The following is a 246,869-nucleotide window of genomic DNA, read 5'->3' on the forward strand; positions in this document are numbered from 1 at the left end:
CAGCAACTGCCGGGTCTCAACCCCCCGACTGGCAGTCAGCCTGTACCAGAGGCCCATTTCCTTGACAATTCGGGGGTAGCGGCCAGCCCTCCGCCCGTCCCGGATGCACCCCTCACTTACCGCCACGGCGTCCCGGAGGGACTCGAGGGTAACATCAGTCGCCTGGGCCTCCCGGAAGGCGGGATCGGCACCCCAGGAGGGTGGCGAGGGATCATCAGGCGATGCCGAGGTCCCGGCACGGGGCTCGGGGTCAGTGGTGGCGGGGAGGGCCTCCGCTGGCGAGGTCTGCAACCGCACCTCCAGGCCTGGCGCATCTCGGCCCAGCAGTACCGGGTAGGGGAGCGCGGGCACTCGGGCGAGCTCCAACTCCCACTCCTGTCCTTGGTAGCGCACCGGAACTCTCACCACCGGGTACTCTTCTGCGTGTCCGTGGAGGCACGCGACGGACGTGCGCCGCACGACAGGCAGGCCCTCGGGCAAGAGCCTGGTCCGTATCATTGAGACGGAACTGCCGCTATCTAGGAGTGCTGACAGCCGCCGGCCCGCAATTTCAACGATGACCAGTAGGGGCGGGGGCCGGACCGCGCGGGTGGCCAGTGGTAGGGCTTCCTCCCACCCGGCATCGCACTCCATTAGGGGGCAGTCCCTCATCAGGTGGCCCCGCTGTCCGCAGCGAAAGCAGGGCCCTCGGTCGGCAGTGCTGGCAGGGGCCGGGCCGCCGGGGGCCTTCACGTTGGGTGGCGGTGGTCGTGGCCAGCGGGGCGGGATTCCGCTGCTGCTAGGTTTGGCCCCGGTGGGGGGGAGGGCAGCGGAATCAGCCCCCAGGGGTCCACGGGGCCCTACCCGGGCCCTCCCGGTGGGTCGGCCGTCGCGCCCTGGTGTAGCTCCGTCCTTGTTGGGCTCCCTTGGCTCTGCCGCCATGAAGTTTTCCAGCAGGGCCGTGGCCTCCTTGAGATCGGCCGGCTTGCTACAGGCCACCCAGTATCGTGCCTTGGCTGGCAGAACGTTCAGGAGCTGCTCCAGGACGACCTGATCCGTGATGGCCTTTTCGCCCGGCGTCTCTGGCTTGAGCCATCGGTAGGCCAGGTCCCGGAGGGTGGTTACGAACCCCCGCGGCCGATCACCCTTGTTATAGCTCAGGGCCCGGAACCTCTGGCGGTACGTGTCGGGGGTGATGGCGTAGCGGTCCAGAATGGCCTCTTTCAGCCTCGCGTAGTCGGCCACCTCCTCCTTTGGGAGAGCCTTGAGCGCGGCCTGCGCTTCCCCGGTCAGGTAGGGTCCGAGAATGAAGGCCCACTGGGCGGGGGGCCACTGGGCAGCCTCCGCGGTGCGCTCAAAGGTTTCCAGGAACGCGTCCACATCATCCTCTGGCCCCAGCTTGGTGAGTTGGAACGGGGCGGCCCTGTGGGGGCCCCCCGGGCCAGCTGGGGCTCCGGCGCCGCCTTGGGCGTCCCTTAAGGTGCGGCAGACATCCCGGAGGAGGGCTGCCTGGGCGTCGCGCTGTTGGGCCACGATGTCTTGCAGAATCCGCCCCTGCTGCTCCGTCTGCTGCGAGGTTATGTCGCGCAACAGGCGCCCCTGTTGCTCGGCCATCCACTGCCCGAACTGGGCAAAGTCAAACGAGCCGCTGGGGTTGGCAGGCGCTGCCCCTCCGCCTCCTCCTCCCTGGTCCATAGCTGTCGGGGGTGTAGGCGGTGTGGTGGTGGGTCCCGGAAACGTTGGCGGACGGAGGAAAGACCGGCTGCTGGCCCACCCCGCAGGCGTGGGTAGGTAGGGGAGGCGCTTCACTAGCGGTCGAATGCCTGTATTCTCCACCACGTTGTGAGTTTCTCCGTCAGCAGGGGGCGCCGCGTCCGTCGGGTCCGTTGTGGCGGGGGTGCGGTCAGCGCAGCCGGTGGGTCCGGGGGGTTGTCCCGCTGCTACCTAGGCCGGGCAGGCGGCCTGTCTGCTGGCTCCAGGGGTCTCAGCTTCCCTTTTGATTGGCCTCAGATGGCTCCAGGGCTGTTAAACCGTGTCTGGCAACAGGTAAGCACAGCCTCTGGGCCCAGGGATGGTCCTTCCCTCAGGACAGCCTCCCTGTTTCTCCTCCCTGGCCAGGGAGCCTCTGACCCCTTTTATCCCCTCCCTCGCTAGGGGCAGCCCCGCCCCGCTCCCCAATCGCCAGCGCCCCAGGTGAGGCTCATTATCTGTCCCAACGCCGGCAGCAACACCTGCCTCCAGCCTTTCCGGGGTGGGAAGCCTGGTGCTCCTTCCTCCCGCCTCCCAGCTGCCATTGGGCGCCCTTCCCCCGTCTCCCTGGTGGGCGGGCGGGCCGGCCTATCGCCTGCCGACGCCGGGGCCGGTTCCCACCCCCTCGCTGCCTCGCGGCCCCGGGCGAGGCTCGGCCTCGCAAGCGCGGGCCTCGCGGCTGCGCCGCCTCGCCTCTGCCGTCGTCGCCGCCACCGCATTGGGGCCGTCTGCCCTGGAGGCGTCCGCTCCGGCGGCCGCCCAGCCTGCCGGTTTGCTTCCCCCGGGTCGCTTCCTCCCGCCCGGGTTGCTGCCGCCGCCGCCTCCTCCGCGGCGCCGCGACAGCGCTTCGCCCGGCCGCCGGGCCGGCTGCCGCGGCCGCGCCCGTCCGCCGCCGCGCCTGCCCCGGCTAGGTGAGTTGTGGGGCCCCTGGAGGCGGGGGGGGCGGCGGCGAGGAGGGAGGGGAGGCTCGTCCCCGGACAGATGTCATCATACCCATGGAGCAACTATTTCCTTTCTCTCTCCCTGGGTCCACCCATGTGTTTTGTCGCATAGTGGATGGTATGATGTCATGGCCAATTAGCTTTGGTTAGGTGATGGCATCTGAAAACAAATCAGAGCAACCAAGAAAAATGTCGCCCCACTTGGTTGCACCGGTGATTCCACCCTATCATGGATCACGTGGGGAATGACATCATAGGGCTCTGTAGCCCACCAGATTTGGAAGGTAATTGAAAGTGAAAACAATGTAAAAGAATACGCAAATGTTTGATGGATGCTTTTCTGACACTGATGAAAATGTTTGCAAGAAAGAAAGAAAGAAAGAAAGAAAGACTTTCACCAGCGGGTTTCATGGAAACAATTAACTATGTAACTTACTAGGGAGAAGTCCTTAACATCTTTTGGGATAGAGAATAGCTTAATACCTGGGGACCTGCTTTTCATATAGAAAGTCTCATGGCCAGGCTACAAGTGACGAATGACACAGGTTGGACACTTGTCTGCTTCCCTCAAGTTTTGATGGGAAATGTAGGCAGCTTGGCGGAATGTTGGACAAGTGACAGTTGAAAAGTCCGTTGGACAGCAGTCAGAGAGCCAAGCTGTAAAACTAGGACGCCTACATTTCCCATCAAAACTTGAGGGAAGCTGACAAGTGTCCAACCTGTGTCATTCGTCACTTGTAGCCTGACCCTCAGCTTCAGTTCCTGGCATCTCCAGGTAACCCAATCTGAGCTAGCAGATGCTGAAAAAGATCTTTGTTTGCCTGGGAGCCCCTGCCAATCAGATCAGACAATGCTGAGTCAGATGAACCAGTCAGAACATTTAACTTACCATGGAAGTCCCCTGTGGCCCACTGCCCTATAGGGCGGCTGGTGGCCAGGAACATGCAAGGCTAAGCTCCAGCAGCTCCACTAGTGCTAGAAGAGTCTCTTGGCTCAGGCCATCCCACATCAGCAGTGATCATAGCCAGCTCTCCAGCTCTCTCCTCTTGAAGCACCACTGGAAGCTGTGGGTGAGCCAATGCCCATCAACAGCACCCGTAGTTGGGCCTGAGCGGAGTAGCCCCTACAGGGCTGGCTCACTCAGCTTTGCTCGTTCAAGGTCGTTTCAACTTCCAAGTTCACCCCAGCTTCGTTTATCTGGACCAAAGCTGCTTTCTCCAGTTCTTCCTTGTGCACCTACTCATAAAGCATGGCGGGGAAATGAATTCTAACCTGCAAAGATGTGCCAGGGCTAGACTGGGGATTTCAGTATTTAACTTAATTTAATTTGTTAGATTTATATTCTGCCCTCCCCGTGCCAGCAGGCTCAGGGCGGATTACAATTTGCATACAAATTTAAAATACATCTAACAGTTCATACAGTTTAAAATTATAAATTATAAACATCCAAAGATTAAAATACACACACACACATATACACCCAAACCTAATTTGGAGCGTGTGCATTTTTCAGTGTGCAGAATTAAGTAGCTGCCAGCTGGAAGCAGGCCATAAAGTCTGCTCTATTGACCAGGTAAGGGCAGAAAGTGAGGTTCTTTGTGTTTACAGTTTTGTTCTGACCACTCTCAAAGCTCCCAGGTGCCTGCCAACCTCCCTCTCCATCACAATTATTCCACAGTATCTCTCTCCCTTGCACTGGACAAGTGATTCAAGAAAAGAAGGCAGTGAATAGTCAGGCTATAAGGTGCATGACATTATCCAAGAGGCTGTGAGTCTCAGATTGGTAGTAAACAAGTAGCCAGGCATTCAAGATTTCATCACGTCACCTTGAAAAATAGACTGATTTTCAGCTCAGCTATGTTTTTGCTGCCCAAATATGACAGAAAGTGTCAGCTTGGTTTCTTTGATAGGTGATCACCAGCAATTTCTGTCAACTAGGTTTTAAAAAAATAAAACAGCTCCAAAGGGATGCCTCATTGAAGAGGCACACAGAGGCACAAAGCACTAGAGTCAATGTTGCAGTGGCAGAAGATGGTCTCAAATTTCTCATTCCTGCTGTTTGAATCCACAGATCTCCATTTTGATTTCCATTCTCCTACTCTTGTGTGAATCGAACCCCTGATTTTCCTTTTCTGTTTTTTCCTAGGGCAGCAATGCTCTAATAGATGAAACTTCCCGTCTCCAAAAATATCACCTTGCCTCATGAAATATGAACAATATGGAAATCTGGCATAGCCCCTTCAAAATCCATTCCTTTTTTTGTCTCTCATATACAAAGAGAAATTGTCATAGGGGATATAGCAGCGGACAGCACCTTTGCTCAGATCAGCAGGCCAACCTGGAGTCATTATAGGGGCTAAAACATCATCCAATCCACTCTTGCCTATTGCTATTATGAGGCTTCCTTGATGGTCTAGCTGGCCTCTCTTGAATTGCTTTGGCCAGAGCTGGGTACTGGTGCACACTGCACAGTCCCCATCCAACTTGCTTGAAATCCTCATTCTATTCCTGTTTCCTTAAGTAACAGTGGCTGATTCCGCAGATGTTGGATAATGCACTTCCAATCCTCTTTATAGATCATTTGGAATGGATTTTTTTGTGCGCAGAACAAAAAATCCACCTCAAATGATTGATAAAGTGCATTGAAAGTACGTTATCCCACGTGTGTATGTGTAGACTCCTTGGCTGATTCTGCATACGTTGGATAATGCACTTTCAATGCATTTTATCAATTGTTTGAGGTGGATTTTTTGTTCCGCACATAAAAAAATCCATTCCAAATGATCTATAAAGAGGATTGGAAGTGCATTATCCAACGTGTGCAGAATCACTCATTGTCTACACATACAGTGATGCCAGGTACAAAGAGCATGCATCTTTCCTGTCTGTCCTGCTGGGTGGGGCAGGGGGGATAACTGGACCAGCCCCACTCAGGCCTAGTCTAAAGGAGGATCTGCATAGCCTACACTAAAGAAACTGGGAAAGTCAGGACTCTTCCAAGAGAGATGTCCCAAGCCTACCATACAAAAAGAAGTTAGTTCCAAAGAATCTGCACATTGGCCAGGGAATCTGCACATTGGCCAGGGATCACAGAGTTTTTTTGTCTTCCTCTGGGCATAGAGCGGGGGTCATTGAGGAAGGTGATGGAGAGAGATAGCTGTGAATTATGACCCTGGGTGGGCCTTCCCGCTCCATTTCTATGTTCTGTATTCTATTTGGGGACTCCAGATCCCCTAGACTGGGCCTGTTGTTATCCAGAAGACACATCCCATGGAAATAAGCCACCTAGGAGGCCCCCGCCATTGGTATCTTGTACCTCTGATATATTAGACAAGGGAAAATAGCCATTAGGGCCCCTCCCCGACTTTGGAAAGCATGTTCTCTACCACTAAAGAGAACTTTAAAACTAGTCATACATACAGGGGAAATAAAATGCCAGCCACACCCAAGAAAGCTGCAAGGCACCTACTGTCAAGGGCCTGTATTGGATGTCTGGTCATTATTTTAAGGATACCTGTGAATGCTGCACTCCCCTCCTAGAGGAGTAAACTAATCAATTGCACCCAGAACAAAAAAAAAAGTATCCTGCCTTGTGCAGAGAAACAGGATTTTAACTAGGGCAATTTGTAGCACTGCCCAAGACAGACCTTTCATTTTAATGAACTCCTTAGTTTAAAATGAAATCTATAGTCTTTTCATTTTAATTCTGTCAAATTCCCACATGCTTCTCAGCCTCTCAGCAGCCCTTCATAGCAATACCAAAAATTAGATGGGGGGGGGGTCGTCCTAAATTCAAACCCCAGCAGTCCAGAAGACAAAAAGTATAAAAAGGGCTCTTTTACTCTTGGCCACCCTTGGGACTCAGGTATCAACTTGGAACTAGGCAAGGACTCTGTTTCACCCAAGAACCATCCCCCCTCCATGATCTTCAAGGAATCCTACAACATAGACCCCCTCCCTCTCTTCTTGTTGAACAGGCAAAGTATATTTTACATTCTCCTTTTTATTCCCTTTTCAGGCACTAACAAACCCGCCCGCCCCCACCAAGTATCTTTACATAGATTGTGTGCTAGCTTCCTCTGAGTTTATATGATATTCTGCTGGACCAACTGCTTAGTTTAGAATTGGCTCTATCTCGCTGCTTTTCTGTATGCTGTCCCTTGTATTCTAAATAAAAGTGTATTATTTAAATGTTTTTTGCTTCCTTCCATTTCTGGAAATACGGTACCAAGTTTGACCCATATATACACAGGTTTAAAGGTCCCCAAAGAAGCACAGACTGCTGCAGGTGCACTTAAGAAAGGTTGTACCCATATACAGGGAGCAGTTTGTAGAACCCTGTCTAGCATCAGACCATGAGTACTAACTGTTCACATCCCAAGAATGGGCAAAGACGGAGAGTTCGTGAAGAAACATGGACCAGAGGAATAAGTGTCGCCTTGCAGCTCAAAGAATCTCATCACCTAACATTACTTGGGAGGAAGGAGCTGAGCTCTGAGCCTTGTTAGGGTAGGACCCACTGAGAAGAGCAGGAAGGGTGCAGCAAACAAGCACGCTATGGGGCTATATAATCAAAAGGTAGGGTATAAATTAAACAAACCCATGAGCACAACAAAATAAATAATTCTTACATTGAAACCCAGGCTCGACCAATACAACATCTGCTTTGGCCAGTTCTTGCTCTAATGAATGGATTGGACAGTTCCTCTGCTTTCCTGCTCGCCAACCTCTTCCCACTTTTAGCCACCTTGGACAGCTCCTGTGTTGCTTAGCTGGTCGGTTAGTAACCCTCGCTACTCTGCCTTGAAAGACCTGGCTAGGCTGAAGTTGCTGGGACGAAAGCAGGACATGCTGGATATGGTGCCACCTTGGGAAAAATTCCTTCCACTGGAGGTCCCAGTTCCACTGTCTATTCCACATGACAGTTCATCCTGTTCTTGCCTCCTGTGCAGTATTGTGTTTAAATCTCTACCTTGCCATGATGTTCACTGGGTAACTTTGTGCCAGTCGCTGTCTCACAGCCTAACCTCCCTTACAGGATTGTTGTGAAAGTAAAAATAGCTTTAGGAGATTATGTAGGCTGCTCTAGGTTCTTTGATGGAAGAAAGGATAAAAATCCAATTGATAAATCTTACTCTGCTCTTTACAAAGCTACTTGCTGCTGAATGAATTTTCTGTGGGGCTGAGATGTTCCAGGAATGACCTTTTAACAAAGGGACATTTTTTAAACTAAGGAACATTTGACAGAGCCAAGAGCTTTGCTTTCAGACTAGATGGAATGTGTGGCTGGTGTTCTACACCAACCATATGCCAACCTTCAGTCATAGGGCCAAGCTACACATGACAAATGACACTTGAACGGCAAGTGGATTGAGTGGAGGGCAAGTGAACAGGGAGAAATACACTTGCCGTTCAAGTGTCATTCGTCATGTGTAGCTTGGCCCACAGAGGGTTAGAATGGCTGGGGGAGATGTCTTGTGGACATATTGAAAGACACCATCAGCTGCCTCTACAATGGGTGGAGTTCCAAGGGTTTTCTAGTTTCCTGATTATTGACAAATCATACAGGTTTATTCCCCTGTCTTTCTCTACAACTTGTCCTACTTTCTTGGTTACTCTCCCCATTGAAAGACAATCCTAAAGTCTAGAAAATCTGTGACAAACAGCTCAGCTATTCAGGCTTCCTTTTGTCCAAATGTATTTACTTGCTTTGCTCCAGCAGCCTCTCATGCAGATTCTCCTATTATTAGGTTTTTGTGGGGTTTTTTTTTTTGCTTTTAAACCCTTCTATAGCCCTGGCGTATTCATGGAGCATTTCCTGGTCTCCAAGTACAATAGCCTTTTGTGCAATTCTCTCACTGTGATTGAATCATCCCAAGGACACGTAGTGCTCTCCTCTTCTTCCCTCCCTCTTTGACAGCATGGGCAGGTTGTAGGAGAGGCATCGCTGCACCATATCTTTGTCCTTGAACGCCTTCTGACCCCTTTGAGCAACACCCTTTTGGACTCTCCTTGATGTAAGAAGGCCTAGAATGTAATAATTAAACTGTAGAGCAATGTGGGTACCAATGGCTTTCTTCTTAGAATATGATGAGAAAGGGAGCAGCCCAACCAGTAGGCAGCCCAGGCCACTGCTTAGGATGCTAGAATTCAGGGGCTCCTAGGCCTCTGAACTCTTAACCACTACACCAAACTGAGAGCCAGTTTGGTGTAGTGGTTAAGAGCATGGGACTCTAATCTGGAGAGCTGGGTTGGATTCCCCTCTCCTCCACTTGAAGCCAGCAGGGTGACCTTGGGCTAGTCACGGCTCTCTGGAGCTCTCTCAGCCCGACCCACCTCACAGGGTGTTTTGTTGTGGGGATAATAATGACATACTTTGTAAACCACTCCGAGTGGGCATTAAGTTGTCCTGAAGGGCGGTATATAAATCAAATGTTGTTGTTGTTGCACTCAATTGGTGCTGCTCGTTGTCTACAGCCAATCCACACGCTAGCACAAACACGCAGAGTCCAGTGAGAGAAGGAAATCTGTATCATTTAATTAAATGGGCGGAACACCGGCTACACGGAAGATCAAGGCTCCCACATACACCGTGCTCATCAAAGTTACAAAGGCTTGTGCAAGACATTTTATACCCTTTCGCTCATCACAATATTGGGGTTCTAATATGTATCCCTCTTTTCCTACTGCCTTTCACTTTTCCTAGCTTTATTGACTTTTCCAGAGAATCTTGTCTTCTCATGATGTGACCAAAGTACGATAGCCCCAGTTTTGTCATTTTAGTTTCTAGGGAGAATTCGGGCTTGATTCGATCTAGTACCCGCTTATTTGTCTTTTTGGCTGCCCATGGTGTCTGCAAAACTCTCCTCCAGCCCCACATTTCAAATGAATCAATTTTCTTCCTGTCAGCTTTCTTCACCATCCAACTTTCACATCCATACATAGTAATGGGGAATACCACAGTTTGGATTATCTTGATCTTGGTTCCCAGAGAGACATCTTTATCTTTAAGGATCTTTTCTAGCTCCCTCACAGCTGCTCTTTCAAGTCCTAATCTGATTTCTTCATTGCAGTCTCCCTTTTGGTTGATGATTGAGCCAAGGAATAGAAAATCTTGAACAATTTCAGTAGCAAGGAAGAAATACTAACAGCAGCTGCCCTGTTCTGGTGAAGTAGCCGTTTTCCTGACTGAAGCAGCAGCCACAGCAACTGCCCTGCAGAGACTCTTGCCCACCACTAGGAGTGCTGTGGGTCCATGCCCAGCTGCCTCTGAGCAGCCACAGCTAGGCTTGGCAAATTGCTTTGTGCAGCTCCAGGCAACACAGATCCACCCTGGGGTCTTGCCCCAGGTCAGACTACTGACAGCTAATGGGCTCCAGGAAGGACACAGCTGCCTAGCAAGAGAGGAAAGATTGCTGCTCCACTTACGTGTGGTATTAAATGTACTGTGTAGATATTTAGAAACATTAATATAATGCTAATATTTGTATTGAAATCTTGAGGCAGGGGGTAGGTCATGGAGCCTCTACCTAGAGCTTGGGGCCACTCTCCACTCGACAGAGGGTAGCTCCAGAGAGTTTCCCCAAGTTTATTCTCAGAGAGGGCTCTGGAAATATTCTTACAAGCAAAGTCAGCCCCTAGTCAACAAGAGGAAAATAGTTGAGGCCAGAGTCCCCTCATTCCCTCCCTGCCTTGCTGGCCTAAATACTTCATAGCTACGCACTCTAAAGGCAAACAGAAGAAAAGTAGGGGAGCACAAATGGCCGGGTTGCCTTTCTTCCCTGGTACCTTTCATGGGGATTTTTATTCCTCAGTCAGCCTGGTCAAAACTATATTGAATAAGCCTCTTCCCCTTGGGCCTCCTTGTCTGAGCAGGGGTAGGCCTGGCCCACTCTGGGTCCAGAACCTATCTCTGTTCCAGCTTCTGCAGCTGTTTTTTTCCATGGGTGATGCAGTTGCAGTCACAGAGGGGCCCTGAGGAGAGGACTTCCTCCTCAGCTGCCTGGTCTTGCAGCCTCCTTCCCTGTGGAGGGGAAGGGACACTTTTGTTTCCTGCTTTACTCTGTTCCCTCTCCTCTGTATTCTCCCACTCCCAGTGTTGCCTCAGTGTTTCCGGTGCTTGCTGGCTAGGGCTACGCTTCTCTCTCTCTCTCTCTCTCTCTCTCTCTCTCTCTCTCTCTCTCTCTCTCTCTCTCTCTCTCTCTGGCAAGCCACCTCATTTGAGGCTCACTGCAATGAGAAGATGTACCTCTGCAGGGGCAGGGGGCATTAGCCCCATGACTGTATGGACACCATTTTGAAACAATGTATGTACCGTGTATGCAAGCAAAAGGTGGGTATGTATACAAAAGGTATAATAATATGACTTCTCCAAAAACCCAAATTATGTTCCTGTGGTGGAATAAGCATATATTTTCACTGAGACCAGCAAAAAAAGCCCAAGCTGGCCTGGATGGAAAAGATTGGCTGGCAGCAATTCAAATTGATCAAGCAGCACATCTGGGAGCTTCAAAGAGCAGCTATTCTCTGTCCAATGAACAAAGACAGCAGACAGAAAGAAGAATCTAGCACACAAAGAGCCAGAAGTTAAGAACAAGTGAATTTTTTACTTTTGTTTCTTTTTGCATTTGTTTGTGTTTTCATTGACAGTGTGATTCTTTGCTTCTCACAGTCAGCTTGTGGTACAGCTTTTATATGCAGTGTATACAATATTTATGCTACAGTGTATGTCATTTATACTTATGACATGTTAAAATGCTGATTTACTGACACATAAATAACACTGAAAATGTATACAGGCTACAGGAAAAACTCAGTGCGAGGAAATGGAAAATGGTATGAAAATAAACCACCAGTTTGATTTGCACAAGGAAGAAGCAGAATCAAAATGGAAATCTGGTGGGTTGAAATAGCAGTGGTGAGCAATCAAAAATCTTCCCTGCCAGAAATGGACAAATAAGTTTTGGTTGAAGGATTATGACCGGGTTAAGGATATAAAAATGGTTGTACTGTATCAGACCAAGGATCCGTCTAGTCCAGTGTGTAATGGATGCTTTTCATGAATATTCTCTTTCGCAATCTTTCAGGGATTATTTGCCCAATCAGAGACAGTGTTGACTCAGAAAGCATTGCTCCCCATAATATCATTGCATGGGCAAATGTGAAGGGCTATATAGCATAACAAGTAGCAGGAATTTCACTGATTTGCCTCTAAGGATTAAAAGACTGTTGCTGGAGCCTATAGGAGGCAGTGAAGATTGATTCTCAGACTCCATTCTGAGTGATTGTGATGAACAGTCTCCCATGAATTTACCAAGTTCTTTGTCCATCCAATTTTGACACACAAAATATATTGTTACATGCAAACTTTGTTAGGATGAAATGTGAGGTTCTTTTCTATTATTTGTCACCCTGCTTTTGTGTGTGTAAAGTGCTATCTAGTTGCAGCCAACTTATATTGACTCCACTGAGATTTCAAGGTAAGAGACAAACAGAAGTGTTTTGCCATTGCTTGCCTCTGCATAGCAACCCTGGACTTCCTTGGTGGTCTCCCATCCAAGTACCAACCAGGGTTGGCCCTACTGAGCTTCTGAGAGCTGATAAGATCAGGCTAGCCCAGGCTGTTCAGATCAGGGGATTCTGCTTTTACTCGAGCTATAAAACATGAAGCAATTTTGACTCCCTCCAACATTTTGGAACCTCCAAAGCTGTTTGCTGATGAAGTTTTGTGTTTGACTCTCCACATGGCTTCAACAAGCCAAGCAGTAGTCCTTCCAGGGACAGATTCCTTGGACATTTGATACATCTTAATTATTACAATATGTTAAGCCAGCTACTAAATGTTGGCATGGAAACACCATATAGTTCATTAGGGAGCCAAAGACCAATCTGCTACTTCAAAAGACTTACTTTGTTCCCAGACTATTTGTGCAATTCATTTGTAGGATCGATCTTTGCTATTGTAATTTCTCTAAAATGCAGATTATCTTAACTTTGGCAGCCCATTAATTCACCAAACCCATCCCATTGTCTTTGCAATGTAGGTATTGATTGCAAACTTCTCAATTATATCTTGTGTTCTCAATAGCTGTAGCCCTCTCCATCCACAGCCAAGTATTTCCAGTGTATGGCCTTGTTCAAGATTGGAAGGTTCATTCGTAGTAGATAAAATCAATGCAAGCTAAGGCACCTTGAATAGGGTTCCCTGTGGCCCTGGAAAATTCACAAACGATAGAGTTGGCACCTCATGTGTAATCTAGACCTAGCTCTTTTTCCCATTGCTGCAGGAGGAAGGACTCTGTCTTGCGATTCATTCCCAGCTGGAAAGGGGAACTTTGAAAGAAATCAGAGATCCAAGATAGAATTAGATCCATCAAGTTTTTCCACTCAGACTCACAAGAGCCAGCATATTGCAGCGTTTGGAGTAAGACTAGGATCTAGGAGAACCAGGTTTGAATACTCAGTCTGCCATGGAAGCTTGCTGGGTGACTTTGAGTGATTCCACACACGTTGGATAATGCACTTCCAATCCTCTTTATAGATCATTTGGAATGGATTTTTTTGTGTGCGGAACAAAAAATCCACCTCAAATGATTGATAAAGTGCATTGAAAGTGCATTATTCAACGTGTGCGGAATCAGCTTTTGTGCCAGTTGTTACATTCTTGGTCTAACCTACCCAACAGGGCTGTGAAGATAATACGGAGAAGGGAAGAATGTTATAAATAAGCCAATTTGAGTTTCCACTGAGGAGAAAAGTATAAATGAAGTAAAATAAACAAACAATCCCTTCCTTATATTGTTGAAAGCTTTCACGGCCAGAGAACATTAGTTGTATGGCCATGGTCTTGGCATTGTAGTTCATGACATCAGGAACGTCAGGAACTACAATGCCAAGACCACGGCCATACCGCCTGGAAAATCTACAACTAATCCTCCTTACAGCAATTCCCCAGCACACATCACACATGACTTTTGTCCATGAAGATCCCATGAGCCTTTGGTGAACAAAAGGAATCTCTTCCTTTTATTACCAGCAAAAAAGTTGGTTGGATGCAACCCACTGTCCGGTCACAGGGCCATTTCTGCCCTTTGTTGTAGCTCATTCACTCAGCAAGCAAGAAGGATGGCTGATAGGACCAGCAACGTTCACCCCTGTGCAGAGAAAAGAATTAGGGCAGTGCTGCCGTTCATGTCATCATATCGGATGATGCTCTAGCATTTGCCCAAAATTCTATGGTAAAGTTAAATTGTCACCCCTATTGGAGAGCTGCTGCCAGTCAAACTATACTGACTGTGATAGATCAATGATCTGATTTAAGGCAGCCTCATGTGATCTCCATAAAGAGGTTGGACTATGTGGCAGGACTAGGCATTTCCTGGGCCACCTGGAGAACAGGCACCCTTAGTACACTGGGTAGGGGGCGATTTCCCATCTTTCCTGTCCCCAGAAACCACACCAAGTTGCTCAGACAGTTCAACAGCAGTTCTTATTTGGACACCAACATACAAGGTTCGTGAGAACTGGTTAGCATCATCCTTCCCACCAGTTCTTATGCCCTGCCTTCAGCTCTCTAGCTTGTGCCTGACTGTTGCTTTTATAGCCTACTCTATAGAGCATGCCTGTCCTGCGGGCTAGTAGACACACACCGCCCATCTCCCTGCCTTCCTGCAACCTGGGAGTTGCTCTTCCAGGTGTGGGTGCTGCTGTTAGCTGGCGTCACCTGTCTTGATTGGAGGCAGCCCGCACCTTGGCCTCTTGGGTCATTACTGGCTGCTCTCTGCTGCCCTCAGGCTGTTATATGCCCATTTGCTACAGGATCAGTAGGATTCTGCCTACTCCCATCACAGACTAGACAATCGCCAAAATTCTTTCCAACCAACCCTATGACACTGTCTGAGTCTCTCCTCCATCCCCTTCCCCGTTAGGGAAAAGACTCTTCTCTGCCCACTAAATGCTGCCTAGAATGGGGCCCTTTGAGGAGTAGGAAGATGAGCTGATAATATTTTAATAATGTTTCCAATGACTATTTAGCCAACAATTTCCTGTCTTACAACACTAATTAATGACCAAACCACACATTATATTAAGGGTCTGTGGTATACTTATGGAATGGTCTGCTTCCCCCCTGATATTTCTGTGAGTTGGTTTAGTCTAATGGGGGCGGGGGGAATTCCTGCTTAGTTAGTTCTGTTTGTTAGCATAGATATCTTATTAGGGTTGCCAGGTCCCCATACCCTCCAGACAGTGGGCGAGGACCTAGCACTCACCTTACTTGTCTTCCTCACGCATGCTCCCGGGGCCTGCATGTTGACATCACTTCTGAGAAGTGATTTCATCGCACACACCTGGGAGTGCATGCATGCGCTTCACAGCTGGTCGCTTCACATGCATGTGCTTCACAGCTGGTACAAAGTACAGGAGTGCTTTCTGGGTGGTGTGATGATGTCAGTCCTGGGAGTGACATCACTGTGCCACCCCTGGAGTGTGCCCAGGAGGCCTGTTTCCCCGCCTTCCCCCCTACACACTGGCTAGATGAGTGGTGGTGGTGGGTGAATGTGGTGTTTTTAACCCTAAAAGCAACAGCGTATGTGTGTGTGTGGTTTCATTGGAGCCTTGATGCTGAACAAGGGTGGTTAACTCTTTCTCCACTGTACCATTTCCCTCATCTAAACCAGCCTGGGCTGCTACCATGCCCAATAGAAAACAAAGACAAGTATCCTGTCTTTGCCAGTCTTCTTTTCCTACTAGGATTAATGACAACCCAGTTGACTGGGGAAATGGAATGAAGGAAAGAGACAGCCCCTTTCGTTGGCCAGCACAAAGCAAATTGGGCCTATCACAGCTGCTTTTTAGGATAAAAAACATTGAGATTGGGATCCTATTACGGATCCCCATCATCAGGGCTTTTTTTCTGGGAAAAGAGGTGGTAGAACTCAGTGGGTTGTCCTCAGAGAAAAAGGTCACATGGCTGGTGGCCCCGTCCCCTGATCTCCAGACAGAGGGGAGTTGAGATTGCCCTCTGTGCCACTCAGCAGCGCAGAGGGCAATCTCAACTCCCCTCTGTCTGGAGATCAGGGGGCGTGCCACCAGCCATGTGACCATTTTCAAGAGGTTCCAGAACTCCGTTCCCCCGCGTTCCCCCTGAAAAAAAAGCCCTACCCATCATAATGTGTAGATTAATCCTTCAAAGGATGCCAATGCAGTGAGTTTATTAAAATGGGAATGGAATTCAGATCTCCACTTTAAAACTTAGTGACAAACTTGGTCCACACAGTTCCTTGCAGTCAAGTCTTGATGAGAAGCTAAAACAGCAGGAGGGGGACATATCTGACCCTATAGCTCAAAGGTAGAGTACCTGACTTGCATGTAGAAAGTTCTAGGTTCAGTCCTCAGCACTTCAACTTAGAAATGCCTTAAGTGAGATCTCAAAGAGCCATTGCCGTTCAGAGTAGAAAATAGTAAGCTACATGCAGTGGCATAGTGTGCGGCGGGGGGGGGCAGAGGGGCGGTTGCCCCGGCTGCAAAATTTGCAGGGGTGCAAGAGACTGTGCCGTGCCCATGGGGAGGCCGCCTGCACCACATCTGTGCCAATGGGGTGGCCAGTTCGCTGGGCGCCAAGCTGGCCTTCCTGCAGCAGTCAAGTTGGTAGCTCAAGCCAAGCTGGCTGCGGCAGCGCAGGCGGCTGTGGCGGAGGAGGACAACTGTGGCCTGTGCGATGATGTCACTTCCTGGAAGTGATGTAATCACACAGGCCTGGCAGTGCACACATGTAAAATGCACACGCAAGGGAGAACAAAAAACGTATCGGTGAGACTTGCCTTGCTCGGGGCGCTCTCAACCCATACTACGCTGCTGGCTACATGGACCAATTGCCTTCTTTAATAGAAGGCAGTTTTCTACGTGGTAAAGGACATGAGCTGTACAGTAGAGTACAGGTTTTGCATGCAGTAGGTCATAGGTTCAGTCCTTGGCATCTCTGTTGAAAAGAATTTCATGCAATGAGCATTTCTCTCTGTCTGAGAGCTTGGAGAGTCACTGTGGGCTAGAACAGACACTTCAGGGCTAGACAGACAAATGATCTATGTTATGCAGTTTGAGATACTTACATGATTGGTATTTTTCACAGTTCATCTCTTCCCAAAACTCTGTGGGAATGAGCTGCATTCTAAGTCTGCTGCTTCTGTACATCTAACAGCTTAAAGAAGGAGCTCCAGAGGAAAAATAGTGAATGGGAGAAGGATGAAGCACCCTTATTGCACTGTTTCTCCTTCAAGCCCCACTGTTACCTTGCACATCAGCGGCAAACATGGAGTCTGGGAATCCAGCATTCGCTGCTGAATGTAGTTGCACCCTGAGAGAATGTTTAAGAGAATGTAAATGCTTTTCTAATTAGCAATTGCAAGTGCATGATAAAAAGAGAGAATATCAAAAATATTAAAGTATAAGTAATGCATAAAATTGGATTATAGGATGACATTCGAAATAAAATTAGAGAATAAAGACAAATTATAGCGCAAACTCCAAGCAATGAGAAAAATTAAGAAGTGAATTTCTAAAAAAAAAGGGGGGGGGGGGTTGCCAGCTGATGAACAGAATATGGAATGTCCAATACTTGGGGAGATGTGATATCAGAAAATTACAATGTAAGCAAAGCAGAACAAAGTTAACTTTGTGAACATCCAACTTAAATGGATTAAGCAAAGTAAAAATGTTAAGCAATTTCCTGAGGCAACATCCCATGTTTTCCAACATCTCCAAAGCCAAGAAAACTAGAAATGGGGAGGGAGGAGTAAGAGCTACACTGTGTCTTTTAGGCCCCTTAAAATACATCACTCTGTGTGGAAGAAATAATATTATTATTTAGAGACATGGTACCACATAATTTATGTTCCAACTAGGAGTGTTTCCAAAATTCTTCTCATCTGAATTTCTCGCCAGAGTTCTCAATTACCCTGCTTCCCCCCCCCCCCCCAAAGTTGAACCAACACATTAGGACATCACCATTATTTAGGAGGTTTTTTAATTTTAAATTTCCATATTTTGTACAGAGTGATGGCACCACTTCACATGGCTGGGGAGGATATCATTTAAGAAATTCCTATACAAAAAGATTTTTAAAAGATAGTGCTTCAGGGACAAAAGTTGAACCTAGTCTTCACCCTGATGTGCTGTTTTTCTACTTGCAGGGAGTTTTTAAAACATTCAGACATGTGCACCCCCCCACTGCAATCTGAAGTGGTATAGCTCATAATCCACATGACTATAGATAGATAGATAGATAGATAGATAGATAGATAGATAGATAGATAGATAGATAGATAGATAGATAGATAGATAGATAGATAGATAGATAGATGTCATGGGAAGTGCTGTCAAGTCATAGCTGACTTATGGTGACTCCTGCAGGAGTTTTCAAGGCAAGGGTTGGTTTGCCATTGCCTGCCTTTGCCGCCCTGGTGTTCTTTGGAGGTTTCCCATCCAATTACTAACCAAGGGTGACTCTGCTTAGCTTCTGTGATCTGACAAGATCAGGTTATCTAGGTCCGGGAAATTAAATACATAAATAAAATATTACTACTGCAGGATTCTACCACCACATTCCTCTTTTGTTCTGCAGCCTGCTATCAATCAGACCAGTGGAAAGAGGGCTGGAGCACTGTGTATTAGGGATTGGGAGGGATACTAGATGAATTCCACCAGGGACTTTTGCTTTGTTTCTCTTATTTGCTGTATTTTTTTTAAAAAAACAGCTATATTACAGACACTGCAAATGCCGTGTTTGCTTGCTCTCAGAATTCTTGCTTTCAAATTATAAGCCACTCTGAACCTCTACGATAGGGTGGGCTTAAAAATACAAAGCAAACTTTATTATGCCCAGAAGAATGTAACTGCTGGATTGTGTGTGTTAGTAAATGAATACTGCTTGGTGTACTGGAAATGAATTGAGATGGAATAAAGGAGAAGCAAGGCCTGTAGGTATCAAACTAGAACTTCTGGCATGAACACTGAAATTCTGGAAAGTACTTTGGATGGGGAGTTGTCAGTCTCAAAGCTCCAGATTGTGAACTGACCCTCAAATAGCAAGGTTTCTGCACAGCGTTTAATTTTGTTGAGACAAAACGCCCACCCTTGAGTGCAACATTTTGTTCCTTGCAGAATCACTGCTGCACCCACTATCTTGTTCATGGCAAGGCGACCAAACTAGTTTAATAGCTTTTGAAATGACAATATGTTTTCCTCAGGACTCGAGCTGTGCCCCACAATGGCGCTGAAGGGAAACAGCGATGCGAGAAGCTGTTGTAGGCATGCACAAAGCACGCAGCCATCTGCTGGAATCTCCCAAATGCTTAATATTCAATCAAGAAACTGATAACGCCACTCCATCTTAGCCAGAGGGCCTGATGTTGCAGAGCAGCCAGCACACTTGGAGAAGGCAAGTGAGATTATTGTTGCTTTAAACATTTATAAAAAGGAAACCTGCTGTTGTTTGGGTTGGATGTAGGAAATGGGAAGAGAGTGCGTGTTTGAAACCACTTATTCCTTCCAAATGGAAAATGAACACAACTGCATAGCATTTAGTCCCAGCTGGAGGTCTTCTGCAGATCCCTGTGTGGTGCGATTGCCGGGTATTTGGCTTTGGGCTTGAGACTTTTGGTGTTCATTCTTAGGGCAGCAGGTTGAAATCTCAGGACTATCAGGGTTGCCAGCTCCAGCTTGGGAAATTCCTGGAGATTTGGAGGATGGAACCTGGGGAGGGCAGTGTTTGGGGAGGGGGAATGACCTTAGCAGGGTATGATGTCATAGAGTTCACTCTCCAAAGCAGCCATTTTCTCCAGGGGAGCTGATCTCTGTGGCATGGAGATCGGTTGCAATTCTGGGAGATCTCCAGCCACCAACTGTAAGTTGGCAACCTTATCAGATACCCACACACACTTGATGGCATCTTCTTAGCCTTCTGCTCATGCCAGCTTGTGGAAGCTTCTGGGCACGTGAATTGGAGACGGAAGGCAATCATCTGTCATTAATTGCATCCAGCTTTTTACATTCAGCCCATAGTTCATTTCATGCCATGTCATGCATTCTCAGAGACCAGGTGGTATAATTCCTGGTGCTGTGTGGAAGGACTACCATTTGTATTGCTATTCAATGAGATATCGCTAGGCCCCACCCTCTGACATCACCAGGAGCTGCTGCTTCAGTCTTCGAAGTGCAGGCGCCGGATACTTAGCAACCCTGTTTCGTGGACTGAGGGAAGGTCACCCAGTCAGCTTTGTGTTCTTGAGATGAAACAGCACCAGCAGGAAAAAACAGTTTCTCTCTTGCAAAGCCACAAGATTGCTCACATGCTGTCAAGCTACCATAAAGCATACTGATAGAAAAACACAGGATGACTTAAGGTTGGAATAGGCTATTGTAAAATTTGGAGCTTAAGAGGTGACAGCAGCTGCAGGGCCTTGTCCTGAGGACCAGCCAAGTAAGAAGATAAGAAGAGCCCTGTTGGATCAGACCGGTGGTTCATCTAGTCCAGCGTCCTGTCTCACACAGCAGCCAACCAGTTCCTATGGAGGGCCAAAAACAGGGCACAGAGGCCGAGAACTTCCCCCCAAGTTGCATCCTCCCATCACTGGTATTCAGAGGTTTACTGCCTTCGAATGTGGAGATTCCTTTTAGTCTTCATGGCTAGTAGCCATAGACTTATCCTCCATGAATTTGTCATATCCCCTTTTAAAGCTGTCTATGCCTGTGGCAATCACTACATCTTCTGGCAGTGAATTTCACATCTTAATCACGTGTGCAGAGAAGTATTTTCTTTTGTGTGTCTGAATCTACTGCCCATTATCTTCATTGGATGCCCTCAAGTTCTAGTATTTTGGGAGAAGAGGAAAAGGTTCTCTCTGTCTACCATGCCTGATTTCATAAACCACTATCATGTGCCCCCTTTGTCTTCTCTTTTATAAACTGAAAAGTCCCAGACTCTTCAGCCTTTCCTTATAGGAAATGTGCTCCAAACTCCTCATCGTCTTGCTCGCACCATTCAAACAGACTCAAATGTGTTTTTTTTTTTGGTTAGAGTTTGCCATTTCAGGCTGCAGATAGGAGAATCTACGTGTCTGAATGCTCCCCTCAATATAGAGAACAATCCAGCTTAATTCTTGATATACTAGTCTTCTAAATGCAGGGACTGTTCTTTAGAAGGGAAGCATTAAAACATTCAACAGCAGCATTGGTACAGTGCAGGAAAGAGAATGCTGAATGTATGCATAAACTAGCTCTAAAAAAAGTAGTTCAAAGTGCTTTCGTAGCTGAAGATTTGAAACGTCCCTTCCCTCTCCATCTACCTGCACGGGAGGAGGTTATACCTGAATGTTCAGGTTTGGAGCACTCTGAACAGCAGATGGTTTCCTCCCCAGAACCTGCCAGATGTATTTCTCTGCCAAAGCAATGTCTCCTGCCATTTACTTAGGAGACTACAATTTATGGTAAAAACAGAACCAGTAATTGACAAAATACAGGGTGTTTAAACAGCCAATGTTGCACGTTATTTCATGTCATGCTCGCAGGAGATAGACAAGCCTCTGTTTTTCCCAGGCAATCTCATTTTCGTGATTTCTGTTGTTCGAAGTCATTGCCTCTCCTCACCCCTCCAGAAATGGGATCCAATTGTCCTTTTTAAAAATGGGCTGCTCCCGCCTGTTCCTCCCAGGACAGTATACCTGGTCTCTCTCCTATTCTATCCTCGCAAGACTCCTGTGAGATAGGTTAGCTGAGATAGAAAGACTGACCCAAGGTCACCATGGTGATTAAAGTCCCTCAGTCCATGAAACAGGATTGTCAAGTATCCTGGGCTATGTGATGATGTCACTTCCAGGACATGAGGCCAATGTGCAAGCCATGTGATGCCCTGGGCCAAATTGGGCCACTGCAGAGAGTGAGAGCATTGCCAGGGCAGCATGACAGGCCCTGGAGTGCTCCTGTGCTCCACTGCAGCCCAATTCAGGTTGAACTGGGCAGCTACAGAGCCCAGGAGCACTTCTGGGAGGGGGCAGAAAATGGCCCTGTAATGCTCCTGTGCCCTGCAGCTGCCTAATTCTGTCCCAATTCGGGCTGAATTGAGCAGTTGTGAGGCCCAAGAGCGCTGCTGGGGGGAGGCAGAAAGGGCCCTGGAGCACTATCGGGGGTGGTGGAAAGGGCCCTGGAGTGCTCCTGCACCCCGCAGCCACCAGATTTGGCCCCGGGGCCTCCTTGGCAAGCTTTTATCCTTGCAGAGGAACGCAAAAGTGCACCTGCGTGGGGATAAAGGGTAAGTCATCACCAATACAGTTTGCCTTTTATATGGTAGGATTTCCCCCCCTTTTGGCTCAAGTTTGAAGCCTTCCTCCAATCTTAGGAGCTTTCTTCCAACTAAAGCGGCTCTTCTGTCAGAAGAAGACTCCATAGGCTGAAGGAGGCCGACTTGGAGGATGGCTGGATCTGCCCCAGTGTCTTGAGTTGCAACAAACAGTTTTTTGCTAGTGAGAAGGATATCTCACCTTACTTGTGTCCTTAGGACAGAACCACTGTCTCTGGAGCACAGCATGATCCAAACTGTGGCCCCAGAATCCTGACCCAGCAAACTTTAGCCATACCTGGGAAATGAAAATGTCTCCTTACCTTCCATGGATTCCAACCTTGGACAAGTCTCAGTCTGGACATTATCCACGCTTTGTGGCCCAGCAAGTTTCCCCTTCTGTGGCCTTTCGCTGCAAGATGTATTACACTGAAACCCTCCATCCTGATTTGAGGGCAATATAGATGCCATAACATGTGGCGTCGGCTGTAAACTTTTAATGTCGAAATCTTTGTTTCTCCTGCTCTTTGACTGTGAAAGTCAGGAGCATTGAAAAGGCCCACGAGTAATTGTCTCTTGGATTAAAACACAGAGCCCTTTTCACTTTTTTACAAGGAGAAATAAATCACCCAGGAGCATGACCTCCCCCCTCCAATTCTTTAAAGGCTCGGTGCTGTTCTCTGGGCTTGACTCCGCCGATGAAGGTTCAGTGCTCTGGCTTTCATTTCCAGACAGTGCTCTGTTCAGAGGATCCAGTGGTTGTGGAGGTGGGGGTGTTGTCAGAATGCAAATGTAACGCTTATCTCTCACTTTGCAGCCAGCTACATTCCTTGGCGTCTTTAACAGAAAGAAATAAAAGATGATGAGTTGAAAGGTTTTGCTTGACATATACTGAGGAGATTCATCTAACTGAAGTACCTATAGGTGGCAAATGAACTGCGAAGAGGGGCCTTGCAAGATCCAGATGGGGGACACCCCCCCAAAGGAAAGAAAGCAATGAAAAACCAGCCAATAATCAACTCATCAACCCTTCTCATTCACATCTAGCAGTGTAAATGGGTCAGGTCTGGGTCAAATCCACATTACTCATTCTAAGTCGCATGTTCCCCGCATTCCCCACGCAATCCCGAGTGCCAGTCACGTTACCTCATTAAACAGACGCATTTCATTCGCATTTCTCCCGAATATGTGGTCACAGGTTTTCAACGGGAGTTTCACAGTGGCCGTGAATGGGCCAATGCGCAATTTATGTGGTTTTTTTAAAAACCACCCCCCTTCCTGTCTCTCCGGCCGTTCCGAGAGTTCCTATTGGCTGATTCAACTTGCAAGTGCTCCGTAGTCTGCAAAAGACTGTTTTTGACTTCATAGCACTGGATTTATTGATTATGCTGTTTCTGAATCAAATCTGATAGTTTGAGAAATCATTTTGGGGTGAATCCATCCTCAGAACGGACTCGCGAAACTTCCTTTTTAACTGTTTTTTATTTTTTTTATTTTATATTACTGTAATATCGAAATTACGAAATATTGAAATAATGACACTCCAAGGAAGTGAAACTTCAGTAAAATTCAGGCACTGAACTTTCCTGCATAGGAAATGCCCACGGAAGCTTCCCACATGCTTCCAAATTTCCAAAAAAAAAAAGGGAGAGAGCCATCAGTGCTGTCAGTGGGGGAAAGAGAGGCATCATTATCTTCAATGATGTTTCTTTATAAGGCAAGATCGAAATAACGGAAAAGTGTGCTCAAAAATTTTTTTTAAAAAATGGGCGGGGAAAAAAGGTCCCTCCCCAAAAAGTGGTTTTTGAGAGGCCGTGTGACCGGAGGGACACGCAAGAAAGACAGATTGGAAGAAGGAATGTGAACGAAGAGGAAAAAATCGCGGATTGGAGGCAAACAGAAGATATCCGATAAACATGTGGGTAATGGGTGAATGTGGATTCGACCCTGGTGTCCCCATCCTGTATCAAAGTCAGGCGTGAGCTGACTAAATTCTTATGTGTGGGATGTCTGATTCAGATCGAGGCTGCAGTGCACATGGAGGAAGGACTTATCCCCTATACTGTTTTTCAAACCAGTCCCAGAGAGAGGGGTTTGTGTTTGGCCCATCAGGGAAACTTTAGGCCAGTGTTTCCCAACCAGAGTTCTAGGGAACCCCGGGATTCCTCAGGACAACATCAGGGGTTCCATGAGAAATCATGGAATAAATAAATACAATTTTAGAAATACCGTGACAAATTCCAAATATCTCTCAAAATATCATGGTTATTATGGTTATGTAAGTTGACATGCACATGAGTACATACACAGCAGTTCTTTACAAATAACATTTCCTGACAATAATTTAGCTGTAACTGAATTGCACTCCCTGCCACGATCTTTTCTGGCCTGCAAATACTTTCATGTGTTGGGGTTCTTTTGGATTTGAAAAATTAATTTAGGGATTCCTCTATGGGAAAAATATCAGGAAATACTGCTCTGGGTGCAAGACAAGATATGCTGCAAGATCCATGATGGGATCTACTCAGAATCATTTTAAAGTCCTAATCTTGACCATGTGCAACACAGATCCAGATCAGAGCACCCCTGCCTGGTTTTGCAAATGGAAACTGGACACCCTTATCTGAAAAAAAGGATGCCCAAAAGACTCCACCCCAAACCTAACAAGAGCATAGGGGATCATTTTAATTAGGGAAACTGGAACAAGGGAGGGTAAACCCAGGGCTTTTTTTCTGGGAAAAGAGGTGGTGGAACTCAGAAAAAATGGTCACATGGCTGGTGGCCCCGCCCCCTGATCTCCAGACAGAGGGGAGTTTAGATTGCCCTCCGCGCTGAGGGCAATCTAAGCTCCCCTCTGTCTGGAGATCAGGGGGCGGGGCCATCAGCCATGTGACCATTTTCAAGAGGTTCAGGAACTCCATTCCCCCGCATTCCTACTGAAAAAAAGCCCTGGGTAAACCCTTTGTCTTTCAGCACATGGCTGCTGTCTGGCTTGGGGCTGCAAGCAGCTGTCCTTTGCCTTTGAAACACCAATGAAAATGTCTCATTTAACCCTTAGTGTCTATGAACTGTTAGCCTCAAAATATCCTCAGAAAGAGCAGGTATTTTCTTATGCTTAAAAAGGCTTGCGCCTACTTAAAAAACAGCACCTTCCTTAAATAAATGAGAACTTCATAAAGCTACCCCTGATCACTTTTAAGTACTGGGCCATGAAAAGGGTGTTTTCCCAACATGCATAATAAATGCAGCAGTGATCTCGAGCCGGGGATGGTAGAGCAGGGGAGAGAGTCAGCCAGCATGAAGCTGCCTAATACTGAGCCAGACTATTGAACTATCAAGGTCCCTCTTGTCTACTTTGACTGGTAGCAGCTGTCCAGCTCATACCCAGAAACCTAGTTGGTCTTTATCATGCTACTCGACCTCAGTCTTGCTCTTCTATTAAAGACTAGCATGTCTACCCATCTGAAACTACCACCAACTACCTAATTCTTGTATCTGGAGATGCTGGGGATTGAACCTGGGACCTTCTGCATGCAGGGCAGAGGCTCTTCCACTGAGAGCCAAGCTACAAGTGACGCCTGACACAGGTTGGACACTTGACAGCTTCCCTCAAGTTTTGATGGGAAATGTAGGCATCCCGGTCTTGCAGCTGTAATGGAGAGCCAAGCTATAAAGCCAGGACGCCTACATTTCCCATTAAAACTTGAGGGAAGCTGACAAGTGTCCAACCTGTGTAAGGCATCACTTGTAGCTTGGCTCTCAGTCACAATTTCTCCCCAGGCTGGTGGTGTTTAGAACATCTCCATTTTTAAGAGGCCATTTGGTGTCCCTGGTCTTTTTTAAACCAGAAAAATTCCTCTTGTATTGTTAAACGGATGCTGTCATTTCATTAATGTAAGGCTTCTTCTCTCCTAACCTGGATAGCCTAGGCTAGTCTGACCTTGTCAGATCTTAGAAGCTAAGTAGAGCCAGCCCTGGTCAGCACATGGATAGGAGACCATCAAGGATTGCTATGCAGAGCCAGGTAATGGCAAAACCACCTCTGGATGTCTCTTGCCTTAAAAACCTCTGGATGTATGTCTCTTGCCTTGAAAACTTACGGGGGTGCCATAAGTCAGCTGAAAAGTGACAGCAAAATACAAAAAAGCTTCTTTTCATAACTGTTTTTAGTTGGAGCAAAACACTGTTCCAAGGGAGTTGTAGCATTCCCTGACCCCATCCAAGCTTCATCCTTGCACTGAAGGCCCTTCTGATTTTTACCTACCCTCCAACATTTCAGAAGTGAAAATAGGAAAACCCTTGTTTCATCTCAATTCTTATACCAGGGATCATTGCCCGCACCTCCTTCTCCCATTACAAGTTGCCAAAGGCTTTAATAAACTTTCCATAATCTGTATTCAGTTACTCTGCAATCGCCCTGACTTCCACCGATTAAAAAGCCAAGAGGGTGTTATTCTTTTCCTTAAAAATAGACTCAAAAAACATAATTGTCCTAAAATAGACAATCAATTGTTCAGAACAGCAGCTGCAATGTGTGTACCATGGCTGGCTGTACTCTGCAGGGTGCCTTTGTGTTCCTACACACATATCGATAATAGAGAGGATATATTTGCTCCCCACTCCAAGTTTTGACTGCTAAAGACTTTGGGGAACCCTAATTGAACCCTAGTCGAAAGCTAAAGGAGGATAACGCTGGCAAATCACATCCATAACATTTTAACAAGGTAAAAGTAGGGGAAAGTGTTTTAGTGGGAGCCGAGATTAGAAAACGGGGACTGTTCCAGGCAAATAGGGACAATTGGAGTACATGCCTTGGGATGGGGCCAACCTTTTCAACTGCTGAAAAAGAGAGGAGGGGTCCCTTGGACCACCCAAAAACTTATGTTGGGGATCAAAACTGGACAAAACTATGGGGGGTGGGGGCTGCAGTTAGTAGAACTGGATGAAATTGAATGGGAAAAGTTGGCTGGATCCTACCCATTGTCATCTAGTTCCTTCTCCTCTGAGAGAATTTTTGTGAACAGAAGATGCAGTAGTTTTTTCTTCAAAAATCAGTGGTGGGGGGCCAGGTTGGATCAGGACCAAGTGTGAAGAGATAGGAAGTTTAATCCTCCCTCACTTTGAGCTGTTTCCCCAACTTTAAATGGCCCCAGAAATGGTCCCAGGGTTATTCGCCCCGTTGAGAAAACATACAGCTACTGATATGTAGCGGCAAAACTGGGCAGGGCTTGAAGCTGTCAATCCCCTCCTCTTTTCCTGCATCACTCCAGTCTGAATTGCAGCTGAGCACGAGCACCCGTTGATGGATGAAATCTTCCTCACATCTGTTTTGTTACTGATTTAAATAAACCCATTAAGTGACTGGACTCATGCCTGTCTTTCGACATGGGATTCTGGCCACTGTCTTCGTTCCCTTGCTTGATCTTGCAAGAGCTTCCATATGGAATTTTGTTATGGGCAAAGCGGTCTGGAAACTTTAGTGTGTAAACAAGTCCTTTCATAAGGCGCCGTTGATTCAACACACATCTGAACACAGCTTTTTCCCTCCTTGCCAATATTTAACAATCAGGGACACGCTGCGTTTGTTTAACTGTTCTGTTAAGCACGCTCTGTTGGGCTGAAATATGGCTCTTCTCCTGCCGAGCAGAGTTACTAGTTCCTGGGGTTTCATTCGACAAGTACATCAAGGGCTGTTTTTGCGTTATTGCCTCAGCTCTGCTGGACTCCACGTATCCCTTGGCAAAACCCCTAATATCTGGACACTTGAGGGGAAACTGCTGGGCCCTGAGAGATATTATTATTATTTAGGCCCGGTAGGCATCTGTAGATTCTGTTGAGCCTTGTTACACTGCTTAATAAACAGAACCATGGGGATGCTGCAATGTCATTAAAAAGCTGTAGAATATGGGCTTGGGTTCGGAATCATCTTCCTAAAAGTCTCATTAGACAAGTTTCTAGTCCTCAAAATATGCTGGGATATGTGTGTGCAGTATCTGCTGAATTCTCAGAGAAGAGAACTTTTCAGTGCCCTTCATAGCACTGCCTTCCTCTCCAGAACTAATAGGAGGAGACTGAAATGTTCACAGTAAGAAACATCGCAGTATGGATTTATGCAGAGTCAAAGAATATTATCCAGTTTATATAATTCAGATATTCTTGGTGCAAAGTTTTTAAGAAATTAGTGCAAAGCACAGAGAAGAAATCAGTATCTCAACACTGAATAGTATACATAATATACTGTTAATCATGAAGATTTGTAAAGCAGAGAGAATTGCTTTTAAAAAAATGCATTACAAAATGCATAGTTTGTTATAATTACTTATTAACAGCAAGTCTTGTGCCCACATCTTTTTTTGACTTGTAAACAAAAAAATCTCCTGTGATATATTTTTATTGTGCAATTTTATCCACTTAGTTGCCTTTTCCCCCGTTAAGGCAATCCCAACAATGATAGAGGAAAAAAAGAGAGAGAATGTAACAGAAGATATAGTTCCTATCCCACAAGCTACCATCAAGAGTTTTTGGTTAAGGATTGCTGTTCTGTTTGTACTGATGTTGCTGCTACATTGAGACAAGCAGTGAACATTGGGTTTCTCTAATGGGCCAAATAACACCCCAACTAGGACAGTTTCAGGCCAGGAAAACAGCATGAGTGGGAATTATGGTTACCAATCTCCAAATAAGACCATTCTTCTGTGATTCCAACTGATCTCTACACTACAGAGATTACTTCCCCTGAAGAAAATGGAAGCTTTGGAGGATGGATTCTATAGTATCATATAACTGCTGAGCTCTCTCCCCTACATAAGCTCAAAAGGACTATGTTGAGGATCCTGGGACGGGGCCTATAGTAAAGATGGAAGTCAGGTGAACTTGAGTGAAAAGGCTGACTAGATCCAACTTGTCATAACCTCTAAAGTATTGAAGGCAGGCATAACTTTAAATTCAACTTTCTTCCTTTTGAACTATGTGGTAACAAGAGGCAAGCATTAATATTGCATTCGATAACAGCCGCTAGATTAGTATTTGCATGACACTGGGAAACTCAGACTTTCCCTATAAAACAAGATTTGTTAATTAAGTCCTGGCACCTTATGAAGCAAACCAAATTAACAGTGTATCAAAAAAATCTAAGAATATGAAAAAAAAATTAAAGGATAGTCACTCCTCTTTGATGACCTACATATTGAAGGAATTTTCCATGGGTAGATAACATCTTTATCTGAGAATAGTCTATGCCTAGGATTAATTTGCTCTACTCGGTGGTGTTTTATGAGCCATTACAATATTGCTATTTTATAACTATAAAAAATATTTTAAAAAATAAAGTGTTAGGTGTCCAAAATGTAGGACCCAAAGATTTGAACCTCCCCAAAGCTTCTAGTCCTTCCGCCCCACCCCTCAACTCTTTATCATGCATGCGTACAGTGTTAGTGGATTTCGCATGTGCCACATCAACCTCACCAGGGATTAGGGTTGCCAGGCCCCTCAAGTCTCCTGGTGAGAGACTGGGATGCTGGCTCTTACCCTGTGGCTGTTCCAGAGGGTCTGTGCACGCTCCCAGCGTGCATGACGATGTCACTTCCGGGAGTGATGTCATCACGCAGGGTCAAAGGGACAACATAACGCATGCTGGGAAAGGACAGAGAGAGCAGGCAGCTCGCTCTCTCGCTGCCGCTGCACCCCTTGTCCCTGCTGGGGTGGGCTGTACAGGGGCAGCAGCGGCTGCAGCAAGAGAGTGGGCCACAGCTACCACAGCTCGCTTCCGCCGCACCCCTTGTCTTGCTGGTGTGGGCTGCACAGGGGCAGAGGTGGCGGTGGTTGCAGTGAGGGAGTGGGTTGCAGCAGCCGTGGCAGTGAGAGCGACCTGCTCTTGCCACTGCCGCCTGCTCTCTCTCTGCTGCCGCCACCGCCACCCACTCTCATGGTTCGGGAGTGCACCCCCCGGCGGGGGCACACTGCACCACCCGGGGAGGGGGCACCCCAGGGAGCATGCCCCCCCACCCACGTGAGTGGGCGTGGGGGGAAGGGTGGGATCAGGGGATCCCCCGCTGCGGGCGGGGGGATGATAACCCTACCAGGGATCATTCCTCCCACTGATGCAAGCTGGGTCCAAAGGGTGGTAAGGATGAAGCCCAAGACTGGCAAAGTCCCATTGAAAACAACAACATTATCACTTTACCTACATGAGTTTGTCTCAATATTTGCACGTCTAACACACATAAGCCCATGACTGTGAACATTGAAAAAGCAATGTTCTTGATCATAGTGATATCTATCTCACTAGCATCCTGCCCGTCTTCCAGGGAACTCAGGGCAGACTACACAGTCCTCATCAACAGCAGTTTTATCTTCAGTTTCATCCTGCCACCCTCTATCATATGTTGCCCTGTACACAGATATGTCATGTATGCAGCATTCTTGTCCATTCAGTTGGAATGCCTTTTGGTTCGATCATCTGCTGAGGCAGGGATCTGGTTCTGTGGCTGAGCTGGCTTTACTCCAGATCACTTGGGTAAGGGGGTCACAAGGTGCCTGCAGGCCCACCAAGAGATCTAACATATTCTTGTGCGATATTTTCTCAGAGAGTTGCAGAACTGAAGTTTTTGTGATCTGTTGCCACGGCCTAATAATTCTTCCCTGCTGAGCCCCAGCAATGGCAGTAGTTTTAATGAGGGATAATAGCATTCAGCATTTAAATATATGATGCCATTGTCTCATTATTAAAACAGCCTCTGGGAGAGAAAATTAAACAGGAAAAGGAAGCAGCATTTAGCAGTCTTGGATACTGATGTTTTACATCATGTGGAGAGTCTAGTGGCAACACTCTGAACCCTCTCTTCCTTCCTGAGTAGGGCTGCTAAGCCCTTTCTGGGGGTGGGGGATCCCTGCCCCAAGCCTCCTTGGGCAGGGAGTGGTCATTGGGCTGTTGGGATGACAAATTCTGGAAGTGACACCAGTACTGTCTAGGAATAGCCAGAAACTCTACGGTTTTACCATACATTTTCTTGTGATTCCTAGAGTGGTGTGACATCACCAGGATCTTCTCTGGAACTGACATCACACCATCATCACATCCCTCCCCATGTCACCCCCAGTCTCTCTGTCCCAGGGCCAAAACCAGAGTGGGCTAAGCAGATGCAATACCCAACCCAGATCACTGATTTGTCCAGCTAGGAATTTTTCACAAAATGAGATTTCAAACATTTGTGACATGAAAGCTTTCATTTAAAAGAGAAAGACAGCATCTTTTTAGAATATTAACATTTCTGGTTCAAAACAGGGCATATAGGCCAAGGCCTTATTGTGCTATTGCCTCCTAGGACTAATATTCAGGGGCTTACTTCCTCTCTGCCTACCGAGCTTAGGTTCCCTTTAGCCCCTATGGCCCGTAATAATGAATCTGTCTACAGTCCAGGAATCTGTCTCCTCTCCTTTTAAAGCTATGCTTGTGGCCATTGCTACACCCACTGGTAGAGAATTCCACAATTTAACAGCGTAGCAATGCCATCCTGTTCATTGTATGCTCCTCAGTGTGTAGGGTTTCCAGCTCTGGATTTGGAAATATCTGGAGATTTGGGGGTTAAAGCCTGAGGAGGATGAAGTTTGGAGAGGGGCTGAATCTCAGCAGAGTATAATGCCATAGAGTTTACCCTTGAAAACAGCCATTTTCTCCAGGGGAACTGATCTCTGTCATCTGGAAATCATTTGCAAGTCCGGGAGGCCTCCAGGTCCCACCTAGAGGTTGGCAACCCTGTCAATGTGCCAGAATCTCCTGTATGCAACTAACTGAGATATTAATGATGTTTTCTTTGTTTTAACCGAGGTTGTCCCATAACCAAATCCAGTTGGCTCACCCATGTGACTAAGCCAGGAAAAAGAAAGAACAGCCCTCCAGAAATTTTAAAATGGATACAGCAAGTCAAGGAAAACCGAACAGGGCTGGGCCATTTGAATATTCTCACAAATCAAAGGATTTCCACCCTGAAAAGTGAAATGAGAGACAATTTGCCATGGCTCTGACTTTTGCATTTTCCACGAATGCAGGGATTTTCATCCTGTTTTTCAAACATCCCTGTCCTGCGTTCTGAACTGCACTCACAGGTGACGCATTCCAGACAAAAAGGTATTCTTAGCCTCGCTTGTGAAAACACCCATCTCTTGATCCGAGAAGTGGCTCCCGAGACCCATTTCTTCCAAATTTATGCCTTCTTCCCCGCCGGTTGCAGAGGATTGCAAACAAGGCTGTGAGGCCATGAATTAAGAAAAAGATGCGGGCATTTAAATCACTGTCTCACCTCGTTATGATGCTGCTGGGAACAATGTTCCTTTTTTTGCATTTGTAATTAAAGGGGAGAGGCAGATGGTGGCTGCCATAACCAAAAGTGATGAGTCTATTAAAATAATACTTAGACCCTCTCCCGTTGTTTTGTGATTGTAAGAGCTCTGTCACTCATGAGAAGCGATAAACTGTGTGGCACCTGATTCTGATCTCAGATGTTTTATTTGTAAGTGGAAGGCGATGCAGACTTGGCAGTGTAAGGCAGAGGGGGAATAAAAGAGCAGGCTGCTTCAGGTCTTGATTACAAAATGGTGCGTGATGCAGAGAAAGTGGAGAGGACTCCCACCCACCCCCCTTGGAATTCAGATACATCCTATGAATTTGATGTGCAACAGATTCAAGACAGGGAGAAAAGTGCTTTGTACAATGCATAAGTCAATGTGGAACTCACTGCCACCAGATGTAGTTATGGCCACTAGTTTAGATGGTTTTAAAAGGGGATGACAAGCTACCTTGTACTGAGTTAGAGTACTACCTTGTGCTGAGTTAGAGTACTGGTCCATCTTGCCCAGTATTGTCTACTCTGACTGGTAGCATTCTTCAGGTAAACAAAGGTCTTTCCAAATCTCTGCTACCTGAGCTCCTTTTAATGGGGATACCAGAAACTTCTGCCAACAACCTCTTAATAGTGCTTTATTTGCGTATTATATGAACCTGCCTTATACTGAGTCAGACCATCAGCAGTATTGTCTATGGTAGCAGCTTTCTGAGATTCCAGAATCTTTAACTGGAAAGGGCAGAGATTGAACCTGAGGCCTTCAGCCTGCAAAGCACATGCTCTCTTACTGAGCCACAACATCCCCTGGTGGGTCTTCTATATTCCTTTTTGAGCAAATGGATAAAAGGGCAAACTTGTCTGTCAAAAATTGGCTGCTTCCACACACGTTGGATAATCCACTTTCAATACTCTTTAGTTAATATTTGGAACTGCTTTTCCATGTGTGGAACAAAAAATCCACTTCCAAAGGATTGCTAAAGTGCATTGAAAGTGCATTATTCAACGTGTGTGGAAATGGCCATTGTTAAGTTATTGGAATGTTTTGAAATTATCACATTTAGAATGAAGCAAAGTTCATATTCCAGTTTGAAGGCAAACACTTGCTACGTTTGGTATCTTACCTCTGAAAGCGCAATATTAATACTCATGGATTGGCTTTTAAAAAAAAATAGAAATCAAATTCAGATGTTTGTTAATATACTCAAAGTACATCATTTCCCCCAGTCCAGCTTGGCATTGAACAGAGTTGAACTAGGCTCTTCCAACATCATCCAGTTATTCTTCTATTGGATCACATTAGACATCACATTAAACCAAGGTTATCACCACTGTCAACAACTCTGGCTTGTTGTTGTGTTCATGCACACACTTCAATCCCTCCCTCCTTTCTTGTGCAGAGAATCCCAGTTAGAAACTCTGGTTACCCATGATGTACTATTGCAGGCATCTGGACTAACCAGAGTTAATTCCCTCCTCCCCAAAAGAGGATCAAAATCAGGCTTAGAAATGAACGGGGGCAGCCAGTTAACCCCCACACTTGCATTCATAAGGTAACCAGAATTAACATCCAACTGGGGATTCTCTGGGTGAGAAAGGAAAGGGAGGAAGGAACAGCAAGTAGGAAGCCCCGTAACAAGTCAGGGTCATGCACATGCCACCTTAACATGACCTTAAAGTGACATCTGAAGGCTGCCCTTTTGTTTAAGCAGGCAGCATTGAGTATAGTTCTAAATGTCTGAAGGGGTAGAAACCTACAAGAAAGATTCCCCTGCTCCTTTGGATCTCTGTGCATCACAAGGCTCAGAGACACATCCCACGGTAGCCCTGAGGCTGTCTGACTTCTAGCTGCACCTTCCTGTTAACCCAGAAAAGAAGAATAAACTCTTCAGCTTCAAAAATACCTTTTCAGCCAGGGTTGTTAATCTTTGCAGAAATAGTTCAAGTTAGAAAACCTTTTTGTTTGTTTTTTCTTTCTTTGTCATTGAAGCGGCAAACTTGTGCACAACTTCTGAAGTCACAGTAGGTGGTGTCTGTTCCATCTTCACAGAAATTTGAAGGGCATATTGACTAAAACATTAAGTGAAACAGCCACACTTGTGGATTTTTCTTTTAAGGGACAGGAAGACTTTGGACATTTGGACATTGCTCCACAGAACTGAAATGGCTAAGTGGATCAAGTCTGGGATTTGTCAAGGCAGTCCTTATTTTCTAGCAGTTGTTCCTGATAAAAAGCACCAGCTCTGTTTTTGCCTTTTGAAATACTGTGTTAAAATGGTTGTTAGTCTGAGTTTCTACATATTCCATTCTTCAGGAGCATTAGAAGTTAAATCTGAGCAAAGTGGATGATGCAACTTGACTCTAATGTGCATGTGTGAATAGTAAGGTGCATGAACACTAAGACGTCTGCCATTTCATGCAATAGAAATCCTGAACTCCTGATAGCGTTGTACTCCTTGGAACATTCTCAACGATAACCCATTGTGCACATGGAACTCTAGATGCCGTTTCAGAACAATTTAATTTTTTAAATCTATCTTTAACAAAAATAAGAAGGAACACCTCTAATCTTTTAACTCAGACCAGGATAAGTTAATGTACAGTAAATTAGGGGTATTTGGTTCAACGAAATTTGGTGGTTCGGGTGTATTCGTGTGAATGGAGGGAGAAAACGGCGACTTCTGAACACATTTAATATACAGATGAGCTCCAGCTGAAAAAATAGACATCAATATTGATGACTCCTTTGAGGAATAAGGGTTTTCCGCCCCCTCAACCACAGCTGCTGGCTGATCAGTCTTTTGTTATGTTGATGACTCAATGACCTGCCAATGTCTCCTCAAAAGTTGTCAATTAGGAGATAAGAATTCTAGGCTACTGGGATTCAACAGTTTGGAAATGTTTGGTAACAAGGACTGCACTTTGCCGTCAGCTTGGGATTTTCTAAATAGGTTGCTGACTGCTATATAAACTTTTGCTGATGTTTACACATTTAGGGATGTTGCAATCAGCTGGAAAAGCATGCAGCGCTAAAAATGGCAGATGTAAAACAGAAATTTGAAAGGCATATTGACTAAAATATTAAGTGAAACAGCCAAACTTGTGGATTTTTTTTAATGGACAGGAAGACTGGACATTTTTGGTTGGCTCCCATAGACCCACTCTGCTAACAGTGGCATTTTTCCTAGTCCAAGGAACCTTCTCCTGAGGCAAGAGGCTCTTTCCTAGCACCACTGTTAGCGGAACAGAGTCCCAGGATGCAGCCCATTATAGAAGAACCCTAAAAGTACCAAAAACTCTCTGAAGTGGTAGATGGACTGTATCACTTCAGACTACAGGGGAGGGATTTTCCCCTTTAAGTGGAAAACCTGCACAACATGCAAAGGTTTGTGCTTCATTCCCAGTTTCAAAAGTTGTCTGATCCAGTTCAAATGTCCCCCATTTTTTCCCTCCCTTATGTGGAATGAACTGGCAAGTCTATATTTTCACACCATTTTACCCTGTACAAACAAAACACATTTTCCAATGTTATATTTTGTCAATGGTACATAAATGATCTATAAATGGCATTTAAATAGCACAAAGAGCAAAAAGAAACTAAAGAATTCTCAATGACAGCTAAGAAAAGGAGGTGAACTAAAACTGATAACAAGGACTACATCTCAAATGAAACACTTCAAATAGCCATATTGACTCACCCTGGAATACAGTAATGCTAAGTACAGTAGGCAAACGAGAACCATTCTGCTAGAATGTATTTGCACATTCCATGACATCAAACAACTTAGCCAATGGTTGGTAGTATCTGTGGGAAGCTCATTCCAACATTTTGAGATTATATACTGCACTACAGGGCTCAAAATATGGTCTTTTGATATCACAGAGGGAAAGGTGTTTGAGAAGCATATCCCTATTTTCATCTATGAAATGTTGTAGGGTAGGGGTCCCCAACATGGTGCTGTGAGCACAATTGTGCCTATCAACACCTTTTTTGGCCCCTGCCAAGTGTTTTTAGAAAAGGGTGAGGCCAGATGGGGCCATGATTGGCCATTGGAGTGTTGATTGGCTGAGCTGATTTTTAAAAATATTGCTTTGGTAGAAGCTACTTCCACAGCACAAGGATCTTCACTGTGTGACTGAAGGTAAGGTGTAGCAGTAGCAGCCATTTTGTGGCATCCATATTGTTGCTGCACCAAAGTGCGTCAGAAATTCAAAATGTGTCCGCATGCTCAAAAAGTTTGGAGACCCCTGTTGTAGGGTGTGTGACACACCTCTAGGTATTCATTTGGAATCCACTCCAGATGCTGAATGGAGCAAAAGTTGTACCACTCTTACCAAAAATATGGTTCTTTCTCTGATTCCAGAGGGGTCAGACTGCTGCTTCATCTATCACTCACGCAAATAAACTAACAATCTTTGCTTGTGATTTCTGAGCTGAATGCCCCTATGCAAAATCTCATAGCTGTCCAAGTTGCTAGAAATATATGTGCATCCTTGAAACTGGATTCTAATAATTTGGATACATGCAGAATAATCCTAAACAGAATTACACTCTTCTAAGATTCTTTCTATACAAGACATCTTACACGGGAATGCTCAAGTGACTTACTTTCGGTGTGGTCTTATATTCAAGTGTACTCTGTCTCCCTAGACGTGCACCTGTATCCGCAATGGGAGAACAAGTGTAAGATCTTTCACTTGATCCTACTCGTGTAAGATGTCTTGTATAGAGAGATTCTAAACCCATGGAACTTCTTTAAAATGGCAACTGGCATGCAGAATATACCCTCGTCACAATCCATTTGCAAATACATTTTAAGCCTTGCCTAATGAATTTAGTCTATTATATCCATTTCAAAGTTTGTGATTCCCCAAAGAGTCACCTTGATAATCCAAAGCCAGCCCACCCCAAGAGGCGAGAGGAGGGGGATGGAAACACACTGATTGCCGCCTCTGATTAGCAATTAAGCCAAGAGCTCTTCAAATGAGAACACTGTCACTGCCAAGTAGAGAGGCGGCTGGTAGGAGACTGCAGGTTCCTTTGGGAGTGTCCTATGGGGCTGCAACACTAATGACATTGCAGGCATGGAGCAGACACCAGATATCAAGATACCACTACAGTGACCAAGTCTAGATTTCCAAAAGACCACATTCTGAGTTTTATCATGCGGAGGCACACCTGGGAACAGTATAAATAGTAATAAAAAAGCATTGTCTTTCTCTCCCCATGCACACTGCCAACCATTGGCTGAGTTGTGGGGATGCCATGGAATGTTCAGAAATAGGGATGTCAACTCCAGTTTGAGAAATTCCTGGAGACTTGGGGGTGAGGCCTGTGAAGAGTTTGGGAAGAGGACCCTCAGCAGGATATAGTGCCATAGAGTCCACCCCTCCACAGCAGCCATTTTCTTCTCTGCTGTCTGGAGATTAAGTGTAATTCCTGGAGACCTCCAGGCCCCACCTTGAAGTTGGCAACCTTATTTCTAGCAGTTGAAAATGAGAACATTGAGAATCCTGCAAAACTGCTTGTAGAGAAAACAGAACATCCATTAGGTTGGAATGCTGGGCGCAGTAGTGAGGGAATCCACAAGGCAAGGGGCCTGTAGTTCAAGTGAGAAACTAGCCCTGGAAGGTGAAGAGGCTGAATTTCACATGGTATGTTGAATAACCATATTGTTTGACTGCAGGTTTCAAGTATCTTTTACCGAGCCTTTTGAGATTTCTTTTTAAGTCCAGGTTTGATTAATGCTACACTCAGGCCTGGATTAGACATGCACCAGTATGAAGTCAGTTAGGGTTGCCAGGTCCCCCTACCCCTTGCGCAGGAGGTGGAAGGCCTGGCATTTACCTTGTCTTCTCCCGGCATGTGTGATGACGTCACTTTTGGGAAGTGATATCACCATGTGGGCCCATGTTCCACAGGGACCCGAATTGGGCTGATTTGGGTCCAATCTGGGCCTAATCAGGTTCGATATGGGCCAAATCGGACCTAGATTAGGCCAATTCAGCCTGGATTAGGCTGCTGCAGAGCGCGGGAGCACTACTGTGCTCCTCAGCAGCCTGATCCAGGCTGAATCATGCTCAGTTGGACCTAGATTGAGCCACTGGGGAGCGCGGGAGCGCAGTCAGGTAAGTGGGAGCAGGGAGTGGAGGGTGGGAGCAGGGGATCCCCTGCCCCCAGTAGGGTTTGGGTAGGAAAGGGACCTCAGACTCCATTCTCTAAAGTACGGGAACTGATCTTTATTGCCTGGAGATCAGTTGAAATTCTGGGAGCTATCCAGGCACTACCTGGAGGTTGGCAGCCCTACTTTATCTCCATCCATTGGTGTCTAAAGAGAAGGTACTTCAGGCTCCTCCCCTCCTCTGCCATTTTCTTGACCTGAAATGGCTCCTGGGAGCCAGTATTTAACCCATGAGGGAAACTTCCATGAAATCATCAGTACATGTAAATTTTCCCAATAGGGGAAGCAATTCTGTGGGCCAATCACCATCTTGGGGTCAGGAAGCAATTTCCCTCAGGTCAGTTCAGCCAGTGATCCTGATAGTGTTTTGCCATCTTCTGGGCATGGAGCAAGGGTCACTGGGTGTGTGCGGAGGGGGGGGGGTAGTTGTGAATTGCCTGCATTGTGCATGAGGTTGGACTAGATGACTCTAGAGGTACCTTCCAACCCTATGATTCTATGATTTCAGGCTGGAAAAATGGCATTGGAAGGGAAGGGTTTGAGGTAGCTTCTCCCTACATGCTACCCAGGCTTCCCAGTTCTCCTGCTATCTACAAGTAAACCTTCACTGTGACCAGCCTACCACTTTTTGCTTCCAGGGTTGCTGGCTGTGGCCTGGCAACCCTTGCCCTCTAGTCCTGATCTTAATTGGGTGCCACATGTGTGAGAATTAAATTTCAGCATAGAAATCCCAGCACGTTTGGTTTGACAGTCCACACGACTGCCATGTGGAGTTTGTCACGTGCATCAGCCCTCTGAGTGAGCAACTGGCTCAGGGTCAACTCAGACTGCTCTTTTTCTCAGGCCTGCATGGTTTGCATGGGTTATCTGTGCATTTCCTCATTCCTGCTGACCTTTGTTTGGCATCTAAAGAAATAAAAATATGGGACAGCAGCATACAAAAAAGTTAATGCTTCCTTTCTGCCCGAGGCCTTCTTATATAATAACACAGTTACTGTATAGCCTCTCAGCAGCAGAGGAAATCAATCGGACCTGGGTTGGAGAGTTGGTGTGCTTCCCCCCCCCCCCCCCCACCACCACCCAGCCTTCAAAGATAATTATCTACTCATACGGTCTAACTCAATGGACCGTGCTCAGAGGCTCATCAGTACATGAGTTGTGTTTTTAATACACAGTCAGAATATTTGCACAATAATTTCTTAGGAACAGAATGATAAATAAGCCATTACAGGTTATTAATAAATCTGTTACGACTATATTAAAAACCACCTGTTTCTTGAATATTTCATCTAATCAATATGCGGTCATCCACAGGAGACAGATGCATGCATTATGGAGTTCTGGCTGAGGATCTCAGGTTGGGAAGGACAGATAACAGTTGGCCCTTTCAATGCATGCTTCTTACATTCCCACATAGCATTAGAATTTCATCCCACCCATTCTCCAAGGAGTTCAGGGTGGTGTACATGGTCCCTAGGGCTGGCTGCAGAGAATAGCAGGCCCAAGATCACTCATGGTTCTTCATGACAGTGTGGGGATTTGAACCCAGGTTTTTCTTGGTTTCATCTGACATGCTAACCACTGCACCACACCAACATCCCCTGTTGGGTCTAGTCAGAGCTTTTTTTCTGGGAAAAGAGGTGGTGGAACTCAGTAGGTTGCCCTAGGAGAAAATGGTCACATGGCTGGTGGCCCGCCCCCTGATCTCCAGACAGAGGGGAGTTGAGATTGCCCTCCGTACCGCTGAGCTGAGCAGTGCGGAGGGCAATCTCAACTCCCCTCTGTCTGGAGATCAGGGGGTGGGGTCACCAGCCATGTGACCATTTTCAAGAGGTTCCGGAACTCCGTTCCCCCGCGTTCCTGGTGAAAGAAAGCCCTGGGTCTAGTACAGAACAAAGAGAATGAACTTTGGATCCAAAAAGACTCAAGATACAAATCTCACGTAGGCCACAAATTCACTTGAGGGCCTTGGCTGAGCCACCTTCTCTTGACCTCATCTTCTTCATCTACAGATGGTAGATTCCAGATCTCCATACATACAGGTATAGGAGTCTATCCTTGACCAATAAATAACTTTAAAACCATTGTCAAATTTTGAATGTAGCAATATTTGCATAGGTGTCTTCTATACTAGCCATTACATTTTTCAGTGGCAGAATGGAACTTTCCTGCCTCCCTCTCCCTAGCACAGTGCACTCACTTGTACAAAATGCTACTCCTGTGGGATAAGGGTCCCTGAGGAATGTCATGAGGGGCGTCTCTACAGCCGGAAAGGGGGGGGGGATCAGAGGAATTTGACAATTTAAGCCTGATCCAACCCTCAGTCTCAATAGACACCATTCTTTCACAGAGGATCCCAATGACATGCTCATCTACTGGTAGCATTCTATCATGTTTGTTTTCTTATTTCCAACTTGATTTTGGTTGATTTGCTGTGATTTTTTTAAAACTTAAAAATGAAATTGCTGTACAAAACACTACTGGCAAAACACTACTGAGGTTGCTCTAAGCTACGATCCCTTTATTTTTTGTTGCTTTCTTTGCTTAACTAGTAGCCTCCTGTTTACTTGCAGTGTTCGTGGCATTCCCGAATTCATGTTTAATAATAAGCTCTCTTTCTCAGAATAAGGAAGGTCTGGCTTTAGCTCCTACATCTGCCCGACCATCCACATATGATGAACTAGAGTTGAGTTATAAACTCACACCTCCACCCTCTTTTTGTGTGTTTGATGTACAGGGAAAGGGAAAGGGGGCCCATCTAGGTTACTGGTAATTATGCTGTGGAAAATGAGTTTGTGATTTTATCTACTGCTGTAACCCGCCCTGAGCCTGCTTGCGAGGAGGGTAGGCTATAAATGGAATAAATAATAATAATAATACTTTTCTCTTTGCAGACAAAGCAATTGTTCATTTTAAAAACCTTATGATCACAATCATTTAGTTACAACGATGAAAAATATAAAATAAAAATAAGCCATCATTTTGGCTCCAAGGAAAAAGTAGTAATTAAAGCCCCCATCCCTGGACAAAGAATTGGTTATTAAGGATTACTTCAGGAATTCTGTGGCTAGTGCAAGTAAACAGGAAGCAGAGAAAAGTGTGAAGGAGAAAAATTTAAATGGACATGCAGGAAGAAGCAGAATTTTTGCTGGATGCAACTGACTTCCAAGTAAATATGTGGAAGGACCAGGGCTGTTTTTCTGGGAAAAGAGGTGGTAGAACTCAGTGGTGGAACTCGGGACCACACAATGGTGTCACTTTGGGTCAGCTGGAACAAGGGGGGAGTTTTTTAAAGTTTAAATCGCCCTCAGTGAAAATGGTCACATGGCCGGTGGCCCCGCCCCCTGATCTCCAGACAGAGGGGAGTTTAGATTGCCCTCTGCTCGTGGCACAGAGGGCAATCTAAACTCCCCTCTGTCTGGAGATCAGGGGGCGGGGCCACCGGCCATGTGACCATTTTCAAAAGCTGAAAAAAAAGCCCTGGGAAGGACTTTGCCTACATGGATGGGCACTGCCAGAATTTTATGGGGAATATAATGCTATAAATACTGTGTGCATCCTCAGTTTTAATTCCACTGGCAGCTGATTGTGGAAAAGGTACAGCTGAGCAACCCAAGGCGTCCTAGTGTGGAAACAACCAGAGTCATAGCCTTGCATCTCAACTGTTCTTATGATTTTTTAAAAAATGAACCAGAAAAACATTTTTTCAAGAGAGTCTGAAAGAAAAAGGAAACAAGAGGAGTAAATGGGCACAATGAAAAACTCACTATTTTCTTGGACCTTCAAGATTCCAATCAGTACCTGCCGGGTGCGATCGATAAAATGTATTGAGTATTAAATAAGGGAAAGAATATAATGTAGATATGAAACCAAAGAGTACCAAACAATAAATCAGAGTCTTGGCATGGCAGCTAGAAACAGGGGGAGTGGGGTTTAACAGATTTTTTAATGATGTGCATAGAGTTTATTATTCATAATCTTTTTTGCAATTCAGTATAATGGCAGGATGCATTCTATTCCCACTGCTTCCTAAGCATTTGCAGAAACAAGCAGTTTTGTGTTGTTGTATTTTAAGATTACAGCAGAGAGTTTGTATGAAATACACCTATAGGCACTTGGAGAGGGACAGAGAAAAAAAAGACGCAGCTTGAAAATAACACTTCTTAGTGCCTGGATGGGGGCTGATTTAAAGGCCCTGCAGTAGGTACTTCTTCCTGTTCAGGAGTCCCTTGGCAAATCTCTACAAAACTGCTGAAGTTATGCATGAAATTCAGCCTATCAAAGGGAATGTAACTTTTAATGTACATATAGATAGATTTTTTTAATATGCTCTACTTTCTGGTCCCTGCCCTTGATAAATAATCTCCTGCAACGTGTCCCTGCTTTTGCCGTTGCCTTGTTGAAATGTTGGTAGCGGTGTTAGTGTTGCCATTTTTCTGGGTCCAGCCTGTTCTTCATGGATTCAGCTTAAATGCATGTACATGAACACCAATGCTCCATGTGCCTGGCAGAGCCTACCATTTCACATACTGCTGAGATACAAGCTGCTGCTGTTATAAGAGAACTATTTGATCCCTCTCTCACAATACCAGAACTGCAGAGAGCCCCATGAAGTTGGTTGGTAGTGAATTCAACACAAGCAAACAAAAAATATTCATCGCACAATGCATAACTTGCTTGTGGATCTCACTAACGCAGGAGGAAATACTAGATTATGGCTTCAAAAGGAGACTAGATAAATTCATAAAGGATAGGTCAATCAGTAGCTATGTGCCAGGATAGCTAAATGGAACCTCCTTGTCCAGAGGAACTGGCATTGAGAGGAGCTCTCAATGCTAGTTGCAGGTGGGTGGTCAACAACAGAAGGTTTGACCTCCATACCCTTCCTCATGGGACTTCCAGAGCAACTGATTGGCTACTGCAGGAAACAGAATGTTGGACCAGATTGCTCATTGGTCTGATCACTGCTTTTCTTATGTTCTTGTTTTGACCTGTAAACATAAGAGCTCTGCTAGATCAGACCAATAGTGCAGCTAATCCAGAATGCTCTTCCCCACACTGGCTGAATGAAGCATAGTCAATCCTCCTCTTCCGGTTGGCTTTTTGTAGCACCACGCAATCCAGTATGCTTAGGGTTGCCAGCTCCAAGTTGGGAAATTCCTGGAGATCTGGGGGAGGTGAAACCTGGAGAAAGCGGGGTTTAGGGAGGGAAAGGACCTCGGCATGGCATAATTCCATAGAGTCCACCCCCCCCCCCCAAAGTAGCCATTTTCTCCAGGTGAACTGATCTCTGTGGCCTGGAGATGTAATTCCAGGAGATCTCCAGCCACTACCTGGAGGCTGGCAACCGTATGCTCCAGCAAACAGGCTTTCTCTCTTAGAAATATGTTTGGGATTCAGTCCACAATGAACAGAAGAAGCATGGATTGCACTCCACTCCCTTCCCAATGCCATAAACTACAGACGTTCCCTTTCCTTAAGGGGCCTGAGAAATGTTACACTTTGAGCTAGCGACGGAAGTTTGATGTGTCAGTTGCTCCAGTAAGCAGAACTAATCTGGACAGATTAAGTGCCATTTTCATAAGTCACGCTGAGCTGCACTCTTCAGGCCAATTAGGTCAAAGAAAATCTCAAGGGACTGGGTCTTTCAGGGGTGGATTGAGGCTGCCGGGATAGGCTGAAATGTGGTGGAACTAGGGGTGTCTGGAGAGTAGCATTGTAGCCTTTGGTAAAGATGTGTGGGCCTCATTAACTGACTCAATCATGCGATGGAACTTGTGCATGATCTGGAACACAAAAATTTATTACACACCCAGTGCAGAACTCCTTAGTTATTGGAAAAGTCTGAAAAAGGGGACATTTTTGCAGCTAACAATCAAAACGGAATGGCCAGCATTTTAGCACCGAAAGAGATGAGATGGAACTTTGAATTGCCAACATCTGCCACTCATTCACATGCTGGAATCAGATGTAGATTTGGCAGGGGGAAGTGGAGAAGGGGGCACGTCTAGTCCCAACTAGGAATATGCAGCCATGCTTGCAGAAAGCATGCCCTCCAGCGTACCAAAAAGAAAGGCAATGTGGCCATGTCCTAATTTGAGAGAGGCCTTCTTCAACAGAAAACACATAGGGGTAGAACATTCTTGCAATCCCTGCAGAAGGCATCTGAGTGGGAGCATTCCGGAATGTTTCCAGAAGACTTTTGCTCCACAGCCACTGAGAAAGCCTGAAAACAAATTGAGGCAGAATGTGGCACCTGAGTGGAGGAGAGGATTGAGTGCAGGAAATGCTGCTGTGAGAGTAATTGATGCATAGGGTGTTCTTCCGCATATGTGGGTCCCAGGTTGTGAAGGGCTTTCAAGGTCAAAACCAGGGTTCTGAACTGAACTTGGAAGTCAATAGGTAAGCAATGCAAGGTGCTTTAGAATGTGTATAATAATGCAGAAAGCAGCCAAATCTTGCAAGAATCTTCTGAGTTGTCTTCAAAGGAAGCCCTACGTACAGTGCATTGCAGTAATCTAGTTTACTGATCAGCAGAGTCTAGAAGAAGAGGCAATTTAAGAAACAAGAATATGAAAAAAGGCACTCCGGCCACAGCTCCAACCTCCTCACAGTCATACTCCAACTCAAGGGGTCCCCATTAGAAATTCAGCTTTCTCATCCAACATCACCTATGCCTTACCTGGTTTCGATTATAGCTTCTTTCCCCGCATCCACATGACTATCACTTCAAGGCACTAATTCAGAACCAAGGTGCCTGCTTTTAGAGGCTTAAAAATGACATCTATAGCTGGGTGTCATCAGCATATTGAGAACACCCAAGTCCAAAACAGATTGACATAAAAATCTTGAAAATCGTTAGTGAGTGTGCTGGACCTTGAGGGGGCCCACATTTCAAGTCACAGATAGATGACTCAGCATACCCAACAGTAACTCTTTCTGTCTTAGTGGACAGGAAAAAACCCTTCCCTGAGATCCCAAACCTTTTCCCCAACACTTCAATAAGACTGAAAGATCTACAACAAGTTCAAAAGCTGCTGAAAAATCAAGAAGAATCCATAAACAGGAGTTGCCTGTCTCCATTTAGGAGCAGAGATCATCCACTGCAGCAGCCAATGGTTGCTCGGTCCCCAAACCAGGCTGGAATCTCACCTGAAAAAGATCAAGGGTAGAGGTGTCATCTGAATTTACTGTCAGTGGTGTGGGGGCTGCTTCTCTGAGACGCCTTCTCATGGCACTGCCCATTATATCTGCATCTAAGAATCCCATGAGCAGAACTGATCTCACCCACCTGACTGGGAGGGTAGGAAGCCTCCGTATCCAGATGCAGTATGAATAGTTCGCCAAACCTCCCCTTCCAAAAGAATAGTTAAGTAATTTTGAAATGCTGTAATGGGCATGTACTGCAATCCAGGATGAGACGCTGATGCATGAATGCACATGCACAGAGAAGTCTGCATGAATCAAACAAAAGTGCTGCCATACTATTTACTTAAAACCAATTTAATAGTCATCTCCTCTCCCCAGGGAATTCTGGGATTTGTATTTGTAAAGGATTTTTAATGGCACCCTCACTACACAACTCCCAGAATTCTGGGAGTTAAGTTGGCATCAAACCAACAGATGCCCGCCGATACGCAGGGCATTAACAATGCCTCTACCAAATATTAATGACTGCAGCAGAGTTGTTCTGGTGCAAGCACTGTTGCCTTTGCTGCAGCAGTGGCTCAGAACGCTTGCTGTTTCTCTCTCTTCCCACTTTGTCCACACTGCCAATGAGCCACCAGAAGCATTGACTACTAGAGAACTTTTTGTTTTGTTCAAATGCAGCACCTGGGGTGCCCGGGTGTACGTGCCTACCTGCTAGTGACACAAGAGCACCGTCAGTCATTCAGCTGCAGTGTGGTGTCTTTTGTGATATCCACTTACCAGTGGGAGGGGGCAGACAGACCCTGGACAGTGCAAGGCTTTAATACAAGAGCAGTTCCCTAAGAGCAGCAGCCTAGCCCTGCAGTCCCTTAGGGCTCCTGCATGCCCACCAGATGCAGAACTCCAACGTGCTTACTAGCTGCTTTCTGAATTTCCATAGATAGGGTGCATCTATACCCATTGGTGCAAGCAGCTTTCAGCCATCAATGTCCTTCAAAGAAATACCTTTAACTATTAAAGCCCAGAGAATCAAGGAGCATCACATATCTATGTAGATATTGATACCCTGCTTTCCTCTCCATTGGTGGACACAGAGCAGCTTACACATTGTTCTCTGTTCCTTCATTTTATTCTCACGACAATAACAACAACCCTGTGAGGTGGGTTAGGCTAGAGAAAATGATTGGCCCAGGGTCACCCAGTGAGCTTCCATGACAGAGTGGGGATTTGAACCTGGGTCTCCTAGATCCTAGTCTGGTGTAGTGGTTAAGAGCACGGGACTCTAATCTGGAGAGCCGGGTTTGATTCCCCACTCCTCCACTTGAAGCCAGCTGGGTGACCTGGGGTCAGTCACAGCTTCTAGGAGCTCTCTCAGCCCCACCCACTTCACAGGGTGATTGTTGTGGGGTAATAATAACATACTTTGTAAACCACTCTGAGTGGGCATTAAGTTGTTCTGAAGGGCAGTATATAAATCAAATGTTATTATTATAATGTTATTAGTCCGACACTTTAATTACTGCATCACACAGGATGGGTGCTAGGCTTGTTCCATTTTATCCAAACTGCCTCTGTTTACAGTTCAAGGCGAAGATGCTTCTCACTGTCTTTGCTTCAGGGGATGAAAGAGCCCAGAACTTCTCTCCCCCCCTTGCCAAGCAAGACAGCCGAATCTTCACAGCTCCTTTCTGTTTGTCATTCAATTATTCCATTCCTCATTCCTTGTGGGCAGCCACATTCCATCTCTGTGAAATGTTAACCACCAAAACAAATAAATAGATAGCACACAGCAAGCAGGCTGCGCCAGGGACATTGATTTCATATAATGCACCATTTATTTTCAATTATCATGGCATTTTCCTTTCTTCCTGCACATACTCCCCTCCCTACATGGTCGCCTCCAACACATTTGGCAGCTCAGCTCTGGAAAGTTTGCAGAATTGCACAACTGCCGCAGCAGGAGCAGTCTCCAGTCAACACAAGCCATAGAAAGCAAAAGGCAGGGGAGACATAGGTTTGAGCATGGAGATTATTAAAATGTCATCCAGAGAGACAACGGCACTGCTGGCATCAGGACACAATGAAAGACTGAGATCTCGGATCCCCCTTGTACACTCCTGTCTTAGATAAGCCGACAGAACCTCTGCTAAAAACGAAGACAACGCTATCCTCATACACAACCGGCTTGAAGCCGTCAGTTGCCCAAGGGGATCACAGGAAAAGACAACAGCTGTTACACACTCCCCACCCTTCACTCATAATTTTACCCTACCCTGCTTCCAAGGAGCATATGTGCCTATAGAAAGCCAGTGAGTTCACAATGGACACGGTGGTTTTTGAGGCTAGATGGCCACCTGACAGCAATGATGATTCTATCACTCAATATGAATTTAGGCAGAGAGAGAGAGAGAGAACAGGAAGGAATGAGCCAGTGCTAGGCTTTCATGGCCCTTTCTTTTATGCCCAGTGTAATGCTGATTGCTACTTTGGGGTCTGGAAGGAATTACCCCCAGGCCAGATTGGCCAGGGATCCTGGAGGGTTTTTTTGCCTTCCTCTGAGCACAGAGCAGGGGTCACTGGGGGAGGGGGAGAGATAGTGGTGCATTTCCTGCATTGTGCCAGGGGTTTAAGTAGATGACCCTTTGGATCCCTTCCAGCTCTAAAATAGTAAAGAATCCAGTAGCACCTTTAAGACTAACCAACCTTATGATAGCATAAGCTTTCGAGAACCACAGCTCTCTTTGTCAGATGCATCTGACGAAGAGAGCTGTGGTTCTTGAAAGCTTACGCCTCGATAAAGTTGGTTAGTCTTAAAGGTGCTACTGGACTCTTTACTATTTTGCAACTACAGACTAACACGGCTAACTTCTCTGGATCCTTCCAGCTTTAAATTTCTATGTTTCTGTGACATCAGAACTCCATTCTCCCCAGCAAGGTGAAATTTTTACACCTGCTCTCAGCTTTCACTACTGACATATGAAGAAGTGACTTGACTCCTTTCCATGTCCTGTTATTCTCTTCTGGCCAAATGGCTAAAACCATTCAGAAAAAGCACCTGGACCTGCCACACAGATGCTGTCTGGGGAGCATCTGCATCCTCCATTCCTCCTTTTTTTCTGTTTTCCCCTGCTTGGCTGAGATCTTTGCCAAAGCCGGCACGATATCATCTTTTTGGAAATACCACAATCAAACTGCATTTGGATACTGTGTGAGGATGGGAAGGTATGCATTTTTGTAAGTCCTGCCTTCATCAGCACCACTTTCTTTGCCCCAGCCTCTCCAGCTGCCATTCACTTTGTGCCACCAGAGGGCTGTTTTTTAAAAAGGTAACTGGTATACACCAATATACCTATATCTATAGCATTATAAAACTACAGCAATACAGCAATTACCGTTTTTTTAAAAAGTGTCCCCAAAGCTCAAAAACATAAGAACAAATGAAGAACAAATGAAGAGCGGTACCCAGGGCTTTTTTTTCTTGGAAAAGAGGTGATGGAACTCAGTGGGTTGCCCTCGGAGAAAATGGTCACATGGCTGGTGGCTCCGCCTCCTGATCTCCAGACAGAGGGGGGTTTAGATTGCCCTCCGCCCTCCTGTTGCCAATGCCAATGCAAAGGCTGTTGCAAATGCCTTTGCATTGGCATTGGCAACAGGAGCTCAGGTGCCATGTGGAAGCAACCTCTGTTATAGAAAAACTGATAAGGGTGATGCCTCCTATGGACTTCCCTCTAGAAGATGGTTCCTGCAGCATAAAGGCTGCTACTGTGAACAAAGAATGAGCTATAGAGTGCCAAACGTGCCACAGTGATTGTGCCAAATCCCAAAGGATCACCTCTCTTTGGAACAAACCGTGCAGCTCAGGTACTGTCACAAGTTGAGCAGAGCTGTGGGGTTTGTTCCAGAGACAGGCAGAATGCTTTGGGACTTGCAGAATGCTCGAAAAGCGCTTGAGTGCTAAATGTTACCTGCAGTGTGATTGCTAGTGGCAAGCAAAGTTCTCGTCTGAGCTTGCATGGGAATTCTTAATCTAAAGTACGGCTGTCTAAAGACATCTACAGGTGTGCTGGCCAGCTGGCCTTATTCCTGTGCCTTGATCAGCTGCAATGACATGTACAAGTTAAGCAGCGAGGTTTTTCTTTATCACTACAGAAAAGAATGGTTAGCACTAAATGAGGCACCAGGGAGTTGTCACACAGTAGTGGTCGGAGTGTTCACACAGGATTGGGCAGACAGGATTTCCAGTCCCTATCTTGCCATGAAGCAATGCTGCATGCTCTTGCGCAAGTCATCCTCCCTCATCCTATCCTACCTCTCAGGACTGTTGTGAGGATAAAATAGAGAAATGGGGAAAGGGTTATGTATCAACATGAGCTCCTTAGAGGAAAGGTGGGTTAGAAATGAGAGAGATGCAGCATATTTCAAGAGCTCAAAGAATTTCAAAGACATTTGAACTCCATTCTCCTGGCTCTAAACCCAGTGCACTAACCATTACATAAAGCTGGCCCTTTGGCTTCGAGAGGCTTGCCTAATGCTAATGCCGTAAAGGAAGTGAAAGAGAAAAGATCACAACAGCTTCTTTTGAACATAGACCAATATTTAGCACGCACAATATTTAGCATGCTCGTGACATGGCAGTGGTGGGGCAATTTAAGGATGCTGACAAACCTCAGCAAGTCCTAATTATTTCTGGCATTATCTGCCCAGACAGACAAGGCTTTCATTTAATAAACTCAAGGGTGGGAACTGTTGGTGCCAAGTGAGATTTGCAAATTAACAAAGATAACCAGCAAGCGCCAATCAGGTGGAGGGCACAATTAGATGGCAGAGGAGGGGTGGTTGCAGAATCCATGGTGAGCATGTTGTAGGAGCTAATTGGATCCACCTCTGGTCCCTGACTGGCCTCATTCCTCTGGCTGCTTCATCGTTCTTGACATATTTGAAATGCAATAATTTCATACATGAGGCCTTACTGAAGAAAAAAAAGTTACTTCAACACGCTTAATTGGCAAGAGACAAACCAGTGAAGACTTGAGCAGAGAGAAAGTGGGTAAAGAGGCATAGATAGCTTTACTTGCTAGTCTAATGTCAGAAACATTTGCATACAGCAAGGATTCTCTTTATTTCAGAATGTGTGTGCTCAAGGAAATAAGGCAGGACTGCCCAAGGATTTTTGCTGCCCGAGGCACTGCCCACTCCCCTAAACTTAGGGAGGCAGGAGATCAGCCTGCTGCCCACTTTCCTGCCCCCTCATGCCTCAAGGCTGAAGAAGGCAAGCCTGATGCCTGCTATCCTCCCCTTCCCCCATGAGTGAGGGGCAAGCCTACCCCGTTCTCTTTACCCCTTCCCCCTGCTCTTTGGGAGGCAGGAAACCGTAGCCCACCCCCTCCCCTCCACCGCAGGGGAGGAAAGGAGGAAGAGGGCCTCCTTTATGCCCACCCTGACGGAGGAGGGAAAGAGCAGACTCCCAGTTTGCCACGCACTGGGGCTAGGTGTGCCTCTAGGGTCTGCCACTTGCCACGGCAGACCTCCGCACCATGAGTTGGCATGCAGGGCTGATTGGCACTCCTCCACTTCTAGTGCCCTAGGCAATTACATAAGTGCACCTAGTGGATGCCCCAGCCCTGGGAGTGCCACCTGTCTTGACGTTGCAAGAATGCCTATGTTGTGATCAGGATGGTCAAAATTTCAGAGTGACAATTCTGACCACGAGCTTGCAGGAGGAAAAAGAGACGGCTTGAGAGGGAGGATGTGGACTATTTATTTATTTTAAACATTTATATTTTGCTTTTCTCCTAAAACAATGGACTATATATTATATTATTTAAATTTATGTCCCAATCTTCCAATCAATGGACCATATGTTACATTATTGACTCAATACATTTGTATCCTGCTCTCCATCTCGGGAATTCATGGCACCACACAAGATTGTTCCCTCCTTCATCTCCTCCTCCACAATAACCATGTGAAGTAGAATAGGCTCTGAGACAGTGAGCAGTCCAAGGTCACTCAGTGACTTCCTTGGTGAGCAGCAATTTGAACCTCAGTTTCCCCTACTCTGGCAGTTCAGCTACGAAACTGTATTGGTTCTCATCATGCTGGGTGGGTTATGGCAGTGTCTCTCTCCTCTGCTTACCAACCACGCCCTTTTGCCGTGACATCATTCCCTCAGGGCAGCATTCCTAAACAGGTCTACTCAGAAGTAAGCCCCCATGTTATTCAATGGGGCGTACTCCCAGCAAAGTGTCCTTAGTAGCGCAGCCTAGGTCTGTGAGTGATCAAAGAGAAAGAGAGAAATAGAGCCAAGCTACAAGTGATGCCTGACACAGGTTGGACACTTGTCAGCTTCCCTCAAGTTTTGATGGGAAATGTAGGCATCCTGGTCTTGCAGCTGTAATGGAGAGCCAAGCTGTAAAACCAGGACGCTTACATTTCCCATCAAAACTTGAGGGAAGCTGACAAGTGTCCAACCTGTGTAAGGCGTCACTCGTAGCTTGGCTCATAGAGATTAATCCCACCGTCGCTCACCCAAGAACTCACACAGCTCCTATTTGCTATTGATCTACAAGTCTGGCCTCAGACAAAAGGAAGGAATGTCCTGCCTTAGCCCAATATGATGCCTGTTAAGAAAACCATCAAGGGTTTCCAGCCATCTGCTGTCAATGCTCAGGAGCTTTTGTGGGTGGTACGACATTGCATGACGCTTCCAGGTACCTAACTGGAAGTAGCTTCTTAGCACTGCTGCAGTACCCCTTTTTTCTCTATTTTGCTCTTGCTGGTCTACTGAGCATCAGAGGGAGCCTGGAGCAGGAGATTTCCTTTAGAACAGCAGGAGACCTGGCTGCTCTAAAGGCATCCTAAGCCCCTGAGTCAGTGCAGTGATTTGGGGAAATACTTGCTATACATGGGCAACGATAGCCCCCAGACTTACCTGGGCGGCCTGAGTTGCAGTGCATGGGCAGCAGAGGGGCACGGGGCATGGTGGTTGCTGTCTGCAGACTTGCCCAGCTTCCTCTGGGCGGACTTGTAGCCAATCTGTTTGAACTTCCCAGCTGCCCAATCAGGGCGGCTGGGAGGTTTGCCCTCAGGTGCAGCCTGGCTCCAGTCCAGAGGAACACAGTTTTCCCTCTAGTCCAGTGGCTTGGGATTTAAGGTGCTGCACTCCACTTCCCCTCACTCCGCTCTCAGCTGGCAATTCCCACCCAGCCCTCCCTGTATTTTCAGGGGGTTGTATTGGCTTTTGAGGGATTGTATTGCCATTTCGTTGAAAATTCCTTTTCGTCACAACTATGTCTGGCGGTCTGGAATTGGGATTGGATCCCTTTTTGGGGAGGTGGGGCCTGCATGCCCAGTCTCCCCATTAAGGGGATTCCCGTAAAGAATCTTGGGAATGAGTTATGGTGGTGCATGCCCAGCTCGGGGGCTGCTGGGGCATACTCACTCCCTGGTGGCAGGGGAGCACACAGGGGTGTACACCCATGTGATCTCTCTCACTCCTTTGGCTCCCCCCTCAACGGTGGTCTGAGGGGCAGGGGAAATCGGCTGGCAGACAGGTCAGCCAATGCTTAGGATCCAAACCCTATGCATCGCCAATGCTCCTTTAGCTGTAATTTAATAAAGTTGTGGCCGTTTTCACTCCGAGGCAAATGTTTGGTGTATGTTTGTCACCATGCTCCCCTCCCCTCCACTGCCATCATCGCTGAGCTGCTCTAAAGCCATCCTAAGCCCCCAAGTCAGTGCAGTGATTTGGGGAAATACTTGCTGTACACAGGAGCATCCATTGTTCAGTCTTGTTTGGCATAAACATAAGCTAAGTGTTCTGGTTGGACAAAATCTATGTCAGAAACCTGTCTGTGACCTCACTGTCTCCTCTTATTGCCCCAGAGGAAATAAGAAATAATAAGCAGTGCAGGGGAACGTAAACTGAAATCGGAGTGGAATCTCAGCCATTGCAATGCTGCCAAAAATAATGCTTAGATGTTGCCTATTCAGCTTCTTTCTGATATTCAGAGTAATTTAATACAGATGAGTTACCCTTCTGAGGTTAACCAGACAGGGCATGTTTGAATCAGTTTTTGAACAGTTACGTCTCAAGTGCACATCTTTGTTCAGCACAGACCCACAAACTGCCAACCTTAAGAGGGAATTTGATTGTCTCAGCACTGCAACATCCCAGCAGCTGAACTTGAGGCAAGCAAAAGAAACAGCATCTGCCTTGTCCAACAAAGAACCTAGAAGGTGGATAGGCAAGAGATTCTAGAAAGCTACAGAGAGCTGCTGTAGCATAGTGGTTAAGTGGCTGGGCTCCAAGCCAGCACTCTGCTGGTTTGATTCCCACTACTGCCGTGAACTCTGCAGGTGGCCTTGGGTAAGCTGCTCTTCTCAGCCTCAGCTCCCCCGCTGTATTGTGGGGATAATAATCTGACTTTGTTAACTGCTCTGAGTGTGGCACTAATCTATCCAGAAGAGTGGTATTATAAGCACACGGTTGTGGTTGTTATTATTCCATCGTTGGGCGTTTTTTTCCAGGAGTGGTTTTATGTTTCCAGGAGTGGCTCCATCAGAAACAAGGGAAATGTACAATAAACATGTTTGCTAGAAGAAAGGCAAAAGGTCAGATACTCCGCAACTGATTGCAATCTCCAGGGACAGGCTTTATGCATATTCAGAAGTTACACAAACCCTGATCTCCCCCTGGGATCAGACCTCCAAGAATTAAAGAAATACAGGAGCAGGCAGGATGCTGAACTGTACAGAGGGCAAGTATATGAGAATTAAAAAGGCCCAGGAATACTGAACATGGTAAGAATGGCGACTCCAGCAGCGAGCCAAACTTGAAGGCACTCTGGAATGACAAAGAAGTAGGAAAATTGGAAAAGGTGAAAATATGCTATCAAAACATTTAAAGTCCTACACATACAAACAGTAATTGACCGTAAAAATCTTTCAGTAAACGGATGGTAACTTTGGTAGATACATCCATGCACACAGAGCACTGCAAATAGGCTATAGCCATGTGGGGAAGCTGGTTACAAATAAGAGACTGAGGCAGATTAAGGCAGCACAAGCTTGACATTTGCATTTTATGAACTAAGTGAGAGTTGTGGTCTTCATCTTGTTTGTTCAAGCCCTCAGACTTAACCAGATCAGGAGGAATCTGGAGGTAGAGCCTAGAAGGAACTGGAAGGCTGATATGACTCTCCCTTTCTCCATTATACTCCTGTGGCTTGCCGGCTTGCCGGAAGGAGCACAGACAAGGAAACTCCTTGTTTCATTTCTGGCTGATCCCTGTAGTTTCAAAAGGCATCAACCAAATCCTATTCAGAAGGAAAATGCAGACAAGGGTTGGAGAAGATGTGCAGATCAGAACATTTGAAAGACATGAAAAGGCTAGAAGTTTATCCTGGAGAGGAGATGACTGAGAGGTGAAGGGCTGAAGGACTTGAAGAGCTGTCATATAGAGGATGACACAGAGTTGTTTCCCATTGCCCCAGAAGGTCAAACCAGAACCAACAGGTTGAAATTAAATCAGAAGAGTTTTTGGCTACACATTAGGAAGAACTTCCTGACAGTTAGAGCAGTCCCTCAGTGGAACAGGCTTCCCCGGGAGGTGGTGGGCTCTCCTTTTGTGTAGGTTTTCAAGCAGAGGCTAGATGGCCATCTGACAGCAATGCTGATTCAGTGAACCAGATCATGAAAGGGGAGGGCAGGAAGGGTTAAATCCGTGCTTAGTTCTAATGGCCCTTTCTTACATGCCCAAGGTAATGCTGATTGCTACTTTGGGGTCAGGAAGCAATTCTTTTCAGGCCAGTTTGGCCAGGGATCCTGGAGGTGTTTTGCCATCTTCTGAGCATGGAGCAGGGGTCACTAGGGGTGTATGGGGATGGGTAGGCAGTGTCCGGGGTCTGAGCCCCAGCCCCCAGACTTGACAAGAGGGAACAGCAGGGGACAAAAGGGTGGCAGCAACTCCACCCCCCAAGCCGGCAACCAGGGCCAGAACCTACCTACTCCATGGGGAAGGGGCAAAAGGCCAGTACCTCAGAGGGGTGGAGGGGGCAAGGAGAAACCACCCAGCCCCACCCTCCAGGGGGAAGAGAGGGGGCTAAGCAGGCCGGAGGGAAAGGGACACAGCAGGGAGAAGGTGGGTCCAGCAGCAGCAGCAGCAACCCAAGCAGAGCCCTTACCTGGCAGGGAGAGGACGCCGCCGCTGCAGCCCAGAGCCACACCATGGCTAGAAGACAGCAGCCTGGCTCAGGAGTTGCTAGAAGCCAAGCCTCTCCAGGGGGGGCTGCCACAGGCATTCTGGGGGAGGAGATGGGTAACCCCGCCCAGCATTGCTGAGCAGGCAGCGCAGAAGCTGGCTAAGGCAGCTCCTCGTGAGCAGGGCCAGGCAAGCCCAATAGCACAGAGGCTGGCTGGGGCAGCTCCTCGTGAGCAAGGCCAGGCAAGCTCAATAGCACAAGGGCTGGCTGGGGCAGCTCCTCGTGAGCAGGGCCAGGCAAGCTCAGTAGCTCAGAGGCTGGCTGGGGCAGCTCCTCGGGAGCAAGGCCAGGCAAGCCCAATAGCACAGAGGCTGGCCGGGGCAGCTCCTCGTGAGCAAGGCCAGGCAAGCTCAATAGCACAAGGGCTGGCTGGGGCAGCTCCTCGTGAGCAAGGCCAAGGAGCCCTCAGCTGGGGATGGCTCGCACTCAACCCCACCCTGCCAGCATGGCAAAAGGGCCCAGGAGGGATTAGTGGTTGGAGGGAAACACCTGGAGGAATGCACAGCTGGGCCCAGTCAGGAGAGGGAACAAGCCTGGAAGGAGGGCGGGGTGGAGAAAGGAAACCCTGTAAAGGGTGGCTGGGAAGAGCTCTGGGGTGGTGGGTGTGAGTGAGGAGTGATGATGTGGAGTGAGAGCAGTAGGATGCAAGGGTGGAGGCTTGGAGGAGAGTCCTGGAAGGAGGAGATGGAGGACACAGAGGGTAAGCAGGCCAGGTTGAGCAGGCCAGCGAGTGGACTGAGAGGGAGTCTGGGTGAGGTATACCGCCCCTCCTTCCACAGAGCAGGGTCCTGCAGAGTCCCTGGCCCCCCTGTGACGTCAGGAGCAGACCGCCCAGTGCCACGCCCAGCGGCAGCTACGGCAAGCCCTGACAGGCAGTTGTGAATTTCCTGCACTGTGCAGGGGGTTGGACTAGATGACCCTGGAAGTCCCTTCCAACTCTATTATTCTATGATTCTAAGTTTAACAGCAGCAAACATAAACCCTGAAGTCGAATATTCCTCTTTTCAATGCAGTGTACCAGCAGCAAAATCACCTGCTTAGCTGTCATGAGTTAGAAAGTCATGAAAAATTTGCACAGATGGTGAACATTTCTTGGGAGCGTGAGAGAAGAAAAAAAACCAGTGTACGAGCCACTAGAAAGCAAGCAGGATCCATCATAACTAATTATTTGTTCTTAATTGTCATGGAAAAAGGTGGATAGATGAAAGGCATCTGCGTGAGCTCATGAAGATTTTCAGAGCTGAGAACTGGAGTCGATGGAAAGTTTTGCCTCTTCATAATCCATGGGCCGTTAATTATCTAAACACAGGTCCCTTGGAGCTGCCTGAGTGAAGATTAATTAGTTTTTGAAATAATAGCTAAATTGATGCCAGAAAGGGGTTTTGGGCTTCAAAATAATGGCTGAAAATTAGCCAGCCTGTTTCTTCATTTCTCTTTGTGGGGCTCCCGAGGAGATTTGTCTCTACTGTTTTGGCACACAGAGGCCATTAATCATGCAGGCAGATGGCCCTTCCTCAAGTCTGTAACGCTGCAGAGATGATGACAAAATCTTCCACATGAAAGGGAAGCAATGGAGAAAATGCAGCGAATGCCACTTGGGAACAGAGTTGCTCCGATTCTGATTTTATTTGTGTGGTGCTGAAGGGTACTCTGCATGTTACATAGAAGGATGTAGGAAGCTGAGGCAGAAGGATTCTAAACTGTCATATTTTGAATGGCTCCTCATTTTTTTAAAAAAACACTGCTCATATTAATAAACGTAGGACATCAGCTTTTGCATATCCTTTCCCCTGATGTTCTAGCTTTCTACATACAGAGAACATGACAGGTAGAAGAGCACCTATAATAATAACAACTGTACTTATAGACTGCTCTTCTAGACAGTGCCCCACTCAGAGCAGTGAACAAAGTCAGTGTTATTATCCCCACAATACAGCTGGGGCTGAGAGGAGTGGCTTATGCCAGGCTGAGCTCATGGCAGCAGTGGCAGTCAAACTAGGAGAGTGCTGATTTGCAACTCAACCACTTAACCATTACGCTACAACTAGCAACAAAGCCCGTTGTAGGAAAAATACCACAAGCTCTAGAAAACTGATTTGGCAGGCTGCAGGGCCTTTTATGTAGAAAGATTATCCCCACAACAACAATCACCCTTTGAGGTGAGCGGGGCTGAGAGAGCTCTGGCAGAGCTGTTGTTACCAGAACTGCTTTTTAGTATAAGGGGGAAATTAGCTTTAGCAGTCTGTAACTTAAAATTAGCGCGGATCTTAACCTATGTCTACGGAGGTCCCGATTCCAGACACTCTAGTGAAAAAGAGGCAGACTACAAATAGTTCCAAACACGTGTATTTAGTGTGGCGTAAGCCTAAACTTGCACAAGCATACAAGAGAACATACAAGATCTAAGAAATACAGAGTAGGAAATACAGAGACTTTCGCATTAGCTGGTTCCCAATGATGGTGGGGAATACTCACAATCCTGAAGCGAAGCAGAGACACAACAGCGAGGTGGCCCAATGCCAGCACTGGGACCACAGACGGACAGCAAGGGGTTCTGGATAGGATGGCACGAGCACCATGTGGTCTGAGAGACCAGCTTAAATACCCCAAAACGTACCCTGGGGCAGGTGCTGTATTTGGTGGTTCTCACAGATTAAAACAAAGGTTCTAATGGGTTACTGAATGGCTTGGATGGGCCACTTTGGTAATCAGATTGTGATAAGTGACACCTCAGGAAGGGGGGACAAAAGAGGGAGGGGGAAATCCGAGTGGGCTGAATGGATGTTCCAGCGGACAGGGCTTGTCCTGATGTCATCAGCTCTGGAATGCGGAGGTTTCTTTGAGATGCATTCTCTAAGTGCTTGGGATGATCGGCACTTAGTTCCTTCTCCGGGGCGGCTCCTAAGATATGCAGAGCGGGGCGAGGTACTCTCGCTGCGGACGTGGTGTGCCCGCTTTGCCGAAATGGCTTCTCAAAGCAGTCTTCTTCCCTGGGTCTTCTGGGTGCCTGAGAACATGGATGCCGGCTGGGCATAGCTGGGGCTGGATAGCAGGCTGCCCGGTAGCGAGGGCAAGCTCGGCGACCAGCTCGCGGGAGGCTCCAGGCGGGAACTGACCAGGGAGCGCCTAGCCAGGCTTGCTGGAGGTTTCCCCGGCAGGCGCCGGCTGCTAGCAGCGGCTTGGGCCCATATGAGGCAGGCTTCCATGGAGGCAGGGGGAACAGCACGTAAAACACAGTCCAAAGCAGGGAACAGGCACGGTCCGTGGCAGATGGCAATGCAGGCACGGGGCACACTTGTAATAAAGTCCAAACACACACTGGGAAGTCCAGATATAGGTCAGGGCAGGGCTGCCCAGAAAAAGAGTCCTTTGTGCAGTTATCCAAACATGGAGTCAGTAAACTACACAGTCTATTGTAGCAGCAAGGCAATTAACACGTAGGTAGGAAACTGACACGTGTATCAGAACACACACCTGCAGGGCAGTCTTTGTGTAGCAGTAAAACAGCAATGCAGGAAACTTTAACAAAGTTCATGGCAGGCCTTAAAGCAAGAGAGGGGGCCTACTTGGCAACACTGTGACTGACCCAAGATCACCCAGCTGGCTTCAAGTGGCGGAGTGAGGAATCAAACCCAGGTCTCTGCTCTTCTTGACCCTTACACCAAACTGGGTTCTCTTATTTTGGGGAGGATTTTAAAATTTTATATTTTGTGCTTTTCAAGTCCCCCACCTTGAGAGGGCATTTTGCCTTTTTGTGCCTTTGGGAGACACTGATTGCACACTTTTAAATGCTTTCAGTTCAGGAGGTTGTTAATCTGAACGTGAGTCAGTTGCTATAGGGTGCACAAATCAAATTCTACTTCTGTGGTGGGAACCTGCCCTCATATTTCTGAGCTCATGTATTACATTTTATCAGTCATATTTTTGACCCACCTTGCAGAATTCAGGTCCAAAGCAATATGCATTGGGTTCTGTCCCCTCACAACAAAACTCTTAAGGTTGGCTAAGCTGAATGGTTTGGAATCCCACAGCAAATCTGCAATGATGAAAGAGTTTCCCATCAGTACAGCAGGGATCCTTTCTTAACTGCTACTCTGTCTTGAAATGCTGGTCCTCCTGGAAGATAGGAGACCCCCACCCCACCCCACACACAAACAGCATTGGTGGGGGGGGAGAGGCTGAGCTCCACAGTGGGAGTAGGTTTGCCAGCTCCAAGCAGGGAAATATGTGGAGATTTCGGGGGTGGAACATGGGGAGGGTGGGGTTTCAGGAGGGGCTGGAGCTCAGCAGGTTATAATGCTATAGAGTCCACTGTCTGGAGCAGCCATTTTCTCCAGGGAAACTGGTCTCTGTCACCTGGAGATCAGGCATAATTATGGGAGATCTCCAGACACCACCTGGAGGTTGGCAAGCCCAAGTGGGAGGTAGGATATGAGCAAAAGGTGCCCACCTACTGTTAGTAGATCTTTTCTGTTGGATCCAACCAGTAGCTAGGATTGCTAATCTCCAGATGGTGACTGGAGATCTCCTGAATTACAACAGATGAGTTTTCCTGGAGAAAATGGCTGATTTATAGGGTGGACTCTATGGTATGATACCTCGATGAGGTTTCTTCCCTCCCACTGCAGAGGCAGGGAGTGCCGGGGGAGGCAAGCACCCTGGCGTGCTCCTCCGCCCTGCTGCCGCCCGATTCAACGGGCTCTAGCAGCAGGCACCGGGCTGAGCTGCCTAGCGACACAGTAACTAAGCCGCCGGGCAGGGCCACTGCAGGCCACTGGGCCAGGCTCGGCTGCACCATCGCTCCGGGGCAGGAAGGCCCAGGGCTGTGGCATCATGTGTTCCAGCTACTGCAGGCCTGTCCCAGGCCTCCACAAGCCCCAATACAATGAGAAGGCCCAGCACCACAGCCACGCTGGGCCTTTTGGTGGGCAGGCAAACCGTTTTGCCGCCGCTCGCTTTTTATCCCCGCATACTGCGCATGCACGGGGATAAAAAGTGAGCCCTCGGCAACACGCTTACCCTCTTTTGTAGTAAGATAGCTCTCTCATTTGAAAAAATACAACCCTTCACCTGCAGTCTGATGTCATACAGTCCCAGATTTTGCCATCAAAGTCTACCCATTTCTACTGCGTAGTGGGGAGAATGGCTGTGAAGTAAATTTGACAGGGTTCAAAAGAGGTCCACTGGCAGCTTCTTGTTCAAATTTTGATGTGTGAAAAAGAAATGACAGATTTAATTGGGTTAACTGGTAGATGGATAAGGGATTATTGTTATTTGTAAGGGCAAATTTTATATCAAGTAGTTTTTAAAAATTTCATTAAAAATTAAGAACATTTGCATACTTGCATCAACATAAGGAATAAAAACATTAAATACAGTCTTTCCTTCTAATAATGAGAAGTAAGAAGTTTTTTTATGAAGCTGGGAGTTCTGTTAGGTGCTTTGACAACTCACAAAGGCAACTTGAATTGGAATCATGGTATTATGCAAATGTATTTAAAATATGTCTATTAAATATAATCACATAGATTATGAACCAACTGAAGTCAGAAGTGTTTGCAGGTGGGAAAAAATACTATAAGTCACTCTTAGCCCACAGGAAAGAGTGGGATTTTTGTCAAATAAATAATTGCTTGCCTTTTCAAAATTTATTTTATATCCCCTCCAAATCCCTAGCAAGCAGGACTCTTCAACTGTCTCTTGAAATTCTTCTTTAGGTGAGTCTTGGCAACTCTAGAATTGGGCCTCGTCTGCTGAGCACAATTGCATGCAGTGATCTATCACTGGGTTATTATTGATTGTAGATTCCCAATATGGCACCCAATCTTCATTCAGATATTAATGAGTTAAATAACCATCCCAAAAGCCATTTTCATTAATGTTGGTATTATAATGACAATGGGGAAAAATGATGTCCAGTTAAATCACAGGTCTCTCTATTATTTTCTCTATTATGCCTAGCTGCGTGGTTTAAGATTTCACAGCTGGCAGAGGAAAAGTGAGAAGAAATACTGTAACTGATATGAAGGCTGTCCGCTTCCTTTCCCCTATTATCATTCTTCCTGCCTGGGTTGAAGCTGTTGCAGACTACAACTTGCAGTTACTAGTTCAGTCAGATTTGCTAGAGCTATGTTTCTCCGGGTACTCTTAAAGAAAAAAGTCTAAGGTACCACAGGAGAATGTGAGTGAGATGGGTAAGCTGTCCAATAGCGACCACCCCTCGGCCAGGCCAGGCCAGAGTGGGAGCTAGGGTGGCCAACTGGCCAGTTTCCCCACAGTAATTACTAGAGTTTTTTTCCTTCTGGCCTATTGCCGGATGAGGTTTTTCTTTCCCTGCAATATAATGGGAATTAGAGAGAGGCTGATTTTAACTCTTTGATACTGTTTAAAGCAAGGGAATTTGCTGTGTTGCATCTTGACAACCCTTGACATTGAAGACTTGAAGCCAATTTAACTTTCATTTTCAGCCCAGGCTTTTTTGTACCTTCCACCCTGTTTTCCTGACCTGAATGAGTGTTGGGGGATGTTATTTACCCCACTGTGTATGTGTGTGTGTGGGGGGGTGCTTTATCAGGGTATAATGCCATACAGTCCACATTCCAAAGCAGCCATTTTCTTCAGGGGAACTGAAGAAAATGTTGCCTGGAGATCAGCTGTAATTCCAAGACATCTCCAGCCACCGCCTGGAGGATGGCAACCCTTGGTTGCACTTGCATTGACTGCTTCCATGTGCTGCCTTGATGGGGCAAATAATACCCCCGGCACATTTTCTAGGGGAGGGGAGGACACCTGCACAGCAGTCCCACCTAGAATCAGGCCTCTGTGGTGTTTCTAAATGGAGTTCCCATAAAGAACTTGTAGCAGTTCTATTGCTTCAAGTCCCTGTGGCAGTCCCATAGTTCCTGGGCCCCTAAGCTCTATTCCTCGACCCCCCACTGACTCCTCTGGTCCTGGTCCTGGTAAATATTTTTATAGCTCCCCACCCTGAAACTATTACAAAAATGGATGCATGTGGTAAAATGTACCCCACCCTCCAAATTTCAGCGTCACCCTAATCATCATCGGACCTACCCTTAGCAAATATTGCCCCTGAAGAGGGCATGAAAAACACAACTTCCTCACTCCACCTGAACCCTCACACTATTCCCTCCCCACTCTTTGGCATTAAAAAACCCAATACTGGGCCATATGCCTTTAATTTTTAGAGTATGTTGCCTGGGGGTTGTGCTGCCCTGGGGTACATGGGGAAACTTGCTGGGCTACTGTACCCTCTATAGCTCAATCGCTGTCTCCCTCAGGCGAAAAAGCAAGCCGCTTCTCCTCCCCTCGCCTTCCCAGTCCTTTGGAATTTTCATCATTTGCTGGCTCTGGATAAAAAATGACTGAAGTTGGAACCATGACTGCAGGACGCCTCACTGCACGCAGGAACACAGCCTGCTCCGTTAGCTGTCCCAGTCCAGGACCTTGCTTGAAACACATCAGCTGAGAGCCATCACTCACCTTGTCCTTCCTTGTCCAGCAAATGAGGCCAGTTGATGGATATTATTTTTTTCCAAAAGCCTGAATGGGCTCAAATTCTGAATAGCCACACTCACACAGACACGTGTGTGTGTGTGTGTGTGTTTCTCCAGGGTGAAAGGAATTGTCTTCTGTTGGATGAGGAAACAGAGAGGAGAGGGAACATCTTCTTCAGCAGTGTCAGGCCTGAGCATTGATCCCTGGCAGGAATGTGATACGTTGCAGCAGGCCAGACCCAGCTCCGTTTGGCATCCTAGGCGAAACCAGGGCACTGCTTATTTGTGGTTGCTAGGCAACACAAAGTCCCCCCTCCATCAACTTTGGCTGTGACATCCCATGAGAGCAGCAAGCAATGACTGCAGGGTTGGGGGGGCCACACGCGTGTCATTTCTGAGCCATACATATGTTATAAGTTTGACCATCACAACTACTATGCACCCAGGGACTTGAACTAAAGAACTGGAGCATTTCTTAACATCTGGGGGATGTTTACATTTGAAGGGAATTGGTGTGTGGGGGGGGGTATCATGAGAGCTAGTATAGTGTCAGGAAAAGATTCCTGTTAAATTTTGCCTCATAGAAGAATTTTGTTTTAATCAGGGCAGCAAGAAAAGCCTAACTGTCAAAAATTGCCTAATACAAGGAAGCTGTTTTTGTTTCACAAACTAACAAAAAGCTGCTTGTCAGAACTTGCCATATGGAGACATTTTCTGTTAAGCATTGTCTGTTAACTTAAATGCCTACCTGTCACAGATGTTTTGGGTCATGGTAGAGCAAGTAGTAATTGCCTATTGCAGGCGATTCCAGAGCTGCCACAACGAGAGGAAACAATGCCTCAGAGCACATGTAGAGTGTCTTTGGAAAATGACAGCAGTCACTTCAGATGGATGGATATTAATGACAAAAATAGGGTAAGCAATCGAAATTTTCAGACCATCATCCTTGGGCACAATTGCTCATAAAGGAATGGATCTGATGCAGGATTCACAGTTCTTCTGTCTCCTTATAGGAGTGCATTAATATGTTCAGCTTATATAGTTGCAAATAGGAGCCAATATGATACATATACCCCTCCATCAGGCCTGCATGCTGTAAAGACAAAAGTGGGAGTGTTCAGTTAGCCACTGTGTGAAACAGGCTGCTAGAGTGGATTAGAGACAGTCTTGGCCACAGGGTATCCAGGGCTGCTGGTTGGGACCCAGCCTGCCCAAAGAAGAAGAGTCTCCGGAATTTGAGAAGGCATGAGGCAGTTGGCCGACTTGACAGTGATGCACCTGTCCTGTGCTCTGCAGGTAGGCTTGGTCTGGTCTCCTCTGGAGTAAGGCCTCAGGTTTGGCTGGCTAGATTGGGAAATCGCCACTGCAGCTGCCAGCAAGGAGCTGGAGCATAAGGTTTGCACCTAGTACACCTTGTTGATCCAGCAATGCAGCCTTCCCAAGCCTCAGCCTAAATAGGCTGCCTCAGCTCCATTTACTGGCAGGCGTGATTTCAGCTGAGCTGTGATTTGGCAGGATCCTGCAAAGCAGTATTACTCTCAGAGCCCTGTCCTAGATCCAGGTTGGGATTACTTGCTGCTAGTCTGGCACTTCACCTCCTTTGTGCTACCACGGCATGGGCCTTCTGCCAATACCACTAGGGTTGCCAGCTCCAAGTTGGGAAATTCCTGGGAATCTGGGGGGTGAAACCTGGAGAAAGTGGGGTTTGGGAAGGGAAAGGACCTTGGCATAGTATAATTCCATAGAGTTCACCCCCTAAAGTAGCCATTTTCTCCAAGTGAACTCTCTGTGGCCTGGAGACCAGTTGTAATTCCAGGAGATCTCCAGCCACTAGCTGGAGGCTGGCAACCCTAGATGCCACTCTTGTGGAGTAGGAGAGGGTCCTTGGGGGCTACAGGCCTGGATTCATGTCTTGCTCAGCAAGAAACTAGTGGTTATCTCAGAGGCTGATAGGGTTGCCAGATCTAATGCTGAAGTGGCCGTGACTGTGCGGATGCTTATATCCAAAGATCAGGATCACTTAGGAACACAACAGAGTCTCCTGCAACCTGGGGAAATGCCCCAGGGTTGCAGAAAAATCATAACAGTTAGAAAGATGCATTGGGGGAGCTAAAAAAAAACCCAAACAAAAGTGGTCTCTTTGTGCAGGAGCCATTTACCTACCTGCCTTAAAAGTGTGCATAGGAGCAAGCCTATGAGGCCCAGCCAGAAAAGAACAAGGTGGGGCTGGAGGAAAGTGCCCAGATGCTGTCAGAATGTTGGGGGCAGCTCCCCCTGCCACTATTCTGGGACACCCAAAGAAGAGGGGAGAAAGGCGACAGTGCTTGTGGCGCCCCCCTGTCCCAGGCCACCATGCTGCTGGGGTGTGGAGTTCTGCTAGCTCCTGCCAGTGCTGCGCTGGGACACACTCTGCCATACCTGCCCAGGACCCTAACAGAGCTGGGGTACGGTGAGACTCCACCAGTCCAGCCTGAAAGGTAAGGAGTAGGCAAGGGGGCGGGGAAGGGAGTAAATTTGAGGAAAAACAGGGAAGGTGAAAGGTATAGGGGAAGGGGGGAGGATAGGAAACAGGAAGGTATATGAAAGGAAGGGAGCAAAGGTGGAAGTAAGGGTATTTGACAGGGTGGGGACAAAGGGTAGGAAATGATCAGGGTCTTGGCAGGGGAGGGGGTTAAAGGCAAGGTGTTTGCCAGGGAAGGGGTTAAGGCTAAGGATTTTCGGCAGGGAGGCAAAAAAGTACCTCTCATGGCTGTGTGGGATGGGGGCAAACGACAGGGAAAGTTCAGTGGATGGGGAGCACCGTGACAGGGAAGGGTGGTTGCAGCAACAGTTGAGACAAGTGACTCCACAATCTGCAACATTTTGTTGCGGGTCCCGTCTTATAATCTCCTAGTATCCAATTGAGTCAAATACTAAAGGCTGATTGTTAGGTCTTCATCAAGAACTCTTTGGCCAGTAACACTGTTATTCCTGAACTGGAGAACTCTCCACTAATATATTTCCTCTGATATAAACTGCCAAGGCACCTAATGTTGACTAAACTCTTCTGTCATAGTATCCAACATGCTTTACACACAGGCAAAAGTAACAGGGACAGTTGGATTGGGGGGACAGTAACAGGGCAGCGGTGCTTGGTCAACTGTGGAGGCAGCTGACTCCACAATCCACAACACTGTGGTGCAGGTATCCCTGATTTTTACATATTCCCGAAGGATGCTTGCAGCAAGGGACAGTGTGACAGGAGAGTGGACAGACATACAGACAAAGCAGGGAGGTGAAAGAGCCCTCATCCTTCCCATCACCATCTTGCTGTTGAGGTCATAGGTGCTGCCGGGTGCTGAAAAGCTCCCGTTTATCCCCCACCCATTCTCAACACTTCTCCACTCTGGGGCTGAGCCTCCTGGTTTTAAAGGGAATTCTGGAATCAAGCTACCTTTCGCTTCTGACCTGGCAAATGGATATGAGATGGATGTGGGGAGGAGATAAGGGGCTCAACCAACTCAGGCAGCCTCTGATTACAGCAAGGCGGTGGGGAGGAGGGGGAAAGAGATCCTATCTCTGTCTTGAGATATCAGCTACTTTATCCTTGCCTGTGCATTGAATTGAAGCCAATTAAATCTGGACAGGAGATAATCAGACTCTCCTCACAGCAGAAAGAGCAGCTGGGGAAACAGAGGGGGATCCGCACACTACAAAGAAAGGTTGTTGGACTGACAAACTTAGCTTGGGGAGGGAGCTTTGGTGGGGTGAAACTGATGTATAGATCAAGAAGGCATTCTTCAAAAGACCACAGGAAACACACGGCACAGTGTTGCATTATTTTCTGGGCGATTTGGGGTCTCTATAGCTGCTTCCACACTGAGACAATTCTCTGTGTAGTTCCCTTTGCTTCTGTGAATGCAGCGGCATTTACTTGGGCAACAGAGCAGCTGCACAGCAGTTTTTCTTATCCTTCCCTTCCCACTCACCTCCAAAGCCTTCCATCAAAGGGCTTTTTTAAAAAATCAGGAATTTCTGGATCACTGTAGCATTATAGAAATCAATTTCTGCTATCAACTAGTTCCCTACTTTCATTTTTCAAAAAAGGAACTCTGGCCCTTTTTATTGTAGAGCTATAAGGGAAAATGTGCAGCGTGTACCTTATAACTCTGCAACAAAAGAGCTATTTTTTAAAAAATAAAACTCAGGACCCAGTAGATCATGATAATAGTGTTATAATGTTGTAAGACCTAGGAGTTATGAATTTTTTATAAAGCCCCCGAAAAGTCCTTATGTGAGATGGAAGAATGGCAACCACTGGGGATGTGGAAAGAAAATGGCATCAATGTGTGCTGGCTCTGCAAAAAATGTACATCTAAGCATAGAGGAAGGATGAACAGAGAGGTCTGTGTCCTATGGATGCTCCAGAAGACAGAGCTGCTTTAAAAAGCCAAGGTGAAGCAGAACATGTATGGATATAGTCCAGGATGAGATCAGTGAGATGGATTCATCTGGATCACCAGAACTACTCTTTAATCAAATGCATTTATTGCAAAAAGCAAATACAGTTGAATGTGCAGGGTGAAGGGGTTGAAGGTGCAGATCTGCTTATTGAACCTAAAATAATACAAAGTCTTGTGATACCTTAAAGACATATGGTAGAATAAAATTTTGTTAGTGTTTATGAACTGGAGCCCACTTCTTTAAATTATATGAGGGGCTCCTCACTATGCAGTCTTACGTAGGAGTAGGAAAAAGGGCTCCAATCCATGACAGGTTAAAAAGCAATAAAATTTAGCTAGTCTTTAAGGTGCTACAAGATTCCTGTTTTCTGTTGGAGCAACAGACTAGCATGTCTACCCCTATGGAATTATTACCATCAGGACTTTTTTTCTGGGAAAAGAGGTGGTGGAACTCAGTGGTGGAACTCAAGACTGCACAGTGATGTCACTTTGGGTCAGCTGGAACAAGGGGGGAGTTTTTTAAAGTTTAAATTGCCCTTGGCGAAAATGGCCACCTGCCATGTGACCATTTTCAAGAGGTGCCGGAACTCCGTTCCACCATGTGGCAGATAGATGATGGATAAATACAGCAAACCCCCCACAAACTTTTTGGGAATACCGGTAATGAAAATGGGCAAAATGAAAAACTCCCAGTGGCAACACAGGAAAAGAAAAAGAAACAAAGAAGGGGAATCTTCAAACATCACGAATGCATGATTATTTAGTAGGGATCCCTTTAGAATCTGTGGCAGTGCAAGCAGAGGTGCACTGCATCTCTGACAACTGTACTGCCTCCCTTCTCCTCTGGCAATGAGGTCTACCCCCAAAGCCACTGCCCCAGGAGTCCTCCAGGAACATGATGGGAATCAAAAGAGGGGGCTGCAGTGAGGTGGACTAATCAGCAAAAATTGTCCTCCTCCGCCACTTCTGCAAGTAGAAGTGCCTATTGTGAGTGGAAAGGAAAAGGAGCATTGGATCCAGGCTTACACACAGCTTCATCAACATGCAGAGGACCAGGCTGCGTAAATGAGATGGGTGGGGGAAAGCAAGCAAGAGATGTTATTTTATTTGCTCGCATTGCACTGTGAGTGAGCAGCCTTCTTCCAGACCTCAGCAAGTAGAAGGGTCCAAACAGGCCCCATGTAAAAACAGCCGTCTCCCCTGCCTGCCTTTCACAGCCAGACGGTGTCTTAGAGCCTTAATGAACATGACAAAGCTATGCGCACAAGGCTGCCGGTTGCAGAGCTTAATTTGATTTCTCACTTTAGATGCCGAGACAATCTGGAAATACCTTTGGAGAAATTTGCTGTTTGCAATTAGCCTTGCTAGATTCTTCAGATGCTCCCTTGTGCAATCTGCTTTCCCAGATTCCCGGAAGGCCTCTTTCAGCACTGCATAATTCGGAAAAGAGAGATGCAGGAGTCGTTGCCTGGCTACTGGACACATCTTTGGAAGAGGAACCCCTGAACCAGATGTGTGAAGAGTCTGGTTGTGCTCACTAAGAGATACCATGGAGATAATATTGGGATTCTGATTGCCCCCTGAACTCTGTTGAATTTGAGGGCCCTTTTGGAAGTTTGAGAACCAGCAGCAGGCACCACAACAAAATGGCCACCACAAGGTTGGATCCACTCACAAAACACTGCAAGGTTCTACAAAACGTTAGGAAGTTCCAAGACAAGCATCCTCTTGCAAACTGTTTTTATGCTTTTAATGCTGATTTTATTGGAAGCTTATTTAGCTATGTTGTGATCTGCTCTGAGCCCGTTCACAGAGAGAGTGGCTAATAAACCCAATCAATAAATATAAAATAAATTGTGATGGAGGGAACCATTTCCAAACGAGTGCATAGGCACAAAGGTCTGCAGGAAGCGCTCATTTGGAAACAGGTCCCTCCATCACAAGAGGATGCTTGGAGCTTCCTAACATTCCTTCCTGCAGAAACAAAGGAGTCCGCCTCCCATGCTCTTCTGAAATACTTCTGGGTGCAATGAGATTGAGGAAAGCCAAGACTGGAACTTTGCTCTGGGGAAGAGGACATGGGAATGAGGAAAAATGCTGATGAGTAGAGTGGGCACCATGATAGGAATGACCGGAATAGATAAAGCAGAAGTCCAGTTAAGATAAAGCAGGAGTCCAGTTAAAGACCAACAACACTGGTTCCAGCATGACCTTTCGAGAGTCAGAGCTCACTTCTTCAGGTGCTATCAAAAGGAAATAATTTTCCACATTTTTATAAGGAAAATTACAGAAGCAGAGAGGGAAGGCATTCAAGGTGGAGAGGGGCTTGGTGTGAATCCCTTCATAAATCTTTCAGGTGTGTATCTGCATAAGGGACTGCCACAATTAGGTTGTTCTACATATTGAATGGTAGAGGAGGTCAGAGGTTCCAACCTCTCTCTCAGGGTGTGCAGATAAACAAAAGCATAATTAAATAGAATAAATAACTAATCAAGAAAGAAGCATAAGTCGTGAGCGTGCATGCCAGACGCGTGAAGTTCAGGCTCCTGACTCAAACTCCCTCCCGACTGATTTAATCAGCTTTTAACCCGAGCTCTTCATAACAAATCATGGGCAAAACAGGAGGTAATAAAAATAAGACTTCAGAATTGACCGTACAAACGGTTAAAACCTTTTTCTCACCATCTGAATCAAAGAACGGGGCTGAGATGGAGCTGCATGCTGCAACCAAGATGGCTGCTGCCCCTGCCAGTCAGAAGGCAGATTACAAAGAAATCCAGGTACTGGAAGCTCATATTAATCTTAAACTAGATCAACTTGAGGAGAAATTTGCTAATCGGATGGAAAAGTTGCTTAAGCCTATGAATGAGCAGCTAACCCTCATTAATGAAACTCTTCAGCAAGTTACTAAAACAGCTGACTCAGCGTTAGACCTCAGCCTGTCTTTGCAAAAAGACGCACGCATAATGCAAGCAAATGAATACTGGCTGAAAAATAAAATCATGGATCTAGAGAATAAAATAAAATACAATAATTTGAAATTCCGCGGATTTACAGAGTCAGACGAAGGCACAGCAGATTTAACTGCGTTCTTATCAGGCTGGCTTGCTCATGAGCTGCAGTTGGAGAAGGGGGTGGCACCAACCATATTGTCTGCTTACAGGCTGGGTTCCCCTCGAAATCTGAGAGCAAATGCTAACAGAGACATTGTTGTCCGCTTTTTGGATTCCCGTACCAAAGAAAAAATCATTCAAGAAGCAAGGAAAAGAGGCACGTTTTCTTTTCAAGGGAAAAAAATACAAGTCTTCCAGGACCTGTCGAATGAAACGCTGCTGCATAGGAAAGAGCTTAAGCCTGTCACCTCAACGCTAACTAAAGCAAATATCAGATACAAGTGGGTGTCATCGACTAAGCTACAGGTTGCACATCAAGGCAGAGTTCTTCATGCAGTGGATATAGTCTCTGGCCTGAAACTTCTCACCGATTTGAACTTGCCAACCCAAGACTTGATCGTCAACCCAGCAGAAAACATCTCGGCTCAAAACCTTCCCACTCAAGAGAGATGGATCACAATCCCCACGAAATCATCTTCTTGAGCTAGAGATTGTTCACCAATGTCTCCTGTTTGACTCGGCTTTTGATGCGAAGAGCTTGCAAGGAATAAGGGGGGTGGGGGAGGGGGGGAAGGAAAAGAGGGGGGAAATTTTGGCTTGTTTCTTTTTTGTCTGAGAACTGACTGTTCTCTTCTGTCGCTACCCTTATCTTTTTTCTTTCTTTCTCTCGCTGCCCTTCACCCTTTCATCTCCAGCTATTTCATCTTTTTCTTGCCAATCTGTGGTCGGGGGGGGGGGGGGGAGTGGGAGTTACCTGTTTTTCATTCTAGTTCCCAAATTTCTTAGGGACCTCCAGATATAGGGAGGTAAAGATTTCTTTCCTCCCTATTAGTAGTACAGGAAATTTCTTTCTGTGCTTCTGGAGGGGTTAGCTCTTTGGTTTCAAGGAGCTATAGTTTAGGTTAGTTATGTCTAAGTTGTTACTGGTTGGGGGGTGTTTTGGGTTAGTTGGTACTGTTAATGTTTTCCCCTGGAAGGTCTGGTCATTCTTAGCTTCCTATGGTAAGCCGTGCAAGGTAAAGGAAGAAGCAATTCTTCATTCTAGAGCTGTATTTCTTTTGTCTGAGTTTATTACTTGTACTCTGCATCAGCTTAGCCTCTTCACAATGTTAGGTCATGACAGGGAAAATTAAAATTGTTACTTTCAACTGCAGAGGCTTAAATAACCCCATTAAGCTCAAACGTGTTTCCACAGCTTTAGCACAGCAGAATGCAGATATATTATTTTTACAGGAGACCCATTATAAAAAGGAAATGCCTCAGATACTGAAATCTAATAGATTTAATTTGCAGTTCCAAGCTCCTGGCTCCGCAAACGCAAGGGGGGTTGCAATTGTATTTTCGAAAAATATCAAATTTCAATGGGTAGACTCTGAAGTGGACCCTAGAGGAAGGTTCATATTTATCAAAGGGAACCTGGAGGGGACAAGGGTAACCCTAGCTTCAATTTATGCGCCTAATGATAAGCAACTTGATTTTTTGCATGAAACCTTTTCCAACCTATGTATGTTTGCTGAAGGTGAGATTCTGATTGGGGGGGACTTTAATTGTATAGCTGATTTAAATCTGGATCGGTCCCAGAGGGATGGGAGACGTTGCAAGAAAATACCACGTCAACTGAAACTACAAATGTTGTTCGATAAATTTGCTTTTAAGGATGTCTGGCGAGCTCACCATGGAGTAGAGAAAGATTTCACTTATTTTTCAGCCCGGCATCAAGTTCATACCAGAATCGATTTTATTCTGGCCTCCAGTAAACTTTATCAAAATTTAATTTCTTCTAATATTGGGAGTAAAATCTGGTCAGATCATGCCTGGGTGGAAAGTCACTTGAATTTAGATGATAAAATAAAACAAGAAACTCATTGGCTATTAAATAAATCTCTTTTATTAAACCCATCTATACATAAAGAAATAGAGAAAGTACTTGAAAATTATTTTAAAGAGAACGTTGCAGGGGAGGTCTCCCAGGCAACAATTTGGGATGCTATGAAGGCAGTGGTCAGAGGGAAAATCATCTCAGTAGCCTCCTTCTACAAGAAAGAAAGAGAGAAATTCAGATTGGACATTTTAAGCAAAATCCAAGCACTAGAAATTAAGCATAAAAAATTTAATAATAAAAAAGTTTACAAACAACTTCTGCTTGAAAGAAAGAAGTTGGAATCTCTAGAGTCCTCTAAAATCAAGAAGAACTTACTTTTCTTAAAACAGAAATTTTGGCACAGAGGTCCTGGAACACTTCGCTTGCTTGCTTGGAAAGTGAAAAAAAAGATCTCAGCCCGCCAAATTAATCTGATTAAAAAAGGCAATAAGGATTATACTTCCAATAACAGGGAAATGTTGGAAGTATTTTACAACTTCTACTCTAAGCTCTATAGAACCACAAACCCATTTATATCTGATATTGACAACTTCTTAGCATCCTGCACCTCCCTAAAAAGTCTTACGCCAGCGCATAGGGAATTCTTGGAGTTGCCCATTTCTCTCCAAGAAATCACAGAGATTATCAAGAAGCTTAAACTTAACAAAACTCCCGGCAGGGACGGTTTTCCTGCCGAATTTTATAAAAGCTTCACACATAGTTTAGCAGAACCACTCAGGCTGACTTGCAATGCAATTCTTACCCAGGGCATCTTCCCTCAGTCATGGAATGAAGCCTCGGTCATTGTGATCCCCAAAAAAGGTAAAGATGTCACCCTCCCATCATCCTATCGTCCGATTTCTTTGCTGAATCAGGATGCTAAAATCTTTACAGCTATATTGGCCAACAGATTAAACAAAATCATTAATCATTACGTTCACCCTGACCAAACCGGCTTCATTCCACACAGAAACATGGCAGACAATGTGCGTAAATCTCTTAATATAATCAATCATTGCATTACCTATCAAATGGAGGCCCTCTTGTTGTCACTTGATGCAGAAAAAGCGTTTGACAGCTTGGAAACTAATTACCTTCTGAGACTCCTGTCAAAAATGGGTTTTGGCCAAACTTTTATACGATCAATCAGCTTACTTTATGCCAACCCTACGGCCCGGTTAAAAATAAATGGTATAAATTCAAAGGATATTAAACTTACAAGAGGGACCAGGCAGGGCTGCCCCTTGTCACCACTACTGTTCGCCCTTGCTATAGAACCTCTGGCGGAATCCATAAGACAATCAGCTGAGATCAAAGGCATTAGAATAAAAAGTCATGAATATAAAGTTTCTCTCTTTGCTGATGATATGGTTCTGTATATCTCTCACCCTTCTGCTTCATTACCTCCCTTGGAAGACAAGTTACATACCTTTGGTCAACTATCAGGTCTTAAAATTAATAAATCTAAATCTGAAATTTATCCTATTAATTTATCCCCAGACACACAAGCTCAGATAGCCTCCAATTATGAATACCAATGGATCAGCAAGAACTGGGTCTATTTAGGAATCACGATCCCTGTCAACCTAGCAAATTTAAAGGAATCTAATTTTAAAACCCTAGAACTCAAAGTTATAGGTGAATTTAAAGAATGGAGCAAGTTGACTTTATCCTGGGCTGAAAGAATACAACTGGTCAAAACCATGATTTTACCACTTTTCTTATTTAATTTTCGTATGCTGCCTATTAATCTCACTGATCAAGATATCCGAAAGTGGCAAACTCTTATAAATAAATTTATTTGGGCTAATAAACGTCCTAGACTTAATTTTTCAACCATGAAACGTTCAACCAAAAAGGGTGGCTTGGCTATTCCAGACCTAAAATGTTATTATATGGCAGCACAGCTAGCAAACATAGTGCTTCTTTTGCATTCCTCAGATAGTTCAGACTGGACATATGCTGAAACTGCACATCTTCTTCCCCATGATATAAAGGATATAATTTGGACAGACCCTAAACACAGACCTACCCAAACTCTTGCCAATCCATTTTTGAAATCTACTATATCTGTATGGGACAGGGTAAGAAACTATCTAGCTCCTACACCGTCACCACTATCATCCTTCCTGGACCAATCGTGGTTTCCACCAGGTCAGGATTTAATTTCATTTCAGCAATGGAAGGTAATTAAGAAATCTAGGATCATTGACATCACCAAACATGGGGCCATCCTAACTAAGGAGCAAATAGAAGGGGATACAGAGGTTGTGGTCCCTTGGTATCAATACTTACAATTATCTCACCTTATAGGCAGCCAATTATTTGTCGACTCCTGGAAACGGGAGTTAACAGATTTTGAACGTTTATTAAAAAAAATAGAACCTCATCGTAAAGGCCTCATAGCTAGCATCTATTCTAATTTAAACTCACAGAATGATCAATCCTCATTAAGGTACCAATTGAAATGGAATACGGACTGCAGTACCCCCTTAACAGAGGAGCAATGGTCCACAATATGGTCTGGCAAGCCCCTAAATTCGAACGCAATCAATATCAAAATGTCTTCTTTTAAATTGTTGTCGAGATGGTACATGACTCCTCAATTACTACACCAAATTAATCCCAATTTAACACCGCTCTGTTGGAAAAAGTGTGGTCAAATTGGTGACTATATCCATTTGTGGTGGTCTTGCCCCAAGATCCAATCATTCTGGGACTTAATTTCAAGGAAAATTAAGGAGATTACAGATTATGAACTGCTCATGACTCCAGAATCAATTTTGCTGGGTCTTTGGGAAGACCCTGTCATACCAAAGGTGCGGAAAAATTTAATATTTATGTTACTTGCTGCTGCAAAAATGCTTCTAGCAGCACACTGGAAATCAGACAAGCTTCCGAAGCTACAACAGTGGGTTCAGAAAGTATGGGATATTTTTATTATGGAAAAAATAGCAGACCACCTTCATTCTATTGATAAACCACAGTATCAGTCATCATTCTTTACGCAATGGTTGCCCTTTTTGAATTACTTATACAATACTAATCAACTGCCTAATGCTGACATCAATACTTTTAGCTTCTTAGCTATATTATGAGAATATCTCCTCACTGTTCCCCCTTGCACTGTTTTTGTAGTCTATTACATTGGCTTTGTTATTGTTATTGACCATTCCAAGGTTTGTTTCTTGTATTATTGTTATATGTATTTATGAATATTGTAAATTGTAAAATGAAAAATAAATAGTTTAAAAAAAAAAAGAAAAAGAAAGAAGCATAAGACAACTGACAATACAGTATGATGCAACATGCCATTTACAATTTCTAAAAAGTAAAGTCTGTTGAATTGTAAGTAAGTATAGTGAGCAAGGAAACCTGAGTCTCTATGTAAGCTAGGATGACCAGGTTATATTTAATTTTTGATGTGTTCTGATTCAGCACTTTCACATTGTATATTGTCTTTGAAAGTTTTTTAAACAAAATGGAACAGTTACTTTCAGATTGGTATAAAAACCATTGGAGAACCCCTGGGTTAGAAGTGCCTTCTGTGTACATGCCAAGTGCACTGTGATACACAGAGATGCTCAAGTGACTTGAGGTCCATGAAGCAGTGGAGGGTGGGGAAAAACATTATAGATTGGCCCCAACGGTGCTCTTCCATATTTGGAGTGTTTTCTGTTCATGTAAGGGCCACTTTAGAACATTGTGCAAAAAAGTGGAACTAAATCCAAAGTAACTGTTCTGCTTGCTCATGAGTTTGCACAAGCAACAGCATGAAAGATATATTATACAACCTCCTTTTATTTGTGCATGAATTCTTGCACAAATGTTAGCTTATTTATTTATTTAGATGTGGGGACTCAAAGCAGCTTACATCATTATCCTCCCCTCCTCTACTTTATGGATGGCTACGTTTTGCTGCATTACTGAAAGGCACTTGACTATTAAATTGCTAGTAGAAATGATTTCATTATAACTTACGGAAGTAAAAGAATTTCTTCAGAATGAGATATACCAAAGATCGGAGAACTCTACACCAAATGGGTGTGGTTAAAGAAAGTCGGATGGGGCTAAAACAAGACAACCGACGGTGCCTGTAAGGGATATTTTTCAACCAATTTATATTTGATCGTTCCATTCCAATGACTGCAACACCTCGGGAGGGAAAGGGCACGGAAGGTTTCAGCCAATACTGTGTCTTGGAAGGACTTGTGCGGGCAGCTGTGAGAGAGAACAAATTAAAAGCAACCATTAGCTCCTACCGAGAGCTTCATTTTTAAAATGTTCCTTCAAGCGGCCTTTCTCTGCCGCTTTGTATTCTAGCTTCAAAAGGCCTCTGAACTCCTCCAGGGGGAAAACACCCCAACGCAAGCCAACCTTGTACCTTTTGGCTAGATGAATCCTGTAACCTGAACGCAAGTGCTTTCATCTTCTGAAACCCATTTCTATCCAGAGAATTAGAGAACCAAAAGGAAATTTCACTCTGCTAATGCAAAACTTGTTCTCTCTGTGCCCACCCCAAGCACTGCAGTATCAGAAAAGGCTTGGAAGTTTGAGTAAACGCCAGCTAAAATCTCAGCAGGGGCAGAGGAACAAGATTTCTGTCTGTTCTAATGGCCTTATTGATAAAGGAGAGACCTTTTCTGGCATCTGTCAAGCATTTTCCTCTTTTGTTCCAATTTCTGCTTTTGGCTTTTTCTTTCTGTGGACTGTTATACTGTCATTCCTTAAGGGTTGGTGCCTTTATCACGATCTGTAGAAGATAAATCCCTGAATTGGTGGGTGGATGCAGCTTAGGTGTGCAGGTAAACATATGTACGCTAAGAATTAAATTAGATGCAGGGAAAGGAAAGTCAGTTTAGTTCTTTCCCTCCCTCCTACTACTGTGGTGATGCAGGAGGCGGCAATGGGTGAACTGAACCCATTGTTGGCAACCTTGTGCCCTCCCTCGCCAGCTTTGCCCCACTCTGCTTACTTTTGCAGCGAGAGAAAACAGAGACAGAATTACATCACAGACATGGTAACGTCACTTCTAGTCACCATGCCTGCAACACTAGGAATAGTCAAATCGTTATAGAGATTGGGGGAATTCCTAGAACATCACGCAATGCAGTCACCACATCATGCAACACTCTCCTCCCCATGCCCTGCACCCAAAAGCTCCTGGGATTTCCAGGTGCAAGCCTATGTCCAGGTGACAACCCTATTCTGGGGCTTGGCTTGGCTTGGCTTGTTCGTGGCTGCTTCCAGAACAATGGACTACTGGGAACTTTCCCTGTAAATTTCTGTCCTAGTGGTTTGGTTCGCCCTTGCACAGTCATGCTGTTTTTTCTCGGTTGTGCCTGTTCTCTGGGATTGCTTCCCAGATAAGGTTCATAAAGCCCTGTTGCTGTTTAGGGATCATCCATAAACAGGGCAAAGCAGTGCCGTACCTTTCGGCATTACCTGCAATGTGCTTTTTTGAATGACCCTTTAAAAAGCTGCCGGCATGGTTGCTGAGGGCCTTTGCATCTGGGACAGTGCTGTAGTCATTGATCATCAACAATTGTGTCAGTGAGATAGAATGCTTTTATTGCACTGTGTTTTGAACTTGGCCACCAGCTGCTTGGAGCCTGGTGAAGAATGCAGGACATGCATTTTTAAATCACTAAATAAATGATACAAATTTTGCGAGTCTGTTTGATTTGCATAATATATACAAGATGAGCCTCCGTGGACAGAAGCTGTGTTCGGGAGGAGACAGACAATGCACAGAGAGTCCCTTGCCTTGCAACAGAAGCCTTGGAAGACCAGCCCCAGGCCTGCCCTTTCCCTTCCCATCATCATGACAAAGAGATTTGCTTCTTTTACATAAAAAGAGACTTCTGATCTCCACTGGCTTGCCCAGAGCATGGACATACCTGTAAAATAAGGATGTGTACGACCTCCCAATAGCCACCTTAGCCTCTTGACCAACTATTTTATCATTCAATTAATACAGATTGCTCCGGTGATCTTCTGTTCCCGCAAGCGGATACCCCTCTAGCTTCAATGCTGCTTCGGAATCTCATGCGTCCAAGGTCAAAGGGTCAGGTCAAGTTCATGGCTGCTGCGGGCCAATTAAAATCCTCCTTCCTGCATATTTTATCATGTGCTGAGCAACGAAACAGCACGCTGTAGCAAGCTGATTGAGATTTTTCTCATTTAATACCTGTGGCTTTTTAAAAACGCCCTCTCCTTTGTAAACGCGCTTATGCCCTGAGTAGCTGGTGGAGATCAGAAGGCTCTTCTTGACCACGTCTCCAGCTGTCATACTGCTATGCTCCCTCCATTCAGGCAGTACTTATCTGGGTAAGATACTTACCTTGCTGAGGCAGGTACACCCTTGGAACTTTGGTGCTCTTTGGTGGTTGCCTAGTTTGGCTGCAATGTTGGACTGAGTTTACCAATGGCAGGTTTCAAACTGTCATGAAGTGCCTGCAGCTCAAGAGATTCCTTTTGCGCACGCGCACACACACACACACACACAAAGAACACTGTCTCTGCAAGTCACATTTCTCTTCTGAATGCTGCAGCTTCCTTCACAAGTAATAGCTGCTATCAGTAGAGAGGAAGTATCCCGTTTGTAATGTAATTGTCTTGACCGGGGCTTTTTTTCAGCAGGAACGCAGTGGAACAGAGTTCTGGCACCTCTTGAAAATGGTCACATGGCTGGTGGCCCCGCCCCCTGATCTCCAGACAGAGGGGAGTTTAGATTGCCCTCCGTGCCAGCACGGAGGGCGATCTAAACTCCCCTCTGTCTGGAGATCAGGGGGCGGGGCCACCAGCCATGTGACCATTTTCTCTGAGGGCAACCTACTGAATTCCACCACCTCTTTTCCCAGAAAAAAAGCCCTGGACTTGACCCTGGTCAAACATTTGCTCTACAATTGGGTCTCTAACGGAGACATCACCTCCTAAAGACAAAAGGCTGGACAAATTGGGTATCCGTGCCCAAATATTTTTAGGCAAAATAAACAGGAGTTTTGTGGCACCATGAAGACTAACAAGTTTTTATGCCAGCTTAAGCTTATGTCACAAAGCAGGCTGCAGTCCAAGAAGATTTAAGGTGCTGCGAGACTCCTGTTTATTTTTGCTGCACCAGACTAAAGCTGCTACTCCTCTGGGATTGTTCTGAAGGAAAACTCTTAATTGCCTTGTGTAATCTACAACAGTGAGACATGATGCCCATGGGTGCCATGGTGCCCAGCAAGGCGTTGCCTTGCACCCACCTGCTGTAACATAGCGATTCAATGGTTGGACTGTGAATCAGCACTCTGCTTGTTTGAATCCCACTACTACCACAAACTTAGTAGGTAGCTTTGAGTAAGTACTCCTGACTTTGTTCACTGCTCTGTGTGAGGCACTAATCTTTTGAGAAGGGCAGTATATAAGCACACTGTTGTTGTTCTTGAGGCTAAAAATACAAAGAGTCTTGAATTGACCAAAACAATCCCTAGGGAACTCCGAGTTATTTTGAACTAACTGATCAGCAAAATGCTGAGTTCATGCTGGGCAGGCATACCACAGCTGGCTACCACTGGGCTTGGTCTTGGACACACACTGGCTTGTATCTCTGGCCATGGAAAGATCTCCTGTGCTGGGTGCCCATAGGCTCAAAAAGTCTGGGACCCCAGCTCTAGAGAGTATGTAAAATAATGATTGAGCTAGCTTTGCTTCTTGTCTGCTGGGTCCCGAAGCTTGATCCTAGGACAGGCAGGCTCAGCAAGGTGGCTCCTGGGACCAGTATTTATCCAAAAGAAAGATGAGCCCGAATGTAAGGTAATCTCTTTAAAAATCCCTTTAAAAACATATGTAAAAGTTTTTGTGTAACTTGCGTGTGAATTTAAGACAGCTCTTTTCTTTTCTTTACGGCACAACTGAAGGGGAGGGGAAATCCTAGCCTTTCCTTCAGGTAAATAGGCATAAATCCAACCAAGCTTGGTGCAGATTGGGCAGCAGGTGGTAAAGTAAGGTCATCATTCATGACCAAGAAGAAGCTTCCTAACAGAGACAAATGCCAACTGGATTATTTTCAAGGATGGTTTAGTATTTGCAAATGTCACTCAGAAGTTGAAAAGTTTCCCTTGGCTTCTGCTCTCACCATAGTTTTCTGGAACTTTGGTTTCCTTAGTTACCATGCCACAGAGAGATCTTGGAAGAGTCATTGCAGAGAGGCTTCCTGGAAATGTCGATGGAGTGCTCTTAGCACTGCAGCTAGCCCGTTGAACTCACGATGACACTGCCTTATAAAAGGTTGCCAGGGTTTGACTGAGGTTTCAGGCTTTAAGCCTCCTTCTCAGGACTTCCAGGAGAAAAACAATAAAACCTCAGGGGGAAGGGGCCAGAATCAAGCAGATAGGTTCCGCTGGAGAGGTTTTGCCATTCAAATAAACAATAAGCCGGTGCATTTGCACCACCACATTTATCAGGCTCTGCCCCAATCTGCCAGATACCTGCCCCAACCAGGCTCGGCATTGCTGCACCCCTGTCCCATTAGGCATTGCTCCTTATGCAATGTCTAATGCAGGGCTGGAGATGCAGGGATGACGATCCAGGCTCCATCCCTGCATCTCAAGGTTGAAGCCTTAGGGATCTAGGCAGGGCTTTTTTTCTGGGGAAAGAGGTGGTGGAACTCGGTGGGTTGCCCTTGGAGAAAATGGTCACATGGCTGGTGGCCCCACCCTCTGATCTCCAGACAGAGGGGAGTTTAGATTGCCCACCGCGCCACATGGCGTGGAGGGCAATCTAAACACCCCTCTGTCTGGAGATCAGGGGGCGGGGCCACCAACCATGTGACCATTTTCAAAAGGTTCCGGAACTCCGTTCCACCGTGTTCCAGCTGAAAAAAAGCCCTGGATCTAGGTGTAAATTTAATCTATCCCACAACTTGGTAGGTGATGTCTCTCTTTCCATTGCCAATCAGAGGGAGCAGCTAGTAAAAGTGTGGGGCCTGCCCTGCCCCTGCTGCTTATAAATGATGGGCAGGAAGGAATCACTTTATGATGTTTGGCACGGAAGGGCCTTTTTCTGTCTTTAACTGGAGATCTCAGGGACAGGACTTAACATTACAGTTTAAGCACCAATTCACTTCAGTGGGCTTAGAAGGGTGTAACTCTGCTATGGACTGCGCTGCAAAGAAGTTTTTTCATTCAAAGGATGTGCTCTGCTAGTAGGGTTGCCAACTTCCAGGTCAGACATGGCGATCTCCTGGAATGACCATAATCAGAGATCAGTTCTTCTGGAGAAAAATTACTGCTTTGGAGGGTGGGCTCTATGGCACACAGCTGAATTCCCCCCTCCCACAAGGCTCTACCCCCCCAAAAATCTCCAGGAATTTCCCAACCTGGAGCTGGCAACCCTATCTGCTACTTATCTAGGGCAGAGGCCTTCTCTTTTTGCACCATCATCCCATGGAAAAGACAAATGGATGACCTTACTAAAAACATAATTTCCTTCCAGTCTGAAACCATCCTCCTTCACCCTCCAAAGAAAAATAACGAGTCGGTTTTGCACATTAGAGTTAATCAGAGGTTAATCTGTTCAAGTTAATCTCTAATTAAAAGGTTAGTTCGAGTTAACCTCATTAAAATGGGCGAAAGTGGTTAACACCACTGGGAATAGAATTCTGCAAATTGAAAAGCCCTCTGTCGAAGGAGAACTCATCAGCATATATGTGGCATCCATTCCTTCATAAAAACAACCCTCAAGGTTGGTGAAGAATTTAATAGGGGGGGGGGTATGTGGCTCAGTAGCAGAGCTTCTGCTTTGCAGGCAGAAAGTCCTGGGTTCAAACCCCAACATCTCTAGTCAAAAGGATCTAGTAGTAAGTCACATGAAAGATGTTTGCTTGAGACCCTGGAAAGCCATTGCCAGTCAGAGTAACATAATGCTGATCTTGATAAACCTAAGGTAGTGTTGTGTGTGGTCAATACCAAGGAAATTCTTAGGAAGGCAACCAGCTTCTTTAAACAGGATTCTGACAGTAAGAAGCTGAAACCTTTCTGAACCCTGACAATCAAGGTTAGGCCGACACATAATCCTTTTTCACACAACAGTTTGGGCTTAAAGAGTGAACATAGAGGAAGGAGCTGGATTGGGGGGAAGCTAAACCTTGTCTTATGCCAGTTCACTCTAAGAGGGGTATGGATTGTGTGCACAAGGCACTCCCCCTTGTTGTTTCAGGGTGCCCAGTCATGCAAAGAGGTGTATGTACATCCTACTATATAAAAGGCTAGCCGTATTGGCGACAACTCACTTTCTATCCCTGTGTAGATACATTGCCAATGACTCTAGCCTCAAGGCCCCCGCAAAAGCGCCCGCTTGCCACCAGGAGGGGGCCCACTAAATCAACAGCCTAAGCATTCCTCCCAGCGCATCCCCTCAGCGCCCTCCGCCTCTGGCCTTCAGGCCACTGTGAAGCACTGCTTGCTGCCAGGAGGGGCCCCGCTGAATCAGTTTTCTAGAACCTGTTGTATTTTTTCACACAACAGACATTGTTTCTAGTAATTATTTTATAATGAGCGTGCATAAGCCTGGTTGGGGCTTGCTGCTACATTCCCTACCCAATGAAGAGCAATTATTGGGACTCCTGTGTGAAAAGGGCAGTCTTGTCTTGCTAGAAACAGTTCCAGTAAATCTGGATTTCCTACATTGAGCTTTTACGTTGCCATGAACAATTGTCATATTTCTTCAACCGAAGACCCAGACAGACAAATCTGTTTTAGTTTGTTATCTGAAGAATAAAAGAATGTGTGACAAGTTAATCTCTCTAGGGAGGAGACTCAGTATCACAGAACAGCCTCACTGACCCTCAAGTGCTGTTTGCTTTGAGTCTTCCGTGAGGTCATTCCAGCTCTCAGACACCATCCTCTGCTCTCTGCCCAACAGCATGCTGCTCTCCCTAGCTCACCCGAACCCCGGAGGGGTTCTTCACTTCACTCAGGGCATCTACGCTGCCACCAGGTTGTCATTTATAGTCTCTCCCATAAGAGGGCTAGCACTCCTAGCATTCTGTCCATTTTGCACTTTAGAGGCGCCAACTACTGCTTGCTCTGAACAGCTTATTACACAGGGATCTATTGAACTACTGACCAACCCCCTCAATCGGGCTTAACATGATTACAGAGACCAAACTTCCAAAATTCACAGTAATAAGAAATTTATTAAAAAGAAGATGTCCATACAAATATGCCGTACAGTAATGAATCGAGCAAGGAGACAAAGAGCATATACGTGATCTTCTATCCCTTCGATATACATACCCTGACTGTTGTTATTCTAGGATAGGCTATTTAAGTGTATACAGCATTCTACCAGGCAGCCATTACCTTAAGTCTTTATCCAGGCTGCCTGCCCTGGGTTACATTAACATGAATCCAAGGTATGACAGCTCCTTTCTTCTACAGTTCCCCAGATGAAATCAGCCCAAACAGACCCTGTTTCCCTTGTGCCCGGGGAATTTCTCCTCTGTTCTGCCCTACCCTTGGGTCATCCCTTCTCTTTGTTAGTCTGTATTCTGTTATACTGGGGCCATTTCCACACGGCTTACCTTTTGCAGGGATGCAGCATGTTCTCGTGCGAAATCGCACCAGGAAGATGCTGTTATTGCGCAAAAACACACTGCATCCCGGCAAAAGGTAAGCCGTGTGGAAACGGCCAGTCTAGCTTTTGGCCTCCCCATGTCTGTCCCCTCCTAGGAGTCACATTCCTGCCAATATGAAAGATGTCCCTTTGATAGAAGCATTTGCATAACCAAACCCAAATCTTAAGTACTGGGTGCTTCTGAGAGCCATCAATGGGATGGGCTTGAGAGCAACCTTTCCTGCTCTTCCCATCCTTTTACTGATAGAAAAACTTCTTTGAATGAAAATAGGTTCTTGCAATCCTCTAACTCCCAAAAGTGTGATGTAGCCCAATGTAGAGGGCATCTCTCCACACTCTGCAAAGTGGGTACTATCCCAGAAAGGGCTTGATACACAGTAGCTAACTAACTGAACTTCAAAGAAAGAACGACCCAGGGAAGGAACTTTACAGAAGTTCTTAATGGACAGGCAAGTTTGCTTGGATTAAAGATGTCCATTGAGGGTGTTTGTGGAGAGACACTGCAGCTTAAAGGAGGGGAGAGGAGACAGAACTCTCACTACAATTAGGAAGGCTAGAATCAGTAGAAGAGCACACTTGGCATGTTGGTGGGAGAAATTGGAGAGAAATTGTGCTCAAACCTGAAAGTGACCAGAGATGCTCAAGGAACCCCCTCCACAATCTCTATGGTCTTTCTCATAGAGGTTTGAAGGATTCCTTGAGCATCACCAAGAAGTGATGTCAATTCCAGGTTTGCATACACACACATACCAACTCTTTCTCCCACTGTGGCAATTTGCATTAGTGGACAAGTGAGTCCCAAGCTGGCCGGGCTGGGCAGGACAGCCTAGATAAAGTGACCTAGGGTGTGAAAAACCCTTAGGCAAGCTCTGATAGCAAATTCATTGCAAGACTATCATTGGGCTCGCAGTGTTATATGCTGCTGTAAAGCAACTGCTGAAATGCACTAAGACAACACAGCCAGATTTTCTAGCAGCCACTGCAGCTCTGATGTTAACAGAGGAGGGAATTATGGACATTAATAGATGACGATCTGCCCTGCTCTAAATCAAGCCCCCACACACTTGGGAAGTGAGTTCCCAGTATAAACGCCCAGGTATGCAAATGTCAAACGTTCATGTTCTGCCTTGTGGGCTTTGTAACATGTGAATTGGCCTTGGTATTATACTCAGTGAGTTTCAGTCAAGGAGACGGGACTAAGGAAGAGTGCCAAAGGCTTGACTGAAAATGGGGAGGTTGTGGGAGGAAATGAAAGAGGTGGCATCACACAGGCATTTTGGAATGCAGTACCAGGAATAAGGGGCAGCAAAGAAGAAGAAGCAGTCACCAGAATGAGCAAGAGACCTTCAGAAGGTACGGAGTTGGTGGAGCGAAGATCACAGGCGCTGATGCATCAGGGTGTGACCGACACCCAGGTTGCATTTGTGTAGCTGAAATATTGGTGCAGAAGGAGGTTTTTCGCAACTGTGGTGCTTCGAAGATACAGGTGGCTGAGCAAACAAGCTCCAGTGCCAGTCCTGCAACAAACTGCAGCCTTTGCCGCTGGAGAATAAATTAACATTTCCCAATGGCTCAACAGAGGTAGGATTTGTCTGAAGATTACGCCGATTAAATCATCAAGCACTATAATCCCCCCTAACAAGGCTGCTAGAGGGATATGAAAATACAGATATCAGCTGCTAAGCCCCAGTGGAGGGACGGCAAAGTCATCTCCCAAAGGCACCAGCTATTGCGCAAGTTATTATATGCTATGCACACGTACTCTGTTACCTTTCACAGATGAAAATGGGGACACTCGTCTGCTTGTAATACCCCTACTCACACCAAGGATCATTGTCCAAATTTCCTACCCCATTACACATTCAAACACACGAGCTAACTAGGTCTGAGAAAGAATTTCAAGAGCTGTCTGATTCATTTCATATATCACCATTTTGATGTTGTTTCTGCTTTGTGAGAAAACAAACTCCAAACCCTTATTTTCACATATTTCTTTTTCCCTGTACTGACTTTCTCCATGAAATCACTGCATTTTTCCACCCTCTGTTTGTATCATCCGCTGCTTTCATATGCCCTTGGGATTTTTGCTTTTAATTTTCTTTTTATGCTACCAGCTCTCAAAAATCACTTTACTATTTTTTTCCAAACTGGATGCTGTAAGCTGCATCAGAAATACTTTTATGGACAGCAAATAATAGAAATATTTGAAATCACGCACATCTCTCATGTTTTCATCCCACCGTTCTTCCAATGAGCTCAAGGCAGCGTGCAAGATTCTTCCCTCCTCTGAGCTGACCTAAGATCATCCAGTTTGCTTCATGGCAGAAAGAGCACTCAAACTGAAGCCACTGACACTTTAACTGCGCAACAGTGATAAAAAATTGCCTGCCAGTGATAATGCATGCACATTTACACACACATGCAATAAAGACAAGATATATTTTTGGGCAAAATAGCACTGTAACCTGCCAGAGTTCTTTAAGGGATAGCACAACTAGCATAACTATGGTGTTACTACATATATAATATAGGAAGTAGGAGGAGCCTCACTTCCTCTAAGGAAGTGGTCATGGAGGGGTGGGGCCTAAGTGGGGGAGCCTCGCTTGACTTCCTTTAAGGAAGTGGCCATGGAGGGGTAGGGCCTAGGGTTCCCAGGGAAATCTCAAACTTCCGGGGATTTGCCCCTTCACCCACCGATCGCTGGTGATCTGTGGGAGGTAGCAAGCCCCCCCGGAGGTTGCCTGCCACCAGCAGGCACCGAGGGAACATGTGCCGTGTGTGCGATCCCTGGGGGTGCTGGCTGCGGGAACATTCCTGCACATAATTTGGAGCGGATTTGGGCCCCAAACAGGCTGAATGAGCCCATGTGGAGTGCAGGAGCACTCACGTGGCTGGTGCAGTGACGTCACTTCTAGAAGTGATGTCACTGCGTCAGCCACAAGGCGCACACATGCGAAGAGTAACCTCATCCCAACATGAAGGAAGTGCCAGGTACCCTACCCTCCCAGCTGGAGGGGAAAGGGACCGGGCAATCCTAGTGAGGGCTAAGCCATATAAAATAAGCAATGGATGTAGTGTGTGGAGATGAAGGAAAAAATTCTTTTGGTGCATGAAATGTTATGAAATGGAATGGGGAAGCTGTTGTAGTAAGGATTATAAAATGGAACAAGCAAGTGTTAGCTTAGTTTTGCCAATTCCAAGCTAGTTGTTTCCTTTTGTTACATCTTTAGAGTAAATCCAAAACATCCTGAGAGCTAAGCCTGATCTCCAATAACAACCTGAACTTTTGTTATGTTTTCATTTTTGTTCTTTCTCCAAGGAGCTCAGAGTGGCGCCTGCTCTTGCAACCATCTGTATTCGATGTAGTTTTTTTCCCAATGAGTTATATCTGTCTTTAGCCTTCTAGTAGAAAAGTGTGCTTAGCTGCTGACCTGTGGTGAAGGATTACAGGGGTCACATTTTGTGCCTCTCTTATTTTTTGAGCGCATAAAATTTGTTCTAGTGACCTTAGACCTAAATCTGAGAAGTTTTGTTCTCTCCATACCTATAGAGAGAACTTTGATAAGCGGAAGCTGCTGTCTGTGTGTTTGGGGATAGCTGAAGCTAGGAGGACGTTGTGGTTAGCATTTTAAAATACTTGCTTTATATATATATGCATGTGCAAACTCCACCCAGGTAAGTGCAGCAAACATAGCTAACATGAGGTCTGTGCATTTTGGCTATCAGTCTTCTTTTAAATCCCACAAGATTGCTGGCTATCTTCCACCCACAATCACACCTGGCAATTAGAGATGAAAACTGCCATCAGATCTTAAGGGCAATTACAGTGGGTTCTTCAACACTTAGAAAGAGCCCTGTGGCGCAGAGTGGTAAGCTGCAATACAGCAGTCCAAGCTCTGCTCACGAGTCACGACCTGAGTTCAATCCCGGCGGAAGCTGGGTTCAGGTAGCCGGCTCAAGGTTAACTCAGCCTTCCATCCTTCCGAGGTCGGTAAAATGAGTACCCAGTTTCCTGGGAGTAAAGTGTAGATGACTGGGGAAGGCAACGGCAAACCACCCCGTAAAAAGTCTGCCAAGAAAACGTTGTGATGTGACTCCCCCCATGGATCAGTAATGACTCGGTGCTTGCACAGGGGACTACCTTTATCTTTACCTTCAGCACTTGTATTACAGATGTACATTAACCTGAGCTCAGGTTAATGTACAAGTCAGGTTAATGCCAAGTCTTGCCTTCCCCTCCTAGATCAGGTGGGTTACTCACTTTGAGAGCTTTAAGCCATACATGTCCATTTTTATAGCCCTCTTGGTGGTGGTGAATTCCCCCAAGACATAGATGACTTATGGCTACCCCTGCTGGGGTTTTCATGGCAAGAAACTAACAGAGATGGTTTGCCATTGCCTGCCTCTGCAACACTGGTCTTTGCTGGATGTCTCCCATCCAGCTACTAACCAAGGCTGACCCTGCTTAGCTTCTGAGAGGGGACAAGATCAGGCTCACCTGGACTATCCAGGTCAGGGCACAGCCCTCTTCCATGTTACTAAACAAACAAACAAAAAACCCTTTTAAAACATTGGTGAAAAATTGCTCTGAGGGTTGTTGTTGTGTTGGTTATGTTACAGGCACGAACCTCTATGTGGTTATGATGAGTGACTTTGCCCCAGCTAATATTGACTGTGCGGGGATCTTGTAGATCTGTTTGACAAAATCCTGCAAAATAAAGGTTGAGCACAGAGAAAGCTTTTAAGCTGCCCCTGCTGCTCTCGAAACATTGTTATCTGCCTCAGCCCTTAAAGAGCAGATCAATGGCTCCTCTCTCGATCCGGCTTCTCCAGCAGCCTTTACAACCGAAGTACCACACACTGACATCTCCCCACAATCCCGCACCTGCCTAGTGCTACTCACAAGGACTCAGGAAATCATTACAATGAGCAATTTAATTTCATGCCAATCCTTCCTGCCCTCTGGATGACATTGCAGAGGAAGGAATGATCCATTTGCATTCCTGGAGCAGAAGGAGAAAGAAGCCCGGAATGGGATGGCCTACTGGATTTCGGCAGTCACATCTCACCCCCACCCCTTGCATTTTGATGAGTCGTGCTCAACACAGGCGGCAGGCCTACAGGACATGAAATGTCTTCAAATGTGTCAAACGTCTGCCTGCAGTGGTCCCCTGATGAGCTTGAAGTTCTAAAGACAGCCAGCTCTCTCTAAAGCCAACCTGCTCACCGGTATCTAAGGAAATTTCAAAACAGATCCAACATCTCTCCCCCACCCTCCTTTCTGTTAACTAACCCCGCCACTTCAAATTACGTCACACCATCCTGATTTTTTTTTTAAAAAAATCCTACCACCGTCTTCTGTGTCCCAGCTTGCCAAGAACAAGTCTGACAATTTTACATCGCAAATAATTTTATAATGCATACCTTATAGAGATTCCATTGTGGTAGTGATGGGGTGGGGGAAGAGAGAAGGCCTCTGCTATGGATGAAGGAATGTGAGATGATGGGGGGGGGAAGGATTTTTATGCCAGTTTAAGTTCTACTTCTGCAAAGACATCCTCCTAGGCAGGGCTTTTTTCCAGCTGGAACGCAGTGGAACCGAGTTCCGGAACCTCGTCTTGACAATGGTCACATGGCTGGTGGCCCCGCCCCGATCTCCAGACAGAGAGTTTAGATTGCCCTCCGCACCACCAGCACGGTGATTTAAACTTTTAAAAACTCCCCCCTTGTCCCAGCTGACCCAAAGTGACATCATTGGCCCTGGGAGCGTGCGTGCACTTTCACGCGCACATGTGGTACCAGGGGCACTACCTCCCGCCAAGAGTTGCCCCCTGTGCTGGCAACCCATTGAGTTCCACCACCTCTTTTCCCAGAAAAAAAGCCCTGCTCCTAGGCAAGTTTCAGACATGAACTTGCAACCAGGACTGGGAAGACCCAGGCAATCAGCTGGGGTATACACAGGGGACCTTGGCTGAATCAGCATTGCACTGCCTAGCCTACCTTGCAGGATTGTTTTAAGGATAAGATAGTTGATCTGCCCAAACTCCTTTGAGGAAAGGCAGGATAGAAGTGTGCGAGAGACGCGGGTGACCTGACTTTGCCTATGTTCGTCATTCTGTCACATGCCTCTTTGGCACGCTTGAGACCCCGTGATCCCTGATGTAACACAAGGAAGTTCCCTCTAGGCCAGGGTTGGATGGCCAGCCTTCTCCCACCATTTTCCCTCAACCATTATTCTTCAAATATAGGTCAAGATCAAAGGAGGGGAAAATAATTTCCTTTCGTTTGAGAATGAATTTCAGCTTGTTTAGCTTTCCTCTTCTTCTCAAGCTGACCCTGCCCAAACTCCTCACTCTAGAGAACTGTTACCCATATAAAAGCCCCGTCTTCTATAGCCACTCAGGCAGAAAGGAGGAGTAAGGTTTGGGTTCAGATCCCATCCTCGCTGTGATTTGAACTCACTGGGTGGACCTTGGAGTAATCACACATGCTCGCCATACTCCATCCTGTGCAAGATTATTGGAAGGATAACAGGAAAGGAAGAACTAGGCACATCACCCCAAGTTTCATGGAGAAAGGGTGGGAGAAGACTAAACTATATAGCAGTTCCAGCCGCACAAAAGCCATACTTTGCATGCTTGCTACAAAAAAAAAGTGCAGGTGTTTCTGCAACTGTCGTAGTAGATAAAGTGGTCACAAGTGGGCCTGTCTAATCTAGCAGGCGGGGTTAGAAGTTGAAGTCCGTTTTTGAAAAAGGTTGAAGGTAGGAAGGAAAGCAAGTTCAACAACTCTTTTGTTTATATCTTTCTTGGATTGCAAGCATGATAATAATAACAACATTCAATTTGTATTAAATTTTAAATGTGTAATGTATTTATTGTGATTTTTGAGAAACTGCAAATTTTAATGTCTATGAATGTAATCTGCCCTGAGCCTGCCGGTGCTGAGAGGGCGGAACAGAAATTGAAATAAACAAACCAACAAACAGCCCTTCAGGACAACTTAACGCCCCCGCAGAGCAGTTTACAAAGTGTGTCATTATTATCCTCAGGACAATCACCCCGTGAGGTGGGTGGGGCTGAGAGAGCTGTGATTGACCCAAGGTCACCCAGCTGGTTTTAAGAGGAGAAGTAGGTGATCAAACCTGGTTCTCCAGATTAGAGTCATGCTGTTCTTAACCACTACACTAAAGTGGCTCTCCAGCAGGCACCTGAGGTTTCTGATAAGGTTGTGTTTACAAATGAGAATCCCCCGAAAGGGTGAACTGGGACCTGTGACTGATGGCTCCTTACCTCAAATGTAGCTTGGATCAGAGTTGTGTTATCAGAGTTTGTTTCACAGGCAGGATGTGTGTTTCTGCATGGGTTGAGTGTACAACAGAATGTAATGTTCAGCACAACTCCAGCTCAATTTTCACAAGCTCCACTTCTACCCACAGCAAAAAAGAAACACAAAACTGGGGAAGAAGCAGCAGCCCTTCATAGTAACAGGAAACGGACAGGCTCCTATTAAAGCAGCAGATTGAGTGAAAAGTTACAATTTGGCTAGAATGCATTTGCTTGCTTTTAACTTGAATCGACATGAAATTTTGTTTACAATATAACTGGAACCATGTCAGTGTGAAATTGGAAACACAATGTCATGCAGGCACCATCGCACCGCAGCCAGCATAAAAAACACACATATGCTCAAGAGAGATTTATACATTCATGAGATTCATCTGAATGAAGGGGGGAGAATGGTGCTATTTCAACTAAAAAAATCTCCCATAGGTTAGAGGACCTTTGACTCGTAACAACACAGCTACGGTCATAAACTTATGCTCTTGCCTGGACCAGGAAGGTAACCAGCACGTTGGCTGAACGCTTGAGAGATCTAGTGCTGTAGCTTGCTCCAGGAGTTCAAAGGCCCAATTGGCAGAACTGCTAAATCAGCAGCTGGCTTAGAATCTCCCCAAAGAGCTGAGGGAAGAAAGGACCTCCCCCCCCCCTGCAAAAAACCCAGTGGTTTCTGTTCAGGAGGCCCATCTGGCAGATAACTCCTGAAGCAGAAGTTCTCAGGAGGTGGAGCTCGCCTACGATGACAACCCAGAGCAAAGCCATATATTGGGACCAGATGGAAGAAGTAATAATTTGTTCTGCTAGTTGACATGCGCTACCTTGGGGATCTTTCTGGATCGATAAGCAGAGTAGAAAGCAAATCAGTGCAGGCGCTCATTCCAGTTTGCCTGGAGATGGCCTTCTCTTAAAAGATAGTGGTCACAGTCACAGCAAGTTCACAATGCATGGGACACAAAGCATTCATAGCAACACAAAGAGGCCAGCTGGATCAGGCCAATGGGGCTCTTCCAATCCAACATCCTGTTTCCAAAGGTAAGCAACCAGCTACTTCTAAAAACTCCACAAGCAGAGCATATAGACACTCATATTCAGGGGTATGTTATCTTCAATGGGCCCATTTTCCATGGATCTCTTTAAATCCCACCTCCATCTAATCCCTCCTTAAAGCTATTTTAAATAGCAGCAACTACCATCACACCTTGTGGCAGTAGGTTCCACAAGTCAGTACTAGTCTTGCATTATTTTAGGTGCACTGCTGCATTTGCAAGCTTCTAGGCACACACACTGAACAGGTCCGTCATGGGGGGTGGGGGTGGGGGGAGAAACACCTGATAATGGGAAGAGATATCCACCTGCTCATCCAAAGAACGAGGACAATATTAACACTGGCTTCATAGGGTTGGAGCCCATCCGTTTTTTCACTGGTGCAAAAGGGAAGGGTCCCTTTGGTCTCTCTAAAAGCTATGCTGGGGATAATTGGACTTGGTTAAATGATGGGAAATCAGGAAATTCATTGAAAAAGCTGTCTGGACCCAACCCACCGATAGACTGTCTTGTGCAAGTAGTTTCTGTGAGCAGGTAAGGTCGGCCCACAGGTGATGTCCCCCCCCCCCCACCAATTGCATTTAATTCCAGACATGCAAAATTCCCTTTGCTCCATTATAAGTTCTTTTAACGGCTGGATGATTAAATTAGCTTTTCCATCCTCGTGGTGAGGAAAGGATTGAATAGATTGTGCCAGGGCTGGGATAGTTCCATGTCAATTTTGCAAGCTTGTTTGGCGCTCTGCAGTGATAAGCTACAGAGGATTATCCTTTTCGAAGGGAGAAAACACGTACAATGCACACAAACCAGCTGATTTGTACTCTCCAAGGATGTATGGCTCCTGACCAAGGACTATAGAGCATCATGGATTCCACAAAAGAAACTCTGCATTTTGCACAATGCAGCTCTAAAGAGCAGGTCTGACAATTTGAGGGTACTGATAAGGTCTCTGCTATGCCTGTTTTAACAATTCACAACTGCACTGACTAAAATAAGTTTGAGCTGCTCCTCATATGCTGATTTTGCAGCAACAACTCTAACTTACAGTGGTGGCCACTGAGATTTCTCAGCATCTTAATGGTTGTGCAAAGGCCACGTAAAATGTTATCCATCAAGTCTGTCCTCTTGGTTTTTTACACTGGCTCCCCAGCCCCATGTCGAGCATAAACCCCTGTACTTAGCTTTAAAGGTCTCCACAACCTCTCCCCATCTTTTCTTAGACCTTACTTCCCTTCATGCCCAAGATCTTCAGTTATCAAGAACTCTGCCATTCTTAACTTTCTGGCTATTCTAAATAGCACACGAGTTCACAAGCTCCACTATGCAGAAGCAGGTTCCAAGCTACAAAGGCTTCCAATGAGCAAAACAAGCAACAGAATTAGAAAACAGACCACCAAGATTACTCTGAAGGAAACAGCCACCTTGAAAAGCATCTTTGAAACAGAAGTTTTCAAAAGTGTTATACTTGCATAGCAAAGTCTTACCAATTCTGGGGTCTATGAACTCTTTGTTTGGGTTATTTAGCTGGCAAGACTCAAAAAGATACTGCCTCTTTAACCGTGCTTTCAGCTTGGCACTCCAACAGCAGTCTTTGACATGCTTCCGGTGCTATTGCCAGCTTGGATAACTTTTGCAGATTTAAAACATAAGGAAAGTGGGCAAAGCAGGCCTAAAAGTCAGATCAATGTGTATCCCATGGTTCTGTGGGAGTATGTAAAAACTGCAGCTTGTGGATTGATTGCAGAACTGAGGAACAAACAGGCCTGCTACCTATTGTAAGACTGTGGAAAGGGACTCTTGGACATCTGGCGAATACCTCTGGCAGCCATTTATAACCATTTGTTTTGCTTGGACCAACCCACTACGTTATCTCTCTACTGTAATCTTTTAGGAAAGTCAACAGGAAAGGATAAAGATAAGAACACTGTCATTTGGATTCCCTTGTGGAAGAGGAGGATGTGCCTTCCTTTGCAAGGACTTTTGGCAAGCAGGGAGGCATGGCCCCATGGTAGAGCATGCACTCTGCATGTTAAACTTCCAAGCTCACTCTCTATACAAAGATCTTGTTTAGCTGATGTTGGGAAAGACCCATTTCTTTCATTGAGACACCGGAGTCAGAAGACAGTGCTGAGCGAGATGGACCAAGGGTAAGGGGCTTGGTATAGGACAGCATTGTATATTCATGATGGAATTCATGGGCAGATCTGTCACCTAGGACTTGATCTCAAGAGACTGGTAGTGGTTAGCTGAGTATCTGTATTTCCTTAAAAGGAAGGAAATGGTGTTAGGGAAGTACCTGCTACCTCATTAAGAGAAAAAAGCTTTTGAAATACTTAATTTTAATCTCCAATCAAGGCATAGCATGCTTATACAAAAGCAGATATAGCCAAGCATCAAACTCCTTGCTAAATGTTGCACCAACAGCTGAATAATACAACCCACATGAATTATGCAAATTTCCCTTATTTTGCATAAACTAGTTTTTAGATAGAAAAGGGGGAAATAGCTATAGCATGGGACTGAAGTCTCCCCATGTTTTGTATCACAACCGTAAGGGCTTAAGAAACTTGTCTTAAGGACAAGAAACATAACAAATCACAGAAGCCACGGTGTTCCAATTTGTTGAATTTGATAGCAGCCAGCCCCTTCAATGCTTGAGCACACGAAGAACCTTATACTGAATCAGACCCATGGTCCACTGAACTCAGCAGTAATCCCTCTGCCTGGCAGCGACACTCCAGGGTCTCGGGCAGATAACGGAAGTTGGTACCTCTATGCAAAACATGGACTACCACTAAGCTACAGCCTGCAGCCCCCCAAGCCACTCATACAATGTCATCTTGAACATGCTGAATGTACAGAGAGGGAGGCTGATTGACACTCTCCCCCTCCTGTCACAGTGCTCAAAAAATTGCGATGCTGCAACAATTCCCTGATTAAAAGCAGAATAAAGCAAGAAATGTAAAGATGTTGCTTCTGCAAATCTCTAAACTTTATTGATTTCCATCGATTTTTGCACACAGAATTTGACCCATCTAGGTGCAAAACTTGAGACATTCTTGGCACCAGTTATGTTTTGATGGAGTTTGTGGCAGCAAGCGCTCCAAGGTTGAATTCTGCATATTTCACGACAGAAACCGAGGCCAGGTTTTCCAGGCTCCACTAACACTGTCCATGCCTTCCCAGGCATTTATATAAAAGCAGCATCTCACTGAAAAAAGCACTCTTTTCCCAAGAGGACAGGACAAATACCATCTCTTCACAGACTATACAGTCGCTTTCAAATATGTTGGCCCACTAAGGCAGCTCCCTTTCTTAACCTGACCTTTGAAGAAAGAGATAAGAAATCATTTTTAGAAGGGAAAAAAAAATCCCGTTTTCAAAATCTGCAGCAGACGGTTGGTTTTGGTTTCAGTCCAGTGGTGCTTTTAATTCTTTGGAGATAGACATGGTGATATGCAGCCCACAGAAAGGCTAGTTCCTAAATAAGCAAGGGTTTCTGCATCTCTATGGTCTGCTTAATACAGCAGTCTGCGAACTAGAAGTCACAGGTTTAGAGGGCTCCAAGTGAGTGTAACCGTGAAGCTGTCAGAAGAGATCACTACAGGCATCTGCAGAGAACTCGGCTTCCTTTCAGCTCTCCCAATGCTACCACTCACTCGGGCTCCAGCAGAGCATGGCTTCTTCAATGACTTTTCATCCCCTCTGCTGTAGTCAAACAAATTACCTAAAGGGCAGCAAGTGTATATTTGTAAGCCTGCCACACAATCTTTCAGCACACCCACTGCATCAGCTGTGGCCAAGATACACCATGTTTTGCTTTGCATACAGCTCCTGAGCAGACAATGTTAGCCTCCCTGGAACAAGGTAGGAAAACTACTTCCCATCAGCAATTTGCAGAAGAACCAACTTAAATTGAATGCATAAAAATAAAAAAATAATATGAGGAGAGATTGCTGTATAGTTTCCGTGTTTGAAACATACCGATTTGGTTTGAAAGACCTCATGGGAATGCAGAAGCAGAATCTCCAAAAAAGCTACTGGTAGTTGCTTGAGCAACCAACACCAGTCTTAGAGCTCCACCTCAAGATCCTTCAAGGCTCTGACTGCTGTCTGTCCATAAACAAAAAACTGCCAGGAAATGGAGAAGAAACTTGACACATTGCACACTCCAATTAGTAGGAAAGTCAGAAAGCTTCAGAAGTAGGATGTCTGGGCTCCATCTGATAACCAACTCAGTTGAAGGGTATACTTGGAAAAGATGTAATAGGCTCTGTCCTAATGCAGTCTGCACTGGCCAGATTGTCATAGGAGACTGCCAGCCAACAGTGAAGCTTGGGAATAAAGCAAACACTACACCACAGATTCTGGAGATTAAAAAAAGTGTCTTAGAAGCAACTCCACTGCCACCATCCGGTCATAAAAAAGTACAGCACTCTTGGAAGAGAGGCACTGTGCACCCCCCATCTAATGCCATTATCCCTTTTGTTACACTTCCAGGTATGCTCAGTCTGCCCAAATATAAAACCAAGGCCTGGCAATAGCACATGACGTTTTGCAGCAAGCCCCTCCTCCAACAAGACTACCCCATTGGTCAAGGAAGGTGATTTGTCACGACCACAACACGGTGAGGTGTGCAACAGGTATGGCCACTTGCGATGCGTGCTTACACACAGCCTTCCTCCGTTGTCCAGTCCTTCTTTCCTTGGATTTGCCCCCCACAGGAAACATCAAAACAACCCTACTTTGGGAATGCATCCATGTCTATGGAAACCAAGTTCTTTAAGTAGTTTTGGAGTAACCAAGCAGGACTCTTTAACTATACACACACATACACAAAATTGACTGTACTTTTAGGATCTTGGAAAACTAACACCTTCTCTGTACTGCTACAGGGGTAAAGTTTCACATGCTGGATAGCAACAGGCACTGTAGGAGGATTCATTTCATCTTCTTTCAATGATTTTCCAACTGCTGTTAAGTCTTCTCAAGGCCTTTCCCCACCAAGCTGGTATTGCTCAATTTGAAGACTAAAAGATACCAGGCTTACTCTTTACAACATGTCAGAATGCAAAGATTAACAACACTGGTATCACATTCTCCTTAAGCAGTCTTTGGAAGCAAGTGGGGTGGGTGGGTGGAAACCTAAACTAAAGCCTCAGGCCAAACTCCAGAACACAGATATAAGGACAGCTGGAATAACGTGGGCAGCAAAAAACACTGCTTCCAAGGGAGAGTGTATGTGTGTGAGTTGGGGGGAGTGGGCAAATATCTTCTGACAAAATCCAGGAAGAGCAACTGCAAATCTCTGAAAGAGCTGATTGTCTTTAACACGTCACAGAACCATCAGTGCAGAGTGTCACGCAGCTGACCGCCGGCGAATCACAAAAGCCCCTCGCTGTAGCTGGCCAAGATAGATCCTCATTTTTGTGCTGTCGCTGGTCTTCCTCACCCATATCTGCAAAAAAAAAGTGAGCCACAAGTTCAAGAGACTTGGCAGGGGAAAAAAAAGCTTTGGAGGATCCTTGAAATCAATAAAGCTCCCTACCCTTTCCATTTTTTCTTTCAAGAGCAGAACTCTTGTACCTTTCATTACAAACAATGGTTTATATTCATGGGGAGAGTCTCTGGACGCAGCATGAAGAATGTGAAACACATGCACAGGACAATGCCTTCAAGTTATATACAATACACCAAGATAATTCAGTTTGTAAAACAAAGCTATTACTATTCAGTTTTTCCATTTGAACCACAAACATATAATTTACTAAAACTCTGATTCTCAAGTGACCAATTCCTGACCTTAAAAGTGTAGGTGTACATAAGCAACAACATGGACTGTCTCAGTTATTTCCACCTGAAAGCCTCTTTCTTGCTTTAATCTGACTTTTGAAATGTTATATTTTAACTGGATGACTCCAGAAGGATCCTACGTTAAAGCATCTTTATTTCAATGGGATGAGATGGAACTTAATTTCAATTATGCGGTCACCTAACCACACTAAGATTCTTATTGTTAGCGTTAATAACCTTAAATCGAATTAGCAATTTCACTGTAACATTATACAATTACCTGGCACAATATAGCATGCCCATTTAAATCATCACCACTGAACATATCTCTGTGACTGGTCTCATTAACAGAAAAGAGACACTTTGGAAAACAGCCATAATTCAGTATCTAACCTAGTAATACAAAAATATTTGCTTTTTATTCTCACTTGTTTCAATATTTTTATGCAATGTATCCCTTTTCTTGATTTATCCCAAGCATAAAATATACATTTTCCCTCCATTATTTCTGGTTGGGTTTTCTATCTGTTTTAGAGTCACTAATTTTTGTTGATTTCCCCCCGAAACCTTCTCAGCCTCTAACATGTTAAGGTACACTTTTTAAAAAATCTTTAAAGAGGCATGATGGACTGTGCCACTTCAGACTGCAGGCAGATATCTGATTACAATTTGGAACCAGCATAAAAAAGCAAAGAGATAGAGTGGAACCTTTAAAGCTAGTTTTCTATTTGCGTGGATTTTCTTGATGCAAAGGAACATTCAGAGCTGGAATCTACCACATGCAGCCTGAAGAGGCAAAGCCCATTCTGCCTTCTTAAGTCTCTGCTTTCTGGCTGCTTCTTCATTCTTCTTCATGTGTGAGCTGGGCCAAATACAAATGGAGCCACTAATGCCATAATCTGATGTGGAAGGCCACTGTGTGTGGGGGTGGGGGGGCTCATGGCATTTCTCTGCTGAAAATCTCCCCCACCCCTTGTTTTTTTAAAAATCTCCTTTAAAAGCAATGCACTAGCTTTACTCTCTGATCCTTTGCTGGTATTCCACTTCAAGATACAGCCTGAGCAGATACACCATCTATGAATAAAGAACCATAGAACTGTACATAAGGAAAGGGTTGTGGATAGAGATGGGCACAAACAGCAATATGAACTAAAAAAAGCCACAAACAGCCCAATCAGCTGTTCACAAACAAGCGGTTTGTGAGGCCCCATTCTAAACAAACAGGTGGTCATTGCAAGCCTCCTTCGTTGCTGTTCGTCAAGCCAGACAGTCTGGCACCAGCAATCAATTCCCTTGGCAACTTAGGCAGGGATTGTCTGAACTCTGTCTGAACTCCTGCTGTTGCCCTGGAACCCCCAATCTAAGCCCAATTTAGCTTGATAGGCAGGTCTTCCTTTCAAGCGTGGAGCTCCAAATTTGTTACAAGAAAGCAAAGAGCAGGGGGGAGTGGGGCTCCCAGCTCTGGTTTTGCAGACAGTGAGGGAGAGAGAGAGTTGCTGTTGGCATTTTGAGAGAGAGACAGGGAGAGTGCATTGGAGCTTGAATTTTCTTTGTGTGTGGTGGGATAGGAATCTACCTCTTCAAGTTCCAGGGCTGCCGCCAGGCTCTGGGCCAAGCTATTACTGGTACCTTTCCTGCTGCCTGCTCAGGTAAGGTTTCTGGGAGTGGTGTGGTAGGGATCGACCCTGTCAGGTTCCAGGGCTGCTGCCATTCTCTGGGGCCAAGCTATTATTTATTATTGGTACACTTCCTGCTGATTGCTCAGGTAGGGTTTCTGAGAGTGGTGTGGTAGAAATCTTGATGGCTGGAGGAGACCCTGCTGGCCCCCAAGAACAACGAACAACAAACAAGTTCGTGAACAGGTCATGTTTGTTAATGTTTGTTGTTCATTGTTCGCAGATGGCAACGAACAATGAATACCATGTTCGGGTTTTTTTTTTCTGTTTGTGCCCATGTCTAGCTGTGGAATATGGAAGGGGTGGTTTCAGAAACAGCCAAAGAGGATGGGAAAAGGGATAGCCCAGGCTCCTTAAGCCTACAGAACGTCTGATTTAATCATACAATAACCATATTGGAGCAGGGTGGATCCTAAGCTCCTCTCACAAGCAACACAATGGAACATTTTCTAACAAAAAAGAACAAAGGAAGAACAAGTAGGAATGAAAAATGTCAGAAACATACACATTATATTCTATTTCTTCTGCCACCTTTAAAAAAAATTATTTTTAAGGTACAGTCTTGATCTTTGTTAAATCCAGTACGCCCACCCGACTGCACAATATTTCTCCACCTACTATGCAAAGCATACACAGCTGCGTGACGGAACGACCTCTGTATTAAAATCCCACTGATGATCAGAACGATTCAATAAAAAACTGAGCTCTGGCTCTTTAAGTCTGACTCTGAAGCGCTGCCCTCATGAGCCCCCTGCTGATTGTTGCCATGCAACTGAGGAGACGAAGCCAGCCAAGGACCCAATTCTGAGCCTGCAAGGATCCCCAAATAACAGGCAGATCTTAACAGGAAAACAGTTAACAAAAAATTATGCCCAGGGTTCAGGTCCAGGCTACTGCAGCCCGAAATCCTGACAACTGTCTGTAGGACCATTACGAATTTGAAGAACATCATGTACCTCATTGGCTCCCACAGAACTGATCACACAGCTGATTTTGGTGTTCTCCTTCGATTCCAGATAAATAGCCTGGCTTTTGTGATACCTGCAAATAAAGAGATTACACTTAGAAAAACATGGAAAGTCTCAGCACCCCACATGTGAAAACTAGCTGATCTATTTTTCAGGGAGAGCCCCTTCTCTCTCATCCTCTTGCCCGAAAAAACTAATTTTCAATATATTGTACCTATACTATATGACCTTGACAACCTTACCTGCGGCAGCTTTGTTCACAGGCTGCAACCTTGGTAACAAAGGAGGCTGCTCTTTGCCATATACTCTCATGTTCCAGGTTCTGCAACAGCTTTTTACTGCCTTTGAGGCACAATGCAAAACACAACAGCTCATGTCCTATATTAGATGACCCTGTGCAGATGCAAGAGCAGCTCCTGGCCTACCCGGGCTTGCATAACAGGAGCCAGTCTGGGAAATGCAGCTCTTTCACGTTCCCTTCCTTTATCAGTTTGTGAGAAGGTTCTTCTTGAGAGTTTTCATTTTTTTTAACAATTTAAGAGGACAGAAGGGGGCTCCCTTGTTGTAACAGAGACTGGTGGATGCTAAAAGGAACAATTTAAGCATACAAGAATGTAAGAAACGCCTTTGCTGGATCATACTAACCTGGCCAGCCAGATCCCTCCAAGCAGCTCACTAGCAGGACATGGAAGCCACTATGGTTCCCTGTTTTGACCACAGCATCTGGTATTCACAGGCATAGTGCCTCTAGACTTGAAGGATCCATTTGGGAGGCATTTAACCAACTAGAAGCCTGTCCTCCATCAATATAGCATCTTTTCTAAAAAGCCTTCTAAGCAACATCCCTTCTTGGGGCAGTGAGTTCCTCAAGTTAATTGTGAAAAGAAACACTCTTTATCCATCCTGAACCCTACCCAGACCTATTTCACTTCAGGACCCTGATTTTTTAGTGCTACGAGAAGAGAAAGTGATCCTTCTCCAAACATAGCTGATTTTTGTAAACATAACCATCATCCTTTCTGTAACCATAATAGCTACACATTACACAGCTAAATAGCTGCGCATCGCACAGCTAAAATGACATTTGTGTAAACTCAGACAAATCAGCTGAAAAGTAAACCTTGTCACCCAAATTTTGCATACAACTTGGACTTCAGCCCAACCACCATTTTGCAAGAAGGAAATCATCCAAATACTACTAAAGAGCTAAAGAGTGTCCATTTAATTGAGAATCCTTAATTACTTAATTGTTCTTTGCATTTCCCACTAGGAGGAAGGTTAGAGGGGGCACAAGTAAGCAATCTTCAGCTCTTGCGTTCATTCTTTTTGACACCCGCTATTAAAATCTCCAAACTATATACTTAAAAAATAATCCTCCCACACTCCCAAGTTATTTTAAAATATTAACTACTTCGCAGAGGTATTACTGCTATCAATCAAAACTAGAAATTCTTACAGCAATGAAGAGGAGAGAAACACAATGTTTACGGTGAAGAATAATACAATAGCTTGGAGCAGGGAAGTAGAATGCCCAATGATACCCTTTGAAAGCAAGCAAAGGTTAGTATTAATTGAGGGGGAAAGACAGGTGTCGTATCAGCTGCCTGGAGACCCAGCGTGAGGGAAAACTGGGTTTAAATGCAATTCCCTACTAAGGTACGGTGTTCACTGATGTGACCTTAGGTTGGCCCATTCTCTCTCACTTTGCCAGTTTGTTTCCAAGTGCAATTCAAGATACTGAGTTTTGACTTTAACAGTGCAATCCTATGGAGAGTTACTCCAGTCTAAGCCCATTGAAGTCAATGGGCTTAGACTGGAGTAACTCTCCATAGGATTGCACTGTTAATGTCATAAACATGTCCTTATATATGAGCTTCCCCAATTTATGGCTGGTTTGTCAGACCACATCCCCAATTCCAGCTTCTTTGGAAACAGGCCTTTACAGTGGTAGCCTCAGAACTATGGAATAGTTTCTCACAGTCTGTTTGGGAGTGTTTTTCTGCCATGCCTTTGGGAGAAAACTTTTGTGGATCTTGGTGGTCTTGTTGGGCACTGTGCTGTTCAGCTTTGCATTAAGTGGTTTCAGCTGTTCTGTATACACAGTACATTTTCATCAACAGTGCTTGAGAACTATAAGAACCCTGTAAATAAATAAATAGATCTATTGTCTTAGTGGGAGACAGACAACCATGTACTTTGAGCAAAAAGGATAAGATAAAAAAATGAGGTCCGTAAACCAACGTTTTGCTCAAGGAAGGAGCACTTCTTTGAGTGTCCTCATCAGGAGCAATGCCACAGTAACTTTTCTGAAATGGAAACAACGGATTCACATAGCACATTTAAAACAGGCAGGAAGGACACTGCTGTTTTGAATACCTTCAGTTGTCATCTTGGGTTTTGAAGACATCCGCTAAAAAAGTATCTTCCATTCAGTCTCCAAATGGGACGAGTGAAGAAATCCACCACTCAGGATTGAAAGAACTACGTAAGACGTGCTCCACAGTCTGGGCCCTCCCATGTTCACATTGCAAGCCACTTCTGAGCATCAGTGCAGGGCAGGAAATGGATTGTAACACGGCATGGAGGGCTGCTGACCAACAAACCAGGTCCAAAGCCCATTCGGGTGCTGATAAATTATAAGGTTCTTTCAAGCCTGGCAAAAATATGAGCCTGCCAGCCACAACCTTGCACTGCAGCTAACCATCAAACAGCATTGCCTTTTAGGTGAAAAAAATTTGGGCAGTTGCCCTGTTCTGGGGATTCCAGTGTTAATCTGCCTATTTAGTTTGTTTTTGTGTGTTTGGAGCTATTTTGCTGATTCCTATTATTATTGCTGTCAACCACCTTGAAACTGAAACAGGTTGTATTCTACCACTCTGCTCAGCTAAAAGCAGAAACTGCCTTAGGAGAAATGGCTCTGCACTTAGCTGAGCAGAATGGTAAGATACAATCCAGTACACATACAACTCTGCATTAATATTCCAGATCCCAGCAGTTACATTTACAACAAAGAGCAAACCATCTCAATGTATTCATCTTTCTATGAGGCACAGATTCAAAGATCGCACTTTTTAGACAGCACTCAAAGAGAAAAGGTCACTTGGACAGAAGTTCTCAAAAAAAGAATCTCAGAAGATTTATAAGGTGGCTTTTATGACACGCCAGCAGAGACAAGAATGGCTGAATTCTCAAGGGAGAAAGCAACAGCAACAGCATGTCCCAACACAACAATTCCACGGACAGGTCTGCTTAATAAGGGATTTGGGACCATTTCCTTGTAATGCTTCAGGCATGCTATTCCTTGGGAAACCATCTTAATTCTGGCATGTAGATTTGATCTCTAGAATGGAATTAGGGTTTGGCAATATAGGAAACAAAGTCCTTCGCACTTCTCTAGTGGACAGCAACTTTTTATCATATTCTGCCACCTTGTGGCACAAAGAAAGTACCAGCCATTTAGATGTTCTAATTCAGCAGCAATTTGGATGTAACTCCTAGGAATCTGTCACCTTTCTGGAGGTCGAATGCTAAACTTGGCTGCACTGAAGGTGGTGTAAGAATAAACATCAGCCCAGAATAAACCCAGGCTCCTGGCCACTGCTTTTCCAGCTTGTGGCAAAGTGGCAGCACTGTTATTGAGGGGAGGCTCTTCCACAGTGCTGGAGCGCTGTACAGGTGTAGCGGTGACCATCTGCCCCATCCATCCTAAGGTCCACAGAACCTACAGCAGCTGTCAGAAGCAAGCAGGGTGAAGTTATCCATGGGTATTCTTGCTTGCTTTTATGGAAGATGCTGGGGTAGCTACTGTAGCACAAGCAAAAGTCTGTGCAGAAGCTGCATGAGAGAGGGGGAACTGGAGCAGCTGCATAAACAGATAGGAAGAGAGCCGACTTTCCAATTGAGAGAAAACAGATTGGGGCTTCAGCTTACAATATTTCCACAGGAGACAGACTCTCGTTTCAAGTTGCTCCCAATGTGAATGTACATAAAACACAAAGAGAGCCTTGCTGGATTAAACCAAGGGTCTGTCTCATTCAGTATTTTCTTAGCCAGATTGGTATTGTGCATCTGAAGAAGGGAGGTCTGACTCTCAAAAACTTATGCTGAAATAAACTTGGGTAATCTTAACTCATTTCAGATTTATTTTGCTGCAACACACCAACACAGCTACTCTTCTGCAAGTATTATCATAGATGCCTAGACAGTGCATGGAGGCAACAGCCCTTCCTTATTTGTCTGCAAGCTACCAAAATTGAGGTATGCTGCCCTTAACCATGGAGGTTCATTAAGTTATCATGAATAATAAGCTGTCATCCCTGCACTGGTCTAATCCTTTTTAAAGACATCTAAGCACATCTGGTGACAGAATTAAATACGCACTGTGTGAAGTGGTGATTTCTTTTGCTGCCCTAAAACTACTGCTCATAATCTAACTGGACAACCACCAAGTTCTAGCATAGTGAAAAGTCTCTATCCATTTTCTCCATAATATTATTTTATAAAAGATCCTGGTGGCGCAGAGTGGTAAGCTGCAGTACTGCAGCCCAAGCTCTGCTCACAACCTGAGTTTGATCCTGGCGGAAGCCGGGTTCAGGTAGCCAGCCCAAGGTTGACTTAGCCTTCCAAGGTTGGTAAAACGAGTACCCAGTTTCCTGGGGTAAAGTGTAGATGACTGGGGAAGGCAATGGCAAACCACCCCATAAAAAGTCTGCCAAGAAAACGTCGTGATGCGACGTCCCCCCATGGGTCAGTAATGACTCGGTGCTTGCACGAGGGACTACCTTTACCTTTCATTTTATAAACCCATTACATCTTCCTATAGTTGCCATTTTTAAACTGAAAAACAAGCTGCCCCATGAGCTTTATCCTTTCCTCATAAGGACTGTTCTCCAATCCCTTGGACATTTTGGTTATTAGAACTGTCTCCAGCTTTCTGATAGCCTTTCTCAGGACAGTCAGAACAGCCCATTACAATAAGATGGAAAGCTTGCATTGACTGGCAGAGAAACATGTCTTTTGATGCACAGATGAGTTCCGAACAAGTGACATCTTCTAACCCAAGACTCACCATCTTTTATCATAGTATAGTTTGCCATCTTCTATCCTTGCTTCAAATCGCTGCGCTGGAGATTCAACTGGTGTAGCAGGCAGGTGCTCTGGTGATGAAGGAGAAGCTGGAACAGAAAAGTGAACTTTATATGCTGCTTAAAATCCAAACAGCAGTGTTAACGAGTGCCGCACTAAATGCCATGACTTCAAGCCAAGGGTGGAAGCATTAAGACATAAAACTTTTGGAAGTAAAGCACATCAGCTTGGAAGTTAATCAGACTTATGCAGGCCTGATTCATACTGAGTCAGGGGAGGGGAAGAAAGAACAGTCCTCAACCTTCAGACCTCAGTGAAGGAGGTATCAAGTCTACCTAGCCCAGAACCCTCTATATGTCTGAGGCCCTGGGGAGTCAGTCACGCTCAGAAGTCTTATCCAAGATACTGGGGACTGAATCCTGAACCTTCGGCAGCATTCTACCACTGAGCTATTGTCCCACAGCCCCTCCCTCTTCTTGGCTTTCTAACTTTCCCCCCTGCATGCCTGAGAGTTTCATTTAGCCTTATTTCCTGATTGGCAGGTATTCAGTACAAGCTTCATTAGAACTCTCCTTTGTGTGCCCCCTCCAACACAGTGGAGATGGTTGGAAAACTGGGGGAAAGGGTCTTTGCCATGGGTGTGGGAAAGCCTCCCCTAGAGATTCACCAGACATTATCTCTGCTAGGATCCAGATGCAGGCAAAGGTACTTTTGTTTCAACTGATCTCTATATTCAGGAGATAGTTTTGCTTTCTACTACTGAGTTTGACTTATTTTTCTTCTGCTACATTTATTATTTTGAATGGATTTTTATTAACTGTTTATCTTATTGTGCAGTGCAGTACTGTGCAGCGCTTCACTGAATTGGAGTGGTGGGCTATAAATACTTTTAAATAAAAGAAACTCATAGACTTTTAGAATGACATTGAACAGTGGTTGCTTCTCAGCATCATCACCTGACTTGGAACTTCAGTTGCCTGTTTTGCTTTGCGTTCCATTCAATTTCAGGAACTTCCAGCAAAGAGCAAGCTACAGTATTCCAAGTCAAACACTCTGTAAAATATTATGCAAATCTATGGCATTACAGGAAATGATACATAAGAGTAAGTCATATATAAAGAGAAATTAGGGCAGCAAAGATGCCTACAGCCACTTACCTGGTCTTTTAGGTGATTTAAGCTATAAGAAAAAAACAAGGAATTTAGTGATTTAAAAGTCTAACTACTGTAATGAATAATCATTTACGGAAGAAATCATTGACCAAACGGAACAATTCAATTTGGGGTGCAAGCATTAGATATTCAGACAAGAAATCACTCAAATAAAGGTTTAATTAGATTGAAACTTTTCAGAATTAATCAGCACTGACAGCAAGCAAAGAACTGAATTTGAGATTCTAGGAAAGTGTTGTCTTGCAATCTGTACATGCACTTATACACAGGCATACACACTTCGTCCTCTGTGCCAAATACGTTTTGAAATTTTGAAGATTCTTTTTCATACAGTTTGTATCCAAAGCTAGAGAACTATAATTCTTTTGAGATTGAAGCAATATTGATTTCCTTGTAAACACAAAGGTGGTAACTGAAGCTGAGTTCATTGGAAAGCAGACCCGAATAATACAGATGAGCAGGGCTTTTTTTCCGGGAAAAGAGGTGGTGGAACTCAGTGGGTTACCCTCAGAGAAAATGGTCACATGGCTGGGGCCCCGCCCCCTGATCTCCAGACAGAGGGGAGGTTAGATTGCCCTCTGCGCCGAGGGCAAACTAAACTCCCCTCTGTCTGGAGATCAGGGGGCGGGGCCACCAGCCATGTGACCATTTTCAAGAGGTTCCGGAACTCTGTTCCACCGCGTTCCTGCTGAAAAAAAGCCCTGCTGATGAGGCCATTTAAAGCTCTGGAGTGCTACTACAAGAGGGAATATTTCACATGTGAGTAAATTTGATAAAAACGATTCCTCTCTAACGAGTGGCAGATTATATTGTAAACTGAAGTTATGAAGTGGAGCTGTTCCCCCGCTGCAGAATTCCCAGAAGAGGCACTGGGATGTTTTTCAATATGTAAATGTTATATTCTGAACTACAGCAAGAACTGAAACATGTAACTCGTTTCACAGCCAAAAGCTCTTTGGATCTTTGGCTCTCATCAGTAACCCCCATTCCATACCTCTGCTTTAAAAGCAATTTATAACATGGCATAGAAGTCAGCAAGTCAAGAAGAGCAAAAATCTACACTTAGCCCAAATCCATTGTGAGCCTAAACAGATATCTGCATTCTGGCCAAAATTTTTAATTACCTACAAGAAAAACTGCAAACTGATCAAGCGTTTCTCCAAAGGTACTTATGCCTGGTAGGAACCTCTACCAGCAACTTCATTGGGCCTCAAAGGTGGGGAGTGCTTGGGGAAAAGGTCTGTTACTTCCTGGAGTTGGGTACAGCACCAACAGCTTCCATGCCTTACGGAGTAACTTTGGGCACAGTATGAGAAAAATCTATAGCCTGAACAATGCCCTGGGGCAGGGGGGAGAAAAAGGCAGGAGCAGTGACGTGTCCCTAGTGAGGGAACCCCTCATCTCATTTGGAAAGGGATTCCCAAACCCAATGTGGACCCTTTTGGTCCCGTGAATCAGCTTGCCTCATTGGACACTTTCTTCAAGTGTTTCTTTTTCTCAGCTCTTTTCCTCCAAGCATGAAGAAGTGAGCTGGGACTCATGAAACCTCATATCCTACCACGAATTTTGTTAATCTTAGAGGTGCTTCTCGACTCTTGCTCTTTTCTACTCCAAACCTGTCTTGGAATCTGGGAACAGGAATTTGGGAACCTCACCCTTACTTGGGCTAGGACTAATCCCCAGCACATGAGAAACTGCCACGCCCCCCTTGGTGCTTCTATCACACCTCCGTGAGCATACTATATGCAGGCAGGGGCTGCTTCTACAGACAGGCTCTCTTGGGGGGGGTGCTATTTTTCAACTGCAACAACAACAATGCAGTCATTTACCACAAAAGCAGAGTGCAAGAACAGTATCATTTGGGTGAGCTGGAGTAACAGGCCACGGGTGTTTAACGGAGGCCCAACTTAACTCTTCATGGTGTTCTGGATGGCTGTCAGGGTGAGTAGCCTCCAGAGGTTTGGAAGAACAAGCTGACTCAACCCTACCATGACAGTTCATTGGAGCCACTGCCCAAATGTGACTCCTGTGTGCTGCAGTATCTTTCTCCTCCTCCCTATTGATAGTACTGAACGGCTGTGTGTGTGTGTGTGTGGGGAGGGGGGGAGAGATCCTCTCTTGGCTGCCACACTCTGCCTGAGGTGGCTGTGGACAAGGAGCACCCATCCTTTCTCCACTGGGTGGGAGTAGGGAGCTGTAGCACAGCTGCTCATTGTACAGATGCCCCAGAGGGCCAACACAGCCAGACTCCAGTCACCTTGCCTATGTCCCTGGTGGCTAAGACATTAACACAGAAGGCAATTTTTTAAAAAAATCAACACAGAGCAAATCAAATGGAAAATACATGGTAGGTTGGCAGGGGCTTCCTGCTTAAAGCAGAAGTCCACTGAACTTGTTCCACCTGCTGAGAAAGCGGAGCCAAGAAATGGGATGGGTTTCTTTGCCAGATGGAGATATCAAGGCAGGTTGGCCCTGCATTCTCTTCAGAATGAGCCAACTCTCATTGGCCAACCTACTGGACAAAAACCAGCATGTCTAACGCTTAACTCCTACCTTATTGAGTGTTCGCAGATCCTCCATTATCTGTTCATCTGTTAGGAGGTAATTAAGCTGAGGTAATTTAAATTAAGGTGCAAGTAACGATGGCATTGCACTCAATGAATGTACGAACTTGGCCTTAAATAAGGATATAAGCTCCAGAGCAGAGATTTTCAAGCTCATTCTGGGAACCTTGGAGTTCCCTGGAAGCTTGTCTGGACATCATGGGGGACAATCCGCAATGACAGATGAACTTCCCTGAAAAGATAGCTTTCCTGCCACTACTGAACTTACTCTGCTATGACCATTAGCAAAAGACTGCCAGGTTAGACAATGGTAAGGCTTAACAAGTCTTGTCTGCAACTGTGGGCCTGACCTACCACCCACTGCAATACAAAGATTACCTGACAGACAATTCAATACACAACATGCTTCTTCAGAAAGTAGAAAAGGTACAGCTGTAGAGAGTTCCACTGGCTGCCTCTTTGTTTCTAGGCACAACTCAGAACACTTTGGAATTTCAAAGCCCTAACCAGTCTGGGACCAAAGCACCTGAAGAACTGCTTGCTGCAGCATGAACGTACCCAAGAATAAAGATCACTTACAGAGGGCCTACTTTAAGTTCCCCATTGTCAGAGGCCACCCATGAGCGGCCTGTTCTGTGGTGGCACCCCATTTGCAAAATGTCCACCCTCTTCAGCTTTGGGTGCCAGGCCACAGCTTTTCTGTCTAGCCAGGTCTCTGGTTCATTTTTGCTGCTGTGAGGTTGTTTTTATTGCTGATACACACACGTGTTTCAGAAACTGTTATTTTATGCATTTCTATCTGGAAGCCTAGAGACAGGGTATAAATGAATGCTGAACTGCAATGTGCCATAGAGGAGAGCCAGTAAATTCTGCTCCAAGCACGTGTAATTTGTGAAGGGCCCTAACCAGGCCTTACTGTTAGCCTCACAGAGTCCACAAAGGGGACGGTCTTCAAAAATGAACAAACGTAAAAAGACAAAGCCACACAGACCGTAGTACTGCAAAACGTAATCCTTTTATAAACTTGAAATCATTAAGTGTTCCAATTTACAGGCACAGAATCATCCAAACCGCAGCTGTGAGCTTGCTGAAATTAATCAAAATGCCGTGGGAGCGTCTCATCAGCTGTAGACAACCTCCTGGCGGGAAATTGGCAACGGGTTTGCTGGCTACGTTGGTACCCCCGTTTCGCTGTACCACGCTTCTTCAAAAGCCTTTACAAATTGCCAATGTATAGTTGCCAACCACAAGGTGGGTACATGATAGGTCAATTCATTCAAGATCTTCATAGACTTCCGTTTCATAGGACATTTTCCTCTGTTTGTCAATTGGAACACTTACTGTTAGCCTGCCAAAACTGATAATGTTCTCTAACCAAGTTTCTCTAGCAGCAGAGGAAGATGTGGTGATGGCCAAGCTACTTTCCCAAGAAGCTTGTTTGACATGAATTTCTCATATAGTAGCTACAGATAGTCCAAAGTAGAGTTTGAAAACTATTGGTCCAGGCCACAGACCTCAAGAAAACAGCTTGCTGGTACACGGGCATTTTCTATCCCATGTCCCCACATTTTATCCTACAGCCCTGTGATACAGTAAGTCTGAGAGAGATCAACTAGCTCATGGCCAAGTGAGCTTCATGGCTGAGAGTCTCTCTAACAAGAGAGACTTACACGGAGACTTAGAGCAAAGCTACAAGTGACTTTCTTCACATGGAGAACACTAGATTTTTCTCGCAAGGTTACCTGGGAAGTGAAGTCCTAGTGGTCCTTCCCCTCTCTGTTAGAATCGCTGCCTGAAGAGCCACAAGAGGGCTTCGTTTGGGGGTGGGCTGCTGCTACTTTCTCCCAGGGCATCCTGCAGGCTGCCTGCTCCCGGGGAGCTGCTCTGGAGAAAGCGGCAGATCCTTCCACTGTTGCTGAGGCTGAAGCTTCACTGATGTGGCAGCTTTCTCCAGAGCAGCTCCCCGGGAGCAGGCAGCTTGTAGTCACACTCTTGTAGTCACACTCTTACTTTCTGTGTGATCTTATATCCAAGTGTACTTTGTCTCCCTAGCAGTGCACTTGTATCCACAATGGGAGAAGTGTAAGATCTTTCACTTGATCCTACTCATGTAAGATGTCTTGGATAGAGAAACTCTGAGTGGGGACTTGATCTGGGCTTCCCCATCCTAGTCCAACACTCTTCTTTCTTTGGAAGCTCGTTGCTTATGGAACCCCACAGCAGTTTTGCCTATTGCCTACTCTTTTTAAGTTTCAGGTGTCAAGTGAAGACATCTTTCTAGGCATTTGGGAATTTGCAGAAAATGATCACTAGTTAGTACTGACCAGCATTTGATAGATTTTAAATCTTGTCTTCACTGCTTCTGTTACTATTAAACTATTACTGTTTTTATTACTAATGCTTTACTACTGAACTGTTATTATTTGTCATGAATGAAAACCTTGATTAACAGGCAGTCTTGCAGTATTTTCAACCGAACAAATAAAACAATTCAAAGGATATCAGGGGCTGGCTTTCTCCTTTTGTCAGGAATGGGAACGGGGTCGTTTGGCCGCCGCCTCAATTTTCTTGTCATGATAGGCTTCACCTCCATGGAATCTGTGAAACACAAGACACCCAGCCAATAAGGCCATGAAGCTTTTAAGAAAATGGAATACAAGGGAGAGCTGCATTTCAGGAGCAGCAAAAGAAAAGTAACCTTTTGTTCAGGCCACATTTACCATGTTTTTGTCTCAAATCTGACAAAGAATTAGACAGACACCTAATTTTAAGCATAACAAAACTCAAGAGACTGCCTTCGGTACATAGCTCTATGCATATAACTGATGTAGAATCAAGGCTTTTTCCACAGTTAAGAGTTGCAATCCTATGCAAACTTACTATTAAGTTCCACTGAGATCAGTTCTGTTTCTCTGGAAGCCCTCCTCCAAGTCTTTGATCATTTTTGGAAACTTTACCTCCCGTTAGCTCCATGGTTAGCTTTTCACTCTCTATCATTTTCTTCTTCTCTTCCAACTCAGCAATCAAGTTTTCCTTCAGTTCAATTTTTTTATCTTCAAATTCCTTCACGGCTGCTTTCTTCTCCTTTATGTAGTTCCTTTCTACCTGTTCTGTCTGACAAAGACCCCAGAAGAAAAAAACCAGGGAATTATCTAAGGGTAGCCCCACAGCAGGGTGGATGTTTCTACTGATGGCACAACTGTGTCCAAAGCTGCTTTTATCACATGCCCATATAGCACAGAGGTTACATGTGATGAATGCTCCATCAAGCTAACTGAACAGCTTGCATGATTAGTCACCAAAGGCACACTGAAACTGGGTTGACAGGGAGGGAAGGGTAAAAGATGGACTGCAAAACAACGAAGGGCCGTGCAAATCAATTCTACACCCTACTTAATTTTTTGGGAGTCGTTTGTATCACCTTTTTAATGCCGTTCATCTACCCTTACAGGAGGAGTCCTACAGGACCAGACCAAAGATCTGTCCAGCATCCCATTTCCAATTTGGGCCAGCCAATGCCTTCAGTAAGCTCACAAGCAAGCAGGCCATGGAGGTAACAACCTGTCCCTGTTTGTCCCCAAACAACTTATATGTAGAAGTGCAGAGCCACTGAAGCAAGTAATTCCATTTAACTATGGTTACTAATAGTCAAAGCAAGACCTATGGCCCAGGATAATATCCATACAGCAGCATCTTGTGTTCCATCATGTACTTAGGTAAAAGACCCAGTTCTAATTGGCATAGTACAATAAGTATAAAAATGGCTTTATATTTTTGTACATGCCCTTTAAATACATGGAAGATGTGATCAGGAAAAGATCAGACCGCTGCTTATTGAAGGGAACAGTGGGGTTTAATACAGACATCTTTCATAATTCATTTTTTTCTTCCCTTCCTCCAGGCAGATATATAAGGTCTGCTCACTGCCATTTTATTCTCGCAACAGCTCTGAGTTAGGTTAGGTCAACGGAGTGCAACTGATCCAAGGTCAATCAGTATGAGCCGTAGGTACGCAGGGATTTGAATCCAGGTCTCCCCAACTCCACCTGAATCCCAGCCCAACACCATTAGATAATTCCTATACTCATTGTGCACATATATAGAACACAAAATTAAGCATGGGAAGGTATATTCAGTGGCACAAGGATTTGATTACATATACTCAGATGACTTGGGATCCACTCAGTTAGCTGGTCCTCAAAAAAAAATTGATTAAAAGTTTGAACAATATTCTGCAGCAACAAACATTGATCAATGTCTTAAACAAAAATGTTAAACAAGGAGTACAGAATTGCCTCTTCTTTTTCCCTAAAAATTTAATGAAACCAAAAAGTCATACTTACTTCTAACTGAAGAAAGAGTTCTGAAAGAAAAGGAGAGATATCAAGTTGAATTTTTTTACAGTCATATGCAAATGTGTCTAACTCCAGTAAAATCTCATCTCAGAGAAACCGTCCACCAGCATCATCTGTGGCCCAATATTACTCACGTAGGAGATGAAGAATACCAGGCAACAAGAAAGTTGCTACCAAGCCCAGAATGAGCCACAGGCCCTACACTTTTCTCCTTTTCAACATGCACTCAGTTACAGGGCTGCTGCTGACCTTTTCCCCTTCCATCTTCACTGCATGCCCAGTTTCTTCCACAGCATCTGAGAGATTCCTAGATTATATGTTTCAACCTATCAGTAGCAAACTAAGAATGCAGCAGTAGAGAGATCCTTGTTGGCTTTTCAGCCATGGGAACTGTCCAACTTGAGTAGCCACATGTAGGAACTCAGAGGGCATACTGGTTCCATTCGTGCCCACAGGCAAGTTGACGTTGCAATAATTAGTAAATAGTGTAGGTCATACATTCAAACTTGTCTTTCTGAAAGGAGGGGGCAGTTTGCCATTCCATTCAGTTCAGAAGAATGCTAACAGCAAAACAACAGAAATCACTGATATCTCAATGTCCCTCATCCTTGCTCTTCAGCAAACTATGAAACCCCTCCAGGATGGCTCAGTCTCTGGAAAAAAGTTCCACTGAAATCAATAGAAATGACTTTCAACTATACATTCATGCTCAAATGCAATAATCCCACCCTAGTGTTGAACATACACTTATCTTTTCATGATATACATACATCACCTTAGAGTAAACAACCACAGCAAAAGACTCAGCCAAGCTATCAGAAATCTAAAGTACTCACCTGCATTACGTATCCTCTCCTTGTACTGCTGATCCAGTTTTTTCATTCTTTTCTGATACTCTTGTAACGTACCTGTTTCGAAATGAGACATTACTACTATGCCACAGCAGTTAGGAGAATAGAGACAAAAGCCCCCCTCCTGACCAGATGCCACCCCTTCTCCTTATTTCATTGTTTTATAGTTATCCAGTTACTGATGACTCATCAGGACCAGTGCCTTGATACTGCATGGGAGACATACCTGTTCAGTGCAAAAACTATCAATCTTATCCCTGTCAAAGTACAGCGTATCTACATACAATCAATACGCATGTTTCAGAAACACAGAACATCAATTTTTTAAAAAGGACACCTTCTCCACTGACTGATATGGGACTGTCACTTGGCTTCTCTCCTACCATAATTATCTCCTGCAGTTCTGTAAGGTACCCCCACCACCAGCATTTAGGAAGAGGCAGAGTGTTGTAGTCATTAAGAATGGTGGACTTGGACTGGACTGGGGAGACCCAAGCTGAAGCCCCAGCTCTACCATGACCTTGGATCAGTCTTACTCTTTCAATCTGACTTCACCAAGTTAATGTGAAGACAAGGAGGAGGAGAGGAGAACCTGAATGCTGCACAGAGCTACCTAGGAGGAAAGGTGAGCTATAAAAGCATGACAAGTAGAAGCAGTGTATATCCTGAATTTTATTCCCCCCCCCCTTTTGTACCGAGTATCTTGTTATTATTTTAAGCTCTAAACTACCTCGAGTCATTTAGCAAACCTGTGCTGCATGGTATAATGCCAGAATATTCAGTCAACCTGAACCTAAAAAAATGTCAGACCAGGCTACTTTCCAGTTCTGCAAAGTGGAGAATGGGTATAAAGTCACATTCATTAAAGCCTACGCTTGCTTAACTCCAACCATCTCCATTCCAACAAAAACTATGCAGGGAAGTTATAAGAGCAAGCAACACAGAGATATACCCAGCGGGCAGTGGCCTCTTCTCTCATCAATTAGGTGTTTAGCAGGAATGACAATGGCTTCCCAGAATGATGTTTTTAAAAACGTAGGTATGTGAAGGAACACTCTTTATTGTGGCAAACCCAGCATGTTCCACTGTTTGAAGATGAAACTGCAGTACTATTGTAAAGCATTGCTTTTCTTCTGTCTTTTTCTGGCATCCTGTTTTATTTTTAACTTGATGCTTAAGTCATAAAAAAAAGGGAAGGAGGGATTCCTATATGCAAGTTCTGAAGTATCAGTACGAATACTGCTGCTAGCAAGATGACAGTTACCCAAGAATGTACCAGAAGGTCTGATTTAGCCACCTTAAGACTGGAGAAAAACAATTATAAATATTTTAAAACAGTTGATGTTAGTGAAATTAAATTTCAGAAGTGGGGAAACTTGCTGCATTTAAAGCCTGCCCTGAATAATCTCTTCTTCCTCAAAATCACAATGTTTAAATATTACCTTCTTGCAGTTGCTGTAGTTGCCTCTTAAGAGATGCCAGCTTATCCTGATACATTCTGCAAAGAGATGGGCACAAGAAAAACACAGTACTTATTTTACCGTCTGTTTTCCCATTCCTCAACCTCTTATATCCTACTGTCATATGAAGCTTCCAGGGATCTCCCATTCAAGGGAAGGATACCAACAAAGCTGCATCTGACGAAGAGAACTGTGGTTCTCGAAAGCTTATGCTACTGTAAAGTTGGTTAGTCTTAGAGGTGCTACTGGACTCTTTTCTATTTTTGCTACTACAGACTAACACGGCTAACTCCTCTGGATCTATATGAACATAGCTTCAGTAATGCTAGAGCATTAGCAGTCCCCAGTCTGTTCATGTGGCTGCATTTTACCTTCTCTTTCAGTCATACTGGATTTCACTGTGCAGAAAAGCTCTTCTGGAAAATCATATCTAAGTGAATATAAACTTGCATTTTTTTTACAGGAACCAATATACACACACATAAATGAGATCAAACAAAGCCACGGCTCCCTGGTTGGTTGGTTCTGTCAAGTGGCATGGACAGTAACTGAGGGCAGATGAACAGTTCAGTGTTGGGATATGCTGAGTTTAAGACAGTAATGAGACATCCAAGGAAAGTATCAGTGATGCAACTGGAAACAATAAAGGGAAAAGTCTAGTGCAGAGGAAGATAACTGGGTGTCATCAGCATGAATACACAAAGCTGCTTTATACCGAGTCAGTATTATTTACTCTGCCTAGCAGCAACTCTCCAGAAGCTTAGGCAGAGGTATTTCACGTCAAATAGTATCTGATCTTTTTAGATAGAGATATTAGGGACTGAACATGGACCCCTCGGCATCCAAAGCAGATGGTCTACCAAAGTGCCACATCCCCTCTCCAATAGCATGGATATTGAAAGCAGCAGGATTTGGACATATCCCAAGACAGTATAACATGGGGAAAGATGGCAAAAGATCCAGAAAACAATGTAAAAGAACCCTTGCGGAGATAGAGAAAACAGAAGAGATGCCTCCTTTAAAAGAAAAATGAAGTACTGATTTGAAAAAGACAAGAACTATCCGAGAATATGCTTACAGAAACTAACAGTAGTTGAAGCCTCTGTCAAAAGGACAGCAAAAGATACGGAAGACAGTCTTTTAGGATCTGGCATGGAGATCACTGGTACCTTTAGTGAGGACAATCTCTATGGGAGGATGAAAGGGTGGAAGCCAGACTAAACATCTCTATGCTTAAAGAGACAAATAACAGCAACGGAAGTCAACATCAACATACAGGAGCATCAGAAAAGGAGATTAGCTGGCAGCAGGAGCAATGAAGTAGTACAAAGTGGGGCAGTTGTCTAGGGCCCTAACCCATCTGGGTGGCTGCCACAAGTTTGTGCTGAGTTTTGTGAAACCACCTCTCTTAAAGGAGGAACAGCACCCAAGCAATGTGGTTTGAAACCTCACCCTCATGGAAGGGAAGATGGAATATGCAGTTAAACATGGACACAATTCTGAAATAATGTATTTACTTTGTGGATGTTCACAGGGGAAGGGGACATGTCCCTAATGACGTGCCTTGCCCCAGAGCCCAAAATTTACACTTGGGTCACCAAGCAGAGGGCTAGATGAGGCAAGTTAAAAGTTTTTCTGATTTACAAAGAACTTAAAAGAATTCTAGCAGCTCCAATACTAGCTAGTGCTGGTGCTCTTTTTTATTTTAACCAATGAGTTATCGAGTTGCAGCATACATTGGTGGGCCCTTGGCTGAGATCTACATTACATGCAGCCACCTCGGCAGTACTCTTTGTTTTCCATCACACAAAGCAAATATATTTATAGCATCAAAAGGAAGAGAAGAATACTTACTGTTCCTTCATTTCTACATAATCCTCTTCATCGTGTTTGGCCAGATCCGTTTCACTAGCATCCTCAGTATCTGAACAATAAGAAAACCAACAGGGTTAGACTGTTGCACAACAGCATATTGTCCTTCAAGCTCCGTCCCTCTAATAACCTAGTTTACTCCAAAGTAATTAAATGAAAGCAAAAAACATTCTTTCTAGCACAAAAAAATCTTTAAAAATACATGGAAAAAGAAGCTCATGGGATCAGCTCCATCCTTTGACGTTTTGCTGTTCCACACCTGAAATTACAGAAGGTAAAGACTTCACATATCACAGTTCTTAACAGATGGCAAAAAGGGTTCAACAGCTGCAAGTTCCTTAATTTCTTACAGCCTCTGATGCAGGCATTACATTGAATTCAGTGCAGCTCACAAATATGGCAGCATCATGATAAACCGTGGTCCAACCCCAGTTAGATGCAACATTCAAATGCAGACAGCTTAACAAATCCAAGTGTATTATTAACAGGTGTCAAAATGGGATTTTCTGCTAGAGTTTGCTGCCGGTCTTTACCCATAGTTCGCGCCAACTGTGGTTTGTCTGAACTTGTGCATTCACAAGCCAGCATGCTGAGCAGCACTGCCACACTACAAAGCAGGAGAAGGGGCAGCCAAACAAGGATTTTACTTAGGTCCAGAAAGTTTACCAGAGTTTGCTGCACAAACCAGAGTTTAATAAAACCACGGCTTAGTCTGACATCTGAACAAAACTGCTCTGTAAGATGTGCAAAATCCACAGGGTTCTACTGGATGACTGTAGTACATTCAGTGATTGTTAGATGTAGCCTTAGCTTTTCTAGCCAGTTTTCATACACTGTTAGCATTCCAATCTGGAATGTCTTCCATGCCCAGCACCTGGCAGGTATGAAGCCTATTCCACACTGTGACACTGAGAGATCTCTGTCTTTTGGTGCTGCGCCTCTGAGGATGCCGGCCACAGCTGCTGGCGAAACGTCAGGAACTACAATGCCAAGACCACGGCAATACAGCCCGGAAAACCCACAACAACCAAGCCTATTCCTCTTGATGTAAGATGTGTGGAACATTATAAAAAGGCAGGACATATACACAAACAGTCATCACCATCACAGCTTGAAGCAGCGTGTACCATTAAATTACTTTATAATTTGTACGGCTGAGCATTTTCTTTCAGTACTCAGATTCAAACTAGAAGTCAATTATGATATACTATATTGTGATACATAAATGCAGTAAACGCAGCTAAAACCACTACATTTAGATGAGCTCTGAATTTCTGCTGTATCTCAGTAATCACAGACATGTTTATGAAGATGAGCAACTTTCATCCTCCTGTTCTGTTCTGACTTCCACGAAAACACTTAACAAAGTATTACTTGGTTCTCTCTTTCCCCCAAACTTGTTAAACACACGTTGTTTTCTACCTGACACTTTTTTAAAATGGGGGAAAGTTCATAAGTTTCAAAAGCAAACATTCATTTGGAAGGAAGTCTTAGCATAACTAAGTGCAATTCTAAACAGAGTTACGCCAGCCTACGCTCACTGATTTCAATGAGCTTAGACTGAAGTAACTCCGTTTAGGATTGCACTGTAAATGACCTTATTTACGAACTTGGCTGAGTAAGCCTCTCTTCCCAAAATTCATCCATAATTGTTCTCTTTCCTTTTTTCTTGTCCGCCGCACGCCCACCGACGCCCAGTCAGGCCACAACTCTCTGCGCACTTACTGGCGAGTAAAACCCCTTTTGCGATCAGCCAGAAGGACTAAAACAGGGTTTCCTTCAACGGCACCTGCCGGTTTACTTAAGGGGCGACTGTTCGCCCTGACTCCCAAGCCCGCCCCGGCCAGCCACTCACCCTCGTCCGAGTCCCGCGCGCGGCCGCTGCGCTCGCCATCCTCCTCGTCGGCCGGGCTGTCCAGCTCCTCCTCTTCGTAGCTCTCGGCGGCCGCAACGGCGGCAGCGGCGATTGCCGCGGCGGCGGCGGGGCCCGATCCCGGAGGCAGCGTGGTGGGGGGCGGCGGCGGCGGCGGCGGCGGAGGAGGAGGAGGAGGAGGAAGGGGCGGCGGCGGCCCGGGCGGGAGCGCGGGCGAGACCAGGGCGGCGACGCTCATGACGGCGGCGCGGGAGAAGGGACGGGGAGGCGGCAGGCGCACTTCCCGCGGCCGTTCTTTTTCCCTTCAGGCAGCGCCGAGCCACCGGTCCCTCCCCTCCGCGCAGGCGCACTAGCCGCTTCCGGGTCCTGGCGGAGAGTGGGAAACACCTCTTACGTTTTGCCTTCCTTGCTTGTTTGTCCCATCGCTCCACCCATAGACGTAGAAAGTGGCGCCGCCGGCGCAAGATGTTCCCCAGTAGACCCGATTCCGCCACGCGAAGGAGACACGAGAAAAGTGCCTAAACCGGGCGAAGGTTGCCAATCTCCAGGTGGAGACTGGCGACCTCCCGGAATTATAACTTATCTCCAGGCCACGGAAATCAGTTCACAGCTGCTTTGGAGGATGACTTCTATGGCACTATACCTCCCTATGTCCCTCCACGGCAGCTTCGCTCATCCGAACAGGGTCTCTTGCAGGTGCCAGCCTGCACATGGGCAAAATCAACTGCAGCCCGTACACGGGCCTTCTTTGTGGTGGCCCCTATCCTGTGGAACAGCCTGCCTGAGGAGGTCAGCTCCCACGTTCTTGGCTTTTCGCAAACAATGCAAAACGGAATTATTCAAAAAGGCTTTTTTACTCAGATAGGAGGGCGGTATTATAGGGAGGGGGTCTCGGATGTTTCGCCAATGAGTTGGGGACCATGGGCTCCATCATTATGTTGTTTTACATATCTGTTGCTTTGACTATGTACTCGTATATACTGCTTGTGCTTCATGTTGTCTAATGTCAATCCTAGAATGGATTATGTTCTGTTTCAGCAATCCTTCAACCCTGTACTGAATCCTTGCTAATGCTACACTAGTGGCCAAAATTGTGGAAACCTTTTTGGAAAAGTGTATTTTTGAGCTTTGATGGCTCATAACACCACTTTTTTTTGGAGTAATACCATAAAATTATATATCAATGGAAAGATAATTTAATCAAGAATGTAATGCAACAAAGTTTGTTCAGTTATCCAATCAACAATACAACAGGGCTAGGATTACAGAGTCAGGAAAAATGCAAACAGAAAATTGCTTAAAGCATAACATAAACAAGGTAGAAGCTACAGTGCAAAAGACAGAAGCTCTGGTTGAAGCCAAGTGGGCCACTTTAAATGGGAGAACAGCCAGTAGGTGGCAGCCTGAAGACTATAGTTGGGCAAACGGAGGAGGTGGTCTTTTACATATGTGTGTTGTAGGCCATGAAGGACTTTAAACAGCACCTTGAACTAGATTTGGAAACAAACTAGCAGCCAATGTAGCTGTGTTAAGATGTGTGAAATATATTCCTATCATATCCTATATTCCTATCCTATACTCTGGTTTCTCTTCAGATCGCATAAATCTTTCGCTTTCCTATCAACTAGTCCCTGACAATAATTGGGCTGCTGCATTCTGAACCAACTGCAGCATCCAAGTTGTTTTCAAGGACAGCCCAGCATATAATGCATTGCATTGATCCAAGTGTGCAGTTATAAAAGTATGGGTCAGCATGGCCAGATTGTTGCCAGGAGAGTGTTGGTGAACCAGGTGGAGATGGTAGAGATTCACACTTGGTCCGCTTTACAGCAGTGTTCCTGAGTGCAGATCTGTATTTTTCCTTATCTAAATTAATACTGCCATGGTAAAAAGGAAAGGTACAAAGGGATACCACTGTATGCATTGGAGCTTAATCTGCTCCCAATAGCATTAAGACACCGAGATTTATTCCTCTCTGCATATCCCTAACCTGGATTCCATTTGTTGGTCATTGTGAAACATCATAAAACGGTAGGAAATGGTTTAATTGTTTATTTAAAACATTTATACATCTGCTTTCTCTCAAAAAATAGGGACCCAAAGGAGGCCTTATGGATAAGCAGGAAACTCCACTATGCCTGCTCAAGCTTTTCCTTTTAATAGGATAATCCAAAGCTTGGGGCAAAAAAGGGTGTGACTCACTTTAGAACTGCACTGCATGTGCCCTTGAGCCAGTCACTCACAGACTCACGCCTCACAGGGCTGTTAGGAGTGGGAGGGAATGGGATAATCCTGTCTATGTATGCCCCCCTAATTTCCTTGCAATGAGTGCATGAAGTCCTCCAGTCCCTTTTCTACATAAGTTGCCTAGGGCTAAGGGAAATACGCTCTACCTCAAAGTTGAAAGCAAATAGGTTTGATCTGATACCGGCAGGGTATTAGGCAGGGCATTAGGAGTTGAATCCAGTGGCACCTTAGAGAGCAACAAGATTGTCAGGGTATATGTTTTTGAGAGTCAGCGCTCCCCACTTCAGATACCTTCTTCAGATCCTGGCAAGGCATTGCTGCTAAAAGGAGTATCTAACGCTACTCTTGCCTCAGGGCTTCAAACTCACAAGCCCATTCCCACCCCTTTAACCTTTCTTATGAGAACAATTTCAGAGGGGAGTAGCTGTTTTAGTTTGCCACTGCAAACAAAATAGGGGCTTTGTGGCATGTTAAAGACTAAGTTTTTAAAAAAATACATATAGTATGAGCTTTCATGGACTCGAACAAGTGGGCATAACATGCTTATGATAGAATAATTTCAGGTGGGTAGCCATGTTGTTTTGCAGTAGAAGAGCAAGATTGGAGTCAAGTAGTACCTTAAAGACCAGCAAGATTTCCCAGAGTTTTTGAGAGTCGAGATTCCCTTGGCTGGATAATTTTTTTAAAAATTGTTAATTTGTTTCGCTTGATAATTTTAGTTTTTAAATTTTGTTAATTTTTTTTTAATTTGTTAATTTTAACTTACTGATTTTTCGAGCGCCACAAGACTCCTGTTTATTTCTGGTAGGTAGAAGTGTTGATCTGCAATCGAACTGTAGGATTGGAGTCCCGTGGTGCCTTAGAGACCAACAAGATTTTCAGGGTACGTGCTTTTGAGAGTCAAAGAGATCTGAAGTGGGCGCTCTGACTCTAGACAGCCTACACCCTGAAAATCCTGTAGATCTCTAAGGTGCCACTGGACTCAAATCCTGCTGCTTATTTCTGCTTAGGGGAGATGGTCTAGTTTTGCATTGGAATGCGGAAGCGCCGCTCGAACCCCATTGGGCGATTATTCATCTGCCCGCCCACTTTCCTTCCCACTCCTGCCCCGCCCCTTTCCTTTCCCTTGTCTCTTGGATGACCAGGCTGAGTAGTCGGCTGCTGATTCTCAGCTGACGCTGCCAAGGTTGGGGAGCCGAGCGACGAGGCGGTCGAACGTGATTGGCCGCGCCTGGCAAGCAGGAACCGCACCTCAGGCGAGCGGTGGCAGGCGCGGTCGGAGCGTGGCCCCCTTGACGGAGACTGACCGGCGGGCTCCGGGGCCCGGGTGGCGCCGGAGAACTTTCCCCCTCAGCCCGGACTCAGGTGAGGAGATACTTGGCTGCGGTTGCGACGGGGAGGGGGGCTGTTCTCCCTCCCCCCCTCCAACAGGCGTCGGTGGTGGAGGGGGAAGGAGTGCGACCCGGGAGGAAATTGGCGGCCAGGTAAGAGGAGGAAGAGAGAGAGCCTGGAGGGGAGCGGGGGAGCCGGATTAGGAGAAGGGCAGCTGCGAGGGAATAACTGGGAAGGGGAAGTATGAGGTGAAGATGTGAAGGGCTCCCTCTCTAAAGTGAAATGGGGTAAGGGGGAGGAGGAGGAAGAAGAGGAAGAGAGGCGCAGGCATGAGGGGAGGGGTTGGTCGGGTTGTGCGGGGGAAGAAAGGGACTGGGAAGTGACTTGGGTTACCAGTGTCTGGGGGCTGGCTGGAGACCGCCCGGAATTGCACCTGACTTTCAGGTGGCACCGATCAGTTCTATTCGCAAATCTCCAGGAATTTCTTAACCCGGAGCTGGCAGCCTAAGGAAAGTCGAGGGAAGTGATGGAAAGTTGGGCACAGATGCGAAAGCGTGTGAGGAGGAGAGGGGGCTGGACGAAAGGGAGAAGGAATCTCTCTCCCCCAGCTGTTTTGTGAGAGGGAGGAGATGGAGAGGTGAGAGAAAGGGGAGGGTGAAGAGAATGTGGGCTAGCACCAAGAGTGAAGAAGCGAGTAGCACCTTAAATATTAACTAGATTTCCAAGTTATGAGCTTTTGAGAGGCAGAGCTCGCTTTATCAGATAGCTCATACCTTGAAAATCTAGTTGTTCTTTAAGGCGCTACTGGACCTGGATCTTGCTTTTCAACTGCAGACCAACAGGGCTACCCACTAGAAGTGAGAGCAGGGAAAGTCTTGTAGGGGGCGCAGCCAAACCTGCCAGGAGGATTGGATGAGGAAGGGGGAAGGGGTAGCGAGGGAGCACTGTGTGGGAAGAAAGCCAGTGGGGTGCAGGAGTTGAGAGATGCAGACATGAAGCAGGCGTAACATAGTGGCTGAGAATCTACGCTGTAAATCAGGAAGTCCCTTGCTGGAATCTTGCACAGGCCGTGAACTCACTGGGTGGCCTTAGGCGAGTTGCTGGTGAAGTGTTTCTCTATCTCAGCTCCCCATCTGCAAGAGACTCCTTCCTTGTAGGGTTGCTTGCAGGATTACAAAGATAGCATGTGTGAAGTGCTTGGGACACATGAAAGTACATGCCGAGTACTGTTATTAGTGTGAAAGGATAATTGGGTGGGAGCAAACACTAGAGACAAGTGAAAACCAGTGGAAGGAAAAGGAAGACTGTAAAGGGGGTGGGGGTGATGAGGAAGTACTTGGGAAGGGGGGAATGTGATAAGTTTTAGAGGTTCTTAGGAATGAAGAGTTACAAAAATGAATAGGTATAATATGTCAATAGTAGAAGTTCTCTCTAAGTTTTTATCTGATTAGAACATTAGAGAAAAGATGAAATTCTGTATGGCAAATTTTAGGCTGTAAGCTTTTCAGGGCAAGGACCTTTTACTTGTAATCTGCAAAGTGACGTGCAGCTTGATGGAACTATATAAACTTTAAAACCCCACCCTTATTACAGGGACTAGGGTAAGAAATGACTGATTTATGTAGGGGGTGGAAGGTACAGTGACAGTAAGAAAGAAATTGATGGTGTGGGGATTACTTATAGGATGGTATCTGGGTCCAAGGTGAATGAATGATAATGTCAGGAAAGCAAACATTGCTTGGGGGAGCAATGGTTGGGGGAGGAGTCAGAAAAGTATTGAATAGTATCTATTTGTTTAAATAGTTCTGAGTATGAACCTTCAGCAGTTTATTTTGTTGCTAGTATTACCTCCTTTTTGCAGTATTTGAGCTAACTCTTTATCTCCTCAGTTTTTCTTTCTTTTTTGCCTTGGGGTCATTAATGTTCAACCCTGTTAGTGAGGATCCATAGATGTGAATTGTATTGCAACTTAGCTTTAGTCTTTCATGATTTGGAATGGAAGGAGGGGGTTCAAGATGGCAAAACAGGGTTTCTGCTATATGTGTAATAGTTTTTTGTTGTAAGGCTGCTTCTGTTAGTTGAGGTCTGTGTCACTTAAGTGTAAAATTTAGGGTAAAGCAGGGAGAGGCAATTGGTGGCTGAAGGGCTCAATCTGGTCCCCAGCATAGCTTGAGACGCAGATCCTTGAGGACTGTAGCCAGTTCTTCCCACACTAATCAAAAACTTGTGAATGCCTTCATCCTTACTGTTAGCAACCATAAACTTTAGCAGAGTCCTTAGCCACTCACTCTGACATGGGGAAAAGGGCAACAGCATCTCAGTCAGGTTCGTGCCTCACCTGCTCCCTCCATTACCAAATTTTATCCAGCTAGTGAAAGTATAAGGGAAATAAGCTCCTGTTGCTGTTGGGAGGAAGAGGTTAAAGAACCTTTTCCTAATTTTTGGTTCTGATCAGAGTAATTCAATGGGGATATTTTCAGTATACGGCTCTACTTAAAAACTTAGTTGCTAAAAAGAGAAATACTGAAGGAAGGGTTCTGAGACTGATTATTCCATCTTTGTTATACCTGATCTGTAATGCTGGGTGTTATTTCACTTTAAAAAGTTTACTGTTGGAGATTTTTTTGCCTTAAGTGTTAGTATGTTATCTAACGCCGTACTCAGAATGGTAACTGATGTCATCTAAGTTTGTCCCTTAATACCTCAGTAAATTTGCATTTTTGAGCAAGCTGAATACTTTCTATCCTGGAAATGAGGTAGTACAATGGTAGGGAAGAGGAACTTCCTTAGGTTTCTGGGTTCTTATCTGTGAGAGGGTGGCTAATGTTATAGAAATGTTTTGAGCTCTGTAAATAGATGACCTTCTATGTTTATAATGGCAAAAGTCACAAAGGGCTGGAATCACTGGTTTTTAGAATTTCATTTATGCTATTCTGACACAGTCAAAGTTCATATGAATGCTAAAAAGCATTCGTCTCTTTTAATATTGACAAGTTAATTATGATGCTATTTAGAAGATCCCATGGAACAGAAAATTTCTGAAAAAGAGAATGAATAAATATTTCAGGAGAATTTGTAAAAATCTATTTTAAGAAGAAAAACTAATGACATAAGGATACAAGCGTGTTTCATTATTACACTCCACTAAAAATACAAACTGCTGTTGCAATGCTGCCATACCTTTAGGGTCTCAGCATATCCATGACAGAATCTGTTGGCTAGTAGGGGCAATTCAGGTTGATTATATAGCCATTTGTTTGAAACAAGGAGTACTTTCAGCCTATTTTGGTTGTTCTGCTATATATAATGCAGAAATTACAGTGCAATCCTAAACCTTTCCTGGAACAGCTTGGGGGGTGCTTCTATGCCAACACCAAGTCGGTGTAATTCTGCTAGCACAGCAGTGCCAACAGAGGAACCTGAAATGGGCAACACCAGGGATGTGTAGGAGGAAGAACAAGACTAGTTCAGCATCCTAAGACTGCTCAGCTCAGTTTCTTCATGTTGTTAATACTTATCTACAAGAATCCTTCCTTACAGGTAGTTGACCTTGGGACACAAATGTGTAGTGGTATTTTCTCCATCTTCAGCTAGGGATGCAAGGGCAATGCATCCCACATAGGTAAGCAAGGATTGAAGATGCCATGCCTCATGTTTGATTCCTACAAATTTCTGCCCTCCCCAAGTGTATACACTGTGTATTGGCTTAATAACCCTTCCTCCATCACACAAGAGGTACAGGGTAAATATGTACAATGAGAAAGGAGGGCCCCTCTTGATGATGGGCTGGCATAATATCAGCTTGATGTCATGTCAATGCAGCTGTGCATGTGGGGAGTGGGAGGGAATACAAGTGCAACTATGCTTCTGGATGACTGCTTGCCAAACACTCAGGGCCCTTTTGCCTTGCAGCATCAGGGCCTGATGAAGCAGCCCAAGGAGAAACTGTAGACACACCATTCTAAAGGAACTCCCTACAAAGGATGAGTGAATATTGGCCACATTTTGCTCCTCACCAAGAAGGATACTCGGGGAGATCAAGGAATGAAGAACATCTTTCTCTCAAATCTGTATCTCACCAGCATGCACAAAGTGCTTGAGACCACATGCCATCCATTGCTGCTGTTGAATTTTACACATCACCAGGATAAATAGCAGGAGACAGTGGTAATTCAGCAGATAAATTGCTAGATGGAAAAGTGCTGACCAAAATGAATGGAGTCTGAGACAGCCAATCTGCATGAATCATCAGGGATTGGATGACACAAAATTTCAGATTTGCCTAGGATGCCTCTCTGGTTCTTAATCAGAACTTCAGATATGTTAAGCCTGTACTGTTCCACAGTATTTTGCTTTTCGGTGTGTAGGCTTTCCTTTCCTGGTATATGTGGCTGGTATTAATGGAGGATTCCAAATGGCTGTGCAGTGGCGTATGGTTTCTCATCCTGCTGCTTCCTCCTGTTGCAGGAACTTGTTTGCTAAAAGATTATCTTTGCTTTATCCCAACCCTAGTGGGACTCAATAGCATCTGATTTTTGCAACACTTTTTCCATTGGTGGGTTTACGTTTTTATGCTACTGTTGTAATGTTTGTTATGTATTCTGTCACTTTTTTACTTTAAAAAAGCACTGTATCAATCTCTTTTTATGATATCACTCATAGAAATCAGTAAGATAAGCGCACTGCATGTAACAGTATATAAATTCATATCTCAATGAGGTAAATGGACTACATAATATGTGGACTATAAATATATATAAACCACTCTTCACCTCACTAAACTGTTATAAAATCAACCAGTCTCCTAAATCTGATGTAGAGAGTTCAGTAACTTTTTAATTAGTGTTTTACTTTGTTTGTTGCTTGCAGTACTATTTTTTTAGTTGGAATGTTTTATAAAACAGCTTGAAATATTATGTATAGGTGCTATTTTTTTAATAACAACAGATTCTCAACATTTATTGCATAGGTAGGAAACAGCAGCTACTGACAGATAGGCCTAGGTGGATTTTGTTGAATTCTTCCTACAGATTCTGATTTGTACATGTTTAATTTTCTGCGGCATGAACTTCAGAGTCTTTTGTCAATGCTTACTAATTACAACATCTTCAGAAAATGAAATATTCTTGTCAATGGGAGGCTGCAAGCGCCATAATGCTGTTTTTCACAGTATTCCTAGAGACCCCACATAGTCATTGCTTTGAATTGCAAGAAGTTGGCCTTGCTTTTTAGGTCTCTTTCTAGTGGTAGGAGTTGTGTGTGCTGTAGAAAGAATTATAGAAGGCACGCTTAGGTTTCTATGAATAACATCAAAATAACATTGAATTGATATAAATCACGTGACATAAATAAAATAAATAACAAAATCCTTAATATTCTTCCATATGCTGCCTGCTTCCTGTGTGTGGCTACTCTTTGAGCGATGTGAAGTTGGGGTGGGGGTGGATTCTTTGCTTTATTCCTTTTTGTTTTTGTAATTGCATTTCAGTTAAGGAAATCTCAGAGGTTTCTTCCTCCTTTCAAAGAAGGAAGCATCTGTGCAAGCTGATGTTCATAGTGCCTTTGCTTTAGCTACTGTTGCTTCTAAACATGTAACTGTGTGGTAGCTACAAGTTCCAGGGGAGCGGAGAAGATGGGAAATGGCAGCTATGTGGCTGGACAGTAGCTGTTCAATGAGAGAACTGATGGTGATATGTGAAAATCAAGCTGAGTCAGGCTCATAGACGGAAGTAAAAAATACAAGATGTGCTTCGCCAAATCAGACAAAGTGATTGATCTTATCCAACAACTTATTTCATCCTGTGGCTAATTGTTTGCTTCTCAGGACCACCAACAGAACACAGAGTCCAAGGCCTTACCCCAATGTTGCCTCACAGCACCAGTGTTTAGAGGTGTATTGCTCTGGATGTAGCAGTAGTCATCATGGCTAGTAGCCATAGGTGAACTTATCCTCTATGAATCTGTCTAATCCTCTATTAAAGCTATCTACGCTAATTGCCATCACTATTTCCACTAGCAGGGAATTCCACACTTTAAGTTTTAATTCCACACTTGACTGAAGAAGTACTTCTGAATGCTATGAATCTATTGCCCATCAGCTTAATTGGTTTTGATGTTCTGATGATGTAACTAAACCTAAATATAAAAAGTATTATATCCCTAGATACATTTAGCAACATACTCAACTATTTGTCAGTTATTCCATTACCTTTATACTCATTGGCTAGCAATATCCTAATACATTTACACCCATTCGCTGGTAGTTCTCTATTCTTTTTTACTCTCTAATCTCATGACCTAAATGCTTAACTGGATCCAGAGTTAGTGTTAAGCCTTGATCTTGAGCTAATATATACTGCTTTCTAAGACCAGGCAAGAATAAAAAGCCAGGTTCTTGGAAATTATAAAAGATCTGGCCAGTCTATACTGCTTACTAGACATGGGCATGGACTGGGAAAAAGCCATGGAGTGTTTCATGGACTTGCCCTGGTGGTCCATCACTTCTGGGGGCCCCAGCACCACCCTCTTCACACTCAGATGCCAAAATCGCAGCGTGTCTTCAGCAGGCTCTCCTCCAGCCACCCTTCAAGTTTGGCCAGGATTGCATTTTGGATGTCAGAGTTACAGACCCCCAAAGCGGCTGCCGCCAGGAAACATCCAGTACATAGAATAGGAGCTGCAAACACCAGTTGACTTGCATTGGCTTGCAGCAGTTGGCAGAGCCCTAGGCTAGCCCAACACCCCACAATCAAATTGAAAGGGGGGAAACAAGAATGAGCCCTCAGTTGAGGGCCAAATAAGCTTGCACCCAGAGCTTGACTGCAGCTCTGAGACTGGGTTGCGGCACAGCCCTAAGCTAGCCCACCACCCCACAAGCAAATAAGAATTGAAAGGAAAAAAGGAGAAACAAGAATGATCCCTCAGCCAAGGAAACCCAATAAGCTTGCTCCCATCCAGAGCCTTGCTGCAACACAAGCCCCAAGCCTCCCTCTGGCGCAATCCGAAAAAAACTCCCGCAACAAGCAGTTCCTCTGAGCTGGTAGCCAGCTGGAAAGTGAAACCGCTGCCCTGCGCTGTGTCTTATATACTAAACACTCATATAGAGAATAATGGGAGTTCTCTGGTTGGCAGCCAGAACTGCCTATCACAGGTTTCAGGGTAAGACTGGTGTGTTTCAATGGCAGCAGAAAGTCTGCAGGTGGCTCCTACATTGCCTAGGGAATTGATTGCTTGGCACCAGGATGTCTGGCCAAAATTTGTCGTATCCATGAAAAAAGGCGCATCCCACCACCTGCTGTGTCACGGGCTGGGCCAGCCCAAGCAGGGTGGTTCAAGTCCAGACCTCAACACCAAGTCCAATGGGGAGTTCCAGGAGCAAGAGCCAAGTCAGAAAAGGTGGTCAGAGCTAGGTCAGGTACAGTCCAAGGTCGGTCACCAATAGCGTCAGGTCCAAAAGCAGGCACGAGCAAGGAACACGGAGTGGTTGCAGGTAGTCGACACGTTGCTTCCACACCTGGTGGTACCCTCAGCTCAGTTTTTATATCCAGGCATGGATTACAGCCAGCTGCTGGGGCTCCATCCTACTGCTACTCATCATCGCTCTCCAGCAGCTGGCGTCGGTTCAGGAGGCGAGCACTGCGCCGTCTGTCCTGCAGCTCCAGCCTCAGCCTTTGTCTGCAGCGTTCTTTACGCATGGGCTAACCTGGGGGGTGGTGGAAGCCCCTGGCTGGGCTTCCCCTGTGGTGCTGGCAGTCCCTGACTGAGCTTCCCCTGTTGAAGTCTCTGGCTGAGCTTCCCCTGTGGTGCTGGGGCTGGAGAGTACTGATGGTTCTGCTTCAGCTGCTGGCTGTAGGCTCCGATTAGCCAGCAGCTGTGGCTCCTGATTACCAGCCTCTGCTGTGTCAGGGCCGGCTACATGTAGCTCCTCTTCTCCTGAGGAGTCCTGGCTGGCTACACGAAGCCCCTCTCCTCCGGAGGAGGAGTCCTCACTCTCACTGAGCCCAGACTGGGCCATGACACGCTGGCTTGCAAACGCTGAACTGGCCTGGTCTGTGTAAAATTTTGGTCTGTTTTTCGGTTCGTGCCCACTTCTACTGCTTACCTTTCAGAAGAATTGATATTGCACACCCCTATTCGTTCAGTATGTTCGTTCAGTATGTATGTGAATGAAACTGACAGAATTGGGAAGGTACAGATGAGTGGACATGATTGCGTTTTGATTATGCATTATGAATCAAAGTAATTTGTACAAAACTCCATGTTGCACAAAAACAAGCCAAACGGTCATCCTTGCTGGTTGGTACTTCCTGGAGTAAGACAGGTCAGGGGTTTTTTTTGTTAAAAATAAACTTTGTTTGCACTCTACGAGAAAGCTTAGTGGCCTACTATTGTGAAAGAGCATAGATAGGCACTTCCGAAGCAGTCCCACATCTGAACCTGCATTGGCTCTTTGCAGGGGTTGATAGGACAGAGACTCTGCCTTGGAAATCAGGAGAAGGCAGGGGTGAAGGTTCCTTGGTCATTACAAAGAAGATATCCGTCGAGGTCCTTGACCTGTGTAGTATTTGTTGGTGTCAGGGAATATCTCCGGAACTGCTCTGACCTGTTACTGATAAAAGGCATCTGTATTCATCCAGGTGACTTTCCCATAGTTCTCTCCTTTGCTCAGAGCTGTGTAGAGATAGAGGGATAAAATCACTACCTAAAATCCCTCATGTGCCAGGCAGACAATCTGTTCTGACCTTGAGTCTTGCTGCCAGTGAACTGTACCCATGAAGAAACATCTATAACATGCACCATTTTGAATTTTTATGCTTGGGGCAAGAGCACATTTCATGTACTTAAAGAAAAATCTGTCTTAAGCTTTCCCTTAGTCATCTCGCCACTATGACAAATAGGATTCTGAACTAGATGTACTTTGGTCTGATTCAGCAGGGCTTGTGTCATGTTGTTAAGATATTTTAATTATCTGTTATAAAGTAAAACAGCATTACTGTTGAAATTAGTTCTTCCTGCAGCAGGCTATATTAGTAAATGGTTTTATGAGAGGGATTGGATGCTTCCTGCTTTGCATAGGGGTGCACTTGTCTCCATAGTGGGCTGAGCTCATGCTGTGTGTATGAGGAATTCATTACTTGTAGTAGTAGGGAAAAATCTGGTTTAATGCAGCAAGCTTGTAAAATACTTCTGGCAGAGCCGTAAAGGAATGTTTCAAAGCAGTAAAAGGGCAGCCTTAACAGAATTCTTTTTGGCCTGTTACTTCAAGGTACACTGTAGTTAAAGGGTTGACACATTGAGAGCCTGCAACTGTGTATCTTATTGTTTCAAAGTATTTTTGTACCACCTAGTTCTTTTTCCAAGTGAACGAACGACAAGCTTTTTTCTTCTCCCCCACCCCATCATTCTACAATGTTGAATTTGTACCTACAGAGCACTATTAAAGAAGTGACAGAAAATGGAACTATTGTGTAGAGCATGATGCGTACATCACACTTGGAAGTTAATCTTCAGTGGGCAATTGATGGTTCCTAGTGCTTGATTTTCTTAGGAAAGCACTTTTTAATTATCATTCCTTTGAAAGATAGCTTTTTCTGCATTCACAAAAGAGCAGTGGGTGAATTATTTGTGAGTAAACAACCTGGCCAGACAGGTGAAATGGCAGGCTGGGGTGGGTTCTTGTAAATAGGTTCCATTATGTTGGCTGGGAGGGAGCCAGCCTGCTGTTTAAATGAAGACCTTCCCAGGTGCTCCTGGTGAAGAACTGCAGCAGTTCTTTTGGCTGTGAAGGGCTCTAATTCAAGCTATAGTTTTGTGTCTACTCATGGTAAACATAGCATATTTCACACACGTATAGATTCACCCCTACTTCTGGCATGAAACTTGGTAAGAAAATTCCTCCAAAGAGGAGTGAAATATCAGAAAACGAAGCTACAATCATGCTAAATATACAAGGTTATCTTCTGGCATGTTAACCCATAAGAGGCTTGATTCCTTCGTTGTTATTTGTATAGCTCTTCCCAAGATGAAGAGTCTTAGATGTCCTGTAGACAATTTTGTTTTCTTCAGTTCTCTCAGAGTTTTTCTTCCTTTTTGGATTGTCCTATAGGGTCCCTTTGCGTTCTTTTCACTCTATAAAATCTCAGTTTCCCCCACTACCAGCTATCAGAAGAAACTGTTTCCTTCTTTTAATTTCTTCTGCTATCTTGCTCTAGGGAGATGAATTTTACCCCTAGCTCTACAAGACCCTGTTAATTCTTGGCCTGTCCTCCCCCACCCTCTACTGCTAGGGCGCTGAGCCTGAGTCATCCCAACTGCTAAAAAAACCTTGTGCTGACACCTAGGAATTTTAAATGATTTTTCAGTCCTGTATCTAATATAAACTGTTCTGTTGGTTTAAAGGCATGGGAGAGTGGGCATGATGGAAATCAAGCATTCTTAAGCCCATCTTCTACTTAAGTTTGATTCAGTCATAGGACCCATTTTTAAGGAAACTTAATTCTTCCACCAGAGCTGGAAATATCCCAGACACCTCATTTTCTGGGTTCCTAGAAATATGATGATTGCGCTTAGGAATTTGTGCAGGATTGGTTGCCAGCATCAAAAGTTTGGCATTAAGTATTTGAAATATTTTCATAAGCCTTGCCCTGCCCTAAGTTTTAGTTAGTGACACACGACAAATACATTGACTAGATCCTGACAGGGCTCTGTTCTGGTTCAGTTGTTCATAGCTGTTTCACCAGTTCAGAGTTTAAATTTAGAGGAGGAAAGCCTCAACTTTTGGTAATCCTGACTTCAATGAGCTAAGCTCCCTCCTTTGATTTCTGGACATCCTGCATCTATACTTTTTTAGTTTTGAGCATACTGAGGTATGGATTTCTTTACTCTACTGGGAGGACATGCTTGCAGAGTTTCCAAAAGCAATAGATTGTGAATGAAGGTTGGGCTTGAATCTAGTACTCAGGTTACTTGACATCAAGTGGCTTTTTCAGATGGTTGGGGATGCCCTTAATCTCTGCCTGTTGGGGGTGGAAATTCCCCATTCTGCATCTGTACTTATTCTCAGATGGTGGATAGTTTTCTTTGGCTCTGTACAGTTCTTGACAGCACACATTGTTCTGTGAAAAACTTAGGCTTGTTCTATAGAGGTTAAATGCTTGGAAACCTATTGTTGGACTACAGACTAGACTTGATTGTTTTCTAATTCCTTCCAGACTTAAGATTCCAGGGACAAATTTATTTTACATACTTACACTGGTACAAGATTTCATCTTCCCTATGGAATCCTGTAAATTGTAGTTCTGGTATGAGTCAAGATTGGGGCTAGGGATCTATCGCCCCTCTTGCTGTACTATAACCCCCGGGATTCTTTGAGACAAGTCTGACTCATGACCGTCAGACTTGTGTGAAGCTTACATATGTCTGTGTGGGATTTCCTTATATGAGGCTAAGGTTCAAAGGGTCCAAACATCCCTTAAAGAGATGAAGATATCATGTACCCTCTTACTTTTAATCTATTCTTTTTCTAGTTTTGAATAAAAAGCTGTTCTTTTCTCTCTGATAAATATGACTGTGGCGGATTTATTTTGGAGAGTTGTTGACAGTTTTTGTGTTCTTTTATGCCAGATTCATGGGAGTGTAGTCACTGTTGATTCACCCTGAGGAGATGCATACTCTGTAACAAAATGTAAGCCAGTGAGTAAGAAGAATAAGACATCTCAAAAAGAAAAAAATTAGCAGAGAGGAACTTTATGTTGTATAATTTTTCATGAGATTAAGCAGAAAGCTTTAATAAATGTACTCCTGCTGGCATCCTCTGTTTAATAAACATCAATAACATGAAACAATGTGGGGGGAAATTTATCAGTTCTGGAAGTTTTAGTCTGACATTCTATGATCCCAGTATGGAGAATATGTAGTTGCAAAGTTTTGAATGTCATATCTAATTCCATGTGTCCCCACCATGTTGTTTTAAAAATATACAAGAGGGGAGAATTCAGAATAAGATTGGGGGCGGGGGTGGAATCCAGGTTTACACAGAAGTCTGAAAACTTAAACATTGGTTTTAAAAACCCTGAAATAGTACAACATGATGTCTGCGCATGTGCAGATATCCCAGGGGGAAATAAGACACCTGGGTACAATTTTGGGTTGCTATAGCAACTCTGAATGTAGAGTTTCTCCAAAACAAGAGGTATGGGGGGGAGGAATTATGGAGAGGACATGGGGCTGCAAGGAGGAGACGCTCAGGAGCTGCAAGGGAGAGAAGATTGGATACCCAGGCTAGATATGCTGGGGCTCAAAGTGCATCCTGCCACCAATCAGCTGGCCAAAAGGAGCTTCAGGGATGGCATGGGGCTGAAACCAGGGCATGGATACAATGGTCTCTCCTTACTGCTTTATCCCAACATGTGGTATTCAGATGTATATTGCTTCTTATTAGGGAGGCTCCATTCTGCTACCATGGCAAATTCCGATGTGTTTTCTTCTTTAATTACTGTTCACCCTCAAGATATCTTAAATTTTCCATAAGTTGGCTGCTAGCTTTTTGCTTTCTTAAAGATGAGGCTGCTGAAGATCACATTGTGTATATGAGCATTGTTAGGTGAAAATAAAAGTTGTTCTGTAATATCAACATAAATCCCTCCCCCTCTGTGGCATGAAAGATTTGATGCAAAGATTCTTTCCTTGTGCCTAGCTATAGTAGAAACTGCTCAGTATTAAATTGTGTATGTGTTATCCTGTGAGTAGTCAATGAGTAGCAGGCAAAAAAACCCCTAAAATGGAAAGAGTTAGACTTTCAGTGTTGCTGAATGTTACATTATTGAGCATGCTGCAATATTAAGACTATTTGAGATGCACTTGAAAAGTCATCTGACCTTCTGGAAAAGACAATAAATTTATGTACTGTTTTGAGATGTAAGTTTTCCTTTTAGTATGAACCTGCACAAATCTGGGGGCTTTAAGCAGGAAAATATGGGTTGAATCCTGCAGTCCATCAGTGGAAGATGTTGATAGTCACCTGTTTTTGCAACTTTTCCTTCTACCCTGCCCTCAGCAGCCATCTCTGACCCTAGGATGCTCTATATCTTGAACCACAGGATTCATGTACAGTAATAGCTATCTGGTTCAGGAGAATGCAGATGGAAGAGTGAAGGAGATTATCACTTCATCTTGCATGAGCGGAACTCCGCTGATGGAAGAAGGAGAGAGGGATGGACGTATTTCTCTGCTTTCTACTACAGTCTCTGGAACCATGTGAATATTACTCCCCATGGGTCCTATGACCCTAGGAATAAAGTTTTCCAGAATTGGAAGTGGCTGGTGGTCGTGGTGGTGGGGAGCTTGGGAGATCTGGGATCATTCAATAGACCCTGCACAGTCCTTGTATTGGATCCAACCCTACGTTGTTTTCCACCCTCTGTTCCGTATCAGGTTGGCCAGTGGCTACTTCAGCTTGTGTATTTTGAAGGGGTTTTTTTATTTAGTTCATACATTTTTACCTGCCATTCAGTCAAGTAGCTTAAGATACCATGTATCATTTCTTCCTTCCTCCATTTTATCCTCACAACACCCCTGCAACAGAGTTGCTGGCTGAAAATCGCCCAGTGAGCTTCATGGCAGGGTGGAGATTTGAAGCTTGGTCTCCCAGATCTTAAGCTAACACTTCAACTGGCTGTCTTGGTTGATTTCTTTCATTTATGTACACATGTGGAGAGTAGTAGCTTCCTTTCTTTAAAGCGTTGGAATTTCTATGCCAGGTTTCCCCAGCGTTACACCCATGGACACTATGGCACCCACACTCAGCCTTTCATTATCTAGTAGGTGGTTCCATTCCCTCTTCAGGCTTTTCTTCTTCAGGAGGTGTGAGGAATGAGTTACTCCATTTGGCTCTGTTTCCTGTGGCAGTCATTTTGAATTTAGCTCTGGCTCCTATCAGTAGCCCTTTTGGAGTGGTGGCACTCACTGCCCCATCCCGAAATTCCAAAAGTGCCCATAGGTTCAAAAAGATAGAAATCTGCACTATTTTAAAAGGTGCATATTTTGGCTCTCCCATGTTAGAGCATGGCGTAGATGGTTTAATTAAGTCTTATCAAAGTTTAACCCTTGAAGTTGCCCAGTGTGAGTCTCAGCAATGCAAGAAACTCAAATAGCACGCTAAAAATGTCATCTCTAGTTAGTCCTGTCTTTGGCCTGCTGAACTCAATCAGCTTAAACTGGAGTAATTGTGTACAGGTTTGCACTTTCCCGTAAAAAATTCCTCCTTTCTTTAGTTTTTAAGTTTTTTTTTTTAAAGGATTTATTTTAATATTGCCCACATCCTTTGCCAGACATTTCAAGACTGAATCTTGGCCTTTGGCCATAGATGTACATGGACCCCGTTTTCAAGAAAATACTTCTGAAATCCAGCCACACTATCTCCCTCATTCCTGTCCACCCTAACCATCACTCCTCTGAAAAGCAGTGTGAGATAGTATGCTGACCAGGCTACCTCCTTGAGCATAATGATGGAGAAGCTCCTGTTCTCACCTGCAGCGAGTTTGAAATAAGTGCATTGCAAGGGACAGAACTGGCATACCCTTAGTAATTATATCACTAGGTGGAGCCCAGCTTGAGTGTGGCCTTCTGTGAAGCGCAAAGTGAAACTACATATTGGAAGACAAAAGTGGGCATTCGAACCTGGTAAAATCTGTAAGCCTTCTAACCTGGGGAGAATCTGTAAGCACTTAAGCATTCTGCCCACCAGTTCTCCCTTGCAAATGCTCTCCAGTGTCATTTTTAAACCCATTTTTCATGAAGAGAAATAAAATGGCCAGGGGGAAGCACACTGCAGAATGCACATGGCACACATGATTTTGCAGTCTGCCGCCTTACAACCTGGCCTTCTGGCCCCCTGCATTGGCACTACCCGTTTGTGCCAAGGTATTATATAGTGTCATATATAATCTGGCCCTGTTCTCTGCAGATGTGCAGGGAGAAAGGCAGGCTTAGAAATATTTAAAATTTTTAAAAAGCTAGGCATCTGTCTAAAAGAAAAGCTTTAGTATTTGGAATTTATCAGCAGTTACTGGGTTCTGTATTAGAGACCACATTTGATATCGTGCATGTTTTTGCCCATGTATTTGCCCTATAACTCGTCCTCTCTCCCCAAGGTAAATTGGAAATAGCATTGTCCCTTATTGGCAGAATAGCTTACCTAAATAAAGCACATAATAACTAGGATTAGAAGTAAGCTGATGTTTAGGCATAGCTAGCACACAGACCGCAGAAATGGAATCTGTTTGTTTATTTTGATAAAAAATATTGAGAAATCAAATTAGGATGGGATTGATTTAGACTTAACACCTAAATTCAAAAGTTTTACTTGTTAGTGTTTGTGGGGGAGGCTTTTGTGTAGGCCTCTGTGGTTTATTCACCCCAAGTTCAGCTTTCAGTAGAAGGAAGCATGCTTGGGGGAAATGAAGTGTTTCTGCCCAGCTACATACAGTGGGAATTGCAGCCGGCTGGTTATTTTTAGCATCTGGAGTTATCTCATTGCAAGCATGAGTCTTTGTGGTTGCAGATGCGTGGAGTGCATGGGGGTGGCTGTTTTTTTCTTCTTCTTCACTTGCTGGTTCTCTTTGTGCCACCCAGATCTTATAAAGCAGAGCGATTGCCTAGAGATGACTGGGCAAGAGTGAGGGCTTCACCTTCTGCATGTTCGGTATGTTACAGGCTTTCCACCTTACTTTCCTGTTTTGGCTTATTCTGTGAATTCTCTTTTAGAGAGCTGGTAACTATTGTGCAGTGATTGGGACCTTTAGTGTCTGCCTTCATTGTTGGGTAGATAAATGGGATGTAAGTGTAGCTCCTTCTTACTTCCTGGGTAGAAAAGACACAGTTCCTCCACCCACTTCCATTTGTGTTTCATCTTCCACTTTTGACACATGATTTAAGATTTCTTTTATTTGGGTTTCTGCCATTGGAATGCAGAACTGAGGCAGCTTCTTCTGAGTGTATGGGGGTAATCTGATTTATGCTGTGAAGTGTGGGTTTTAGAGCAACTCCAGTTGTTTAAAAATTGTGCAAGATTCTTACCCTTGTGATTATTCAGATATGCTTTCAGAGGATTCAGGCTATTGTCATTGAAAGGGTCCCAGTCTCTAGTGTTCAAAGAAGTACCTCCCCCCACCATGTGACTGTTGCTACTCCCCCTAGTTCTTGCCAACAGACTGAATTGCACCAGTTGCTGATAGCTAGTTTAGGGGCCAATGTTGGCTTGAAAAGCAAGATAAAAAGAAAATAACTATGCAGTTAGTTGCACATTCAGCTGTATATTGCACCTCCCTAGCTTATTCTACGTGTATAAATATGGATTATCTCGACATGTAGTTTGTGCTGGATAGTGATTTTGTTCAGGAGATCTAGGAGGTATGTTCAGGAGGTATGCCTCGAATACCACATGCTGAAGACAAATAGAAAGGGTCCCTGAATGTGTCCTGTTAGCAGTCCTGTTAGAAAGATGTTGAACTGGATGGATTTTGGGTATGATCTAATAGGGATCTTTTGTTTCTAAGGGTATTCAGTGTGAATCCTATATATGGTGATACCATTGTTGGGGGATCAGAGGAAAGATGAAATCTGTACCAGACTTGTGTATGCTATAGTATCTGAATATTTCTTCCTGGGTTCAGAAGGTATCTCAGTCCAAAGTGTTATGGGAATGTATTGTGCCCTATTGAGCTATGCATGAGAAGGGGCTACTTCAGTTACCTTGCCTGATGCTTATGCAGAGATTTTGGTCACCATACTTGCTATTCATCATTGTGCAGAACTTCATGTTCTCATTGGAGACTGCATATTCTCCTAAACTATAAGATCAGGCCATGTATGGTCCCCCCGCCCCCGACCATTGTCAAATAACTTGCTCTGGGAACTGAAACATTGTCTACAGAAAATATTCAAGCCTATTTTTTAAAAAAATGTCATTAGTTACGAGTGTCCTTTTAGAAAGTCTGAGTTCTGAGAACTCCACAATATAATTTTTACTCCTCCTATTTTACTTTCCTTCCTTCCAGAAGACATTTAATGATACCTTAAATTTATGCTAAATTTTAACACCCCTCGTATGGTCACAGTATTTAAGCAAATGTTGGAGGAGTCTCTTAAATGCTAGTAAAAACCTTCTTAAGCAAGGCCACGTGGGTGCATAGGCTTGCGGTATCTTGGAATAGCTTGGAGTAAAGTGAAATGGCTGCCAATGTCAATGAATGTACTTAGCAATGCAAACCTAAACATAATTATACCTTTCTAAATCCATTCAAGTTAGTGACCTTAGAAGCATGTAAATCTATTAAGGACTGCAGTGATAACCCTACTTCCCCAAAAGGGGCAGCGTTTGAATGGGACCAGAGCATGCGTGTGTGAAAACATACTTCAGCGTTTCTGTAGTACCTGCAAACTTTCAAGATGGTCCTCTTCCATTTGGCTCTCAGCAAAACTTCCTGTTGTAGTAAACAAAGTCTAATGTTTAACTGGGATAATTTCTTTAGAAGTAGATTTGCATTGTGGGAAACTGACAGCCTTGTTTTACTTATCCCAGAGGCCTCAGGCCATCCACCTTTTGTGCATATATCTGTTTAAAAAGCTTGTGTATAAAAGAATTTTAAATTTTATATGTGACTTCTGGATACAGACCTTCATGAGAACTTGATAATATAGAAACTGTTCACCTAACCTAAGAGAGAAGGGGGGGGGGGAGATGCAGGGGGTATAATAATATCCCAAAATAAAACAGTGTTAGAAATCTTTCATTTTATATACTTCCCTTTAAAATTTGTCTAGTATCTTACATTCAAAACAATTTTTTGTTTCAAATAAAAAAGACAGTTTTGTAAAGAAGCCATACTGCTGTGAGTTCCTCAGTATGCTAAAGGGGAGTAGAGGTTTATGCAGAAGAACCATTCTGCCTCATGTCAAAAGTGTTTTCTCACATTTATTGATGTTTTAGTACTGTGAAATACAATAATACCTGCTACCACAGACATTTTTGTTTTGGAGGGAATGTTTCTAGTACATTGGAATTTGGTTTAGGGTAAAAATATACCCCATATGCCATATGTGTAAGATTTTTAACAGGGTTGTTACAGGGGTTAATGGGACCAGATAGGGCTTAAGTGATTGGGATGGAAAAACTGTAATAGATACAGAAACTAGAAATATGAAAATGCCTATCCTAGATGGGCCCTTGTAAAATAGTACTGGTTATATGCGGTTTTTGTTTAGCTGCCATAGAAGTCTGTCCTGCATAAATAAAAAGTGAGTGAGAGGGTTTTAAAAATATATCTGGGTGGAAAGTACAGTAAATTTTCACTGCATTCATCCAACCCCATAATGATAGCTCTAGGAGGTAGAGCTTGGAAAGAATGGGGTTGGGCTGGGGAGGTTACTCGATGGGAATGTAATGCCTTACAGTCTACCCTCCAAAGCTGCCATTTTCTCCAAGGGAACTGATCTCTGTACCCTGGAGATCAGGTGTAATTCCAGGAGGTCTCAAGCTACCACCTGGAGATTGGCAATCCTATTACAGGGTCAGGAAACCTGATGGGAATAGGCAGCTCCAAGAGGCCAGGGTAGGATGGGGGGAACATATTGCAAGATGCACACATTGGGTGCATTATTGTGCAGTCTGCTAACAGGAAGGGGAAGATAAAGAGGAGCAGAAACCCGTTGCAATGGAGAAAGGAGGAACAAGGCAAACATCTGTTAATGCTGCTTGGGTCCCAGGAGCCTTACAGTTTCCAGCAAAAAAGCAGTGGCTCATGGAGCAGGGCTGTAGCCTGAGAATGTAGGTTAGCAGGAATTCAGAGCTGAGGCTTAGGGAAGTGTCTGTGGTTTCCTCCTGCCCTCTGCTTACAGCCTAGGGTAAATTTACTAACCTGGCTCCAGTTTTGCTGGCTTGGTCAAGGACATCATGAAATCTAGTGTTCCCCTTAGAGGCTGCATGCTTTATTTGCTCTGTGGCTTTTTTTCCCAAGCAGATGCTTTCAGAGAGCTCTCTGCAATGACCTGAGGTCTTTTTCCTGAGCAGTTACAGTGAATTGGAAAGTTCAGCAGTGTGCATGAGTAATTCACATTAATTCTCACAGTATGTATGTTGTCTTACATTTGTCAGAAAGGACAAAGTTCTCCCAGCTGTCACAGTTTTACCTCTTATTCTTAATTTGGGTAATTTTTAATTTTTTTTCATTAACCGCATTCGGTCATAAGGAAGAGTATCCTTGGATGTAAAACTACACATTTCTTTATTACTACTTACCTATATCCCATATGCAAATTTGACTACTCCCTCTTTTTCTTGAGTGCCCAGAAGAAAAAAGTAATCTAAATGTCAGGTAAATAGTTCTATCAGTCACACTTGGATAGCAGCAAACTGCAAACAAAAGGTCTCAGGCAGAGGTCTTTCCTTAAGCTAACAATGTTTGTTATAAACACAGTAACTGTCATAGCTTCTCTCAAAAAATCCTGAGAATTGTATTTTGAAGAGCTGAGCATTCTCTGTTAATGATCCCCTGTACCAGCCCTCAAAGATGCAGAGTTATTAAGATGGTTAAATGCAAGTGAGGTGTAACTATTCCTAGTACATCGGTTGTAGGGGTTTTATTTGATGCCTAGTATATGACAAATAAGCAATCTGCCATTGACTCATCTGTGCTTTTCCCCATTCGTAAGTGATCTAGCCATTCAGAATGAATATGCTTCATGCCAACTACTTTTGTGATGGTGTTACCTAGCAAGAAAATAGATTTTTCTGAGAAGAGAAGCAGCTAGAAACAAGCTGCTTTTAAAATATACAATACATTAGATGCTTTTTTTTTTTGCCTCAGTCTTTTTTTCCTGCATTTGTTCTTTGGCACAGCAATGTACTATGGACACATTATATTTTTAGCAGTCCTTTAAAGTTCTGCTGCTTTTAATCTAGGAGATAAGTCACAGGAGTTGGCCTTTAATAGTAATAAAACAGAATACCCATTTCTCCTAAAAATTCACATAATACATGATATTTATTGCTTAATATGTTTTGGTATATTAAAATACTATAAAATACCAAGGGGCATGATAAAAAAATTTAAAGGAACAAGAGTTTTAGTTGTTCACGTAATACTACTTGCTGATTAGTGTACCTTAGAAACAGCTATTGAGAGGACTTCTAAAAATGACATTTGGTCATAAATGGTAACTGGGGATGGTCTCTAAATGGAAATTTTGTCTTATTGAATGCAGGGAAAGATGTGATCTTGTCTGTCTTGTCAGAATCTGATGTTGATTTTTGTGTTTTAAATAGGGTAATTAAATTCCATTAATAGCACAACCCATTGAATACCTTTATTAGGGTCAATCCAATGACACACAATCCAACATAATGATGTGCAAGTTTTCAAGTTCCATCAGTCTTTATTAAGTATAAAATGGAGAAGAAGATAATGATGTTGGCCATTTTGGTTCCCCACTGGAGGAGAAATGTGGGCCATAAATGAAGTAAATAAGTAACTTACATTCTTTAACATAGATGTACATCCTAGTAGTCAAGCTTCTGGTAGATTCAAATAGGAATAGAAATCCTACAGCTCAGCACTCTGAAAGGTGTGTTTTTAGTACATAAACAAGAAATTAATATGCTTCTTGTTTAGAAGGTATTGTTGGAACTATTATATTGGCCAGTACTAGCACACCCAATTCTAATTGGAATTATCACAGTATTTTGGATATACCACTTGAACATATTAACTTCCCAGCTGCTTCTCTGCAAATGGTATATAAGCAAGATTAATATTGATAGTACATTTGTTTCTCTTTAATTCCCCCCGCTAAAAATCTTTAATTCTCCCTCTCCCCGTCCAAGCTCCCTTCCCTTTTGTTTAATCTTAGTGTCTGTGATTTTCGGGGTATTTTCCGTACAGATGCTTCAATCTTTGTGAAGGAAACAGGTTTCTACACATAAATCTATGTGTACTATATGTGAAAAACCATGCTGCATGAGGCAAACACCACAGCCCCCAAATCCTTAATCCTGTGTCTTACCCGCAGGGATACCCAAGTTAGAAGCCCAAGCAAAACTAGGGACCATTAACCTATACACATAACAGCATATGCCATGGCTTCTGATGGAGGCTCATAATACAATCCAGCTACTGAAGGTAATGGGGTCTGCATAAGATACTTCCTGAACACCAAGATTCAAGCCCAGTGGCACCTTAAACACTAACAAGATTTTCAGGTTGTACATTTTCAAGAGTCAAAGCTCCCGTCTTCAGATGGAGACCTGGACTCCAGTCTTGCAGTTGTACTGCAGACCAACGTGGCTATACACCTGAAACTTCCTGAACACCTTTCCTTTGAGCTCCTGTGAGTTCAGGGCAGGATGTAAATATAAATAATGATTAATGTAACTTTGGTGGTGATTCGTTTTCCCACCTTGTTCCAGTACTGATGCGTACCCCCCCCACACACACACACACCTTGTTAATTGATGGGAATAGTCAAGGGCTGCTATTTTGTGCTTGTTGAAGTTTTTTTAAAAAAAACTGTTGGTTAAATATCTGGAGATGCAGAAAGAATTCCCTGAACAAAGTTGCTAAAATCTTGATAGAAGGATTCATAATATGGGACAGGGGAAAGATCCCAATATTTCAACTCTATTCTGATAATGTAGCTTAGCCGCCACACCCTAAAGACCGAGCCAGAGAATGCAGGCTATGGGAGAAGAAGAATGAATAAATTGCCTGTTACAATTTATTTTCCAGCTTACATTCCACTCTGATTGTATATATATCATTTAACATTCTGCTCCAAGCCCAATGGGGATAGGAATGAGGTTTCTGAAGTTCTGATGCTCTTGAACTTTTCTTGCTACAAACTTTCTACATTAAAGAAATGGTGTGGATTAGCATTCTGACTCTTTTTATTTTGTCAGGGAGGAGATTGGCTAGCTGGCTTCCCACTCATAGTAATTTGCTTTTCATTTTCTTGCCTGTTTTTGTGAAGCAGTGAGTCATAGGAAAGGTAAAGTAACTATGGCATTATGACCCTCACAGCTGGCTGTGAACTCTGCAGAATCTGTCATGCATGATCTGTGCTGGGAATGCATTGCACATTTGGGAAGGCCACCTTTTTAAGATTTATATGAACCTCAGACTCCAAGTGGGCTCACTTGTATCAAATCGAAGCCTTTATTTGTGCAAAAGAGGATTCCTGTTTTGACAGCAACCTCTAATATGAACATATGTGTCTTGAGTGTAATGCTGTAGGAGTCTAGCAAGTAACATAGATGGGACTCTTGCAGCCGTTTTGAACACATGCATCTACATGCTTTTTAAAAGGCGTATTTCCAGATAAAGCAGTGGCAGGAGGAAATAGCAAGGTAGGGGAATATCTATGTTTGGTTTTAGTCATCAGTCTTGCAGAGTTTCAAGCTTTTTTCCCTAGTCTTTGGAAGATTCACTAGGATAATCTCTGTTAGAGAAATAATGTGGTCTATATGTTGATACCTAAATATCTGATGTACCCCTGTATTTTTGGTTACAAAATGTAGACATAGGTTAGTGCAGTGGGAAACATTTCCTGGCTAGTCTGTTGAACATGAAGAGTTAGCTCATTATGTGGGACCTGAGATGTGGGGAAGGGAAATTTTCCCAAATAGAAAGCTTTCTGGAAAAGTTTTCAGTGATTTATTTTTCCATGAAAACTCCCATTCACGAAGATTCATTGTTCCATAAAATAACAATGGAAGCCATTGCTGAATACAATGTTAGGGAGGACTTGTAGTTTCAAAGTTGTAATGAGTTTTTTTAAAAAATCAATTATTCCTTGAAATTGTGTCAGAGTACATAAAGCTAGCAAGCTGAAACCTAATCCTGACAAAATCGAGGTGCTACTGGTGGGGAAAAGGGGTGATCCAAGAATTGGGAAGTCTTCTGTTCTGGATTGCATGCCCCTTAAAGGAGCACGTTCGTAGCTTGGGGGGATGCTGCTAAACCTGGGTCTCCTGTTGGCTAAACAGTTGGCAGAAGTGGTCAGAGCATCTGGGAGTGCTGGGCTAGGACTGTAGCCCCTCCCTCTGGTTCCAGGGCTGCTGCTAGGCCCTGGGGCCTTGTTCAGTGGGCACCTTGGCTGAGGGCTCACAGTGATTTTTATCAGTGCCTGATCTGGTCAGGTATCTGGGAGTGCTCGGCTAGGGCTCTAGCCCCTCCCACTGTTTCCATGGCTGCTGCCACAAGCTGCACCTGATCATGAAGTATGTTCTCAAGCTAGGGAGCAAGCTGAGGGACAGCTGGGACGAGGGAACTTTTTGGATGCGCAACCTGCTGGATAGCTGCCAGCACATCGCTTCCCACTTCTCCCACAGCATCAACTCTTCCTGTGAGCTGCTCCAGAGGCAGGGGGAGGGGGGGACCCCGAGCACCACCTCTATCAGGACCTGCCCACCCGCAGGAACTCCACCTACGACATGATAAGTCAACTGGTGGAGCTGAAGGGCTCATTGCAGTACATCCTGACATTCTGAGGAAGGGAAAGGAGCTCAGCCTCAGCTCCATGGAATGGAGAGTCCTTGGCCAGATGTCCCGGCTGTTGAAACCGTTTAAGAAGGCCACCGAGCTCTTGTGCTTATATGAGGCCAGCCTGGGTCAGGCTATCCCCCTGATCCATAGGCTCGACCAGTTCCTGGCCAAGGAGCTCGAGCATGAGCAAGAGCTACTCCCCAGGTCAGGGACTATGTGAGGAGGATGCAGACATGCATAGCCAAGCACTTGCATCCTATGCGCCACGAGGTGCCATACCAAATGGCCTCCCTCTGTGAGCCCTGTATCAAGGGCAGCATCGCATGCGGGAGGGCGAGATGCAGCACTGGAAAAAGGAACTCCGCAAAGCGGTGCTCCGTTTCCAGGCAAAGAAGGCAGGACAGAGGGAACCAGGCAGGGGCGATGGGCAGGCGGTGGAGGAGGAGGAGGAAGGGGAGGAGGTGGGAAGAGAACCACAGCAGGAGAGACCCACCCAAATGTGCCCACTCGATCTCTGGGCCTCGTCGGTGGGCTGTGTGGTTGGCCACAGCACAGTGGGCACGTCTCTCGCTGTGGAGGACTCGGCGGGGGCCATGATGTGAGACTACCTTGCGGAGCCCACTGAGCCCCCTCCAGTCCAACCCGTTAGAGTATCGGGCGAGTAAATCTGCTGTACGGCCGGACCTGTCCATCGTGGCAACTAACATCCTGTCCTGCCCTCCCACCAATGTGCAGAGCGAGCGAGTGTTCTCCCACCTAGGAGACCTCCTCTGTCCCTGCCATGCATGTCTGCACCTGGACCTGGTGGACATATAGACCTTCGTTAAAGTCAACCTCCACCTGCTTGGATATTCCTCCCTGGACCTGGACCTACCTGGACTCTGAGCCTCCCCAGTCTACTGTGGTTGTAATCTAGCCAAAGTTCCTCTGCAGCAGCCTCAAGATCTCTGACCCGCTGACTGGCTCCGGGGCAAAGCTACTTACTGCTATGACCTGTCCTGTGGCTGCTCAGGTCAGGTTTTTGTGAGTGATAGTGTCGTGCTCTAGCCCCTCTCAGTTCTTGGGGCTGCTCCAAGGTCTAGAGCCAAGCTCAGTGGGTTTCTCAGATGATGGCTTGCAAATGTTTGGGTCTTCCCGGTCCTGCTCCACAACGCAGCTGGTAACCTTTTGTTCTCCTCTCCCTGACAAGTTCCCCGTCCCTCTTTCAACCTCTCCCTCTCTGGATCGAACCACTCCGACCCTTCCCAATGACCTCTGCTGTCCTGTCCATTCCATCCTTTCCATGAAGGCAGGAAGGTGGGTCAAGTCTGCAGCCGCTGCTTTTGGGCACGAGGGACTTCCATGGCTAGTAACCCTTTGTCCTCCTCTCCCTGACAAGTTCCTGGTCTCTCTTTCAACCTCTCCCTCTCTGGATGGAACCACTATGACCCTTACCAATGACTTGTCCTGTTCATCCCGTCCTTTCTGTGAAGGCAGAAAAGTGGGTGATGTCTGCAGTCACCGCTTCTGGGCATGGGGGACAGCTCAGCTGCTGTTGCACATATGGTTGTACAGCATGGTGCCCCCTATCAATGGCACCTGCTGTCTCCTCTGAGCAAGGGGGAATGGGTCCTGTGACTCCCGTCCTTTCCGTGAAGGCAGGAAGGTGGGTGATGTTGGCGGCAGCCTCTACTTCAACACAGGAGGGGTGGAGAATTGTCTCCAGCAGCAGTCTGCGCATTCCTTCAAGGTGGATCCCGTCACCCAGGGTTCTTAGTTTTGGCTGACTGTCCTCCTGGCTCCACCGTGTCTGGCTGGAGGGACCCTCAATGGCATCAGCCTTCACTGCAATGCCGTCTTCTGTTGGATGCTGAATAGGCTGCCACGTCTGTGACGGCAGGCCGGTGGGTGATGCTGGGGGCAGCCCACAGCTCCCCACGTGGGCACCTACCTGTTTGCCCACAATCCCCTTTCCTAGGGGAACTGATGCCTCCCCCATGACTGGGGAGAAGGCATCCTCCACCGCCTCGACGGCCAGCATGTGAGCCTCCGCTCACGTTAGGGGTTGACTCTCACCTCCCACCCTTGGTTCTTTCCTTCCAGCTGTCTAATGCTGGGACAACCAAGATATTTATGCAATACACCTGTCTCCCCAATATCCCTGTGCGCTGTATCTCTCTCCTGTCAATCCAGTACAGGTATTCAATGTATCCATGCATCCCTCTATCCTATACACTTATCCCATATAGCTGTGCACCTGTCTGTTGAGAAACCTATCTATCCCATGTACCTAACTGTCCAATGCTCCATGTCCAGCCAGTGTGTGTTGGTGGCAACAGCCTCTGCACCACATGAGGTGCGGACAACAGCATCAGCCCCGATGCCATGAAATCCCCATCTGGTGGACATATGTAGGTGTCTCTGACCCACCAGGGTGTGTGTGTGTGTGTGCAAGGTCCTCCACGTACGCCACCATGTCTTGCTGGAGGGTTTTCTTAGCCGACATTACCCATCCCCCTGGTGTCTGGAAAGTAACCTCTCTGAGGCCTGGCAGGTGGGCACATGGTGGGGTGCCACCAGCAAGTGGCCAAACCCCTCGCCCCCTAGAGAGGAGGCGGCCTGCCATGGGGTTTCGAGTCCACCACTTGTAAATGGGGCCAAAGTCAACTGATGGCTCCAATTGTATAACTCCAAGATCCGTACTGCAATCTTGACCAAACTTGGGTGATGGCTGGAGGAGAGCCTGCTGAACACTCCCTGTGAAATATGGGCTCTCTAAGTCCCAAGGGGGCCGTTCTGGCCCCAACAAACAACGAACATGTTCGTTACTGTTTGTTTGTCCTTGTTCGTGGATGACAACGAACAGCATATGCTTTTTTTTCCCATTCGTGCCCAGGTCTAGTAACAACAACTAGGTTAGACTACTGCAATGCACTCTGCATGGAGCTGGTCTTGAAGATTATCCAGAAGCTATAGTTGGTACAGAACGCTGTGGCCAGGACTGTATCACTCCAGTCTTTTCCCATCTGCAATATTTCCCAGTTTGCTTCCATTCCCAATTCAAGTGGCTGCTATTGACTTTTAAAGCCCTATATAGCTTGGGGTCAATGTACCTTAAGGACCACCTACTCTCATATGAATCTGCCTGACCACTCTGTTCTTCTTCAGAGGACCTGCTTCATTTGGCTGTTTCATCTGAAACTAGATGGGTGGCAGCCTGGGAAAGAGCGTTCTCGGTTGTGGAACCAATGCTTTCGAACTCTCTTTCCAGGAAGAGTTGTCTGTCTCCCTCAATTGCTGCCTTCTGCTAGTGGGTGAAGATTTTATTATCCCTCCTCTCTGTTTGTTCACCTGAGCACTTATATGTTTAGCTTAATTTCTTAAATATATGTATATATATTTTAAAAGATGTTTAAATGTTTGAAAAGTTCATCACCTGTGTAGATAGTGACCATTGTTTGTGTGAAGCAAGCATTCTTGTGGATATTTTTCCTAAGCCTGGGTATACTAATTACTTCAACAGGCATGGTTAGGGGCATCCTTATGTAACCCAGCTGTTGTAATGAAGGGCGAGTTCAAGATTCAGGGTCTCCTTTCTTAAAATACTCTGCTTTGGGCTCACACACATTGATATTAGTACAACTGTATTTATGACAGAAATAAACAGAACATGTAATGCTGGATATGGATTCCCGCCCCGCCCCCCCCCCCCCCGTCCGCCTCAAGACCCAGAGTCCTAAGATGGAAGGCCTATCAAACCAGAGCCTTACAGTCCCCTGAGAGTGCAGATCTTCTCGCAGAATCTGAAGGGCATTGCAGCTCCTGAGTTCCAGGGCTAGTTTCTTCCCAGTGACTGAATTCAGCCAGCGAACTAGGAGGGCCCACACCAAATGCAGTCAGCCCTAATCCAAAAAGGACAGTCTGAGGATCAACCTCTTGTCCAGGAAGTTAGTTCAGAAAAGAGAGGCCTGGAGAAAAGGCCTGCACTGGAATAAATGAGCACAGCAGCAAAGTCCTGAAGAAGAGTCCAGTAGAACTTGCTCTTGTTGGAGCTCCTGCCTGCAGGTTCTTCTATGAGGCCTTTCTAGAAATACAACGGTTGATTGGAGTAAGCACAGGGGCTTCCAAAGGACTTCCCCTGCTCCTCTTTCTCAGTTCAAAACAAACTGCCCTCATGCTCCATAACCCACCAAAGGTATAGTGAACACAGTAGCTACATACATACACACACTCCTCCCTGCATGCAAATTAAGTCGTTGCTATGCCCTACCCAATAGCCTATATTCTCAAAGCTTCTACACTTACCTGCTTTCAACAGCAAGTCCTGTTCATGTTGTACATATCACAGCATGATATGGTCACACAGGCAAGGGCTCTTAGTGGTTGCCCTTCAGACTGACAGCTCACGTTTGAGCTGCTTGTAGAAACGGCCGTGGCTTTTTATTTACCTGGTAGGCTTTTGCTGCTTAGGGCTAAACTGGGGGGAAACTGTATAGGACAAGTGGTCTAACAATTTTTGAAATAATACTTTTGATTTACTGTTACTTTAGGCTAAGGTTCCCGGGTGCCTGCCAGTGGTGGGCAAATTAGGGGCTTTCATGCTAATCTTTTCCATCATTGCACTGTGCCACCTCCAGTGAGGTCACATCACTCATCAATTTGTATTGTTTGAGCAGATCAACAGGACTGTATTTTGAAGTTGTCACAACTCACCCCACGTTCCTTTAAACTGATTTTAGGAAACTACCAGTTTTTCAGAACTCTTCTATGGGGACTACATTGCCATTTCCATCAGCTTCTTGGGTTTTTTTACTCTATTGTTGTCGGTGCGGCAGGCCTCTGAGGGGCCGCAGAGGCAGCGGGAAGGCACAGTGCAGGGGAGCCTCGTCCCCGCCACGTGGCCTTCCTGCTGCCTCCACAGCCGTCGGAGTTCCATGCCGGAACTCCATGCCATTGGCAGCAGACCTCTGAGAGGCTGCGAAGGCGGCAGGGAGGTGCAGCACAGGGGAGCTCCAATGCGCCCCCTGTACAGCCTTCCCCCCACCTCTGTGACTGTTGGTGGTCCATGCTGGGCCTTCATGCTGCTGGTGGCAGGCCTCTGAGTGGCAGTGGAGGCAGCAGGGAGGTGCAGTGCAGGTAGAGTTGCCAGCCTTCAGATGGTGACTGGAGGTCTTCTGGAATTACAGCTGATCTCCAGGCGACAAAGATCAGTTCCCCTGGAGAAAACAGCTGCTTTGGAGGGTGGACTCGGCATTTTGCCATTCTGAGGCCCCTCCCTTTTTCAACCCCAGCCCTTTCCAGGCTCCACCCCCAAAATCTCCAGGAAAAGTGGCTGCTTTTTTAGATTCTTTAAATCTGACATTTTTCATACACCGGGAAGCTCCTTCGGAATTCTTTATGGGCATGCTGGACAAGGTTGTGAGACTATTGAAACCAATCCTTCCTAGAGACCTAGGGATGAACAAGAAACAATTTTTGCCAGACAGTAATGATAAAGAATGCCTATTTCTTAAACGTCTAATAACTCAAGTTCACTGTAAGCTGAAGAGAACTTAGAGTTCCCTAACATACATTGAGTTGAACCAACTTAAAAGGACATTTAAGCAAGGTGTCAGAGACAAAAAGTATGGGGAAAAAGACTATAAACATTTTAAACTTTCCAAACCAATGACTGATGGTGATGCCTCCATTTATGCAGGGTGTAACGTTTTTCATGCTTGACTCTGAGCCTCTTTCTGTGTTAACTCATTTTGATTCTGACTTTTTTCAATTGAGTTATTTAAACACGAAGTGACTTAACATCTGTAGATATTTCTCTAATGTTACCTCAAGAGAGTCAGGAACGTGTACATGAAATGGGAGGTAATTGGCTGGAGGCTGGAGGATCTTGGAGCAGGACGATGCCTTGGAAAAAGATGTCAGTGTCCTTCTGCAGTTATTAATAGCATTTTTGGAGGGCGGGTTTCATAATGTAATGAGGCATTACACTGGGGAGGATGACTTCATGAATTTGTGAAGCGTCTTAATGGCTTGTTTATACATGCTGTTATTCCTAAATTCAGCTCTGCCTTCAATTCATTTATGTTGAAGGGGTGAATCTGAGGTTCAGGTTAGTTGAGGTTGAACAAACCTAGAAAATTAGAGGGCTCTTGATTTTTCTTTCTCTCTTAATAAAGTATTTTGTTGCTATGTTGCCCCTAATGGGGAAGCTCGCTGCTGCCATGAGCCAAGACTTTCAAACTGTGTCTTAAGTCAGTGGTTCTCAACCAGTAGTAATGTGTACCATCAGTGAGACTCAGAAGTAATCTAGGTGGGTTGCAGGGTTTTGATAAATCGCTAAGAATACTCACTTCCTCAGTCCTCATGTCCATCTGCAAGTGTGGTGTGCTGTCTCCCACTGACCCTTTCTTCTCATAGATTATCCATCTGTGACCTTTTGGCATGCAAGTAGTAATCTTGGACACTTGGCGTTTCTCTTAATCTCCTGTTCCCCCTGCCCATCAGTAAGCATTTTTGTGCTCCTTCCTGCTGATCCTATCTGCCAAGGATTGTCTATTCTGCTGTTGCAATTTTTTTGTGTCCTTAAAACTAACCGTAAAGGATAAATATAATAGAATGCCTGCCAAAATAAAATTGCTGTTCTTGGGAAAAGTGGGCGAGGGTATTGTCTCTATCGTGGTGGAGACCCAAGTTTTTTCACAGAGTGACCAGAGGAATATAAAATGCAAAAGATTGAGAACCGCAGTTCTAAGTAACCCTGGGTTTGTGCTCTGTTAACCAGGTAATAGCAGAAAGTCTAGTGCTTAGCATTCTTTCCTGATCTGCTCAGTCTCAGAGACCAATGCTACTACCTATCCCTAACCAATATGCCCTGGAAGAGGTCTCTGGAAGATAAACATGCTACCCTGGGTCACTGTGCTGACTCCCAGCCTCAGACCATGAGATTCCTAGTTCAAGCTCAGGATCTCATGACAGTGGTAGTGCTTTTAAACAATTGTAATGATGTGTCTTAATCAGCGGTGTTCGTGTAAGGTGCATTTTAGGATTGGTTTTGTTTCTCTTCATTACCAGAGCATTTATTGGCTTCATTCTTTTCATGTCTGATTTCAGCTGAAGCTGATGACAAGCTTTCAGCTGGGAAAATAATGAGTTCATCTGGGAATTGCTTCCATGTTTCCAGCTTTCCTAATAAATGAAGAGCAGCCCAGCACAAGCATTGGGGCAAGATCGTCTTAAAATTTTTACACACCGATTAATTCTGCAAAGTTATTTGCCCCAGATACCCTGCTTCACAGGTTCCTTGTGAATAGCATAAGGAGCTGTACATGTCCGTACTGCCACAACCATGCTACTTGCTGTTCTACAGTGATAAACTTATTTCTGCAACTTAAATGTATTTGTGTATATTGTGTATAATTCTGCTTCCATGCAACAGTATAAAAGCCTACCCCCTGCTTTCTTCTGGCATTTATGTCTTTGCTGAAATATATGCTTACCAGGCACTCTCTGACCCTCCCTCAGATCAGGATAGGTGGGATCTTGTCCCTACTTTCATGCTGAGCTTTGGAGACACTCAGAAAGCAGCAAGGCTTATCATGACTTTCTGAAGGGCTCCAGAGCTCAGTATCACAAGCTGCTTGCCCTTAAAGAGGGGAAGGGGCATGCCTTGACCCTTAAATCAAAGATCAAGCATCTGACAAAGAGAACTGTGATTCTCGAAAGCTTATGCTATTGTAAAGTTGGTTAGTCTTAAAGGTGCTACTGGACTCTTTTCTATTTTGATCCTTAGAGGCACTCAAAAAGTAGCTAGACTTTATGCCTTCTTTTCAAATACTTTCAAGAACATGATATCTGTGTGATACTCCATCCACTTCCTGAACCTAAAGAAAGCCATAGGTTCGGTTGAAGTTCTCTCATCGTTAAATGTTTTGTGGAACTTCTGACTGCCAACTGTCTGCATTTGTTCAAGTACACGTGTGCATCCGTAAGGGTTAGAAACTTTTTTCTAAAAAATGAGAAGGTGGTGAATTCTCTGCCATGCACCAAATTCTGCAGCTTTGTCATGAAGTTAGTGAACAAGTAGAACATATTTTATTTATTCATTGTTGCATTCTATGTAATGTACAGGTTGGAGGTTATAGGAATCTGAAAATATGTCTCAGCATAAATTCCTGCCGTTGATAATCTAGCAGCAAATGTAGCTTGTGTGTGTGTTTGAAACTGTGCCAGGGCTTGTAGTCTGAAGGTGTAATCAGTGCATAATTTGGAAAGCAGTTGGCTGGTTATAATTGAGTAGATGGTTTGTAGAGCACGGTAATACAGATGTGAGGCAGCTGGAAAAAGCAAGTGAGGAGGGCAGTCAGGTAGCAGCCAGATCAGATGTATAGAGTGAGATGATAAGCTGTTGAGTCAGCCTGGGCATACAGGAAGCCAGATGCAGTACTCTTTCCATTCAGTTGCATTGGCGGCAAAAGGCAACCAGTAACAGATTTAAGCCACATCATGTGTAAGGAGTAAGAAATTGGAGTTGACTGCCAGTGTCCCCTCCCTAACCTTCTGGCACTGTAATCTGGTGCTGCATGTCTCTGCAGGTTGCTAAGAGGACTCTAGTGGTCAGTCTGGTGAGTTGCAGCTGTGTTGGTCTTCGAACGAATGTCATAGTAGCACAATGTACTGTTTTTCACCACACAGAGAGCTGCAACTTGTTGCGCAAGTGGAACAAGAAATCTTATTACGTAAAAGGGAAAGTGCGTTGCTGACAACTCGCTTCTTATCCCTGCGCATGCGCGGTATGCGAGGATAAAAAGCAAGTGGCAGCAAAATGCTTTGCCTCCTTAGGGCCTCCAGAGGCCCTGAAAGGCCCAGCAGGGCTACAAGAATGCCCAGTGCCATGGTGCTAGGCTTTCCTGCTGCGCCGGGGCTTCTAGACGCCTGAGATGGGTCTGCAGCAGCAAGAACACATGGCGCGGCAGCCTCAGGCCCTTCCCGCCACCTTGGGTTCTGGAGCGACGGTGCGGCCCAGTCCAGCAGTTCGCTGCAGTGCAGGGAAACCCAGCCTGGCAGCCCACTGTGACACAGGGCTGCCCGGCTAGCTGCAATGCAGGGCGGCACAGCTGAGCAGCCCGCGGTGGTGTGGGGTGGTCTGATGGCCCGCTGTAGCCCTGCCAGGTGGTCTGCTGTGGCGTGGGGCAGCTCAGCTCGCTGTGATGCTGGGCGGCCCAGCTCAGCAGCCTGCAATGACCTGCGGTAGCGTGGGGCAGCCCGGCAGCCCTGCCCGGTGGCCCACGACGACGCTGGGCTGCCCAGATCGGCAGCTGGCTGCAGCACTGGGCAGTTCAGCCCAGTACCCACTGCTAGAGCCCATTGAATCAGGCAGCAGTAGGGCAGAGGAGCATGCCAGGGCGCTTTTCTCTCTCCTCCCCCAGCCTCCCCCCCAGCACTCCCTGCCTCTGAAGTGGGAGAGAGAGAACCTCATTGAGGTATAATGCCATAGCGTCCACCCTCCAAATCAGCCATTTTCTCCAGGACAACTGATTTGTAATTCCAGGAGATCTTCAGGCTCCATGTGGATGTTAGCAACCCTAGCTACAGGTTGGATCCAATAGAAAAGTTCTACTAACAGTAGGTGGGCACCTTTTGCTCATATCCTACCTCCCACTTATGCTTGCCGACCTCTAGATGGAGTCTGGAGATCTCCCAGAATTATGCCTGATCTCCAGGTGACAGAGATCAGTTCCCCTGGAGAAAATCGCTGCTCTAGATAGTGGACTCTATAGGATTATAGTCTGCTGAGCTCCAGCCCCTCTCCAATCCCCACCCTCCCCATGTTCCACTCCCCAGTTCTCCAGGTATTTCCCTGCCTGGAGCTGGCAACCCTACGCCCACTGCAGAGCTCAGCCTCTCCCCCCAATGCTGTTTGTGTGGGGGGAGGGAGGAGGCAGGAGGACCAGCATTTCAAGACAGAGTAGCGGGTAAGGATCCCTGCTGTATTGATGGGAAACTCTTTCATCATTGCAGTTTTGCTGTGGGATTCCAAACCATTCAGCTTAATCGACCTTAAGAGTTTTGTTGTGAAGGGACAGAACCCAATGCACGTTGCTTTGGTCTTGAATTCTGCAAGGCAGGTCAAAAATATGACTAATAAAATGTAATACACGAGCTCAGAAATATGGAGGGCAGGTTCCCACCACAGAAGCAGAATTTGACTTGTGCGCCCTATAGCAACTGACTCACGTGCAGATTAACAGCCTCTTAAGTGTCTCGACTTCATGAACAGACGGCATTTAAAAGTGTACGATCAGTGTCTCCCAAAGGCACAAAAAATGCAAAAATCCCTCTCGAGGTGGGGGGACTTGAAGAGCGCAAAATATAAATTTTAAAAGCCTCCAAAACCCAGTTTAGTGTAGTGGCTAAGAGCAGCGGGACTGTAATCTGGAGACCTGGTTTTGATTCCCCACTCCGCTGCTTGAAGCCAGCTGGGTGACCTTGGATCAGTCAGAAGTTCTCGGAGCTCACTCAGCCCCCCTCACCTCAAAGGGTGATTGTTGTTGTGGGGATAATCTTACTACATAAAAGGCCCTGCAGCCTGCCAAATCAGTTTTCTAGAGCCCGTTATATTTTTCCTACAATGGGCTTTGTTGCTAGTTTTAAATAAGAAAATAAGTTGATCATGTTCCACTCTGGTTGGTTGCTTATTTATTTTAATAATTTATAAAATATATACCATACCTTTTTAGTTTAAAAGGTATTTGAGGTGGTTTATAACCAAGATCTTGTTTAAAACAAGAATGTTTAAAAATTAATAACGGAATGAAGTCATCAAAGTATCATCATCAAGAAACAAAAAAAAACAGCTGAAGACGTAAATTATCACTGTAAAAATAGTAACAGCATTACAGCTCCTCCTTTCAGAAACCCCAAAATCTGGGCAAGCCATTATTCTGTTTCTGGAAGTGCTTCCTCTGTGGTCAGTGCTGTATATTCTAATATTAATAATAAATATGTTTATATATCACCCTTTTGGACAGATTAGTGCCACACTCAGAATGGTGAACAACATTATTATTAACCCCACAATACAGCTGGAGAGCTGGGGCTGAGAGAATGGCTTACCCAAGGTCACTTGCAGAGTTTATGACAGTAATGGGAGTCAAACTAAGAGAGCTGATTTGTAGTCCAGCCTGTTAACCACTATGCTACAGCAGCTCTGGATGTGTGTAGGATTCCAACTTTTCCTTTCAGCGATAGCTGCCCTCTGGATGGGTCCTAAGGCAGAGCCAGGGAGCAGAATCTGGTGAATCATAGGCGGAGCCAGGATAGAATCTTGAAAGGCTATAGATGGAGCTCAACGTAGCATATGGAAGGTTAAGGGAGCAGCCTAATGGATTGTGTATGGAACTGACAAGATATAATTGGAGCCTGATATTTACTGGCTTTTTAGATCATAGTGGAGGTTGCTTGACAGAAAAGAGTTTCACAGGTTGGAGCAGTAAAATAATGCTTGTGTGTTCGTAGGTTGTCATTTGCAGGATAAGTTTTGGCCAACAAGAAACCAACAAGATTTTCGGTGTATAAGTGTTCAAGCGGCAACAATTTCAGCTGGCTTTTCCTTTTGTCACATGTGCTTGCAGTACTTTCTCTTAAGGGGTAGCGTTGGGCTGGCAATGATTTCAGAGGAGAGTGCCTTCTGTTTTAGAGGGAAATGGATGGCACTGTTTTTTCTGGGAGATTGAAAAAGAGGACTTTGTTTTGCTTGCAAAAACAGTCCTCTTTTCCCTTTAAGACAAGTCCAGGCGTATTACTGGCTGAGACAAAAATCTGATTTGTGTTCTGTCACACTAACGTGGGATGCGGGCCTGTTCTTGCGCCGTTCCCATTTGTTTCAGTTGAACTTCCGCTGAAGCAATTCCTGATAGCTTGTGCCCACATGCCTCCCATCCCGCTGCCCTTAATAGGACCCCAAGCCTAAGAAAGCTGAGGTACCCAAGATGCTGATTTCTGTGTCCAATATATTTTATGTGCTTGTAAGATGCAGTTGTGACATGGCATCCATGGTCTAATCATGTGTGATATCCCGTTGCTGCTTAACAAAACTTCCTGCAACATATTGTGGGGGTGTGTGTTTATGTGTGTGTAAATATATATTTAGCAGAAGTTTCAGTATTTCAGTGTAAATCCCATGTTTCACCACAAGATGTACATGCCAACTTGGAGAATGTGCTTGTATCAAGCAGAGAGGAAAAATGAAGGAAATCTGACGCTTAGGTTTTGATCTAATAACAAGGTGGATTGATGGAACAGTGTATTTCCTCTAAACAAGGAGAAGAAAAAGCCCTCACAAATATTGTAGAGACCTATGACGGACCCTCCTACACTCTCCCCACTGTGAGGCAGATTTTCCCACCAAAATTCAGTTCCACTGCTTTGACTGAGCAGTCCCAAGTAGTGTGTTAATATTTGTGGTTTTGAAAGTCTGTTTGTCCCAGCCTGACACACATGTATAATGTTGGTTTTTAGCCCAGCTCAGAAACTTGATGGTGAAAAGCAGGAGCCCTCTTCCTTTTTGTTGGAAATGGCACTAGAGACTGTATAACATTCAAAAATAAATAATAGCTTTATTTAACAGGCAGGAATTGAGTAAGTGTAGACAGGGGATGGAAATGCTGAGGTAATTTTTTTGTTGGTATTACAGAATATACTTTGTGTAACAGGCAAAATAGTATCTCTGAAGCTTATTTTCATATATTCTTGGTTCTTAATAGTAAGAAGTGTTTTACTTAGTAATTCAGCAACAATGTTCTTCAGGAAGTTTCCTATGACAGTTCAGGTTTTCTGGAGTTAGTCACTTCCTTTGTGCACCTAACTCGCTCCTTTCTTGAAACTAGAGTGTATTTCTATCTCCTGAGTAATCTAAAATGGTTTCCCTTCACAACAGGCCCGAGGGCTTCCTCAGAGCCAACTCCCCTTCGAAACCTGGCAGGAATTTTATCTTCTCCTCAGAAGATGCCCCCTCCTTTTTGGCTTGAAAGGGAGTCTCAACTAGAGATGGGCACGATCCGCATTACAATAGAAAAAAACCCATGATAATGGTGATCGTGCGATCGTGATCGTCCACGGTCAACAATCCAGCAATCAGGAGAGGCCTGGATCATTGTGTCCGGGCTTGGATCGGGGATCCAGACACTCAGGCGCCAGCAATCTATTCCCCTGGCAATGGAGCCAGGGGAAAGCCTGAGCTCTGTTTGCCCTCCTTCTGTCGCCCTGGAAACCCGAATGGAAGCCCAGCTTTCCTTGATCAGCAGGGCTTCCTTCCAACCACGGAGCAGCAAAGCAGTCACAAGTTGGGAGAAGACACCCAGGGGAGGGAGGGGGAAGGAGGTGTTCTGTAGCCATGGGCACTCCAATCTCATCCCTGCAAACCCTGATAGGCAGCTCTGATGGCCAAACACAGACCTCCTGTGTTGCTGAATGGGACCTGAGGGGAGGCGGCTTGTCGCCGCCTCCCCATATAGCAGCACGTCCACGATCCACGGCTCAGGAATGGGAGATGATCAGTGTGGATTGTTAATTCAGGATCGTCGCCAGCGCCATCCACGATCAGCTGGATCATTAATTTTTTTGGGATCGTGCCCATCTCTAGTCTCAACCCACAATCCAACCACTCTTGCCAAAATACACTCCCAGTTCTCTGGTGTCTGTGTAAAGCATATTTCAGCTTATCCTGACTCTGAGAGCCAAGCTACAAGTGACACCTGACACAGGTTGGACACTTGTCAGCTTCCCTCAAGTTTTGATGGGAAATGTAGGCATCCTGGACTTGCAGCTGTAATGGAGAGCCAAGTTGTAAAACCAGGATGCCTACATTTCCCATCAAAACTTGAGGTAAGCTGACAAGTGCCCAACCTGTGTAAGGCATCACTTGTAGCTTGGCTCTTAGACTTTGAATTCTTAGACAGAATTCTTCTTCAGGGCAGAAGTACTACCATTGAGTCAAAGGAGTCCTCTCCCTTCACTCTAAAAATGAACCTGTCTAACATTTCTTGTCGGACTCCCTGACTCCAAATTCTGTCAGAAAAACCAACTGACTGCCTTCAGACTGGTTCTAATTAACCAATCAGAGAAGAAGGCACCACCTTTTACTCAAACTCTCCATTCTAGGGAATAGTTAACCCTTCCCCTCCCAGCTCTGATTTTGCTGCACTTCAGAAACCAGCTGTTAAGCATAGATGCTAAGCACAGTCCATCACAAGCCCACTCTTCAATTAAACGTTTAGGAGGTAGTCCTAAGTATAAATGATGTGAAGGGAGTTTCTAGTAAGCATCATGGTTATATGTGCAACATCTAGATACGTGAAGTTCTAAACAAAAAAATTGAAAAATTCAAGTGAAACCTTCCCCCCTGACTTTTAAAAGTCCCCCCGACTTTTAAAAATATTTCCAATGGAAAATTTGGGGAGTTCTGAAAAAACATCCTGTGAAATATTTTCTCTTTTAGAATCAGTAGGTAGGTAGTCCTTCCTATTGTAACTCAAAGAGTTTCTGTTCAAATAATACAATTTCTGTTGTTTACTGCAAAATTTGTTTCCTGCTTTCAACTTTTATTTTTTCTACCTGTCAGATGGTAAAAGATAAAAGGTACATGAGTTGTGGTGGCATAGTGCAGAAGTTTGCAAGTCTTTTTAAAATACTGGGTCTTATTGTAGTTTTTCTTACAGAAAATTAATATCCTTATACTTTTAAATTCCATAAATATGCCAACTAAGTTATAAATTATGCATTTTATATTGTTCAATCATATAGATGTTATTTAACATCTATATGCGCCCCCTCACCCAGTTGGTGCGGAGGTTTGGGTTGGGTTGTCATCAATACGCGGATGACACCCAACTTTTTCTGTTGATGGCCGGCCGGCCGGCCAGACATGGCCCCAGACAATCTGGCCAGAGCTTTGGAGGCTGTGACGGCATGGTTGAAACAGAGCAGGCTGAAATTGAACCCAGTGAAGACGGAGGTCCTGCAGCTGGGACGGGGGCTGCCAGATGTTGGGATCCAGCTCCCTGCCCTGGATGGGACACCACTGGCAACTTTGCCAGTGGTAAAGAGTCTGGGTGTGCTCCTGGATGCCTCCCTATCGATGGAGGCCCAGGTCACGGCGGTTGCCAAGTCTGCATTTTTCCACCTTCGTCAGATCAGGCAACTTGCCCCCTACCTGACGCCCCAGGACCTGGCTATAGTGATCCATGCAACGGTCACCTCCAGGCTAGAATACTGTAACTCACTCTATGCTGGGCTACCCCTGGGCCTGATCCGGAAACTACAACTGGTCCAGAATGCGGCGGCACGGGTCCTGACTGGTATACCTTACCAGTCACACATCACACCTGTCCTGCGCCAGCTGCACTGGCTTCCGGTTGAATTCCGAATCAGGTTCAAAGTGTTGGTTCTTACCTTTAAAGCCCTGAGCGGGTTGGGACCGGCATATCTTCGGGACCGCCTCTCCCTGTACGTTCCCTGGAGATCGCTTCGATCAGCGAATAAATATTTACTTATGGTCCCCGGCCCTAAGGAAGCCCGCCTCGCTTCAACCAGGGCCAGGGCCTTTTCAGTCCTGGCCCCAGCCTGGTGGAACGCTCTGTCAATGGAAACCCGGGCCCAGTGGGACATATTATCGTTCCGCTGGGCCTGTAAGACAGAGCTGCTGCGCCAGGCATTCGGTGATTGAAGGGGGCGGTGCCATGTCGGCCTCCCACCTTTGGGGTGGGGGAGGGTTCTCCCCACCACTGCACTTTGTTAATTTGTTTTATTATTTGTATATTGATTTTAGTTCTTGTTTTTATCGATTTTAACTGTTCACCGCCCAGAGCCCCTGGGGATGGGCGGTATATAAATTGGAAAAAATAAATAAATAAAAGGAAGTTAGGTTGGATATGGTAAGTACTGTAATAAGTATTTGTTATATTGCATAGATTTCAATTTTTTTTCAAAAAATTCAGTTTTTCCCTGAAGAAATGGAGAAAACTTCCCCTTCATGGCTTCAAAGTGTCTGGAAATTTTACATCTCTAACAATGCCTGTGTCCTCAATGGTAAAGTGATAGCATCAGCTATCAAGTACACTTTGTGCCACAATTTTCTTCCTTGAGACCATGGAATACCCATCTGAGCTTCAAGTTGCTGTGTGGAATGTTGTGCTACAGTTGCAGGTCACAGAGAGTTGATAAACAGATGCTTGTAGCCAGCTTTAGTTTAGTTTAGTTTGTTAGGTGTTTAACCCGCCCTCCCCATAAGTGGGCTCAGGACGGGGTACACCAGTCATAAAATACAACTGCATAACAAATTTTACAATAAAATTCAGCAATTAAAATCATATATATACAAAAACCTCTGATGGTTGGCTACACATTCCTGCCTCCAGCATACAAAGGAGACAGACAGACACACGAGCTGTACTCGAATACCAGAGACCGGTGGGAGGCTCAGTGATGGTCCTGACGCTGGCCTCAACCGTAAGCCAGGTGGAACATCTCCGTCTTGCGGGCCTGCCGAAATGATACAAGATCCTGGCGGGCCTGAGTGTCATCAGACAGAGAGTTCCACCAGGTTGGGGCCAGGACCAAAAAGGCCCTGTCCCTGGTCGAGGCCAAACGAGCCTCCCTAGGGCTAGGGATCACCAGTAAGTTCTTACCCGCTGAATGAAGCGCTCTCCGGGGCCCATACGGGGAGAGACGGTCCCTCAGGTATGCTGGTTCCAATCCATTTAGGGCTTTGAAGGTTAAAACCAACACCTTGAAACGGATCCGGAATTCCATGGGGAGCCAGTGAAGCTGCTGTAGGATTGGTGTAATATGTGTCCTGTATGGAACACCCATCAGGACATGAGTAGCAGCGTTCTGGACCTGTTGTAGTTTCCGGATCAGACCCAAGGGAAGCCCTGCGTAGAGTGAGTTACAGTAGTCCAGCCTGGAGGTGACCGTTGCATGGATCACTGTCGTTAGGTCCTGGGCTGAGAGATAGGGGGCAAGTTGCCTGGCTTGCCGCAGGTGGAAAAAAGCAGTCCGGGCAACAGATGCTACTTGGGTCTCCATAGACAGGGAGGAATCCAAGATCATGCCAAGACTTTTTAACCAATGAGACGGGCACCGACGGGGCCCTCCCAAAGGCTGGGAGATGGAACCTCGCATCCGACAGCCCAAGGCCCAAGTACAGGACCTCCGTCTTCGTGGGGTTCAACTTCAGTCTGCTCTGCTTCACCCAACCAGACACAGCCTCCAAAGCTCTCAGAAGGGCATCCGGGACAAAGCCAGGTCGGCCGCCCATCAACAGATACAACTGGGTGTCATCTGTATACACAGTCCGAAACTCCGCACCAGCTGGGCGAGGGGGCACATATAAAGATTGAACAACAGGGGGAAGAGTATTGCCCCCTGTGGGATGCCACATACCAGTGACTGGTGCTTGGACATCCTCTCACCCAGCGCTACCCTCTGTCCCCGACTGTGGAGAAAAGAGACAAGCCACTGCAAGGCCATCCCTCGGATCCCCACATCGGCGAGACAGTGGGCCAACAACTCATGGTCGACCATGTCAAACGCTGCTGAGAGATCTAGCAATATCAACAGCGCTGACCCGCCTCAATCCAGGTGTCTGCGGAGATTGTCTGTGAGGGTGACCAACACTATCTCCGTCCCATGGCTTGTACGGAAACTGGACTGGTATGAGTCCAGGACAGAAGTCTCTTCTGGGAAAGCCTGCAGCTGTTCCTCCACCACCCGCTCAATCACCTTTTCCAGGAACGGGTTCGATACTGGGTGGTAACTGGACGGGTCTGTGGGGTCCAAAGATGGCTTTTTAAAGAGAGGCCTCACCACAGCTTCCTTCAGCGCCCCAGGAAAAGCCCCAGAGCTTAACGATTAATTAATAATATCCTCCAATTGGGCCCCCAACCTATCGGCGCTGGCTTTCACCAGCCGCGACGGGCAGGGGTCCAGGGAACACGTAGTGGGCCTAACCAGCCGCAGGATCCTGTCCACATCCTCCCGGGAGACCAAACTGAAGTAATCTAAAATCGGACCAGAAGATGGCAAAGGGGCCTCCAGTTCCCTCACTGTATCAACCGTGGCTGGCAGATGGCACAGGAGAGACAAGATTTTATCTGCAAAGAAGCTCCCAAAAGCCTTGCAGCTAATGGCCGGTTTCCTAATTTGGCAGTCTCCCTGCAAGAGGGAGACTAGAGACGGAACAACTTGAAACAGTTTTGCTGGGCGTGAGCCTGCAGACGCTATGGAGGCAGCAAAGTACTCCCTCTTCGTCGCCTTCACAGCCACCTCATAGGCCTTCATAAATGCTCTATAAGATGATCTTGCCTCTTTACTACGATTCCGTTGCCACACTCGCTCTAGCCGTCTCAGTTTCCATTTCATCTGACGTAGCTCCTCCGTATACCAAGAAGCCAGTCTGACACGGGGACGGAGAGGGCGACGGGGAGCGATCTCGTTGATGGCTTTCAAGAGACGGTCCTGCCAATCTCCCACCAGCTCATCCAACGAACCGCCAGGGGGCATCGGGTCCCGCAGAGCATTCTGGAAACCAATTGGATCCGTGAGTCTCTGTGGGCGAGCATAAATCAGCTCACCGCCCATGCAGGAGGGGGTTGGCACTCCCAGACAAGCCTTCAGGACATAGTGGTCTGACCATGGTACCACTGTAATAGCATCTGAACCCCCAACCCAAAGATCAGATCCAGCATGTGGCCTGCTTGATGTGTAGGAGCAGAAACAAACTGGGAGAGTCCCAGTGCTGCCATGGATGACACCAGGTCCGCAGCCTGAGAAGAGGCGGTGTCATCGACATGGACATTGAAGTCACCCAGGACCAATAGCCTAGGGTTTCCTAGGCTTTCCTACATGAGACCACACAGTTTTCACCTCCTTGTACAATTTTGTGTGTGCACAATTATTTAGCCCTAGTGATCCATACAACTGACCAACATCAGTGTAAGCTGTGCAGTGTATTTGACTGGAATGAATGTTAGGGCTGTGCTGGTTGGGGGGAGGTCTTGGGGTGTTTCCAGTACTCTGTTGTATGTTATAAGCGCTGAATCAGAAGCGTGGGCAGCTGCCATCTGGCTGCATCCTTAGTCATGCTGTCAGATGCTTTACAGTCGTCAAACAATTGTCCTGCAATAGACGCATACCCACAGCATGCTTTGGCATGGGAAAGACTATGTGTGGGAACAGATGCTCTGGTTTACTATGGGCAAGTAAATGCCAGAAGTCACACAGCAGCCCTGTGTCTTTTGCACTGATGCCTAATCAATAACGTCTGAAAGGATCTTTGAATATTTAAATCTGCTCCGTTGAAAGCACTTAGCTGGCTTTAATAAATGGCGGGATTGTAAGATCTTGTATTTATATAGCTTTAAGAGTGCTCACAATGCTTCATTAACTTGATCATTCTTGCAACAACCCTGTAAGGTGGGTTGAGGCTTAGAGCAGAACTTGCCCAAGACTGCCAGGCAACTCCATTACTGAGAGCTAAAGCACACACGATAAATAACACGAGCAGGGGTCATTTCGTAGAAAAAGAGCTGGAGGAACTCATTAGCATAACTCATTAGCATAACTCATTAGCATATGCCACACCCCTTGCCATCGCCGGAAGTGTGTCATTACCATAGCTGATTTGTATATGCCACACCCCCTGACATCACCTATCCTGGCTGTTTTGGACCCAATTCTGGCCATTCAGGGCTGAAATTGGGCCCAAAATGGCAAAAAGGGTCTGAAAATGGCCAAAAAGGGGCCCAAAATGGTTAGGATCGGGCTGCTGCTGAGTGGGAGAGTGATCCCCAGAGGCTGCAACGGGCCCAAAATGGCCAAGAGTCGCCCACCTGACATGTGACCTCTTTGGGGAACTGCCGGAACTGCGTTCCTGCGCATTCCCCCTCGAAATGAGCCCTGAACACAAGGATGCTCAAGTGAATGGAGACACAATGTTAGCCAGGAAGCTGGGTTATAAAAGACACATACAGAAGGCTTTTTCAATTTCCCCTCTCTCCAGAGCCACAGAGATCACTCCTCAGAGGGTTTATTTCATCTTCTCCTTCCCAAAGGCTCTGTCAGTTTCACCTCCCCTTCTTGGAGACAAAGGTGAAATAAACCCTCTGAGGAGTGATCTCTGTGGCTCTGGAGAGAGGGGAAATTGACAACGCCTTCTGATCTGTCTTTTAGAACTCAGCTTGTGGGCTAACGTTGCATCTCCCTGTCTTGTGTTTAGCTCCGAGGAAAGATTTGAACAGAGGACTTAGCTTTAGCCTCTGTGCCATACCAGCTCTCAATATTACTGAACTACTACAGAAGCAAGTTGAGACATATTTATGATTGGCATGCTTGTTAGTTAACAGTCTGTTATTTGACTCTAGTCAAATGTTTTATGAAGCCAAGAAAGCTCTTCTGTAAGATGGCAGCAAGCTTCCCTTTTCTATTTCATTATGCTGCAACTTGTAAACAACTGCTGCCTTTAAAAACCAACGTCTGTTTCTTCCTTCTTTCTTTTGCATTGTCGCTGTTACTTTGCTTTTGTTTCTGTTTTTTTAATATTCTGATTTTTTTTTAAACTATATGCAGACACTGGTGATTGAGAGTAAAAGCCAAAGAAACTGTTTAGTGAATTTGCATATTTAGAAATCTTTAACCTAAAACAGTTAAGAGTTGTAGTAATTCATGATTGTTTTTAAAAACTGGACTTCATTGTTGCAGAGTAATAGTTAAATTTGCTTTTGCAATAGCATAAGTATCGAACCTGTTGATTTAAAGTATGTATTATGTTGTTCTGATAATGTTAATAGTTCAAAAATGAACATTAATTGAACCTTTAGTTGACCACCACTACAGCTACATCTCTTGCTGTAGCTATGGCAGGGAGGAGAGCGCTTGTGATGGTTGAATAGCTTGAGCCAGTCCTAAGTCCAAACAAGAGGAGGGCATATATAACTAGGAATGTGCAACAAAAAAAGAGTCGTAAATAAGTGATTTGCCGCTTCAGAAATAAGCTGCTTGCTGCTTTGGAAACCGCTTATTTACCAGCTTCGGTGTGCTCCATAAAGATTCGGAGCATACTGACAAACTTCCTGCCCCGCCGTGATGCTGGGCCTGATTCAGAAATCCCAAATCTTTACCAATCGGGTCCAATTCAGGTATTTATCCCAAATCAGAAACCCGAATCGCTCACCCCTATATATAACTAAGCAGAACTACTGCAGATGGGTCCATAGTTCCTCATGGGTAAACTGTACAGACCAATAACTACTTTATTGCAGTGTATTGCCTATTTTAATTTCCAATACTTCTCTACACAGGTCAGAAGACAAAGAGTGTGTAGAGTTGGAGAGACATCAGAAAAGGAAGTCTAATGCTTTTACTGAAATGAGTCTGAGCCATAGAGTATGGTTAATGCAGCCATTGCTCAGGTATGTTAAAATAACATCTTTCTTGGCTAGCCCTTATTGCAGTATTAAGTCCCTCCAAATCACACACAATGGAGATGATAGGGAATTTAAAGACTGAGAAGTTTCCACAGGACTACTGTGCACATCTAAGATGCTATATTGTGTGTTTGTGTGTTAAATCAAGTCTGACCGACTACTTCAAATTTTACCAACATTGCCACCACCATTCATGCATCTTCTGGACTTGAACCTTTTCTAGCAAAAATAGTTTAAATGTTTCATCAACTGCACCCCAAAGAGGTGGTGATAAATGTCCTTTTGATCCTGAGTCTTTTGCAACAGCTGTAGATGACCTCAAGACAAAGGAGAATGCACACTCAGAATAATCCTTCCCCGCTCACTAATGTTTCAATGCCCCTGTTCTTTAGTCACCCAAAATACAAATAAATGTGACCTCCCCATCAAAAAAAGTCTAATAATAGAAAGTGGGGTTTTTTTTAAAAAAAATTATATATTAGAGGCAGGAATTCACCCCGTTAAAATGGCATGCAACAATTAACCAGGACAGATCAAAGATGGCAGCATACTTTAGAACAAAGTTGACTAACTGGTGGCTTATGGATCAGAACCAATCCTTAAAACAATTTTAAATGGCCCCTGACAGCCCTGCCAAACTTAATTAAGGCGTGGTTTAAAAAAGTTGACAATTTTGCTCATAAAAAACAACATTTCACAGGTTATAATGTTGCTGTATGAGCTCTTACGTTATTGGGGTTTTGTAAGCCTGAATATGTGCGTTCAGTAACTTTGGAGCCTTTTTTTCTAGGTGGTGCTGGCTTTAAAATAGACCCCTAATGGCCAATGAAGGAGTGAGGTTTATGTAGAAAATATACTTTTAAGCCACTGACTGGAGAACGGCGTAGTGTTTGAGAAACTAGCCAGTGAAAATTTATATTTAGACTATTTGTTAATACTTGCACTCATCCAAACATTTTTTTAAAAATCTGCAGTCTTAACCTTTGGGCAGCCAGTAGAGGCCATAGGACGTTTGTTTATTGGAACATTATCTGAGTAATAATGAAATACAGTTGTTGAAAAGTAAACATGGAAAGGTCATCTCCCTCTTCAAATGTAGTTTCTTTGAAGCTTGTTATAAAGGAATCTGAATTAAAGTGAACTTAATTGATTAACTGACAACATCTTTTCCTAAAGGTTCTGATTTGTTACCTGCAAACCACACTGTCAATGAGGGAGAAAAGTGGCAGAGAATTTGTGGTGGGAGCAAAGTCCTAATACTACTCAACATGCGCAAAGGGGTGCCAAAGGATCCAGAAATAGCCGACTTGTTCTACAAAGATGATCCTCAGGAACTGTTTGTGGGTTTGCATGAAATTGGACATGGAAGTTTTGGAGCTGTTTATTTTGTAAGTAGTTTCATTTCCTGTTCCTATTTGGTTGAAAAGAAAAATAGTGGCATTTATTGATGTGCTAGCATTTATCAAGGCTCTTTGTACCCTTTCTTCTCACTATCCTAATATGGCAACCCTTATTCAGATGAAGACAGTGTATACAGGTTTGCTAGGTTTGTTTACTGATATGGCTGTGTATCTCCACATATGGATATGTAGCTCTGCACAGGAGCTTCAGTACCTACTGATTCTTTTTTCCTCGTTTTCTGGGCAAGCCCATTAGGCCTCCTGAACTCTTATGAAATGTGAGAGTTTGGAAAAACCCTAATGGGCATGCACAGCTTGCCTAGGTTTACCTTACCATCTCCAAGTTGAAAAATTCTCTGCCCTCAAATTGCCATGGAGGGCAGGGTTTGGGGAAAAGAGGGAGCTCAGCACAGATACAATGTCATAGAGCCCACCCTACAAAAGTGTCATTTTCTACATTTTCTCTGTAGTTTGGAGATCAGTTTTAATTATGGGAGAACTCCAGGCCTCTCCTGGTTATGAACCCAAAGCTTGCCCCATTGTGTATAAAAGTGCCTAGGGAACAAGAAAAAATACGTTAGTTACTTTAACTTCTGGACATGGCGGTGGGTGGGGTGAGATGGGGTGACTGCATCAGGAAGCACCCATTGTTGAGCTACTACTGTAAAGCAGCAGCTTTCAAATGGGTTCTCCCTACATGCACAAAGGCAGAGCTTTGGGATATATGGGTAATTGGACCAGGAAAGACTGTATTACTTTCTGGGTTTTTAAAAAAGCTGTCAAATAATTTTTTGTTCCACCATATCAGGAAAGGACGGTATAAAGTGAGAGTATCTTGTCCAGTAAACTCTACAGAGGTCGAAATTAGTTTCCTGCTTTAAGTTAAAAAGGCTCAGTAGAAGACGTGTTCCCCATAGTCAAGTGATAGGAACCATCCCCAAAGCAATCCCTGTTACTGTGGGGGTTGGAGAAGAGCTCTTTTGGGAGCACAGCCTTACTAACTCTTGAATCAGTGTTAGACAGACATAGTGATCAAAATTGGAAATGTGACGTTACTGTTCTTCAGGGCGAAAACTCCAGCATCAAAAGGACACTTAATAGGGCTAAAGTAGAGCTTATGAATGTATGAAGTAGAGCTGTGTGAATCATGAGATGATTTTTCACGGGTTCGATCTGGGCTCCCCAGCCTTTCAGACCATCAGCCATGTGCCATGCTGCTCAGAACTGATTTGCCAAGTGTACAGGGCTCCAATTTGGATTGGGGCTGCAGTAGGATGGGAAGGGGATTCAGCCCTCCTCTCCACCCCAGTCACCATTTTTTCCATGGTCTGAAAGTCAGGAGGGGAAACTGAGACCCAACCCATGAAAAATCTTATTGTCTCATTTGGCCCTTTAGGCTAACTGCCCTGAGGCAACCCTCACACTACCATAGGTCAGCCTTTGTGGAGTCAGATACTTCAAGATTTAAGGTAATCAAGGGATAAAAAGTGCTTGGCTGGCAACTTTTGTGAGCCTGGGAATTCCAGCCATTATTTCTCTGATGCAAAGGCAAGTTTGAAGCTGTGTGCTGAAGTCTTTCCCCAGCCAGCTACACTTTTTCTGTACACCTTCTCTCGTCCATCTCTCCCCACCCCCCGCAAGTTGAGATTCCAGACACATGCTTGTGCGTTAAGTGTGTAAAAAGCAGCAGGAGATGGAAGTAGTAGTGTAGAAGTGGTGAATGGGCGGGGGAAGGACTAAGTTTAAACCTGTCTTCCTCTTTCCACCTTATCATTTCTCTTCACTTGCTGCTTTGTAGTAGACAAAGGGTGCCAAGGGTGGTGGTGGAAGTGGTGGTATGTTTGCTGCTAAAGATATGGAGGCCAACCTTTATCCAAATTGAGAAGTTGCCAAATATTCCAAATTTGTACACCCGCCCCCCCCCCCCGCCCTCGACCAAAGAGGAGCATATGAGCTGCTTCACCTGACAAAGTTCCTTTTGCTGTACTGTCTCACAAGCCAGTTTTTGCATAATTGGTTCAGTTATTTGTGTTTGTATTTATGGGATCCTCAGATTGCAGCTGGGAGGGGTGGGAGGCGGCTAAAAGAAAGCAGCTTGCACCCAAGACTGCAGAGTGAATTACAGAGGTGAGATCTGAAACGAGGGGCTCCTTGTCCCTCCGTGTTAAATTAGCAAATAATAAATGTCAGTTTTTGGGGAGTGTGGCATCCTGGAGCGGGTTCCTGTTTTGGATACATTTAGTCTCAAAAGATGGTTGCTTGTGCGCTAGCTAAATAAGGTGACCCAGTTTTATAAATGAAGTAGGTTGAACTTATTAGTTCCTCTGCTTTGCAGAAAAGATGTCGTATTCCTTGAAAATGAGGCAGCCCACTTAAAACAGCCTGCCATACAGCATTACTTACAGCTTGTCTGATGAGCCTGTTATTTAACTATAAGATGTCTCTGGCTAAGGATTAGTCCTTCAAGGAAAGCAGAGAGCCCTGCTGCTTTAATCATTTAAAGCTCCACCAGACAGCACCATGGAAGAGTAATCTGCAGGGAGGAATACTCTTCCCAGCCAAGGAGAGCACACCAAACAGTCTGTTACCACAGCTTCCACAGCTTCTGAGGCCAGGCACAAGTTATTTTAAGCAATTAGGATTATTATTGGCATGATAGAAAGTGTGTTGGGAGGTTTCCAAATAAACCTTCATCTCTGTTAGTGGTATAATACTGAAGCGCTCAATCACTTGGGGCCCTAAACAGCACTTTTCAGATTCAGAGCTGTTAATTGACAAAGGTTCTGTCTTTAAATTTCTAGCCTGCCCTTTGCTGAAGGGTTGGAACAGGTACTGTTCCATTATTCCAGTTAAAACACCTATTTAAGTCCAATTAAGAGAACATAAATGTGCTCATTGCCCAATATGTAAGGCACTGTGGATCTTGAATCGGGGACTTTGGCAGCTAGATCTTTGTTCTGTGTCACCATGGAACAAACTGCTGGCCTGCTCTTTGCTTGGGTGTTCCTTGTGCAGCTGGCAGAATTAAGTACTAGAATTTGCTGACAGCTATCAGGTGATACAAGAGGCCAATGAAGTTTTGCCTGGCCCTATAATTCTGGCTTGGCTCCTTAGTCTGAACAGCTGTTTATGTAAAAGAGAAATGGCCAAGCTACTGTCAGATTACACATGCCTGTCTGCCTTATTTTTCTTCTACCAGCCTGCCTTCTACCAGCTCTGACACAACCTATTATAATAATCCCTGTTTCCAAATCCATCCCTGAACAAAAAAGTCTTGTAATGCTTCTGAAAGATGTTCAGGGCAGGCCTGGAGTTAGGCGGTTCTGAAAAGTAGGAAGTTCCGTAGTTACGGAGCCGCCCCTGAACCTCTCTCAGCAGGTCCTTTATGCTCCAGTGTGGAGGTTAGTTGGTATTTAAAAGATTACCAGAACAAAAGGGTGAAGAAGTCTCTGTGGTAGTGAAAACCTAGTGGTGGTCCCTAGGGGAACATCCAGCTTCTAGATGACTTGAAGATTTAATTTATTACTTTATTAACTTCATTTATACCCTACCTTTCTCCCCAAAGTGGCTTACATTGTTCTCCTCTCCTCCATTTTATCCTCACAACAGTGATGCTCTGAAGTATGTTTGGCTGAGAGTATGTTACTGGCCCAAGATCACCCAGCAAAGTTTAGGGCAGAGTGGGGAACTCGACCTTGGTCTCCCAGATCTTAGTCTGAATCTCTCACCGCTACACACACCAGTCCCCTTGTAAGCCTATCTGCTCGGCGGAGCAGCAAAGGTGCAGCCAGTTTTGTAGAATGAAGTGCTGCTTTTGGCCTTGGCAACATGACTTCCCCTGCTTATTAGTGCAGGAAGCAGCAGTGAAGGAGAAACTCCAGCCGCTTTTAGCCTGCAGGGTCCTCTTGTTATATGGTGTAGCAGCATGGCTCGAAACCTCTGGGTTGGCTCTTTCATTTCTTACTCCCCTGCTCCCCAGCCAACAGTGAAAAGGTCTGTGGTGGTGTTGGTCCCCATGGTAATGCTCTGTGGGAGAGAACACTGGATGACTTCAAGAGTGATGTTAGAACTGAAAGCATATTCAATTTTTGCTTCCTCTAATTCACTTTTCCTCCTTCTGTTTTCCAGGCCACCAATGCTCACACTAATGAGGTGGTGGCAATCAAGAAAATGTCTTACAGTGGGAAGCAAACAAACGAGGTAAGAGGGAGAGAAAACAATCCTGCAAATAAGTGTTACTGAACCCAGCAGCCCAACCATGCTACTCGAATATTGGAGCATTGAGCATCATTCAGTTCTGTTTTAGTTGCTGCCTGCTTCTATGAGAAAGTAGCATTTTCTATAATAATGGACTGGCATTAGTTTAATAGAGAAGTGGGGGTGTGGGCACAGAGCTAGTTGCAATGCTACCATCTATAAAGTACTAAGCCAAGGCATGTATGGGATCTATCACTATATAAACTTCAACCTTCATAGCTCTTGCTCTGTTCAAATCCTGTATGATATCTACCCCATTCATTAATCCTTGATACAATGTCATCTTGCTTTTTAAATCAGTTGTGTCACCATAACTCCTCTTATCTAGATTTTTAGGAAGTTTCTCTTAATTGATCTGTGAAGAGCAGCAACAGCGATCTTCAACATTCTATGTCTGTTCATTCCCCTACAGCAGCTGAAATATTTGAGAGCACTCCAGGACATTAACGCAAATCTCCTTAGATAGTACTTTCATAACCGATTTCCCCTTGATGCTTTGTGCTATGCAGTGGTTACTATCAAACAGCCACAGTTCTGCCATCTGACTCATCAAACCTAATAGGCCAAACAGCAACACATGCCCTGAAATGGTCCTGAAATAGATCTCTCTTTTCTGACCATAAATCAGGGTTAGTAATAACTCCAGAGTATGTCACAAGTAAACCATGTTCAGAAAAAAGAGATTGGAAGGCTGTGTCAATTTCCTCTCTCTACAGAGCCAGCAAAGATTGGAGGATTTATTACCTCTTTGCCTCCTAGAAGGGGAGGTGAAACTGACAGAGCCTTCCAGAGGCAAAGAGGAAATTAGCAAACCCTCTGAGGAGGGATCTTTACTAACTCTGTAGAGAAGGGAAATTGACAAAGCCTTCCGATCTCTTTTAAAACTCAGCTTCCCAGCTAACATTGCGGCTCCATGTACAGGTCCTCTCTCTTGTAGCTTAGCTCTGAGTTAGACCAGGAGTCTATAGAGGTCAGCATTGTATCCCTTGGGAGGAGTCTCCCAGCATCTCCAGTTTAAAAGGATAGTGAAGGAAAAGACCTCTACCTGGGACCTTAGAGAGATGTTGTCAGTCAGAGTAGATACCTCTAACCTTGATAGACCAGTGGTCCAACTCTATGTAAGGCAGCTTCATGTGCTAAGAAATTGAGATTCTTTGAAATCCATATTCTGACCTGATAAAAATTCCAGCAACATTGCAAAAGACCAGTGCTGCTGATTTTGTCCGTGTCCAGAAACAATTCTATAGCTGTGTGATTTTTTTCTGGAGAATGCAAAGTTTGATCAATTCTGTTCTTCTTCTTCCCAACCCTTTTAAACAGAAATGGCAGGATATCATCAAGGAAGTCAGATTTCTACGACAGCTGAAGCACCCCAACACCATAGAGTATAAGGGCTGTTACTTGAAAGAGCATACTGCCTGGGTGAGTCTGAGCTGCAGTGGATTTTTGATTAATAATAGGGTGTTTTTGAGGAAGCATTGGGTCTCAGACAGAATGCACTTTATCTCGCGCTGCTGCTTATTTTTAAAGGCTGTAAGCCATCACATTTAACATCTACATTTCTGTGATATTTGGAGTTTCAGGTGGGTAGCCATGTTGGTCTGCAGTAGATGAGCAAGGTTTGAGTCTAGCAGCTCCTTAAAAAAAGCAAGGTTTTCCAGACTTTCAAAAGGTCATACCCCGGAAAATCTTCTTGATCTTTAAGCTGCTACTGGACTCAAACCTGTAACACATGTAGCGTGTTTCAGGGGATACTGCTGGGATACTGGAACCTCATCTGGGTTTTCATTCATCAGGATAATGTCAGGTAGATATGAATCATCCTAAGGAGGCAAAGAGTGCTCAGCTGTGTCTGTCCATCTCTTAGAATTATTTCATTGTCCACTTGTAGCATGTTACTCTGCCTTAACATGAGTGTCTGTCTGTCTGAATTCATGTGTGTGTACGTATGTTAATTGGCATGTCAGTTTTTTGGGTAGGCTCAGATTTCTTCCCCTTTCAATTATTGTAGATTTTCGGGCTGTCTCATGTCCGTACACATGCTTGCAAAATCAAAAAAGGAAAGAAATGCTGAAAAGAGGCCTCTGAGAGCTGATTGACACTTTGCTGTACACTTGGCACAACAAGCACACACCAGTGTATGCTGCATAAGGTTCAGATACACATGTCTAAACATACAGAAGGCATACTTAGGAGAGCAATGACAGTTGAAGCTCCATGGCGCACGTTTAAGGATGCATGTTCACTTTTCACACTTTGTCTTTGCAGAAGAGAACACTGATGTTTAACCAGTGTTGTTGCAGCATGCTAAATTGCAATGTCAAGTTTGAAGCTGCTCTGAGACACTTGCAAATACGTGGGTCTTTATGGAATACGGAAAGGAATTGCTGTGGAACTTGCATGTGGTTTATTACTTGCGGTTTGGGAGGTTTGTGTGTACACAATGCTCCCAAACCACAAAAAGATAGTGACACAAGATGATCTGCAAACGAGTTTTGTTCTCTGTGGGCCTCTTCACACAAACAAAGGGGATGGCTGATAAACCAGCTTTAAGTCTGGAATGTACAGACATCCTCATAAAATACATTACTTTTTGTCTTTTGATCACATCATTTCTAATCCTTAATGGTTATATTTATTTATCTGTTACAGTTAGTGATGGAGTACTGTTTAGGATCAGCTTCCGATTTGTTAGAAGGTAAGCCTTGAATATCCTTAAATGTAGGGGAGGGGGGATGGAGTTTTGGATACCTCCTGTTGTGGGTGGGTTGCCATGCAGGGCAAATGTGATCTGATCCTTTACTCTTTGGTGTAGGGATGGTTTCTCTTCATTGAGTTGTATTTACATCTGTCCATGTGTGCTTTTCCAGTGTTCCCATAAATGAAATTGTAGTCCTGCAAGTGTGCGTGAAACTGGGTTGTTCTGGGGCAACTATCCTGGGTCTTTATGTTCATGATATGCAGTCTGTTTTCTGTGTTGTTTGATTCCTGATTCAAAACCAGTAGCTGATGTGCATCCTAGGTGATTACCTTGCACAGCTGGCTATGTTTTGTTTTGGGTGTATGTGTGTGGGGGGGAATCTTTTGAGAGAATTGCAAAGGCGGGGGGGATGTATGGACAGAATGCACTATTTTTGTATTTTCACTTCTCATAATAGAGATTATGTGATTTGTGGTAGAAAAATGTGAAGGGTAGGAAAGTAGAGTATTTAATTGATTGCGCCTGTAAAAATGATGGTCAGGGGGATGTCAGATTAGATGAGTGTCCATCAACATTTTTCTTGTGGTGGGGGCTGCGCAGTAGAGGAGCATCTGTGTGGCAGTTTCCTGCACTGTGAGATGCTGGAGATCTGTGGTCAAATCTTCTGAATCAGTGCAACTTTAACAGCAGCTGTGTATGTGTAACTGGATCAGCATTATGGCACCCGAGGAAGGCAGAGTTAAATCTTTTTTCCCATGTTAATCCCCCATGTTACGAATGTATGTTTTTCCTATAATAACTCTGGGGTGGGGAGGAAGAATGTGTTTACACTGGGAAAACAGTGTGCATGATGAATGGAAAAGTTAAATTTCCCCTCTCCCAGCGCAGCAATCCTGATCCAGTTCATTTTCATTTTTTCCCTACTTTCCTCCTGCATTGCTGATCTTAATGTAAAGAAAACAGAGATCTGACCTTGGATTTCTAATTTTGCAGCTAGGTGGGCCTTCAGTTTGCCATTTCAATATGAAACCAAAATGTGAGATTGGGAACTATGGGTACAAAATGTCAGTACAGATATAATTGTTCCTTATCTGCCATTTGGACAAATATGTAGACTTGGAGGTCTGCTGAGTTCATATCTAGTACCATTTCCAAATGTTTCAGTGCAAGTAAAAAGGGGCATTCTGCTTTCTAGCCAGTTCTAATTTTGTTTCCTTAAGGCTGTGCCCCCAAAGCTTTCTTTATGACATCAGGTCAGGGGGCAATACAGAGCATAGACAGGTTGCAGGCGGGTAGTGGTGCTGGTTTGCAGTGGAAGAGCAAGATTAGAATCCAGTAGCACCTTAAAAACCAACAAGATTTCCCTTCATCAGATAAGTATCTGAAAGAAGAGAGTTTTGACTCAAAAAAGCCTATACTCGGGAAATCTTATTGGTCTTTAAGGTACTACTAGACTCTAATCTAGTATAGGTGGATGATGCAGATGGTACCTTTCCTGGCATTGTAATAAAGTATGAGACACCCATCCCCATCGTGCTATCATGAGGGATTCCCCTATGCTCTTAATGCAATTTCACTGGAAATTTTTTGGGAACTCAGGAGTTTTGTACTATAAGTAATACTTATGGGAGAAGATCTAGGGAGTTCCTGTTGCTGTTTGCATATATCTTGTTGGTTAAATCAGGTGGCTTATTGCCATTGCAGTTGAGTTAATCAACAAATTGTAAATCGCTTGTTCCTTTACGTAATAAAATAAAATAAATTTAATACAACCCTTTGGGCTTCATAAAGGAGAGAGAGAAACAGTACTTTTGTTTTCCAGATATTTTGATGGGTGAAGTTAACAACATTGCTACATTAGGAGCTGTGTATAAATTAAAAACCATCAATGGACAGGCTAGCATAAGCCAAAAAAAGTCAGCAGAGTTCACAATCAAATTTCAACTATGGGGAAGGAGTGAGGGGAAGTTCATGCTATTGCAGTCACAGGTACTTAGGATTCATTTCAATTGGCAATGGAAACTATTTATTTTTAAAAAATATTTCTATCCTGCCTTTCCATTCCTAAGAATTTGCAGGGTAACTAAGGAGTTAAACTAAAGGCTGTAACAAGAGTGGGCTAGTTTTTTGAGGAGAGACTCGAAGAGAGAGGTGGTGTCCAGGTAGGAGTTCCAAGAATGAGGGACATCTAGGGAGAATGGATGGAACTCAAGAATTCAGAAGAGTTTTGGAACTGGACAACTAAGGCAGGAAGGCCTGTTAGGTCTATTGATGTAGCATGCGCATTCTTTCTCTTGTCAAAGAGTTTCTGTCGGTATATATTCCTGGTTTGTGTAAAGCAGTTGATTGCAAGTGCATAAAACACTAGTGATACATATAAAATTTAGCTGATTTCTCTTGTATTTTTTCCCCATTTAGTTCACAAGAAGCCCCTTCAGGAAGTGGAGATAGCTGCCATTACCCATGGTGCCTTGCAGGGGCTGGCCTACCTGCATTCTCATTGTAAGATACATAGGTAAGGGTACAAAGCTCACTATCGTACACAGTAGCAGTCCTAATAGCCAATACTAGCCCAGTGTCATCAGAACTTGCATGCTAAGCAGGGAATAAAATTGCTAGGGTGTAGCAGGGACTCTAAAAGCCTGACTTACATGCAATTTTTAAAGCAGAAATCACAAACTACTCCAAAGAAAGCCACATTCTAGTCCCCACGCCTCCTATGTCCACATCTCTCATAACACCACCGGGATTAGCATCACTTCCTTGTCAAAATAAATCTCAGACCTGAACTTTGCTGTATTAGAGGGTGTGGTCATAAAAGTTTCTCCCTTAGACATCTCTGAGTCCCAATTGCCTATGGCTCACTTGGCCCAGGAGTGCTCAGATGAACTACCAAAGGGAAACCTCTTGTAGTGTTCAGCAGAGGAGTTGTATTGAAGATTCATTTTGCCTGTTTTCCACTTGTTCTGAAGAAAAAACGTTGAGGCGCATAGTAAGGAAGAGGAGAGGTTCTTCGGTTTTGTGTGTGTGTCAGGACCCAAATGAGATAAATCTCCCAGGCTGCCAGTGGCCTGTGCCCATACTACTAGTGTCTAGGAGAGATACCTAATAAAACCAAAGGCTGCTTATTTCATGTGCTAAACAAATTCTTTTTGTGACCTTGATTGTGGCTTTCCTTCTTCTGTTCAAAAGGGATATTAAAGCAGGAAATATTCTCCTAACAGAGCCAGGTCAAGTGAAGCTAGCTGATTTTGGGTCTGCATCTATAGCCTCTCCTGCCAATTCCTTTGTGGGGACCCCTTACTGGTAAGTGAAGCTGGAGTCCAGCTTTTTATTAGTCCAGCTTTGAAAATACAAGCCGTACCTTTTTAGATCAACTGTTTCAAAAGTATCCCATGTAATCTGCTGTCCTGTTCTGAACTACTGGGAAATTGACTCTCCACCCCACACTACCAGAAGTACAACCATTTCAGATGTTCTGGATGCATCTTTTTTCTTCCAGGATGCTGAGAAAAAGAATCTATTTCATATCCTGGGAAGAAAACATTTAACGTCAATACTGTCTTTGCCCTAGCAAACCAAAGATTCCAGCATAAATTTTTCTCACAAAATGAGCCAAGCTGTCCTGAGGCTAACTTACTATAACTGTTAACACTTCATGCATCTTCAGTCAGTGACTAAGCACTGACTGATGAAATCTTATGCAAAAATAAATTCATTAATTCTTTGGGTGCCACTGGACTCGTTATTGTTTTGTAATCCCATGTTCTTTCCAGGCACAGTCACCTTAACTGTGTGGCTTTTCTCTCTGTATTTGCCAAGACCGGTGCTTTTTAGCCAGTAAACCTTGACCTGAGTGTGCTGTTGTTACTGGCACTTATTGGTGGTGCCTGTGACCTCATTACAAAGTGCAGTGGTCTGCACTCTGCTGCAACCTTTAACTTGTCCACTGTGAAGTAATGTTCTTTCATTTTGTTGTTAACGCCTCCCTTCTGGAGGCTGGAGATCAAACGTGAATGCAATCTGAGATCCACAAGATTATTCCTTCCCCTTTTTTCTTAAGAAACTGCACCCCTCATATTTCTTCTCTCCCCACCCTATTATTTTCAATGGAAGAAGGGCACACGGGTGACTCAGGCAGACAATCCGAATGGCTATTAGACACAGGGCACAATTTGCCAGGATGTTCTGACACACACTGTCATTGACTGCCATGTTCTTGTGCAGCTCCTATTTGCTTTGAGTTGTGCAGGAAAACTTTACAGTAGATTTTAGATCACGTTTGCCTGTGTCCTACTCTGCTTCTCTTAATGGCATCAAGAATCTGCCTCTATGAGGGGACTAGCATGCAGGAAAGACTCTGCTGTATGTATGGTACTTCCACTCTCGCAGTCTACCCACCAGCTGGATTTTCCTTCCAGCACAGTCTTCCCCACGTCCATTGCTGTTGCGTTTCCAGAGGAACCACTAGCTGAGAATGGAAATCAGTGGTAACATTAAGGAAGTGATTTTTTTTAATGAGGCAAAGAGCCAGGCCTTTTCACAGCTGCAGCACAGTTTTGCAAACTGCACCCACAGAAAGCCTGTTGGAATGAAACCTGACATGTATTTAGAGGTAGGCTTTGCTAGCCTGAATATTCTGACCAGGGCTGTGTGAGTTCCAGATGTTCTAAATCTAAATATGATGGAAGCTGTCTCAGGCTTTTGCTAGAGGAAAGGCAGGGTGTATATTCAGTAGCAATATCTAATAATAACCTGTCTGGCCTATGCACGAATGATGAAGCAGCACAACGGGGCCACCCACACACCAGGTAAGGGTGTATGCATCTTTGGAAACTCCTCAGATATACAGAAAAACAAGTCTGTTGATGAAGTGAACCTTCAGCAAACTGCATGGTGAGGACAGCATGCTTCAGAAGGGATGGAATGTTGAGAACAGCTGAGACTTACTTAAAAGGGAGGGGGAAGGAAGGAGTCAGCCCGCTCGAGCCTCCAAGGGCTTATAGGATGTCTGAATGGGAGAATTCCCAAATTCTCTCTCCCCCTCCCGATTAACTTGCAGGTTCCTTTCTTTGCATATCGATAATTAGCATTTATATTACACTTTCTTATTTAAAATCCTTTATATACTGTAAAGTAGACTATTATTATTGCCCCCATATGGTAGAAGTGGGAGAGAGAGAATACTGACTGGCCTCATGCAACCCAGTGGGTTCATGCTGGACTTGAGGTTTGAATATCATCTCTCATTTCTGGTTCCCATATCAGTCTCTCTGGTAAGCACTATACTATTCCTGTTAAATGCCAAACACTGAATGGCTGCAAGCTCTGAAAAAAAAAGAGTAATATTCCTCTCCCACCTCTTCCCAATCATCTTAAAAGAAAAAAAAAGCCCAGAATTTATTCCACCCCCACCCCAATCTCGTTTCCTGATGACTTTCCACACTTGGTCTGTCACTTTTGTATAAAAATCAGAAGTAAATCAAGAAGGCCCTGAGTGAAAGCTACCCTCTCTTTCTCCAGGCTGATGGCACAACTTCTGCTCAGGCTGCAAAGGCTGCACTTTTGCACAGTTGCCACTGACTGGGCTGTCGGTTTGTGGGGACAGGCGGGAATCAGCACAGCATGATGCTGAGGGGTGGAGGGGGCACATTGAAAGCAGGTGCTGGGTGTGCGCGCCCTTCCTTCTCATAAAACCACCAGTGTGGCTATGCTCCCCGTGAGGTTTTCCCTGGTAATTGCCACATACCCTATTTCCCCACTGTGCTCCAGATCCCCTTGTTTCTCTCATAGCTGTACTTCCAGGCTGAGCATCTCCAGGAAATCAGTGTTGGTGTATCAGTGGGAAAACTCACCGCCACTGGTGAGACTGAAATTGATGCCTTAGGACCCTTTCAGCCCCTGCTGGCTGACTCCAGGTACAATGTGGATGAGGTTGGTGTGGGGTTCCCATGTGCCAGCATGTTGCACTAACAGCAGATCATTAGGTTGCCCTTTTTTATTTTGCTCATATTCTTTACCATTACCTCTTGAAGAAGTTTGCTAAGCAGGCGAGCATTTTATTATTTTTTTCCAGCATGGCTTAATTCTGCTCCATGCTGATATTCTTTTTTTTTTAAGTTCTGGGGCTGCTCTGCTGGTGAAGACCATTTGGGGAGGCAGAAACCCTCTGTCTTTCTTCTGTGCTGTGACTTTGCTTTTTGTTGCGTAACCTGCACTTTTTGTATCCCTTGTGCGGTAGGATGGCCCCCGAAGTAATCCTGGCTATGGACGAAGGGCAGTATGATGGAAAGGTAGATGTCTGGTCTCTTGGAATCACATGCATAGAGTTAGGTGAGTAAAGGGCCACTCTCTGCAAAACAAATCTGCTGAATTTCGGACTGTGTTTATAACTTCAGTTCAATGTCACAACAGTACATAATTGAAGCTAAGCAATTCTAAAAGGGGTATGCTGGCATGATGGCTGTGTTAATTTCTTCTCAATGAAAACAGGATGTGACCTTAGCTTAAAAGTTCATGATGGTGCCAGGCAAGTCTCCTTGATGAAGGAATTCCTCAACTGTTTAGTCATACTATATACTGTTCAAATATGTCCAACTTTCATATTCCATAGGAGCCATTCAACTGTGCTCCCAAGTTTAGAAGTGGTTCGCAAACAAAATTTCCACTGACTATTATAAAGTGAGCATCACTGCAATAATAGTATCACAGTTATGAGCTTTGTGCACTTGAGCATGCAAAACGCACAGAAAGATGTAATGTTACAACATGGAACATCTTAAAGCCTTTTAAAACGTTGTCGTCTTCTTTTTGAAGTGGCAGGAAACTACACCTTGATTAAATCTGGCATGGTTTCTGGGGATCAGAAATAACAGCTTCAGGCTTGTGGGCTACCAGTTGGATATCTGTGTAGTTTACGCTGAGATGCTTTCCTTGCACATGGGGACTTCAGGCTTCGGCAGGACTTTAAAACTCCTGTCTGATTAGCAAGGGCTGCAATGGCTTTCAGTAGTAACCTCAACAAGCAAGAATAGCTAGAGTTTTTTCTGAACAATAAAAACCATCACTCAATTCACATCTGTTCAGCCTGTGCATATAATTTTGTACTGGGTGTAAAATAAGCATCCCAAGTGTCTCCACTGATGAGTTTCCAATTTCTGGTAAAATATTCCACACCCAAAAGGGAGGCCAAGAGCTGTTGCTCCACAGTTTATGCAAAATTATCAAATACATGCAATTGGCAGCACCTCTACAGGCCACAGAATTTGGGTGATCTTTGTGTATCTTTTTAGATCAGTATTTAAAAATTAAAATTGCACACAACCCTTAGGAACTTTCCTCTTTCCGTTTCATTCTCATCCAGGCACTTTAAGTAAACTAAGCTATGTTTTCTTGTGTTCCATGGTTCTTGGTAATGCACTCAGCTTTTGAGTTTTGTGTGTTGTGTTGTGTTCTGTTAAAAGCTTACTACATCAGTGCTGAATCTACCAAATTATTCTCAATATCTAGCAAAGGTCACCTGGATAAATATTTTCTCTCCTTATTTTTACTGACTTCGTTGAGGTTGTTTGTTTTAATAACTTCCATGATCCTCCTGGAAGTAAACTTCAAAGCGCAATGAAAACTTGATTTCTCCCTTTCCTCTCCCTGCAGCGGAACGGAAGCCTCCCCTCTTCAATATGAATGCTATGAGTGCCTTATATCACATCGCCCAGAATGACTCCCCTACATTACAGTCAAATGAATGGTAAGAGTTGCCATCCATTTTGTACTTTTGCTTTTGATACCAGTTGGGTCTCATACCAGTTGGGCCTCCTTTTGCCACTCCCCACCACTTCTCGTTTGCTAGTTGAGGTCCTTGTTTTGGCCCAGTGTGAGACAACAATGGGAGCTACTTGTGTGCAGTGGATAGTGTGTTGGTATGGGTATAGAAGACCTAGGTTGCAGTTCCCTCAGAGACTCCATAGTTTCAAAGAAACTATGTCACAGTGATGCCACTGTTTCCCCCCCAGCAAATGGGAGCAACAAAATATAAAGTGTAAACAGCAGATGTGCATCCTTACAGCTTTGTATCCCACCAAAGAGGCTCCTGTGATAGCTTTCAGTGCCCATATTAAAAGAATAAAACCTGTAAGAGCCAATAAAAGGCATAATAGCAAAGAGTCCAGTAGCACCTTTAAGACTAACCAATTTTATTGTAGCATAAGCTTTCGAGAGCCATAGCTCTCTTCGTCAGATGCATAAATTAGGGATATAGAAATATGTTGTGATTGGCCATTTTTCACTGGTGGATGTTCCCATTTTCATTGTGCCATTTTAATGCTATTGAAGCAAAACCAATTTTAATGGTAATATTTCCATAGAATGTTGTTAATATGCTCATGGGGGATGGAGAACAAATGCAGTATCCTCTCAGGAAGGGGGAAATGGCAGAAATTGGAATGTATGAAGTTTATGAAATTCAGTAACATCCTTAACTAAAGTAAGGAAACAATAGCAGCAGTAACCAATAAAAATAGCAAGAACACTAGAATCGTTACAGCAGCATGATAAGTTAAAAGGCTAGCAGCAGCAGTGAAAGATGTTAAAAGGCCAGCAGTGAAAGATGTTAAGTGTTTAAAGCCATGTGTCAGTCCTTAAACATGTAAAGTGTAACATGTCTCCCTGTGAAGCATAATAATAATAATTTGTATAACCAGTTGAGGTGTATACCCTGCAGTGTTCCAAAGATGTTTGAAAGGTTCTTGGGGGTGACATGGGTTTTTTAAGGGGGAGTATCATTAAGCGCCCCATCATACTTGGGAGAAGTAGGAAAGAGATGTCTTAAGGGGAAAAGAAACAAGTCTCCAGGGCTGACTTGTGTTGCCATGTGAATGTGCATGAAAAGCTGTCACATGGTAGCTATTTTGAATGATGGCTATAGAAGTAGACGGCTGCATTTGTTTCTCTGAAGTTTTAATTATGATGCAGGACACCTGAAACTGCACTAAGGGTGCCTGTTTTAAAATGATGTAGAAGGAAACTTGGTACAGGAAACAATTTCATGTCCTCAGGATATATTATTTCAGTTGTAACAGTTGAATAAAATGTTAGATTGATAGTGTTGCCTGCCTAAAGTCACCAAGTGGCTGATTAAGGAATTGAACCCGAGTTGGTCACATCTTGAAACTCAAAACACTACCCATTGCACCACATTAATAGTAGTCTGCGAACTATAATCTGGAAAGGTGACTGGAGGGAGCCTGTTACATGCTACAGGCCTAAATTTCAGAGTATAAGCTTCGTATTTATTTTATTCTGTAGTGTCACCTTGCTGATTTTCAACAGTACATTCCTCTTTCTTTTACCCTTCCCTTTTAAAACCAAACTTTGTTCTCTTACATATTATTTCTTCACTCAGGACGGCTTCTTTTAGGGGATTTGTTGATTACTGCTTGCAGAAAATACCTCAGGAAAGACCGTCGTCGGCAGAGCTATTGCGGGTAATTTTTCAGACGTCTGAGGGGGTGGCAGGCATGTGTTTATGATGATGGACTGTGGACATTCATGTTGGGCATATGACAGGTTACCTTATCACAGGGTTTGGAATTAGGAGATGCTAGAATGGGGAGCAACTCAGGGTTCCTTTAGAGGGTGCCTACCATTTTCCTTACTTTAGCATGCTTATGATTGGGACTGGTAAACTAGATTGGAGTAGGTTTTATTTAATAGATCTATTACTAAATCTGCCATCAAACATAACATAATTCAATAACTGATGCTATATTTTAGATTATTTATTTTGCTTAAGTCAAAAGGGTTATGAAATTAACCGATGGTAGTAATTACTAGTGATGCTACAAAATTTGAAGAAAATGGACTTGTATTGCTCATTTTTGTCACAAGTTGATCTCCTTTGAACTCAAATTATTTCTTTGGTCACAATTGAAAACAAACTGTACTTTGAGCCTCTGCTGGTTTTGTGCCTTTGTAGTTGGCATTTGTCAGAGTAGGCAACCAAAGCTGGTAGGTGCTGTTGGTATGTGCTCAAAGTTTCTTATTTTAATTTCTTACTTGAGCTTGATAAAACTGTTCTGATTGTTGGGACTGACTCAAACAACTGCAAGCACCACATTTCTGCTGCCACATCCTCCCCAGTGGGATCTATCATGGTAATATGGAGCAGTGGGCAAGGCGTTGTAGTGATGAGAGAGTACAAAGATAGTGGTGTCACACCATGGTCTAGGCAGTGCACCACCTTCCCCTGTTCCTGCGCTGCAGTTTGCAAGCAGCTGTATTGAGAACGCGTATGTGCAAAGAAAAACGAACTAATTTAGAACTTCTGATAAAAAGCATGCTCTCTTGGAATGTTTGTAGATGATGCTGTTAATTGGTGACCCAGTTATGACTCCAGCTGCACAACAGGGCACCCGTCACTACTAATTACTTCAGGAAGAAGAGTGAAGGGAGTCAGGTGGATAACATAGTTCTCAAAGTGTAACAGAAATCTTAAGGATAAAACAGGAGTACGGATGGAGTAGAGGATGCAGAGACCAAGAAGAGGCAATGCCTCATCATTGAAAAAGATTTGTGGAGATCTGTTTTTCCTCTTCAGGAAGGGAGTGTCTGCGTAGCACTGCCACCAGCACTTCATGGTTGTAGACGTGCTCTGAATGAGAGGGATCTCTGGTGATAGTCTATGTAATGTGCCTCTGCAGTACAGGCCACTTTCCAACCTCTCCTCTTCCAGCTCAGTGGGAGCAGGCTGTAGGCTGTTCTAGGAATTACTTGTGCTTTCATAGGGAGGCCCACTTCCCTCGAAAACTTTGGGGAAATATTCATCACCAGAGTCAGAAGATGTACACAAATCATTTTACCATATAAACCATCTGCATGGAATGTCCTTGAACACAAGACGGAACCATTTATAAAAATGCCTGTTATTTTTCAGCTGCAGTTACCTGTTTAACCTTAATAAAAAGGCACCTTTCACAATGTCCAGAAATTAGCTGCTGTTTTCCCCCTTTTTGTGACCCTGGCTGCTTATGTCTCCTCTTAAACAGCATGAGTTTGTTCGTTGTGAGCGGCCACCACGAGTTCTAATAGATTTGATTCAAAGAACGAAGGATGCTGTGCGAGAACTGGATAACCTTCAGTACCGGAAAATGAAGAAAATCCTTTTTCAAGAGGCCCGCAATGGTCCTCTGAATGAATCTCAAGAAGAGGAGGAGGTATCAAGTTTATCTATACTGGTGATGGGTAATAATGACCTTTTGAGCTGCATACGGTTCCTCTGACCCTTTCTCACAGGCCCCAGCATGACACTGGGAATTCTTTTGTGAGCAGGAACGGCTTTTATTTCTGGCCCCATACTATATCACAGGAACAGATGGTAACTAAGTTGCCCAGAGAAGCAATAGGGTTAACTGTGGGTTGGGGCCGTGGAAACCCCATGAGTGAGTTACCCTCCATCAATTGCTAACCCCACAACAGCTGATTAGTAAAGAGGTGCCCATAAAACACCTTGTGGGACTTCTGCATCTCAGAAGCAATCAGTACAATTAGCATGATGGGATGGGAGCATCCCTGTAACACCTGGGTTATTGGCAAACTGGCCCTTGAACCTGAAGGTGTCCATTGTGACTGTAGAATAAAACTGTCTGAAGACTTGTAGAAACTTGTATGAAGAGATAGTGTGGAGATGCTGCAGAAAATCACTAGGTCAAAAAGACAAGTTGACTTGAATGCTGAGGATGTTTCCATAGTGATACTATGTAGGGAAGTCAGGAAGTGAGTAACACATTCAAAGATAAAAGGGAGATGCATTCTAAGCCACAGGTGAGAAGGTCAAAAGGAGCTTAGAAGAGATAATGAAGATCTATGCCTTGGTTGGCCTTCTCTCTTATCTGGGGCAGAGGCACATTGGCCGTTATGGCTGCCAAAAAAGTCCACTAGGCCAATGGCCTGGGCCTCCTCTGCCGAAGTGAGTTTTGTCTTATGTGGGGTATTCCCAGGTGAGACCTGCCTCTCAAGTTGCCTAAAACTGTCTTCATGGGGGCAGAAAGAGGACGAGCCTTTTTGCCCGGCTGTTTTGCTTTCCAGTCCACCCCTGGTCCAGGACCCCTCTACTCCCAGGCAAAAATGTATTTGTTACACAAGCACACTCCTCCTTTGAAGACTCCACAATAAAGGCAGCAGCCACAAAAGTGTCAGCATTTGTGGGGCATAGATATACAGAAGCCAAAGAGAGAATATCACAGTGTTTATTCCTTATAGTGTTTGAGAATAATTATTTTCTTTGAGTGAAACTGCTGGTAAACTTTTTACCTCAATTAAATTTGGTAGGATTGCCAGAGGCGACAGATAATTGTAAATGTAATGTGCCTTTTGGCCATTCTGATCTATGCAATTGCTAGAGCTACTATTGTGATTATTTAGCCCCAACACTTCCAATGAATTTTGTTAATGTTCTGTCAACCAGCCCAACACAGTAAAATGCACCCAGATGCCCAATATGTTTTGCTTGCAAGTTTGATTTATAAATAAGCATCAAAAGTCAAAAGCATGCCCTTCCTCATAATTGCTGTATAGAACTGGAAGATGCTCCATAAGACCACCATTGCCCAGACTTTTACCGCAAGATTCTGCATCAGATGCCAGCTCAGACTTCACTTGAAAATCTTCAAGGAACAACTTCCACAGCCTCTTGTAACAGAGATTTATAAAATTATGAATCCTGTGGATTGATTGGACAGGGAAAAGAGACTTCTCTCTTTCATAATGCTAGAATTCCTCGAGAAGATGATTGGCCATAGCAGGGGCTTGTGAAGCGTTTCCAGTCCCTTGGTTCAAGGTCTCCAGCTCCTGTCACTTTGTGTTTTTTCACACTACATGCTACAACCAAATTCTTGACAATACGTTTGTATTGTCCTGGGGAGCATTTTTTTTTCATTGTTAGGATATGCTGGGAAGAGAAATGTCTCACTCATAAGTCACTTTGTATTTGAGAGAGCAGAAGAAAGTGCTTCACAAATTCAAGGTGGCTGAGAAAGTAGTTAAAATGAGTCACGCAGGTCGAAGAGACAGCTGTAAGTATGTTGAAAGGGCTGACTTGGCTGAAGTAATGCGTGAGAGATTTAGGAGAAGCATTAATCCACTGTTGTCATGGTATCTGTGGCTCTCACCAAGACATGCTTTTGGAGTGGTCCAAACATCTTGCTTGTGAATTCTTCAGATGATACTTGCATGCTGCATGTGAAACGGAGTGTTGTTTTTTTTTTAAGTTATACAAAAGCTTCAAATGTGCTCCACTCGCAGTGGGATGCTATCTTAGATATGTAAACCAAATGTTGCAGAGCAGCTAACATTTTGCAATTTTATAAGTTTTCCTCCACAAGTCTCAAAATATGGAAGAAAATGCTTCCACACCTCACCTATAATAATAACCTCTTCCTCCCCTCTGCATGATATATATAGCATCCTAAGCTATTTAAAGATTGAAGAAATCTTTTTCTTGAATTTCCAGCAGGAAAAGGGGAATTTTTTTAAAAGAAATATATTTTGAGAAAATGACAATTGTATACTTGACAGGAAATGGGAAAGTTTAGGTTATCTGCTCATGTTTTCAACACATTTGTACATGAAATAGCATGCCGTTTCTTTAAAACACAATAAGCATTTCCAGTTAGATACATACATTTTTCATTCTTGTATGCAGTGTTGAGTATAATGGATTTGAAAATGGGAATTCTTAAGTAGGGCTTTACTGATATTCACCAATTTTTGTATCAGAACTAGAGATTTCTACAGAGCAGAATTTCGTTTCAAAAATGTGATTTCATTATGTGAATAGTAACGCAGTCTCCCTCGGTCTCCAGTCCAGTTAGTCCCATTTTTATTTTTATGAATACTACTTCCTGGATTAGCCACATGGTGATCCCACCAGTCAGGGTGCATATGGTAAATATGCATCTGATGATGATCTTGGATCTGAAGAAATAAAATCACTGTCAATCAATTTGACTTCACAGTTCCATCCCTGAAAGGAATTGGAAAATGTGGTTAGGAGAGAATAATTTTTACAATTTTACAAGGGTAATCCCCAAATCACTGTAAAATGGATGTCTTTTTGTTACTGCCCTTGCTTCAAATAAACTGACTGAAATCTTAAATAGATAAGAGTATACAAGTTCACTAACAGTGAGGGGATAATAAAGGCTCCCCCTCATTCTCAGAATTTATCCCAGGGAGGAAATCAAAGTAGGACCACCTTGTCAGCATATCCTTCTCTGCTCAGTGGTCTTTTGGCCTGGGAGCCTTATATCAAATCTCTCAGGTCAGTAAGGTTCAGGTCTCCCTACCAGGACTTCTCAAAGAGTAGACAGGTACAAGAATGAAAAATGGGCCCACTGTGCATTTTCATTATATTTAGTTATTTGAAATGATTAAGATTGTATGGTTCGGTATAACTTGTGACATGTTTACTGCCCGTTTGCATTTATTCTCTATAAGTTAGGCAATATCCATGCTGCTAATTTTTGCATGGTTTATACAGAAAGTACCTTGTACTGCCAGTTCTTAATACTGTTGCAATTTATGCTGTTTTGGAACTTTTTTTATTTCCAGAGTTTAGTTTTACAAAAGGGCCAATTGACTGGGAATTCCCTGATTGCTAGCACTGATTGTTTGGGGCCTCTGTTTGCAATCTCATTCCACACCAGCCATTGCTTTTCCCTTCCTTCTCTACCCTTCATTTGGAGCTCTTTTAACAAGCTGGTGGTTTGCATGCCTGCATATTCACAAAAAGAACTCTTTCAACTTTTTTCCATTCAGATTTTGTTTGTATTTGCCCTACTGTAATTCTTTATGGAGAGGACTTCCTCCCCACCCCCCTCATCTTTTCAGATTTTGGTATGCGCATATGCATACACACACCCAAATTTAGCCACGTGTATGGGGGGGGGAACACAACTTAAACTTAAATACAACTTTTAAACAAACAGACCCAATCAAACCCGTTTCCAGGGTTGAAAGAACTACATATTTTAGACTGTGGCCATCACATAATGCATGCATTATGAAGGACAGCAGGGCATATTGCATTAAGAAATAAAAGTATGCAGTGATGGCATAGCGCTGTGGACACCACGTTGCTTAACAGTATAATGATCCCTGCTGGGAGGAAAAGCCCCATGAGAATGTTATTGGGGGATCACAGAAAGCAAGGAATCTCCAACAGTTGGGTAGCAATCCTAATACTTCTTGGAACAAAGAGTACTGTTTTGATCAAATATTCTGTTCTGGAGCATTCCTTCCGAATGCTGCTTAAATACTTGGCTATGTTATGGGGTGCATCAGGAAGGCCACCGGCTTAGTACAGGTGGTCATGCTGCCATCACCCTGTCTGGAGGAAGAGGAAATTTACCAAGGCAAGTTGAAAGTGTTCCTTTCTGCAGTTGCCCTTAATGAAATGCTCACCACTGCAGAAGTGTGTGTTTGGGAGCTGACCTCCTGTGATATGTTTAACCCTCCTGACCCTTGTTTTGTAGGACAGTGAGCATGGGACAAACCTCAGTAGGAAGATGGACAGTCTGGGCAGCAACCATTCTATCCCCAGCATGTCTGTGAGCACAGGCAGTCAGAGCAGCAGTGTCAACAGCATGCAGGAGGTCATGGATGAGAGCAGCTCTGAGCTGGTCATGATGCATGACGACGAGAGCACCATTAATTCCACTTCCTCTGTTGTGCACAAGAAGGTATGTTCTCTGGTGCTCTCTTCCCAGCCTCAGGGAATCTCTGCTTTAATGCTCTTGCTTCTTCAGGCCTTTTAAACTAACTTGTAGAATTTTCTCAAACAGCTAGTGGTGGCGGGAGGGGGATCACCTCTTTTTGCAGGACTTAGGGATGCTCCGAATGCTTCTGACATACATTTTGAAATGCACATAGGCTAATGCCCAGAACATTGGGCTCTCGTCTTTTTGGTGTTGGAAAGACCAGGTGTTAACTAGGAAATGCTCCAGGAGGTTGCTTTCATATTTTGACAATGGTGGCAATGAGGAAATGTACACAAGGACAAGAATGCAATTGTCCTTTGAATCTTTTACAGTCTTTACTTCTATCCCTCACCCCCAACACTGCATGAACACCTTTGTCCTTCCCTGTAACACCACCGTGTCTTCTGAACATCCATCTACCTCAAGCAGTTGTCATGCTGGTTGAAATGGTCACATCCACCGAGCTAACCCTCTAATCGCTATAGCTTCTGGCCTAATCCTGATGTGCGTGAGGATTCTCCCCCCCCCCCCACTCCTTGACAAGTTAACAGCATACTGGATCACTCCCAGAAGGTATGTTTTGAGGACTGCGTTCAGAATGGTGCTTCTCCTGCTCTTCTACAGTTTTTCACACCTTGACATCTGATCTCGTTTGGCCGTAGGGGAGCTACAGATTTAGGGGGCACTGGGCCATGATGGAAAACAGCAATTGGTGCTGAGGCTTCTACTGGAAAAATCATTTACGATAAATCTACTAAGAGTTGCAGCCACAGAGCAGTGGAATGGAGTTCGTGTTGCCTGTTTTTATCAGAAAGTTTCGGAGCATGAACTGAAGCACATGATGCAGCAACTTTGCTGACATTAATCAGGTCTGAATCTGGTCAGTGCCTCCGTGCAAGACCACCTTGGATCCTTTTATATGCCGCTCTGAGCTCCCTGGAGGAAAATAAGATCTTGTAGATCCTGGCATGCATTTGCCTGTAAAGTCATTTAAATGGTGCAAACCTCTACGGGAATATTTTGGCAGATGGGAGCAGTGCAGAAAAGAGAGCCATAGCGCCACAAATTGGCTGAAATATAGCTATAATATTGGTTGGAATCCCAGAAGGGCTAGGACTGGCTCAAATCTCAACGGGATTGAAGTCCACAGCTGCCATCTGATTGATTTTAATGAGACAGGCAGGGCCAATAAGTGTATTTACATGACACTTGACAGTTGGACTCTCGTGTAGTAAAATTACAACTACAGTTGTGTTCCAGGTATTTACTTAATAAGGAAACACTTTTTTAAAAGGAAAGGGGATAGGAAAGGGAACTTAAACTTACCTGATGAATAATGATCAAAAATTAGAAAAGTTTCCAAGTACCTTTTTTTCAAGGTGAGTGGCTGTGGTGCTTATAGAATGGAAGTGCATTTCTTACTAAGAAGTTTGACACTGATCACCAGCTGACTTGAGAGATGATGATGGAATGACTCTACTGCAGAAGGGGTTTGGTAACCCACCACAGGTGCCTCATATATAAATGTATTATGACTTACAGTATTTAAAGCTTTGCAATATTCTGTTCAAGCTAATACCATGCAAGCCTGCAGTCTAGAGAACTAAGGGGGGTGTTGTTTGATCATACTTGCCTGTGCTGCTGCCTTCTGAACACTTTGCCTATCCCATCCCAGATGGATTCTAAGAACCGAGAATGGACAGTGTGCTGAACTGGGTTTTCATTCCTAGGGTAGAAGGGAGATGAATTGACCATCATTATTTTTACAAATGAGAGTCCTGCCTCACCAACCTTTTGGAATTCTTTGAGTGTGTCAATGAAAGGAGTATGGAAAGGTAGACATCATATGCTTGGGTTCCAAAAATCTTCTGAGGTTCCAGAAAAAAATGTACCAGTCATGGAATAAGAGGATAGTAATAATAATAATAACATTCAATGTATGCTTGGGTTCCAAAAATCTTCTGATGCAGTCCCTCTTCAAAGGTTCCAGAAAAAAATGTACCAGTCATGGAATAAGAGGATAGGTCCTCTTACAGAGTAGGAACGTGTTAAAGAATAGGAGGCAGGAGACAGAAGTAAACAGACAGATTCTACAAGGAAGGAGAGTAAGCAGTAGTTTCCTGAAGATCCATATTTGGACTATAGCCATTCAGTTTATTCACAAATGTCTGGGCTCAAGAGTGATCAGAAAAGTGACCAAGGTTGCAGAGGACAACAAATTATTTGTATACTAAAAAAAACCAAGCTTGATGATCAAGAGCTTCAAAATATGATTCTAGGTTGAACAGGCAACAAAATGGTAAATGAGTTTCAGATGCAAGTATAAAATAATATATGCTAAGGCAAAAAAAATTCTAGTTTCACATTTACACTGAGGATTCAAATTTGCTGTGAACTTTCAGGAAAGCGATCTTGGGCGAAGGTAGCTCAGTGCATACATCAAATCAGGGTCTAACCGTGAGGTAAGAAAAATTCTCTGCTTGGGATTAAGAAAGTGTTTGAAAATAGTCTGTCTCATAATGTTCCTTGGTAAACACACAATGCATGCATATTTGGAATATTTACATATTTCTAGTTTCTCCCCTATCTCAAAAAGAATATCGTGGAGCTGGAAAAATGCAAAAAGGGTAACAAGGATAATCAAGGGGTTGACGCGCCTTTCCTGCGGGAAAGATGTCTGGAGGATCGTTTTCTGTCAGTAGAGGAAAGTGTCATGAAATGGGTTATGCCCCCTACTTGCTCCTTAGGCAGGGCTATAGAAATTATTTCACAGTGTTTCCTCTTGCCGTTAGAGGACAAGATTCAATTCATGCTTGGCACGCTTCAGGTTGAGAGGAATTCCATAATATTTTGGAAGAAATGTTGTACCTTGAAAGGTTTTGTAGTTCCTCTCCCAGAATTGCTCCATCCGTATGGGAGGGAAGGGATGCCTTCCATTCTACTGATGAGAAGAAACCCTCACAGTAAGTCCAGTGTTTCATTCTCTGTCAGTGAAGGAAGCTTATCCTGTAATGGGATGTTGAAAAGTTGCATCTTCCCAGCTGGGTAGCCAATCGAGTGCAGGAGAAATTACTGGGGGAATGCCTACTGGAGAAGGCATTCTCTTGTGGAAGGCTGCCTCTGCAGACCTGTATGTTTGCAGTTTGTAAAGTCTGACAGAGGTAGAGGCTGATGTCCAGGTTGCAGCTCTGCAGATTTTTCTGAACTGAAAAGTTCCAAACTCTTTCAGCCTTACATCGCAGGAAGGTACCTTGTCAATCACCTCGGTTGCCCTCTTCTGCCCTTCTTATAGCTCTGCAATATCAGCTTTGAGGCGCAGTGGCCAAAATTGGACATAGTATTCTAAATGAGGCCACACTGTACATCTTTACAGCAATTACAATATTAGCCACTTTTATTTTCAAGCCCTTCCCTTTTTCACTGTTGCAACACACTGAGTCAGAAATGTGTGTCATGGCTTGCAGTATGCAGGCTTATATATGTTTGGGACTTATATATGTTTGCTTCTATATGAAGCAGCTGGGCCTTATTAGACAGGTTTATACTTTTTACCCACTCACATGCACCAGTTATGGAAGATGCTGCATAAATCAGACACCTTTATATATTCCCCTTTAAAAATGTGCAAGAAAGAGACTGTTACTTTCTTGCTTATTGCAATAATTCATGTGAGAATTTTATACATGAGCTGTATAGCAGAGATGATATAGCCTCACACAGTTCCGCCAAATTGGGGTTGGGGGGAGGTAGGGGCCTAGGCATGAGGAAGCCTAAGTGCAGGATGGTGAGAAAGAGGAAGAAGAAAGAAGAAGTGAACCAGGCCTGTGCCAAGAAACATCAGCTTTAGTCATTAGTCTCCTTGTTGTTCAGAGCAGAGAACAACTCTCACCTAAAAGCTTTTATAAAAGTCACACATTGATCCACGAACTTTAAAAATTTCAATAGAAAGGTTTGGGGGCAGGGGTGATGTTGTCTTACACGGTATTGTTTTTCCTCCTTTTCTTCCTTACAATGGATCCTAATTGGTTAGGAATCACCTTCAATATACTGAGTACTATTTAATCAAAAATGAAAGTGTGACCTCTTCTGCATCTCAGGGGACTATTTGTGAAACTTCCCAAAGGCACATTGCTACAGTACTATTGAAAGGGGGTGCGTAATAGACACCCCGCGTATCATTACTCCTACTGTTTTATATGCAATTCTGACTTTATTTCTCTTTTGTAAACACTGCATGAACTAGTGATCATAAATGACCCAGATGTTTTGCCTGGCATGTTATACTGTAAGCTAGCTTTGCCCCATTTTATTTGCTTCCTGCACTGCAGAAACATTCTGTTTCCAGAGACTGCAGAAGTGCAAAATTGAAAGGGGAAAAAACCATGCATATTGGGCAAGATTGTGCAGTTATAATACTGCAACACTTGTAATGAGACTGCCATCTAAGCAAAATTCATGCAGCAGAACATGCATAAACCCGACAAGAGTTGTGAGACTACACTACAGCGTTCAGAGCTTTTGCACCAATTAGAGGAGCCCTGACCCAAAGGAAGAGTTTTAGCAATGGGAGAATGTGCTCTTGAGAAAAACCAATGGCCACCTCTGTCAGTTCTCCAGCATCCAAGGGGCTGTGCCCCCCCCTCCTGTTACCAACATCAAGAAAAGGCTGATGAAGCTGATTGAATCATCATTACTCCATGAACAAAAACCGAGTGGGATCAAAGTTGGTTAAATGGCTTCAGGTCCATTAACATCAATTGTCCTATTGAACAAGTGTGAAAGATTCCAGCAATGAATGATGATCCATTATCTTCTCTGTAAGTCTTGATTGCACAAACATCCAGTGCCCTGGCAAAATACTTGCCTTACTTCCCTTTGCCCATTTCAACAAATAAATAGGAAATACTTCTCATGTATGAGCCTAGCCGTGAGGCATTCACTGTCCGGTTCAGAATCTTAGTCCCTAAGGACCTAGAGTGGAGAGATTCCTTTCAGCAACTTTCCCTGCTTTTCTCTCTTAAATAGCTTGAGTACGTGGTGCAAATGAATACAGATATTTAAATCTATGATATAAAAAGTGGGATTTTTATTTCAGAATGTACAGGACTAAATTCCAGATCATATTGACAAATTTCAAGATCCTGGAAAACAAGGGTGTGAAATAAAATTGCAGGAAAAGTAGACACCTTAATATTTTATTTATTATTTGATTTCTATACCAGCTCTCCACCACGTTTAGTGCTCCAGGCGGTTTACAATGTAAGATATAAAATAACCAATACTTAAAAATAGTCTAAGATACAATAAATAATACAATATTAAAATAGCATAAATACAAACATTAAAACCGATAATACAATATAATACCCGAACAAACATTAAAACACGTAAATCACAAAGAACAGCAGTAATCGCAGTGGGAAACCAAATAACCAAAGGTATATAGTCATAGTGCTGATGCATGCCTCTTAGTCGTAGATAAGATAATACCAGCAAGGGAAATGTCTAAGAATCTCTCGAACTGTTCAACCAGTCTTCTAATTAAGACCTGTATTATGGATCCTGACATGGATAAACATTTTTGATGATACTTTGATGATATTTACTATGGGAAATATTTAGTGCTCTAAAAGGAAATCAGATCCTTTGGTATCTGAAGAAGTGAGTTGTGATTTACAAAAGTTCATACCCTGCCACAAATTTTATTAGTCTTATAGGTGCTACTGGACTCTTGCTCTTTTCTAATGCTACAGACTAACACGGCTACCCATCTTGATCTAAAAGGAAATGGTATGAAGAAGCTGTAATTAATTCTTTTGTGGATTTTTGTCAAAGACCTGGCTCCAACGTAACAGCACCATGGGTTGAAATGGCAGAGCCCCATGCGGACCAATGAAAGGGAAACATGTTAAGTGGGTTCTGAAAGCTGAGTGGGATGAAACTGGCATGAGGGAGAGCTCAATGGAAGATAATATAAAGGCTGACCTGGAAGAGAGAGGTAAAGATGTCATAATTTGTAATGAAGGCTGTGACAATACAAGACAAAATGCAAGAGAGGTCATAATTGACCCTGAGGTCTGTGAGGCCAGCAGAGAAGCCACCAGCCATTACTCCTATCTGGTCTTGTACCTATGCTTGTACAGGATTCCCTTTTTCAGATAGTGTTGACAAGTTTCTTCTGATGGAATGCTTCCATGATCTCAGTGGAGTTGTATGCTGAAGGAGGCGGAGAGACGTGCCAGAACATGCATCCCAGCCTGTATAACCCTTACAGATATGACTCCCCCCACACACACACAGAGGCATATATTTTATTTATTTGTTTACAGTACAGCTTAAAATGACAATACCAGATTTTACTCCAGTGAGAGCTTCGTGGTGCCTGAGAAATTTCCTGCCCTCAGGTAGAAAGCCTTCCCCCTCAAAAAAGAAAAAAAAGTGGAACTATGAGAAGGGCGTTATTACTCTGGCTTGAGGGAGTATTATTAGTCCAAAATCTTCTGTCCAGCAAGCTTGTCATACCATTGTGAATTCTGCATTCCCGTTATTCATGACTGGAGAAATAACATAAATATTACAAGGAGGCCCTATACGTCACTATTCTTATCTGTTCTTCTGACTTACAGGCATTTCAAATTAGGGCTGGGATCCTATTGCCAAAGCTTGGGAAGCAGACCACACATGAATATCTCTTTCCTATAGATTTCTGAGACCTAAATTCCTGAGACCTAAAGAGCAACGCATACAGTCTTTTATATCCTTTGAATCGCTAAGTAGCTCAGTGGTACCGATTTCTGTGGTGCTATGAACAAGGAAAGTGGCATAATAGACTGTGCTGGAGGGAGTCTGTCTTTGGAAGCAGTGCACCATGAAAAAAAGTCTGCCTTGTGCATGCACACATGCCCTGTTCATGTTAGTGGCTCATCAGATTTTTCTGTTCACCCGCTTCATCAGGAGATGTATCACACAATGTCCTTTGAAGACTCACCTGAGGATTTTGCAGGTGGAAATATCTGTCACTGTCTTTTTACAGGCACTGAAATATTAAACATCAATTGTTCTGCAATCAGGGAAGGCATTGGGAAACATCCCTGAGAGATACCTTCATGAGTGCAGGAACTTTAAGCCTGTTTGTCTTTTCTGCTGATCCATAAAGTAATACACTGACGGAAGTGGGATAGTACCTTGCGTATCCTGATTTAGCTCACCAGACATGGTTTACAAAATTACTTGGCATTTCCAGAGGCATCTTCCTGGTGTGATGCTTCAGTATTAAATCATGATGTTGAGTGCTCCTGTTGTTTGCACCTACTTCTGTGGAGGACCATCCTAAACAGTTCCGAACATCTTAACACTAGAAAACCTTCCTCAGACACTGAATGGAACTGTCTTGTATCATTGTCGGTGTTCTGGGCAACAACCTACTTCATGTGGAATAAGCGATGATTACTTACTCCTCCAGGAATTGTATAGGTCAGGACTTTGCTTGTCCTTCATAAAAGCACATCTATTGGCCATCCCAATCTACCATGCTTAGGCAGAGGCAAATACAGTACTCCCGTAGACATAAAAACTGTACTTTGAGTTTTTTGGTTTATTTTATATGCATTATGGGGAAAGTCTCTGAATACCAAGAAGCCTTCAATTTCTCTTTTATGCATGGACTTCTAAAACTACCTTATCCTGAATCAGACCCTCAATCTATCACGTTCAGTATTGTTCACTCAGACTGGAAGCAGCTCTCTAGTGTCTCAGGTAGAGATCTTTCACATCCCATACTATTAGGAGATGCCTGGCTTTGAGCCTGGGACCTTCCTCATGCCAAGCATATGCTCTACCACTGAGCTATGACCCCTTACTAACTCCTTACCTATTTTTTATAGTACTTGTTGTCACCTCAATGAAATTGCATTTACAGGTAAGTGCTTTACACCTGCCATTTATGTAATGCCATTAGTCTTCCTGGAGCTCTGCAAAATGATGTAAGCAAAAGAAAGAAGTCTCTGACCATAAGGAGCATCTAGCATAAATTTAGGATTGGGGAGGGAAAGGAAGGGGCTGGAGCTATAGTGTCAAGCAATAAATATAAGCAATTGTATATATTATTTAGGTTTTCTTTCATTTGGTGTGTAGCCAAAGTCTTCTCAAAGAGGATTTTGGTATTACAAACTGAGAACCTAATTACTTGAAAGATATAGGCCTCATGAAAAGCAGAGTATATTTCATGGTGTTTTTTTTATTGCACTAACATCATAATAATAACATTTGATTTATATACCACCCTTCGGGACAACTTAACACCCACTCAGAGCAGTTAATAAAGTATGTTATCCCCACAACAATAACCCTGTGAGGTGAGGTGGGCTGAGAGAGCTCCTAGAAGCTGTGACTGACCCAAGGTCACCCAGCTGGCTTCAAGCAGAGGAGTGGGGAATCAAACCCGGTTCTCCAGATTAGAGTCCTGCTGCTGTTAACCACTACACCAAACTGGCTCACTAATTACCAAGTACAACTTTTCATTTGGTTGGAAGGAAGGATGGAGTGAACTGCTGTGCAGAGGGATCTAAATGAGTATCGGGCAAAATTGTTAGGTGAGAAATCTTAGTCTTATTGGGATTTGGGAAAAGGTAAAAGGGAAAAAGTGAGATACATTGAGATCGAAAGAGTTTGAACCAGACTGCTAGTGCAGGGTAAAAAAAACACGAGGGTTACTTTTGATGTATGGATTTCAATTTTAAACTGATTGCATGAGTATCTCTAGGTAGAACTGTTGCATGGGGGCTGTTTAGGTGTCCATCTAAATCTGTGAGCAGCATCCTTGATTATGTAGATTCTGAAAACATGTCTTTCATATCCCATCCATGGATGTTTCAGCCATGGCTCTGAGCCAGAGGCATTCTCTACAGCTGCAGATCATCATATTTCTATTTTTGCAGTCCTTCAGGCCCCAAGCCTGTCTGGGGCACCGCCCAAGGGGCAGCACGTGTGAGCGATAACCCAGAGGAAAAGGAATCGATGTCCAACTCTGGCCTGAAGACAAGTGTTCAGACTGTGAATTAATAGATATGACACCCCACCATTTTATCAGCTAGTAACTCGCCCTGACTCTCCTGTAAACAGAGAAGACAGGATGTAGTTGGAGCTGCTCATTGATGCCAGGCTAGCCCGCTAAGTGCTCAGGTGAACCCAGCTCACTGCTGAAGAAAGTTCTGACCAGCCTTTGACAGTGAGCTTTTGCAGGTCCTAAAGAGTATTGCTACTCTCTGCTCTCTGGATGTTGTCCAGAGTTGAGATTTGCAGCATGATACCTATGGATCATTTCTGGAAGCTTCCTTCTCCAGCCCCATCCAAGCTATGCCCAGCACCCTTTAAGGTCTTAGCTCAACCATTTCAAGACAATCAGCACAGAGCATTACGTTGAAAATGGCCATTAGCCACAACTGGAATTCGTTGGAGAAACAAGATTAAAGTGGCAAAAAGTAAGCAGTATGTTTGTAACAACAGAATAGCTGATAATAATAAAATAGAAACTAATGGATTTAAAAGCACACACATGGATATTCACTGAACATTGGCACATGCCCAGTGGGACCCACACTGAATGTTCTCTGATACGTCCCTGCAGTTTGATTCTTCCTCCCATCCCAAATGCCCACAATCACTGTTGAATCTGAGCAAAGATCATCATAGGAAAAACAGATGCGGTGTGTATGTGTGTGTGGGGGGTCTTTTACCGTAGATCTACTGTAGACCCTCCAGTTTGTGACTTAGGGTTTTTTTAAAAAAAGTTGTTATAGATCCCACATCCTTTCGAGTATAGATTGGGATAGAGGTTTTTTTTTCCCCTCAGTGGATCACAGTATTTTCTTGAAATTAAATGTTTAATCTTGATTGAAAGCTAACATCAAATACATGCAACTTTTTTGTCCATTTTTCTGTGTGTCTACATATTTTGGAGCCCAGATTGAGCATTGTTGTAAACTTGGCCTGTCTAAAACACTGACTTCCTTCATCCTTAATAAACATGTGCACCCATTCTATCCTGCCAATGAGAAAAAAAAACCAAACAAATGCAGGCTACAACCAGCTTTCAAGAGGCGCTTTCCAGGGCACTCAGTTCTTCTGCAAGTAACTCTGTCAGTAGGCAGCAACAAAATAAAAAGATCTGACATGGCAATGCATGTGAAACTGAAGACCTTGCCCAGCCATGAACTACGGTCTCGAGTCATATTTTAATACTGTTAATTTTCCAAGTTTCTTTTGACTTGACTGGGACATTTTTCTTGTCCTGTGGAAAGTAGCCATTCTGGATTCAAATTTCAATTCTTAGCAAGGTGGCTGTTTCTAATCCAAGTTACTTGTTAGATGCATATTATCCCATCTGTGTTAATTGGTACAGTCTTGGTGAGACCCATGATCACTCATCCATCACCATTTGTTCCCAAGGAGAAATATTGCATCCCTCTTGGAGGCCTGAACCCCTCCACAATAGGAAATAATAATAGTAGGAATACATGGGCCATCAAGTGCAATCCCTTGCTGGACACAGTAATCCTACCTGAAACTCTTGTAATCAAAGAGCTGTGCTCATTCATTCTCAGCTATAGACATACATGAGTATGCTTACGGGGCCATGCAGACAGTGTTCCTGCAGTAATGAAATATTTGTATAGCCTGCTCTTAACATACCTCCAGGGATGAAGATTCCATTACCCTCTTAGGCATTTTGTTCTGATCATTCTCTACGTTGCCAGTACTAATCTCGGGGAACAGAAGAAGCCTTCTGGAAGCTGGGACATGGTGAAGCAAGAGAACGCCTACCACCAATGCAGTTTCTAAAGCTCTGCACACAACAGCCATGCATTTGTAAGGAATTAGCACAGGCCTCAAACCCCATCAGCTGGCCATTTCTAGATCTGGTTGCATTGGAAGAGCACACCAAAATCCCCCAAAGTGCAGTCATGTTGTTCTTGAAATCCCTTTTGTGGATCATTTCCGGACATCCAACGTGACACAGCTCTATAGAGAAGCATAATATGCTTGTACTTATTTCTCTCAGACATCTTCCTAGATCTGCTTTGGGGTTACATCCATACAGATTGCCGTGTCTTGGTAGGTTTGTCTCAATAGTTTTCTTTTCAACATTATTCAGAACCTGTGAAAGAGGGAATGAGAAGACCTCTTCTAATATGTGTGTTGCCTGGGAGTGGCAAGGAAGTAGCTGTGGATTCACCTGCAAGCGGTTGTTATGCCACTTTGCTCCAAGTTCACTTTTAGGTCAACATCATGAAAGAACTCTACCTTTAGGTGCCTGTTTCCAGGAGTTTTTCTTTAGAGATTGAAAGTTCTTGAAAGCTGGTAGCACACCTAATTAGCTGTCTAAGGCTGTACCTGATTAGGAGCTGGCAAGGAAATACTTCATACAAAGAAATTAAGAAATGGTCCATATGGGCTTGATAGGAGCAGAATTGCTGGTGGGAATAAGAAGAGCCCAGGGGTTGCACATCTGCATTTACCTGAACCTACTGAGTACAACACATGAGCAACCCATTAGCACTTAGTGGGGATAATATGATTGCTTTCCTTAAATACCTTCCAAATTAACCCTGTGATTTTTTTCTTCCTTATTGCTTTTATAACACCACCTGTGATGTGCATTGCAAAACAGACCCTGGCAAAGACTAAGGGCTCGAGACTCACTTCTCTGTCATGCCAGGTCAATTGATCAGATGGGGCTTTAACCATCTAACCGTAGGGTGACAAACCCAAACAATGTCAAGACTTTTTTTCTGGGAAAAGAGGTTGTGGAACTCAGTGGGTTGCCCTTGGAGAAAATGGTCACATGGCTGGTGGCACTGCCCCCTGATCTCTGTCTGGAGATCAGGGGGCAGGGCCACCAGCCATGTGACCATTTTCAGGAGGTTCCGGAACTCCATTCCCCCACGTTCCCCCTGAAAAAAAGCCCTGCACTTAACCAATAAGATAACTACCTTTTCTACTGAATGAAGTTCAGTTTCCTTGTTGAACAGCATCATCTGTAGGTGTCCCATGATAATTAGCAAGGGAGTATCTTGATTTGTATATAGGCAAAGTAGTAACCTTAAAATAATTACCTTCTGGCACTTGCTTTTGTAAACCAGCCCTGCGGCTGCTTCAGTACGTAGTCTCTGGTCAGTGCCCTTGTTCTTGCACTGGTTGTCTACCACTTGTGTGCAAAATGTGTCCCATGGAGCTTCCTTGTGATATGGTTGTAATAATGATGGAATTGTGAGGGGGCAGCTTTGCATTCTGCCTTCTTATTTTTATGCTTATTTTTTGTACCCTATCTTTCTCCCCATAGGGACCAAAGCAGCTTACCACATCCTTCTCCCCCTGTTTATTCTTAACAACTTTAAGCTGGTGAGCTGAGAGTATGTGATAGGACCAAGGTCACCTGGCAAGCTTTCATGGCAGACAGTAGATCTGCACCCAGTTTTCCAACTCTCTGACCACTGTGCCATGCCCACTGGCTCTCTGAAGGCTGGACCTCTCAAGGGCATCTGGCTGGCCGCTACTGGAAACTGGATGTTGGCCTAGGTGTTTTCTTGGTTTCATTAAGAAAAGATTGTCTTATTTCTTGTGCTCTAATGATTCTTAGTTGCATTCTAGCCTTGCCATCCAGTGTTCATTCTTCCTGTCCATAAGTGTTTGAGCTGCCCCAGCTTGAATGATAGCAGTCTGAATCTAAAGAATCAGACCCCTCTCCCTTAAAAGTGGATTATTTAACCAGCTCATATAGTATTAATCAAATAATTGTCCATCCACCTTAGCAGCTTGAAACAGTCTGGCAGCTGTATGTTCCCATTCTGCAGATGACAACTGAGGCTAGCAGTGCTCAAGGCCATCCATTCTGTCTCTAAGTAGGTTACAGTATAGACATCTGTCCCTAAATCAAGCTCTGGACAAAAAACACTAAAGAATGCAAGCTCTCACATAATGCATGAAGTCGTTTAAAGTGTGTGTGTGTGTGAGGGGTGGGGGGCATTTAAATATGTGGAGCTGCTACTGTCCAGTCACCATTTCTAAAGCTCTGGTCCATCAGGGAGAAGAAAAACTTGGCAAATATCATTTTTACTAAACTGGGTTCTGTCTCTTTAAATGTAAAAAAACCCTTTCCAAGGCTATGGAGAGAAAATGCTAGAACCGTGCACGATCATGACTAGAAAGCAGGATCCCTGAGTGGTCAGAGTCTTTCCAGCACAAGACAGAGAGGCTGGTCTCCTCCAACCTGCATCTATTTAAGCAGAAATGCTTCTTCTCGAGAACAGATAGCAAGTCCACAGGAAAAGCCAGGCTGGAAAAGGGAATGTGGCAGATCTTTGCTTCTGTGTTCAAAGGGAGCAGCAGCAGCAGCAGCAGCAGCAGCATCCTTGCTAGCCATGGAAACCATGTTTTTAAAGGGATTATTTGGGTGCAGTGCTTTAAGCAAGCCCTTCTGAGGACTGTGTCTGCTCTGCGGTGCTTTGTGTTTTTGATTCTCTTTTTTGCACATATGTAATTCTGGAGGTTAAAAAAAAATTCTGCCAGGGATTCAGAAGGCATCCCACTAGCGATCAGCTGACATTCCTAACTGAAGGCTGCAATGTGTTGCTTATTCATTTTGTACTGTGAGAGCTGCAGGGACTAGCAGAGAGCCAAACTATGCATTTCAAACAGCAGGGCTTGTGCAAAAAGAGGGGTGAAAGAGAGGCAGCCGGCGAGGAAAGAGCACAACTGGACTTTCTCCTTGTTTTTATCCATTTCTGCAGGATCATGTATTCATAAGGGATGAGGTGGGCCACGGGGAGCGCAGGCCTGATCTGCGGCCTACCCACTCAGTCCAGAATCAGGCCCTCCACTACCGGAACCGAGAACGCTTTGCCACAATCAAATCAGCATCTTTGGTAAGCAGCCACCACACCCCTTGCCCTACTATCCCTTTTTCTCTTCGTTCGGATGTGACTGTGTCAGTCTGGGGAAGGGGTCAAGAAATCTCTCCTTTCCCAACACCCCCCCTTTTGTTGTTGGCATAGCAACTAGATATTGCAAGAAAGATGTTTTGTCTTTATGGGATTTTAAAAAAAATGTTTCTTTGCATTTGGAATTACTTGCAGTTTCTGTATAATTGAAACATGGCATTTAGAGAAAGAGGTTATTTTTTTCCCTGTGATTGGTTTGTTCCCAATTGCATCCATTTTTATTGAATATATTGGGGGGGGGGACGGGCGGGGGATTGACTGGCTGGTTTGAAGGCATTTATGATTTTAATGAGTGCTGATGGATTTGTTCAGTGTGAAGAAAGGACAGTTGCTTCTCATGGTAGAATTGCTGGCTGTTTGTGTTCATTCATTCTCATTCATTCATTTATGGCTAACTGCATTGTTCCCATTTGACACTGTAAAGGACTGGCCAACTCCTATAGAGGTTTTTGTGTAAAAAAAAAAAAAATACGGGAGGGCTTTGAGAAAGGAGGGGGGATGGCGGATGGTGGTAGTGGATCAGGGAGCATTTGTACTATTGCAAATGTGATTGCTGGTGATGTCTTTGTAGTAGCGAAAGGGGTGTGTACTGGGAGAGAGCGAGGGCTGTGCCTCCTCCCCCATCCTTTCCTTTTCTCGCTCTCTTACACACACGCACGCGCGTGAACACACACACACTCACACACAGAGCTAGAAATTAGCAGCATAGCCCCAGAATGGGTGGAGGAGGGGCCATGATGCTTCACAAACCAGAAAAGCTTTCCTACATGTAAAATGATAGAAATCTTCGGCATTTCGTCCAAATCAGTATTAGAGGTCACATGGGCAGAGAGATTTACAGGGTGCCCAGCATTTGGCCGTTGCATTTGCTGCCTGCCATTATGACATCATCCTAAGCCAACCCAGAAATTACAATAGATAACCCTCCCCCTTTTCTCTCTCCTTTTTTTTTGTCTTGCCTGGTATCTGAATGATTTTTCTCATTTACTGTTTCCCGGAGTCTGTCTCATAGCACATCTCCCCCCCCCCCTTCCACCTCAGCACACATCAAAAAAGCTTGTTTGTTAGACCCAGACAAAGGTGAAGGGGGGAAAGAATTTGCAGGGATAAAAGCTTCATGTGTTTTTTTTTTCTTGCTGCTGAAGCGGTGGAGTTCAGAGTAGAGCTCATGCTCACTACTGGCACAGGTCCTAGAAGGTGTAGGGAGTGTGTGTTTCTCTGTGGCATGGGGAACTGCTCCCTCCGGAACTCGCAGGTTGACCCGGATGCATGGCATGGAAGAACGGTCTTCAAGCCGACATGCCTGGCGCCTCCTCCAAGGAGAGGCCTTGGCTTTCTCTGTTTTTGTAGAGAACCCTAAGGCATCAAGATCTACTGTGCTATAAAAAAGGATCCTCTTTAGATGTAGGTCAGTACAGTCAACCAGTCCAGTAATTTGAAATCCCTTACTACTCAGTCCAAATTTCTGCTTCCTATGCATGAATTCCACCCCCCACCCCCCGTTTTAGCATATAATTTATAGAGCAAGAAAAAGTCACCTATGGATGCTAAAAATCACAGATGAATTTAGTCAGTATCTGAAAATGTAAGAGAGTACCCATGAATGTTATTAATTGTAAACATTCAATGGTGTATGCTGTTAAAGCTGGAAGTAGATGTCTCATGGGGGTGGGCATTTCTTTTTAGATTTGCATGTGATTATTGACTTTTCACCAGAATTTGGAATTTCCTATAACACGTACTGTACCAGGTGCCATGTTAGTTATTAAGTAGTAGCTGCAACCATTATGATGCATGGAAGATACTGTGACCTAAAGTATTCACCTATTAATTGGAGGAGGGGAACAGTACCATATACACAACCAGCACCTGCTGATGTTTTACTATTGCTGGCTCTAACTGCTGTGTGTCTGCTACCAATACCTTATATGATTACAAAGGCAATCTTACCAATGTTTGTCAGATAGAGAATTCTTCTCACTTAGTCCCCATATGGGCTTGACCACTCAAGAGGAAGCACCACCAGTTCCTTTATGGCTGGTGCTGTGTGTTATGTGTCGCCTCGGTTTGACATCACAGGAGGAAGAGTGAACTGACCAGGAAATGAGCAAACTCAGTCGAAAAGAACCAGGTTCTCTTCAAACCACCTGCCTGTCCCCAGTTTTGAGAACCATTAATCTCATCTAGCTTCCTCCTTCCGAAGACTTCCACCTGGCAGTCTTTGCACCTTTGCAGTAGAATGTACACCTCACCCCCACCCTCAATTCTATAGCTGTGTTCGGTTGTTTTCCTCCTTAGTGGAATCCTTCTTTTGTTTGTCAGGTACAGCTTTTGTGCATCCTCCCCTACAAGTGTATTTTAAAAAAAAAAAACAGTTTTCAGCACAAGCTTGGCACCCCAGGCTGAAGAACCTGGTGGCCTCTTCTCACCTAGCAACTGAAGGCCCCTCCCCCAAAAGGAGATTCCATAGTGTGTGAATATAATTGACATTTTTGTACCAACTACTGTAAGCTAAAATTTGGGCTCAGTGTACAGATTGACAAGCAGCAACATGGAGGCCAGTCTCATCAAACCAGGGGGCTGGATTCTACATGGCGAGGCTGGTGTGAGGTTCTATACCCCATCTCTCTGCCTCAGCAGAGAGACATATATAACACAGAACAGTTTGTCTGGGTGAAATCTGGCTTCCCAGGCTGAAGAACCTGGCAGCTTCTCTCATGGCAACTGAAGGCCCTTCCAGTCACAAACTAAGAGATTTGCTCAGAAGTTTTTATATCTGGTCTGTTTTCCAGTGGGAGTGGAACACAGGGAAAAAGCAGTGTATATACCAAGTGAGTAGCTGTTCCTTCCATGATGTGAAAAGTCTTGTTGGGGGCTGGCCAAATGGGTAGCAAGATCCAGATGTGTCTGCAGTCAACCAGTTGCCCAGCTTTTCTCCTACCTATTCATTTTGGTTCCACCAAAATGAGTATACACTCATCCATGTGCAACCCAAGCAACCTCAGTTGTATCAGCATCAGGATGTGTACATTTCTCATATTCATAAGAAAGATCTTATACCTGACTGCAGCTCCAGTAGGAGAGCTAGTGACCTTCTCAGTATTTTATTTCTTGTTTTGACGGAATGGGCAGTATTGGGTAAAGGTGCCCTCTCTCCCTAAGCTTGTGCTGGAGTGCTTATATTCCTGAAGGGTACTCAACCTTCTTTCTTCCTAAGCTGCCCTGGTCAAACACGTCCTACTGAGCTGCTGCTCTTATGACTGTATTGCCTCTCTGTTTGGCAGATTGGTGGCAAGGTGGGGCTTTGGTTTGAAGGGCTTTATTCCTGAGTTCTCCACAGTGGACTTGAGGAGAGTATTTTGTGAGAACGGTGCACACAGATTCTCTCTGCTTCTAGGGGAAAATGCCTTAGGAGGCCAACCTAGCTTGTCCAGCCTCATCCAACATTAACCAGGTTTGGTCACTTCTGGAGCACAAAGCTTTCCTTCTCCACTCATATTCCTTTTTCTGTCACTGCCCTCACTTAGCAGTCTGCTTTGCTTGTTTGCCCTCTATACAGAATGACAAGATGACCAAATGGCAAGGCAGTGGGATACAAACCCTTAACTCTCTAAACCCCTCTAATGCCAGAAGAGCAGGGCTTTTTTTCTGGGAAAAGAGATGGTGGAACTCAGTAGGTTGCCCTTGGAGAAAATGGTCACATGGCTGGTGGCCCCGCCCCCTGATCTCCAGACAGAGGGGAGTTGAGATTGCCCTCCGCACTGCTGAGCGGCGTGGAGGGCCATCTAAACTCCCCTCTGTCTGGAGATCAGGGGGCGGGGCCACCAGCCATGTGACTATTTTCAAGCGGTTCCGGAACTCCGTTCCACTGCGTTGCTGCTGAAAAAAAGCCCTGCAGAAGAGTATTAAAAGCATCTCACCTCTGTTTTGCCCTTAGGCTGATCATGCCCATATCCTCACTGAAAAGAACAAGCTTACCCATTCCTTATCCTCTCATAATATCTATTGGAATCCCAACAACAGTATGAAGCAGTGTCCCCCTATCCCCCCACATCCCAGCAGCTAAAATTTTGAGACTCCCACTAAGCAATTTGCAGCTGTCTTAAGAAGCAGGCATTTTAGCAGTCTTTGTAAAAGTGACAGAGGCCACCTCAGTTGGATCTATTCTGGACACTGATGACCATAACATCAGGAGTTGATTGTGGAAGTTCACCATCCTTGGTTTCTCCACTCTTCCTATTCCAGCAATCTGAGAGTATCTTCTTTTAGTGTTAAAGTTTTGATACAATTTAGCCACTTTTGCTTATTGGCTGTTTTGACTCTGTAAATTGGAAGGAGCAGTCTTTACAATGTCTGTCTGGTTTGTGCTGGAAACCTAGGTGCCATAACTCCAGAACTGCACTTAAAACATGGCTCAGGGCCTGTGTTCTGTTCTGCATAAAATCCCGTAAAAGACTCACAGGTCATGAAGACCTCTGAGACCCTGAGAGAGTGGATGGTACTGAGCTATTTGTTCTGCTGGTTCAGATAATAAAAGGAGTCCTTTAGCTACAAAATCCCAGTGCTTACTCAAAACCAATCCAATTGTCTTTCTAGTTTCATGAACCTTTCTTTCTCTGTGCTCCATATTGTGTCTTAGAACAAATTCCTGACATTTCCATAGTTACATCACTGATGATGTAGTAAAGCTAAATGAGGTTTCCGTGTCTGTCCTCACAAAAGAGGTCACCCAAAGCAGAGACTCATACCTCAGCTAACCTCATGAGAAGATGAAATCTATACATTTTGTCACAACCAAGTGTCTGTAGAAGAGGTTTTGCTGCAGATTAGTATGAATTGTTACCAGGATGTTGATTATAAACAGTTACATAGTGTTTTAAAGACATTCAATGCAATTTTACTTAAAAGTATCTTGTAACCTTTACAATATCATGGGTCAGTGCTGTCCCTGTATTGCATATATGTGACTGAGAACAAGCAGCCTGCTCAGGGTAGCGCAAGATTTGAACTAGGGACTTCTTGATTTGTAGCTTAGTATTGTTAGCCACTTTATCACACCAGCAGCACAGGATGGCATACATCCAAAAGAAACTCAAAATATGGAATGACTTGCTGGTCTATCACGCCAATAGCAGCCTCTTTGTTGGAGGACAGGAAGCTGTCCTGGACATGTTACTGGAGAAACAGGAGCAGAAATCTTTTAAATGAATAAATGTAGAGGTAGTTCATGTAGTGCCAGCATTTTAAGCAGCACATGGTATGATTCCAGAAATGACAGGCTGATGACCCTTAGTTAAGTTCTAGACAAGCTGATAGTCTAGTTTTAAAAAGCAGACTAGCTAAGCACACAGCCTCACCAATCTAAAATGCTTTTGAGTGTCTCATATACCTCCATAATACATCATTTTGTAAACGCTTGGATCCTTTTTTTCCTAAACTTTCTACTCCCTCCCACCTTGCCAGGCAAGCATGGAATAAATGGTCCTTACTCATAACTGCATGCATACATTCTATTGCTGTGCTTACATATCTGTGTAGCAGAACAAAGGTATGCTGAAGATTATTGCAGCAGGAGTCTCATTCCATCCACTGGCATCTCAATCATGTCATAAGCATCCCAGCTGAATTCAGCATTAGACAGCATTATAGTTCAAGACTCCACTAGTTCTGGTCATTGAGAAACTTTCCTTATGGAACTCAAAAGCTGTATACAAACCAAATTCCTATGTGAAGGAAGGGATTGGGGTACCCTTGTGGCTTCATTCAAATGGGTGATGTCCCCTTGCACTGTCTAACCCTAAGGTTGAGTGATTGGCATGTGGTGAAGGGCTCCTGTTTTGAGTTAATGTGAGTGTCAATGGAGAGGAGGAGGCTATCTGGGATTGGCATCTGGGGAAGGGATAATTCTTCCTTCTCCTTTGGAGGGTCTTGCAGGTGAGATTATGAAAGAGTCACTCCATTCATGTGAGATTGAGGTGGGGGAAGAATGAGGCCCCCTTGGCTGGTGGAGGCATCAGCTCAAAGGTCAAACCCTGAGCTGTTGCTTGGAGTAGAGGGCATTATGCCAAGCTTGTCTTCTGGTGCCATTTCCAGAGTTCAGTCATTCTTTCACCCTCCCATTCAGGTAGTCATACTGCTAGAGGTTCTGCCACTACCACTGAAGAGCATAAGAGATAAGCAGTTTTATTTTGGGTCCTTGAAGAATGAGAGTTCTCTCTTTACAGAGGAAATGCTCTCTATACAGGTAAACCACAGGAGTTACAAACACAGAGGCATCATCTCCTGGATTTCCTCCAAATCCATAGGTGGCTTGTATTACTTTCTCATTGAATGTTGTTTAACCACATTGTTGCCCAGAATTGTCAGTGAAACTGTTGAGTGCTCCAGACTTCAGGATGAGTTGGTTCTCTGAACTGTGGTAAAATTAGTGACAGACAGGGTCACCCATTTGCAAATGTCTGAGAATATCAATGAATGAAGAAGTGGTGTCCTGGGTATCCAAAAATTAATCAGTTTCTTTCCTTGGTCAAAAGATTGGTGAGGCCTCTAGGCCCCGGTGCTTACACAGTCATGCTGTTGAGCATGCAAGAGGCCTTGAAGGCCTCAGTGTACCTTGTGCCCCTCTAAACATAGGCTGGATACTTACTATCTCTACCATTGTACTACTTACTAGAAGTAGAGGATAGCCGTGGGGGTGAGATACAGTCAGTGAGGTCTCTGATGCTCCCTTGACTGAGAGCCTCTTTCACTGTCTCCCTTCCGCAAAGGGTGTAAACATTACCAGGACTGGTGCAGGTGCCACTATGATGTGAGGTGAGAGCCGCTGTGATCTGGTTGCTCCTGGCAGCATTTATAGAAAGCAGATTATCCTTGCATGGGTGTCAGCACAGTTATTTCCAGCATTATGCTGCCGTCAAGTGGCAGGGTGACACTGGCATGGGAAGTAACCAGATTGCCGATTCTACCCATGTAGTTGGTGATATCAGGCTATACAGGGTGGACCCAAGTGCATTAACCATATCTCTGGCACCACTGTTGGTAACGTATGAACCAGTTCCAGCAATGGATTGTGTGAAGCTATGCTGTTGATAAGCCCTACATTTAAGGTGATTGGAAGTTTTTACCATGGTATCAGATGTATAAAACATCAGAATTGCATACTGGCACTTTGAGGCACCTTATTTCCTCATGGTGTCTACTTGTGACACATAATGTGGAAGATAGGTCTATCAGAGGCTACTAGCCATGGTCGCTAAAGGGAACCTCCACAAACAGAGGCACTAAACCTTTGAATACCAGTGCTAGAAGGCAACATTTGACCTCTGTGCCCTGTTGTTGGCACTCCATAAGCAACTGGTTGGCCACTGTGTGAGTTGGGATGCAGGACTAGATGAACCACTGGTCTGATCCAGCAGGGCTCTTCTTATGTTCTTATGATTCTTGTGTGGAAGTGGGTTACTATGGCAGGATCTTCTTTAAGGGCAGGGAAGCCTGTTGCATTATCCTTAGGCTAGCTGTATGATTTAAATTAATAATTTTATTTAAAAGGAAGATATTTAAAAGGAAGAGTACAAATAGCACTCCATCCTTCTGGAGATGACAGGACAAGAAGGAAGTAGTTGGAAGTTCTCTTAGGTTTCAGTAGTGATGGCTCACCGCAAGAAGGATCTGGAACTCAAAGTGGCTCATATAGGTTTCCCAAAGAGGAGCCCCGGCCCTGACCAGACCTGTACTTAGCTTCAGCAAAGTTGCTGAATCATGTCCCCTTCAGGCATATCTGGAGGTCTGCTGTCATCTGTTCATTTTAGAAAGGTGAAGGACCCATTTCCAATCTGCTTCATAAGGGGAACTTCAAAAAAAGCTATTTCATCCATAAACTCATGCAGAGGTGCTTTCTGCCTGTGAAGCTCCTCTCTGTAGGTAGTAACAACTTGATCCTTGCTGTGCATGAGGGGGCTGAACAATCTCAGCCTGTGGATAAGTTTCTGAAGCATAGTGCCCTGAGAGGTTTTCCACTTCTGGCTTAAAATGTTGTGAGAACAAACTGCTGGATGGAGGGGAGGAGCCATGGCTCAGTGGAAGAAATCAGGTTTGCATGCAGAGGGCCGGGCTACAATCCCCAGCATTTTTAGGAAGATTAGGAAGTAGGTGATGTGACAGACCTTAACCTGAAGCCCTGCTCCTAGTCAGAATAGACAAGACTGACTTCAGCTAACTAATAGTCTAACTCGGTATAAGACATTTTCGTGTTTCCTGAAGGAGGCTGTAGGCGCTCATTCCATAGTCAGATCCCACTGGAGATTTCCGAGGACAGGCTGAAGGAGCTATGAGAGAGGGATTAAGATTTGATACTGTGTAATATTGTTGGAGTGTATGACCTAGCAGATTCATTCTGGTCATCATTTTGATAGTGTAATAGTGATTTGATTCATTTTACGTTTGTTTGTGGTCTTTTTAAAAGCGAGTGTGTTTCTCCGGCAATTAAAATTCCTGACATAATTTGGGCTCTTGCTCCCCCCGCCCCATCCTCACAAGCCACACTTGAACAGTTTTGAGTTGAGGAATCAATGTACAACTTGTGAGTCTATTTCTTCTAAATGGGTTTTTGCAATCCGCTTAACCCCTTATTAATACTACAGAACAATCTTCCCTTGTTTGGTAAGTGCTTGGGACCTCTGTTCAGGAGCCTAATTTTCAGAGTGGTGTGTGGGACACACTGCATCACTCTTTGTCTCAGCAAAGAGATTCCTAACGGTCTCATTCAAGAAGAGAGACTGAGCCTGGGAAGCTTAAATAGCTTTCTCTAGAAGCGAAACACGTTGAGAAGAGGGGGTTGAGCATCCTGCTTGGAACAGCCTCTCGGAGAGAAATGTAAGCATGCTACCTTAATAGTAGGCTAGGTAAGTTGAAAAGTGGAAGCTTTGCTTTAGGAGCTAGAAATGTGAGATTGTGCTTCTGGAACATGTGCTGAGGAGGGAATCTGAAAGTATAAGTGCAAAAGAAAGTGGAGGGGTTCCTGTCTTGCCAAATCCGAATGTTTTTAAATGAAGTATTGCAGAGCTTCCCAATACTCGAGTTCCCAGAGGAACTTGCAAATAAGATTATAATTGTGTGCATGTGTCTCAGTGAGGCTTGTGCAGGAGAACTCAACAGTGCTGTACCCTTCATGAATCGGAGAAGACCCATTACCATTATGAGAAGTTGGGGCCAATTTGGAGGACCCAGTGTTGTTTGGTGGTTGTTTGCAATTTAAGAAGTACTTTTCTATTCAAAATGCACAAAATATTGTACAATACATTTTTTTAAAATACAAAAATTAACAATTCCAAGTACAGGAAGAGGAATACTACTGTAAGCATGGCAAATGCGTATTTGTTTGATCCATCTTTGACTTCATTCTGTTTCAATGCACAACCATATCCTCCAACTCTTGATTTCTTAAAAAAACTAACACCCATTTTGTGCTCCAGTGGCTTTGAACTGGGCTTCAATCTGGAAGACCTTGCTTCCCCTCTGTGATGGACTTCTTGCGAGGCCCCAGGAATATCACAGTTTTTTAGCCATGCCCCCCCCCCACTATAGCAGGTCTATTATGATGACAAATCTAGTGAATATTATAAAACATTTTGTCAATTAAAAGTAGGGCTGTGAGTTTTGGTTGAACAATTGGTGGATCGAATCATAGTTGGTGGAACTGAGAAATTAGGCTAGTTTGCTTAATTTAATAGAGAATGTGAGGTGAAAATGTTAGAGCCAGGCTCATTTCTTTGGCATTCTCAAAAAGGCCTTAGTATAAACGAACACAGTAAAGCTCAGAAATTTGGCAGAGAAGGAGGTGATCATGTTCTTAGTCAAACATGGGTTGACAGTCCTTAGTCAAATAAATACATAAATCTGTAATTGCAGTAGAGCTGTTCATATGCCCATGCCTTCGGGTATTGGCTAATTTCAGTATAGGCTGCACTGTAGCATGGCTTACATCAACCCAAGGTTCAACCCTGTAAGGGTCAAATAGATGTGACCTGCAGGATTTTTGATTAGGCTCTCCCATGCCTCTCTCTCCACTCCCACAACGGTAAAAGAAGCTGGGAGACAGATGTTTGTATCAGGGCTGCAAGGCTGTGATGTTTTAACCTTCCCTGTTCCCCCACATTGTTTTCCTGTGCAAATTGCAAGCGCACATAACATGGAACCACTGCTTATTTTGTGAGACAGAAACATACAGGTAATCCTGCTGGTCTCAGCATATTGTTCCCAATACTGTAAATGGCATCTTCAGCGGAATGATTGGGATAATGCAGGACTGATGCAGTCCCAATCACACACAAATACTTGTATCTATGTTTAGCTTTTTCTTTTAGTGAGAGATCCCCAACACAGGTACGGAGTCAGTTTCAAATGCCCATATTTGGACTTAATTGCATAAATAGTCCCTCCTCCCTCCATAATCCATTCTTCCTGCCTTATGTTTTTTATTGATGTCTGTTTTTATGTATATGTTATTTTAGTTCTGGTTTTTAAACTCATTTTATGATATGTAGTTATTCTGCTCTTGTTTTAGCTGTTAGCCAACTTGGTGATGCTGATTGGACTGAAAAGGCTATAAATTTTTTAAATATAAATAAACAAAAACATTGTATTTTAAGAGCATTTGTTCTAAGGATAGTAAGCACAATAAGGCTCAACACACCCTTTTTTAAAGCAAAGGATTTATGCCTTTGCCATGCATACTTATTATACAAGCCCTTTTAATTTTTTATGATAGCTGTTTAGTATGTAGAATGACCAGCTTGCCCAGGAAGGCTTGGGAGAGTAGACCAACTCCCATACCACATGCACACAGCTGTTCCTCTGGTTTGTAAGCATCTAACAATGCAGTCCTCAGCACAGTTACACCCTTCTAAGCACATTGACTTACTTGGAGTTAAACGGGTGTAGCTCTGCTTGGGACAGCACTCTTAATATGGTTCTGCCTTTTCCGTCTGGCTTGTTAGTGGGCCTTCTCCAACAACTGTCAGTCAGACCCCATAGTCTTCAGCTTCCTCAGCCTTTGCTCTTGTTTCCATCCTTTTTCTGGGATTTATAAAGTTACTGATTATAATCTTCCCTTGGACTGGGTTAACAACTAGGTTAACAGTGAAATCCTAAACAGAGTTACACCAGTCTAAGCCCATGGGCTTAGATTGGGGTAACTCTGTTTAGGATTTCACTGTAAGTCAGCCATAGAGTATGCCTCTAGACAAGTTAAAATTGATATTTTAAAATCTCCACCACCTAGCGCCCTTCTAACTTCCCAGAGAGCGGGGGGGGGGGGGAGGCTTTCATTGGTACCTCCACCCATTTGACAGGTGTGTAGATCACAAGGTGCATGTAACAGCAATTTTAGAACTGCATTGGCTGCCTGTTTGTTTCCAGGCTGAACTCAAAACTGTTGCTTGCCTTTTAAAGACTTGGGACCAACATGCCTGAAGGACCACCTTGTGGTGTATAATCACTCTTGCCAGTTGACATCTTTGGAGCAGTTATGCTGTTGGTAGTGTTTTTTTTTTTTTTTAGGGAAGTACGGTTCTGGATGGCTAAGGTATGCACTTCCCCCATGGTCGCACCATTACTGTGAAGCACATTCACGGGTCCCCCACATTTCCTAGATTTCAAAAACTTTCAGAGGGCCTTCTTAAATTTAAGGCTGTTTGGAGATTACTAATAGTAGTGCTGGCTCTTGACATTTCGTAGCTTGGCTGTTCTCCTATATGTTGTTTGATATGTACCTGATTTAATTGTTAGATGAATTTTCCAACCAGTTATTGTCATAACAATAGGAGTGAAAACTGACAAAAATGATCAACAGTGAAAAGCAAGAGTAAAAATTCTGTATGTCAAAGAGATTTTGAAAACTGATAGCAGAACATTTTCACATGCATTGATGAGGATAGAATGCCATAAATCAGATGCATCACATTACATTACTATTTATCAGATTGTCCTCAGAAAAATTTTCAGCTACTGCAAATCTGTGGAGACTCTTATGCCATAAATGTATCCTGATTAGGCAACGAAAAGCACTGTTTGCTCATTGGTGGTAGGCATATATCTTATCAGGTTGGTTCAGAATATAAAGACCAGTATAATAATTAATGGCACAAATCTTCTTCCATAAATGCAAAGGCACTATTCTACCATTGCTTTGTGATAGTGTCCCTCCAAATACTATGAAGGCATGATAGGAAATTACTGTGCCAGAAATGTTTTCCTCAATGGACTGGCTGCCATCTTATGAAAATAATTTTTTTAAAAAAAAAATTTAAGTGCAAGAATGGGAAAATGGTTGCCTGAATTGCTACTAGATCTTGTTAGAAATATATATCTCAAGGTTTGTTTTTAAGACATGTGCTTCATTTAACAGGTAGTAGACATTTTTTTGAGATAATTATACTATATTGTACTGTATTTTTCATTTGTAAGTTACTGAGCATTGAGATAAAGTAGAGTAGAATTTTGTTTTAAATTAGCAATTCTGTTTTGGGTGCATAGAACAATCTGTATTAAAGTGAGTCCATTTCCTCCTCTGCTTTGTTTGCATATTCAGGGAGTGAGTTGAAAGAGTCAGAAGCCTGTTGCAAAATTGGAGAGGGGCGGGGGTTGAACCCACTTCTCTTTTCATTCCAGAACAAGTGTCTGCATTTAAAAAAGCATTTTGATTCTGTGAGATGGGATTGTCAGGAAAAACAACCCTGAGATAGTTTCAGATGAATAGTTGTGTTGGTCTGCAAGATTCACATCCAGTGGCGCCTTAAAGGCCAATAAGATTTTCAGAGTATAAGCTTCCAAGAGTCAAAGCTCCCTTTAAAGAACCCTGAGATAATAAGCTGTGGTTGCTAATGATGTTTTAAAAATCCTCATGGCACCACTAGACCTCAAACCTGGATCCTTCCTGGGTCCAAGCCATTTTCCCGTGCCATTCTTTTACCTGTATATTCATGAAAATTTATCCTGTGCAATTCCCTTGCATTGCAGTTGTCTTGGCCTCAGCTAAGTGACCCCGATCAATTCAAGGGATGTCACATACCTGTCATGGATAGTGACTCTAGACACTGATCTGGAGCACATGGAATCCAAGCATTTGCATATCCTCTGGGAAAGGAGACACACACACAGTCATTCAAATAGTGAACTGGATACCAACAGCAAAGACCAGCCAGAATCCCTGAGGAACCTCCGCCTCAGTCTCTATAATCCCCTATGTTCACTTTTTCTCCTTGACCTAAGATGCTAGTTGGACTTCAAAATGAAGACAAAAATGCCAAAAGTGTGGTAGATTCCAGATCACAGACGCAGACTGTGGGGCCAGAGGCAGCCTTCTGAGCCTGCATTACCCTGTGTGATTTTATTATCTTCTGGAGGTTGATACTACTTGTCTACCTGAGAGCTGTCCAAAGTCCTGCAGAGCAAAATTTTGCTTCTGTCTCCAGTTTTCCCTGTTAGGGCCCAACTAGACAATTGGCTTCAACTCCTTGCTGCTTTCACTTTGCCACTGCATGGCTCCATCAACCAGTGTTTGAAAGTGCTGTCTTTTCCCCACGGACCAGTACAGATAGGACAGAATTGCTTTAGCCATAATAATGATGGAGATTCAAAGAAAAGTGTTGCCAGTGTCCTCTAACATTACTTGGAGCCACCTTAGATAGCAGGATGCTTGAAGCAAATACTAATGAGATGAAAAAATGGCTGGGAAGGGATGTGAGTGACTCTTTGGCAGTCCACCTGGGCTGTGCAGCTGAACTGAGGAGACACCCTCAAGCTAATACCCCGGCCCTAAGATAGTGGATAGTGTAGTTAAGCCCTTAATCAGGCAGAAGCCAGAATCAAATGCTGAGTGGAATCTATCAAAGATGTGCAGCAAAGAAAATATAGGTCTAAAGATGAAGGCAAGTTGAGAAAAGACTCAAATGTGGCCACAAATGTTAGTACTGTAGATGTAATGGGTGAGTGTGAGCCCTGAAACTGTTTTACAGATGAGTGATTTTCACACACCTATTTCTAGCTAATCAAGAATAGGAGGTGCTGTGTTTGTGTGTCCAAATGCATACCCTCATCCTCAAAACAGTCCTAGGAAACCCAGGCACGTCTGTTTATCGTTCTGTGGTTATATCATGATTAAAGTAAACTATGGTAGTGGGGAGGGGTCCCCTGGGGGATGGACCACATGAATCCGTGGCACATTCCCATTTTTCTAGGCTTGGTTAGGAAATTGGGCATGTTGCAAGCACGCTAGTCCTTCGAGGACTTCCTCCCCTTCTCACTTTCACCTTTGCCGCAGTTTCCTTCATGAGGTTATTGGTGTTTAAGGTCAGCCATCTAGGAGCTACACTTGCTTGATTAAAAGCAAAGCACTTTACAGGGAAGCTCAGTTCTGTTGCAAATTAATTAAAAGAAGACACACAAGACCACATTGTGCTAAGCCAAGCAAGAGTTATTTTCAAGGCTTCAGCTGTTTTGCAAGTACGCTTTGTGAACCCAAGTTTTCTGACAGGCTGAGGCCTAAGGTATTGCAAGCAGACTTTAGCTTGTTCTACTAACAAGCAAGGAATTGCCTCAGTTAGTATGTGCAAATAAGACTCAGATCCTTTGGTCTTGCTGTCAAGAATTGCAGTGTGAACTATTCCCCTAGATGTCTTAGCATACACTGAGGAATGTGGTCTGAACAGGCTCAATACATATAGCCGGTTTTCTTGGTTTTGTTTTCATTGTTGGTCAACCAGTGGTGAAATTGTTAGACATGTTCAAGGCCAGGGGAAGGAGTTTAATTCACTTTCTAGGATTTTCAAAAAGTGGCAGTAATGCACGAGATGGGTGTTGTTGGTCCTGCAGCAGTCTGAAATCTTGTCTGTCACCTGCCTATTTATTTATTGCATGCCCAGCATGGTGTCTACATTGCCACCAGTAACTGTAGGCACCCTCACATCTCATCTAAAACTGTCATGGAGCTGTGTTGTTACAAGAAAAGGGAATCAATAGTTGGAAGCCCTGGGCCAAATCTTCACCTTAAATAATAGAACCTGTTTCCCCCCCTGTCCAGTTACCAACCCCAAGGACCAAAAACGTGGACAAGCAGCATCTGTGGCAGTAGAATTTGGCAGCAATACCAGCACACTGGCTGAAAAATGGCCATTCCTTGTTTACATGTATTTTGAGTAGTCCTCCCTTCCAAAAAAAAGAGCTAAATTGGAGCTTGGACAGCAAGTGGGGTGTTTGGGGGCCTTTTAAAAAGCATTTCTGGACTTCCTTTCCTATCAGGCAGAAGACTGATCCATCTGGTGGTTTTGTGTCTCCTTCGATGACCTTAGGTTACAAGGCAGATCCATGAGCATGAGCAGGAGAACGAGTTGCGGGAACAGATGTCAGGATATAAGCGGATGCGGCGCCAGCACCAGAAGCAGCTGATCGCCCTGGAGAACAAGCTGAAGGCTGAAATGGACGAGCACCGCCTCAAGCTGCAGAAAGAGGTGGAGACTCATGCCAACAACTCGTCCATTGAGCTGGAGAAGCTGGCCAAGAAGCAAGTGGCCATCATAGAGAAGGAGGTGAGTTAAGACCTGAAACGGCTGGCTTGTATCTGACATATTCCAAAGACTTTGAGGGCACTTGAGCTTCCTTAAGAGGGGGCAGAAATTTCTGCCAGTTCCCTCTCCCTCTTCAGCCTCCAGCTGTGTTGCTCCTGAGATCCACCAACCTCCAGCTACTCTTTATGCTTTCTTGACTGTATGGTTGGGTCCAGGCCATTGTGTCTTGGACAGAGGGATGAATGACGATGCATTTCGGAGCTAAGGTACCCTTTATGCACAGTGAGACATTAGGATTCAGACGTATGCCACTTGAGACTGTAATTAGGGGAAGGGGCTATATTTTCCAGTGCTTGACAATGCAAAGAGCTTATTTCATTTTGATAGCTAACATACCAGGAAGGGGACTGTGCCAAGCCTGGTGGGATGGTTTGCTCTATACAAGGAGTTCTCTGTATCAAGGGGCTAAATGAACTATGAACACTTAAATTCTGAAGAAGCACGTTCCAGATTTCGACTGCTTCATTCTGCATAGTGTATGCATATTTACACAGGATGGGAGTTAGGGATTCCTCAATAAAGGTTCATATTTTGCAATGAGGGGACCAGTTTGGATTCAGTTAATTACACAATAGGATACATCTGCCTGAGTAACTACTGGAACTGCAGACTTTACAGCTTAGTCTTCAGCACATTTGCTTAAAAATAAATTCCATTTATTTAAATAGTTTAGTTTCCAGTAAGCACAGTTCAGGAATGCAGTTTTTGTTTTGCTTTGCCTTTGGTAAATATGGCTTGCCTTTGCTATCTCCCCTCTGCCAACTGTTAGAGAGGGACCTTATTCTGTGTACAAAGCATGCACTCTGCTACTGAATGACACAGGTTGAGTCTCCAGTTAAAGAATCTCAGCTCCTTCTGCCTGAGACCTCAGGGCTGCCGCGTATCAGAAGAGGCAGTATCGAGCTAAATCGTCCAAAAGGCTGTCTCTGCACAAAGCAGCTGCAAGATAATGGACCGGCTTTGGAACATGGCGAGAGAGCAGTGGTGGCATTGAGGGAGGTACTAAGTGTTGGGTGGATGGTCCCTTTTGGCAGTAGGAAGTTGATAGTAATTCTCTTCTCAGGATCAGGGATGGGGAAACTGGAAAGGATCCAAGAAGCAGATTATACTGTGGACTTAGGAAGGTTTAAGATCAGGTAGTCCATTTTTAGGCATCACACAGGGGCCAAGCTGATCTTGGGTATGATTGGTGTATAGACATCACGGAGTTCTGCTAGCCTAGACTATGAATGATCAAACAGCAGTGCAGGGAGAACAGCCAAGAAGGAGCAACTGAAAATGGTGGTAAGATGTTGATGACATCTCTTTTTATCTTTCAGGCAAAGGCAGCGGCAGCAGATGAGAAGAAATTCCAGCAGCAGATTTTGACTCAGCAGAAGAGAGATCTGACCAATTTCTTAGAAAGTCAGAAGAAGCAATACAAGATTTGCAAGGAAAAGATTAAAGAGGCAAGAAAGGTTCTTCCAATTTTTATTCTTGGTTTTAGAGCTAAAATGTGTCCTGAGGGTTATTTCTTTGAATGAATTTAAAACGAAGTCAGTAATTTCCTTATAATACATTAGAACAGAACATCTCAGAGATTGTTTACTTCCCTGAAAAATAAAACAATTGGCTTGCTTTTTTAGTTGCACATTTGGGTTTATAACCTGTCCCTTCTTGAACACTTGAAGGGTGGGGGAAATATTAGTAACAAAAGTATGAATGGATTGAGTCAAATGCTTTACACAGAACTCTTTCCATTCAGAAGAGAGCTTCTATATGGGTAAGAGAAGATTTTGCAAATATTCCCTTCCCCTCCCTACCCAGCTCACTTTTTTGCCCCTTCCTTGCTGCCAGTTGTAATCCTGACAATGACTGCATGCCTTGTCGCAGCTGGGAACTATTTTCCTCCTCCCTTTTTTTAAACATGACATTTATTTTTTTATTTTTTTTATGCTGCCTTTCTGCTCAAAAGAGGGCCTTCAAGATGTCGATCATTGAAACACTAATTGGAAGCATTGCCCTTGCTTCGATTTGTCTTCGGACATCACATGGCCATATCTGATTGGCTATGTGGCATTGTCATGAAGTGAAACCAGAGTGAGAACAGTGCTTCTTGCCCTTGCTCTGGCAGCAGTGGGGAACACAATTTCTGTTGCTGCTAAATTAAGCAAAAACATCAACGGCTGTTGGAAGAGCATCTTCACACCCTGCAAATAGTTAAAAAGGTGTGAGGAGGGGAGCATTTCGGTTCAGTCCTAGAAATGTAATAAATGTAACCAGGGCTTTTTTCTGGGAAAAGAGGTGGTGGAACTCAGTGGTGGAACTCAGGACCGCACAATGACGTCACTTTGGGTTAGCTGGAACAAGAGGGGAGTTTTTTAAAGTTTAAATCGCCCTTGGCGATAATGGTCACATGGCCGGTGGCCCCGCCCCCTGATCTCCAGACAGAGGGGAGTTTAGATTGCCCTCCGCGCCGCTCCAGCAGCACGGAGGGCAATCTACACTCCCCTCTGTCTGGAGATCAGGGGGCGGGGCCACCGGCCATGTGACCATTTTCAATAGGTGCCAGAATTCCATTCCACCGCGTTCCTGCTGAAAAAAAGCCCTGAATGTAACCAGTGTAGTCATCAACGCCTCCTCCTATATTGAGGTCTTTCACTGCTTCTGAAGTTCAGGCTACAGCTTTGGTGAACCAAAAGTTTTGAAGGGAGTCTCATAAATACCAGGCAACTATGCCTACATGCATACCTCCAGACTTGGTGCATGGATGTTCAGTCAATGGCTGGGCTATGATGTGTGTTCCATTGTCTGTCACCAAAAATCTTAATTCAGCCTCCTGTATAAATTACACAGTTGTGCAGAATTGCTCTTTCCACATTTTGTTATCTTCTCTCTGAGAGGTGCTAGGAGCTATAGAGGGCATTGAAATCTTGCCCACCCCCCAAAGGTACGAGACATCTTACGGTTCTGGCTTTTAAGATTTCATCCGGTGCTGTGTACACACTTCCAAGCATATTTTCACAACCACAAGTTCTGAGACTTTGGAAAACAGACAAAATGGTTTTCAGGGAAGAAGCAACAATACAAAGAGAGGGAAGCCCTTAAAGGTGAAGTGGAGGCAAAATCTAAGCTTGTTGCTTCTGGTCCTTGCAGATCATCTGGTGCAGAAATCCTCCTTAGGTTGCTTGAAGATAGAAATGGCAAAAAGAGGCGGAGTTGAAAGACCTTATTTAAAGGCTGGTCCCATGTAGACATTTGTGATGAAATGCAGACTCTCGCTCTAGAAAAGCTGAAGACCACCGTGCTAAAGCATGGCCGTTTCTTAACACCTTACTGAGCTTTGCACCCCCATTTATTTATATGCACGTACTGTGCAGTGGTGTGAATTTGGTATTACCTGAAAATCTGCTTATTTGTAGGGTCTGGTAGTATTAGACGATGGGCAGCTTACCTTACAGTGATGGTCTGTGTGTCCATATAGAATGCCAGCCTTACTCTTTGGTTACCTGAGGTCATGGTGCACCCCCTACCTAAAATACTCTGCATGTGGGCTTGGTTTTGTGAACATGTTCTGCTGGTGTCATAATTATCCCATGTCCTTGAGATATATCATATACTTCACTCTGGTTTCAGTACCCAGGTAAGCAAAGTCTGTGTAATGCTGTGCTGTGAATGTCTTTTTGGCATTCTTTTTCACCTATGGAAGGCACTCTATCAGGGCACATCGACCATCATGCTTGGCACATCCAAACAAGGCCCCTTACCATGATGATGACTGTTCCTGAGTTTGAAGTTCATCTTCCGAGGCCTCCCTTCTAGATATACCTTATCAGCTGCTCTTTAAGAACTGATCCCATATTTGCATTCTTTTAAAAAGAAATGGCTTTGGAAGGTTTGAACTCTGGATATTCCAGTGCCACTTGCCCAGTAGAAATAGTACAGTTCTTGCACATAAGTAATGATCTTACACTTATGCAAATTGCTGCAAAAGTGTTATATTGTGAGGAGGCAGTCTTGCTCCAGTCCCAGTGCAGAGGAGGGGCATGTTCCTTTTCCATTCTTCCTGTGGGAAAGCCTCTGGTTGAGATAGGAGGGAGTTTACATTCACCCTCTTCTTCTTCCTTTGTCTGAGTCCCTTGACTTCTTGTTTTTTCGGGAAAGAGGAGTCAAGCCAAACACCACCTCCTCGGCCTCTGGATGAGAGAGTTTAAATAGATTTCCACAACTCCTTATATCAAGTTGCACCTTTGGTCTGTCTAGCTCAGTACTGTCTACTCTTCTCAGAAACAGTTCTCCAGGATCATAGGCCAACAAGGATCTGTTCCAACACCTTCTGGATGAGATCCTTCAATCAGTGATTGAACCTGGGACCTTTGGCATGTAAAACTGTCACTAAGCATGGAACCCTCACTCCAGTCACACAAGTCACTAACTTTGTGGAATCTGCAAAATGCAAATTGTCTGTCACCATGGGGAAGGTACTTGGGAAGTGTGTCCCCCAATGCATAAAAAGCCACAGGCTAAAATGTAGTGATGACACTCCGCAGAGCCCTAGATGCTATATAAAGCACTTAATATCTTTGGAACAAGCTTCTGAAATAGATGATTAAGGGCTACAACAGGGATTATGCTTTTTAGGTGTGGCATCTAAGGACTTTTAAAAACTGTATGCATACAATTACTGTGTATGGGTGTGTCAGATGCATGTTTGAACACAAATATATCATGCAGATATACTCATCAGAGAGCCAGGGTTGTCTGTAGCTCCCTCTGAAGTGTACACTTACTGACCTGCACATTTGCATTGGAGTGGTCCTTATATTTCCATTGTCAAGAATAGGCTGATAGAATGTGACATAACTCCATCCAGTGTCTCTGGTTTAAATGCTGTACTCTGTCCCTGGATCAGTGTTGCTTTGACTTAGATCAAGCCTGTCTCAAATAATATTCGATTTACATACCGCCCTTCAGGATGACTTAACACCCACTCAGAGCGATTTACAAAGTATGTTATATTATTATCCCCACAACAAAACACCCTGTGAGGTGGGTGGGGCTGAGAGAGCTCCTAGAAGCTGTGACTGACCCAAGGTCACCCATCTGGCTTCAAGTGGAGGAGGGGGGAATCAAACCTGGTTCTCTAGATTAGAGTCCTGCTCTCTTAACTGCTACACCAAACTAGCTTCTGCCTTCTTCCCTCTTCTTTTCCCTTAAATAATACAATCAGTGCCCTTAGTCTTCCAGGATATAGATCTTGAAAATAGATCTTCAGGATGTTATATTGTGAAATAGTTGCACATATTTTTTTAAAAATCTCATCTTTTAAAAAAATATGCTTCACTAAATATCTGCGGCTATAGAGCTTTCAGATAATTCTATTAACTTCCCAAATCTGTGCTGGTCCCCCCCTCCCCCCTTCATTTGTGACTCACCTGCAGGGAATCTTTTTTAGGTACATGATATAAAATGCATTTAACCCCCCCCCCCCCCCATATATTTAATACCCTGTAGTCATGGAAGGAAAGGCCTGGTAGAAACTTTACCAGAGTGCATTGGAAAGAGACGGTAATTTTAATCACTGCAGTTTATACCAGTTTTAAGCATACACATGCAAAATATCTCTTGCATCCCAGATTATCAAATAGTTATTGCCTGGGTACTATGTTCGTTTTCTTTGCATGGGTTACAACTAGTACATAAGCAAGTGCTTTGAGTCTGGTTTGCACATGGATGTACATCCCTTATTTTCTCAACACTCAGTTATCTGGTGGCTGGGTGTGTGAACAGACTTTCTTAAAAAGCATTTCACTTGAGGTGAAGCGAGGTGAAATGGAAATGCTGTTCATGGTGTGTTATCTCAGCTAGCCCATTTGCACATGAGACGAATCACACCTTGGCTGTGTCTTGTTGGCACCAGCTTTGAAAAGCTGAGTGTAACGCTCTGGAAAATCTTGATGTGTACCTTCATGGCTATATTACCACACAGTCAGGTAAATCATTAGTGCTTCCATGAGGATTAATTGAAAACATGTCTTGGCTGTTTTATCTACAGAAATTCCCTTCTTCTTCTCCATAAGTGTCTTGTTAATTTAAAATCATGCAAAGGTATCTCCTCTGCTCTTTTTGCTTCCTGCTTTGCAATTCTCTCTGTAGTGAAGGGAAGGTGCAGTCCTGTTGGAGGTCACTTGAATAGTTTAGGAGTAAGATTCTTCGAAGAGGAGTGCATGCTTCAGCTCCTCTTTTAGGGTTTAGGAGACAGCAGTTTCATTAAATGCAATGACATAGTGTCTCCTGATTTGCACCAAGTTACATAAAGCACAAAATTGTCCCAGTAAGGTTTGCTTGACTCAATCCAAACATTGTGGACATCCCTCAGAATTCCTCAGATGTTTTACCTGAGGAGCCCACCCACCCCATAGCACTAGAGGGCTCAGAACACAGGGGTGGGGGCTCTAGCTGTCATAAAAGAGCTGTCTGCCCTGGCAGTCATCCCCCATGGGGATGGGGTATTGTGTTGTCAGGTAGAGAGAACTCCCTGGCTCCTGCACAGATGCCCATTGGGTGCATATGGCCTGGCACCAGCTAGCTTGGGTGTGGCTGGATGGCCTTTGCAACTGCCATGGGTGGGGATGGTATCCAACTGTGGACAGGGTTGGGCTGGAGGGGCCGTGTTGGGCTGCAGAGGTGGGTCCAGCTCCTAAAGTGGGCCTTGAGAGAAGGCCTGGAGAAGCATGGGGCAAGACTAAGAGGGAGCAAACCCAGGAGGCAAGGAAGCAGTAAGTGAAGTAACTTCTTGACCTCTTTTGGAAGGAGGGGACAGCTCCATAACTGTTTGGAAGTCAAGCATGTGGCAGTTCCTTGGCACTTTCTGGAAGCTGCAGCCTGAATGAACTGAAAGCAGCTTCCTGTGTGCCCCAGAGGAAAGCAGAAGTATTAAGGAACCTCATTCCTACCTGTTCTGTGAACTTTTAAATCATTTCACTCTTTTCCTTGTAGCCCCTGTATTGTAAATTAATTAGTTCCCAGCGGGGACATTTGAGGAGTGATGGGCTTAAAGGAGTGATGGGCTTGAACCCATTTGGAGGGGGATTCAGAGGTCCTATGTTGCCTTTAAGCAGAAGCAGGGAGGGGGAAGCAGCACCCAAGTTTCTTTCCTGTCATGAAAGAAGTCTGCATTTAATATACAGTATTTATTTCTTGGTCATTCCTTTGTGTGCATGTAGGAGATGAATGAGGATCACAGCACACCGAAGAAGGAGAAGCAAGAGAGGATATCCAAACACAAAGAGAACCTGCAGCACACACAGGCTGAAGAGGAGGCCCATCTTCTCAGCCAGCAGAGACTCTACTATGACAAAAACTGCCGTTTCTTCAAGCGAAAAACGATGATCAGGAGGCACGAGTTGGAGCAGCAGAACATTCGGGAGGTAGCACATCTTGCCCCTGTTTTTTAAGCTTCGTATATGCAGGAGGAGAGGGAAATGGGATTAGTATGGGTGGTTATTCGCCAAGTGGCATTCAGGGCTGATTCAAGGTATTTGATGTTCCAAGCAAGCCCATGCCAATGCTGGCCGTGACCAAATTAAGACTCTATGGTGACACCCAGCCAGTGACAGCACAGGCCCAGGACATGATGCCAGTCCCTTTCCCTGCTGTCAATGACTAGTAATCACATGGTGAATCAGCACCTTCCTCCTTGTGCCACCCCAAGCAGTCATATTCTGTTACTTGAACTCTGATAGCTTGATCCTATTTGCCTTCCCCCTGCCTTGGTATTTCAGGCCAGTGGTCCTCTTTGTTTATCTTTCAAGATTTTACATGTTTACATAATCATGAGGCTTTAAAAAACATAGGCTTTATATCATTTTTAGCATTTTTAAATCTATCCAAGGCCTGGTCAGTCAGCACTATGTGCAGCTTTGTTCTGAAAGGATGGGAGTTAATTTTGTGATTGACACAAGGGACAGCCAGTCAGCACTCTGCCAGTCTGACTTCTGCTGAAAATCAGGAGGCCAGGTTCCCCCTGATCCTTGTTCTGAGAAGAAGCCTGTGCATATTCCACAAATGCAGTGAATGTGCTTCCATAGCAACCTCACTGAAAGTGTCACACACACTCTTATAATCTATACCTGTAAAAGGCAGGCCGTGTTCCAGACGACTCACTTCTTTTCCTAGAGCACAGATGCGGTGGCACACCCCTAGCAGGGAAAGAGGTGAGTCCTTGGCAACAGGGCTTGCCAAGGAGGCTGCTGCACTCCCCCCCCACCACGATTACCTGGCCATACTCCTGCGTGCCACTGCCCGATTTGGCCCCAATGGGGCCAAATCGTGTTGCTACCCAGTGCAGGAACGCGCCAGGGCACTTGCCCCCCCCCCCCGGTTGCCAGGTCCCACCTAGTCTCCCGGTGGAAGGTGGGGAACCTGGCACCCACCATCCTGTGTCCCCTCTCGCACGTGAAGCAGGCGTGCTCCCACCCTGCACAATGACGTCACTTCCTCCTGGTCACTTCCCCCGTGTCCGCAGCACTCTCCACCTCTGCAGCCGCCTGATTTGGCCCTAATGGCAGCGCTTCTAGTGCGGACTATGGAGGTGGTGGAGAGTCCTGGCATGGCAGCAGTGCCTTCCCAAGGCCCCTCAGCAGGGGCCTGCCATAATCAATTTTCTAGAGCCGGTTGTATTTTTTCCAACAGTGGGATTTGTTTCTAGTAACAGTAATAACAGTGCTTATATACTGCCCCTCTGGACAGATTAGTGCCCACTCAAAGAGGTGAACGATGTCAGTCTTGCATGCTTTTCATTTAATGCCATGTCATGATGAAACACACACGCACTCCACTTAATCATTATTTGTGCACTGAGTTCTGTATAACATGGACCTCTTAGCTAGGGCAGTTCCCTGGAACACATACAAACACTCATCAAAGTGGGAGGCAGTTATCTGTTTCAGCAGGAACAGCCCCTCTGAGATATGTGCTATATAGAGGTATAGTCATTGTTACATTTACTCTGTGTGTGGGTGTGGGGTGTGGGTGTGGGTGTGGGTGTGGGGGGGGATTGGGCCTATCAGATAAAACTTTATTGGAAAATGTTCTCTGTTACTGTAAGGATGTGATGTTCAGAGAAAGTGTAGTTTTACTACATTTTGTAAACTGTTTTAACTATTAAGTATGGAACAGATACCTGAAAACTGATGCATTTTGGGAGATGTACATGAGTATCACTTTCACCTTCAGTACATATGATGGAGGGGGAATAACATTTTAAGAGATCGCAGGCACCTGCATTTTGCAAGATTAGATTAATTATTTACTTGAATGCACAGAGGAAGAGCCCCATATTCCAGCTTGCCCTTAAGTTAGCCCTGATGATCTTGAGATGGCTGCCATCTTTTTTTGGAAGAAACTGATACCTCTTCTCCTGTCCCCAGTGAAAAACAAACAAAAGCAAGGAAAGAGGAAGACACTATCAAATGGGCACTATCAAAATAGGAACTTTCCCAGTGTTTCCAAAAGGTGCCAGTGTTTATTACCCAATATTAGAACTTGGATTTATCTAGCAGGGACTGGGCAAGTATTAGAACTTGGGCTAGTAGGTACTGGCGCATCAGAAGGAGATCGGTCCTTACATATCACATTGTTAATTCTTCTGACTGCCCTGTTTAAAAAAACCCTTGCACTTCTGGGGTCTCATACCCCAAGGCCAAATTCCACTGTATTAAAGTAGAAAAGTTCCCACAACAATTAAAATGTTTGTGGTGGTAGAAGTTATTGAGTTTCACAGTACTGAAACAGCCAGATCATGAAAACACACTTTGACATGAGGCAGTGTGTTTCGTTTGCATGGATCCACCCCTTCCCATTTATCATATAAAATAACTCACACCAGTATGGTTTCTTTAAAAAGCTATATTTTTAAATAATCTGGAAAAACAAAAACTCACATACTTTCATTAATTTTAAAGGGAAGCACCTAAAATTAATAACTTCTAACATTTTTGTACCTTGGAGTATTTTTATCCCAATAGGGGGTAAAAAAGCGCTACCCCAGTAGACAGTTGTACAGATTTTAGAGACAGTTGTGTACTCCAAGTGCTTTTTATGTCTACTGAAAGCAAACTGTAAGTTGTAACAGTCTGTACTTTGGAGACATTGTTTACTATTGTACAGGTGACAATGTCCTAGGGGAGGCCTGGCACAGGTGTAGGGTTTCCAGGTCCTCTTACCCTCTGAGCGGAAGACCTGGCACTCATGTTTGGGTCGTCCTCCTGCATGCACAAAGCATGTGCACTCCTGGGCTAGGCTCTGGGGAATGCTGAATAGGGACCGATTTTGGCCAAATCGGGCCACTACGGCACATAGGAGTGTTGCTGGAGTGGCATGATCAGCCCCAGAGTGCTCCTGTGCTCCACAGCGAGCCAAATCGGACCTGTTTCAGGCTGAATCGAGCCACTGTGGAGCCCAGAAGCACTGCTGGGGTGGCACAACAGGCCCTGAGCCCTCCTACGGTCCCACCATGCAACCAGGGAGTGCTCCTTGGGAGGCACGTTCCCCCGCCTTTTCCCCCGCCAGTCAGGTAAGCAAGAGAGGGGGTTGGAGGGGGCGGGGAGGTGGCACAGCCCTCCCAAGGCTCTGCCACGGCCATGGCAGCTTCCTTGGGGCCTCAGAGGCAAGCCATGTTGCCCAGGGCTCACTTTTCATCCCCATGGAGGGGAGTGCGCCTGCGCGGAGATAAAAAGTGAGTCGTCACCACTACGGCTTGCCTTTTATATAGTAGGAATCTTGGAGAATATGTTTGTCTTAGCTCTGCCTTTGTGTTCAGAACCATTAATATTTTGTTACATTCTGAGAACAATCTTAGAAGGCAGTTCTTTTTGAGCTTTCCATGAACAAGCCAGTATCAGAACACTGGACCTGGTGGGCTTTGGTTGATCCAGCAAGGCAGTTCTGGTTCAGCTCTTTCAATGATGGACCATTAGTTGCTTGCAACAATTTGGCACTACTTCCTGCATGGCATCACTGTGCTTTATCCCCCTTGTGATTTATATTTGTGCACCATCAATGTGTTTGATAATTAACATGGTAACAGGTTTTTTTAATTGCCCGTCCAAGGAATTTGCAATCAAAATTTAGACAGAAGCAGGGCTTTTTTTCAGCTGGAACGCAGTAGAACAGAGTTCCGGCACCTCTTGAAAATGGTCACATGGCCGGTGGCCCCACCCCATGATCTCCAGACAGAGGGGAGTTTAGATTGCCCTCTGTCTGCAGATCAGGGGGCAGGGCCACCAGCCATGTGACCATTTTCGCTGAGGGCGATTTAAACTTTTTAAAACTCCCCCCTTGTTCCAGATGACCCAAAGTGACGTCATTGTGAGGTCCCAGAAAAAAAGCCCTGGACAGAAGAATATGATGTCGAGGGTAAACAAAGAAGAATATGTGTTCACTTTGATTAACCAGGCTTAACCAGGCATTTTCTGTAGAAAATGAGGATTTGGAGGCTTAAACTAAAGAAATTGCAGGAAAAGAGGAAGTTAAAGTCTTCAGGGAGGCAGTTTTTAGGTATAAGATAGGCCTGAAGGGGTGAATGTTACTAGCAGGGAGATATGAGAATGGATGGAGGAACACTGTTGTGTGTGTGTTTTAGGTGAAACTCTCAAGCATATCTACGAGGCATGATTGAGGCATCGGTTCTTGGGTGGCCTCAGGAGAAGTACTTGATGCCGTTCACCTTCTGTGTGATTGCAGTGCTGGATATAGAGGGTTCTGTGTCACACTAACAGTTGCTCCTGCTGAAAGTATCACACTTTCCTAATTAAACTCAGACTGACAGAGTCTGTCACATGCATTTAAAACGACTGTTCCTCCATGTAATATAGTACACCAGCCACATTTACATAGTTAACAAAAAACCCACACAGATTTGGAGTAGAAACGAAGTCATCCGTTCCGTCCAAGTATCTAGCGCAGATGTCTGTGCTGTAAGGTTGAGCTCCTGGTGCTCGTGCTTGCCACCTGCTGGGTAGCTTGCAGAAGTACAAAGATGTGGGCATGGTGAAGGCAACAAGCAGATTTCCACTGAAAGCACCACAGCAAAGTTGATTTGCAGCATGTTCAAGATGAACCAGTGAAAATGTTTTTTTTCCCCACAGTGCCCAATAAATGCATGACATTTATAAGAGGTATAAAATTTATAAATGCGTGACATTTTTAGATGTATTGATAGTCTTTTTACAAATGATTAGATAATTTCATGGAGGATGTATTTTGATCACAAAGCAGAACCTCCCTGCACAGAGGCCATGTCCTTCTGACTAGGGGTGTGTGATTCGGGTTTCTGATGCAGGAAAAATACCCAAATCGGATCCAGTTTGCAAAGATTTGGATTTCTGATTCTGCCCCAGCGTGCCAGATCCATTTTGGAAGCCTCGAATCAAAGATTCCTGAAGCGATTTGCATCGCTTAGGGAGGCTTCATGTCAAGGGGCATTTTAACCCCTGAATCAGCTGTCTGGCAGGGAGTTCCCCAACAGGCAGCTGAAGCCAGTGGGATTTAAACTACCCCCGCCGGCTGCTTATTTCCCCCAGTGGGAGAGGGAGGAGGGAACGCCCTCCCCAGCCCCATTGGGTGTGCTCCGAATCTTTACTAAGCACACCGAAGTGGGTTAAATAAGTGATTCCCGAAGTGGCTTGCCACTTTGGAAATCGCTTATTTATGAATTTTTCCCCACTTCGGGTTTCCCGAGGCAAGAAATCCGAATTTTTTTTGCTGCACAACTCTACTTCTGAATGCATGATACTGTGGACAGGAAGAGCATTACCTTCATGCTCGCTGGTTGGTTGTTACTGGAAACAGTGCAGGGCTAGGTGGTCCTTGATTTGATCCAGCAAGGCAGTTCTCAAGCAGGGCTCTTTTTAATCTCAGACCAGCTTGGTAGAGCATTCGTCAAAATCTTGCAACCTCAGCTGTGCATGAAAGAGATTAGGGTTTGCTGCTTTGCTTGGGGTTGCTCTTTGCAAACTTTCCTTATTCTGACTATTTAGGAGCTAAATAAGAAGAGAACGCAGAAGGAGATGGAGCATGCCATGCTAATCCGGCACGATGAGTCGACGCGGGAGTTAGAGTATAGGCAGCTGCACACGTTGCAGAAGCTACGCATGGACTTGATCCGGTTGCAGCACCAGACTGAGCTTGAGAACCAGCTGGAGTACAACAAGCGGCGGGAGCGGGAGTTGCACAGGAAGCACGTTATGGAACTTCGGCAGCAGCCCAAAAACCTGAAGGTAAGAGCTATTTATTTATTTTAATCCCATGCCCCTTTCTGACAAATTATGGCATTCAGGGCACTCTTCAAGTTTATAAAAGGAAAATGGTAGCCCAAATTAACAGTGGAACAAATTGTTGAGATGGGGGAAAAAATTAAGCACAAAAGACCCCAAAGTCAAACCTCAAAACTCCAGCTGTATTAGCCATTAACCCACAAGCAGAATCAAAATGGCGAGGGTGGGAGGCAATTAACTTTACTTACAGAATTTGCCTGATGCCAAAAAGAACAACAAAGGTAATACCAGACAAATATCTCTCAAGAGGAAAATGGATCCACAGAGCAGAGTCACAGAGAAGCCACATTTCTGGAAGACACCCACCTCACTTCTGAAGACAGGAACACTCAGAGAAGAGTCACCAATAGCAGTCTCAGCTAATGGGCCAGCTCATATGGGAAAAGGAGGTCATAGACCATTGATAGGTGTGAGAGTTGCCAAGGGTGTAACTCGGGCCACCAGACCTTAGCAGCACTGCCTTCTGATTCCAAATGTGGGGGGGAGAGTGAAATTTTTATAATCACTAGTTAATTTAATCGTTTTAGGAGGCCTCTTTATATACTTTTTCTAACCATATCAAATGTACAGAGCTGTTTAATATCCTGGTGAGGTCACTTGTAATGATGATAGATCCAGAGGAGTTAGATGTGTTAGTCGGTAGTTGCAAAATAATAAAGAGTCCTGTAGCACCTTTAAGACCAACCAAATTTATTGTAGCATAAGTTTTCGAGAACCACAGCTGTCTTCATCAGATGCATGGAGGGTATGAAGAAACTAACATACCCTCCATGCATCTGATGAAGGGAGCTGTGGATTCTTGAAAGCTTATGCTACAATAAACTTGGTTAGTCTTAAAGGTGCTACAGGACTTTTTACTATTTTATAATGATAAATGTAACATGCAGCCAGTATAGAGTAACCAGTCTTGTTTGTGATTTAAAAGTGGAAATAAAGAGCTTGGATTTGGAATTCATCATAAAATTCATAGGCATGACAAGATTGTATGTCTTTAGCCAGCTGGAGAAGTATTAGATTTCTTCACACAAAAATGTAGCAGAAAACTTGCAGTAAAATCCTAAGCAGAGTTACTGCAGTTTAAATCCATTGCTTTCAGTGGGCTTAAACTGGAGTAACTCTGCTTAGGATTTCACTGCTAGTCTGAAAACAGACTGCCCTTCTAAAGAGAGATGCAAGTGCTTTGAGAGAAGCACCGTTTCTGTGTATGCACACGTTTCTTTTGTTCCACTTCGCCTATAGCCAAACAGGTTTGGCAAGTAGTGAAAGTGGGATAAATGTGCAGTATCCAAATGTTTTATCTACTCCCCCTCCCCACTCATCTGCCTTCAGCTCTCTGGGGGAGGACCCCATAGGCTCTCTCCAGCATTTCTTTTTGAGAGCCAGAGAAACCTGCCAGTTATCAGACACATTTAAAAATTGTCCATGTTTTGTTCATGGCCAGCATAGAGGCTATTTATCCATTGGTTCAGTTTTTGTTACTGTAAAACTTCAAAGTCAAATTTGTAACACCTCCAGCTGCACATTATGCAGTCTGTACTGCTAAGGGTTTCTTCCGCATTTATCCCCAGTAACGCTTGATTGAAAAGTGACATTGACAGTAGCAAAGGCCTTCATGATATTTTGCACTTGTGTGATGTCTTGTTTAAACTGGGCTGCTACCCATGCAAAGCTGTAGCTGCTTTGCATGGATAGATGCCCAGTTTCAACAGGTTGCTGTGTAAGTGTGAAGTCCTGTGAGTGATTGCTTTTGCCATTGTCAGCATCACTTTTAAATCAAGCCTGAAGCTGAACTGTAGAAGTGACTTGAATGTTTTGTTTTTTTACTATATATAAGCTGATAGTGATATTGCATGAACCTTGTACAATTGCTAGCATTTTTAATACCATAACTTTTAAAAAATAAATAAATAAATGCATAACCTGAACTGTTGCTTTTCACCACAGGCCATGGAAATGCAGATCAAAAAGCAGTTCCAGGACACGTGCAAAGTGCAAACCAAGCAGTATAAAGCACTCAAGAACCACCAGCTGGAAGTGACTCCAAAGAGTGAGCACAAAACTATTCTGAAAAGCCTGAAAGACGAGCAGACAAGGAAGCTTGCCATTCTGGCTGAGCAGTACGAGCAGAGCATCAATGAGATGATGGCATCGCAAGCGGTGAGGACAACCTTTGGGCTGCAGGCCCTGACCACGTTCTTTCTTCCTGTAAAGAAAGCAGGGCCTGCTAAGTGTCGCTTGTCATGTAGAAAGACCCCGCTAATTAGAAGGTGGAAAAACCCAATCAATCAGACCCACTAAATGATTTTATATTTATCGTTATTTATTTACCTTGTAATATGTGAACATATTTTTTGACAGAGATAGGAATGGCTGCTGGAGGCATGAAATTGAAGAAAGGAGAGTCTAAGAAAAAAATGAGACAGTTTTAAAAAAACTGCATTCAGAGTCCACGAACAGGATGGATTGCAAGCTGTTCACAGAAAGGGAGCTTTAGAAATGGGACAAAGCAGTCCTTTCCTAACTCCAGTTGCAAAGCAGCATTGCTACTGTGCAGACTACTTAGATCGTTAATTGCTCTGTTTTTTTCCTGGTTTTTTCTTTGCTCTGGACATCTTGGGCTATTTCTCCACAGCAACAATTTTCTGTGATTCTCTTGTTGCTGTTGCCATTACAGAGATGCTTGCATGGGCAACAAAGTGTCCATAAAGGCAGTTTTCCCTGTAGTTCCTTTGCCTTGGACCTTTGCAGCTGCCATTTGCCCATATGCTTTTTTCTGATTTAAAAAAGAATTGTAATTGCTAGATTTCTGTAGCATATAATTATTTATTGTTATGATCTGTTAGCTCCTCTGAATTCTCAGCTTTCATTTTTAAAAGGTAAGTATTTCTTTTCCCTATAGAGATGTAAGAGGATAGGTCTATCTTTACAACGAAAAGTGTTACTTACTTTTTTTTTTAAATGAAAGCTAGGAATTCAGAGGAATTAATAGATCATAGCAATAGACTTATAATGCTAGAGTGATCTGGCAATTTCTGAGTTTCAAAACTCCCCAAACAGCCCCCTAGTGGCATAGCAGGGGAAATGGCTGAGGGAAGGAAAACTCTGCTCATGTGGGTGGGATCTTGGATAATGCATACATTCCCGGCCAGACCTCCTGAAAGAATGCTTGGAATGCACTCTTCCCAAAGAGATTAGAGAAAAGCAGGGTTCGAAAAGGCTGACCCAAGCTCAGTTAGACCACGACATCATGTGGATACTCCAGAAAGGGGGGAAAAAAAGCACTGCATGTTGGTAGCCAAAACAGCATGTGGAAGGAGCCAAAGCATGCCTTTGCCTTCTGTCTTAAGTCTGCCTGTCACAGATTGTCTTGGTTTGCTATTGAACCTTTGCATAACTCAGTCATAGCCCACCCTCAGGCTGACTACAGCAACTACGAAGTCCCCTTACTTTCTCGTGCTCTTTCAGCTGCGGCTGGATGAGGCTCAGGAAGCGGAATGCCAGGCCCTGCGGCTGCAGCTTCAGCAGGAGATGGAGCTGCTCAATGCCTACCAGAGCAAAATCAAGATGCAGACGGAAGCACAGCATGAACGGGAGCTCCAGAAACTGGAGCAGAGGGTGTCATTGCGCAGGGCACATCTTGAGCAAAAGGTATGTTGGCGGGTGGGGAATTCAACTATTGCCTACAGGCAGCAAAATAGTGGTAGAAAGCTGTAGGTGAAAGAACAGTGTCCCCGTAGAGTATGCATCTTTTAGCATCCATTTCCCTAGGAAGAGAAGGAGGGTTTGTTTCCTGGAGGCAAAAGAAGTTCCAGGAGCCAGTGGTATGAAGTCAGCTTCGTGTAAGGAGATGTATTAAAGATATGCAGAGCGTTTGTGATACCTGTATAGGGGAGCAGGCAGACAGTGCTAGTCTGTAAAAGCAGTAAAAGTTTCCTCAAAGCAAACAGCATACACTTAGACACATCTTCAAAGCCAGCCACAAAAAAAATTAGCAGATGCCAGTCTCTTGGTAGCTGTGTTCCAGTTTTCAGAATTGTTTTCTCTCCTAAGCTGGGGTGGACTAGGTGGCCAAAATGGCTCTGGGAAGGGGGCCCTATCCCCTCACCTGGTGGAAGAGCCAGGCTGCCTGCCTCCCTGAGTTTGTCCTTGCTTAACTGGCCCTGTCAGCAGTTGTCCTTGGCTGACACAGCAAGGCGCAATCACCGATGGAGCCAGGTGGGCAAGGAAAAGCTGGGACCAGTAAGCCAAGCAAGGGTTGCTGAGGCCAGGCACCATACCATCTGCCTCTGCTTTGCCACCTGCTCACCTCTCAGGCCAGTTGGAGAGGGGTAGGAGGAGGAGTCCCCAGGCCACTGGCTCACCATGACTTTTCCTAGTGGTCGTAATGGCCAATGGGCCCCTTCTCCAGTGGTAGCACCCAGCATTTCATGTTAATTGAATCAATTATCTTCTAGTCATCAAAGAAACATATTTAATGCAAAAGATGACAAGAGAAGTGACGAGTGGGATTCTCCCATGCCCACCACTGCTTGTGTTCACATTGTGCCCCCTCACTACCTCTGGGCACCATGTTGGTTTGGCTAATAACTGTTCTAGTGGTTGGCCATATGTATGCTCCCTGCACGAGCTGGGTTATGCACAATTAATTTTGGCTGTCATTATCAAGCCCAAGGCATTGTTTTTCACACTTGAACACTTGAGAAATATGAAATTATTAGATGGTGGGATGGAGAAGTTGGTCCGTAAACTGGTCACCAACAATCATAACAGCTGCTGTATTGGTGAAGTGGGTCTTTTCCATTGCACCCCACCTCCCTTCTGTGCATAATTCATAGACTGCAATGGTGGGGCATACCCCTGCCTAGAAGCCCGCTGGGACAAAGGCAGTGCCCTTCGTTCCAGAAGGACGGGCCTGAACATGCTTATTCTCTCATGAAGGGGCTACCCATAGTCATTCTGGGATGAAACACACATTCTAACTTGTACCTTTGCAAAAGGGTATTTCAGTCAGTGCATATTGCCATACCCTTAATTTGTTGCAATAATAAGAATGAAAGGGTGGGACCCACTTACAAGGAAGGATTGGTGGGTGTTTAATCCACTTCCAGAGACACTGATGTTCTCTGCAGATCCCGCCATCCGCCCACTGATTAAAGTGGCCTAGTGTGTTGGGAGGGGAGCACAGGACGTCCAGCACACTCCCCCCTCCCATTTACCTGTTCTCCTTTTAAAGTGCTTCCCTCCCCCCCCACACACACACACATGAGCATTATGAGCACCTGTTTCCCTTTTAACATGTCGTTCTGCATTAAATGGCGTAGATTCTGGCAAAGTGGGACTGAGCAGCCCCTGCTGAGGTTCAGTGCCATTGAGAGGACCACACTAACGGCCTGCCCTCGCTTCTGCCATTTCAGATTGAAGAGGAGCTGGCTGCCCTGCAGAAGGAGCGCAGCGAGAGGATAAAGTTTCTGTTGGAAAGGCAAGAGCGAGAGATTGAAACTTTTGACATGGAGAGCCTTCGAATGGGCTTTGGAAATTTGGTCACATTAGAATTTCCTAAGGAGGACTACAGATGAGATTAAATTTCTTTTGCCATTAAAAAAAATGCAAACAAAAAATCTCAAATCCCAACATTCCCCCCATGTTAACGGGTGTGCTCTCTCTCTTTCTGTCTCTCTTACTGACATCACGTCGGACTTAGTGCCTGTATATTCTTACTCCATCAGGGGCCCCCCTTCCCGCCAGGTGTCAAGCTCCAGTGCTGGACCACGCTCGGCAGTTTCTTGAGTCTCATAGTGTCTCACCGTATTGATGTCTCTGTGCAATGGTTTTTTTCTAAAAAAAAGAAAAGAGAAATATATATGTTTCAGTGAAAACTTTGGAGACAATTCTAATGAATCAAAAAAGTGGATGTATGTTTGCTCAAAAGCAATCACTTCATTTTTGCCACCAACCAATGAAAGTACAAGCAAAAAAAAGTAATTTTTAAAAAAAGAAGTCAGTCCCCAGGGGGAGAGAGATGGATGTCGCAGCCTTACCTTAATCAGCTGCTGCATAACTTTTTAGTTTTTAATTTTATTTCTTCTTCTTTTTTTGGTATTTATTCATCAGGAATAATTAAATAAAAAATAATAAAAAATTTTATTAAGAGATTGAGAAATTTGATACATTTTACAGAAAAAATACGAATTCTGAATTGTGCTGTACATATCAGTGGTGGACATATTATTACTTTGGGAGGGGAGGGGAGGGGGGGTTGGGGGCTGAGGGAGAGCGTGATTTTTTTGAAAAGGGCCAGGCCAGGCCAGGTGGGTTTTTGGCCGAGGTCTTTGGCACATTCTTGATTGTATCATAAATCATTTTCTGCTGTAGCAGAGGATGTGAATACACTTAAAAAAACAAAAAACAAAAAAACAGAAGCCCAGAGGATCCCAGGAGCACAAATTGGGCCTTGTCAAATTGTGTATTTTGTGTATAGAAGGAAATTTAAGGAGAAATTTACTTATTTTCATATTGTATTTTAACTGTTTCTCTGATCAAAAGTTTTTTTACTACCTGCCTCCTTGTCCCACCCCCACCCCACCCCCAGGCCACTCCAACCCCCCCTGCACCCCCTTTTCCAAGTCAGTCTTTGGAGTTCCACACTGTCCCTCAGTCACATCACCTTGATCTTTCCTCTTCCCCCTCCCTCTTCTTCCACCTTGGTTCCCCACCCCAACGTTGCTCCCCCTTCCCGACCCTGATAATCTTGGTCATAAATATTGCATTATTCACACTTTCAAACTGTGTATTTTCTTACAATAAAAAGGTTTAAAAAAAGGCTTTACTTCTTTTGCATGCACTTTAAAAAAAACAAAAACAACAAAAAAAACCTTTTTCAGGTTCAAAGGAAGAGCATGATAACTGTCAGAGCTTTTAATTATATTTGTAAATAAAAGTGTTGCTCACGAAGCCTTGCTGTCTCATTGTAGAGGGGAGCAGCTCTTCCCGAGCCGTTCTCCCCCACCCCTTCCAGTCATCCATGCCAGGGGGAGGTTGTGTGGCCTGTCGTCTTCTTTGAGAGTGTCTGACAAACAGGTCATGCCAACAAACCTCACCCCCCCCCCCCCCGAAGACACGCGTCTTCTGCTTTGAGCCAGCTGCTGGTTGCCGTTTGCTGCTGCTTGTGAACATTGAGGGCTGATATTTTGTTGAGTCCTTTCCTCGGTCAGCAGGCCAAGAGGAGGAGGGCGGCATGATAGAGCGGCAGCCGTCTGCATATATATATAAAGGGCTTGTGTATGTATTCCATGCCTGATTTCTCAGGGAAGATTAAAATGGCTTCGTTTGTACTCAGGAACAACACACTGTTGAACCTCTTAGGGTGAAGACCGGGCATCAAGCAGGAGAGCTGTGACTAATAAGCATCCCCGTTGGATCCAAATGCCCCTTCTCCAATTCTGAGCTGAGAATCGGTCTGCCACAGAAACAAGCAGCAAATGATTATGCTGATTGGCTGGTGCCTGCAACGTCACCAAAGTACGTTCTCCCCGTTCCAACTTCCCAGCGCAGATTTGCATTTTTAAAAAAATCTATTTTATTATTAATGCGAAGGATGAAAGTATAAAGCGATTGAAAAGGGGGCAAGGTTAGTGGTTAAGCCAGTGCTCAGTTCACCAATGAGTGTATTCCAAAGGTGGAAGGAAGCCCTGCTCCTCCTGTGGCTGAAGGACCAGCTCTTTCTGTATGTTACTTGTGTCTTCACCCTTGGGGTTCCACAAGGTGCGTTGCGGAGAAGTCTTCAAAACAGCAGTATTGTTTGGATAGAACTCTGTTCAGATGCCTTTCTCCTCTCCAGCATGGTGGTAGTTTTTTCTTTGATCATTTCCATTTTAACCTCCCCTTCCCCTCTAAAGGGGCCCTCACAGCAGCTGAAGCTTGGAACTGTTGTTTCCCCAGTTCTCATAGTGTCAAGGAAGCAATTTTCATTCTGCTTTCTCCCTTCTCTGAGGATTTATGTAGCTAATAACATCACAGACAGCAGGAGCCTAAAATGTTTCCACACAATTTCCTGCAGCCTGTTCTTTTTTTAGCCGGCCATCCAAATGCTTTTGGCACTGTGCTGTGCTGGGGTTTGTAAAACTTTCTCAGCAGAGTCTGGACCAGCCTGAACCTAGTTCCACTTGAGTATTGCCAAGTCTATGGTCAATGGAGGAGGCAAAGAGAGAGACCAAGACTGTCTGGATTGTAGTGCAGGAATCTTCTGGTCACCATCGGGATCTGTATATTACATTCTTATGCCCGCCTTCCTCGAGGGAACTCCAGGTATCACATATGGGTCTCTCCTTTGTTTTATCCCTATAATGGCCCTGTAAGGTAGGCTAGGCTGAGAAATGAGAGTAACTAGCCCAAGATCCTACAGCCAGTTTTATGGCTGAGTTGAGATGTGAGTGGGATCTCCCAGATCTAATTCTAACAGTATCCTTGTAAGCTTTTTCTGTCAGTGGCCAGTTACGTCAGTTATCTTCCTGATTGCATCTTTCATTCATTCACTTCCTTTCTTTGCCAAGCCTTGCATATTTGAATTGTGGAATAATAAAAAAGGTACTGTTCCTGTTTTACTTTTTAAATTTTAGCTACTTTTTCCCCAATCAAAACATTCAAAGTGACTTACAATGTGAACATCAGAATTTTTTTTTTTAAATCTTGTGAAACCATGGCAAATCCCACCAAAATATTTGCAATCAATATTCAGTTAATTAAAAAAAAGGAGTGGTAAAGATTTACCAAGGCCTCAAATGAACCAAGGGACTGCAAGCAATTAACCAAAATCAAATGTTTTTTTTCTTGGTGCTTAAAACTTAACAGAATAGGCACCAAATGTACTGATGTGAGGAAAGCATTCCACAGCCAAGGCATCACCACTAAAAAGGCTCTGTCTCTGGTTGCCACTTACGTAACTTCAGAAAGTGGGAATGCATGGGACAGGCTCGTGGACTTTGGTATTAGTGGTAGGAGGTGGTTGGTTATATGGGAAAAGGTGGTCACTTCATTAACTACGAAACAGAAGCAAGTACAGAATATTTCATGGCAGAATAAAAACGTTAACAGATAACTGTTTTTGTCTGTTTCTTAATTTTTGGATCTGAAGAAACGGTGCCTCTTACTATGTGTAGAGTGCATTTTGGCGGAAACTGTTAAATGTAGGCGTAAGGTTTTAGAAGGTTGTGTTCAGTGCATTCATGTGCTCTGTTTGCCTATGTGCATAGGAAGAATAATAGACATTTTGAAATTTGTACTCACCATGATTATTCTGTTTTGATCATTTGCTGCTTTTATCAAGCATGTTGGTTAATGTGGTTTCTTGATCTTACATTGTTGAAAAGGGCGCTTTTTCAGTGGTGACTGGCTCGGCCAGGTAGGCTAGACAAACAGAATGGCCTGGATCCAACCCAACATTCAGATAATTTGAGGGACCGTAAGTTTTCTTAAGAGGAAGCAGCAAATTCTGCAGATCTCCCTCTTCCACTGCAGACCCAACTTCACTCTTTTTGCTGTTCATGAAAGTTTACCAACTCAGGAACAAAATTGTGAGCAGGGTGGGAATCGGCAGAAATAGATGCTTCCTCAAGAAAACCTGAGTGCCGTTTGGAATGGCATGGCTGGATAAAGACCTGTTGACTGACCCAGTTCACTCAAGTGAGCTTCATGGAAGAATGGGGATTTGAACCCAGAGAACAAAACAGCTGTTCTGTACTACAAATGTAACATTCTAGAGCTGAATTATCTTTTAGCAAAGCTCAGCTCTGCCTCAAATTAAGTCCTGATTATCAGGACAACTCAAAAACAGATTCTAAAGCCAAATAGCCACGTAATGGCTCATGTGAAAAAGCCAGCTCACACACACCCTGCCTGACCCTTCCAGACTCTGTGTTTCAAAGGGGTTTTTTTGCTTTAGGGAAATTTAAGGTTTTGCTTTAAGGAAATTAAAGTAGCAGGTTGCATAAGCCGACCTATGCTGTGATTGCAAACTAAGGTTCCTATCTCTAGGAGGTCTCTAAATGATCCGGTGGGACAACTGTAAAGGCTTTAAATACTGAATGTGTATCCAGAAGCAAGTGATAAATGATCCAGTGGTTTTCGATTTAGGAAGCTAGTGTAGCTAAGAGGCTAACAGTGCTACTAACACTAACTTCAGGGGACTTACAAGATCAGTGAGTAAGCTATTAGGAGGTTCAACTCTCTATGTCTGCCACAAACTCACTAAGTGGCCTTAGACAAGTCACTTTGTCTCAGCCAATCCCTCTGGGTTTGTAGTATGGAGTAATGATGTGAGCCTTCCTCACAGGGTTGTTGTAAGAGTTACTGCAATAACGGGTGTGAAGCATTTGGAACACCCAACTGACTAGTGAAATGTCCATGATTTATGACTTTCAAACTGTCTGCCTAGAAGGGTCTCCTTTCTACAGCATCTTGTCTGCTTGCAAAGGTTCTGCTATGGTACTTCTGCATGCTGCACAGGAGTCTAGGGATATGCCTCAGCTCACACACAGGTCACAGTAGACCTCAGCATCATCTCTCTCACCTGGAAGAGTGCTCTGCAGGACACACAATGTTCCTTTGGAAGGGGCTAATTCTGATGGGTAAGTACATTTGCAGGGGGGGGGGGGGCTATGTTTGATCTTTTCATTTAAGAACCCCAGGAAGCTTCTAATATCTCCCCAAACTGTGTGTGAAAGCCA

The 246,869-nt window shown here is 44.5% G+C and overlaps 2 protein-coding genes across 3 annotated transcripts; one reads left to right on the forward strand and one right to left on the reverse strand.

The window, feature by feature from the left end:
- Positions 1-95,244: 95,244 nt before the first annotated feature.
- Positions 95,245-120,847, reverse strand: SUDS3 (SDS3 homolog, SIN3A corepressor complex component). Its single transcript, XM_054997071.1, has 12 exons — positions 120,517-120,847; positions 118,644-118,713; positions 116,772-116,827; positions 115,315-115,386; positions 114,467-114,486; positions 113,081-113,237; positions 112,626-112,721; positions 110,113-110,174; positions 107,545-107,566; positions 106,371-106,476; positions 101,291-101,375; positions 95,245-98,323 (listed from the first exon to the last, which is right to left on the reverse strand). The coding sequence occupies exons 1-12, from the start codon at positions 120,770-120,772 to the stop codon at positions 98,225-98,227; spliced, it is 1,101 nt and encodes a 366-aa protein (XP_054853046.1). The 5' UTR covers positions 120,773-120,847; the 3' UTR covers positions 95,245-98,224.
- A 3,133-nt stretch (positions 120,848-123,980) lies between these two features.
- TAOK3 (TAO kinase 3) lies at positions 123,981-243,077 on the forward strand. 2 transcript variants are annotated; one of them, XM_054996391.1, is made up of 21 exons: positions 123,981-124,146; positions 168,980-169,090; positions 170,282-170,493; positions 174,634-174,705; positions 176,083-176,184; positions 177,415-177,460; positions 179,882-179,978; positions 180,656-180,769; positions 183,705-183,796; positions 185,117-185,210; positions 186,864-186,945; positions 188,506-188,673; positions 192,991-193,197; positions 207,003-207,137; positions 222,557-222,793; positions 224,152-224,280; positions 230,038-230,241; positions 235,852-236,091; positions 238,093-238,305; positions 239,614-239,796; positions 241,563-243,077. In XM_054996391.1, exons 3-21 carry the CDS (start codon positions 170,374-170,376, stop codon positions 241,722-241,724), a joined length of 2,697 nt encoding a protein of 898 aa, XP_054852366.1. In that variant the 5' UTR covers positions 123,981-124,146; positions 168,980-169,090; positions 170,282-170,373; the 3' UTR covers positions 241,725-243,077. The 2 variants fall into 2 exon arrangements, with proteins under 2 accessions (XP_054852366.1, XP_054852367.1); XM_054996392.1 differs by lacking the exon at positions 168,980-169,090.
- The last annotated feature ends 3,792 nt before the right edge of the window (positions 243,078-246,869 follow it).

The sequence above is a fragment of the Eublepharis macularius genome, chromosome 13 (assembly GCF_028583425.1).
Source record: "Eublepharis macularius isolate TG4126 chromosome 13, MPM_Emac_v1.0, whole genome shotgun sequence".
Taxonomy (NCBI): Eukaryota; Metazoa; Chordata; class Lepidosauria; order Squamata; family Eublepharidae; genus Eublepharis; species Eublepharis macularius.

Coding starts and splice junctions, on each gene's coding strand:
- SUDS3 (XM_054997071.1), bottom strand. CDS start 120,772: ATGAGCGTCGCCGCCCTGGTCTCGCCCGCGCTCCCGCCCGGGCCGCCG. Junction 118,714..120,516: donor CGCGCGGGACTCGGACGAGG/GTGAGTGGCTGG, acceptor CTTATTGTTCAG/ATACTGAGGATGCTAGTGAA. Junction 107,567..110,112: donor ATCTGCGAACACTCAATAAG/GTAGGAGTTAAG, acceptor TTTTTCTTATAG/CTTAAATCACCTAAAAGACC.
- TAOK3 (XM_054996391.1), top strand. CDS start 170,374: ATGCGCAAAGGGGTGCCAAAGGATCCAGAAATAGCCGACTTGTTCTAC. Junction 230,242..235,851: donor AGCAGCAGAACATTCGGGAG/GTAGCACATCTT, acceptor CTGACTATTTAG/GAGCTAAATAAGAAGAGAAC. Junction 239,797..241,562: donor GGGCACATCTTGAGCAAAAG/GTATGTTGGCGG, acceptor CTGCCATTTCAG/ATTGAAGAGGAGCTGGCTGC.